The 269429-nt window shown below is 37.1% G+C and overlaps 44 protein-coding genes, 2 long non-coding RNA genes and 2 other non-coding genes across 73 annotated transcripts; 33 read left to right on the top strand and 15 right to left on the bottom strand.

Moving 5' to 3' along the window:
• Nucleotides 1-832: 832 nt before the first annotated feature.
• LOC120012696 (CTD small phosphatase-like protein 2) lies at nucleotides 833-7029 on the top strand. The gene is made up of 7 exons (XM_038864134.1): nucleotides 833-977; nucleotides 1649-1909; nucleotides 2402-2541; nucleotides 3622-3721; nucleotides 4318-4851; nucleotides 5630-5967; nucleotides 6490-7029. Exons 2-7 carry the CDS (start codon nucleotides 1741-1743, stop codon nucleotides 6646-6648), a joined length of 1440 nt encoding a protein of 479 aa, XP_038720062.1. The 5' UTR covers nucleotides 833-977; nucleotides 1649-1740; the 3' UTR covers nucleotides 6649-7029.
• A 4568-nt stretch (nucleotides 7030-11597) lies between these two features.
• Nucleotides 11598-12872, top strand: LOC120012697. Its single transcript, XR_005471268.1, has 2 exons — nucleotides 11598-12456; nucleotides 12562-12872. It is a non-coding gene; the product is annotated as an uncharacterized LOC120012697 (long non-coding RNA).
• Nucleotides 12873-14340: 1468 nt separating this feature from the next.
• LOC120012834 lies at nucleotides 14341-25387 on the bottom strand. 5 transcript variants are annotated; one of them, XM_038864369.1, is made up of 14 exons: nucleotides 25251-25387; nucleotides 24183-24283; nucleotides 22836-23065; nucleotides 20972-21139; nucleotides 19764-20130; nucleotides 19537-19680; nucleotides 19144-19296; nucleotides 18944-19060; nucleotides 18569-18649; nucleotides 18155-18304; nucleotides 17101-17821; nucleotides 15938-16971; nucleotides 14931-14969; nucleotides 14341-14741 (listed from the first exon to the last, which is right to left on the bottom strand). In XM_038864369.1, exons 1-14 carry the CDS (start codon nucleotides 25273-25275, stop codon nucleotides 14643-14645), a joined length of 3429 nt encoding a protein of 1142 aa, XP_038720297.1. In that variant the 5' UTR covers nucleotides 25276-25387; the 3' UTR covers nucleotides 14341-14642. The 5 variants fall into 5 exon arrangements, with proteins under 5 accessions (XP_038720297.1, XP_038720296.1, XP_038720295.1 ...); XM_038864368.1 differs by adding an exon at nucleotides 14841-14854 and having other exon boundaries at nucleotides 15938-17821; XM_038864367.1 differs by adding an exon at nucleotides 14817-14854 and having other exon boundaries at nucleotides 15938-17821.
• Nucleotides 25388-25716: 329 nt separating this feature from the next.
• LOC120013527 (cold-regulated 413 inner membrane protein 1, chloroplastic-like) lies at nucleotides 25717-27424 on the top strand. The gene is made up of 6 exons (XM_038865361.1): nucleotides 25717-25938; nucleotides 26027-26155; nucleotides 26448-26543; nucleotides 26707-26771; nucleotides 26880-26949; nucleotides 27042-27424. The coding sequence occupies exons 1-6, from the start codon at nucleotides 25778-25780 to the stop codon at nucleotides 27208-27210; spliced, it is 690 nt and encodes a 229-aa protein (XP_038721289.1). The 5' UTR covers nucleotides 25717-25777; the 3' UTR covers nucleotides 27211-27424.
• Nucleotides 27425-27964: 540 nt separating this feature from the next.
• Nucleotides 27965-30083, bottom strand: LOC120013728 (mucin-2-like). Its single transcript, XM_038865640.1, has 4 exons — nucleotides 29895-30083; nucleotides 28895-29446; nucleotides 28643-28724; nucleotides 27965-28502 (listed from the first exon to the last, which is right to left on the bottom strand). The coding sequence occupies exons 1-4, from the start codon at nucleotides 29953-29955 to the stop codon at nucleotides 28316-28318; spliced, it is 882 nt and encodes a 293-aa protein (XP_038721568.1). The 5' UTR covers nucleotides 29956-30083; the 3' UTR covers nucleotides 27965-28315.
• A 6918-nt stretch (nucleotides 30084-37001) lies between these two features.
• On the top strand, nucleotides 37002-45507 carry LOC120013429. Its single transcript, XM_038865233.1, has 10 exons — nucleotides 37002-37258; nucleotides 38003-38046; nucleotides 38671-38788; nucleotides 38897-39023; nucleotides 40970-41577; nucleotides 41968-42244; nucleotides 42359-42638; nucleotides 43008-43169; nucleotides 43827-44285; nucleotides 44878-45507. Exons 1-10 carry the CDS (start codon nucleotides 37057-37059, stop codon nucleotides 45154-45156), a joined length of 2556 nt encoding a protein of 851 aa, XP_038721161.1. The 5' UTR covers nucleotides 37002-37056; the 3' UTR covers nucleotides 45157-45507.
• Nucleotides 45508-46273: 766 nt separating this feature from the next.
• On the top strand, nucleotides 46274-49522 carry LOC120013486 (DNA-binding protein DDB_G0278111-like). Its single transcript, XM_038865315.1, has 7 exons — nucleotides 46274-46408; nucleotides 47129-47194; nucleotides 47294-47349; nucleotides 47488-47552; nucleotides 48915-49006; nucleotides 49078-49149; nucleotides 49253-49522. Exons 1-7 carry the CDS (start codon nucleotides 46406-46408, stop codon nucleotides 49289-49291), a joined length of 393 nt encoding a protein of 130 aa, XP_038721243.1. The 5' UTR covers nucleotides 46274-46405; the 3' UTR covers nucleotides 49292-49522.
• Nucleotides 48184-48269, bottom strand: LOC120013967. Its single transcript, XR_005471507.1, has one exon. It is a non-coding gene; the product is annotated as a U4 spliceosomal RNA (small nuclear RNA).
• A 171-nt stretch (nucleotides 49523-49693) lies between the features above and the next one.
• On the top strand, nucleotides 49694-54263 carry LOC120013485 (two-pore potassium channel 3-like). Of its 2 annotated transcripts, XR_005471414.1 has the most exons (3): nucleotides 49694-51671; nucleotides 53494-53781; nucleotides 53875-54263. XR_005471414.1 is itself a non-coding variant. In XM_038865314.1 (2 exons), exons 1-2 carry the CDS (start codon nucleotides 50545-50547, stop codon nucleotides 53639-53641), a joined length of 1275 nt encoding a protein of 424 aa, XP_038721242.1. In that variant the 5' UTR covers nucleotides 49694-50544; the 3' UTR covers nucleotides 53642-54263. The 2 variants fall into 2 exon arrangements, 1 of the variants encoding a protein (XP_038721242.1); XM_038865314.1 differs by having other exon boundaries at nucleotides 53494-54263.
• Nucleotides 54264-60765: 6502 nt separating this feature from the next.
• LOC120012212 (WRKY transcription factor 71-like) lies at nucleotides 60766-62779 on the top strand. The gene is made up of 3 exons (XM_038863535.1): nucleotides 60766-61332; nucleotides 61431-61580; nucleotides 61881-62779. Exons 1-3 carry the CDS (start codon nucleotides 60893-60895, stop codon nucleotides 62302-62304), a joined length of 1014 nt encoding a protein of 337 aa, XP_038719463.1. The 5' UTR covers nucleotides 60766-60892; the 3' UTR covers nucleotides 62305-62779.
• A 3858-nt stretch (nucleotides 62780-66637) lies between these two features.
• Nucleotides 66638-73107, top strand: LOC120011761 (protein REDUCED WALL ACETYLATION 3-like). 2 transcript variants are annotated; one of them, XM_038862869.1, is made up of 17 exons: nucleotides 66638-66917; nucleotides 67007-67063; nucleotides 67972-68063; nucleotides 68452-68577; nucleotides 68672-68728; nucleotides 68814-68886; nucleotides 69455-69613; nucleotides 70160-70309; nucleotides 70404-70659; nucleotides 70817-70932; nucleotides 71031-71117; nucleotides 71241-71329; nucleotides 71476-71538; nucleotides 71699-71755; nucleotides 72076-72172; nucleotides 72271-72429; nucleotides 72575-73107. In XM_038862869.1, the coding sequence occupies exons 2-17, from the start codon at nucleotides 67031-67033 to the stop codon at nucleotides 72593-72595; spliced, it is 1635 nt and encodes a 544-aa protein (XP_038718797.1). In that variant the 5' UTR covers nucleotides 66638-66917; nucleotides 67007-67030; the 3' UTR covers nucleotides 72596-73107. The 2 variants fall into 2 exon arrangements, with proteins under 2 accessions (XP_038718797.1, XP_038718796.1); XM_038862868.1 differs by having other exon boundaries at nucleotides 66639-66917; nucleotides 68440-68577.
• Nucleotides 73108-74002: 895 nt separating this feature from the next.
• LOC120012914 lies at nucleotides 74003-76304 on the bottom strand. Its single transcript, XR_005471309.1, has 2 exons — nucleotides 76199-76304; nucleotides 74003-74299 (listed from the first exon to the last, which is right to left on the bottom strand). It is a non-coding gene; the product is annotated as an uncharacterized LOC120012914 (long non-coding RNA).
• On the top strand, nucleotides 74157-75926 carry LOC120012912 (purine permease 21-like). The gene is made up of 2 exons (XM_038864475.1): nucleotides 74157-74315; nucleotides 74661-75926. Exons 1-2 carry the CDS (start codon nucleotides 74192-74194, stop codon nucleotides 75776-75778), a joined length of 1242 nt encoding a protein of 413 aa, XP_038720403.1. The 5' UTR covers nucleotides 74157-74191; the 3' UTR covers nucleotides 75779-75926.
• A 4328-nt stretch (nucleotides 76305-80632) lies between the features above and the next one.
• LOC120012913 (purine permease 21-like) lies at nucleotides 80633-82370 on the top strand. Its single transcript, XM_038864476.1, has 2 exons — nucleotides 80633-80772; nucleotides 81155-82370. The coding sequence occupies exons 1-2, from the start codon at nucleotides 80733-80735 to the stop codon at nucleotides 82240-82242; spliced, it is 1128 nt and encodes a 375-aa protein (XP_038720404.1). The 5' UTR covers nucleotides 80633-80732; the 3' UTR covers nucleotides 82243-82370.
• Nucleotides 82371-83253: 883 nt separating this feature from the next.
• LOC120012915 (chlorophyll a-b binding protein of LHCII type 1-like) lies at nucleotides 83254-84241 on the bottom strand. The gene has a single exon (XM_038864477.1). It carries the CDS (start codon nucleotides 84148-84150, stop codon nucleotides 83356-83358), a length of 795 nt encoding a protein of 264 aa, XP_038720405.1. The 5' UTR covers nucleotides 84151-84241; the 3' UTR covers nucleotides 83254-83355.
• A 1074-nt stretch (nucleotides 84242-85315) lies between these two features.
• LOC120012622 (PLAT domain-containing protein 2-like) lies at nucleotides 85316-88636 on the top strand. Its single transcript, XM_038864058.1, has 6 exons — nucleotides 85316-85333; nucleotides 85903-85984; nucleotides 86482-86573; nucleotides 86665-87084; nucleotides 87458-87613; nucleotides 88499-88636. Exons 1-6 carry the CDS (start codon nucleotides 85316-85318, stop codon nucleotides 88634-88636), a joined length of 906 nt encoding a protein of 301 aa, XP_038719986.1.
• Nucleotides 88637-89558: 922 nt separating this feature from the next.
• LOC120013127 (transcription factor bHLH144-like) lies at nucleotides 89559-93371 on the top strand. The gene is made up of 4 exons (XM_038864807.1): nucleotides 89559-89734; nucleotides 90178-90331; nucleotides 90941-91112; nucleotides 91917-93371. The coding sequence occupies exon 4, from the start codon at nucleotides 92220-92222 to the stop codon at nucleotides 92931-92933; it is 714 nt and encodes a 237-aa protein (XP_038720735.1). The 5' UTR covers nucleotides 89559-89734; nucleotides 90178-90331; nucleotides 90941-91112; nucleotides 91917-92219; the 3' UTR covers nucleotides 92934-93371.
• Nucleotides 93372-94009: 638 nt separating this feature from the next.
• LOC120012379 (tobamovirus multiplication protein 1-like) lies at nucleotides 94010-103186 on the bottom strand. Of its 3 annotated transcripts, XM_038863787.1 has the most exons (14): nucleotides 102726-102815; nucleotides 100650-100700; nucleotides 100481-100530; nucleotides 99891-99924; nucleotides 99656-99742; nucleotides 99522-99573; nucleotides 98681-98858; nucleotides 98450-98545; nucleotides 97719-97779; nucleotides 96617-96681; nucleotides 96286-96360; nucleotides 96121-96196; nucleotides 95276-95439; nucleotides 94010-94539 (listed from the first exon to the last, which is right to left on the bottom strand). In XM_038863787.1, the coding sequence occupies exons 3-13, from the start codon at nucleotides 100487-100489 to the stop codon at nucleotides 95309-95311; spliced, it is 864 nt and encodes a 287-aa protein (XP_038719715.1). In that variant the 5' UTR covers nucleotides 100490-100530; nucleotides 100650-100700; nucleotides 102726-102815; the 3' UTR covers nucleotides 94010-94539; nucleotides 95276-95308. The 3 variants fall into 3 exon arrangements, with proteins under 3 accessions (XP_038719715.1, XP_038719713.1, XP_038719714.1); XM_038863785.1 differs by lacking the exon at nucleotides 100481-100530 and having other exon boundaries at nucleotides 102726-103185; XM_038863786.1 differs by lacking the exons at nucleotides 100481-100530; nucleotides 100650-100700 and having other exon boundaries at nucleotides 102726-103186.
• A 973-nt stretch (nucleotides 103187-104159) lies between these two features.
• Nucleotides 104160-106927, top strand: LOC120012380 (calcyclin-binding protein-like). Of its 2 annotated transcripts, none has more exons than XM_038863788.1 (6): nucleotides 104160-104263; nucleotides 104362-104495; nucleotides 105484-105621; nucleotides 106056-106295; nucleotides 106402-106461; nucleotides 106637-106927. In XM_038863788.1, exons 2-6 carry the CDS (start codon nucleotides 104385-104387, stop codon nucleotides 106739-106741), a joined length of 654 nt encoding a protein of 217 aa, XP_038719716.1. In that variant the 5' UTR covers nucleotides 104160-104263; nucleotides 104362-104384; the 3' UTR covers nucleotides 106742-106927. The 2 variants fall into 2 exon arrangements, with proteins under 2 accessions (XP_038719716.1, XP_038719717.1); XM_038863789.1 differs by having other exon boundaries at nucleotides 104205-104226.
• Nucleotides 106928-108178: 1251 nt separating this feature from the next.
• Nucleotides 108179-114043, top strand: LOC120012381 (la-related protein 6A-like). 2 transcript variants are annotated; one of them, XM_038863790.1, is made up of 11 exons: nucleotides 108179-108580; nucleotides 109181-109262; nucleotides 111747-111841; nucleotides 111995-112066; nucleotides 112144-112223; nucleotides 112309-112375; nucleotides 112871-112918; nucleotides 113016-113081; nucleotides 113150-113278; nucleotides 113574-113664; nucleotides 113741-114043. In XM_038863790.1, exons 1-11 carry the CDS (start codon nucleotides 108194-108196, stop codon nucleotides 113866-113868), a joined length of 1245 nt encoding a protein of 414 aa, XP_038719718.1. In that variant the 5' UTR covers nucleotides 108179-108193; the 3' UTR covers nucleotides 113869-114043. The 2 variants fall into 2 exon arrangements, with proteins under 2 accessions (XP_038719718.1, XP_038719719.1); XM_038863791.1 differs by having other exon boundaries at nucleotides 113579-113664; nucleotides 113741-113883.
• Nucleotides 114044-115332: 1289 nt separating this feature from the next.
• On the top strand, nucleotides 115333-118482 carry LOC120012385 (40S ribosomal protein S14-3). The gene is made up of 6 exons (XM_038863797.1): nucleotides 115333-115489; nucleotides 116240-116359; nucleotides 116452-116497; nucleotides 116859-116944; nucleotides 117226-117355; nucleotides 118168-118482. The coding sequence occupies exons 1-6, from the start codon at nucleotides 115487-115489 to the stop codon at nucleotides 118233-118235; spliced, it is 453 nt and encodes a 150-aa protein (XP_038719725.1). The 5' UTR covers nucleotides 115333-115486; the 3' UTR covers nucleotides 118236-118482.
• A 1516-nt stretch (nucleotides 118483-119998) lies between these two features.
• On the top strand, nucleotides 119999-122706 carry LOC120012384 (60S ribosomal protein L18a). Its single transcript, XM_038863796.1, has 4 exons — nucleotides 119999-120132; nucleotides 120645-120760; nucleotides 120851-120914; nucleotides 122054-122706. Exons 1-4 carry the CDS (start codon nucleotides 120118-120120, stop codon nucleotides 122393-122395), a joined length of 537 nt encoding a protein of 178 aa, XP_038719724.1. The 5' UTR covers nucleotides 119999-120117; the 3' UTR covers nucleotides 122396-122706.
• Nucleotides 122707-123546: 840 nt separating this feature from the next.
• On the top strand, nucleotides 123547-126711 carry LOC120012382 (urease accessory protein G-like). The gene is made up of 6 exons (XM_038863792.1): nucleotides 123547-123832; nucleotides 124255-124315; nucleotides 124663-124864; nucleotides 125636-125757; nucleotides 125845-125949; nucleotides 126412-126711. Exons 1-6 carry the CDS (start codon nucleotides 123573-123575, stop codon nucleotides 126493-126495), a joined length of 834 nt encoding a protein of 277 aa, XP_038719720.1. The 5' UTR covers nucleotides 123547-123572; the 3' UTR covers nucleotides 126496-126711.
• A 346-nt stretch (nucleotides 126712-127057) lies between these two features.
• On the top strand, nucleotides 127058-130991 carry LOC120012383 (uncharacterized protein At4g18257-like). 2 transcript variants are annotated; one of them, XM_038863794.1, is made up of 4 exons: nucleotides 127058-127631; nucleotides 129551-129874; nucleotides 130335-130496; nucleotides 130588-130991. In XM_038863794.1, the coding sequence occupies exons 1-3, from the start codon at nucleotides 127354-127356 to the stop codon at nucleotides 130492-130494; spliced, it is 762 nt and encodes a 253-aa protein (XP_038719722.1). In that variant the 5' UTR covers nucleotides 127058-127353; the 3' UTR covers nucleotides 130495-130496; nucleotides 130588-130991. The 2 variants fall into 2 exon arrangements, with proteins under 2 accessions (XP_038719722.1, XP_038719723.1); XM_038863795.1 differs by having other exon boundaries at nucleotides 127059-127631; nucleotides 130675-130991.
• A 1841-nt stretch (nucleotides 130992-132832) lies between these two features.
• On the top strand, nucleotides 132833-143130 carry LOC120013409 (cullin-4-like). Its single transcript, XM_038865200.1, has 17 exons — nucleotides 132833-133212; nucleotides 134457-134572; nucleotides 134670-135016; nucleotides 136477-136657; nucleotides 136827-136949; nucleotides 137025-137312; nucleotides 138701-138826; nucleotides 138965-139066; nucleotides 139154-139207; nucleotides 140250-140356; nucleotides 140444-140504; nucleotides 140599-140730; nucleotides 140848-140985; nucleotides 141122-141202; nucleotides 141394-141474; nucleotides 141578-141658; nucleotides 142501-143130. Exons 1-17 carry the CDS (start codon nucleotides 132903-132905, stop codon nucleotides 142612-142614), a joined length of 2442 nt encoding a protein of 813 aa, XP_038721128.1. The 5' UTR covers nucleotides 132833-132902; the 3' UTR covers nucleotides 142615-143130.
• Nucleotides 143131-143784: 654 nt separating this feature from the next.
• On the bottom strand, nucleotides 143785-143858 carry TRNAI-AAU. The gene has a single exon. It is a non-coding gene; the product is annotated as a tRNA-Ile (tRNA).
• Nucleotides 143859-144730: 872 nt separating this feature from the next.
• On the bottom strand, nucleotides 144731-146617 carry LOC120011868 (outer envelope membrane protein 7). The gene has a single exon (XM_038863010.1). It carries the CDS (start codon nucleotides 146458-146460, stop codon nucleotides 146209-146211), a length of 252 nt encoding a protein of 83 aa, XP_038718938.1. The 5' UTR covers nucleotides 146461-146617; the 3' UTR covers nucleotides 144731-146208.
• Nucleotides 146618-147348: 731 nt separating this feature from the next.
• On the bottom strand, nucleotides 147349-150560 carry LOC120013872 (pyruvate dehydrogenase E1 component subunit beta-3, chloroplastic). The gene is made up of 4 exons (XM_038865833.1): nucleotides 150229-150560; nucleotides 150005-150114; nucleotides 149858-149901; nucleotides 147349-148341 (listed from the first exon to the last, which is right to left on the bottom strand). The coding sequence occupies exons 1-4, from the start codon at nucleotides 150329-150331 to the stop codon at nucleotides 147369-147371; spliced, it is 1230 nt and encodes a 409-aa protein (XP_038721761.1). The 5' UTR covers nucleotides 150332-150560; the 3' UTR covers nucleotides 147349-147368.
• A 1077-nt stretch (nucleotides 150561-151637) lies between these two features.
• On the top strand, nucleotides 151638-154927 carry LOC120012281. 2 transcript variants are annotated; one of them, XM_038863628.1, is made up of 6 exons: nucleotides 151638-151968; nucleotides 152905-153016; nucleotides 153482-153574; nucleotides 153860-154060; nucleotides 154261-154502; nucleotides 154573-154927. In XM_038863628.1, the coding sequence occupies exons 1-5, from the start codon at nucleotides 151664-151666 to the stop codon at nucleotides 154489-154491; spliced, it is 942 nt and encodes a 313-aa protein (XP_038719556.1). In that variant the 5' UTR covers nucleotides 151638-151663; the 3' UTR covers nucleotides 154492-154502; nucleotides 154573-154927. The 2 variants fall into 2 exon arrangements, with proteins under 2 accessions (XP_038719556.1, XP_038719555.1); XM_038863627.1 differs by having other exon boundaries at nucleotides 151640-151968; nucleotides 154570-154927.
• A 1055-nt stretch (nucleotides 154928-155982) lies between these two features.
• On the top strand, nucleotides 155983-156670 carry LOC120013641 (protein TIFY 5A-like). The gene is made up of 2 exons (XM_038865522.1): nucleotides 155983-156241; nucleotides 156374-156670. Exons 1-2 carry the CDS (start codon nucleotides 156047-156049, stop codon nucleotides 156569-156571), a joined length of 393 nt encoding a protein of 130 aa, XP_038721450.1. The 5' UTR covers nucleotides 155983-156046; the 3' UTR covers nucleotides 156572-156670.
• Nucleotides 156671-157531: 861 nt separating this feature from the next.
• On the bottom strand, nucleotides 157532-158484 carry LOC120013767. Its single transcript, XM_038865699.1, has one exon. The coding sequence runs from the start codon at nucleotides 158437-158439 to the stop codon at nucleotides 157786-157788; it is 654 nt and encodes a 217-aa protein (XP_038721627.1). The 5' UTR covers nucleotides 158440-158484; the 3' UTR covers nucleotides 157532-157785.
• A 2265-nt stretch (nucleotides 158485-160749) lies between these two features.
• LOC120012302 (protease Do-like 5, chloroplastic) lies at nucleotides 160750-164350 on the top strand. 2 transcript variants are annotated; one of them, XM_038863659.1, is made up of 9 exons: nucleotides 160750-160934; nucleotides 161053-161100; nucleotides 161995-162109; nucleotides 162560-162622; nucleotides 162758-162847; nucleotides 163378-163500; nucleotides 163611-163698; nucleotides 163851-163925; nucleotides 164034-164350. In XM_038863659.1, the coding sequence occupies exons 1-9, from the start codon at nucleotides 160765-160767 to the stop codon at nucleotides 164138-164140; spliced, it is 879 nt and encodes a 292-aa protein (XP_038719587.1). In that variant the 5' UTR covers nucleotides 160750-160764; the 3' UTR covers nucleotides 164141-164350. The 2 variants fall into 2 exon arrangements, with proteins under 2 accessions (XP_038719587.1, XP_038719586.1); XM_038863658.1 differs by having other exon boundaries at nucleotides 160750-161100; nucleotides 161995-162144.
• A 96-nt stretch (nucleotides 164351-164446) lies between these two features.
• On the bottom strand, nucleotides 164447-166417 carry LOC120012132. The gene is made up of 2 exons (XM_038863416.1): nucleotides 166272-166417; nucleotides 164447-165040 (listed from the first exon to the last, which is right to left on the bottom strand). The coding sequence occupies exon 2, from the start codon at nucleotides 165028-165030 to the stop codon at nucleotides 164647-164649; it is 384 nt and encodes a 127-aa protein (XP_038719344.1). The 5' UTR covers nucleotides 165031-165040; nucleotides 166272-166417; the 3' UTR covers nucleotides 164447-164646.
• Nucleotides 166418-166688: 271 nt separating this feature from the next.
• On the top strand, nucleotides 166689-167771 carry LOC120011760. The gene is made up of 2 exons (XM_038862867.1): nucleotides 166689-166869; nucleotides 166983-167771. The coding sequence occupies exon 2, from the start codon at nucleotides 167274-167276 to the stop codon at nucleotides 167664-167666; it is 393 nt and encodes a 130-aa protein (XP_038718795.1). The 5' UTR covers nucleotides 166689-166869; nucleotides 166983-167273; the 3' UTR covers nucleotides 167667-167771.
• A 1683-nt stretch (nucleotides 167772-169454) lies between these two features.
• LOC120012946 (F-box protein At5g46170) lies at nucleotides 169455-172060 on the top strand. 5 transcript variants are annotated; one of them, XM_038864513.1, is made up of 2 exons: nucleotides 169455-170981; nucleotides 171316-172060. In XM_038864513.1, the coding sequence occupies exon 1, from the start codon at nucleotides 169766-169768 to the stop codon at nucleotides 170957-170959; it is 1194 nt and encodes a 397-aa protein (XP_038720441.1). In that variant the 5' UTR covers nucleotides 169455-169765; the 3' UTR covers nucleotides 170960-170981; nucleotides 171316-172060. The 5 variants fall into 5 exon arrangements, with proteins under 5 accessions (XP_038720441.1, XP_038720445.1, XP_038720443.1 ...); XM_038864517.1 differs by having other exon boundaries at nucleotides 171622-172060; XM_038864515.1 differs by having other exon boundaries at nucleotides 171642-172060.
• A 1383-nt stretch (nucleotides 172061-173443) lies between these two features.
• LOC120013734 (UDP-N-acetylglucosamine transferase subunit ALG13 homolog) lies at nucleotides 173444-176341 on the top strand. Of its 2 annotated transcripts, none has more exons than XM_038865652.1 (4): nucleotides 173444-173583; nucleotides 174121-174332; nucleotides 174694-174793; nucleotides 175847-176341. In XM_038865652.1, exons 2-4 carry the CDS (start codon nucleotides 174153-174155, stop codon nucleotides 176101-176103), a joined length of 537 nt encoding a protein of 178 aa, XP_038721580.1. In that variant the 5' UTR covers nucleotides 173444-173583; nucleotides 174121-174152; the 3' UTR covers nucleotides 176104-176341. The 2 variants fall into 2 exon arrangements, with proteins under 2 accessions (XP_038721580.1, XP_038721582.1); XM_038865654.1 differs by having other exon boundaries at nucleotides 175853-176341.
• Nucleotides 176342-177581: 1240 nt separating this feature from the next.
• LOC120013732 (transcription factor TCP2) lies at nucleotides 177582-184536 on the bottom strand. 6 transcript variants are annotated; one of them, XM_038865647.1, is made up of 5 exons: nucleotides 184238-184536; nucleotides 183720-183875; nucleotides 183320-183487; nucleotides 181551-183228; nucleotides 177582-177760 (listed from the first exon to the last, which is right to left on the bottom strand). In XM_038865647.1, exon 4 carries the CDS (start codon nucleotides 182904-182906, stop codon nucleotides 181584-181586), a length of 1323 nt encoding a protein of 440 aa, XP_038721575.1. In that variant the 5' UTR covers nucleotides 182907-183228; nucleotides 183320-183487; nucleotides 183720-183875; nucleotides 184238-184536; the 3' UTR covers nucleotides 177582-177760; nucleotides 181551-181583. The 6 variants fall into 6 exon arrangements, with proteins under 6 accessions (XP_038721575.1, XP_038721577.1, XP_038721578.1 ...); XM_038865649.1 differs by having other exon boundaries at nucleotides 183720-183884; XM_038865650.1 differs by having other exon boundaries at nucleotides 183320-183443; nucleotides 184199-184536.
• Nucleotides 184537-191077: 6541 nt separating this feature from the next.
• Nucleotides 191078-194317, bottom strand: LOC120013735 (probable inositol transporter 2). The gene is made up of 6 exons (XM_038865655.1): nucleotides 193992-194317; nucleotides 193678-193748; nucleotides 192746-193081; nucleotides 192548-192655; nucleotides 191848-192447; nucleotides 191078-191770 (listed from the first exon to the last, which is right to left on the bottom strand). Exons 1-6 carry the CDS (start codon nucleotides 194128-194130, stop codon nucleotides 191288-191290), a joined length of 1737 nt encoding a protein of 578 aa, XP_038721583.1. The 5' UTR covers nucleotides 194131-194317; the 3' UTR covers nucleotides 191078-191287.
• A 4057-nt stretch (nucleotides 194318-198374) lies between these two features.
• LOC120013623 (endoplasmic reticulum oxidoreductin-1-like) lies at nucleotides 198375-203225 on the top strand. 2 transcript variants are annotated; one of them, XM_038865500.1, is made up of 10 exons: nucleotides 198375-198841; nucleotides 199087-199218; nucleotides 199481-199739; nucleotides 199996-200106; nucleotides 200217-200335; nucleotides 200769-200873; nucleotides 200969-201171; nucleotides 201656-201776; nucleotides 202417-202587; nucleotides 202723-203225. In XM_038865500.1, exons 1-10 carry the CDS (start codon nucleotides 198671-198673, stop codon nucleotides 202741-202743), a joined length of 1413 nt encoding a protein of 470 aa, XP_038721428.1. In that variant the 5' UTR covers nucleotides 198375-198670; the 3' UTR covers nucleotides 202744-203225. The 2 variants fall into 2 exon arrangements, with proteins under 2 accessions (XP_038721428.1, XP_038721429.1); XM_038865501.1 differs by having other exon boundaries at nucleotides 202417-202583.
• A 4159-nt stretch (nucleotides 203226-207384) lies between these two features.
• LOC120012298 (esterase-like) lies at nucleotides 207385-209714 on the top strand. The gene is made up of 5 exons (XM_038863654.1): nucleotides 207385-207692; nucleotides 207814-208027; nucleotides 208335-208507; nucleotides 208612-208876; nucleotides 209256-209714. Exons 1-5 carry the CDS (start codon nucleotides 207441-207443, stop codon nucleotides 209522-209524), a joined length of 1173 nt encoding a protein of 390 aa, XP_038719582.1. The 5' UTR covers nucleotides 207385-207440; the 3' UTR covers nucleotides 209525-209714.
• Nucleotides 209715-216172: 6458 nt separating this feature from the next.
• Nucleotides 216173-216642, top strand: LOC120013048. The gene has a single exon (XM_038864662.1). It carries the CDS (start codon nucleotides 216265-216267, stop codon nucleotides 216562-216564), a length of 300 nt encoding a protein of 99 aa, XP_038720590.1. The 5' UTR covers nucleotides 216173-216264; the 3' UTR covers nucleotides 216565-216642.
• A 1593-nt stretch (nucleotides 216643-218235) lies between these two features.
• On the top strand, nucleotides 218236-223805 carry LOC120013047 (CBL-interacting serine/threonine-protein kinase 23-like). Of its 2 annotated transcripts, XR_005471339.1 has the most exons (16): nucleotides 218236-218818; nucleotides 219354-219416; nucleotides 219565-219636; nucleotides 219748-219855; nucleotides 220015-220095; nucleotides 220262-220315; nucleotides 220387-220512; nucleotides 220905-220994; nucleotides 221163-221282; nucleotides 221401-221535; nucleotides 221838-221954; nucleotides 222343-222399; nucleotides 222501-222575; nucleotides 222822-222932; nucleotides 223014-223095; nucleotides 223529-223805. XR_005471339.1 is itself a non-coding variant. In XM_038864660.1 (15 exons), the coding sequence occupies exons 1-15, from the start codon at nucleotides 218633-218635 to the stop codon at nucleotides 223540-223542; spliced, it is 1380 nt and encodes a 459-aa protein (XP_038720588.1). In that variant the 5' UTR covers nucleotides 218237-218632; the 3' UTR covers nucleotides 223543-223805. The 2 variants fall into 2 exon arrangements, 1 of the variants encoding a protein (XP_038720588.1); XM_038864660.1 differs by lacking the exon at nucleotides 222822-222932 and having other exon boundaries at nucleotides 218237-218818.
• Nucleotides 223806-224552: 747 nt separating this feature from the next.
• LOC120013043 lies at nucleotides 224553-233460 on the top strand. Its single transcript, XM_038864657.1, has 8 exons — nucleotides 224553-224836; nucleotides 224939-225188; nucleotides 226340-226463; nucleotides 227797-228128; nucleotides 228228-230001; nucleotides 230687-230940; nucleotides 231606-231696; nucleotides 232962-233460. Exons 1-7 carry the CDS (start codon nucleotides 224781-224783, stop codon nucleotides 231639-231641), a joined length of 2826 nt encoding a protein of 941 aa, XP_038720585.1. The 5' UTR covers nucleotides 224553-224780; the 3' UTR covers nucleotides 231642-231696; nucleotides 232962-233460.
• Nucleotides 233461-235277: 1817 nt separating this feature from the next.
• Nucleotides 235278-238778, top strand: LOC120013042 (elongation factor-like GTPase 1). Its single transcript, XM_038864656.1, has one exon. It carries the CDS (start codon nucleotides 235527-235529, stop codon nucleotides 238629-238631), a length of 3105 nt encoding a protein of 1034 aa, XP_038720584.1. The 5' UTR covers nucleotides 235278-235526; the 3' UTR covers nucleotides 238632-238778.
• Nucleotides 238779-240974: 2196 nt separating this feature from the next.
• LOC120013045 (auxin response factor 6-like) lies at nucleotides 240975-248584 on the bottom strand. Its single transcript, XM_038864658.1, has 14 exons — nucleotides 247553-248584; nucleotides 247139-247251; nucleotides 246669-246767; nucleotides 246512-246568; nucleotides 246265-246420; nucleotides 246082-246166; nucleotides 245330-245420; nucleotides 244679-244843; nucleotides 244477-244599; nucleotides 243851-243926; nucleotides 243534-243681; nucleotides 242210-243357; nucleotides 241892-242082; nucleotides 240975-241355 (listed from the first exon to the last, which is right to left on the bottom strand). Exons 1-14 carry the CDS (start codon nucleotides 247593-247595, stop codon nucleotides 241157-241159), a joined length of 2694 nt encoding a protein of 897 aa, XP_038720586.1. The 5' UTR covers nucleotides 247596-248584; the 3' UTR covers nucleotides 240975-241156.
• Nucleotides 248585-257742: 9158 nt separating this feature from the next.
• LOC120013046 (hydroxyproline O-galactosyltransferase GALT2-like) lies at nucleotides 257743-264435 on the top strand. The gene is made up of 7 exons (XM_038864659.1): nucleotides 257743-259184; nucleotides 260051-260283; nucleotides 260804-261094; nucleotides 262668-262796; nucleotides 262947-263120; nucleotides 263714-263821; nucleotides 263971-264435. The coding sequence occupies exons 1-7, from the start codon at nucleotides 258239-258241 to the stop codon at nucleotides 264175-264177; spliced, it is 2088 nt and encodes a 695-aa protein (XP_038720587.1). The 5' UTR covers nucleotides 257743-258238; the 3' UTR covers nucleotides 264178-264435.
• A 652-nt stretch (nucleotides 264436-265087) lies between these two features.
• On the top strand, nucleotides 265088-266729 carry LOC120012623 ((S)-scoulerine 9-O-methyltransferase-like). Its single transcript, XM_038864059.1, has 3 exons — nucleotides 265088-265894; nucleotides 266279-266343; nucleotides 266418-266729. Exons 1-3 carry the CDS (start codon nucleotides 265186-265188, stop codon nucleotides 266712-266714), a joined length of 1071 nt encoding a protein of 356 aa, XP_038719987.1. The 5' UTR covers nucleotides 265088-265185; the 3' UTR covers nucleotides 266715-266729.
• A 663-nt stretch (nucleotides 266730-267392) lies between these two features.
• Nucleotides 267393-269104, bottom strand: LOC120013678 (tyrosine decarboxylase-like). The gene has a single exon (XM_038865569.1). It carries the CDS (start codon nucleotides 269063-269065, stop codon nucleotides 267467-267469), a length of 1599 nt encoding a protein of 532 aa, XP_038721497.1. The 5' UTR covers nucleotides 269066-269104; the 3' UTR covers nucleotides 267393-267466.
• Between the last annotated feature and the right edge of the window lie 325 nt (nucleotides 269105-269429).

Below are 269429 nucleotides of genomic sequence, written 5' to 3' on the forward strand. Positions count from 1 at the left end.
GATGAATTCTTGTATTCAGAGAGAGTTTGTGAGAGAGTGCTTCATAAATAAGATTTTCGATCGGAGATGATAACTAAGTTTACAAAGGTTTTGAATGCTCGATTCCTTAAGAAGTTTGATGAAAATATCAATTTCGGCATTGATTTTTTATTGTTTGGAACTTTGGTGGGCCATTCTTATGACTACTTAAAAAAAATTTAATTAGTTACAAACCTATTAAAATAAGTTTAAATGTGATCCTAAATCACTCACTAATATTATATATTTAATTATTTAGATCAAAACAGTTATGGTTCAACTATATTTTCAAAATCTCATTTATAATAAAAAAACACACAACTATACGTAATTAAATGAAGATTTGGTTAATTATATTATAATTATTATATATAAATAAATTAAATTATTTAAAAAGTGTTGTTCAACCTTTAATCCTTCGGGTCAACCGATTGAACTTTCAAAAATTATTGTCACAGGTCGACGCACTATCAGTTTTGATAACAATGAGACAAAGGTATTCATGTAACTTAAAAATGGTTTGATTTATTGATTATATCTAATATTTTGTCTTGCAATCCTATAAATTAAAAAGAATTAAATTCCTAAAAAAAATATTTTTCAGGTCAAAACACAAGAAAGAGCTCCAATCATAAGGAGCCATTATATACACGCGCTTAAAATTTGAGAATGTGTATCTCACTGTCTACATGCACGTGGCAACGCCTCAAGCTGAGGTGGTTCTTTCATCCACATGGCCATCTTCTAGCGGCCAGAAGCGGAAAAGGTCATCCGATCTCAGCCGTCCGTTGCTTCCCGTAGAAGCCGACATCACGACTGTCTTGACCGTTCGTGGACGTTTAGAGAGAGAAACTATACAACTAAACTAGACTGGAGACTCATTATAGGCTCCCGTCGTTGTTTGTCCACTAAAGAGAGAGAAACTCAATTTTAGAGAGCGCGTTTGGTCTGCTCCACAGGTAAGGAAATCTCTCAAAATTCACTGGTTTTCTGAGCTGATTCCGGGATCATTCTCGGTTACTTGTTCTATCTATTTATCCTTTTGTGGTTATGGTTTCTGTGTTTGTTTATTGAGTGAGTTGGTGATAGTTGGAATTATATAACTGTCTTCTTGAGCTGGTCATTGCTAGGGTTTATATGATTGTCGCGGATTTTTGATTGTTTTTCGTTTCTTATGCGCAATTGTGCTGTGTTGATTGAATTCTGATTGACTTCTTCCAATTCAAATACTCGGTTGACTTTTGTTATCTTCAAAAACTGCGATAGTCAATTATGTATTTTAGGTTCCTTCAGTTTATATCTATGGAGCAGAGAAATATATAAGTGGTTGATCCGTGATTGGATCCGAAATTTCTTTGTTTCAGTGAATTTTGGTGTGATCGATATAGATACAATTTAAGTTTATTTTTTTAGAATTTATTTTACACGCTCTTCATATTTTAACCGACGACTTCTTCCGGCCGTTATCTTCTTCCTCGTTCTAAATCCTTGGCGCTTGGAAGATGCACTTGGATATTGAACTGCACAATAAATTTATGTGGCATGGATGTGTCATTTAATTTGTATTTTTTCTAGTAGATTCTCCTAAGTATAACTAATTTGATGTGTTTCCCCTCTTGTCTTATGACAGCCTCTGTTGCTGCGTTGACTTTTTGAAGGGGTTTTGTTCCCCACTGATGTTCCCAAACAAAGATTGTGGTACATATCACAAGTGCAGATCAAATGCCATCACTAAAAATGAAGACAAAAATAAATGTGGGCTCTTTAAGAGAAAAAGATTGTCTTCATGTGTGTCAGAAGTCGAGTATGATATCCAAAAAATCATGTCCGCGTGTCAAGGTTACTCAACAAGCAACAGAATTTGACACATGTATTCTGAACCGTCAAACGGGTTAGTCAATAATCTTAATTCTTAAGAAGACTTTTTATTTCAGATGAGCATTTGGCAATTAATTTTTTTTGCCTCAAGTTACCATTAAGATCTTGACATGTCGCTTTCATATGGTAAAGTATTAATTTTAACAAATAAAAGCAAGTTTTGTCTTTCAAATATACTGATCCACTACATAAATTGTTCATAATCTTCCTTGATTATGTTTCTAAGAAATGTTCTCTTGATTTTGAATTCCACACTGACTATGTTTGTAATCAGTTTCCATGCTAAATTGTTCATAATTTTGCTTTTGTTCTTTTGAGGAACTAGTAAATTAAGATTGATGCAATGATACATATATGTACTGTAATAAATGGTATACAATAAAATGCTTCCAGAAATACTAAACAAACATGTATCATTTATTATGCATTAGTGATGCAGATAATGCTGCATATTTCTATTAAATTATTGTCTTTTCTTAATCCATTTCATAATGATTCTTGCTAGTTTCATTGAGCATGGAAGTGTCCACTCAAGATATTGAAAGTGATGGAGCCATTGGCCAGCAAGAATTCCGAGATGAGCAAAACTCTTGGTTTCAGAGGCAGCCTTCAATGCTTCTAGAGTCTTCAACTGTTGGCAAAGCGGTGAATATTTACCCTTTTTTTTGTCCATGTTGTTGTAACCATGATGCTTTATTTTTTCCCAAGCTCTTCTGCAATATCATGCCTTACCTTTCCTTCAATTGCTATACGTGCTTGCAATATGTTTGCTGCGTACTCTGTTTATGAGATGCTTCGTTTTAGTAACAATTGGCATGGATTTGTCGCATGCAAGAAGTTACTCGTTTACATCTGGAAATTGTCATAAATCATACCATTAATTGTCTGTCTTCTTGGTTCTGTCTCCTCAGGAATTTATCTTGCTAATGTTCCTAGGGTCATTTTTCTTCCAGTTTCTCCCGGGGGGGGGGGGGGGGGTGTCTGCTGTAAATATGCATTCTCTTTTCTTTGTGGATTTTCTCACCGCATTTTTACTTCTCTAGTATGTCACGTTCAATTTATTAAAATTTCTTTTGCACCTTTTCCTTTATTTATAAGTGTCTTTTTTCTTTTTCTTCCCCTTGTTTTCTTTGATTTGTCCACTTCACATGGTCAAAGTGATTGTTTTCCCTTTTCCACCTAGGGAGTGACTCTCCGTAGAGTACTCAAAAGTAGACGTTTTCTATGTTAGAAAAGCTCAATTACATTAAAACGAACAGCTTTCACGTGCAAAGCATCCATAGTGGAGGGAGAGTCGGGGAAGGGAAAGAATCGCATAGTCTAAAATCCTTAGAAATCTATCATAAATTAAGGCCATGAAGTTAACTTGTTCTCGAAAACTCTTGGCACTTCTTTCTCTCTGACCTGTCCCTCTAGTAGTGAAAGGCATGGCAGAGAAGAGTTGGTTGTAAGTTTTAAGTCCCTTGTGAATATCCAATGCAATTACAATTCATTCCATTTACATCTTTTTTTCTAAATATATTTCTTGATAAAGTTTCCCTCAACGTTGTAAGCTGGATGGTGTGCTTCTGTAAAGGTGCAGTTATTGAGATGACTGCTGATATTTCCCGCCAATGATCTGATCCTTAGATGTTCTAATTTTGTATAGTATAATCTTAAATGTGTTTTGTATGGTGCTCCTTTACTATATCTGTCGCTGTGCATCCATAATGTTTTATGTTGCAGGACTCTATATCTACTTACATGTCAAACTTGGAGACAATTTTTTCCCCTTCTATGGTGCCTACTGATCTCCATAGCGACCCAACTGTTGATAATGATACAGGTATCGGATCTATAATGCTATGAGTTCTGTTAAAAAAAACTATGATTAGCATAATATCCGAATAGTTTGAATCATGTTTGCCATGTGTGGGGATGACCTAAACCTGATTGTCATTTCTGGAGAAAAATCATGCTAGGGAATATAGTTATTCTCTTGTTATAGATTGAAAATGAAACTACCTAACAGGTTATCAACATAGTGGCAGTACCACTGAGATTAACAAGGGGTAGAAAAATAAAAAATGATTTGCTAAGAATGCCATCGCTTTTCGACTATTTTACTCTGCTAATTGCTTGCACTTGGTCAAATTTTACTAAAGAATATCTGCGTATGGGGGAGGTCCTTGCAGATATGTTATGAGATAATTTTTTTTTCAGTGGTGACGGCATACGTAACTCTAAATATTGGTTGTCAAACATGAGGACTTTAAATATACTCATTGGTTGCTAGATCTTTAAATGTCTTTGGAGAAAAATGTCTACAAACCTTAATTCCATTGGAAATTAGTTTGCAGATATTACAGAGCTGTCTAGAATTTTGCATGTTATTGCCTAGTCACTAATCCTTTATAGTTACTTATCTTTTTATTTTGGTAGGGATCTACAAGTATTGTGACGTACCAGGGTTGGGAGATGAAGAAAGCAATGATAACAGAAGGTCACGTGATTATCAGACTTGTAATGTATCAGATTTCTTTATTTCTGATATGTTTGTTGCGGGCTTACCCCTTGTGGGGAATTCTCTTGATGCTGATATGAATGAGGCTGGTCTCTTTCCTGATTATAATTGTGCTGAGCCAAATATGTTATTTGATGTGGCTGAGGATTACATGATATTACCTTTCCTTGAGGAGACTGCCAGAATGAATGACTCCAATAATGAAAAATTAGATGGGGTTGCCATGATGGATTCTGATAAATCTAACTTATATCTAGCAACTGATCAGACAAGATCGTGCAATCTGGGATCTGATGTTAACTCTGACTCAGAGAAAGTAGAAGACTTTGATCCACAGTTGTTTCTTAAAAATCTGCCAGAACTATCGGATGTGCTATCAAATTTTCTTCCTGCTACTTTACCCAAGGAGCCTTGGAAGAGGAAGCCGATAACCCTGGTACTTGATTTGGATGGTAAGAGAAATTTTGTTATGGTTACGAGTTCGCCAATGGTTGCATATTATTCAATCTTAATTTAGTTGGCATATCTCATTTTTCTAGTAAAATTAAATGGATGCTTGCCTTTCTTTTTGATATTTACTTATGCAGTTCTTTTCTTTCTTTTAAAGACATAGAATTATCTCACGTGCTTCAAGGAGAAGATCATAAGATATCACTGACTCTCCTCTTTTTTAAGCATATATAACTGTGACCTTTTAAGTGAAAACCAGTGAGGGAATTTGAGTGTTGGTTTGTGATCAAATTGTTCACTCCCAAGCAAATGATTGGGTCATGTTAGCTCTTTGCTGAGAGATTTAGATTTTAACCGTTTGCATCTGCGGTGTCACACACTCACACAGCTCGTGACATATATAACATCTTAATGCTTGCTTGATGATGTATTGTATGGTTTCATGCATTTTGTTCTTCGTTTTCATTGTTTATGTTTGTGTTTTGCGGCTTTCAATATCTTTAAAAATCTAAAAGCATTTCACAAACTCATTTTCATGGAAAAGTTTTAGGATAAGAAGTAGCCCTAATATGGAATACGTAGGCAAGCACTGAGTTATTTAGGGAGGGTTACTTTGGGAAAAGCGATAGTTGCGTTGGAAAAATTGAAGATTTTCTTATGTTCCTGATCAATTTACTGCACAAGAAGTTTGTAAACAAGTTGTTCCTTTAAATTTATACGGTATAGACTTGAGATAAGGATATTAGTCATAATCAAAATCTCTGTCTTTCGTGTGTACAGAAACACTTGTTCATTCCACATTGGAACATCGCGATGATTCGGACTTCACCTTTACGGTTTTCTTCAACATGGAAGAGCATACTGTATATGTAAAAAAGCGGCCTCATCTCCAGACATTCCTGCAGAGAGTTGCAGAGATGTTTGAAATCATTATATTTACGGCTAGCCAAAGCATATATGCAGAACACCTTCTCGATATACTGGATCCGGAGAAAAAGTTTATATCAAGGAGGGTATATCGTGAATCATGCATTTTTTCGGATGGAACATACACTAAAGATTTGACAGTGTTAGATGTTGATCTTGCTAAAGTTGCAATAATTGATAATTCTCCACAGGTATTTTTTTTCCTGCCATCTTTTTAATCTTTGCTGGTAATCTATTATGTCATGCATAATGGTTTCATATTATTTTTGGTCTCAATTCAGATTTTAAATTTATGTGAAAGCACTGTATATCGACAAATACTAATTTTAGTGGTTTTTCCATGTGGGATAAAAAAGAGTGGCACTGTGTACTTTTTTCATTTGGATTGTTGGAATTAACGCATTAAACCTTGCGACATGGAAATCACTTTAGCTAGTCTGATAAACCTTTCTAGACTTACAATAGTTCTTATGTTTAAGACTAGGGCATGCTGAGCTTCTTCGGCACTTTCTCCTCAACTCGACCATAAGTCTATCCAGCAGGAAAGATAATGAGAATTTCCTTAGCAAAAAAAATCTCTGCTTATGAAGACTTGTGGATGGGATAATGCATTTCCATCCAAGAATTTTAAAAGGGACTAGTGAAAAAGAAATCCTTATCCATTCGATCATTCCTGTTTGTTCAAGCCTTAAATCTTTTTGTGAATATTTCAGGTTTTCAGGCTGCAAGTAAATAACGGAATCCCTATTAAAAGTTGGTTTGATGATCCATCAGATTGTGCTCTAATTTCATTACTTCCTTTCTTGGAGACTCTGGTGGATGCTGATGATGTCCGTCCTATCATTGCCAAGAAATTCGGTAACAAGGAATAAGAGTCTTTTGCCTTTTCTGACTAGCTTCAATATAGCTCCTGCCCCTTCAGTTTATCTTTAAACATAATTTGGCCTTTAATTTAGGTTTTCAATTATCTTCTCTTTGGGTTTTTGAGGTAGTTAACCATAAATTATCGCTTATCATGTTGTCGAGTCAGCTCTGGTGCTAGTTCTATTTTCCCCTTCAGCTGACAGCTCCATGGAATTGTTTGTCTAATTTTTTCAGAAGGTAGTCACAGAGTGCCTTCTTTTTTTTTTTTTTTTCCTTGTACAGTTGAATTTGCAGTCATCTTCCTAAGGGGGGTGTACAATGAATCTTGTGAAATATAGTTTGCAGAAACATGTTTACTTTTTCATCTGGCACTTTCATAGTTGTCTCTACTATTCTACTAGTTTTTTTATTTTTTTTATTCGATAGATATTCAAACTTCGGAATGTTTAAACTAGAAAAACTATAGTTTGAGCTTAAAAGCAAGTAGGAATTACTCCCGATCTTCTTGCTTAAATATTTTGGCATCGTTTGAAGCTTCCTTCATTATTTCATTATTTATATCTGTATGTCCATGTACAAAGGTGGATACGTTGTGGATTTACAAGAGCAACTTTGAAGTATTCATAAATACTTTGTAAAGTGCTTGGAGGAAATTAGACTGAACGCTCTTATTGATGTTCCAAAGGATGATAAATATGAAAAAAGTAGGGCCATTGAGAAGAATTGAATAATTTGTGTTGTATATTCATGTTGTGAGGTTGTACATTATATAGTTACATTGAGAGCCCTAAATTAGGGAAACTAAATCAATCAAATCAACCTAATTCTAGGAAACTAAATCAAAGTAATTAAAGGGAATATTTACAACCCATAATTACAAGAAACGTAATATTCTCTCATAATTCCAACACTCCCCCTCAAGCTGGTGCGAAGAGATTGACGAGACCCAGCTTGACAAGAGATGACTTAAGTAAAGAAGGACCTATTGGTTTAGTAAACATGTCCGCAGTCTGAGCCGATGAAGGAACAAACCTAGGAGTGATAATGCCAGACCGAACTTTTTCCCGAATGAAATGGATGTCAACTTCTATATGCTTAGTTCTTTCGTGAAGAACTGAGTCGGATGATAGCATGATGGCAGACTTGTTATCACAGAATAAAAAGGACGAGTCTGTTACAGAAATACCCAATTCAGTGAGGAGAGAACGAAGCCACATGATTTCGCATGTACCTTGAGCCGTAGCACGATATTCAGATTCAGCTGATGATCGAGAAACAACTGCTTGCTTCTTACTTTTCCATGAGATAAGATGATTACCCCGGAAAGTACAGAAGCCAGAGGTAGAACGCCTATCACTTATGGAACCCGCATAATCAGCATCAGTGTAGCCCGAGAGATCAGATGGTATATAGCATGAGAGACTAGATGGTGGACCTGACATCTCTCCAGAAGCATAGAATAATCCGAGACCAGGGCAAGATTTGAGATAACTGAGAATATGATAAACAGCATCCAAATGGGAAGTACGTGGAGAATGCATGTACTGACTAACAACACTAACAGCAAACGTGATATCTGGTCTTGTGTTTGTCAAATAAATAAGACGTCCCACAAGACGCTGATACATTGATGGATCTGATAAACGATCTCCCGAGTCTGGTGATAGCTTGAGGTTAGGAATCATAGGAGTAGAGGCAGGTTTACAACCAAGCATACCCGTATCCTGCAGAAGATCAAGAACATATTTCCGCTGGGATAAAAATATGCCACGGCGAGAACGAGCAACCTCAATGCCAAGAAAATATCGGAGGGGACCTAAATCCTTAGTATCAAAGGATTTTCGCAGATCATCCTTTACCTGAACAATACCTAGGGAGTCATCTCCAGTAATAAGGATATCATCAACATAGACTGAGATAATAATGCACTTGCCCTGAGACTGGCGACGAATGAAACATGTGTGATCCGAGTGACACTGAACAAACCCCATAGCAAGCACAACTTCACTGAAGCGGCCGAACCATGCCCGAGGAGACTGCTTAAGGCCATAAAGAGATTTCCGGAGACGACAGACTTTCCCCGAATACTCCCCCTGGCCGTGAAAACCTGGTGGAGGATCCATGTAGATAGTTTCGGAAAGGTCCCCATTGAGGAACGCATTTTTAACATCCATCTGATGTAGAGGCCAAGAGTATGTAGCAGCAAGAGAAACAAGGAGACGAACTGTAGTAAGTTTCGCAACTGGAGCAAACGTGGCTCCAAAGTCTTTGCCGGGAATCTGAGTGAATCCTTTGGCCACAAGACGAGCCTTATAGCGATCAACCGAACCATCAGCCTGATACTTGATAGTGAACACCCACTTACAACCAACAGTGCTCTCACCAGAAGGAAGATCAACAAGGTCCCAAGTATGATTACGTTGTAGGGCATCCATCTCTGCTTCCATGGCAGAGACCCACTTAGGATTCTGGAGAGCAGAGTGGACAGAGCGAGGGATCAAATCGGAGTCAAGCTTGCCAAGAAAGGTCTTATAGGAATCTGAAAAACAATGATAAGACAAATACTTGGCAATGGGATGGTCAGTACTACTCGTAAATCCAAAACGGGAAGGGGGATGACGATCACGAGTGGGGTAACGAGGAACAGAAACAGGAGAAAGGGAAGTACCTGATTCCGGAGAAGACGTTGGCGGAGGGGCAGGAGCAGACGGGCGCCGAGTATAGACCTGATCAAAGGGAACAAGAGATGGTGCACTAGGAGTAGATGATGAGTCAGGAGAAGGTGAAGGGGAGGAAGACTCGGGTAACAAAATCGGTCGTGGAGGTGATGATTGATCTGGGATTGTGAGAGAAGGCTCCACGGTCGGTTATGATATAAGAGGGCTACCTGAGAAAAAAGGAATAGTCTCCAAAAAAGTAACATCCAAAGAGTGATAAAAGCGACGAGAAACGGGATCATAACATCGATAACCTTTAGACATGGAAGAATACCCGGTAAAAACACAGCGAATGGCTTTATCTTCAAGTTTGGTACGGGAGGGACTACGATTTTGAACAAAACAGGTACAGCCAAACACACGAGGAAGAAGAGAAAACAGAGTAGTACCTGGCTGAAGGACATGAAGGGGTGTTGCACCCTGAAGTGCCCGACTCGGAGTACGATTGATAAGGTATGTGGCAGTAAGAACAGCTAAGTGCCAGAAAGTTTTGGGGACATTCATACCTCGAAGAAGACATCGAACGACAGACATGATGTGACGGTTCTTGCGTTCCGCGACACCATTTTGTTCAGCTGTGTAGGGGCACGTGAGCTGTTGAAGGATCCCATTTTGAGCAAGTTGAGTGCGAAACTCGTTGGTGAGATATTCACCGCCATTGTCAGACCGAATGGCACGAACAACAGTATTGTATTGAGTTTTAACCATGTGAAGAAAATTAGTGAAATGATCAAAGACTTCAGATTTGTTTTTCATAAGATAAACCCAAGTACATCGAGTGTAGTCATCAATAAAGGTAACATAATAACAATGTTGAGAAAAAGCAGTAGTGGGAGATGGTCCCCAGACATCAGAGTGAACAAGGTCAAATGCAGCGGGAGAACGACGCATGCGAGGAATATAAGAAGTGCGTGTATGTTTGGACAATTCACAAACCTCACAATGAAATTTAAAATTTTTGCACGCTTTATTGAAAGGCGGAAAAAGCGAACATAGATATTGAAAGTTTGCATGGCCTAGACGAGCATGCCACAAATCTACAGTAGCAAGGGAAAAAACAGAGGAAGATAAAGTAGAAGGATCTAGAACAGAGGAAGATAAAGGAGAAGGATCTAGAACCGATAGTGTGGAAGCTTGAAGACTAGACAATGAGACATCAGATGAAGGTGGGTCACCAAAGTAGTAGAGGCCGTCATGCTCAAACCCCCTGCCAAAAATCTTCTTCGAAGTCAGGTCCTGTAAAAAACAACGGTCAGATAAGAAGACAACAGCACAATTCAGGTGTTTGGCAAGGCGACTGACAGAGAGAAGATTACAAGTAAATTTAGGAACATAATAAACAGAAGGAAGAGTAATATCCGGAGACAAACGGGCACTGCCCTGACTACGAATTGGGAGAGAAGTACCATCAGCAATACAGACAGATTGGTTGATAGGAGTAACAGAAGAGGTGAAGGTGGAAAGCTCACCAGTCATGTGGTTGTTAGCCCCAGAATCCAAAATCCAAGTGGGATTCCCTGACTTACCATGGAAAGCAGTAGGAGTACCTGCAGCAATAACAGCTGATGACTGTAGCTGAGCAATCTGGGACTGGAGCTGGCTCAAATCTGGTGAAAGATGACTATAATCCATCTCGGCAAAAGTAAATTGCCACAGTGCAAGCCAAGAAATCGTAAAATTTTACCCAAAGTTAGGCAGTAGTCGAATCAATTCGTGAAATAATCACGACTGGCAGAGATACACCAAGACAGAGATTTGCCAAAGATAACCCAACAAAGATACTTGCAACACTCGCTAAGAGAAACTGATAGACACGCGCGACGAGAGATAGGTGCGCGCAGAGACAGATACACACAAATATGTTTGAGATAGATGTGTGCGAAAAGAGACAGATGCGAACAGAGTCACGCTTGAGATAAAGAGCTGCCGAAGTCGATGAAAAACAAAAGAGATACGTGCTGCCAGAAAAAGCCGAGAAAACTGCTCGTGAACAGTATCCGTGAACAGTGATGATAAAGAAAACCCTAGGCTTCGATACCAAGAAGAATTGAATAATTTGTGTTGTATATTCATGTTGTGAGGTTGTACATTATATAGTTACATTGAGAGCCCTAAATTAGGGAAACTAAATCAATCAAATCAACCTAATTCTAGGAAACTAAATCAAAGTAATTAAAGGGAATATTTACAACCCATAATTACAAGAAACGTAATATTCTCTCATAATTCCAACACATTGCATTTGCCATTTTTAAAATTCAAACCCATGCATGTCATTTAGCCTGAAAACATAATCAAAACTTGAAATTTGAATTTAATCAATGTTGGGAAAAAGGGGTTGATTAATGAAGGGAAGCGGTGCCTGTTTAATTAGCATGAATGGGCAGGATTATTTGATGAATCTACTACATTTCTGAGTTTCTTATGGCTCAAGCTCGCAATTATTTTATTTAGCACAGATCGTTAAGACGGTTATTATCCTGTGACATAATCATCCCTGCTGCTATGGAACTGCAAGTGAGAAGTTTACACACTCCTTGTTAACGATGCCTAGAGTTTACTATCAGCATGGATCATATGCTAGGTGGTTAGAGTTCTCCCATTATAATGCCTAGTTAAAATGCAGGATAGTCTTCATGATTTAGATTTAAAAACTTAGTTTCAATGATTTGGGAAAACTAAGTTGAGCAGGGACTGTCATTGAGAAGAGGGTACATGTCTTCACTTAGAAAAATCTGGAGAGATTGAGAGCATATCTTAAGGCATGCGATTTTTGCCTGAACACCAAGTTAAAGTTCTCATTGGGAGGCCTGTGCGAAAATATGATCTCATGTGACTGATGATAGCAAATATACGACAGAGTTTGGTTCCCAATGGCCACGCTATGTTCTAAAATTTTTGATTCTATGCATTAAAGTTTGAGTTATTAGACCATTGAAGCGTTGGTAATTCAAGAAGTATCTGTATGGGAGCTACTCTGTCTGTCGGTTCTCGGTTCTCCTGTTAGTTCTGCAGGTCTTTATGGAGATTGAGAAAAAGGGAAATGGGCTTGATCGAGTGCCTGCTAGATTCAAAAATTGGCCAAAGAACTGGTATAGGGTATCATTTCTAAAATTGTAATAATTAGCAATCGCTGCCTGTAATAACATCTGCTGAATATTACAGTCTATTCTCATTTTTTAATTTTGCATGCCTTATCTGCAGGTCATGCGAAGTGCATTACTAGATTATCTGCTAATCACAAAATCATAGGTACGTTGAGTTCCATACACATATTCTTCTGGCCATGGCAGTTCTTGCTATGAATTAATGACAACTCACACATTTTGAATTCCAAAGCAAAGTTGGGAACAGATTGATTAGTGTATTTGTAGATAAAAATATGTATCTTTAGACAGTTCTTTCTAATCCTTTTTATTTGATCTCTCGACTATTCATTTTCTCTGTAAACAAAGCAAGGCATCCAGCCTGTTTAATTTCGCTATAATTTCTACATGTGCTTGATATTGTATTGAGTTGCTTTTATTTGTGGTTCGATCGCCGTTATTAGTCTGCATATGTTATATGGCTCATGCTTTCCAGTCTTACAATTTAGCAAGTGGATCCCATGTAGAATGGCAGGTATATTTCGACTTCTTGCGAATATTTGTTTTCCCCAAGAGTAAGCCCTTCCTCCCTTTCTTTTGCTGTTCATGCCAAGGACCTCTCTACAAGAGGCTGATGATTAACCACTGATGTAGTTGGGTTCTTGTAGTCTGGAAAGACTGGTGATGCTTTAATTTTTTAGGGGATATGATTTGATGGTCGTTTACTCGATACATAAATGCTTTTCCTACTTTCTTGTTGTAACTGCCCTTGCAACAACAATCTGCGATACATGCACACTTTTAAACATGCTTTCGTAATGTGCGTACCAAATTTTTTTGTGTGAACTGGTTTGTCTACGTGGAATACGAGTCCAGTTATTGATTTAGAGACATAAAGAGCTGGACTACCCATGTAGCTTTATGAAAAAAAGAGCTGGACGACTTAAACATGTTTGAATTTACCAAAGAGCAATTGAGGAAGAACTCCATTGGAACAGTATCAAAAACCGATATATATGACGACATGAATTTCTGAGTATTTTACGATTGATGAGGTGACTAGCACATAGCATGGACCAATAAAATGATGACATGTGTCATAATTTTATATATGATATTAAAAATTATCTTTTTACATATCCTCGACTCTTTTGAAACTTATCGTTTTAAGAACAAAGAAGTCTGTTGTACTTAGAAAATTGTTCAATTAAGCCGGCTGTAATTTGAACAAGCATGTCAAATGAGCCCCTTACTTGAAATGGCGGAAAATTCCAGATTCAGCTAATATGCTCTAGAAAAAAAGCAAAGAAACAAGTAACAGAAAATCAATAAATTCACAATGACAATTTTTACTTGTTTATTTTTTCTGTTACGTTCAAACCCCTTCTTCGTTCGAAAAATGTGCCATAGGTTTCCTAATAATCAAATTAAAACTCAAAACCAAACCCTAATTTGATACCCCAAATTGAAACTCAACATACATTGAAACCCTAATTCGAAACCTTAACTAAAACCCTAAATTGAAACTCAACAGACATCGAAACCAAAATCAAATCACATTTTTGAAATCCCGAATCGAAACCCCATTTTGAAACCACTGAAATCCCAATTTGAAACCTAAACTAAAACCCCAAATTGAAACTCAATAGACAATGAACCCTGAATCCAAACCCCAATTTGAAACCTGAAATGAAATCTTAAACTGAAATTCAATAGACATCGAAACCAAAATCAAAACACTTATTCGAAATCCTGAATCAAAACCCCAAATTGAAACTCCATTTCAAAACCACTGAAATCTCAAATCAAAACCCCAAACCAAAACCACAATTTGAAACCCCAAATTGAAACTCAACAGTCAACAAATTGACAGAAATGTACACGCCACCAAGGTGAATTACAGCAGAATATGATCTTGTAAATATGGAAATATTGAAAACATTCTAGTGTTCTGAAACACTACTCACCTATCCGTAGTTCATACAAGTTCGCAGTCGGCGGTCTTCATTGGTTATATTCCCATTTGTCACGATTGAAAAACACAGTTAAATGACAATCAACGGTACCAAACTTATATAAAGTACATTGCCTATAAATACTCGATGAAATGTTTTTTTTCTCTATCTAGGGAAACTATTTACATTAAGGATGACATTACACTTGGGCAAGGCATCATACTGTAGATGACAAGAGGCAACATTATCGACTCTGGGGAGAATGTGATTCCTTACTCGGAGATATAACATATGACGCTCCAGGAAAACCTGCACTTTGTGGTGGGGGTGTCAACCCTGGCCCCTGTTTTGATAAAAAGATATATTTAGAACAGGGCATCATGAGTTATAGAATAAGAAAGCAAGTTGAAATGCATACAATCCATCTTTTTCCTCTACCCACTATCTCATCAGCAACTGCTCCACCAAACCACGAACACCATGTCAAGAAGTAATATTGCTCCAGTATGTGAAATAACGTGTTTTAACTAACCTGAGATGCCACGTGTTGTCTCGCTTCCGCCAGAGCTTCCTGTAGTCGAAGTATGTGAGTCAGGATGCAAAGGAAAGAGACAAACTGATATGTTAGAAAATCATTTTAACCTTCCATTTCCTCAGTGGATATTGGTAACTCCTCATGCACTACGTATTTTTCGTTCTAACAAAGCTGGTAACTACAAGATGGAAAACCTATTATTTGACAGGCCCTGCATCTTCTACATGTCCCAAACCCTCAAACTCATATAACATCCACGCTTAAGTTAATGCAGTACAACATTTAAAGTGGAAATGTGACTCATCGACTCAAGGGTCCCCATAACTTATGGCACCTCTATCAGGTCAAGCATGCTTTTTTGGCTAATGAGCAACATGAATTTACTGCATTGGAAGTCAACAACAATACTACAAAGAGAGAAGGGTGCAGAAAAGGAGAATAAATGAGTCCAAAACTCATAAAAGTTGAAAGACTCTAAAATTGAGACAGAAATATTATTGTAATTGCAAGGTCGAACCCCTCGCAACATAATCCAATTGAATATAGTTGCAGAAAATTACGTATTCTGAGTTGGATATAGCTGGCAGAAAAAAACACTTTCACTTAATTGCCACATTCATGACATGGTATGAAAATATCGATCCACAAGGTATATTTCTTATTTTACCATATGGTTCACATACCCAACAGTTATCTTCACTGATGCACATAATTTATTAACTCCTTTCTGTGTAGGTTTGACACCATATAAAAGAAAAAGAGAATACGAGTTTTGAATCACACACTAGTGCTTTGAGAAGAAGTTCTCCATCTATCCTTCTTTCTGCATTATAAATGTTGTGGTGGTTTGACTTAATAAAATAGTGTGCACTGCTATGTCACAAACATTTATTCAAGGGTTGATTCAAAATAGAAATTTATGCAATACCATACGATTGTTATGATTGCAAGTTTTGGCGTTGAGGGGGTTAAAAAATCAAGTCATTGCCTTTAATCTAGAATACCTGTTTGCAGTTGTTCTGTGATGCCTTAATTTCTTCGTGTAGCGTTCCTTCCCGTTCACGTAGCTGCTGTTGCTGCTCTGATGAGAGCTCTTCCTGTTGCTGCTCTGATGAGAGCTCTTCCTGTTGTTGTTGATGATACAGATGATTTTGCAACTGATGTTCAGATTGTTGTTGTTGTGATTGTTGGATTTGCAATTGTTGCTGTTGCAGGTAAAGGATATGCTGTTGCTGCTGAAGCTGATGCTGTTGCAGTTGATAGGGATACTGTTGCTGCAGAAACTGCTGTTGATATTGCAACTGCCATTGTTGTTGTTGTTGCAGAAACTGCTGTTGCTGTTGCATTTGCAATGGTTGCTGCTGATCTTGTTGTTGCTGAAGCTGTTGAGGCTGCTCATCAGATAATTGCTGTTGTTGCAACTGTTGCTGCTGAAGGTATTGCTGTTGCAGTTGCAACTGCTGCTGTTGATATTGTTGCTGCAGGAGCTGCTGCTGCTGATGGGGTTGTTGCTGCATAAGAAACTGTTGCTGCTGCTGTTGCTGGTAGTAATAATATTGCCACATTTGATTATATGCTTGGTTATTCTGCAAATCACCATGCTGCTCACTACTTTGTGTGATATGTGGAACCATATGTGCTTGAGGAAAACCAGCAGGTTGAGCTGACGGTTGAGACTGATTTGCAGAGGCAAAATTCTGGTACTGTACATTTTGCACCGACCAGGCTTGAGGTGAAGCTGTTTTAGCTGGAACAGTAGGCGCTACGCGTGCTTGGCTGCCTTGCTGGTTTTGCGGATGCGAAAGTTGAGACGTTTGACTTTGACTAACGGGAATTCGGGTGCCCATTTCAGCTCGCTGGTATTGCTTTTGGGGAGATAACTGCTGCCGTTGGTGAAATCTTCTATGCGAGTGCCCATGAAACCCATATCTGGAATCCTTCCGATTTCTATCACTATTGCTCCTTTGCCGCCAGTTTCCACCACCATTGACATGCATCTGTTGTGATGAGTGAGCTTCTGACGCTGTACTTTGATAATCTGTTGAATGACAAAAATATTCGGAGTGACTTTTGGGAGAATCAGCAATACGAGTACTAACAGTGCTGGATACAAAGTGATCTCCATTACTATCATGATTGATCTCTATCATGCTTTCATTTGACTTACTGTTCACTTGAGGAGATTCGCTCTTCAGCACCTGTCCATTTGAGAAACTAATTTCTATATCAGCTTCACAATCATCAGATACTTTGGGAATTAAATCTCGAGATTTATCACTCTGAGAATCTAAGCAAAGTTTTTCGAGTGAAGGTGGTCTCAAATCCTGCTCAGGTTCAAGATCGTTCTGTTGTTGCATGCTATGTTTTTCAAAGTATTCTTGCGATGATTGGACAATTTGACCATCATTAGTCACTTTTTGTGCTGATTCAAGGGTTAACATATTTGGCTCAGGAGCATCTTCTCTAGGGTGCTCTGAAAATTTGGAGCATACTGGCTCTGCAGTCTCCTGCACATCAATCTCAGATTCTTCCGATTGACGAGGATCAATTGCACCTGCCTCAAATAGAAGTTCACAATTTTCCAGCATTTGAGGATTCTGGTCCAATATTTGAGAGGTGGCATCATGATCAGACAAAGAAACAGGATTGCCTGATGAAGAGAGTTTCTCTTCTTGAAATGGGGACTGGACTCGATGGTCAGAATTGTCAGACAACAGAGGAGGTACAGTGTCAAGAGTTTCTTTTCTTGCTTCTGCGACCAGTTTCCAGGGCTTTGAACTTGCTCCTGGATGCTTAAATGAAGCTGTCCTTACACAGTGCGGGAACAATTTTATATGCTGATGCCAACCTTTCATTACGTCTTTGACATTTCCACAAAGGTCAACAAACTGCAAGTGTCTAAATTTTGTCAGTATTGAAACAAGATCAAATAAGTTGTCTATTAGAAAGATATTTAAAACTGACACTTGCATTGCAATAGATTAACCCTATCACTATTCCTAGAAACTTCCTCTATGTAAGAGACCTTAAAAGTTGTCTGGTATTTCAAGTGTTTCGGTTATCACACACGCCGCTATGGCACCAAAAACAGCTAGAGATTTTGTTCTAATGGCATATGCAAGCGGCCAGAAATTGATCTTCCAGTTCACACCTTACTTTAGGAGAATCATTTATCTACTACAATGGAGTGTGCAAAGTAAGAGCCCAAAATCAAGGTTTACCTCCAGATATAAGTTTGATACATCTTCCACATCTTTTGTGCTTAAACTTTGTGATGAACTGGATGAAAGAGAGATTGAATTAGCAATTATGGGCTCAACCTCATTTATGTGTCTTGATCCCCCATTCATCATTGATAACTTTATCAACTCCTGCAAAAGTAACAATCACAATCTCAGGTTCTCGTAAGTCATTCCCTAGCAGCCAGAATAAATAAGAGGCAGCACAGTTACTCAACTTCAAAGTTCAAACAAAAAGAAAAATTAACCAAATTTCCAATTTGTCCACGGAATTCATCACAAATAAATTGATAGAAAGTAATAAACAGCCGTTTTGATGTTGGCCTAACGCCAATTTATTTCTTATGATACTCTACTTGGGAAGCTTTATGAGACATTAAAAAGGGATAGAAATACCTCCAGAAGTAATTTGCAGGAAGGCATGTGTTTGATACCTTCTATTAGAACGTCTCTGGCAGCATCTGCACTATCAGTTATCTGCGTACCAAGAAAGCTGTTAGGAAAGAATCAATAATCATCTCTGAACCAATGTGCAAGCATTAAGAGAGAGAGAGAGAGAGAGACACTGAAAACAGATTTAAGCATTTTCTTTCAGCTTAGGCATGCACTTGAAAATATTTCACACAACTACACAAGTACATTATATGTGGGTTTTCTCTTTTACTTCTTTTTTTGTTTCCTCTTCTTTTGGGTGCTGGTTGGGGACTTGGAATGCAATCTACATATACTGATAAGATCCTGGAACCAAAAATTGAAACATTCATCAATTACCATGTATTGAAGCCGCGAAAAATGAACATATAAATTTGGAAGAGTATGGGACTTTTCCTTCAATTCAGCCAACTTTAAGGCTTCTTTGAATACATTAGAAGCTTCTGTGAAGTTTCCCTGCCCATGTATGGAGAAAAGAGCACGCCTATCAGAAATGATTCCACCAAATTCAGAAAATGCATAAGTTTGACTAACTATACCTGACGTCTTTCCATGTTAGCTTTTATTACCACATTCTGAACAAATTCGGTGTCTGATTCTTGATCACATTGAAGTAAAGCAGCACGTGCACCAACCAAATCTCCTACGTACTCCTTATGCCTAGCATTGAAAAGATGGATCATTCGCACTCTCTGCAAATGAGGGAGAGGCTATAAGACATTGGATAAGTGGGTAAATAAATTGAGTCCAAGCATCATATTAGAACCAGCAATTAACAACGATGATAAAATGTTGCCGATAAACAAATCAATGCAGTCATTTTTTTGCACAAAACCCTATAAATAGATGGTAAGGACCAATAAAACCCTACAAATAGGTTGGTGCACTTAAATTAAAAGATGAACAGCGATCATCATTAGGAAGATATATACCTTTATGAAAGTTTGTGTTGCTCGCTCCATTGAAAAGTTAGCCGCCTCTCTACCTCCCTTGCTTTCCATGAATTCCGTATAACGCATCCAGAACTCAGGGTAATTAGCACAGGGAATTAAGCATCTCTCATAAAGTTTGGCAGCCTATAATTAATGAAATTAATTTGAGTATCATAAACTAAGCAACAGTGTGAATCAAAATTAAACTAAAAAGCATAGAGCCGTACCCAATCAAAATCTCCTTGCACCTCAATAAAGTTCAGATAGTTATGCCAATTCTCCAATTGGTTGACATCAAGTGGCTTGATGTGGAAATAAGACCGACGAATATTTCTCTCAAAGAAAGATATTTTCTCATCTAACTTACATGCTTCCTGATAGAACCGCTCCCCAAAAGAGATGTACTTCTGCAGCGCTTTATACCTAGTGGGGCCAAAAGGTGAATTCAGCATGTCTTCAATGGCATGCATGACATCACCTACCTCATAAAATGTAGAACTTTCATCATCAGGTGCACATTCTGGTTGTGCATCCAGGGCAGAATTGGTATGACACTTCATTTCCTCTTCCCATATTGCCACCAACTTCTTGAAACTGAAATAAACATATAATTAGTTGCCAATGAGTATTATTAAAATTGTGAATCACCTAACAAGCATAAGAAAGTGGATGATAAGGTATTTTAGGATGGAAACAACAGGATCAAGGTGATGACATCAAAGTACGCCATGGGAACTTTTGGAATAATAGGTTTGTGTGTAGTGTGTGTTCGTGTGTGCTCGGTCTTAGGTCAGGTTTGTTTTACCCACTTTTGGCTTCGGCTTAAGTCTATGTACAGGTGCTTTTTAAAAATTTTCAATAATACGCAAGCATTATTTACCTCACTTTCACTCAGTTCTCTCTTAACCCTCTCTGTTACACTTCTCAACTTGGTATCAGAGCCAACATTGTTACACACAAACCTATTATTCCAACAGCAACAATAAAATGTCACCAAGACATAAATTGTTAATGACCACAGAATAGTTACTTAAGCCAACGCATAAACTAAGATGACATTTCTTTCAAAGCTTAAATAATATGCCTAACATAGGCCTACATTTCCAACTTCAAACGTGCCCCAAAGATTCCATCATCCACTAAGACAATATCTTTTTTTGAATAGAAATCCATAAAGATAATTTTCACCTGTAAGCAACATGTATGAAAGAACTAATATCAAATAAGTTCAGTAAGTTCTAAGCTCATCATTACTATGAAAAAGAAAAAGAAAAGAAAAGGTTCGATCCTGATCCTTGAATCTTGACCTATCGTGTTGGGAAAACTAGAACATAAAGCATTAAGTATCATTTTCAATATCTGGAATCCCAAATACTCATATCATTGCGAGTAGTTTAAGAAACTGTGAAAATAAACTTGGATTAGTGAGATTTACCTATCATAATACTGACGCAACTTTTTCGTTGGAAATTGCAGAGTTTGGATGTAAATAAAAGCGAGGGAACTCCATTGCTGCTGAGAAAACTCATATTCAATGTACTTATCCCACAAGACATGGGAGAGGTAATCTTTCCCAACAAATGACATGCCTCTTTTGAATAATCTGCCAAATGATTTGTAGAAGATGATACAAAAAAACAATCAACATTCAACTGACATAGACCGAAAATGGGTTTGTCTCATTTAGCAAAATGATTATGATGCTAGAAAGTATTCAACATCTAAACATTGAAAAATAGATTTAAAGAGGCTAACTTACATTGAAAAAGGCCAATGAGTACATTCGACACTTTTGTATCAAAAAAAATCCAGAATCCCATGTCTTATTCAGCAATCAGCATTATCTTATCACCAGTTGTTAAAATATGAACAGTAGGCAATCAGAATTTTCATGAAAATGAAAACTAGATTCATGATCCGCCAAAGAAATGTATACATGAGGCTAAGCAAATACAAAAAGACAGCAGAATGCCCAGCAAAACTAAAATGGATAAATTCAACCAATAAAATGCAGGGCTTATAATGTCCGACATCATTCCCCCCAGAACAGATTGAAGTGCCAAACGAATTAATCAAATAGTTATTGAAATGGCTAAGAATATGAATGTACCACATATATGAGAGCTGTTGGACCCAGTAAAAGATAACATTGCGAAATGCGATCAGCTCAGGTCAGGTGACCCAAAAGGACCAAATATAAACCACCAGTTAAAGCAAATGGTAACTAAGACAGCAGTAAAGGTTACAAATAACAGATAGGAGATGGATTTGTACAAGATACCTAGGGCAGTAGAAAGAGTATGAACGCATCTTCTATAATGTTCCTCCAGTATCATAATTCGGGGATTCAAAAGGAGGCTCAATCTTTGAAACATGGGAATCAATTCACTTGGGCTTTCCCAATGGACGCCAAAGGCACATTTGGACTAAACCTCAACCGGTACTGATATATCTTGTCAAATACTCTTCTTAATGCAGCACAGGTTTCATCTCTTCCCCTAGACTCCATTATCATGTCATCACCATAATACCATATACTTACACAATCGTGTCGTATTATGTCATGCAGCAAGATTGTAGCTGCACTTTGATATTTACCCCATCATTTTTTTGAGGCTCACCACTGAACTGGCCCGACTATATATTCTCTAGATGGTTATCCTTCAGTTCAGAAGTGACCTCTTTCTTCACGCCTTCAACTCGTGAGAGACAAGTACCTCTTGCTCCATGTCATCTCATGACAGGTCCTTCCCTGCATACTATACTTATAGAATTCCAGTTTCAGGCCTGACTTTTGCAGTTGAAAGGAATGTGAAGCTAAAAGCCTCACAAGCTCGTGATCTAGCAAAAAAAAGGGCCCAAGAAGAACGTTTTCTATACACCACGATGAGAGATAAGAAAGATGGACTAAGCCCTAAGCTAAATAAAATTTGGGGAAAAAAAAAGAAGAAAATATTTCCTAAGCAGAAGCAATCAACTCCTTGGCATAAGATCAATACAAAGCAGAGGGAGGCACCTTTGCAGTTAGAATTCCCATGGTGAATGCTAAACACTTGTTCACACTTCACACCACCACAGCAACCACCCTCGAAGCCCATGCTTTTCCATAAGCAATACATCATTACAAATCAAACTCCTTGTACAAAACTAAGAAGATAGTTTTAATTTATATGGCATTCCAACTATTGTCAGCGTCAGATTGTTTTGATCACAAAAAAGTTTAATAGTGCAAGTTTCTCACAAAAGTTGCAGCTGATGCGTGTTATGGGAGAAATATTCATGATGCAATTATAAATTACCTACGAACATCAGAAGGGTCCTCAAAAGCCGAAATACCAAAGCTACAATAATCAACCCACACATCGACAGAAAATGTTGCTGATTGCACAGCTCGTTCAAACACTTCAACGCCCTTGTCAATGCCGCAAAAGTGTATCTTGTGATAAGCATATTTCCTCCAATAACCATAGCACAAAGGAAACTTAGACAAGAAAGATTCATAAACCAGACATATCTTCTCTATGTTTTCCTGCAACAATATAATAACAATACTTTATTTCGGCTTAACATATAAATAAACCTGAAGCAGTGAGAGTAAATGCATGCATTAATCACAGTGAATTTTGTTTTTCTCTCTTTTTTCTTTTTCCTTAAAAAACATGTGAACAAGTTAATGATGGCATAAAGCTAGAGAAACACTAATTCGATACAGCAAAGTTAAAAGCAAGAACCCTAAACCTTGCAGATTCCACGCACTCTATTTTTTGTGATTCCATGCACTCTACGGCTCTACCTGACAGTGATGATACTTTTACACCAAAAATATCATCTTTTAAAACTCTTCAGATAGAGATAACAAAATGGTAAGCAGGCTTTGAGATGTATTTGAAGACAACATGCTTGAACTACCTTACAGGATCTGATATATTCTTCTTTGCCAAAAAATTAAGAACAAAAACAAAGTTTGCACCTACCAATATTAAAAAACCGAAAGAGTGCATAAAGATAGATAGTTACAATCTCACTGTGACTTCCTCACTTTAGATAGGGAAACCAAACGGGAAGTTAAATTTCCATTTTAGCAAAAGTCAATTCTCAAATCTCTGATTTTTTTGGTAATAGACTAATATCCCAAAAGGAATATAATCACTTTCTCTCTGTGGATCTTATTTTTTGTACCGCAAATCAGCCCACCAATGTAGATGGTTCCATAGAAGCTGTTACTCATAACATGATTGTCTTTCTGAATTGGCTGGCTCCATATCCAGGCATTGTTGACCTCCTTGCCAACAAACTAGGAGCTCCATTTCCATAAACAAGGTAGACTAGCAGCATTCAACAAGTACTTTCCGTGGAAATAAGAAAATTTTATTCTTAAACTGATGACCATTAGAGTTCCAACATTAGTTATCTGTCAAGCTTTGTAATTTGAGACATCATTTATACAACTACAAGCAAGAACCCTCCTAAACCATAGCTTAACAGTTAAAACTTAAAAGTATTTAGATTATGCTCAATCATAAATACTTTCTGACATGTAAAGGAAATATAAAAAAGATCAAGTCAGTATAAATTTAATGAAATAAGGTCAAATCATGCAAAAATTTATCATTTCAAGAGTAATTAAAAACAGCCACCAAACTTACAGGATATGTCTTCTCAATCTCAGATATGAGTGACATCCATTCATCAAAGTCTAATAAGCCACTAGCGATAACTTCATGAAGTTCGAGCTCCTGAAAATCAACTGACAGAAATGTAGTAATTGATTATATGCTGCTTAGTCTGGGCAGGAAGCTGTTTGCATCACTTTGAGAATAAACAAGGATTTGAAACGTTATGTTCCTCACCAGAGACATACAATTTTCATGGCTTGATAAAGAAGAAACCAACACTTAATGTCACAAAATTGTCAGTAGAAAATGAACCACATATTTTTTGAAAACTACATTTGCAAGTGTGTGAGTAGCTTTATCCAAGAAATATTATATGAAAAGAAGAAAATACTTATTGCAAACAACTCATAATCATTGCACCCTAAAACAGAATACACAAATTCAGTTGCAACAGGTAAAACTGGCTCTAGTGACTGTTTTGCCATTACGATCCAATGCATCTAAAAAAAGTAGAACTAACCAAAACAAAGATAAATGACAAACTTAATAACAAATAACAGTCAACAACAGCACTGAGAACCTTCGGGATAAAAAAAGAACTTAATAATAGTACCAAACTAACCGTAGACTCAGTAAGACTGTGACCTTAATTATTATTCTACATTTGATAAATAATGTCAGAAACATTGAGAGTATGAGACACAGCAGAACACAACAGGTTTCACACTCTAGGCCACCCAACCTCGTACACCTATCCAACCAAACAAGCAAAACTGAATTTAGAATTGACCGCTTGAATTGAAGCATCACCGACACCACGAGTCAAATTCTAATGTTCAATCACCTGGAAGGCATGAACAGTACAGCAACTTGCAATGATCACAAGATAACAACTCAACCAAGCAGATTAATTACGCGCAGTGGCTTCAATTTCAATTTAAAACATTAATTTCTAGATTTCTAAATTCCCAAGAACATTTCGTGTTTGAAGGTTTATTCGATTGTTATTATTGTTGGTTACTTAGGCGTGCCATAGAGACAGACAAAACGAGAAATTCTTCCCAAAAGCAGATTATGATTTAATACAGTACTACTTACCCTCTTCCATGGACTGCACCTCCATCTCCAGATCAAGGGAATGCCGCTTAAAACATCAACCGGGTACTTGCTGAGGAAGAAAAAGGAGGAGGGAAGGCTTGGGTTCAGAGAGAATTCCTTCTTGAGAATTTTTGGGGCCTTTCTGGTAATAAGGGGAATATGAATAATTGGCTTAGCCATTAGGGCTGCGTTTGGCTGGGCTTATCTTGTAGAGCCGGGCTTAGCATAGATCTTAAGGCTGGTCTGGGCTTCATATTGGGCTAAGTTTTGGGCTTCTGCTTGAGTTTGATTGTTTTCGCAACTTCTATGCAAAGCACTCACACCGAGAGAGGCGGCAGGATCCGCCATAGAATCGTGAACCCTGACGTGACCCCCCTAAAAAAAATCTTCCTCCACGTGTGCGGCAAGGCCGGATCAGCCATATTACTACGGGGCCCCACTTTTCCACTACGATCTGAAAACTTTGCGTCCGGCCGAGGAGCAGCCGACAGTCTCTAGGTGATAAAAAGAAGGAATCGGAAGAAGATATGACAATGGCGACGTTTTCTCCCTCATCGACCCTGCCACTCCAGTCCTACAACAACAACGAGCCCTTTCTCTCTCTACGAACTCCGCTTCACCGCTCTAAGCTTCAGTTTGTCAGTGTCACCACCGGCACCTCAAGCTCTCTCTGCTTTAGTCCTCTCAGGTATCATGATTCACTCTTGTAACCAAATTAACCGAATTTAATTGATTTTCGTGAACTTTAATTCTTTCAAATTGTTGTTTTTCGTCAGAACTTCGATTAGTGATGAAAGAGTACTGAGAATGGAAAAGAAGAAGAATAGGAGAGGATTCAGTGCGGTTTGTTACGCTGCACCTCTCACTGCTCGCAACCTCCAGTGGATCTCTACAATTTCTTCTGTGTATGGCTTTGCTCTTGAAGCACTACACGCACATGTGCATATGACGGTGTGAGCGGATATAAATGTCACTTTGAACCGCGACTGCTACAAAATTTTTCTTATTTTCATTGAATGATCCTATGTTGTTATGTTACTGATGAAACCGTCTGTTCCTTTTCAATTCATGAAGCTTAGTGGGATGAACATATCACATATAACTTAATTTTTTGTTGTAACCATCTGTTCCTTGTTCAATTCATGGAGCTTAGTGGGATGGACATATCATATATAACTTAATTCTTTGTTGTTGTAGGGTGTTAATGCTATCAAAGGGCACTGCCGTAAAAAAATCCTTTATCGTCCCATTATTTGCTCTACAAGCACCTGCCAGCATCATATCCTGGATTAGGTAACCGTGGTCAGTTCCATGTGTTTTGTCATATTGTTTTATTGATATGGAAAAACAAGAAAAAGAAATGTTTATTTTCGTCATGCCTTACTTGCGCTCAAAAAGCCTACTTGTGAAACCATGGATTAGTGAACTTATATTAAGTGTGATCACTGATTTGCAGGGGTGAATATGGTATGTGGAGTGCATTCTTGGCACTTCTTGTTCGGCTCTTCTTCTTCATTCCTGGTAGGCTTTGTTAATGAATTCTAAGTTGTCAGCTTGTCTTCTCTATTTTGTGGTTGATTGTGAGATAACAAAATTTCAATTTACTGTATCTGGATTTCTTTTTTGCAGGTGAACTTGAGTTGCCACTTACAGCACTACTTCTGTTGATTGTGGCACCTTATCAAGTTATCAACCTAAGGCAAGTAGATGCACCATGTTGGATGATAAATTGAGACTATTACATCTGTTTTCAGTAGTTTTATTTTTCTTCTTGGTACTTTTTGCTGACAGGGGTACCCAAGAAGGTGCTATTATTTCCTTGATGATAACAGCGTATTTAGCCTACCAGCACTTTTCTGGCGCAGGCAGCTTGCAGAGAGCATTTGACCGAGGTTCAGTTGTCGCCACCTTAGCCGTCATCATTTGTATCACTGCTGTCTCATGCTTGCTCTTGATCTAGTTTTATAAAAATTAAATAAAGTTGTTGAGAGCTATGAATCTTAAGTAAATTACCGAAACTATTACGTTATGAAATAAAGAATCAATCAGGACTTAAATGTTGTTTCCTCTTACCTAACCTATGAGTATTATTTGATTTCTCTTGGATGGACATAATTAACCATCTAAAACTTGTCTTCACTTTTATATATTCTGTAGATATGTTAATGACTTAATGTATATTGTACAATCGCTTCTGATTTTGCATATATTATTGCTTTATTTTGTTCGGGTCAGACTGCCTTCTCCTATTCATGATTATTTCTTCATAATAAAATTTGTCTTCATGTAAAATGAGTTTTGGTAGTTTGCTTCCCACTGGATCAAAAAAAAACCTTATTTCTCCGTGTGGGATAATTTTTTCCTAATCATGCCTATCCCATAACTGAAACCTTAAGCCCCTTCTCTTCCCCCAACCTACCTTTCTTTTGCTCCCTTCAACACATCACTCACACAGACCAATGCATGAAGGTTGGAGTTGACTAGATTAGGGAAAATTATTGATGCAAATACAAGGATGTATAAATTCCTATTGCCTTTTCTAACATATTTGTTTGAAACAGATTGTTCTAAACTTCTAATATTTACATGTATTTGTTCTTACTCCATACAAATCCCAGCTTCTACTTCCTTTCTTCTGCTCTCAGTTAGGTTAAAAGTTTCAGTTAATATAGTATTCGAGAAAGTTTTAGTACTGTTGTTAGTCAATAAATCAATTAATGAACCCATTAATTCCAACTAAATGCTTCTTCCCTGGAAAGAGGAGTTACTAAAGCATATAATAATTTATTCTACTACACTGCAAAAGGAAGTTACTATTTTGATGTGTTTACAAGTACAAGAACCTAACAGATTCTATTCTCTGCTTCATTTCCTCCTTGATTCCCCGTCAACTAATATGCCTACATAGATGAAGTATAGCAATAGATCTTAGGATGAGTATAAAGCCTGGAGAAAACATCTCATTGATGATTCTCCATGCCGAAAAGATGTCTTTGTATTTTGCTGCAGTAGCATAGAAATAGCTATCTCCTCATGGAAAGTGCACGGACTTGATTTCCGTCTTCTTAGAGATAATTTAATGGTAAAAGCGATCCCACCAGACAAGTTGTGAGTAGGAGATAACCAAATGAAACATTGATGGCTGAGCTGGGAAGTCCTGTTGGTTCTGGCACGCCATAAACTGTCTGTCCACCAGGTGTGCTTGTGAATGGGGGGGTCATTGTGGAAGTTGGGATAGCTGGTGAACTCATGCTGCATTTGCAAAAGCGAAAAAGATTCTTAGTTTCACTAATGTAGAAGTTGTATCAATCTTTCCACCCTGGCCATGAGGTTCAAATCCCCTTCCCCAAAGCTTCTCTACAAGAAAATAAGACACGAAGATGAAAATCTACCTTGGTGGCTGGGGTGCAGTTACAGATGGTGGTGTTATAGATGATGTTGTGGAGGATGATGAATAGTGACAGTTCCCACTACCTGTAATGATTCATGAGGAAGAGTTTAGTATCAACCATATATAATTATTATTTTCAAATACACAATACACGTATTGATAATATGAGGATAATATTCACAGTAGGAAAAGGTTAGATTATGAGAATTAGTCAGACCATTATTTGTGGAGGTGGTGATTTGTGAATTCTTACTTGGGTCAGTGTTGGTAAGTTGTGCTGTCCCTCCAAAAACACAGCTAGTTGACCCTGGGTGCTTCTGATAATAGTCATTGAATGCATAAGAAGCATGATCACGAAGTGTATTTGGATCGTAACAGCTTGCACCTTGTTGAACTGCTGAACAGTCTGCACCACCATAGCCACAAGCATAGTCAAGAGCAACCTGTAATGCAGTTGGTGAAGCATTTGGGCTTGCAATACACCATGAGCCACCTGATGAAGCCGGAGTCGTCGTCGTTGGCGGGGTCATTGTCGTTGGGCTTGGAGGTGTTGTGGTTGGTGGGGTCATTGTCGTTGGGCTTGGAGGTGTTATACTTGGCCCAGTTATGATTGGTGTGGGCGGGGTTGGGTTCACCCCAGGATAGGTACCTGGGGTTGTTGGGTTGACAACAGGAATTGTTCCAGGACTTGTATCCAACTGGGTAGTCGACACTGAAGATGAGAAGAATATCTGGTTCTCTCGACTGCCCACAAGCTCATTTTCCTGAACTGCTTCTGGAGGAGGTTTCTCTGCAACAATTGAACCTGAAGAAGTCCAAAGCAGAATGATTATTTATTTTTTTTCCTGATGAGGTTGATAAGCTTTCATTGACCATGCATGATCAAATGGTAAACCCATAGTTATTCATGGCATATAATAGATGATGAGAGTTATGGTGCCAGAGAAATACAATTGACAGAAAACGAGGCTTATGCAGAAATTCTTTGTCAACCATATTTGTCGAATTTTAAAGCATAGACTGGATCAATTTTGCTGGAGATCTAACAGGACAGGGCTGGCTAGACGGCCTTTTGTGGGCAAATTTTAGCAGGTTCTACCTTTAGCACATATTATTTTTACTAGACGTTCGTGATTTCCCTTTCAATTTTTGTTCAACCTAGACAACAATTCTTATTGCTTTAAGCATTCAGCAATAGAATTCTTGATTTTGCATACAACAAAGTACCAAAATTACAAACGAATGAAAATCACCTGAGCTGAGAACAAGATACAAGAGGAAGAAGGCGAAATGCTGAATAACTCTTGAACCCATGTCTCCAATCTGCAACTATATAATATGGTGTTCTGGACTCCCTTCTTCTATAAGAACAATTAGAGCCAATGTCATAACAGCAAAGAAGGATTTAAAGGATCGTCCTCGAATTTTTTGTTAATATATATATATATATATAACTTGAAGAATCAAAGCTTCCTTGAATTGTAGAGAGATGGAAAGAGGCAAGAAAGAATATTGAGAAGACTTGACAAAGGAGGCATTGTGGGGAGTCGGAATTGGCAAGCAAGTGAAGGTGCATAAAGAGGGAAAAGTTGTCTAAAAGAGTGATCTGCTTGGAATTTAAATCTAGGTGCCTAATATGATATATTAGAATTTGGGTGTTCCGTAATTCCTTAGAATCTACAATTCACATCTAATGATGGAGAAAAAATCAGACAAATTTTAAAAATTGAAAAACAAAAATGTGGTGTGATATGACACACTTTCCAAATCATTGAATTCAAATTGTAGACTCTACAATTTTAAATGAATTACAAAACTCCCAAATCCGATGTATTAATATATTGTTAGTAGTTAAATGTATATATTGGGTGTTCTGGCATTTTCCTTTTGCTCTTTTTTTGTTGTCTCTCTTTTTTCACTGTTTCCTGGGACAAACAAAAGTGAAAGGTAGTTATAGGGAAGATTTATTTATTTTTTAATGTTGATACGCCTAAGGTATTGTATCCATGAAGTGAACGTCCAATTTTGGTTTGTCCATGTTGCTCAAGGAATGTATATCAAGTGAATAAGTTTTAACATTGGTTGTCCTGTACAAATTTAAGAATCTAAGTTTGAGCAGGGGTTAATACAATTTTGGTCATCAAAAAATATCATCCCGTTCAATCAGGTCACTCAATTTTCAAACAGTCCAATTTAGTTATCAAAATTTTTTTTTCCAAAAATGAAAATGATTTCAAAGTAGATTAAATAATCAAACAGGGTAGTTTCTAGACCTTTCAGACATTCAATTCGCTGAGGTGACATCAAAAAATTAATTTTTAAACGAATGTGGCCCTACAAACTAGTGAAAAAAAATGAACCAAAAAAAGTCGAAAGCTAAAATACCAAATTCTTCTTCCTTCTTCTACAATCGTCTCCTTGTAGATGCATCCATGCTCTTGATGGGTGTGGTGAGTTCATGCCTTTACCTTCCACCATCCCAACTAACCCAATATTTTTTTTTCCCAAAAAAAATCCTCAAGAACTTTTAGATACAAAACCCATGTCTACAGACTGCAAAACCTGAGACAAAATTCACATCTGGAAGAAAGTGAATCCAAAGCAGACGTCTAGGTGAGGCTTCTTGGTTAGTGAATATAACCAGAGAAGAGGATCCACACAATCGGCTTCCTCTTCATAGTCATGATTCATGGCTTAGTCGATTAATTTGTAGCCTTCATATCGTGTTTACTCAGATATATCGTTAGAGTTAAGTTTAAATTTCTTCAAGAGGTATTTATGTTCGTCTAATTATATATGAGCAACTAGTGTTCTTAAACAGTAGTGTTAGGTAGTAATCCATGGGAGCCCAATTCTCTTAAATGAAATTTTAAAATGTTTTAACTCCCAAAAGACATGCTAAATTTTAAAAAAAATTACATATTCGGAATCAGCGCATAAAACTCTTTCTAACAATATCCATTGTTGATGAGTTTTATCTGATAAATATTAATTCTATTGTTTTTTTTAATAGAATTTCAAAATCAATGAATTCAGAACTAAAACAATGAATTGTATGACTGTGCTTTAAAAAACAATAGAATTTATATTAAAAAATTCTAAGATAAAAGAGTGGAATAAAGTTATTTCATTGATTTATCTGTTGGACTCTCATGGGCTACCAAACTGATAGGCTACATGTCATTTTCGGTTATTAAATACTAAAAAGTTAAGACTAATATTGGGGATAGTTGGCGAATAAATCCACTATCCATGACATAAACATAATTAAATCAAGGGATAAGTATTGAAATGACCCATGAACTTTCGTGAATGGATCAATTTAACCCCTAAACTTCATTTATGATCAATTTATCCCCTGAACTTTCAAAACTATAATCCGTTATCATTTTCATCTATTTAGCTGATGTGGCAGCAAGCCTAAAAACCACATGTCATGTTAATAACGGAAAACAATTGCCAAATCAGTAAAAATAGACGGAATATGTGCGTAGGAGCTAATGGTATACAGAAGTGAAAGTTCATGGGACAAATTAATCATTTCATGAAAGTTCAGGGGCCATTTCATAACTTCTCCCTTAAATCAATGAATCAATCAATGAATTTACTAATTTATAAGTAAATTCATGTGATGTAATTGTAAATATGTAATTCAAGTATCAGGCCATTGGTCGAGATTCGGGCTTGACCTGAATTTAACCTATGGGGTCGGGTTTTGGACTTGGCTCAACACAAAAACTAAGGCTCAAGTCTGCTCATAAGTCTTTTCGGGCTACCCAGGTCCGATGTCATTTCAGGCTTGGGTCGGGCTTTGGCCCACAAGCTCAGGTCAGGACTCGACCCGCTAGTTGTTCGGTGACCCATGCATGTGTAGTTGTGACTATTTTGAAACAATTTTAATTTTTCCATACTTAAGTTGAAACGTTTGAAAATTGGGTGATTGACTTAAATTTGGGTCATATTTTCAAATTATCAAAAATTGCATTAATTCATTTTAGTAGGGAAAAGTCTAATCACCTAAATCAAATACAATTGTGGATATTATCTTGATAAATATAACTAAATTTCCAAATTAGGCTTAGGACCTGTTAAGTCAACGAGCAATTTTCTCAAACCGTATGACATATATGAACCCAAGCAAGCCCATTGCCCAATTCAAAGAACACCCTAAAATAATCCCCAACACGATCGAACCTCACATCTTCCTTTCTAGTTTCTCCTCCTTTCTGCTGCATCTCACATGCAAGCTCTATGAACTGACACCACTATTGGCTATCTTCATTTCTTGATCATCTGTTCCCTTATTTGCCCTTATTTTCTTCATTCTCTGTAGACGAAGAAGCCATGGAGGAAAGGAAAGGGAGAATCGATGGAGAAAAGGAAAAAAGAGACATATCTGAGAAACGGCTATTGTCTGCATTCTGCACCCTCTGTATGGAGCGGGAGTAGTCATCCTTCCGCATGGAGTGGCTGTCGTCCGCATTCTGCACTTCCCGTTTGATAGGTGGCACAAGAATAAAAAATGTAATGTCTAATCAGCATGACTGCATCTAGTGGAACTGACTTCCCATAAACAATCAAGGGAGGAGTCAAACTAAGAAATCAACCCAAGGAACGTGGGAATCCCAACAATCTCATAATCCCATGCTAACAACCATGCATGATATAAGGAAGTGACTATCTAGATAGGGAAGACATCACAAAGGATCTCCTGGTGTCAGCTTATGACGATTCAAATTCAAACCAAGAGATCAAGACTCAAATCGTAACAAATCTCAATGATGAAATCAAACAAATATTTGGGATAAGAAAATCCCAACAGAGAAGCTCTCCAGTGCCTATAAAAGAACCATCTACTTGAGACGAGGTATGCACTCTCATTAGATTATTGATTAGTCTTGAGAAAGTTTATTACTATTAAGAAAGACACTGACGCGTCGAAGTGTCCCAAGGCCACGAATGGCCGTCCGATCTTGTTCTTGCAGGTTGGAGATTTCACCGTCTACGTCATAGCCTGAACCCCAACTAGTGACATCTAAGGTCGTACAGATTTTTGCATAAATCAACAAATCAATCAATTAACATTTCACGTCTGAACGAATCATCAACTATATTTCCTACAAAGAAATCAACAACTGCATTTCTTACAAATTAAGAAAGTTTGTATCTAATCATGAATAGAAGTATCTACCTCCCCAAACCAACTCTACCATCTTATTCATCAGTACTAAAATCATATTATTTTTTATAATTCTTGACTCTTCATTATGGCTCTCGATGGCTCTTTTCCTTGTCCCCAGTTGACTTGTGTCTTCCTCCTCCTTCTTAAACATGTTCAATTGTGGACATTTTCATGATCACATCTATCTTGCTCGTCCATTGCTGCTTTCTTAGAATTCTCTCCCATATATCATAACTTATTATTCTGTGACCCAATCATGGAGGTTGGGCCGGACAAGGCGGATATCTATGGCTGAAAAGCTTCCAACGTGGGTCAAATAGAACAAAGCTCTCACTAGCCCATATTGATTGGAGTCTCCAACATCAAGTATGGATAGTCAAGGTTTAACGTTTGGGTAGTCTTAATTATTTGTCTTCGTCTTCGTCTGCTTTAGAAGAAACATTGGAATCTACATTTATCTGTCAGTTACTCACAGATGCTCTATGTCACCATAATATTGAACTCAACAGTAAAACGCCTGGGCAAGTTGATAAGAGATCACACGTCAACTGCAACATGAATTAATTTGGTATGCTTTCATACAAACAACCATTTATTTTATATCTGGTTGTTTAACTTTTTCCCTTCCTGAAGCTTACTGCACTTAGAAGATATTGTAGGACCTCATTCCATACTGGATATAAATGGTTTATCTTGTTATTATAGTTTTCATATACCCATCAAATCTTGATTCACAAAAACCTGCATTTTAAACATGTTTTTATGATGAGGACTATTTGCACTCCCTATTTAACTAAGTACACCCCATTATAAATAAACCCCAGCCCAAAACATAACATTTATAAGTATACCCCAATTTCAATTTTTTTAAAATTTAACAATCTGCACCCATAATTTCAGCTGTTGGATCTCACCAACGGCTGAGATTAAAAAAAACTCCGCCGACTATTTCCTCTCCACCTTCATCATGTCATCATTGCTTGCTCCATCATGTCATCATTGCTTGCTCCGGGTAATGGAGCATTACTTGTTGCAGCGCCCATTTGAGCAGCTTTTTGTAGAGGGAGGAACTTGAGGAGGCAAACAAGCTAGCAAATCGGTAATGCTGGTGCTCCCATTGTTTCTTGAGCTGCTGCTGCAACTTCCATTCAAGCTTGGGAGTGACTCTCTCTCCTCTGGTAAGTGAAGGAGGAGTGAAGGGAAGAAGGAAGAGTGAAGGGAAGTGGTAGGGTCAATTGGGGTGATATTAGATAGAGACTTTTTTGTGATTTTGGGGTGTCCTTAGCTAATTCTTGGGTGCAAATAGTCCTCATCTTTTTTATTCTCTACAGTTAGAAAATCCCCCAAAAACCATAATACCAATATTGTTCATTTTTTAGAACCGGCATAATTTTGTTCTTCTCGAACATTGACTATGTATGTAAGCTCAAAAAATATCTCGACTATATGAGAAGAAAATCATAGTTATGCAAATATAATGTATAATTTTTAGTCTTGACGTCTGCGACTATACACTCCTACATACATACTAGACACTCCCACTCGTATACATATTATGACAATTATTATGAGCAAATTATTGTTTGTTTATATGTATTAGTAAATGGTCTCACCCATTTAACAGGTAGTTATATTTGAATTTGAATATAATATAAAGAAAATTAAGGAAAAATTTATGACAAATATAAAATTAGGCAAAAATAAAAATAGGGAAAACATGGGTTATATTTGCACTAAATTTATGCAAAATACACGGCATAATCTAAACGGTAAGGCTCCGTTTGGAACTCCATATAGGATAGTATAATTTTGCTATCCAATATATAAGTTAATCATTGGATAAGTGGATTTATAATTTAATCCTATATAGTGTTTGGGAAAAAATTGGTATTAGACTTGTATAGTATAATTCTTATACAATATAATGTTTTGTTTATTGTTAGACAAAATGATAATATAAGATATGGGCTAATATGTCTGAACTACTCTTAATTAAAATAATTATTTTTTAATTATTTTTTCCTTTTATCAATTTTTATGAAAAATTAAAGATAAAAAATCGTTAGATTTTTATGGCTAGTGTGACTATTTTTTTTTTAAAAGTACATGCAGTGTATAAAGTGGTAAGAGCATGAGCAACTACAATGGCTCAATTTTAAGGGGGCATGAAACCCTTTTGTTGTTTTTTTTAATGGGGAATGAGAATAAAATAGCTCCAATTGTAGTAATTTGTTGTGGACAATATGGAGCATAAGAAATGATTGACCTCCATGTTGTCCCCACCTCTATTAGAGCACTTGCAATGATGTTATTTTGTCTGGGCCAACAAATATGTATGGGGTTTTGTGTTTTGCTGATGTGGTTGTATTGGGTTTTGTGTTTTGCTGATGTGGCTATATTGAGAGATGTGTCTTGGTATAGTTTTATTGGGGATAATATGGAGGGCATGAGAATTTGTTGGCCACCATGTTGGGTGGGAAGGAAAATGTGTAGGAATTTGTGTTTTGCTAATGTAGTTATATTGGGAGATGTGTTTTGTTGATGTGGCTGTATTGAAATACGTGTTTGGCTTGACTTTTTATGTAATAGAGATGTGACACAGTATTGAGTTTTGCTGGCCCAACAAATTTTTGTCATTACAATTGCTCTTACACCAAAAGGTAAGTCATCAAATTTACATCATTATACTAACATTTTGTTGGTCCAGTCACATTATCAAAACACTCAATCTCATCAACAAAACACATTCCTCAATATACTTTGTTGACCCTAATAAAACCACAGCATTGTGATTGCTCTAAGTGGCTAGGGTTTGTTTTTTTTAAGAGAATGCTTTTATCATTTGTCATGTTATCTCTTATTTTATACATTCCGTATAAAATTAAAATGAGTTAAAATGTATTATAATATTATACGACATGTATGGTATAAGAGTTTCATTTATGTTATATCGAGTTTTTAAAAACCATCGAATACTCGATAATTTCATTAAAATATAACCCATCCTAATTAGGTAATTCGGTTGTTGAAAAAAGGAAATATTGAAAAAATTTACACATACAAAAGCAAGGGTTTTCGTTGCAAAAAGGGCAGCGCGATTGGTATTTATTTTTTCTCTTCGTCGCAGCCTCCTCGTAGAAGCAAGACAATTAAAGAGACGACAAGGGAAAAGCTTGAAAACGTTGTCGTTTCTCCTAAGATCTGAGGGAGGGAGAGGGTTTAGGGCGAGAGAGATGAGCGCCAAGAGAGGAGGAAGGGTTGGGGCCAGCAACAATGCCAAAGGCAGTATTGGAATTTCGTCCATACCGGCGGGTTCAAGGAAGCTGGTGCAGACTGTGAAAGAGATTGTGAACTCTCCTGAGGCGGAGATCTACGCCATGCTCAAGGAGTGTAACATGGACCCTAACGAGGCAGTCAATCGCCTCCTCGCCCAAGGTTCTTATTCTTTGTCTTGTGGTGTCTTTGGTTGGCGATGAGAGTGATGATAATGAATTTTTTTAAAGACTTGCGTTTTCAGTAACTAGGGTTTTAAAATTGTGATACTAGCTCAGTCTTTTTTCTTTCTTTTTTTCCGAGTTCCTAGCTTTACTCAAATTATTTTTTCTTTGTAGATTTTAAATACCATTCTCGGCAGTTTTGGATTTTTTTTCCCGAATAAAATCTATCGATGTTTCACTTCCGAATAGTGAAAATAGTAACATTAATACGCTTTTGATTCAACTATGCAATCAAATTTGGTTTTGAGGTGTTTTACCCTATAGTTTTTGGGATTTTAGTAATTTTTCTTTACTGTTTTTCCCCCTCTTGTCCGGGTATCTCTAATCGAACTGTTCAAAAGTCTTGCTTTTTTAAAGCTTTCGTACAGTTGGAGTTCTAATTTGCTTGAGTGCAAAGTTTTAATGAAATTACCCTTTCCTAAAAAAGTTGGGGACTTCTGTTGTTGGAATTGTTGTTGATGGCTTGGAAGAGTTACAGACTTGCAAAGCTATCTGTCTTAGGATTGGGATCATATGCACAAAAATATATACTCTCAAATATCTCATCGATAGCTGTTTTTAGAAACTCAATTTCTAATCTTCTTGGTCATTACTTTATATTGGCTATAAGCTGTGGTGGTTATGACAGTTCTCATTATCTCATACTATCTGATAGTAAAGTCTAAAGTTTGATGATCTGCAGATCCTTTTCATGAGGTGAAGAGCAAACGGGACAAGAAAAAAGAGGTGTGCAATGTTTCTTGATAGTTTAATTTCTTTTACCACGACAGTTCAATAGAATTTTATTTTCATTGCTTCCTGTTTATACACAGTGGGAAATTTCTATTCGCTACATAGGGTTAAACTTAAACCACAAAAAAAACTGCCCCCATGCAAACCGGGTACATGCTTCTTGACCTTGGACAACCACTGTGGAGCCTTGCACACTGGGCGGCACTTCCTTTCTTATTACTTATTTTCTTTGTAGCCGAACTTAGTAACTTACATTTCATGAAAATTTTCTGTACTCGCCTTTTGTATCATTCAAAGTCGGCTAAGACGTAAAATACTTTGACTATGTCATGATATGTAGAACTCATCCTTGGATGTTTGGAAGAGATTGGTATAAGATGTGTTTGTTTGCAATTTAAGCTTTTCACTTGTCGAGGTTTATAGTTAATGTGCTAATGTATAATAAGTATATGTTTCCCGTTGTATTGAAATTATTTTTGATACATTGAAGACACTCATTTTTTTTTCCTGTGATCTATTTTTAGCTACAGCTTGTTAAACTAGGTCTGGTCTTATTTTGTCGTCGATATGTTGTTGAGGTGTTTCTTGATATCCTATCTCAATTTCCTCTCTCTTCAGAATAAGGATTCAATGGATCCCAGATCTCGCAGTGATACTAACACTTCAAACCGTAGTGGCAGGGGTGGCGCAGATTGTTATGCTGGACGTGGTAGGTCAAGCCAGTTCAGCTCTAATGGTATGACCTGCTCTATTTAAGTTGTTGGACGTTAGTCCAGTGTTCAATTGATTATTTTGGTATTGATAAATTTATCTTACCAACCACCCTTAATTATTTTTGGGTCAGAGTTGAGTTTTTCACACAGCGAGCCTTCACACAAGAAGGAAAATGGGACACATGCTTCTGGAGGCTCGTCATCTTATGCTTTTGGTACTGCTGGGAACAACATAAACTGGCAACATCTGTCCCATAGGTTATTCCTCTTAAACTTAAGAAATTCATTCATGTTTGTTTGTTACTTTGTTTGTTCTTTTTTTTTTGTTGATTGACGTCATCAATTACAATCGATACTATAAGAGATAACATCTAGGGTTCTTTGATAAATTCCTGCTGCTAGCTTATTTCCTAATATTTATCTTGAATCTTTGGCTTTTATGCTGTCAAAAGCTTAGTTGCAATTTAATTTCATATTTAGTGTTCAAAGGTAACTGATTTAGTAGAACTGTGCTTGGAAAAGTTATCTAGTTGTTTTTTTTTAAAATTTTTTTTTTAAGAAGAAATGAGATTAAGGGCATCAGGAAAGTGCCACAAAGTATATCAGTTTTGTAACAGATTAGTTTCTCTTTCCCTTACGTTATCATCCCTCCCCACCAATCCTCTCAACCAAAATAAAACGTTATGAAACCAGGTTTTTCCAACATTATGTATAGGTGATTCACCCTCTAAATGCCCATTATTTCTCTCAAACCATGTAGTCATGAATATTAACAATTCATGAATTCCTTTCTGGTTCTTCTCCTTCTAATGTTGGATAGTTCAATCAGCTCTTCTTTGCAACGAATAGTTTTCTAAGTACAATTGTGAGGTAACTTAGACTTACTCTGGTGCACGGTTCTCATGTGTTCCTGGATGGTTGCTCTGGGATTTGGTATGAGTCAAATAATAGCATTGATGACGAACATGATGGCCTTTTGGCAGAAAAATCTGTTAGAGAATCGCAGCTATAGGTGTTTAGTGGTAGACATATCAGTGTTGTCACGAGGCGGCCGGGCGCACGCCTAGGCGCTCCAGGCGAGGCGAGGCGCAGCATGGGTGCCTCGCCTAGCCTTAATCGCCTGGCTTCAGCTAGGCGTGGCCTAGGCGCGCGCCTCAGACCAGGCGCAAGGCTGGTCGGGCGCACGCCTAGGAAAATTGAGGTCAAAATGATCTCTTTTTTTAATTTCAAAAGTATTTCTTGATTGTCAAAATGAGGTCCACTAATTATATGGCTTCACATGAAGGCTAAATGCCACGTGTCAAGACCACTATCTTTGGTGACTTACAGCAACAACACTTGCGTAGGTGTCGGACTCTCCTTCTTGCTATATTTTTTGCAATCACAGGTCTATCAGTGGTGTGTGTTCCTCAATCCTGAAAAATGAGCCTTTATATGCCTTTATCACATGAATGCTAAATGAGGTCCATGTGTCAAGGCCACACTATCTTTTGATGACTTACAGCAACCAAAGCATTTGCTTAGGTGTCTATTAATCTAGTACACGTGTTATTCAAAAAATGAGCATTTCCTGCTTCTAATATATTATTTAATTTTAACCTATATTAGTCAGAAGTTCATATCATATTATCCTTCAAAATTAATTAATATTTGATCAGAATTAAATGGGATAAAATCTTTATATTTAAAGGAATAAAATTTTCCCCCTTTTCACCTAGCTTCGCTAGGCGCGCGCCTTGCGCCTCAGGCGTTTGATGGGTCATGCGCCTTTTGTGCGCCTTTCGCCTTTAACAACACTGAGACGTATTATTTGACTCTTTCAGTGTTCATCTCTGGTCATGTGGACTCCTCAATGCAGCAGGATTGGAATAAAAAGACAATTGGGAAAGCATAAGTTTAGTTTTAGATTTTATACAGCAAGGATGTGTTGCTTCATCTTGTTTTTCTAGCTTGGAGACCCTTGTTTTTCTAGCTTGGTTGGTCTCATTTTTTTACTTGAAAAAGGATTTCTAATGCTTGAATGCTATCTGTGCTGGATGTTTTCATTCTAGTACATCAAATCATAGCTGGCTGACTCTCATATTTTTTTTTTTACTGGATAAACTGAATGACTTTTTGCAATCATGTATATCATTCTGATCTGTAGATTAACTTTATTAGTTCATAGTTAATTATTTCTCATGTATGCTTGATATCTTTTGCAGTGACTATTATGTCAATACAGAAAGTAAAATGTCAGTAGCAGGCTCATGTGATGCGGTCTCCTCATCCTTGCAACCTTCTTCTGGAATGAAACCCGCCTGGGTGGGTGTTCCTGGTCAGTTATCAATGGCTGACATCGTGAAGATGGGCAAGCCTCAAAATAGGGCCCCTTCGATGGCAAATCCACCTCACCACAGTGGTGACTCATCAGCAGATCATCCTTCCAAGCTATCTCAGATGAACACTGTACTGGAATTTGGTGCAAGTTATCCTGTTTCTTCCAATGATGAATGGCCATCAATAGAGCGGCCACCTGCTCCTAGTGCGCCTGCTGTTTTAGAGGTAGCGGCAGATTATGAGTTTTATACAAATTCATCCAAGTTACATGTGGACAGAGGTCACGAGCATATAAAGTCCCAGTTAGATGATGTCCCAATAGCAGATGATGGTCCTGTTCAATCTTTGGATGCAAATCCTGTTAGACCTGCTTCTGTATCCAGTAGAAGCATGCAGGAGGAAAATTCGACAGATTCATCTCTATATGATGATAATTTGTATGGTAACAAAGGTTCTTACCAAGCTCACAGGAACGCTTTTGAGCCTAATGAAGGTGAGGATATGATTGAAATTTCACATGATCTGTAAATTTCTTTTCTATACTAGTTCTTAGATATTGGTGTGCATGTAGGGTGTGTTTTTTTCAAGACAAGGCTAATTAAAGAAAGATGTATCACACCTTTTTCACATATGATGCCTACATGTCCCTTGTGCCTCTCTATATTTAATTTCTTCATCCCTGATTATGAACTTTCAATAGAGTTTGTCTTGCATATTTGCCTCTTCATGGGATTGGACGGGTGGTTGCATGATCTGAACTAGGACGCTGTAAACTGCATGATTTGAACTAGGATACCATGGTTTATACTCTTGTAGTCATTTTAATACTCAAAGGAGTTTTGTCATTTTGATTAAAATTTTATATTTATGTTACTTATTTCAGCTGGAGATGGTGCTTCATCACTGACTGCAAACTTGCAGCAACTGAGTTTACAGAACAATGATGAGGTGGTTCAACCAGAAGAGGACAATCCTTCTGTTGTGATTCCGGATCACTTGCAAGTTCATATGCAGGATTGTGCACACTTGAGCTTTGGAAGTTTTGGATCTGGTATTAGTTCTGCCTTTTCTGGTCCTTTTGCCTCGATGCCGATGAAAAATGACTCAGAGGAGACAACTGAAGCACCAGATGCCTCATCAATGGGACACTTAGACACGAGGTGAGTTTTTCAGGATAATCTGAGTCTCACCCTATTTTATTTGCTCCTTCAAAATTATTTCCTCTTCTGCTATTTGTTGGCTATTTACAGTAGTATCGAAATAATTTCTTTCAGAAACCCCGAGTATTATGGAGATGAACATCTCAAAAATAACCCAGATGAAAATTTTGTTCATGGACCTGGTGTCAATGCTGGTAATTACGATTCTCCTTCAGTTTCACAACCAGAGGTGTTGAAACAGGAAACCACTGAAGTTTTTCAGGGGAATCAATATGCATTTCCTGCTTCGTCGCCTAATTATACTTATGATAACACCCAGCAGTTGAATGCTGCATTTAATCACCAACAGACGAGCACTCAGATTCAGAATCTCGCTCCTTTCTCAAGTATGATGGTACGTGACAATGCTTGATTATTCTTGCATGTGGAATATGCAGTTTTAGCCTTTTAGGTCCAATGATACTGTTGCATCATGTCTTGGGATGTATACTCAGGATTGGTGATGGTAACGGGGTTATCTTTGTTTTGGTTATATATTGAAATAAAATGCTGGAAGAAAGGATGCGTCTAAGAAAGTGAATGATTGTGGTTACGACAACAAGTTTTTAACCGTCATTGCCAATTTGCCATCATCTTCATTATTTAAATTTTTGACTATTTGTGCTACAGTTGTTTTGGTATGTTGCTTTATTATGAACTACGCTTGTAGTTTGGTTGAATGCGTTTTCTGATCCCTTAAGTTGTCACTACACTTCTACAACAGGCGTATACAAATTCATTACCCAGCACTTTGTTGGCTTCAAATGTTCAAACTGGGAGGGAGCCTGATTTTTCATGCTCACCCTTCCCTGTGATGCAGTCAATGTCCACTAAGTACAGCAACACAGCTTCTTCCGTCAGTGGTCCAAGCATTTCAATGTCAGAGGTAACCCTTCCCAACCCTTTCTAATATCTATTGCATTCTAAGGTAATACATTATATGTGAGATGCATACTGCGGCCTGAGCAAACCGCCCACTTGTCTTATTCGCATTAGGAAGTTGACATGGATATAAATGCTGATACATTGTTTGTGTTTGAATTTACTTAGGAAACTTGATTTTATCATCTTATTAGTTGGACATTGTATTATGCGAGAACACTCGTTTTGTTATGATGGTCTTGATTTGTGTTGTCTGTGGTGTCTTCTCTGCTTGAATGATTTCCAGGTGATGCTGTTATATTATTTGCTTCTTAATCTCTTTTACTAAAATCGCATCTAGTGTTTAAACTTTCCCTACCGTAAAACCTACTGATATCAGAGAATCACTTGAAGGATCTAATTTAATGCCCTGTGGAAATAGAGTTTTATTAAAGAATACTAATGTAATATAGTAATACGATAGGGAAATGTATTCCAAGTGATGAGGACAGCATGAATGTAAAGGGGAAGGATATGTAATCTGTGCTGTCTCAATTTCTGTTTTGACTATCTGTCTTTGATAATTGTTCTCTTATTTTAAAGACGATGATATGGTCAATGTGTATTTTTCGATTTTTATTTGACTTTTTCTATTGCTTATTCGGATTATGTACATCTGCAGGCTTTGAGACAAGGTGGTATCTCGACACCTCAGCCAACTCAGACCCTGCCTGGTGCAAGTGTGGCCACAGGACCTGCTCTTCCACAGCACCTTGCCGTGCACCCCTATTCTCAACATACTCTTCCTTTGGGACATTTTGCCAATATGATTAGCTATCCTTTCTTGCCTCAGAGTTACACATACATGCCATCTGCATTCCAGCAAGGATTTGCTGGTAATAATACGTACCATCAGTCTTTGGCGGCAATGCTCCCACAATATAAAAATAGTGTTTCTATCAGTAGCTTGCCTCAGACCTCTGCGATTGCCTCTGGCTACGGGTTTGGAACTTCAACCAGCCTTCCTGGAGGACACTTTCCTCTGAATCCCCCCACTGCTCCTGCAGGAACAACCATAGGCTATGATGATATTTTAAGTTCACAGTACAAGGATAGCAATCATTTGATCTCACTTCAACAGGTAATCTTTTTAAAGTGTTGATGATATTTTATAAATGAAATAGCTAACTAAGGGTGTGTTTGGGTTTTTTTGGTAATGTTCTCGCATTTTAGTTTATGAGAATGGTTTTCTAGTGTATGAAAGGAAAAAAATAATTCAGAATTAAAATCAACAACATATTTGGCGTGAGTAAAATTATTTTCTCGCCTTTTCTCTTAAATTTAAGAATAACCGTCTAGGAAAACTCTTAGGAAAAAAATGAAATAGCTTTAAAGATGTTTCCAGTTCTATTTTTAAGTCAGCACTTGCATGGTTCTCTGAAATGTGTTGAGGCTGTTGTGTTTTTAAAAATAGAAAACTGTTTTTAGAAGCGTCTGCGGAGATGTTTGTTTCTTTCATAATTTATTCAGCAAAATACCATCACATTGAAGTGATGAAAACGAAAGTTATAAACCAATATTTATCATTTTATCCTACACTAGAGGGGCAGAAACAATTGTTGTATGTATGTTCTTAACAAAATACCAACATCATCTGCTGCATTCCATCAAACATTTTATCCATTTATTTGGTTTATCGTTGAATCTAATTCTATTTTTTTCCTGTGTGGTAGAATGATAACTCGGGTATGTGGGTTCATGGGCCTGGTTCACGAACAATGTCTGCTGTCCCTGGAAGCACATATTACAGTTTCCAAGGACAGAATCAGCAGCCTGGTGGGTTCCGGCAAAGTCAGCAGCCATCACAGCATTTTGGTGGTCTTGGATACCCGAATTTCTACCATTCTCAGACGGGTATCTCACTGGAGCATCAGCAAAACACTAGAGATGGTGCTCTTTGTGGTTCTCAAGGCCAACAGCCTAGACAGACCCAACAGTTATGGGCAGAATAGCGACTAACTTGAGTCTCCTCCTGGTTTTTCAGGATCTTGTAGTGAGTTTGAAAGCGGCCAATCAAAGAGCTTCCTCGCGGTTGAATAATTTATCTAATGTTTTAACTTTTACTGGTCTAAAGAGACCTTGGCTGGCTACTGCCCTGTGCCTTAGGGGGTTTGTATTCTACATATTTATCGCCTAGTTATGTAACGTGGGAACACACGTTGCTAGTGTGGGTTAGTGGGTTATGGGTTTCTTATCCTTACCAGACCCCTTACCCCCAATTCGTAATTTGCTCAGTTTTTCCTTGATTTTTGGTGTATATTGCAAATTGTAGTAGACTGGGAAGCTGCCGATGGTTAGAAAAATCTCTCTTTTGGCATTCACTATGCTACTAATGTCAACAAATAAATCACATAACTAGTTAATTTTCTTTTTCTCAACCCCCAACAATGCAACATGATCATTGTAGAAAGTAGAGGCATGTGAAGAGTTTCCTTGGTTGATGTAAAAGAGCCATTCTTTATGGAATGTCTTGTCAATATGTTTAGTATTCCGTTATTCACTCATTGATGAAGGATTGTGGTATTTGTCGAAGTAAACCTCATTTTTGTATTAATTAATTTTCTTTGGTTTTTTTTTTTTGGTCTATCACAATAGGAAAACAAAAGAAGCATACCACTAAAAAGAATCAATCACCATTAAACATAAGACCAAACACGCGTTGACATAACGGGAAAAGTATAGGTTTTGTCACGTCTCCAATTTGCTCTCGGAGAAATCGATCCAAATTGCGGTTGTTTAAAGTTTATGATTTAAGATTTAGGAATGTATCTGCTTCGGCCTAAATCCATGTTTGTAGGATTGTCGTGGTTTGATCTCCAATGACATCTATCTCCGTTCGGTTTTACACTGTCTCTTCACTGGTGATGTCTTGCCAAGAAATAATCCGAATTTCAAAATTAAACTACGAATTTTCTGCAAGCTTGCAACGTTTAAAATAAAAAAAAAATCCTTCCCTGGTGATGTCTTGCCAAGAAAAGAGTGCAAATAATCCGAATTTCAAAATTAAATCAGGAATTTTCTGCAACCTTGCAGCTTAAAAAAAAAAAAAATCCTTCATAAAAGTCGCGTGTGGTAAATGCCAAGACTGGTCCACTTGGAGCACATAGGGATAGGGGAGAACATATCTGTTCTCTGGAGCAGGACAAGATACGCACTACACAACAACTATAGACTTCTCTTGCCCTAGAACTCGATTTCACCATGGTACCTACTCCGATTCTGAATATTTCGATTCTGAGTTTGTTTAACCTTTATTTTCTCGGTGGCCGAACACTGCAGTCTCGGGCCATAATTACGTACTTTGTTCGACGCATCGTTTTCCTAGATTGCTTATGAGATTCCAGGCGCCAGAAATAGAACTTGTGATCATTGTCTTCTGGAGCTTGATGTGTTTTAATTTGATTAGTTTTTCTTAAGCCATTTAGCTCGTCTACTGCATTGGTTGTTTCGATCGATCGTTGACGTGATTTTAGCTCATTTTTGTTGTTTCTTTTGCTTAAACTGAAAGCCGTATCAGACCCCATAATTAATAGAAAGCGGATAATCAGCTTGTTAGTTGCTGATGGTTGGGTCAGTTCTCTTGTAAATTTAGCTTAATACGATTTAGACAACCATGTTTGTTGGTCTGGTGCATCGAAATATTAATCATATGCAGATATGATTGATGCCCTAAAAGGTGTATCCCATCCCATCCCATCCCAGGCGGAGCTATGCTATTCTTTAATTACTTGATAATTAGTTGGTCATTATGAATGGAGTTGTTGATGCAGCGTGGCCGAATGGGCTTTCTCTTTTCCTATTATCAGTATTATGCAGATGGTTTATGATTCTGAACCTTAGGTGGCTTTGAATGTTGTACGTATTGTTGATTTTATCGGTGTATGTGGAAATTTTGATTGATTTTCTAATCCCATATTGTTATAGGCTGATCCTGAACTAGAAGCGATTAGACAAAGAAGGATTCAGGAGCTTATGGCTCAACGTGGAATGGTATCAAAATATGCTCTTCAATCTCTTTGCTTTAAACAATTATAATTTCCGAGGTTGTATCTTGTTTTGATGGCATTTACTGGATGTTTTGGATTGTAGGGGAATCAGCTGGCTGAGAACTCTGAGCAGCAAAGTGCACAGGACGATGCTAAAAGGTTGGTTTTTGAATTTATCACTAATATAATTGCGCATGCTTTTCTTTCTTTTCTTTCTTTTTATGTGATTATAAGGTCGTATATTCATAGTTTATTCTTTTTAATTGTTGATCTTACGTTAATAAGACACTAATCCAGGGAGGCAGAGGAGCGAAGGCAAATGATGCTTAGTCAGATTTTGTCTGCCGAAGCACGAGAAAGACGTAAGTTATTACCTTGAGAGTATGTAGAGCTTGTAATTGGGACTCGTGCTGCACTTTATGCTTTTGTTTTGGGTCTAATCTATTAAATTATATCTACTCGCATGCTTTTCATCCTGTAAAGCAACCTATTAATTGCCCTTTACACCATCATGCTTGTTTTTCTCTATCGTAAATGATTTTAGTATCAAATAGCTACATATCTTAAGAAGTTTGGATACATGCCATCATGAATGAAGAGTTTGGATTCATACAATGCTGGCATGATGAAGGAAGCAGTATTAATGATTTTTAAACCTCATTAGGAATCCCGTCTACAGTTTCGAACAGTTTGTAATCTAACATAGGTTGCAATTTTCAGAATTTCAGTCATTTTTGCTTGAGATTGTTTAGTCCCCCACATCCTTGTGTTTATAGACGTGAATGCAAGTATGTAAGTTGGAAGTTGCTAGCGATTCTTCAGAGAAAGTGTTCAATTTTTTTTTATAGATTTCTTGTGCTTTTCCAATTAAATTGTTATCTGATTGATAATTGAATTCTTAGAAAGAAGGCTGGTTTTTGTTTGCTCTGATGTATAGCTTGGAAAATGATGTTGTAAACTCTCAGTTTGGCGTCTTCTTCCTAGTTGTGCAATAAAGGTTTGGAAATAGTTTTCAACCAGCAATTGGCGCGCCTCGGTTAGAACCTTACTAACTTCGCCATTGCCCCGAGCGCAATAATACTAAAGGTTAACTTGCATGGATGGGTCTGCTATGTCCTAATGGAATGTCTGATGAGGTTGGTTTATGTTGTCAATACTTAATTCACTACGTTCAACAAGATAAGAAATAACAGTAGCCTGAAAATACAGTGTATCGAGTAGAAGTGGTCCCCTGTGCTGTCTAGCTACCCAGATTCGTCATCACTGATGGACAGAATATGCTGGAGAAGTGTGTTCATTGGAGGTTTTTCTCTTTAGAAATTATATATTGCACGGATGTCATACTTAAGCTAGCTACTTCTTACTGGAAACATGCATCTACATACCAAATAGCATGTCAGACGATGTTTGTTTCCTCGACATATGACATGGACCTTTATCTGTTGCAACTAGCAAATCTACTTCTAAAATGAGGGATTCCTGACATAACGATTATCAATACATAAGTGCATGTGCAACTTTGATGTAGTTTTAACTAAAACAAATTACTCGTTCAAATTCTTGGGTGATCTGCTTTGATCCTTAAAGTATCAATAAGGACTTGCAGAAGTCGTATGATGCATTAACTATTGCTATTTCATTATTTTTTATTTGATTCTCTGGTATTTTGTGCTACTAATTATTTGTCTGTGCATCCTTCATCTGCTGCAATAAAATATGTGCAGTTGCCCGGATTGCCTTGGTCAAACCTGAGAAGGCGAGAGGTGTTGAAGATGTTATATTCAGAGCTGCTCAGATGGGTCAGATAGTTGAGAAGGTTAACAGAAAGCTCTTGTGGCCTGTCGTGTATTTAAAATATGTCCAAGCCTGATGAATTACATTTTATAGGTTTCTGAAGAGAGGCTTATATCATTGCTGGAGCAGATTAACAGCCAAACAGCTAAACAGACCAAAGTCACGGTGAGATGAAGAAATATTTCTTTTTATCTCCCATATTTGCCCATCTTTAGTCAGATTTTGAGCTTTCACCATGTTGTAATTGTCCTTCTCTGCAATTATTCAGATCCAGAGGCGTCGGAGTGTGCTTGAAGATGATGATTAGTTCAGATATGTATGTTGGCTTATGACTCATTTCTCTATGACATTTGATGATAGAGCTTTATGCTGGTTGTATATTAATGTGAAAGGTCTTTGTTAGTGCCTTGTCACATTCTCAACTAAATTTTCGGTGCAACTTTGTAGCTATGGCTGTCTCCTTTGCCTCTATATTTCTCAAAATGACTGTGTAGTTGAGTGGTAAATCTTTATTATAATTGATGCATCAGTGTATGCATGAATGTGAAAGTTTGGAAGTATAACGCAGTGGACACCACCATTTCATTCTTTGTTGCCCAGTCTTGAATGTGGAACAGGGTGCATGAGCATAGGAGAATTTCAAAGTTTCAACCGAAGTCTCTAGGCACCTGCGTGCGGGGAGCTAACGCAGGATTGCAATCTCACACGTTAGGTTGGGTAAAGGTGTATCTTACAAATTACGATAATAGAAATATTCAAGGTTTGAATTCACGACCTTTCGCTTGCGCTAATAGTTATGATGGCCAAGTTTACTCTCTTAGCCAACACCATGTTACATAGGAGAAAATCGTTGATACCCTATAATCATTAAGATCTTGGACCTCTGATTATGGGGATGGGATTCGAGTGCATATCGGTCAAGTGTGCAGCATGGCTAGTAAAATACACAGTTGGGGGGACATGCTTCATTATTTTGGGGGTTTTTTAATCATCCTTTGCTTGTGCGCTTTCCCTTGGCCCTGTGATTGGAAAGATTTTAAGATTTGACCCATTGGTGAAGATTAATATTGGATTTGGGTTAATTTTACATTTTTGTGTGTTGCTAAACATGCGTCAGATGTGGCGGTGCCATGCTATTAAAGTAATTTTCTGCATTTGATATATAACCAATTGTACGCGCTCCGATGGGTGCGAGTAGGGGAGTAGATTCTTTCTTTTGCAGAAACCTTGGTGTAGTGTCATTTCTGGTTTGTGAATTGTAGGATGCGCATTACTAGGCTCCCCAAAGTCCCAATAGAAGACCAAATCAAACTCTATCTTCGTCGCTTCAAATATTCAAATTTCCGTTGACACCTTTAAACATTCTTCCTTCCTCACTATATCACTCGATTCTTGCACTATTTTATTGATATATGATCTTGCAAACCAAATTGAATTTGCTGCAATTGGTGCTTACAACCTTCTCCTTCCTTTCGTCGAACCCAGTTTTTGAGAGGTCGTCTCAGACTTGGGAATTGCCGCTTCCAAAAATCCCGGTTACGGCTTCTCCGGCGGACCCAGATGGATAAAGAGCCTCTACTTCCATATTTGAGCCCCAGGAAGAGAAACCCTCCACCGCCTCTACACCCTCTTCCCGAGGACGGTGAAATTTCTCTTCCTCTCCCTCTAACTCCATCTGAACTCAAGGACCGACTCATCTTTGGCCCTTCGTCTTCCTCTCCCCGAGATGCTTCTCCTATTGTTGATGCCTTGAATATGTCTCTTAATTCCTATAGACCCTCCTCTTCTTCTCTCCTTCACGAACCTCCTGTTCCAGAATCCATATCACCGTCGCTGCAGCAATCTTGGCTTATTGATCCTAATTTCTTATGGAAAAAGACCAATCTGCACAGGTCCAAGACAGCTCCTGCTATGGCTACGATCAATGAACTTAATCATCCTGTTAATTCCAAGCCCAAGTTGGGGTCCCAATCTATTATTCGCCAAGCGGTCATTCTCTTATTGTTATACTTGTCATTGGGTGTTCTAATATATTCATTCAACCGCCATAACTTCTCTGTGAGTGAAACTCACCCAGTTGTTGATGCATTGTACTTTTGCATTGTGACCATGTGCACAATTGGTTATGGAGATATCACCCCTAACAGCACATCCACCAAGTTGTTTTCCATAATGTTTGTGTTGGTGGGTTTCGGTTTTGTTGATATTCTGCTTACTGGGATGGTTGGTTATGTGCTTGATTTGCAAGAAAATTATTTGCTGCAACATGTGAAACGTGGGGGTGAAAAGGAATCTGCAGGTTCTTATATAATTGATGTGAAGAAAGGAAGGATGAGAATACGAATGAAGGTGGCATTGGCATTGGGGGTTGTGGTTCTTTGTATTGGGATAGGAGTAGGTGTGATGCATTTTGTAGAGGAACTTGAATGGTTAGATTCATTTTACCTTTCAGTTATGTCGGTCACAACCGTAGGTTATGGAGACAGAGCATTCAGGTCACTTCCGGGTCGCATTTTTGCTTCCATTTGGTTGCTTGTATCCACTCTTGCAGTTGCTCGAGCATTTTTGTATTTAGCTGAGGCAAGAGTTGATAGGAGGCAGAGGAGGATGGCGAAATGGGTGCTTGGTCATGATATGACTGTCTCTGAGTTTCTTGCCGCGGATATTGACAATAATGGGTTTGTGAGGTATATGCTAGTCTCTCCTCTTATTATTTCCTTGTTCATGAATGCTGATCCATAAACTTTATGCTAGTAGCTTTAAAAAAATAGCTTTCTAGTACTATCAGATTGACACATTCTTATACCTCTTGGACACAATAAAGTTAATTGATGATGTTGAACTTTGAAGCGTTTTGGAAGGGATTAATTCCATGCACATTCTTTTCTTTATTATTGGTTTTTCAATTTCTTCGCTTAGCGTGTATCTTTTTATGTAGAAAAGTGATCATGAGATTTCACTATTCATTACCTGCTCCCAATTTCACATCTATTGAATAGCTTTGACATAGAGGTTGGTTAAGACAACCTTGCAAAGTTGTGATATTTTATTCCATGTGCCTTTGGTGAATAGAGTTTTATCTCTTTCTTGCACAACTTGTAATTTATGCCTAAATTCCAATAGTCCATGCAAAATCGTTGAAGAAACTTTAGGAATAGCCAGTAGAATTATTTTCTTTTCCTAAAAGGCTGCAAATTTTTGCCTGTGAAGTTCTATGTGTAATTTAAAGAAGGCGGATAGAACTTCCCTCCCAACTTATCAACTAGAAATTCATCACCTTCATTGTGATTATTGCATCTTTTGAACCCTCTAGTGTTGTGACTAATGAGAAACGGAAACATGGTAATGGATACAAAGGTGATTTGTGGTCTTGAGATTTTTGCACTTATAATTGCTTTGGTTTTCATCCTCTTTTCTAGTTGCTGAGTGGTGGTAAAAACTTCATCTCAATTGTTAAACAAATAAAAATGCAGCCTAAGCGAGTTTTACAACTTCTTTTACCTTTTTTAGAGTTTTAGGGCTGGGTTTTGGGAAGGGGGAAAAAGTCGTCCCCCCGGGGGGGGGGGGGTGTATCTGAATGGCATGAAAAGGCGTAGTCTACCGCTTCAGTAATTTCTTTGCAAGAAGACTGAGCAGCTTTGTTGTTTGTATACAAGTGGTTTCTTTGGGGATAGGCATTTCTCAAAGAGGACTGGACATGTAACAGTGTAACACTGATTCTCCTGAGGCATCTTAAAAAGTCTATCTGAAACTTTTGCCTATGAGAAGTCAGGATGGCATGATCATTGTGTTGGATATATAGATAGTGTTATCCCTCTGCCAATAAATGTGGCAACATTCCGTGCTGGATCCATGAGAGATGATAGAGATTATTACTACCATGGATCTAAGGAAAATTCACATACCACATTACTGAACACCTTCTTTACGTAGCATCTTGAAGGACAGATATGAAGTTGTCGTGCTGTCTAAGAAGGTTGAGTTTTTGGCATCTAATCTTCATCTTTATTGGTATACACAGATGGAATGTTTTGTAACTACTTTTTATGAATGCCTTGCATAAGAGGTGTAAATAGGTGTAAATTGTAATTTTGTATGTATTTGTATACATGAGAAGCTGGGCTGGAATCTAGCATCTTGGAGCACTGAGATCTTGTTGTTCATGGAAAAACATGCTTCTCATTAGCATATTTTTGTTGCTTAAATGAAAATTTCTGAAGGTGTATTGCCTAATTATGACTTGTTTCTCCTATGGCAGTTGTTGTTTACCTTGTTTGGTTACTCAATTGCCTACTTTTTTTCCTTTTTGGTAGTAACATCTTTTGAAATGATTTCGTAGTTTGTGTTCCCTAATTCGCTGTGATTTGGTCTCTCAAAGCTCTTTTATCCTTGTTAGATTTCACTATTGTTGCATTTTTTATTCTGTTCCTTTTTGTTGAATTAAAGCTGAGTCTGAGTAGCATATAGTCTTCTGCGGAGCACTCATACTTGTTTTATGCACTTATGCAGCAAATCCGAATATGCCATATACAAACTTAAGGAAATGGGGAAGGTGACAGAGAAAGACATTCTGCTGATTTGCAAACAATTTGATCGGCTAGACACTGGCAATTGTGGGAAGATAACTCTTGCGGATCTCATGGAGAGTCATCAGTGATAAAAATATTAAAAAAAAATAATTCAAAAAATCATTGTGGGGGTTTCATCTGCATAAAATGTAACTCCTGAAAATTACCGTCTAGAGACGAGTCAATAAATCAAGCGCTGGATCATAGTTCGGCCCCAGTGATGATTCTGGTATGGTATAAACATAATATGTCATATTAGCTGGTACCATTAGCTTATGCATACATGGGCTATGCAATCACTTCACGCTCTCTCTGTGTTCAGATAAGGGGTAATGCATCAGTTTCTGCTTATTCTGTTAGCCAGCCAATTGTGGAAGCCAATCAACTTTGAAGCTGCCATATTTTCTGAGACACAAAGCTCTTGATAGCATTAGTTGATCCAAAAAATGGTGGGATATGGACAGACAAACGTAAGTTGGTCTGTTAATTGTTATGTATTCTTTGGCAGGTAGAACACGTTTCTGTTGGTGATTAAGTTTATTTTTTTTGGTAGAGAATCTGCATAAAGGTGAGGTTCAGTGATTTAACAAAGAACCTGGTGTCATAATTTGCACTTCATTACATAGAAGTTGATCTCTCTTTTACAAGCACATGGTGTTTTCAGATCTATTTGACAGTTTTATGGAAGTTCCTCTTTTTTTCTCACTTTCTTTTTGGTGTCATTGGTTTGATTGCATGAGAGAGCACAATCTGTGTAGAGTTTTTTGGATTTTGTCATAGTTCTTTTTGTATGTTTTTCAACATCTTCAACTGTTGGCAGAAACTGAAGTAATACAGTGGGTACTTGCTGGTTCTGATCCTCCATGACAAAAAAAAACCATAAATTATAAGCATTCTTTTATTTCGTTAAAGATTGTTTGCAGAGTGCCAGAGTGGTATCTTATCTTTTTGACCCTGAACAAGGAGTTCAAATGCATACAAGACCCATTCATCCATGATTGTCCAAGTCAAGTCCTCTCCATTCAACATCCTTTTGTTTTCACTACTAGTCCATGCCTTGAATGTTTACCCTTAAAAGCTTAACTTTACATTGACACAACAATCTGGAGAACAAGTTACCTTCGAAGACCAGCACTCTGCCTTTTCGCTGTCAACAGTGGACTACTGTAGGATCATAAACCAAACTGGGATAGCCTAGTTGATTATCGGCTTATGCTAAAGGCGTATACTTACAGGGTTTCTGTGATTCGATCCCCATTGAGATCTATTCCAGCTCGATTTTGTGTTGGATTTCGGTCTAACTTATATGTCGGTAGGTTGTGCACATGACTTGTTCAGCCCGAGTTTAGGTTTAACTTGGCTTTCTAAAAATATACAAGTCCGGTGATATCGTTCTCGACTAAAATAAAAGGGGGCTGGGTCATCAACAATTAATTTCCAGACACACAATAGCTGAGCTTACCAAGTCTTACATCCACTGTGTCCCTCTCAAGTATTTTAATGAATGAACATAGCACATCCTTTTGATTTCTGAATTTCCAATTGAAGTAGACAAGTCTTTAGGGAGCTTGACTGGAAATTAAAAGGGTTTATCCAAAAGCATGAGACAAAAGAAGAGACATCTTTTAAAGGTTTTTGGATTAGGGCATTGTACCAAGTCAACTAGACCCATTGTGTGATAATGGTTGATGAGTCCATCAACCATCTAAATAAACCAAAAAATTAAAAAAAATAAAAAATAAAAAATAGTCAAGATACTTTTCTATCACTTTCTATTTTTTTACAAGGAGGAGGTAAAAATGGTGGGGCATTTCACAATTTTTATTGTTGGGTAATCTTATCTTGTAAGTAATTTAAAATATAATTGGTTGCTTATAGCATAAGAGAAGGCATAACTTTAGCAGTTAGAATCAGTCAAAAAGAAGTACATGGACCAGTTTAGAATCTTAGACAAAGATTAATCCTTTCACATTTGTAGTCCGATATCAAAAGGTTGGGTCCAAACTTTTCATATATGATTTTAAGTCATTAAATCTAAACTCTCTATTTTTAAACGACGTCATATAAATTTACATTTTAAATATTAGATATAGCCTAAACTTGAATTATCAGGTTCGTGCGTACAAAAAATTTACACCTGATGAGAAAAAAAAAGTTAAATTGAAACTCAACACGTCGCCACAAAGATATTTAAAATTTAACCCTTTGCATATAATATATTTATCATTTTGACTTTTTTGTTGAAATCTATCGCAACCATTATTGAATGTACAGTACATCAATGGATCATATGATCAGATTTTATTTTTTAAAAAAAAATTAAACTTGAAAGGTTAAGAGCCATTTGGAACATTCCAAGTGGAGTGAGTCAGTGATTGTTATAATGTTGACTTTCCCTTTCATGTCAATAAACCAAAATTAGGGGAGTCAAATTATAAAAAAGTTTTGGCAGATAAAGATTGATGTTTCTTTTTCGTTCTTCTTTGTATTTTCCTGGGATAGAGACTCTAATTTAAGCTCCAATTCTTTCTAAAAATATGTTAAATCATTAATTAAAATGTGTTATTAAGTATTTTGATATTCATAATGTTAGAATATAGTTGATTGTGAAAAAAAACGTTAAATCGTAAATTCTAAATCCTAAATCTTGAACACTAAAAAAACTCTAATATTATATTTTCAAAAAAAAACATAATTTAACCTGATTTTTAGTAGGAAATTGAAGTTAAAATTAGAGCAAGAATTAGAGCCCCCATCCCCCTTTTTCTGGCATGAATTGAATTAAAATTATAAAAACTAGTTGGGATTGGAGCCTGCACAATGCAAGGAAAGCCCCAATAAAATCAAGTTAGTACATTAGTAATAAATTACAAATTAAGTTAGTATTAGCATATATATTTATAGAGTTAAAATAAAAGATAACTTGTTCATATTTAAAATTTTGAATTTTAAAATTTTAAGTTGTTAACGAGGTTGCTACGTCAAAACTCTATAGTAATATCTTGAATGGTTGCATGATATATATATAACTGTTTTTTTTTTTTGAAATAAATACACACACAGATATAACTCTAGCTAACCAAACACCGCCCCAAAGGGCAAATATATCTAACTGTTTTGCATTCTCTCATTACATCAAATCAAAAATCAATTACAGATGGATTTGCCTAACAAATTAGGCTCTTCTTTGCTTATGCATGATGCATATATATATATATGCATGGACTATAATATATATACAGAAATTTTCCTATGTGGACCAAAAGTGTGAATTAAGTTTGTGGACTTGTTTTTCAACCATAGATGTGGTGGGTCCAATAATAAATGTGTGGTGCTTTATTATAACCATTGGATTTTGGTCCACACTTTTTGATCCACATAGGAAAATTCTTGAATATATATGTGTGTGTATGTATGTATTATAGTATATGCATAACTTTCTGCCTTAAATCATGGGTTGGTTCTTGACCCGAACCAAATACGGGTCAACATCCAAATCATATAAGAAGAAGAAGAAGAGAATCTTTCAATTCTTCAGTGATTTACACACCTAACAAAAAACCTGCTCTTCTCTCTTTCATTTCTATATGGATAGAGACACACTCACATATACATAAATACATAAATTTCTTGTCACGTATATATAATGCACACAAAAAAAAGGTCAACAAAATCAAGCTCTAGCTTTTTAATTTAATCATTCAAGTCTTTCCACCATCAATCGTCTTCCTTAAGCAACCGCCCAATATATGCATACACACACATTTTTTTTTAATACCAAAAACGAGACTACACAAATTTACTTTTTAAACATATGATATGAGCCTAAAACTATTAGGTCCATGTGCAGATAATTTTCTCACTTAACAACAGGGTAAATCTAATATTACTTTCAGTAAGAATCAAACTCAATACTTCTCGAGTCCATATGAACATATGATTTGGCCCACCACTAGTCTACCACGCAACTAGTTCACACACACATATATATATTATTTTTTTTTCCATTATTCATCTGATTAGGCTTTGATTATATTCATCCTATCAATAGCATGCGGCGCTCGTTTCGACTGGATGTCTTAATCATGATTATTAAATATTAATTTGTATTATACGGCATGTTAATGCTAAATTAAAAATGATATATGCTCGACGCAAGTAGTCCTTTTTTGCACGTCATGCTTATATTTTCGTGTTATGCCATGCGTGTGTGTATAAATCAATATATTTCGACATTTAAAAAAATATACAACCCTCCTGAAATTCTATCAAAAATGATGTTGACCCAGTGATAAGGTGCGTGTTAGTCTTGCTTGTCTGTTAGAGTTCAATTATCTCTAGAGACATGAGCTCACATGTGAATTTTCTCTGAGCTTGTCTGATATAAGTAATCTGTGGACTAGTTCGTATACACAGGGTAAACCCGATGAATTTACCCATGCGCGCGCACCCAAAGAATAATAACAACAGATGGCACTGAATTTGAGAGAGCTTAGTTCGTGTTATTTGTCATTTGGCAGGACCAAAATCTTATTCGAGTGATAGATTGTGTTTTTTCATGACACGTTCAAGTAAATCAATTTTCAAGAAACTATTTATTTGTTAATTCAATACTATAATATTTGTATTTCTTGTAGTGTTATATATATATATATAGTTTGATCAAATAAAAATCCTGAAATTTAGTGGGTGTCTTTTTCATTGATCTTTGACTCTCTCTTGGCTCTTTTTTTTGACTGTTTCTCTTCTTTCAATATGAAATTTGGCATGTATGTGACACTTTTTTTCCAAGATCACTAAAAGTTGTCATAATTATTGTTACTAAACAACTAGCATTTTTTTCCTCAAGGTAGGTGAGTATCACACAACAATTGTTGTGATGGAAAGAAGCAACAAGCCTCCAAAGAGTGGAAGAGAGAGCTAATTAATTAATTTTATTAATATATTTTTCATTTTTGTTGGTATAATGATTAATTACTACACAACAATATCTTTTATTTTCACTCCTTATGAGTTACATCATGAGTAATTGATTCACATCATGAGAACCACATAGCAGTAGCTCAATTGATTATATCTTTGGATTTAAGGTGGATGACGCTAAGATTTGGAGTTCGAACAAACTGAAAGTATTTCCCTAGGATTTTTCTGATTACGTGGGCCTTCTCACTTCCGAGGAGGGTTAGAAGCCACATTTCCTCCGCACGGTTTCAACCAAGTCTTATCCATAGTCAGCATGATACGAATTGTTATGACGGTTCAATATTTTCCTTACTCAACTGTCCAAATGACATGCAGGTGATTCCTCAGTAGAAAAAAAAAATTCACATCATGAGTAAGTTCACACACACACATATAAATGAAAAGATTATACAACGATGATGATATAAATCTCCTAATGAAAGGTGACTTTTTTTTGGCTTTTTGAATAATTTTCCAAAAGTTGATATGGTTGACCAATTCCAGTTGCAATTGAGTTTGTTCCACGCAATGATGTTTCAATTCCTCACTTTTCTTATGAATCAACATTGCTTAATTGTAACTTTTGTATCTGGACAATTCTATATTTCCGTCTCGTTGACCAGAAAGTTAATATATGTTTTCTTCCATATATTGTTTTTATGTGTAGAGAGTTTATATATATCACACAAACTAAGGACAGTTTTTGAACCAAATATGAAATTTGGTTCAAAAACTAATAAACTTTATGATAAATAAATGTATAAATATGATTATTTGATATATGTATATATTACTATATATATATATATATCATATTTTTCTTTTGCTTGGCTAATGGACTTCTTTTGACTACCCAAATGCCTTGATTGGAAATAGAATCAACTAAAAATTAAATTCAGGGAATTAATTAATATTGATATTCTCATCTTGGCATAGGCCTTGATTACTATACAACTTTGAAAATATGTGCATATAGATATGACCAAATATTTACTTTTCAAAACATTTGTTGGTCAAGATATATAACTAGCTAGTCACTTGTGGTGCACATTCAATCTAACTGTGCTTCACATTTGATTTCCCACTATCTTTTGTAAAGAATGTGAGCATGAAAAATTCGAATTTTTTTTCTTTTATACATGAGAATCTCTAATTATTATTAAAGAGCAAACTCAAAAGCTCACGCAATAATACACCAACGAAGTGATTAGATAAGAACATAGAAATATCATGTAGGAGCAAGGTAATACTAATATTTTCATAATCGCGTGCACATAAAAATAAATAATATTAAGCATCGAATTTTTGGTCTAACTTATCATATCGTCAGATTGAAAATTTCTATACGTACAAACTTGACGGTTCGAGTTTAGGTCAATAACGAATATTGAAGGATAAATTTATATAATGTTATTCTGTTTTGGAAAAGAAAATAAGGTAATAATACTAATAATGCAACATTAGGGGGACGGTGACGTAGGATGATCATCACCAAGACAATAGACTCATTATGGAAAGGCAGTAAGATAGTCTCCCACGTGACAGAGGGTCATGTGTGGGCTACGGTCAAATGCCGGGTCCTGTGACGACACGTGTAAGCCTGACTTCCCATAACGGCACCTTCACAGTAATCTTTGAATCTTTGACCATGAAAACCATCCAGACTGACCGTCTATAACCGGTTACATGTTCGCATTCTTCGCTGACTAATCTATTTATCCTACGTCACTTCCCCACTCTCGATCCAACAGCGCGTTCATACACTTTCTCAACATTATTGTACAAGTTCTTACACAATAAATTAATTACATTTTATCCAAATTCCAAAGAGAGGGCTTTAACACGTCTTCTACTAATAAACAAGAACGGTACGCATGCTCTCAATCTACATATATATATATATATATATATATATATAAGATTGTTCGAGATTGTAATGATGAAGCCAAAGAAAGTTTGTGTCATATCAATGAATGAATTAGTAGTAAATGATTCAATTATTTATAAATTTAGTATGGTGATTGGTGGGGTTGGATGAGAGAATGAAGAAGGAAGACTAAGAACAGGAGTAATAATTATTTAATTAATATTAATCAATTAGTATATTATGAATTGGTAATGTTTCCATAAGAGAAGCACTTTTTGATCTTCTAATTGGAAGCTACTTTGTCAACCTTTTCTTCTATTGTGGCATCTCATTCAAACCTAGCTCTTCTCTCTTTATTTATTTTTTCTATTATATATAAAGAAAAAAAAAACCCACAAACAAGACAAGTCTCTCAAACATAACAAGACCCCAAAACCCCTAGCTAATCAACAAAGAAATTAAACCCCTCCTCCTCTTCACTTCCTTCTCCTCCTCCTCCTCCTCCTCCTCCATGTCTGATGAACCAAGAAATCTCTACTATGATTCTCCATTTCTTTACAACAATGATGTTCACGGTGTTAATAGTGGGTTAGGGATGTACACATCTAACAAGCCTGCTCCTGGATTATCATATGGTGCACCACAAGGGTTTGGTTCTTCTTCTTCATCACAAACAAGCTTCACTGAGGTATTGCATGGATCCATGGACTACAATTCACTTGCAAAGGCCATTGGCTTGTCCCCGCCGCCGTCGTCGGATGTGTTCTCATCCACCACAGAAGGAGATCAGACAAAGACTATTGAAATTGAAAACACTCCAGCCACTCCAGCCACCCCAAATACCTCAGGCTCCTTCTCTTCTTGTGAAGCTGGTGGTGATGAAGAGAAGAAAGATCAAAAGCAGCCAAAAGATTCAGAATTGTTGGATGGAGGGGAATGCTCTAAGAAAGTGTAAGTTCTTCTTTTTTTACCCTTTTCGTTCAAAGTTAATTAGGTCATTTGAAATCAGATCCTGTGTTTTGATTAAATGAATTGGGGATCTTGAATAGGAACAACAATAAGGGGAAGAAGAAAGGAGAGAAGAGGGAAAGAGAGCCACGATTTGCTTTCATGACTAAAAGTGAAGTTGATCATCTAGAAGATGGTTATAGATGGAGAAAATATGGGCAAAAGGCAGTCAAGAACAGTCCTTATCCTAGGTACGTAAGTATCTATATCTATATATACTAATTTTAATTAACTAGTCCTCTTCCTATAATTATAGTTTGTCCATTTAATTTCCCAAGTCAAGAAAACCATCAATAACATTCAACATCCTGTGCTATATTCAAAAATTGCACACTTTTGTACGTTCACATTTAGTACCTATAAATGTGCATTTCTTTGCACATTCACGAAAACCCTATTAATTGCCATAGAGCATATTGAATTTGTCATAGAGTTAAGTATTTAATCAATGTTTTTTTGTTATATATACACAATATTGTACATGATTACAGAAGCTACTACCGGTGCACGACTCAGAAATGTAAGGTTTTGAAAAGAGTGGAGAGATCATTTGAAGATCCATCAATGGTGATTACAACATATGAAGGACAACACAACCATCCAGTGCCAACAACACTTAGAGGAAATGCTGCTGCAATGTTTTCACCTTCAATTATAACACCATCTCCGATTTTCTGCGGACCGAGCAATTATCCTCATAATCAATATCATCAAGACATGTTCTTTCAATTTCCTTCAAAGAGTAACCAAGTTCTTGGTGGTGGTGGTGGTGGTGGTGCAACTAATTCTCTGTATAATCAACAGAATGTGAACCCTTTCCTGCAGCAGTATCATCATCATCAAGTTGCTTCTTCTCATGACTATGGACTTCTCCAAGACATGTTTCCTTCAATGTTCCCCAAACAAAAGCCATGAAGACTACTAGTCTACACCCTCTTTTCTTATAAATGGATCTTTAATATGGTACAATGTATAAATATATATATATATATATATATATATATATATATATATATCTATATATAGATATTTATACTGCTTAGTTTAATTTGCTAACGTGATTAGGATACAAATAATTTCTTGATATTGAGAAGTCATGATCACTTCATCAAGATACTATGTATTTTGAAGTGAAATTGGATTCCCAGTACGTACGTAGTAGTGGATGCATGAGAGAAGAGGAGTATTAATTGTTGGTGTGTTTTTGAGAAAACCTAGCTAATTAGATTAATTAGTGTTGTAGATCGAAGGATTGCATGTTATTGTACTAAAATATTGTAGTCCATGCTGCTCTTTTAATTTATGATGAGTTTAGTGGAATTGAGAGATCCTTTTATTGGATTCTAATTCACGAATCTAGAAATTTATAGATATGTATTCTTTTTTGTAATTTCTAGTCCATTTAAGTCTAATTAAGGGAATTCCATTCATGGTATTTGTTAGATATGTGTATATATTCTTGAGTGTTAATATCATGATGTCCATGGATCAGCGCTGTGTGCTGATGGAGGTTCATGTTGTCTTTAATTTATATACAATACTTAAAAACTGAAATGTTTAGAGCTGACAGATGGATAACATTAAAAATTACTAAAAAAGTTTTTAAAAAATTATATGATTCGTATGGTAATTATATTTAGACTCGATAAACATATATATGATAATACTAATTTTATTATAATTCTATTACTATAAAAATACATTTATATATTGAAAAAATTATATGAAAATATTTTTTTTAAACTTAAATTTTATATTTGTTGGCACTTCCCACTCCTGACTAATTTTTAGTAAATGATAGAATTTTTGACCTCTTCTTCTTTCTGTTGAATTGAAATGTTATCAAGAAATCAATCAAAAGCCGAAAGTATGTTACATCTTTGACTGGAAAAACTATACAATACAATATATTTGACATATATGTGATCGATAGGTGTGTATGTTAACAAAATAGGAGTCCTTCCTGCAGGTCCCAAGTGAGATGAAGAGTCTTGACCAAATGCAAAATGGTGTCATATCATGTGTTTCAATTATGGTCCTATCTCAACCTTAAACTTGTAGTAGTAATTAACTCTTAATTAATTAATTTAGATATATACATACGTTCACATTTGGGTCTCTCTCTCTATATATATATATATACAGGAATTCTCCTATGTGGACCAAAAAGTGTGGACCAAAAAGTGTGGACCAAGTATGTGGACCAAAATCCAATGGTTGTAATAAAACACAACATAGGTGGGGGTCACACATTTATTATGGGACCCACCACATCTATGGTTGAGAAACAAGTCCACAAATTTGGTCCACACTTTTGGTCCACATAGGAGAATTTCTGTGTATATATATATATATATATATAACCAGTTCCGAGTTAATTACTGAAATCCTGACATATAAAATTGGGTTTAAACACATATGATTTATCTTATTGTATGGTCTTTGACGTATTTATATATTAGATCATATTTTCATTAGCAATAATAGAACCTTAATTTGAAAATTAATATATATCTGTGTCAAGGTCAAATTGTGTAGGTATATTATTAAGATTTGACTGACTTTTATTATAACTTGTTTAAGTTCATCGTCAATAATTGAAGGCCCCCTCCTTACCAATAATCTCGAAAGAAAAAAAAAAAGAGATAAGCAATATTGTTCATCATCAAAGTGGGAAACTTTTGTATGAGCTTATTCGGATGCCTAAATGATAAGCTTATATAGTATCATTCTCGATTATTTAAAAAAAGAAAGAGAGAGAGTTGGATGTATGTGTGTGCCGTTGATTATCTATGCTTCTTTTTTTATTTTGAATATAGGGTAAGAGGATGGAAGAGACTCGAACTCGAGACCTCTATGAGATATCACATACATGAGTGTCATCTGAGCTACTCGTGAATCTCATCTATGCATTTTTTTAAAATGTGGGTTAGTAGATAATGAATATCAAAGTTTTCCTTAATTAATTAAAAAAAGATAAGAAAATAAAATATATAGAATATATGTTTCCAGTCATTATCAAATTACCTAACAAAATACAGATGATAAGAAATGTGTTCCATGAGAATCAAGTAATTGCCAAACAAAATATATTTTTTGCTTTTACACTAAATTGTGCCAAACCCCTTAAACGCACCCACCTATAAAAATAATTTAGGCATGATTTTGACTTCATTACTATTTATAGGTATGCACGTGACACATTATCCACCTATCTCTGTTTAGTATGAATTGCAACATAAATTTACAAAATACCATGTCGTGAGACGTCGGGTAGGAAATTTTGTGTGCGTAGGTTGACGGCTTGAGTTTAAGTCCATATTGGATGTACAAATGACAAATTCGTATAGTGTTTTTCTCTGTTAGTAAAAAAACATAAATGTACAATTATATATTATATCGAGTACATATATGAAGCATAGAGCATATATGAACTAATATTTATTAGGTCAAATTACAGTGAACAAGAGGCCAAAGGAAGAGATCATCATCAAATAGTATATTTCATGCTAATTCAATTGAGAGAGACAAATGATGGATTGATGGTTACTTGGTAGGTAAGAGTGATTTGTGATTGAGAGAGAGATCTTATTTGGCAAGTATATATATATATATGTATATGAGTATTTACTTACATGTACGTGTATGGTGTAATGGTGATGAAAGAGTATCCAAAGAAAACAAACACAATTAAAACGAAGTCTGTTTTATTCTTTGTGGCTTGTAGTCGATAAGTTGATCATAATAAAGTGCATATAATATAACCAGGAAAAATGAGAAGATATCGGAATTTTAACGTTTATATTCCACATCGATTAGATATAAGTTAGAAATGTTGTTTATATGTAAAGATTTAGATTATTAGAAAAGAAGAAGTAAAGATCGATCCAACCTCTCTCAATTAAAGCGAATTCTTTTAAAGACAAAATCGTGAGAGTTTTATACCCAGAACAAACAACACTTTTTTGAGTTATTTGGATCGTGTTTATGCAAGAAAGTCCAGTTTGTGGTACAACTCGAATCTCTTGAAATTAAAGGTCAACCACTACATATTTTTTAAAAAGAAAAATGAAATTGAAAAGATGAACATGATTACTTGAGAGTTGGTGGATTCAAGGCCGTATATTTTTGGGGTGCTCTGCTTGGCCCACCCAATTTCATGATATCTCAACTCGAAAGCCTATAAAAGATATATGTAAGCCCACAAGCCCATTTAGTGAAGAAGAATATGAGACCAAAGAAGAGCGTATCTTTGGGGGAAAATAACTAGATAGAGATTTTCCCCGTCCAAACAAATAATAGAAGCAATATTTTGTGATGCGAAATATTATTTAAATCCGAAATTGAAGAAGGAAATCAATGATGACATGATTACTTCATTAATTAATTACATAAGAAATATTATTATGTAAAATATTGCTTAGTTGGGACTAATTTCAAGTATTTATTTATTACATTAACTAATATGAAAACAAATTCATGTTTTAGCAAGATTATGTATGTTCATGTCAGCAATGTATTACTACAATGCTACCACCTTCAAAAATTCATGCATAGTCTCCCTACACATTGGAAACATCGATCAAAGTCATGTTTCGTAAATATTAATATATTTATCATTAATGTTCATGTATGCATTCACCTTAAACGAAAATAAGAGTTTTGTATGTGACTCTTTGATGGATTGAATCAATTAAGTAGCCATATAAGTTATAAAGGGCTCTTGATCACTCTCTCCACTCAAGCAATTTGATCATTAAGGCCAAACTGATTGTTCTTCTATTGATATCATTCTATTTGATGGTTGCTTTGGCATGAGCGACAAATGTAAAACACTAAGATAACTATCGTTGAATCCTCGCTTTGACATCTATGTTGTATATGTGTTTGATTTAATACGATTTACAACGATCGCAAAAATTCAAAATGAATCTTACATATTGTTAAATGTTATATTTGAATATTATATATACAGATAAAAATGCTTGTAAATTTTAAGGTGAAATGAATTGAGATTTCTCCAGATTTGATGGAGGGAGAGTAAAGGATTTCTTTCAGCATCTCTACTTCTAGAAGGGATATGCAACTAGTTTGCATTAATACCATACCATTTGCGAACTAGTCTATAATAATGCCACGTAAGAGTAAAATAAAAAAAAAAGAAAGAAAAATAGAAAAATAGAAACGGTGGCAATCGAGAGTCAAGTGTGTTGCTTGCTTCAAATCAAGTTATAGGTTTATAATAATATTGTGTTGTGAAAATCACAGAGCAACCGCAATTGAGAAAAGAAAAGAAAAAAACCAAACCCAACAGCAACAACCATCAACCCCATAGAGATTGAGGGGGACCTCTCCTCCGCCATTTTCTCTATTCTTCAAGCAAACTCCATTCTCTTCTCTCTTCACTCCATTCAGATCTTGCTCGGGTTTGGTCTTTTCGCTCTCTTTTTCATTCGTATTTATGGTCGTGTCTTAGAGATCACTCTCATTCTATACGCGTAACCAATTCACTTCTCTCTCTATATTCGGTACTTTCTACCATTTGAATTATAATCTCAGTTTTAGATTTCGTATAATTTTTGCGTTTCTAATCGATTTTCCGATTCGAAATCTGTAGTGTCCTGAATCCGGATCGCTGGAAATGGTGATTTCGGGGCCAATCACCCCTGGACAGGTACGTTTTTTGTCCAAGAATTCGTAATTATCTTCTCATTTTGTCGCAATGCCGGTTAATTGATTTATCGTTTGTGCTAATTTGAATTCAATATGATGTTCATTTTAGTTGTGGATCTTGTTTGGTTTCTTTGAACTTTCTGCATGTCAATTTTTTCCTGTCCAAAATATGCTTAAGAATAAGAATGCAATCTGCGAATTTCTTTTTCTAGACGCACATTGATATGGCTTTCATTTGTTATCTTATTCGGAGCCAATCAGTTCCATTGAGATGAAAGCACAAATTAAGTTTATGGATGTTGTTGACACTGAATTTGGATCATTTTTTACTGGTTGCTAGTTAGCAAGCCATCCAAATAAAAATTCATCCAACACATTTTGTTTCTATAAACTAACATTTTAATCGGTCACTGATTTGTGAATATACTGCACTTTAGTCGAGTACGATTGATCACTTTGTGGAGTTTCCACCTTTTTTTGGTGAAGGAATTTAAGCATCACAGCTATGTTTCACCATGTATAAACTATATGAACTTAATCTTAGTTGAAGTCTTGAAGTGCACCAACCAATTGATTGAATTCCAACGAATTTTTTTTTTTTTTTGTGGTGCTGCTTAACTGCTTTGTTGCACTGTGTATGAACTACATGAACTTCTTTTTTTTTTCAATTTTATATACTGTTAAGAAAACTGACAACGCGTAGAATTATCTTCCCTTGCAAGTTAATGATTTTTCTTCCTTTTTCTGTTTATTCTTTCCCCCCTTGTTGTTTCTACATCTTACTTGCTTTCATTGTATGAATAAATTGTCACCTCATCATCATGCAAGTCTTTATCTGAAAAGTTTGGGGTCAATTGGATAAATTGTTACCTGATATGTATTCTAAAGCCTCCCTCTATTATACTCCAGGTGTCATTTTTGCTTGGAGTTATCCCAATTTTTGTCGCATGGATATATTCAGAGTTATTAGAATACAAGAAAACTTCGTCTCCTCCTAAAGTGTAAGTTTTTTCCTTTACTTATGGACGAACTTTTAAGGAATTGATTTGATTGAAACTGTGCTGCATGATATGATATCCACTTGCTTCTGCTTTGTGCTGTACACTAATTAGAATATGGATTTAATTCCTTCTCCTTTTGCTTGATGTTGAACTTCTAGTAATCATCTCCTCATGAGAATCTGCAATAATATTTGGTGGTGTTATTGTTTTCTTGAGACATAGAGCCATCAAATCTTCCAGTTCCAATTATGTACTTCCTTTCATCTTGCAAGAGTTAAGTTAATGTTATAATGTGAGAAGTGACTGATACTTATGGTAGATGCATTTTACATTAGTGCTTTCTGATGCTAATTTAACTGAGCTTTCTTGGTAAAAGTCATTCGGACAGTAATCTGCCTGATTTGGAAGGGGACACTATAAAGGAAGATGACCGAGCTGTTTTGCTTGAAGGAGGCCTCACAAAATCAGCATCTGCAAAGTTTCATGCCTCTTCAATCAAAACAAACTTAATTAGGTTACTGGCCGTAAGATTTAATGCCATTTTAAATTTCCATTATTGTTATGTTCTTGAAAGCCTTTCTTATCTTCTCCTTTTCATCATGCTTTAGGTTTCTTACTATGGATGACTCTTTCTTGCTAGAGAATCGCACAACTCTGAGAGCAATGTAAGTTATACTGTGCTGTAAAAAGTGACAGACTACTGTGGCTGCTGTTCATTTCTCTTGATATATTACTTTGTTATTCATATAGGTCTGAGTTTGGGATGATTCTGGTATATTTCTTTATATGTGACCGCACAAACATACTGGGTGACTCTACCAAGGTATTTATATTGCTCTGTTCAGTTTAAGCTCTTTGTGGTGATTCATGCAGTTATTTGTTGTTTTATATGAGAAGTTCTCCCCTGCCCTGTTCTTGTTTAATCTTCTACAATGAAATTTTGTCTGTCAAGAACAATAGAATTCACCCATATGGGCCTGTACCAGCTTGGTTCCTTACCACTGTACTTATTTTCTGAAGTAACTTCGCTAAATTGCTTGCTTTCTGTGCAACAAGTTTTATGACAATTCTGTGCTACCTTCAAAGTACAAAGGGGACAAGGTCGTGTTTCACCAAAATTTCATTTATGTCCCAACTAATTTTGTAACTTCTATTTTTATAGAACCATTTTTTTCCAAGTAATTTCAGGCTTACATTTGGAAGTTGATACATTTCTCAAACAGGGGCTTAGTGTTAGTCGTATTGATATTTTTTATTTTCATTGAATGGCGTGAGAGAATCCATGTGGTGAACCAAATAATTGTCATTTTGAATAAATATAGCAGATGCTAAACTAATTGGGGTTAAGGTCTTTGATGTTGTTGATGCTGATTCATTTTTTCCTTGGACAGACATACAATCGAGATCTTTTCCTCTTCCTCTACTTTCTTCTCATTATAGTTTCAGCAATGACTTCCTTGAAGAAACATAGCGACAAGTCTTCATTCTCTGGAAAATCGATGCTTTACCTTAACCGTCACCAGACTGAGGAGTGGAAAGGATGGATGCAGGCAAGTGTTTCATGTTAAAGCTAGTGACTTGTCAAGAAATGATGCCTTTTAACTTTATTTACAGAGTTGAAATGTGAGTCTGCCTTTTACTAGCTTATGTCATATGCATATTGCATGCAATTTTTTTTGCCATCTTAGGCTTGTTTCCACATTAGGTCAACTACTGTAATTGTAGAAGTTTAGGGTCTAAACTTTTTTTTTTGTTCGAGTCCCTTATTGACAGCTTTCAGGCTTCCAAATGAACAGAAAGCTGCCTCATACGTTCTTTAGTAGATTTAGAGGTATTATGTTAAAAGTGGTGCCAATCCAACCATTGAAGTGCAATGTGATTTTTTTAAAACTCATATATTTAGTTGAATGAAATCAGGTTGGAACCTGCCAAACCCATGTTGATATATGTGTTACATCGTAGTTGGATACGGGAGGGCGCTTGTGCATTGCTTTTGTGGTTATATGATTCAAGTGTTACAATATTTTTTATAAGACAAATAGTTTCAACTAGTTGTCAAGTTTACCTTAATAATTTTTGTTGTGTCTTCTTCACAGGTCTTGTTTCTTATGTACCATTACTTTGCTGCGACGGAGATGTACAATGCAATTCGTGTCTTTATTGCTTCATATGTTTGGATGACTGGATTTGGAAACTTTTCTTATTATTATATCAGAAAAGACTTCAGTGTTGCACGGTTTGCTCAAGTAATATCTCTCAGCATAGGAAGTTATACTACTATTTTCTTCCCCATGTATACCAACCAAAACGTCTTGTAACCTTTTGAAAGTTTTGGTGCAGATGATGTGGCGGCTAAATTTCTTTGTAGCATTTTGCTGCATTGTTCTTAACAATGACTATACACTGTACTATATCTGCCCAATGCACACCCTATTCACTTTAATGGTGTATGGAGCCCTTGGTTTATTTAACAAGTACAACGAGAGCAGCTCAGTAATGGCCGTGAAGATGTTTGCATGCTTTCTTGTGGTTATCTTGATTTGGGAAGTTCCTGGAGTTTTCGACATTCTCTGGAGCCCTTTCACATTCTTGTTAGGTCAGTATCTGATTCTGACTTAGCTTTCCTGTTTCAGCTTGTAGTTAGTGTGATGCCAATGCACAGATTTTCCACGTTGAATTGGGTTTTAAGCTTTTGAATGGTGTGTGTGCCACCTGTTCTCTGCAATTGCCTAATGGCTATTTTCTTTTGGCAGAGTATACTGATCCTGCAAAGCCAGATCTCCCTCTACTGCATGAGTGGCATTTCCGATCTGGACTTGATCGTTATATTTGGATCATTGGCATGATATATGCCTATTTTCACCCTAATGTAATTATCTTCAATATTCAGTCCTCTTGAAAGTCATTGTCCTTTAGTTCCATTACTCATTACATGTTTTAGAATTTCTCAAACTCTAATTATTTTAGGTTGAGAGATGGATGGAAAAGTTGGAGGAATCTGAATCCAAGAAGAAACTCACCATCAAAACAGGCATTGTGGCAGTTTCCTTATTTGTGAGTTGCATGATTTTGTAGTTTTAACTTTTAATAGTAACATAATCTGTCTGCACATTATTAATGAATTTTCTGTTATTCTCTAAAACTGTGGTGCAATGTCATTTTGGTCGCATCTTCAAGGTTGGATATCTGTGGTATGAATGGATCTACAAGCTGGACAAGGTCACATACAACAAATACCACCCATACACTTCATGGATCCCTATCACGTATGTATTAACAGAAATTGTCGATAAAATTATCGGTGGGACTACCTATTAATGAGTTCACTTGTGGGACAGTATTTAAACCCATAATAAGCTTTCTAATAATTTCCCGGTAACTTACTATCACCTTTTCTTAATTCTGCTTCCAGTGTTTACATTAGCTTGCGCAATTTCACTCAGCAGCTTCGGAGTCTCTCTTTGACTCTTTTTGTGTACGCTACTTAACCTTTTTATTGATCTTTTAACTTGCATTTCTGCTGTTTCATGAACTAAAAAACATTTGTGTTCAAGCTATTTTGGTCACGTTTTCATATTCTTAATGTATTATGATATCATAATCTTGCTTGCTTTAATTGTTTCTTTATTATCCAGGTGGCTTGGAAAGGTAACATTGGAGACATATATTTCCCAGTTCCACATCTGGCTGAGGTTTGTGGAAAAACTTAGTAACATGTTTATTCTTTAAACTTTTGTCATTTTAGCTATGTCCATATTTTTCTTCTCACCTTTTCATTTGAGTTCCTCTCCACATATTTTTCAATAGAAGTATATCAGTTATACCGAACATCTCTATGAATACACTTAATGAGATGCTTCTGAATCTTCAGATTTTTAGCAGTTTTGAATCTTACCTGTTGGTTTTCTAATTATACAGAAAGATTTAGAAATAGGGAAACTTCATGTAGGTCTAGAGTACAGCCCCAGCCTTTTCTTCTATAATACTGATATTTGTATCTGCACTTCTGCAGATCAAACATGCCTAATGGACAGCCTAAGTGGCTTCTTTCTCTCATCCCTGAATATCCATTGCTGAACTTCATGCTCACAACTGCTATCTATATTCTGGTAAGAGAATGCTCTTTTGACTCGTAAATGTTACCGAGTCCAACAGCATTAGCCACTCTTATTGCATAAACTATTGCTATCTTGACTTGATTGTACAGGTATCTCATCGTCTCTTTGAACTAACTAATAGCCTAAAGACAACTTTCATACCCACAAAAGACAACCGGCGATTGCTGTATAATTGTCTTGCGGGGGCTGCTATTTCCTTAATTTTGTATTGCATCTCACTCATTCTGCTTCAGATCCCTCATTCACCAGTAAGTTCCGAACTACCGCATGCAACATTATTAGCGGGGTGAATAGTCTATGGAATCACCCCTTTAGGATGACGGAATTTTCAAAATTTCGTTTTAATTTCTGACCTGGCTATAATGATTTTTAGTACTGAATTCTATTTCACAGGCCCGAGAAATCAATACCTGAGAGTAAATTGGGGGTGAGTGTGTTCAAGTTGGACTTACACGGAAATGTAGAAGACTGTAATAAGGGTTGAAAGATATTGGTTGCAGATCTAGCTCATCAACAAAAACACTTAAAAGAGATTTGAGGCTAAGTGCTCTCATATTTAAAGATGCCTCTAGCGAAACTTGGTAGTCAAAAATTGTGCAGTGGATCGGCAGGGGATGGAAGGTTTTTTTTTTTTTGTAGAATTGTGTATCACCGTATGTAATTTTTTTCATTCGTTGAGTCATTGAAGAAAAAATAGGTAACCATGAGATAGATTTGTTGTACTTGTATGGCATCTGGAACAAAAAAAAAAACTAAACTGTCAGTATTAGTGCAATTTCATCGTTCATTTATTTTTTTCATTCGTTGAGTCATTGAAGAAAAAATAGGTAACCATGAGATAGATTTGTTGTTCTTATATGGCATCTGGAAGCAAAAAAAAAACTGAACTGTCAGTATTAGTGCAATTTCATCGTTCATTTACCCTGTGAAGTTTTGTACTTGGTTTGTTGACTTCTGTTTCCGGAAGTACAGAGATGAATCTCTCTTCCAATGTATGCAGAAACATGCCATGGAAATATATTGTCCATACTTTTCGTTGATATTGTGACTTGTGAGAAATTGATCTTGTATCGCAAAATGTTCTCAAACTTTCATGGTACTGGGTGCAACAAGGCCGACGGCAGACAGGAACAACCTCTATTGGGATTTCGACAAAAAAAATCCGTAGCATCTTTGTCTGCCTTAACTTCTTTGCTAAAGACTTTAAAAAATGGTAAACAACTTTCGTGCATGAAACTCTTGTATGAAATGGGTTGGAGACAGACGGAAACCTATTTTATCGATTATATAGATGGGTTGGAGACAGGCGGAAACCTACTTTGTCGATTATATGAATTAGGGAGGAGCGCTGCGATTGGGTGAGAGAATATGAAGTTAGCATCTAAAAACTACGCACCTTAGATGCTAATTGGAATGTTTTATACCTTCCAATGTCTGCTCATCCCCTCATTTGTGCATCGCCATCAAATCATCAATCTCTTCTTGATTAGCCTATTGTTCCAATTCTATCGGTGTTCATTTTCTATACGCTAGTGGCCTCACCACTACAGAACCCTTTAGGTCGGATGAGGACCCTTTGATCATACATTGATGCCACTGGCCAGATACAACAAAACGACCTCGACTTTACTAGTCCAAAAGTCAAAGAGCATCTTTATTGGTGTCCCACCAATTGAATTTAATCGACATGTCCTCTATCCGGATTCTGCTACAATTATTTCTTTGAAAAATCATAATTTTATGAATCCAATTATATATTTGAAACAAAAATCAAATTCAACAATCCTAACTGTTCGATATAAACCAAAAATATTTCATAGGTTTTTCATGTCAAATTTAATTTTTATTTCGAAAAAAATATGGTTGAATTCGTAACTGATCGAGGTAAGAAAATAATTTTTCAAAATTAAACAAAAAAAATTTGAGCCCAATAATGGAGCTACAACAATGCCCACGCACCCGTCATGTAATATAAATGCCGTCCTTTGTTGAGAACCAAGGAGCCAATATATGTGCATGCGTCCTCATCAGCGTCAACTACAAAGGTACCTTGACATTTTTGGAGCTTCTTTCTTCTGGACTTTGAGAATCGGCATGGTGGGAGAACATCAACAAGTGCTGCTCCATATCATCAGTAAGTCATCTTAGTTTCCATGATCAAGAGATACAAGCATCCCCTAATTTTTAGCCTTCGAATTCATTATACTGTAATAAACCTATATATACGCTGTTCTTGAAGTCTCCAATCCAAGTTGTTTATGATTCAAATCTCATGAGGGAAAAAAACAGAGATGCTGCTATCTTCTTCAGGAGATATTCATGCTAATTAATCTCTAGGTCCATGATTCCGAAAAGATTAGGTAAACAACACAAGAACTATTTCATCAACTAAAAAAGAAGTAAGAACTGTCAAAAGTGGGCAGAAGATGAGTAAAGAAATTTCTTTAATGTCTATTATTTTTATGTATGGTGTCACCAGGTCAGGAAGCCAAAGAAGAAAACTTGCTAGACCGTACAAACGGAAACCACCAGTCATTCTCTCAGCACAGAAGTTATGTGTGGTGGCTGCGATTGGCTACCTACACAGTCTTTCTCCTGGCAGGGCAATCAGGGGCTACGCTATTGGGAAGACTCTACTTTGACAAAGGTGGAAACAGCAAATGGATGGAGACACTTGTGCAAGGTGCAGCTTTCGCAGTGCTCATCCCCTGCTATTACTTTGTAGCCAAAAGTGCTGATGCAAAAGTCATATATGGAAACCCACCATCAACTTTGGTCCTTCTATCAATTTATCTCGTAATTGGTGGACTTCAAGCAGCAATAAGCATGTTGTATTCACTAGGACTATTATACCTTCCAGTGTCTACCTATTCCATGATTTGTGCATCACAATTGGCCTTCAATGCCTTGTTCTCTTTTTTCCTTAATGCACAAAAGTTCACTCCTTTCATTATCAATTCTCTAGTCCTCCTCACCATCTCTTCCATACTCCTCGTGTTTCAATCCGAATCCACAGACTCTACTGAAGTCTCTAAGAGAGACTATGCAATCGGATTTTTATGCACTGTTGCCGCATCAGCTGGTTACGGATTGATACTTTCACTAACACAACTCACCTTTCAGAAGGTTCTAAAACACGAAAATTTGAAGGCAGTTTTGGATTTGATTGTGTATCCTTCACTGGTTGCGACTTGTGCTGCTCTGGTGGGACTTTTTGCTAGTGGCGAATGGAAGGGTTTAGAGAGAGAGATGGAGGGTTTTGAGCTGGGAAAGTTGCCTTACCTCATGACACTAATGTGGACAGCTATAAGCTGGCAGATCTTCAACATTGGGTGTGTAGCAATAATTTTTGAGGTTTCCTCACTGTTCTCCAATGCCATTAGTGCTCTAGGTATGCCTATCGTCCCTGTTCTAGCAGTGTTCATCTTCCAGGACAAGGTTAATGGGGTGAAGGTGATGTCTATGGTGTTGGCAATTTGGGGCTTTGTTTCTTATGTCTATCAGAACTATCTTGATGATTTGGGGTCCAAGAAAGATAACAGAAATTTCAATGAAGTTCCCAATGACTCTCCTTCCAGGATATCCACAAATGAATAGGAAAGTCTTCTATGAATCAGTGTTAAACTTATTCTATGAATGAACTAGTTGACTGTATAACAAGCAAATGCCCCCAAAAGAAAATTTTGGGTAGCTAATACAATGCGTCTATGTATATTGTCATTTGATAACCGAGAATTCCCCCGCTCAACATGCCCACAAGAAATAATATAATGCATCTATAGCTACTATATTATTTAAGCAACAGTTGGAATATGCACAGACTAGTTCCAGATGAGGCAATTACATCTATCTGTGGACTGTAACTTTGACCTAGACACTTCTCATGCTTCTATGGCAGAAACATTGACAAAAACTCAAGCTACGAAGTTATCCAACTACGCAAAGCCAGTAGCCACTGATGAACAAGTTATAATCAATAACTGCCAAAAGAACACAATTAAGTGATAAAGGAAATACCGAATTGGAGATCGGTGTTCGTGTTCTCCTAAGCCCTGGATTCGAAAGCGGCAATTCTCCCAAACGAGTGTTCTTGTGGTTCAGCCCCTCTTTTCTTCAGCTCTGCCTCTTCGGCGGTATCTATTTCTTCTTCTAATGGACCTATTTAACTTGGCCCAACTCCAGCCCAGCCCTTTCCCATTCCCATCCCCATCATATGGCCCATCCAGTATCAGTCTCAGACCATTCTTCGGTTGAGAAAATTAGGGCCCGGTTGCCTCCATCCAGAGTATTTATAGTTTGATGTCCGAAAGAAAAAAATATTTACCTTTAAGCGTCGTTTTCTTCCTTTTAAGTGAACTTTCTTCTCTGTCTAAATTTCAAACAGCGTAAATCCAAATCCTCTAAATTAAACCAAGACTACGAAAATTCGGGAATCAGTATGTTCTCTCTTGGGAACAAGATGAGTTATGAGTGACAATCTTGAGCCTCTTTCAGATTATTTTGGTGTGATTGGTAGCCGGAGAGATCAGTAATTACCAACCAGTTGGATGATAGCATAATGATAAATTTTTTCGAGGTCAAATCGTATGAATTCGGAAGATTTCACTTTTCGAATTCTATCGAAAACAATACACTTGTGACCACGTATAAGGCTTTGGCCAAATTCACCCCGTCATCAAATGGAAAACTTCTATGTGCCCAAATAAAGTTCTATACTTGAATCTAGCAATAATTCAATGGAAAAAATACTGTGAATAAATGCACCTTCAGTTCAAGAGATTATAATTGAACTCTCTCCATTAATTTGACCCATTAATTTTACTTCCCCAAAATGATAAGAGTAATCATAATGGTCAATGCTCTATTGGGCCATCAATTTTTTTGGGGAATTGTGATTTGTGAGGTTTAATAGGGAATGGATGTTTGTCGATCACAATTATTTAAATTTACTGACTTTACTTTTTGTGTAATAGAGGTAGTACCCAATATTGATTTAAAGATAAAAATGTGAGTTTATGTGAGATGTGAGTCCCATTTTGGGTCAACATGTGGGCATTGCATGCTCCATGCCTTCATGTTTGGGCAATTAAAAATAAGCCAACAAATATGAATTGTTGGAGCACAAAAATTTTTGATGAGCCAAGAGAATGTCACTGTTTTGCTCTAATGCCCAAGCAAATACACACCATTCTTGGTGGGGGCTAGTTGCACTCCACGGATTCTCATTCGTACCTCAAAACTAAGAAATCTCATTAAAATTTAACCTAGTTTGAATACACTCCATTTTTATGTTTTTTCAAAAAAAACCGAATACACCCCAGATACAGAAAAAGAAAAACAGAGCATTAACTTTCCAATGCAAAATCTAGGCCTGTCACATAGGCAAGAGCTACAATGACAAGCATGGCATCGTCATGTGTCGTGGCACTTCGAGAAGCAAACACTCTCAAAAAAAGACCCGTCAATTGATCTGTGTTATGCACATTTTGGACAAAGACATATTTTGGTGAAGCTCCATCATAATCATAGGCATCAATTGCATCAGTGTTGAAGCTGTCTCATCAGATGAACATCTAACAACTTCATTTAAAGTCTCATATGCCGCAGTTTAGAGGCGTGACTCTCCAGCATCTTCTCGATGAGTTAGAGATGAAGATGTAGTTCCCATGTCCTCATAGTTTGTCGGAGTTACAATGGGAGTATCAAGAGTTGAACCGTGCAGAAATTCAAACATTCTACCTAGAGTCCATGCAGTAGTGTCCTTCACAAGGTTACTCAGATCTTTCATCAAGGCATCGAGCATGAGGTTAATGCAAAATGGGTGCCCAAAAGGAGAGCAACACCGGGAAGATAGAAGGAGTGACCGCCATGGATAAAACTTAAAAGCGAGAAGGACGATGGCGTTGAAGATTTTTAAAGAGAGAGAAACGGGAAGAAACTGAGAGGGAGAGGGAAGAAAAAGGGGGAAGCAGGGAAGAAACAGTTTTGGCACGTGGGGTGTTTTCAGACTATGGTTTTTTGTGTTTTTTGGGATACGAATGAGAATCCATGGAATACAACTAGTCCCTATCGATTTTCTTCCATGACCCATTAATTTTGTCAACAAAGAGCATCCATTCCCCAACAAACATGGATTGTTACAGACACAACAAAGCGAATGACGACCTTTTGATCATACATTGACGTCACTAGCCAGAAACAACAAAGCAACCTCGACTTTAAGAGTCTGTTTGGAATGAGGAATTTAGGGGGAATGGAAGAGAATGGAGGGGAGGGGGAGAGAGTGGAGGGGAGAAGAAGGAGGAATATTTTTTTCTCTTCCATGTTTGGATAGATAAAAAAAATGAAATAAAAAAAATTTGTTTAATTTATTAATTTATCCTTATTTTTATATTAAAATATTATGTACAAGGGAAAAATAGGTATTTAACTTATAAATTACTTGATTAATAATTCATTTCCTCCAAATGATTCCATTTTGAGGAGAAAGAATTTTGACAAAAAATTAATGAAATATTCCCTCCAAATCCCTCCTCTTAATTTTTTTATAAATTATCCAAACAAGATAATTAGAAGAAAATTCTTTTTCCCTTCCCTCAATCCAAACACACTCTTGTGTTTGGATTGAGGGATTTGAGGAGAAGGGAAGGGAAAGGAAAAGGAGTTTCATTCCAATTCTCTTGTTTGGATAGTTTATAAAAAATTAAGGAAAGTATTTTGAAGAGAATTGAGATAAATATTTCATTAAAGGGAGAGATTTAGATAGAATTAGAGGGAATATTATATTCCCTTCCCTTATATTCTATTCCCTCAAATCTCTCAATCCAAATAAACAATAAGTGATACAAAAGTCATATAGCATCTTTTTTGGTGTCCAATCAATTGAATTGAATCGACATGTCATCTAACTGCAGTATGCGACAATTTTTTTAATGAAAAATCAAAATTCTATTTTGATCAATTCATAACTATATATATTTGAAACAAAAAAAAAAAAAAAAAAAATCAAACGAGAATTCTGAATCATCATATATAAATCAAAAAAATTTCATATATTTTTCATATTGAATTTAATTTTTATTTCGAATAAAAATATATCGTTAGATTCGTAACAGATCCAAATACAAATATAATTTTCCAAAATTAAACAAAATATTTGTGAGCCCAATAATGGAGCTACAACAGTCCCAGCCACCCATCATGTAATATAAATGTCGTCCTTCCATAAGAACAAAGAGTCAACATATTACATATATTATGGGTCTGTTTGGTAAAGTGAAAAAATTGATTTTTAATGCTAACAGAAAAACTGAGCTTAAAGTTGTATAATATGCTGTGAGATGTTTGACGAACTAAAAACTGACGCTAGCGAGAATACTGTTGAATTAAAGTATTATAATGTTAGATTTTATGATTTTTATACTAAATTTTGTTATTAAATGACTTTTTTTATTAAAAAATAATTTGAAGTATAAAATATAATATTTTAAAATTATAAATTATTTTTTATGTAACATGAGATAAAAGAATGTTAATATAAATTATTTTTTTAACTAAAGTAAATAAAGAAATGTTAATAAAAAATGTGGAGAAATTAAGATTAAGTTTGTTTTATAAAAAAATTAATAAACTGTGTAATGATTAAGTTGTTGAACCCTGATGAGGATCAGGGGAGATTATTGAAGAATGCATACAATAGGGGCCGAAGACTGAAACTCAAAGAGAAGCAGGGACATGTAACAGCCCTGCAAGCTGACTTGATCGTGGACAAGCCAGCTGGGGAATCGGCCACATCAGCAGAGGAAGGAGTGGAAGATACTATAAGTTCAATCAAAGCAGTAGAGATGGGAAGATCTCCTTAATTGAAGGAAGATATTAGAGTCAACTATTTATTTAATAAGCATAATATTACCACCAATAATGTAGCCTAATAATTAGGCTTGAATTATAGTTTCCTGATTCTAGTTTCCTTAACAAGTATGGTTGATATGTAAACGTCTGGGGTATAAGAACCAGACCAGTATCAAGTATTGGTATCGAACAAATTATATAAAAAAAACTGAGAGTTATTCTCAAACCCTTTGTTTTCTTGTCTTCAAGTAAGTTCAAGAATTCATCAAACCCACAGAACTTCAAAAAAAAAATGTTTAGCCTTCACGAAATTTTATAAAATGCTTATTTTAGAAAATATAAATATTGCTTCTCAAAAAAAGAAATATATAAATATTGACAATAATTAAAAGGGGGGCCCTACTCATTTTTTAAAAGAAAAACTAGTAAACTTTAGTATCATGTAATGGCCCCATGTGAGTTGTAACTTTTTTTTAAAAAAAAAACACTAAACGCCATTAAAACCTCAAAAGAAGCTTCTTTTAAGAAAACCGCTGGCATTAGTCAACAGTACCGCTGGCATTTATGTTGCGTTTCGCAGGGCGCGGCTCCGCTTGTGGAGCCGCCCTGCCAAACAGGAGGTATATATGTGCGTGCCTCATCAACTACAAAGCTAACTTGACATTTTTGGAGCTTCTTTCTTCTGACTTTGAGAATCGACATGGTGGGAGAACTTCAAGAACTGCTGCTTCCAATCATTAGTAAGTCATCTTAGTTTCCATGTCTTTTTTTTATAAAACAAATAATTAATAATCAAGAGATATTAATCATATAAGCGTCCCCTAATTCGTAGCCTTCAAATTCACTATACTGTAATAAATCTATATATACGTTGTTCTTGAATTCTCAAATACCAAGTCGTTTTTCCCATTCACATCTCATGAGGGGAAAAACAGAGATGCTATCTTCTTCAGGAGATATTCATGCTAATTCATCTCTAGGTCGATGATTCCGAGAAGATCATTAGGTAAACAACACAAGAACTATTTTACCAACTAAAAGAGAAGTAAGAACTGTCGAAGGTGGGCAGAAGATAAGTAAAGAATTTTTTTAATGTCTATTATTTCTGTATGGTTTCGGCAGGTCAGCCAGACTCTACAAATGGATTCTCTCAGCACAGAAGTTATCTGTGGTGGCTGCGATTGGCTACCTACACATTCTTTCTCCTTGCAGGACAATCAGTGGCTATGCTATTGGGAAGACTCTACTTTGACAAAGGTGGAAACAGCAAATGGATGGAAACGCTTGTGCAAAGTGCAGCTTTCCCAGTGCTCATCCCCTGCTATTACTTTGTAGCCAAAAGTGCTGATGCAAAAGTCATATATGGAAACCCACCATCAACTCTGGTCCTTTTATCAATTTATCTCGTAATTGGTATACTTCAGGCAGCAACAAGCATGTTGTATTCGCTAGGATTATTATACCTTCCAGTGTCTACCTATTCCCTGATTTGTGCATCACAATTGGCCTTTAATGCCTTCTTCTCTTTTCTTCTTAATGCACAAAAGTTCACTCCTTTCATTATCAATTCTCTAGTCCTCCTCACCATCTCTTCCATACTCCTCGTGTTTCAATCCGAAGAATCCACAGACTCTACTGAAGTCTCTAAGACAAAGTATGCAATCGGGTTTTTATGCACTGTTGCCGCATCAGCTGGGTGCGGATTGATACTTTCACTAACACAACTCACCTTTCAGAAGGTCCTAAAACACGAAAATTTGAAGGCAGTTTTGGATTTGATTGTGTATCCTTCACTGGTTGCGACTTGTGCCGCTCTGGTGGGACTTTTTGCTAGTGGCGAATGGAAGGGTTTAGAGGGAGAGATGGAGGGTTTTGAGCTGGGAAAGTTGCCTTACCTCATGACACTAATGTGGACAGCTATAGGCTGGCAGATTTCCAGCATTGGGTGTGTAGCAATAATTTTTGAGGTTTCCTCACTCTTCTCCAATGCCATTAGTGCTCTGGGTATGCCTATCGTCCCTGTTCTAGCAGTGTTCATCTTCCGTGACAAGCTTAATGGGGTGAAGGTGATGTCTATGGTGTTGGCAATTTGGGGCTTTGTTTCTTATGTCTATCAGAACTATCTTGATGATTTGGGGTCCAAGAAAGATAACAGAAATGTCAATGAAGTTCCCAATGACTCTCCTTCCAGGATATCCACAAATGAATAGGAAAGTCTTCTATGAATCAGTGTAAAACTTATTCTATGAATGAACTAGTTGACTATATAACAAGCAAATGCCCCCAAAAGAAACTTTTGGGTAGCTAATATAATGCATCTATGTATATTGTTATTTGATAACCGAGAATTCCCCGGCTCAACATGCCCACAAGATATAATATAATGCATCTATAGCTACTATATTATGTAAGCAACAGTTGGAATATGCACAGACTAGTTCCAGATGAGGCAATTACATCTATCTGTGGACTGTAACTATGACCTAGACACTTCTCATGCTTCTATGGCAGAAACATTGACAAAAACTCAAGCTACGAAGTTATCCAACTACGCAAAGCCAGTAGCCACTGATGAACAAGTTATAATCAATAATTGCCAAAAGAACACAATTAAGTGATAAAGGAAATACCGAATTGGAGATCGGTGTTCGTGTTCTCCTAAGCCCTGGATTCGAAAGCGGCAAATCTCCGGACAACCCCAAACGAGTGTTCTTGTGGTTCAGCCCCTTTTTTCTTCAGCTCTTCGGCGGCATCTATTTCTTCTTATAATGGACCTATTTAACATGGCCCAACAACAGCCCAGCCCATTCTCATCATACAGCCCATCCGGTAAGTAACTCTCAGACTCTCAGTCTCAGACCATTATTCGGTTGGGAAAATTTGGGCCCGGTTGCCTCCATCCAGACTCCAGAGTATTTCTAGTTTGATGTCCGAAAGAAAATATATTTACCTTTTAATTGTCGTTTCTTTGTAAGTGACCTTTCTTATCTGTCTAAATTTCAAACAGTGTAAATCCAAATCCTCCAAATTAAACAAACACAACGAAAATTCGGGAATCAGTCTGTTATCTCTTGAGAACAAGCTGGGTTATGAGTGACAATCCTGAGCCTCCTTCAGATTATTTTGGTGTGAATGATAGCAAGAGAGACCAATAATTAACCAGCCGGTCCATAATTTAATGTATTCCAATTCGCATAAAGTTCTATACTTGAATCTTGCAATGGAAAGGGGAAAAAAAAACTCTTTTCATTACTTGTCAACGACTTTACATCACCAGTAATACAACAATACACAAGAAATCTCTCACTCTCTCAATCCTCTACTCACTTTCCAGGTACGAAGTTTGTGGCATAGGCCCAGGCATTGTTGTTAACTGGGTCAGCGAGGTGGTCAGCCAGGTTCTCCAATGGGCCCTTACCAGTCACAATGGCTTGAACAAAGAACCCGAACATGGAAAACATGGCTAACCTGCCGTTCTTCAGCTCCTTCACCTTGAGTTCAGCAAAAGCTTCTGGGTCATCAGCAAGACCCAATGGGTCAAAGCTCCCACCAGGGTATATTGGGTCAGTCACCTCACCAAGAGGCCCACCAGCAATTCTGTAGCCCTCAACAGCACCCATCAAGATCACCTGAGAGGCCCAGATAGCAAGAATGCTTTGTGCGTGGATCAAGCTCGGGTTGCCCAAATAATCAAGCCCGCCCTCGCTGAAGATCTGTGATCCGGCCTTGAACCACACGGCCTCACCGAACTTCACACCGTTACGGGCCAAGAGTTCAGGGAAGACGCACCCAAGGGCCCCAAGCATGGCCCATCTGGAGTGGATCACTTCGAGCTCACGGTTCTTGGCAAAGGTTTCTGGGTCAGCAGAAAGGCCAGCTGTGTCCCAGCCGTAGTCGCCAGGGAACTCTCCAGTCAAGTAAGATGGAGCCTCACCGGAGAATGGTCCCAAGTACTTTACTCTGTCTGGGCCGTACCATGGACTTCCTGAGGAGACCGGTTTGGTGGTTTTCCTCATTGACACACGGCCGTTGCCGAAGAGCTCCGGCGAGGATGGACCTAGCTGCACTGCCTTCCCGACAAAGGAAGGGGAGGAGAGAGCCATTGCTGAGGCTGCCATGTGTGTGTTTGTGCGTTGAAAACTTGAATGGGCTTTCGTGGGTTTGTTTGAGTGGTGAAAATTAAGAGTGGGTTTGGTGGGTATTTATGGATGGTTTGAGAGGTGGGTGTTCAGTGTTCTTATCTTTTGCGGTTATCTGTTGCTTTGGTTTCGTTATCTTGTGATATCAAAATCTCTTATTTCATTGGATGCCCTGGATTATGGTTTTTGTCTTTGAGTTAACCCGTTTGGCACTCTCTACTCCACCAATCTGTTTTGCAAATAGCGTGGTTACACATGTCTTGTGGTTGCGAGAGATTGAAGCTTGACCCTTTGGTGGTGTTCCATGTCATGCCTTGAAGTGATCCACGCAACCAATGATACACTGTTAATTCATAGGTGTCGGTGTATTTTGGGATTATAGACATATCTAAATTCTCAACTATATGTGTATTCGATATATCCACGTTGGACTGAAGAACAAACTATCTGCTACAACTAAGATCTCACAAGAGATGATTTCCAAAATTCTGAACTCGAAGCACACTCAGATATGTGACTAATATCCAGTAAGGATATACAAATCCATAGATAACTAATTTGTAAATACAATAAAAAGGAGATACAAAATCAAGAGAGGAAGGAGATTGCGAACCCACGGGGAGAACCCCCAATACCGATTGACTCTTGATGCCACCCGAAGAGTAGAGAGCCTAGAATACTAAGAACGACTAACTTCACCAAATATCAAAATCTGACTTCTCCCGTAAACCCCTGCCTTCTTGTACTGTGCGAAGCAGGAGAACTTCATGGGCCTGGGCCTTAAACTCCAACCAAACCAATTCACAAACCAATTAATAAGCCCATTGCATCAGTCCATTTGAAGAAAACCTTCAAATTAGCCCTAGAGGAGTTATTGGAGTCTAAGACTAATGATGTTAATTTTATTCCCTAGTCATATTTTAGGAAGATCGGTAAAATTCATCATATCATAATGGTTATTGAGTTATTAATTGATATAAAATAGATACAATTTTATTGGATTTTCATTTCCTTAAAATATAATTCTAAGATAAAATTATTTTTAAAAAAAAATATAAGTTCATATAAATATATTTATGAAAAATAATAAATCTCAGAATTTCGAACTAAATTATAAAATAAAATTTGTTGAGATATTACGACAATGTCGATCAAACGAGAGGTCAGCCCCTTTTGGGAAATTACTAAGGTCCACTCTTATGAAAAGAGTGGACCATCCACCTCCTCTAAATAACTCTTTAAAGGTTATTACAGTCTTTACTCAGGTGAGCATCTCGAGGATATTTTTTAGATCTAATGGTGTTTGATAAAGGTGGACAAAAGGGTGGATGAAAATAGGGTGGACCTAAGAAGGTCCCCCCCTTTTGGGGCTTCGCCTATGTAGGAAAACATGCTTTATCTTCTTGGAAGAAGAAAAGCCTGCTTTCTCTCTCTTTCTGTCATAGAGACAGGATGAGATTGCATGACGAGAGAGAGACTAGGCGGGAGATTCATTCATCCTCGTCGTGTCCACTATGTTTCATTATCCTTCACAACCAACAATTTCCCAACACAGAGAGAGAGAGAGAGATAGAGAGGAGAGCACGTTGGTTTGAAGGAAGAAGAATTGAGAGAGCGGCAACTCATTGCGTTTCTTGTTGTCTTGTTTATCCAAATGCCCCCCACCTTGTTTTCTTGTTGTATTTCTTTGGCCAACTCATTGTTTTTAATTATTTTTTTTAAAATAAACAGATAATTGACAGCAAATGCTCGTTTGTTGCCAGGACTAATGGTACAAGTTCTCTTGTGTTTACAACTTTTGCACAAAGTCCATGTTCTTGAGAATTACTATACATCTTTCAGAGTCATCGACGTTGGATTGGGGAAGGTACATAACTTACAAAAATAAATAAAGAAAAATTAATCTCTCCACCTTTTTGTTTTGAAAAACGTTTTTAACAAAAAAACAACAACATACAAGTTTACCCTTTAGACATTTGATATGAGTTTAAACTCGAGCCGTAAAGCCCGCGCGTATGGAAGTTTTCCACCTAACGACATGATAAGTTGGGTCAAAACCCATTGTTTGGCTTATAATTAAGAATACTGCTCTTAATGAAAATTAAACTCAACACCTTTTTAGTTCTTATGGTTTGATCCCAGAGAAATTCACCACTAAACTATTACGGTATTATCCAAGTAATTATGTTTTGAAAAAACGTGATCACGTTTGTGGTCTAATTGCATGAAATTTAAACGTTTGTAATTTTTTTTATATATATACATAATAAATATATATTATATAAGTATGTATATTGTTGCAATCTTCAGATTCCAGAACGGCAAGGAGAGAAATGACAATCAAGAATACCACTCTCTTCTTTTTCATCTTCCTCTCATTCTTCTTTGTTGATGCTCGTCCCGTAAGTACCCTCCCAAAAACTTCACAATTCCCTGCATATCGCTTTTCTGTTCGACTGCTAATCTGTGTTTTTCTTTGGCCCTAATAAATAGTTGATGGGGGGTGATGATTGTGCGTACACGGTCTTGATCAAAACTGAAGATTTGTTCAGAAGAGGCAAAATGGTCATGGAGCTCCAAAACGCAGACGGAGAGACGACGGTGATAAAGGATCTTAAACCTTGGGCCAATCAGATGGGCCTGGACATATTCGACGGACGGGCCAAGTGTTTATATGGGCCTGTGTCCACTATGAATCTAGACTCGAATACTTGGCGATTGAACTCTGCAGAGCTTGACGTGATGTCATCGCGATTACACATCCACTCCAGGAATGAGTTGTTTGCGGTGGAGCAGTGGGAGGGGGATAGTGATTCGACGTCGTTTCATAAGGGCAGCATGAATGAGTGTAGTTGTCTGATCTTTATGGCCAATTCCGTGGACAACGTTTCTTCGCTGAGAGCCATCAGTGGTGTAAGATGACCTCCTCTTCTTGTTATTGTTATTTTTAACTTACAGTGTGTGTGGTTTTTGTGTTTCATATTGTGGAGGCAGACTCCGTGCGTTTTGGGACTGGGCCAGCATATATTTATTTATGGATAGATCCCGCCTTTCTCGTTCGAACTCATGACCTTTTGTGGGAGAGAGAGTAGCCAAGTATGATATAGTCTCCTACCTTAAAAAGATCATGTGTTCGAATGGAGAAGACGAGATCTATCCTGAAATACATGTGCGGGCTTAAGCCCAAAGCGCACAAGAACCTGCCTCCACACACACATATATATACATATATACACGGCGAGTACTTATAGCCTTATACATACACGATTATTGTTGGGCTTAACAGAGACAAAAGGTTTTTGCGATGTGGAATCAAAGGAGCCTCTTCTATTTTAGTAGTAGTTCTTCGATCAACAAGATGAAGCTGGAAAAGCCTTTTGTTAACAAAGCCCAAGACGAAGAAGAGAGGTTATTCATTAGTGAATTGTTTGGAAGTATTCAAGTATTGGTTTCTTTTGACTAATATCCAATCATTTACATGTAATAGCAAAACTAATTTATCTAGATAAGAAAATCCCAATGGACTCAAAATAAATCACAATAGAAAAAGATTAAATGGAAAAACTATTTGTTCTTCTAACAACTGAAAATCTCACCAATAAATATTGATTGTCAAATTTATTTTGTGAGTATCGGGATAAAGTGCGTAAAAGATCAGGATCAGATCCAAACAAGACGTATAGAGTATCCATATATAATTATGCTACCAATAAAAGATGTAGAGACACTTACTTGCAAACAAGTGTTGTGGATGCTGAAGGCATATAATATGCCGCTTCTTATTGAACATATGCTTGCTAGTAGCGGATGCGGTGACTAGGTGAGGCGGAGAGGCGAACAAAGTGGTGGAGATCTGAGATTGGCGCCAAGGTAGATCCGATTAGACGATCCGAGTTTGATTGCACCTACGATGAAGTTAGAGATGGGAGAGCGGATAACTTGAGCAAGTTCGATGAAAGAGGGGAGGAGAGTGATTTTTTTTTTGTTGGATTATAGTTCATGTTTTGTGCTTGTCCAATGTGGATTTCATATAGGATAACACATAAGTTTTTTCTTTTGAATATGTCCAAGTAAGATGTCATATGGGATTTTTTCGATGTCGAAACTTTTTGAGGGACGAAAAATGTACTTATAGTTAAGGGATGAAATTGAGATAAAAAATAGTTTAAAAACTAAAATGAAATCACGTGTTAATCGATAGAATAGAAATTTTATTTAGCCTTTTTTATGAGAAGTAACCATAACTCATGCTAATCCCGAGTGGATTGCTATGCTCTCTCCAATGATATGATTAGTTGTAAAACCATTTGACTACATATTGCACCAGGATTCAGAGGAGGACCAATGCACTAGTTCCCCAATCGATGTGCTTCCCCTGCATTTTAGCGTTGACATTATTGGTTGCGATTTCCATACGTTGCAGTCACTGACCTATCTTATAGGGCACTCTCATGCACAGATATGATTCAAGCACATATATACCTCACCCATGACCCTTAAGTCGAATCTCGTGCATAGAAGAGAGAAATGAGTTCCCGAGATGGAGAGACGAAGTAAGGGAGATCCATCAATAATTTTTTTTTTTTTGAGATGTTGGATGCCTCTCCAAGTTTGGGAGAGATTGAGAGCTCTATTTTGGGGTGTAAGGGCAAATGCAATGGTAAAGTGTTATTGGGGCAACAAAGATGTTGTCTTTTGTTGATGTGATTGTATTGTAAAATGTGTTTTGCTTATGTGGTTATATTGAGATAAGTGTTTTGTTGATGTGGATGTATTAATATTTGATGTTTTGATGTAGTTTTGTTGTGGATAATATGGAGGAATGAAATGTTGTTGGCCTTCATGTTGGGTGGGAAGAAAAATTGTATAGAAATTTGTGTTTTGTTGATGTAGTTGTATTGGAAGATGTGTTTTACTAATGTGATTGTATTAGAATACGTGTTTGATTTAACTTTTTGTGTAATAGAGATGAGACCGACCAATATTTTTGTTGCCCCAATAAATAGGAAACCATTGCATTTATCCTAATTGGGTAACAATTGGAATATAGAATTGTGAACAGTTGTCCCTAAAAATGAATTGTCCTTTATTTTCAAGAGTTTATTGGAGTTGCTGCTCTTATAGTGAATTGACAGCGGGCTACACCCGCCACCATCCAATCCATTGCATCAAGGGTCAATTTAGGGCGCTGATATGTCAAACCTCGTGGGCCCCATTTCCCATGCACGCGTGCTCGATCTGACGGCCCAGATTCCATCCGCCTTAAACGGAAACTCTCAATTCCAAAATGGTGTCCCTCTCATCCAACGGCTTAAGAGACCCTCGTTTGACTCTTTTGTCTCAAAACGGCACGTATTCCCATAAACCCACCGAAAACCAAAAAACCTTTTAATTGTACTGTTATACCCACTCAAGCTCTGCTTTACTCTCTGCTTCGTCCTCTCTCTCTAGATTTTCTCACTCTAGATCTTCAGCGTAAATCTAGGAAACCTACCAGATCTCCAACCTCCATCTTTGTTTTTCCTTTTGGTAGCTGCATAAGTAACCATGTTATATGTTTAAGGTGCGTCTGTTCTGATTTCTGTCAATTGATTTGTTAATTTGCGGATGAATTCTCCTGTTTATGTTTGTTCATCAAATCAGTCAATTTTTTCTTTTGGTCTCTCAAGATCTTTCGTTATTTATGTTTGTGCATAATTATTGTGATTTTTAATGTTGTTGATCTTTGTATTTCCGGTGTGTTTGTTGATCTGTTTTAGCTTTGCACTTTTTTGTTCGCTCGTTTATTTGATAAATTCGAAGAATGATTCTGAGTTTTCTTATGTGGATTAAGCTTAGTTTACTTGAGATGAGAAATTATAATTATTTTTCCTTTAAACAAAATTTATTTGAATAATATTTTGTTTGTTTGGGATATATGAGATTTAGTTTCATTAATCTCCCTTTTGTGCTGTGATTTCTTTTAGTAATGTTTGTGTTGATGTTCTATCTTGGGCCTTACTGCAGATTGAGACCTTTTTTTGCTTTATGGGCGGTTGGGTTTGCTAAAAAGGGTTCAACAATGCCGTGGACATCTTCTTTTGCGACTTACATGAGCAACTGTGTTCGCTTGGTGGTGTTCTTTCGTGTTATACTGTAATTTGAATTTCCCTTTTTCTGGGTGAGATATCATCTTCTCAAGATTCTAATTATTTTTATTGCCTTACTTTTATTCGTGTTGTCAATTTATTTTGCATTGGTGGTTATACATGAATGTGAAACTTGAGTGTTTTCAGCAACCAAATAGGTATAACTATGGAAGTTCAATGGTTTATAATCTAATCAATATCCTGTCTACACTCTATGTATTGTTTGTGCGGGAACTCAGAATAAAGTGAAATTAAAAGGTTCAAGGTTGTTTCTAAGGATCTTATTACTCTAGTAGCGAGTGAAGTTGAAGTTCATCTTTAGCCGTTGGATTTGGTGGATCTTGGATACGTTTTCAACGCTACTACAACCAACTGGATCAATGTTCAACATGTATAACCTTCATTAATATCGGTATTAATTTTTATGTGCGTATTCTGGGCCTAAGATTAGATTTTAGTTGCGTTCATATGGTTTGTATGTAATGAGGGTTGTTGGATATTAAAATTTTAAGCCTATCATTTGCATAATTTGGCAGAATCAATATAATTTGACAGAATCAATAAAATTTCAATATCTTTTTGTGCTATTGTAAGTATTGTTTCACTATTGATCTAACAAAAGTTCTTGTCATTTGCTTTAGGTGAGGTCCTGTTCCTTCATTGTGTTTCTAATTCTTGAGTGGTTTAGGAGTGAGAATGTACTTTGCTTTAACTAGAAAAAGATATCGAGCAGTGAAGGAAGCAGGACAAATTAAAATGAGCGTTGGGATTATTGCTTACTACCAAGTGAATGAAGTGATGCAAGTTTGTCAGGTACATGTTTGAACTCATGTTTCAATCCTCAATGTTGTTGAACATTAATTTTTTTCCTAAAAAAAAGGCATTTCATTTTTGTTGCCACCTTGTTATTTTACACAGTGCAATCACATAATGGTTCTCCGCTAATCACAATCATCTTTACCCCTCCTATACACATACTTTGTGGTGTCCTGAACTGCGCTGATGATTAAGTTATGGGATGTCCGGACATTCATGTTACCTAATCATGATAGTATTGATTTAGTTACTGATATTGAGCATTTATGATATGAAAGATCAACTGCAGCTTAAATATCTTGATCGTAGTACGAGTTGCATTCAAAACTTTTAGGTTGTACAATACTTCAAGGATAATTGACTGTTGAGACTCCAATGTTAAGCCATTACTGCCTTTATTATGCGCTCAATCCTTTGTATGGATTGTCTCCTCTTAAGTTAAATTATCTAAAACGTTTGAAAACTGTTTATTATTATTTTTATTTCTTTTTGGCAGTTGTTTAGGCTTCTCAATTAAAACAATTGATGGATCATCCTTGATACATTGAAAATTTTCTAAAACGTTGTTATATGACTTTAATAATATTATTTTTAAGGAAGTTGAAACAGTTTATTAAATCCTTTGTTCCACTGTCAGGTGTTGCCATATTCATATATGAACAATTTATCTTGAATTTAATGATGCTAAACATAAGCTTCTGCCTTGTTCATTATTCACTAGGCCCTGTTTCTGTTGTAATGACACGTTTAGCACTATATTTAGCTTAATGTAATGTTAGTGCATTTTTGTTGCTTTTTCAGGCTGAATATTTCCGTCAATTGCTTAAACCTGTTACGTAGTTTGACTTTACAAAACCCGGGGTTATTGGGATTTGGAAAAGGCTGGTTCCCTGGTTATGTTCATATGTAAGTCGGCATTGACAAAATGAAGGTATATGTGATGCTGACTGTTGATTTGGAATAAGCGGCTCTGTTTCACTTGGATGGCTGTATAGCTTTCTCTTAGTTTTAGGAATCTTCACTGGATCGAAACTTGTATAATTGCCTACTTAAAGACCACAATCTATCATTGCCTTGAAACTTATTGATTAAGAGGAGACTCTGATGCATAGTGATCAGCAATTTTACCACAGAAAGGCAGCATCTCCCCCTGCAAATCAAGTGGGAAACAGATATGTGGATATTCCTGTTGCCTCTGCCTATGGTGCTGCTTTGCCCCCTCCAGCAAAGCACTCAATCCCCTTTCATGGCGTTGAATTTCAAACCTCTGAGGTTTGTCCTAGGAACTTCATCATCTTTGATCAGACTGAACACAAAAGTCAGATTATGTTCCACCCTGCGAATGCCCTCAAATTTGGTGGTCCTGGTTTTGACGTTCATGCAACTTATGTCCAGGAAACTTTTGAGAAGGAAGAGGTGAAGAATATGAAAAGAATGACATCTTCTCTGGTAGAAGATTCAGCAGATATTGATTTGTTACTGAGTTTGGAAGAGGGGGAACATGAGGACTATGATGAAGAAGAGGTCAGCACGGCAAGGACTGATGCTAATCACGGAAGTGACTCCTCTGAATTTTGCTCCACTTATGGTTCAAGACCCTGGAGGGATGGTTCATCTTCTTCTGTTCAGAAGTCATCTGACAGCAGTCAGAGTGAGAGGAAACGGCAGAAAATGAAGAAGATGGTGAAGACACTTAGAGGTATTGTACCTGGTGGTGACCAAATGAATACCGTTACTGTTCTAGATGAAGCTGTCAGGTACCTCAAGTCTCTAAAAGTCGAGGCACAGAAACTTGGAGTTGGAAGCTTTAACAATTAAGCTTCATCTTATGCCATGATAATCAAAACATAAAACTTGGTTTACTGTGATCGAAATCTACTTCTCCCCTTCCTCCCCCCACCCAATTCCCGGCCACACGCTCTCTCTTTCTCTGCAGGTATGCATTAGGAGGACACTAATAGCAAGTTATGGAACTCATGGCCTCTTTGGAAATCCAACTGTCTGGGTGGATCATGCAACTCTGTTATATAGTTGACCGTTGTTTTTCTGGCTCGTTGTTACTTGTCTCTATGCTTTAAATAATGGGCATCCTACAAATGCGCAGACGCGATAAGTAAATGCTTTCTCGATGTATTTGGGACGCCTTGATTTATTTTATGTGCACTTTTCTGCTTTATCAAAAGGGTTTGTTGTCATCAAACCCATAGTTACTCACTGTCTTACATTAAGATAATATTTTAGTATGCTCGTGGCCTATTTGTTTTGTTTTTTGTTTTCCATGCCTCTCCGTTGTCATGCCCAGTGAAACACTTATGTATGTTCTGTATGTAAGCTGTTTGGTTAAACATTTGAACGTTGAAGTAACATATATGCTACAAATTTGTGGAATGTATGCTAGTTTTGGCTTTTATGCCCTGTATCCAGTGAAAGATTGCCACAGCGCTCCCACTTTGTAATGGGAAACATTCTCTGAGAAAGTAGAGGCAATGAAGTTAGGGTGAAGAAAGCAAAACACCCAATTGATTAGATTGAACTTTTTGATATATCCTTGAAGTTATTGATGGACAAACTCCATCCAATTCTTTGAGAGCAAGATGCTACCATAATTCATAGAGGCCATTTCATCCCCTGATAGTGACTCGTTGGCAATGGTTGAAAACAGCCATGACTAAGTGCCATTATCAGTGGTGTTTACTTTTGAAATTTTAATCACAAGTATTGTTGCGAGGCCCTTTAGCAACTCAGGTGGCCCTTGGTCTCACTACAAGTTCTTGTGGTCAGTGACACTTCTTAGAATGATTGGGAGGCCAGTTTATGAGGCCCTCTGTCTTACGGTTTTAAGATGAGCAGAAGGAAGAGTATTGCAACCAATTTTCCCCAAATGCTAAGGGTAGGTTATTGAGGGCAGCTGGACTTCAGGGGTAAGGTTTTGTACCATTTTGAATTGGCAAGGACAGAAGCTTTTGTACATGACCACTATAGTTTCAACTACACTTTGTGACAAGAAACTCAGAAAATCCACACCTTCGTTGTGTGCTATGTGACCACATCCTAATAACTCATCAAATCTCTAAACTGGTCTGGTCTGGCACAAACAATCACCTTCGGTGAAAAGGAAGACGTAACCACAAAAAAAGAAACCGACTGATGATGCCATATATGCAAGACAACCACGTTAAGGTGTTATGAAAGAGAATTCAAGAGAAGCATACGGAGGCCGAAAAGTCTCTTCATTCAGAATTTTGTTTCCATTTGCATGGTGAAAATGTTGCAATCATAAGGCGTTACCTGCTATATCGTTGCGTTGGTAAGATTTATCAGCTCCTTTTGAACTCGTCGTAATTCTCCACCCTCTTCACAAGTTTCACAAGGAGAGCTTTAGTCCTTTGTGCACGAAGAAAAAAAAGGGGGTTGGTCTTGAAATCTGCATGTGCAAATTTAAGCTCAAGTCACAAATTTATATCTTTGGGACAAGAATCTGAATGATCATCCTCCAAAAAATAAGAAAGACGCAAAAGCGCGTGTTAAAGAAATACTGGGCATTACTAGGTCTATGAGCCAACTCCGATACAAAAAATGTCCTTGACAAATAAAACGACATTATTCTCCAATACGATTGATGATGATGATACTACTACCAAGTACCAACCACTCAGGAAAACACTATGCAACATTTTTTATCCGGCAGAAACCACTTAAAAGAAAAATGTGAACTTCCCTAAGCTATACAATTCCACTATAATAGTAGACTAAATATTTGCAAAGTAAGCGCCTAAAGTCCAAGCAGAGTACTGAAATGGTGGAAACCATTGCTGCAACTATAGTGAAAGAGAAGGAAGTGCATCCAACTATGTAAAGCATCCAATGAGTGGGGAACATGTTTGGTAGCCCATTACAGCTCGTGGATCTAATGCACGGATGGTTTTGGCATGTTAGAATGCTGTGTTGTCTCACTTATGAAGGATAATAAATCGTGAGGAAAATATTCCATTGATATTCTCAATGATTAAACAGAAACTTGGAACTTCAAATAACCAAGATCATGCCAACACTAAACAGTTCCCAAAAGGTGTCAAAACTGAAAGAGTAAAACTTGAAGGTAAAAATGAACCAGAAGGACATTAACAAAAATTTAAAAAGAAACTGAAAGAAACTTGGACCTCATTCTGCAAGCTTGTTGCAGTAGTCTAATGCTAATGATGAGCTGCTGGAGCTGAATTATCACTGATGAAGGTGATCGTTCTAGGTCCTTGTATGTTTGCTACTGCTGAGGGTGGTAATTCTCTCATGACCCATAATAAAAATGCTGAGGGTACCGAAGAACCTTGCAAAACAATGTGAGCTTTTGACTATTAGGTTTAACATATCGGAGAATTAAATTTATAATATGGTGGCATCAAGTTGGTCCATTTCAGTCGGATTTCATAACAACTAAAAAGGCAAATCATTTTGACAGCTTAATTTCCACATAATTACTTTCCCTCACTAATCAATCCAAAATGCTCATTCAAGTTCACAATTCAGCACTTTAATCCTTTCACAACATCAACTAACAGCTGAAATTGCATAATCTAAGCAATTTAGTTCATGTATATGCGTATTTTTCTTGTATTGCAGACCTTAGATACAGGTCGCCAATAAAATATTAATATTTCGAAAGATTAGGGACTTTGTTTAAGAACATGGTCATGGCAGTCCCTATGCACCCTTGTCCGACACTCCGACATAATCTGCTGTTTAGAGTCATTCATGATGGATGAGGGACTCTAGAATTCTCCAAAGTCTACAATTTTCATCCAATGGTGGAGAATAAGTCTGGGGGATAGTACACAAAAGTGTGGCGTGATGTTGCACACCTCCCAAACCATTAGATGAGAATTGTACACTCTAGGAATTGCTGAGCCCCCAGATCCATTCACCATAATGGTAAAACATTAAGCAAAGGCACTGATTTTTCACTAAAAATCAATTTGAAAACTTGAAAAGGGAAAGTTAATCCAGATACCTATAAAGTAATATAACATTAGTAAGAGAGAAGTATAAAGACCGTTTATGTACAGCCCATGCCAGTGATGAAGCACCTGAAATCACAATAATGCGAAGTTTGAGAGATTTGAAATCCTAAGTTAGAAAAGCCAAAAAAAGAAGCAGCAAGCAGACAAGTACATACTGGAATATCAGTTAGAACAGCAACAAAAGTACTTGGAGTGAAACATACAACAGATAAAAGCGCCAGGCCAGCTACCTGCAAGCATCCATAGTGATGTATTTTCACTCGTCATAAAAAAAAGATAGAAACAGGGAAAATCAGAAAATGTAATGTTACAAATGAAGGGGCGATCATACGCAGCATACAGACTTACGATCATAATCAATAGGCTCTGATTTAATAGAAGAGGGTTCCATCAATAAATAAAGATGAAAATAGGCTCTGATTTAATAGAAGATGGCTCCATCAATAAATGAAGATGCAAAATTAGAAATGAGGTTAAGTTTAATACCTTCCACATTTCTGATGATGCTCTCTCAGATCTAACTTTCCTCATCTTCAAGCATAACACAAGTCCTATAGGTGAAAAAGAAGAGTAAAGAAAATGCACCATAAGAGAAGGGGAGTGCCAAATAAATGCAAAACTCTACCCACCCTGGGACATGTAATTAAACCTTCTTCTCGTAACAATAACACGTTTGATGCTAATAACAAAACTCCACAACAAAACTCCACACAGCCATTTTAGCCAGTCCAAAACGATATAACAATGAACCTATAGGCTATAAGTGAGAGTACTTCTCTGACAGTGTCTTTAATGCTCTACCTGATTCTAGAAAGTCGCAGATTTTCTAGTCGGCCAATTCAATATGATTTTGCTTAGTTAGAAACATCAGAGGGTAGCACTTCTAGTCTTATACATAGCTTCCGGCACAAACTATCCAATTTTATTTTTAGCATAGGTCTCCTCTCTCTTCAAGGAAAAACTAGTATTTAAAATGAATATCAAAGCTAACAATTAACGTCATTAATGGGTAGCCAGGTGTGATTCAAAATTAAAATATTATAGGACTCGGACTTCTTTATAGAAGTTTGCATGTTACAGCAAACAACTGCCTGGGATCCAAAGTAGATTCACACATTCGAACATAAATTATTATCACTTGAAAAGCAAATTCTGGGTCATTTTTAAAACTCTTACAAAGGAGACAGTCTTTTTCAATTGATTTTCCTTGTTCTAAAGGCAGTAAGAAACATAGGGCTACACCCCAGATTGTGCGATTAACTGTAATTTTCCATGCGGCTGAAGAGCCAGCTAGAGTAACTTGCATCTGAGTTCCATTGTTATATCACCAAATGCACCTCAGGCTATGGCATATCATGGACATTCCAAATGTATTTTAAATGAAACATTAATGAAATATAATCATTTTCACTGTGTTATCTACAGATTGTTACTCTCCTTAACTAGATAGCAACTCGTGAAGGTTTTAGCTTTCATGTCATAATTTGATTGAGCCCAAAGGCAAGCAACGAGCAAATGCATCAACAAGTATAGAATAAAGAATTACTCAACATCATACAAAAAAGAGAGATGTAAACCAGTTGCTTACCGTAACATCCTAATGCTCCTCCTAATAATAGTACTGCTAGAGCAAAAAGATCTATATACACCTGCAGGAGATTCACAAATCAGAAAGAACTAAAAATTCTTGTTAAGAAATTTCCATTGGCAACAGAATAGCTGGTCATCTACGGACAGAAAGATCTAAGCAGGTTTCAAGCCGAACTCTGCGATACAATCTAAGTGGAGAGATTGTGACTTTAACCCAAGCATTATGCAAGAAAAGTTTGGAACAAAACATTTGAAACCTATCCAGGTCAGAACCCTGAGAATTTCAGGCGACTCGCACACCCTGCCACTACACAATCTGTTATTATTATCTTAAGAAGTATGTGCAGGTAGGAGAGCCAAATTATCAGTTTTTCAAGGCAACAACCAGAAAATGCAAAGTGGGGAAAAAATAAGCTTAGTGAGAAAAACTTTTCTTCTTCCATAACTCACATGAATATATATATATATATGTGTGTGTGCATATTCTTTGATCAAAGGCAAATAGATGAATGCATCCCATTTATACAGTCCTTGAATACCATTTTGAAATCCTCCTTCCTAAAAAAATTAGTGTCGTGCTCTGAAAAATAGTTTGAACCCCTGGGTCATAAGTCAGCATATGATTCACCGCAGCAGCATTCTCCAAATCATTTAAGACAATGACAATCTGAGGGTAATTTTCACAGCATGAGCGACAAAGGATTGAAAATATTATGCATTTGTTCATACCTTGGCCACAAGTGACGAATCAATAGGATTATATTCCATCCCAATCCAGATTAGCGCAGCAGATGTCATCATTATAAGAAATATTAAAATTGAAACCTGGGAAAAGTCCATAGTCAATTGAATTGTAGATATCATATTAGGAAGAGGTGACATGCGAAAGGAAGAAGCAAATCTATAAAAGTAATATATGCATCAGAAACAATAAATGAAACATATAGTAATCATACATACCAAAATGACAATTTTTTGATGGATTCCAACATGTATTAAACGGAAAGGAAAACATATTCTGCGTCTATCTGCAGAAGATGAGCTTGGTCCAGTTAATGAATTTTCCAACAAACCTTCATGAATCCTAAATTCATCATCCTCTTCCTCTTCATCATCTGGTATATGACAAAGATCCACCCTGTAAAACAAGAAGTCCCCAGAAAACATGGAGTATAACCTATCATCATCATCAAAGTCCTTATCCCAAATAAATTGGGGTTGCCTACACAAATCCATAAGAGAACTCTGCTACATGGAGTATAACCTATGAAGGAAAAAAGGAAGACACTGTAATAAAAGTATAAGACAGCAAAATGTTACAACGCAAGAACAAGTAAAAAGAGGAAGCTGTAGAAGACAGCATAAAGCATGCGCCCCACACCTCTAGTTTAGGAACTTTTATTCATATATATTTTAATAATGTTAGGATATAATAATATTCAATTACATAATCCAGTTCAACTTCAGAGTAATACCATACATGCTCAAGGGTAATGTATAACGGCAAAGTGGACTAGATGTTGCACCTATATCAGGAGCATTCAATAAAGTACAAATATGTAAAGAATCTACATCTAAATCTCTATCAAAGGAACCTTGACGTGGTCTTCACCATGCTAGAGAACTTTCAGCAGGAGAATATAGGCCTTTGCCACAATACAGAAAAATTGTTCCAACCAGAAATTGTGTAATCAGCAGTTCCAATCATTTCCATCATAGACTTCATAAGAAAATATATCATGTAAATGTTTCTAGTATTTATCGATGTTCAGTAAATATCAGAACCAAGTAGAAAACATACCAGAATGATAAAAGTAGAAGAAATGCTGTGAATAGCAGAATTTTGGGGAAGGCTGCAAAGAATACATTTGCACCATTCAAACACTTCCACAAAACCAAGAATATAAGTAGTTGCTGTTTGAAGTAACAACATACCCATGAGGATAAAACCACAAGAATATGACCAGCATAACCACCCTTCGCAGGTGGTAACAAGAGTTAAGACAAAGTAAACAAAGCAGCCTGCCAAATCATGACTACACTCAGTATATCGGTTGGAATTTGGATGCACATCGATCTCATAGTTAATATTTTGTAGACCTCATAAATAATTGGTGAATGCAATCATGCATAGCCCTTCTTGATGCAAATAAAGCAAAGATAAAAATACCTATTTTTGATGAGCCAATCAGTAAGTGAAACACCTACAATTGACATAAAATTATCAAGTTCATGCCAAAAGCTCAACAAGAAAATTTGACTTGTTCAACAAAAAAAAAGGAAGAAATGAAAGCATCATAAACCACTCAGTTTGCAATTTAAACGTGCATGGCAGTTGAATTACCTCAGGAATTTCATACTTATTAGCTTCTTCAAAACCATTCGGTTTTTATGATTAAATCGGTCAATTGTTATAATGGTCCAACAAGGAGTCATTGTATATTCTTCCTTTGATCAGATACCAAATAACTACATCTATTTAGCCAAAAAATATCAACAACAAAAAGAAGCACTTGATGCAAGCTAATATGTTACAAGGTTAGTAACAGTGGCCAAATTGCCAAAACTCTAATGAGCAATACTCAAACACAGTTTCAGATATTGATGCACCGACTGAGTACCCCAGATCCCAAATAGGTAACAGACTCAAAGGAGAAACTCAAATCCCATTCAGAAACCAACCCAGCATACGGACTGCAACCAGGTCAGAAACTCAGACAAGAAACAAATTCCTTACAGTTTGTGATAAGTTCACCAGACCTCTGCCATCAGTTGTCAGGCAATTCAATACTGGATAAAAAGGCAGAAGTCTGTGATTGAAATAACTTTGTCTGAGAACATCAGTTTAATATTATTATTCTATGAATTAAATCCAAATGAAAATGTCAGAAACTATGTAATATGTAGTAGTAGGAAAGATATTGCGTACTTTTTGGCGAGTCCAGCCAACAAGTGAATTTCTTGAATGAATCCTTATTAGCTGGAATATATAGCAGCAACAATCAGTAGTCATTTTCTGAACAAAAATGAAATATTGGTACGAAAGGATAACAGAGAAGGATATGTTCAATGAACTTCCAATGTCTTCGTGATTTTCTGTATTATCTTTAATATAACATAAAATTTTGGATAATAGACAACTCGAGCGCATTTCTGTATATAAATCTAACTGGAAAGTATTCATTTAAAAAATGTATACCTTTCTTACTAGATAGCATAAAAGAGACAACATTAAGTAACAAAGAAAAAACGAAGTTGCATAACCACTAATCATTATCGTCGTCAAAGCCTTAGTCCCAAGCAGCTTGGGGATTGGCAAAATAAATCCATAACAGAGATCAATGTGAATCCACGTTTGCCATTCATTCCTTTATACAACTATACTCTTCTTTATTATCACTCACTTGAATTTTCCTATTTCTTTCTATTGTCGTATCACCATCTATATGTCGTACGTATTCATACCATCTAAAGTGGTTTTCTCGCATCTTATCATCGATGGGAGCTAATCCCACCTTAGATCTAATGCTTTCATTTCTCATCCTATCCTTGTGCTGTCAGTTGTCAGTTGTCACTCATCCAATGTGACATTCTTGTTCTTGTGTAATTCATTATTTGGGCATGTTGCCCCATAATAGCCCAACATCATAATATCATAGACCTCATATCATTGTTGACATGTGGTAGGCCTCCAGAACTTTTCACTTTAACTTCAAGGGTATCCTTCATGGTGCATCCCCAATGCACTTTTCCACTTCATCCACCCAGTTTAAATCCTACTAGCTACATCCTATGGATTTATTATGCATTATCAGATAGTTATTGTGCAGTAATTTTCTTTTACTTCTCTTGCTTCAAAATGTCCTCATAGTGCAAAGATTCTGGAACAAGCAATGTAAACCTAATGATACTAACCCATCCATGATTTGTAAGCATTTAAACAATATGGACAAAACACAAAACGTGTATGATGAGTTGCATTCAGCATATAATTTTAGAGCCAGATGATGCAGCTAACTGATAGGACCAGCACGTGACAAGGGACGACTTTCCAAGATGGGTTAGTTGAGTATGCAGCATATGTCTCTTATGTTGTCAACAGGCAACCAATTCTCAGCTTTTGGGTTGTACTTAGTGTTTAGTGTTATACCTTGTATTATGGTGGCTATTTTTGTGAACGGTGCCGTCATGTCCGTTACTTCTCTGTTAAGGGTCTGATGCTTAGTTAAATAGGGAGGTCATTAGTATCATCAAAAAAATCCAATCCCATGTAAGTTACTCTTCCCTACGGACTTCCTGTACTTGTTATCAGTGTGTGCATATCACTCACTAACACGGAAATCAATAGTAATGCTACCCAGTTTCGCAATTGTACAGTGGTAGTCTCTAAAACACAGGATTGGGAAGTTACCATTAAATTCTAAACTACCTCCAATTTGCATAAACAGAGAATCTCTGTTATTAAAACAAAATGATCTTCTCCAATTACTCCCTTACTTGAATGGCAATTCCAATATTCTCAAGTGGAAATGTATTGAATCTTTAACATGATCGTCTTCAACTTATCTAAATGTTATCCTCTTTTAACCTCTCCCCCCAACACACTAAAAACATGAAAAGAAGAGCACAGTCGAGTGGAATTACCCCAAGATAACAAATTCCCTGGTGAAATAATCTTCGAGGAAAGAAAAGAAATCAACTACAAGAATTGAAAAATAGCAATCCAATCACCGGTGGCAACCTTCGAAACTCTCACTCCATTAAGACCATGTCGACCAATTTTTCAATACTCAGACCATCCTTTGACACACATTGGTATCTCACATTCCTCAAACCATCAAAGAAGTTTCAACAAAGCCAAAAGTAAGCAAACCAGACAAGCCGACCGAAACACAAAACCAATAAAAAGAATCAAATCAAAAACAGTAAAAGGGAAAAAAAAAAAAGAAAAAGGAACTACCAAAAAAAAAAGAGGAACAAACCTTAAAAAAAAAAAGGAACAAACCTGATAGATTGCAAGTACAGCGATTACTCCATCAACTACAGCAAGACCCACGTTCACGACAACCAGCTCTTCTTGGGAGCAAGAACCAGAAGACCCATCTCTCAATTCAAACAACATCGCTTCTCGCTCCGTGTATACTTCTTGTACTCTATCCTCCTAAAAATGGGCAGAGAGAACACTTTGTTCGTCGACTAAGAACGCTTTTGTTGGAATTGTACGGCTTGAAAGCGAAATTGAAGTTATCATTTCATTGCTGATTCGATTCCTGTATTTGGATTCTTGAGGCTCGAAGCTTATAATTTGCATGCTAATCTATGTGGATGCGTTAATTAAGGTAATACAATGAAATTGAGGAGGTCCAAATAGAAACTTCAGAGCTGATCGCGGCAAGAAAAAGAAACGAATTTTTGGCACATATAATATTGTCACGCGGGGAGCTGTCATTGCGCAGAGAAACTGAGGAGATTCCATGAATCCCTTGTTGACCTAAATTGTACTAGTAATTAGCCTCAGACCCGGCCCGCCACGCTAATGCCCGATCTTCTAAGTTTTGGCCCGAAATCCTGGGCCGGACCGACCTCGAGCTAATACACAATTCCTTCTCTCTATTCAAAAGCCAGGTCACTGGTCACTTGGTCAGGGTGACGAGAATCCCACATGTGGGAGAGCTTAGAGTTTAGCTTAGGGAGGGCAAAACTTGTAATGTTACGTTTGGGCCCTATTATGTGTAGTGGATTTCCACTAGATTTGATAATACTATGTGACAATGGCTGGCAACGTTAGGGGTGGTAAGTGGGTCGTATGTCGAAATGGTACAGCCGGGGCCATGCACGAGGTCATGCATGCTCCCAAAGGGGAGGATTGATGAGAATCACACATCGGAAAGTGAGAGAGGTTATAGTCTAACTTATAAGTGATGACAAACCTCGTATTATCAACTTGAATTTTCAATAAAGTGTTAAACCAAAACTTGTGATGTTAGGCTTGGGCCCCCGTTATGTGTGGCGAGTTTCCATCACAGGGCCTCGACTCTCATATAGATGATTCATTCAGCTATATATGAATTATGAAGGATTAAGGACCTACAATGGAAATCACTCTATTATTAACACATATTCAGTTTGTTTTTGCCTAGAAATAAATCAATAATATTTTTTTGAATATAGGGGAAGGGAATGGATTGAACTCGATATTTCTATGAGATACCACACACATATAAGAGTTACTCGTGCTTCTCAATAAATCAATAATATTGGTCACACCCATACGAGTTAAGTCCAAAATTTGCTAGGCCTGCAATCACTTTAGGCCCACTTTAATGAAGTACGGCCCAGAAAATAGCCCAAATGAAAGTCCAACATATTCTCTTTCACGAGAGGTACGACGTGTCTGCAGGCAATTGGTTCTTGGGGAGCTACTCTGGAACATTCTCAGGAAAACCCTAGATAAATTAACACGTCATCTTCGAATCCCATTTTGCCCCTCCAGTTCCCTGAAGCAGGTTCTAGCATCTTCGTCGGACTTTCTGTTTGGTTTTGGTTGTTCTTTCTACAATAATCGTATCGTATACAAAGGGTTTCCTGAAAAACTCGGATTCCTCACTCACTCATCATTTCTGGTGACTTTTGACTGGCAGAAGTGTGCTGATCATTGAATAGAATGGCGGACGAGTTTGCGCTTGACTTGGAGGAGCTGAGGCAACTGCAGAGCATAGCCAAGAGGCCTCGAATCGTCTCCCTAATCTCCTCTGAAATTCGCAACTTGGAAAAGGTGTTTTCGCGTTCCGTTTCTCTTCACATCTTCTTTTACGTTTTTTCTAGTACTCGGTTTGGATTGTTTTCCTTAGAAATATAATAAATATCGCTCTGTTGTGCTATGCTCAGTCATGGTGATTAACGAGTCTAATAAGATATTTGTTTTGTGGATTCAGAAAATTTGGCGTCTAACATTTGTTAGTTTTGTTGCTGGATTGATGTCTTCTTCTCTTTTGAACTGTTCATCAATCCCCTCTGATGATAATTCATCGAATCACTTAAAAATATAGTTGAATAGATTTAATGCTGTTCTATAGTAATACCGCCACCCTGTGGAATGTGGATTAGTGTGTGTTCCTGTGTGTTTGCAGATTTTTTATGCCTGAATCTTCTGTTTATCATTCTTATCCATTTGAGGTACTCTCTTTTTCTATGAAGCTTCTGCGTTCTAACACTTAATATTACTGGAAGTTTTAAATCTTTTAATTCTCTTAATCAAAACAACATTTCTTTACTAGTTCTAAAAGCTTCAAAAGTACAGATAAGCAGGTGCCCTTACAAAATGATCCAGGTTGTTAATTGGTCGAAGTGAAGAATTTCTGCTGTTTGGTTTGTTGGCTATAACAGTGGAACGGTTGACTTGTAGTATTAGATGAGATAGCTTAGTTCTCACTGGAAATACAGAGAAAATATTGGTGCATCTTTTTAACTTCATTGACTGGCATGCTCTGGGTATAATGCTGCTACTGGGAGCTAAAGTATGTTTCACGTAGATTTTATTGGTAAGGGGCAGGTTCTCATTGGCTAGAAGTTTTTATTGGTTTTTTTAATGGATATAAATTCGTTCAATTAGCAACTTAAAAATCAAGTAAATGGTTATTTTTCCACCTGATATCAGGTGGATTCTGTTTGCTATTGATGTGTACAGGGCTTGCTGCGTCATGAGAATATGTTGAGCCTATGCTCTGCCTGCTACTTATTCGCCATTGATTTTCCATGTGCAGTTGTCAAAGGATGCTGTTCCTGTACCTGTTTCACATTCACCAAGTCCGCTTCCAACTGTTGTGAAACCTGTTGCTCCTGCACTGAATTACATCACACTTGCATCTTTCAGCTGGGATCAGGATAATGACAAAGTCAAGGTAAATGATTAAATACTTGATCGAATTTTATTAGAAACTAGTTGAACGCCTTGATGCAAGCAGAATATAGTCAGGATGGTGTTAGATCCTGATTGGTTTTGAAGCATAGATAACACTAACAGTGCTGTTTCTGGAATTTAATAAACGTGAAATTAGTTAACATTAATGGCTATGATCTATCGATGCAGTCCTTAATATGTCAGTATCTATAGGTATCTTCTGGAGAATCTGTTTGATGTCACAAAATTTTTACATCTACTTGAATCTATTCATGCACTCCTGACTATGTCAGTACCTTGGGTCTCTTCTGGAAAAGATGTTTGATGTCTCAAAATTTATATTCTCTTGTGCATATGTCAGTATCTTATTTTTCTGGCAATCTAATTGAGAACTCAAATCTTGTCTCGTCCTCTCTACTTGTCTTTCTCCTACAGATTTATATCTCACTGGAGGGAGTTGACCAGGAGAAAGTGGTGACTGAATTTAAGCCAATGTCTTTTGATGTCAAATTTCATGATGTTCAAGGAAAGAACTATCGATGCGCCATACCTAAACTGCACAAGGAGATGGTACCAGAGAAATCTAAGTTGGTAGTTAAACCTACAAGGGTTATTTTCACCTTGTTCAAGGCTTCGAAAGGAAACTGGTTGGACTTGCACTACAAAGAGGACAAGGTAATTGGAATGTATGGGAAAAAGGGTTGTCGATCTTGTATTAGTGTAATAGTGTTGATTAATACAACTTTTGATTTTATTTAATTTTCCTTTTAATATATTACAGCTGAAGCCGAATCTAGATAAAGAACAAGATCCAATGGCTGGAATTATGGGCCTAATGAAGGTAGTGTCTTCTACTATTGACTGCACCCAGATGTGCCTAAAGTAGTTACATAAAGCATCATTGATATAAATGCTGCATGCATATTTATGAAATGTGCATTTGTTTTTAGGAGAAAAAATGCAATATCTATTGTGAGGGGATTTTATTTTCCTGATAGTCATACTGTAAATTGCAGAATATGTATGAGGATGGAGACGAGGAAATGAAACGAACAATTGCAAAAGCCTGGACCGATGCTAGATCTGGAAAAGCTACAGACCCTCTAAAAGGGTATCGCTGAATCAATACAAACAGTGACCATGTACCAGAGTTTGGATGATTGTTGTTTCAGCCGTGCTTGTACTTCAGTGAAGTTATTTTTCTAAGTTATGGTGAAAAATCTCTGATGTGCCACTTTTTCTCGAGATGAATAAAGTTAGTGTTCCGATATGAATCGCCCTTTTTTATACACATCTTAATTTCCTTTATTATTATGTCTCTCCCTGTCATGCGTTGTTTTGCTGTATCTATGAGTATTTTGTGGTGATTTCTTATGGGAGCTACTGATGATGATTGGAATGTGGTTCAGGAGGCCGCGAGCAAAGATTTCTTGCTATCAGTATACCTAGTTGGGATTAGAGATCAGACGGTGGTTTAGACAATTAGTTTCTTTAACTACCAAGTTTGAATAAAATTTTGGCTGAATTGATAGGTTCAGGTTCGTAAAAATTAGGGTAACATTCAACCTCGATGGATGGATGTCTAGATTTCTGGATGATATGCTAACTGGCACATCGAAATTTTGGTCTGCTTGTGTAAGCATACTTTTCATTTGGTTATTTACAAGCTGATTGGAAGCTTAACGGGTGCTTGTGCAAGCAAAAGCTGCAAAACCAAACTTCAGTGGCCTACGAAAGAGCTGTGAATGAAGTTGCTGGAGGGACTGAGGAGGAGAGTCGCTCAATAGATGGAGGGATCTGTGATGCAGCTAAAACAGAGCAAGAGGGTGTAATTTTTTCAATATGAATCGAAATGACCTTAATCATAGGGTGTCCATGATTTTTATCCAAAAAAAGTTCACTCTTAATATTACCTTGTGATAATAATATTTTCAACCTTTTTTATTTCAACACTTGAAAAAAAAAATGCATGCTAAATCGCTAAATTTTATTTTTTCGTTTTCTAATGCAAATTTTTTAGATAAATATAACGATAATGAGAATTCCGGTTTTTTTTTTTTTAAATACTGTTGAGTAATTTGCTTTTCATTTTAAGCACATATATGTTGCAGTCTTATTTTTATTAAGTCTAGGTTAAATAAATTTATGAACTCGTACAATATATCTAGTCTTATATTTATTAAGTTTAGGTAAAATAAATGTATGAACTTGTATCATACGGGATGTTATGTATCCCTAATAAATTCAGTCATAACATGTAATTAGACAACGTAATAATGAAAGTCAATGTATTTAAACAACTTAAAAACGAAATTCAATGTAATTAGATAACGTCATACTGTTATGGCCGGTTATGGAAGAAAATATTAGGGATATAAGTCATTTTCGCGTTGAAATATATCCTGCAAACTCTAAAACAGTTTTGATTATACTATTGCAAATTTGCAAGACTTTTTGTTCACTTGTTAAATGATAGTTTAGCATGAATAATATCTAAAATCGTTTCAAATTGTAAAAGGTAAAACGGTAAAAGAGAATTTTGGAGAAGTGTTTACGAAGTCGGATTGACCGAAATGTCCCTGCGGTGGGTAGGAGGTTCAATAAAAGAGGGCCGAGAAGAAGCGACTACAGAGCAGGAGAGGAATGGGCGGGAGGGTTTTTCCAAGTTTCCGTATTTCTTTGTGAAAACTCTTTCTTCCCTTCTCTCCTCTCCTCTCTTAATGGAGGACCAAGCTGGACCGGCCGTCGCCACTGCTGTTGCGGTATCTTTGTCTCCGTCGCCGCAGGATCCCGACTCCACAACCGTTGAATCCTCGAATCTGGAAGTCGTGGACGTTCATCCTCAGCCGTCTGATGACGATCTGGAGCACGATCAAGATAACGATCACGGTGGCGATGGAGACAAGTCTACTGCGACTGGTGATCCAGCAGATGATCTCAAGCGTAAGATTATCAAGCAGGCAAGCCCTCTCTCTAATTTTTATTTGATTATCCTTGTGAAACGCATGAGAAGCTCGATTAATGTGTTGAAATTGGAAGTTAGGTTTTTGAATTTTGAGTCATGCGTAGCCCTCTGTTGGTTGCGGATGGGGGAAAGTGTTGTTGTTTTTGTGCAATGAGTTTTAAGTGTGGATTTCGCCTCTTAATCTGACATGGGGATGCTGGACACACTGGATTTTGCCACTATGAATGTCCTCCATGAAATTTGATAATTTGTTTTGAACTATTGTCTGACGTGCAATTTACGCTGTCTTTTGTTTTTTGTTTAACCATCCTTCATGCAATCTCCTGAAGCTACAGAGATATCTTTTGTGTTGACTAGTTTTTGATTCACTGGCAAATCCTAGACTAGCTCAATCTTCGTTTGATTACTTGGGAACTGCAGGAGAGTAATCGTATATCATTATATTTATCAATGAGTACTAGATAGTAAGACCTTGAAACATATATCTCTTTGCAAATATTATCTTGTGCTATTTTTATTCTGGGTATGATTCAAATCCAACTTTGTTAATTTTCTATGGAAATGCATTAATGAAAGTTCTTTGATGGTTTTGCAGGTGGAATACTACTTTAGTGATGAGAATTTGCCAACTGACAAATACCTGTTGAGTTTCATTAAGAAGAATAAAGATGGTTTTGGTAAGTAATTGGTTTTATTGTACTATGCTTTGAGTTACGAGATGGGACTCCAATTCTTAGCCACAATTACTCCCATAAACCATGTTAAATCATGTTTTTTTTTTGAAAATGGCATAGTAGAGTTTAGGATTTATGAATTAGTGTTTAACGTTTAGGATTTTTTTTTTCTTTTCAAAATCTACTATATTCTACCATTACAAATACCAAAATACTCAATAACACATTTTAAAGCGCAATTTAAAATAATTTTGAGGGAGAATTGTAGCTAAAATTGTAAGTAATAATTGGAGCCCCCTATCCCTCGAGTTACCTTTTATTATTAGGAAGATTATTCATTTTCAAAACCATACTATTTTTCAGCGTTCATACCATTGTAGTCAATTCTGTGTGTTTCCATATTTATGCGCTATCGCATCTGTGTTCCTATATTTATGCGTCCAGGCTTGTGCTGTAAGATACAAAATAGCAGTTTAGGAGAGTTAAAATTTTTTGAGTGCCTGAGATTAGATTTTATTATTCTCAAACACTACCCTATGTAAGGACATTTTTTTCTCATTTTATTTACTTTTCATTGGAGTCGGGGGTACGAATTTGACTGGCAAAATAATAAAGTATTCAAGCTGCCATCCTCTGCTAAGTACCCATGCTTCTCTATTTGCCTACGATTTGAAGTCACAAAAAATATAGGTGCTTCTGCGTTATTTAGTATTTACTTTTTTGCAAGGAAATTTTCAAGAGCCTGTATAAAACTAGCTAGTGGTCTACTTCATCACTATAAGATTTCAAAAACTTTACAAAATATAAGTTTTGGAAAGTCATAGTGGTTGTACAACTATAAAGATGGATTATGGACTACAGCATGCATCACCTAGATCCTGGCACTTCGTTTATAGTTAACAATACAAGAATAGAGATGTTGAAGGTGATGAAATATAGCAGGTACTTCTGATGCGTTGCACGCCCTGGAGGTTTTCCTGGTGCTGCCAATTTTAGCCGTGCCGAGCCTTTGGGTTGTCTGAATGATTACGCAGACTGTTATCTGATTCCTTCTCTATTCATGTTCTTCCTGTGTATGGCTTTAAACTCTTCCCAGAATTTTGTGACTCTTTTTTTTCCGCTATTTCATAAAGAATTCAAAGCCTAGTTACATTATACTTCTGGTTTTATTAACTTAGTGTTTCGAAATGCTACGGGTTTGTTTGGTGTTCTTGTTTTCCATGCATTTTTTGTTTTCATTTTCCGGAAAACAGAAAACAACCCCGAAAACAAGTTAGTTGCCCATTTTAGAAAAATCACTTGAAAACATAAAATGAAAAAAAGACTCTGAAAAAATAGAAAGCACGGGAAACAGAGAAAACAAGAAACAAACCAAAGGTACTTTAATTTTCTCCATTTGGTCTTCTAGTATTTAGAGTTCCTTAAAATTGTTTCCACTTGTGCTGTTCCCATACTTTACAGTTACTCTTATGCTGGCATCAGCAGATGCAAGCATGTATCTTTGGAAAGCCATGGAATGTTAAAGTGGCAATTTAGTATCAGTCAGGCTACTGTTTGAGGTTAGGTTGCATTTATTAGTTGATAGATAGTGTTTTCATTGCATGTTTTATGGTCCCTAGTCCACAATTGATGCTATCTTGGATTTTGTTTAGAGAATAAAAACAAAGGTTCAGTGATAGAACTTTGCTGCTTTTTTATATTGGTTCTTACTTCTTTTGTTCCAGGTAGACTTACCTGGTGTTCCTTGGGCTATTCTGCTTGCTGTAGTGTCTGGAACATTGATAGCATTAGGTCTAAAGTGGCACCTTTTATAATTCATTTTTTGCTTGCTTTAAATTCGTCAGCCAGTTGGCTGTCAATATGTTGATCGTTCTGTCTTAGACTGTCAGACTAATTTGTAACCTCTGGTAGCTGGCTGGGGAGTCGTTTTTCCTATAGCTTGCCGAAATAGTTTAGTTATCTTTCTGGCTGATTTCTATTACACTATCTGAATTCTGAACCACGTTACCCTATGATCTCATTTGGGTTTATTACAAATGAGCAGTCTTCTTTCTCCCTTTGAGAGAAACCTATATGTAAGATTCATATTAAATCTTTTCAGGGATGCAGGTAACGAAAGTGATAGATTTTTCCTACAGTAGATATAGCACCTTATGTGTTCCTGGCTCTGAGTATCTTAACCTTTGTATGTGCATCTATGGGGCTTTGTTTGTTCGCACTAGAGGATGGAATGCTTCATTTCTGTGCTAGTAGCATTTTTGTGCAATATTTGGCTTTTATTTTTTTATGGCTGTTCTTTCATGAACAATACTCCCCTCTTCTCACCTTTGTTTATGCATATTTCCATATGACTTCCTTATTTATTAATAGCTGTTGTCTTTTTACTGCTTTTGGCTTCTGTTCTTTCTTTTAGATTGTGAATATCAGTTTGCATATCATAGTATTTTACTGAATTTGCTTATTCATTACCTTTTTCCTCTCGCACAGTTCCAATTTCAGTTATAGCTTCATTCCGGAAAATGAAAAAGCTCTCTCAAGATTATTTTTTGATTACGGCTGCACTCAGGGAGTCTTCCCTCCTTGTAAGCCTTTTATTTTGTTCAAGTTTTGAAGAAAAGTTTATCTCAAATGCATCTGTGTTTGGGCAGACCTTGGTGATGGTACTTCATAATTTCTTGGGGATGCTTTTTTTTAAGTGAATGGTGTAATTTATGTTTTAACTGATTGAATTGCAGGTTGTAAGTTCAGATGCGAAGAAGGTGAAACGCATTCATCCTCTTCATTTCAACGAGGCCAGAGATCCTAAGGTACTTTGTTTCTCGGACTTAGAATCTTTTTATCCCGTTATTTATGGAAGTTTTGGCATCTTATTTTTGGACTCTAGTTTTGCACTGTTTTGGTAGAGAATCTCCCAGAGGATCATTCAGTGGAGAGCATTCAGAGAATTTTTGGTGAAGTGGGAAAGTATATCTTCTTTAACATTTTCCTTATATATACTTACGTGTTTTTCCATGTATATTTATGATTCTTTTTGCTAATTAATTTCCAGTATAAAGAGTATAAGCATTCGTGACTTAAATGTTTCAGAAGATCAGAAAAAGATGGTTAGTCGCAAGGTATGGTATAAAATATGTTTTAAATGTAATATTATAGTATCTTCTTCATTCAAAAGATATTGGATCATAGTGGTTTCAGGTTTTGTAATGCTATAGGTTCATTTGTTCTTGTTCTCCATTCTTTTTCTTCCTTGTCTTTTTCTCCCATTTCCCTTCATAAAGTTTCCATGGGAACTATTCTTTCAGGATGTTTTATGGTAATTAAAACAAGCGTTAACTTCAATTCATAGGTACCACTAGTTTATTCATAATTAGTCCTGTACATTAGCCTTCAAAGAATGAGTTGGTTTTGAATTGTTGGTAAACTGTGAAATCCTTTTTACTTCTTTAAATGATCAAAACTATTGCAAGGAAAAAAGAAATACAAGGTTCTGGATTTGTAATGTGTCTTTATTCTTTCCATAGTTTTTTTGACAGATAAAATGCTTGTTTGATGGGGTTTGAATTAATATGTATTGGCTGATGACTTTTTGCCTGCTTTGTTTCATGTTGTAGCTACATGCACTCGTGGAGTATGAAACTTTAGAGGCTGCTGAGAAAGCTGTTAGTATCAAGTCAAATCTGCAGTCTTATTGCATTTGTTCTATGATTTATGATGTTTAGTCATTATGGGTTTATATTTTCCGGGTAATTGGATCAGGTGGCTACTCTGACTAATGAAGATGACTGGAGAAACGGCATGCGTGTCAAGCTTTACAAGATAATGGTTAGTGTTTGAACTTAATTTCCTTTAATGTTACTGAGTTGGTCCCAATGTTAGCCTTTTGGGTCTAGGGAAAAAATGCCCACAGAAAACAAGCTTGGAGAGGATCTGACTCTCAGAAAAACAGCACTGCTCATGCTACTGGAGATGAGGAGAATCATAACTTGAGCGAGCATCATGATGATTCACCTGATGAAGAGGTTAGTCGTATCTGATTCTCTACTCTCTTTTTCAGTCAGTACTTCAGGCTATTAGTCAAAATCTTATTCATATTGGTCTAAAACTCTAAATGGGTGCAGAGTTTAACTCAACATCAACCCTAGATTTGTGTGTTATGTCGGTTAGCATAGAACATGCTATTTACAACTTCCTGTAAATGGATATGGTCATCTTAGCATAACATGCTTATAATTAATAATAAATTGTCATGAGAAGGGTTAATAAAAATGCCAGGGAAAGGTTGTGTGCAGCTATGTCATTTCTATTTCATTTCAGGACAGAGAACAATTACCCAAGGAGAAAAATGGACAGAAAGGTCGATATCGAGGACGATCGAAGAACAAATATCATGGCACTAACGGGGCTGGTATTTTGACAAACTAATCTTATCTTTTAATTATTTCTTCCATCTCTGTTGTGATGTTTTTTCTGCTTTATTACAGGTCATGGGACTACACATTACAGTCATGCTGTTGAAGCCTCGAAGCCACCTCCAGGCCCAAGAATGCCTGATGGAACCAGGGGATTCGCGTTGGGGAGAGGCCGACCTGTTGTATCAAATCAAAGTTAGCGGCAATGTACAGCTGTGTTTATAGATTTAGTAATGTGGGAGTTTAAGGTGGGTTACCGTATTTATTCTGCTACGGAATCTCCAGTGGGTGGGTTTAGATTTTGCGACGCTGTTAGCTTTCATGGCTCCAGTCCAGCGTTCCATGTGTAACAAGGATTGCAGCAATCACAACGAGATTGTACTTGACAACACTATCTGCCTCTTCGGGTTCACTAGTGCATTCTCCAACTACTAAGGAGGGAAGGGATTTGGGGCTGTCAAATTCCTAAAAAATTTGAGTGTCTCAAATTTCAATCTAAAGGTTGTAGTTTTGTCACATAAAGTTTATCCAATGGTGAAGATATGAATTTATATTTACAAACTTGGGAGAGAGGTTTTTGAATGAGAAAGAGAAACAAATATAGAGATAAGTGTAAAATTACTTTTTATATGTGATGATGTAGTAAAATTATGACTTTTAGATTGGAATTTGAGACTCAAATTTTTTTAGAATTTGAGAGCCCCTAATCTGAGGAAAAAGATTGTTTGGAATTATTTCACCAATTTCATCAAATCTGTACCATTGAATGGTGGGGTGTGATGTTGTTAAATCCAATGCAATCATGCATTCAATGGTGGAGATTTGGTGGAATTGACTGGATTAATTCCAGCCCCCCTATCCCCTAATCCGGGAGGAAGACCGTACAGGGGATGGCACACAAGTGAGTCAAAACCTTGTGTTTTTCCATTGATCAGAGTTTCCAACGAATATTTAACTAAGACTAAGGTAGGGATTTGTGTTACAAAAACATTGTGCCAGGTAATCCTTATATTAAGTAGTTATTGTTAAAGTCATCGAAATGATTTCTGTTAGCATTACTATAACTAGTTTTACAATTTTATGAGTGAATTTTGGGGACTTGTAATTGTAAGAGTCTAAATTACTAAACGGAGTGTGATTTATCTACCAAGTAGTACTAGTGATCTATACAAACATGTTGAATTGGCTTGGACATCAAATATTGGAATTGATTGTTGGTTAAAAAAATCTGGATTAACTAAATCTTTTGACAAATGAACGATTCATGAAGATAGCTTTGTTGAGTTGTGTTTCGTATGCTAAATAACAGGTCATTGGTTAAGATGGTGAATTTGATTGTTGTAATTCTTACTTTACTATTCTCGCACTGAGCCTCAGCATATGTTGGCTCATGTCTCAATTGATTCTTGGGGATTATGAGTCTTTCATGGCTCGAAATTTACAAATCAATTGTTGGGTAGACAATTAGGTGGGGTCTAAGATTAAAAAAAAAAAGAAAAAAAGAAGGTGTACAGTGTACCATACTACCATCCCAATTATTTTTAATGATTTTATCAATTCAATGAGTAGTAAAAGACAAATATTGGTAGGTACTTAACAAATTAAAAAATAGAAGGAAATCTAGGGGCAAATTTTAAAAACTCAGAAATATTAGAGGAGCAGTGGGTAATATCTCATTCTCTCGCTCGGAGGGTAAAAACCCTAGTCGACTTTTATATAAGCGTAGCCGAACTCTTTACGGTTCTGGCATTTGACATCGGAAGCGCCAAGACCCTTCGTCGCGAAACCTCAGATTGTCATTAGCATATCCTCGCCGATATGGTACGCGTCTTTTCTCTCTGAGTTTTGTTTCTTACTGATTCGTCGATTGCTCTTCTTTATCTGCTGTTGTGTGTTAACCATGTTTCAAGAGCCCCAGATTTGGTCGGTATAAGATCTCGGTGGTATAGATTACTTGTTTCTTTTGTACAGTTGAGTACTTATTTTTGCTCGGGAGGATGCAACTGTATATGAATCGTATTGTGATTTTTCTCTGTAGTTGCAATGGATTAGTGATTGAACAAAAGATATGAGTATTTGAATATAAATGCAGTCTTTATTTGTAATAATTTCGAGTTTGAGAAGGAAAATTTGATATTAAAATTGTTAGGTTTTCGTGTGTGATGAAATTTGGAGTTCACTAGGCGTTCAAATGTATTGGGAATGGATTTAATTTGGCACTGTAATACTCTCATACTGATATGATATGGTTTTCCTCTTGAGTAAATATTGTGATTAGAATATATGCTTATATATTAGCTAAGGAATTCTACCGTGCTGATTGGATGTTTCTCATTTTTGTGCTGTATGCTTCAGCTTTTTTTCTCGTCTTTTTTCCCTTTTAGTAAATAGTGTGAAAGCTGTATTTACATTTTCATTAGCGGATATATTCGTTATTTTTCTATGACTATGGTACACAAGTTTTGATGCTTCTATTAATTAGTAATTGGAAGTGTTTCAGTGCGGCTTATATGATTTTGACATCTTTTAAATTGTCCGGACTTTTAACTTGCTTGTTGATGGTTTCTTCAGTCGAAGAGGAAGGTTAGAGAGCCAAAGGAAGAGAATGTGACTCTAGGCCCGGCAGTGAGAGAAGGAGAGTATGTTTTTGGAGTGGCCCACATTTTTGCCTCATTCAATGACACATTCATTGTAAGTAGGGAGGTTATCCACTATTGTTGCTATTCATCAGCATAGCAATACTAATTGAATTTTCTTTTTCTTTTTTTTTTTCAAAATTGCAGCATGTGACTGATCTTTCTGGAAGGGAAACCATGGTTCGCATCACTGGTAAGTCATCCCATCTGGGCAAAGTTAGGAGTCGCTTGGTCTTAAAATGTTAGACAGTATTCTTGAGTAGCATTAATAAAGTGCCATATAGGACCATACAGTACAACTGCATCGCAGTTATTTTAGAATATTTCAGTCACCTCCCCCCCAATACACGTCACATCCAGCCTGAAGTGATTTTTGGGCAGGAGAGTGAGATTTGTTACTATCAAGTTGATAGTAGATGCAAGAGAGAGTCTGTTAACTGATTATAATTTAATTCTAGTTAAGAGATTTTATGTATTTTTTTTGAGTGCTAATCCCTTTTGAAGTTGTAGTTTTTATTTGATAAGAAACTATTTCTGTTTTGGTAAAATAATAGGTGGGATGAAAGTGAAAGCCGACAGAGACGAATCATCACCTTATGCTGCCATGCTTGCTGCACAGGATGTTGCCCAGAGATGCAAGGTCCTCTTTATTCCTTGCTAATAATGTACTTCTTGACTGATGCTCAATAGTTTGAATTTGTTACTTGGGTTTGGTACCAATTTGTCTGATGTCATTGTTTAAAACACACTCTAGTTATATGGTTTAATATTTTGGTTAAGTGTCCGTGCATTAGATGGATCTGAAGATCATTACATCATGGATTGGATCCATGCTTCATTTTGTTATAATGTGTCATTGTCAATTGGTTTAGGTTCTTTACATTGCAGAGATTTTTTTGAACTATTTATACTTTGATGCAGGAACTTGGCATTACTGCTCTGCATATTAAGCTTCGTGCTACTGGTGGGAATAAGACAAAGACCCCTGGGCCAGGTGCCCAGTCTGCTCTTCGGGCCCTTGCTCGTTCTGGAATGAAGATTGGCCGTATTGGTAAGTCTCTTACTGTGTTCCTATTTGTTGTGTAATGTTGGTGGCTAGCATCTCTTGATGTTTTTACGATTCAAAAGATAAACTTAGTGTTGCTGGAGGGTTCTGTGCAGTTGCTTCATGTTTCATTAGGCGATTATGGATGGATGGTATACGTATGATGACCCATGAATTTAACGAGTGGCAATCTTTGCAGTAAAAAATATGAAGTTCATTCTTGCTGTTCTGTGATAATGATTGTGATTTAATTCTGCCGCCTTTTTTACTCTAGAAGTGGTCATTGTTCAAGCAATGGAGAATTCATTTGTTTTTCGCGCTCAGTGGCCATGTTGGAGATGTCATATCTTATAACCTGTTCTCAAGAAACTTAGTCTACATATGTGAATTGTATGTGACTTTAAAACTCTTTATCAGCAGGTTAAAATTTTAAATTTTGACTCGAGGAAATATAAGGGATCTTGTAGTAGGTCTGTGGAATTTGAGAAGTTAATGTGTAATTTGTTTATGTCATTTGCCAAACAATGGTGAATTTGGTGCATGTTGTGGACAATGGACATTTTGATGAGTGAATTATTTTGCCTCCTGTGTCGTGAAGAGTTTTTACTCCTTTGAACAAAAAAAATTAGATTTATCATTTTGACTTGAAGTAATTGTGGAAGGAGGAGATAGTTGATTGATTGATTGATGTTGAGTGACTACATACCCTATTGATTTCTCTATAGTAATGTACATGGCCGATTTATTTGCAATTCTGTTACACTATGGTAAAACAAATTATTTGTTAAGCTCTAGTTTTGATTTTCAACATGTTGCAGAGGATGTGACTCCAATTCCAACTGACAGCACTCGTCGAAAGGGTGGTAGAAGAGGTAGAAGGCTCTAAAGGATGTGTTCAACGGGTGGTGGTTGGATCTACATTGCAGTTTTGCTGTGTTTTCCTTTTGCCTGGGAAAAAAATCTATTTGAACTTTTGTAGAAAAGATGTTGGGATCAGAAAGTCATCCTCTCAATATTAGTTACATCCATCTGTTTTAACTTTATGTTACAATGTTGAAAGTAATCTTCTTTTGATGTTTGGTACATCTATATATTTATTTTACCTCATTTGTCTCAACATGATTTGGAGAGAACTTTTGTCTGAATTTACTTTGTTTTTGTTTTGTTATTCCTTGACCTCCATGACATTCAACTTTCAAAATCTTGCCTTAGGCTGTTAATACATATCAAGAAATACCGTTATACATCATCTAGTCTTAGCGTAGTTGTTAGGCCCCACTTCATAAGGACCACCCCTATAGACCTGAGATTGCAAGAAAATATGCCCACAATTCAACTGTTTGATATTTATAATTAGATCCGTTTATTTGTTGTCAAGTGTCCCATGTTCTTCAATTGCTTGATAGTGTAGAATAACTGATTCCCTTCTTGTTGACATGTGTACCCCACGTTCTATTGTTGCTCTGTTTCTGTTACACCATAAACCCCACTTACATAGGAAATTAAATAGAATGGCACACTTGCAGCCTACTGTCGAAGTGAGCAAGACATTCAAGCATGATATTCCATTGCATGGTGATTGTTGTGTGGTCATAGAAGGAGGGGGAAAAGACAAAACAGAGCATTATGAGAGATTTTCCTAGGGAATAATGCGTTCGAATGTGGTCCTACAACACAGGAGAATGACGAGGAAAAAAAAGGGGACCGTGCATGACTCGCAGTCCATCGCAGTGGCTGACAGCGCCCAAGCCAACTATTTATACGATACTAAGCAGCTATTTAAAAACCAATGTTTTCAATACAATAAAGTTATTGTTTACTGTTACTCGATACAAATAAAGTCATTGAATTAACAATGATGGTATCAATCTATTTGCTAACTGTTTTTGGCAGTAGAAGAAATTTTAAAAAACTATATGAAGTTAATCAATTCTGTATACCTTGATTTGCAGTGTAAGAGAGTACACAATCAAAGCATCTTTAGATACATGTATCGTTATAAAAGAGTAATATCGTAAAATGATAAAGAACAACCTAATGGTGTTGTCACCGAATAGGTATTCATAGGTTCCGAGCGATGAATGTAAAGGACAATCAAATTGGTAATGACGATTATCATTACTTCATTTGCTTTGTCCAACTTAACGATGAATTGATAGTAAACCATGATAATGAATCATTTCCATTACTTGATTAAGATTATAGTATGTTACTATAACTCGATATATTGTCTCCTAAATGTTTCATGAATCGCGACTTCAAATTTTATTAATCAATATTCATACATGACATGAGTACACACCTAATTGCATTATATTCTTGTGACTCATTCATTGAAACCAAATATGATTAACTCGTTAAAGGGGCTAGTCGAGTTGGTTCTTATATTTCATGTAAATTCATGGGCCCAGGTTCGAAGCTTCTCGCAAATATTTTGGGGTCACATCCCCTCATAGGTTTATTCTAGTAAGGTTGTCGCAAGGTTTAAGTTTCGGAAAATATATTGTGGTCCCATTTATTTGGGCTAGGCTTCGATTGTGCCTTTCGTGGGCCTACCGGAGGCAGCGGCCGCTTATGGGGCATGTGTTTTGTGGGCTTAAATCTTTCGTGGGCTAATGCCCAAGATGAATTTTGGCCCATACATATAGACCAAACATTTTAGGGTTTTTTCTTAGCCGCAAGCTCCTAGATATTGTCTACCAGAAAAACCCTAGGCGCGAGAGATTGTGCTGCACGGATTGCCAAATCCCATCCCCTGTCTCTCGAAAATGGTTTCTTTCAGGGTAAGATACTAAGATTCACAGTTAACCCTTCGATGATCTGCCCTTTATGCATTACTCAGTCTCTGTAATTTTTCTTTCTAATTGTTTTTTGAGAATTGGTTTTAGTTAGTCTCTGTTTGACATGCGAGAAGATGAGAAAATTTAACTCTGTTTAACTATCCGACTTCCTTGTTAAGCGTTAAATTTTAAACCTCTATTCATTTCAATTGAACGCAATCAATGCGTTAGGTTTTTCACTGTGGACGCTTTATCAGTAGTCATCGTTACCTCTGAACAAGCTGGGTCGTGAAAGTTATGTATTGAATTCCTATTTCCGATTTGTTTTATGAAGCCATGCTTTGTTGTCGATAAATAGTGTAAATTTGTTGGCCATTGGTAGATTTGGGTTCCATGTGGTTGATATTGAAGAAGCTTTAAAATGAGAAATATAATTTTATTTTTGGGTGACGAAACAGATCTTAGTATGTTATATGTTCTTTTATTGATGCTGATGTTGGTTTTGGTTTGTACAGTTTCACCAGTACCAGGTTGTTGGAAGAGGGCTCCCAACTGAGTCAGATGAACACCCAAAGATTTTCAGGATGAAGTTGTGGGCAACAAATGAGGTTCGGGCCAAGTCTAAGTTCTGGTGAGTAAACTTACATTTCATTTTGATTGGTGGTTGATTGATTGTGTGAAATTGAGGGGTCGGTGTTAATTTGTTCTTTGTCCTCACTAGGTACTTTTTGAGGAAGCTAAAGAAGGTCAAGAAGAGCAACGGGCAAGTCCTTGCTATCAATGAGGTATTTGACTACCTGTTAGTGCTTTTACTATTGCCATGGCATTGACAAGCATGATTTAAGAGAAACGATGAAATTTTCTATCCTTTATGAAGCAATAGAAAGCTTAAAAGGCTTCTCATTCTGACATCTGTGTGTCAATTGTATTTGATAGCATGTTTAGGATAATCATTTCGGATGATATTGTTTTTCTGTAGGCTGTTGATATTTCTTTGAAAATTTTGGCAATATATAAGTGGTTTAATTTCAGCTGCATTGATGCCTTATTTATTTTTGCATAGTATTTTACCTGGATATGCATGTTTCTACTGGAGCTGACTTGGACAAATACTTTCCAAAGTTGTTCTGTTCCTAAATTCTCTTTCGTTTTCAAGACTCGAGTAGTTAGGGACGTGATGATTTTCTGGCTCCGAAATTTACTAAATGTCCAGTTTTTTCTGCTGTCGAAATCTGTAAAATGAATTATATAGTGATTTGGAAGTAAACCATTCCTTATCTTTTCCACCCTCGAGTCCGTAAAGTTTTTGAAGACTTGATGGTGAGAATTTAGAGTATTTTTTTAGCTTGACAGGGAAAAATAGCCATAGGCAATTGATGACATGTCTATTTCCTGGTGAATTTGTTTCGAGTACTTATGCGGTGGAGTAACTTACGGCACTTGATTGCAAAACGCAAATGAATATTTGAAACACGGACCATTAATCATCTTTCTTATGTATGGCTTGCTTTTGTGTGTCTGTGTTTAACTTCTTGTGAGAACAAGGAAAAGTATTTTTTTCTCTGTCCTTTATTGTTTCTTTTGCTTAATTGGTTTGTATTTCACTGGTTGGCATGTTTGATACTTTCTTGACAAGATGCTTCTTGGTATGAGTTGATGCAGACTGTGTATTAGTTTGTTATTTTAGTCATTACGTTATCTCCTTTCTGTTCTCTATTTTATACCATCTTGGTCATCTGTGCTTTGATTAAGTCTCAATTTACCTTTTTAAGAAAAATAAGTACCGGTGGATATTAGGTGTTGATACCATATAGTTGTTTCATTGTTTCCTGACGACATACCTCTTTCATTCTTGGGGATGTTAATTGTTTGAACTAATATCACGCTTGGTTATTGTGGCTCTTACATATGTTTGCTCTTGCAGATTTTTGAGAAAAACCCTACCAAGATCAAGAACTATGGAATCTGGCTGCGATATCAGAGTCGAACTGGTTATCACAACATGTACAAGGAATACAGGGACACCACTCTGAATGGGGCCGTAGAACAAATGTACACTGAGATGGGTTCCCGACATAGGGTCAGGTTTCCTTGCATTCAAATTATCAAGACGGCCACCATCCCAGCCAACCTGTGCAAGAGGGATAGCACCAAGCAGTTCCACAACTCCAAGATCAAGTTCCCGTTGGTGTTCAGGAAGGTGAGACCACCAAGCAGGAAGCTGAAGACCACATACAAGGCTTCAAGGCCTAACCTATTTACATGATTCTCTATCACCAGCAGTTAGTAAGTTAGCAAGAGGTAAAATTGTGCTGTTTCTAAATTTTGTTTCCAGAATTACTGCATATTTTGTTTGAAAGATCTTGGAACACCAGACTGCAGCTTGTCAGGAATTTGATATCCCTGTTTTGTTTACATTTTAAGTTTATGGGACATGGTAATTTCTTTATGACCAAGGAACTAAGTTGAAGTTTATTCGACTCATGTTCTTTTGGTACGTGTTTGTGTACTTTTTAGAGCCTTTCGAACTGAGATGAGATTTTAAGGCTAATTATTGTTTGATTGTGTTGATGTTTATGATTTTTGTGTGGCCAATTAAAACCTTCTATTTGATATTTGTTTATGTATCATTAACTTGTGATATTATTACTCTTTTTGATGCATGAAACTCCTTGACCGTGCAAGTGTTGGAGTCTGCATGCATGTATGTTTTAGTGGAAAATTTGGGTTGTCATTAAGCAAATAACGAGAATGTGTGTGTGTGTGTGTGTGTTTGCGTCGGATTTTGTATCAGATTAGCAAGGTTGCAAGAGTCTCCTTTTTGCCAAGCAATCATTCAGTAATTTATAGATTAGAAACTGATTATCTACACAACAACATGGCACAGCCTATGTATCCCAAATAAGATTCTGAATCTGGAAAAGATATATACGAAGCTACTAACTGCTAAAAGGTGGCGGAGTTGGTGGTGGATGAATCGTTCTAGTTTGGAACCCCAAGTTCTCAACTTTCCACTCTGAACACTGTACAATCCAAGCGTATGGGATGTTTAGTCTATGATTTCTCGTCATAAAATAAATACTAACGGTTAAATAATAGAGTATGCATCCGAGGCCGACTATAGAACCCTATTTAATGAGAGGAAGGCATTAGTAGTCCCCTCTCAAGATGGACAGTAAGAGCCGGAAAAGACATTCGTTCTTAAATGAAAACTAAAGAGTGGGGAAAATGGAGCAAGTTCTCCATTCTGCATCTGATCCTCCTCCGGAGGGATTTTTTGTTAAAAAAATACTAACGACTTAAGTAAAAATACTGACAGGTAAATATTTTAAAATATCAGGGGTGTTTTCGTCAATAACGTAATCGTCATCTCTACGTTTAGCCGAGCAAGCGAGTATTTTAAGCCTTTCAATTTAGTCAACACACTTGCAGTCTTCACTCAAATGGCTTCACACGATCCCCACAAACATGACCATCATGATCACCATGACCACCATCACCATCATCAAGATCACACTAATTCGACGAATTCACGGGTGGGTGAAGACGGGAGGGTGTACCATAGCCATGATGGGCTGGCACCACACTCACACGAGCCTATTTACTCGCCTGGGTACTTCAGCAGAAGAGCTCCGCCTCTCGTCAATAGGGACTTCAATGAGAGAGCTTTCACTGTCGGTATTGGCGGCCCTGTTGGTACTGGGTATTATCCTATTTCCTTCAATTTTTCGTTCAAATTAATATCGCTATCATAATTGATTGTTGAAAAAGTTTTTTTCATGAGTCACGATTTTCATATTCACCGATTAAAGATGGAATTTTGATTTCATGGAAACTCTTTTTTTTTTGGGTTGAGAGCGCTTTTATGGAAATTGTGATAGTGGATAAATGTCCAGAATTACTTGGTTCTGGCATCGAAAATCTATGAAGTAAATATTACATAAATGTTGTTCTTTTATCGCTTGAACTTGAAATTGTAAGGCAAATAGAGAAATGCACAATAATTATGCCTTAGAATGAGATATGATACGACGAAATCTTACTATTGAATCTGAAGATTAAAGTTGCTAACTGGCACAAGCTAACTATATGGACACTGATGAAATGCCATTTCGTGCTTTACAGGAAAACGGCATTGATGCTGGCTTTGTGTACGTATTTAAGGGACAAATACAGTCTTGCTGCAGTAAGTATAGTCTGTTATGAATGCACGAGTATTTTTGTTTCACAAGCTCCTGTTATCATTATGAATTTTTATGAGTTCATATTGTAGTTCTGTGGAGTTCTTCATGAATTCGTGTTACAGTTTTGTGTAACAGCTACTGATGTAGGTAGATGGTTGTGTCTGTGGCTCAAACCCTCCAATAATGGATCTAGTTCTGTTGGTTAATACCTGAAATCGAGTACTGCAAACCAATTAGTTAATATGTGTTGATGATCTAGTTCTGTTATTTTCCCTTTTCCTCATTTTTTAATGCACCATGTCAATATTTAGTCAAATGGATGACAGATTAAGAAATTTCATTACTTCAGGTGACAAATGATATATTCACGAAGGAGGATGGTGAGTTCTTGATTAAGAATGGGGCGCTTCCTGGAGAAAGAATACGTGCTGTAGAAACTGGAGGATGCCCCCATGCTGCAATTCGTGAAGACATCAGTATCAATCTTGGCTCTCTTGAGGAGCTTTCCAGCTTATACAAAGCAGACATACTCCTTTGTGAATCTGGTGGAGGTAATTTCAATGGATGAAAAATCTGATTAAGCACTTTTCCTGCAGTGATGCTACAATGGACTGATATTTTTCTCATTGCATGTCAGAAATTGGCTTTGTTGGTCAGCTTTAAACTACTGTGATAAATTTTAGATCCTCTTTGGCTTCTGGCATATACATTGACCAAAACAACAGCACCTGGGGTAATGCAAAGCAGTAGCATCTCTAAGAGTGGTTATCCGGATCTGAGAGTACTTGGATATTTCTCCCAACAACTAAAGAGTGAACTTTGGCTGATTATACATAGAATGATACCTGAAAGGCAGGAAAACTTTTAGATGATTGGAGAACTACTTTTCTCTCTTCTTCTCTCCCATATCAGCCCTTGAACCAATGACCTGTTGGGCAAAGAGCATTCACTACGACCACCAGGCCAATTGAGGCCGATAGATGACTGGAGAACTTATTTTTCTTAATCATGTTCTGATCAATAACACCCATTCGTTTGCACCTGGAACTAAGTCAGTTCTTTCTTTTCTGGCATTTGTGAATGGTCTTTCTTTTAGAACTAGGTATTCCTCTCTCTGTCTCTCTCTCTCTTCCACCCCCACTTGTTCCTTCTCCCCTAAGCCCTGTGGCATATCTTATACGCATCCTATGTACCCGTGCCATTCTGAGTGTCCTTTACCAGAATTTATTCCTTATCAAGGAAAAAGTATCATAGTTTATTTGGCTGAATTTCAGTTATTACCGGTTTTTAATATTATCATACATATGATGGTCTCACTGCAGATAACTTAGCTGCCAACTTCAGCAGGGAATTGGCTGATTACATCATTTATATAATAGACGTATCTGGCGGTGATAAAATTCCTCGAAAAGGGGGGCCAGGCATCACCCAGGCTGATCTCCTTGTATGTGATTTCCTACTTTTCTGCTGCTCATAATATCTGCAAAAATTGGAAATGTAGTCGTCTAGCATACTGATTACGTTATACCAGGTAATAAACAAAACAGACCTTGCACCAGCAGTTGGAGCTGACTTGGCAGTCATGGAACGAGATGCTGTCCGCATGCGTGATGGAGGGCCATTTGTCTTTGCTCAGGTCGGTTGTGTGTAATCAAAATATATTTTCTGATAGGTTTTGGAATTTAATCATTTATAGTGTTGTGCAGATTTTCTTTTTTTGTTACTATTACAATACTTGGGACAAGGGTGTCAAATTTTCTCATTCCCTTATAAGCTGTCAAAAAAGGCACCATAATGCTAATATAAAGCTACAATATATATTGCATTTCCTAGTTTATAGGACGGAACACCCCGTTCATGAATTCCCACAGAAGTTCTTGTATTTTATCGTTCCACCACCAGTTGATGTTATCTTCCATGTTTATGACTCTCAAATTTTGCACTCTGAGTCAGGCTTCTCATCCGCTTTTGCTGTTTTGGAATATCTGAATCGTGCGGAAAATCCTGTGACCAACATCATGAGATTTATATCAAAGGCCTTGCTACTGGAAAACTGAAGATTTCTTGTACTTAATGCAACTTTTGTATATATATGCAGGTGAAGCATGGGGTTGGCGTGGAGGAAATTGTGAACCACATTTTACAGGCTTGGGAAGCCACAACCGGGAAGAAGCAATACTGAATTTCTAGGCAAAAGCTGGCTAAATTGTTTGTACGTTATCTTCCCTAAAGCACATCCTGATGCATTTTGCTATAATTGAGTTAGGTTGAGCTCGGTTCCCCTTGTGAACCTTTGTCTTTGACTCTTTGTCTGTGAACTGCAAGTTGTATAGAAAACGAAAATCCCATCCCATAAGCCAAGGTTTCCATTTTCAGATATGTTGCTTATTGTTGTTCATTGTCTAGTAATAACACTATTTATTGAGGTGATTGTAGCCACGTGTTGGGCTTTGTCCAACTTATCATGTCGTTCTGGTAGGGAACTTATGTGCGTGCGGTCTTGACGACCATAATTTAGACACATAGGATGTCCAAAAGACAAGTGTGTATGATGTCATTTTCGGTTACTTAAAAAACTATTTATTGAGGTAAATTACTAACTCTGAAGAGCAGAGGGTTACAGAGATCCTAATAACCAATTTAGCTCTTTTTTGGAGAGAGAGTTAATGCCCATCCACCCTTTTTGAGCTGGGCCGATGGATCTAATAGTACTATGGGCTGAAGTAGATAGTATTTTGTTTCCCACTTAGGCTGGCCCATGGAGAAAGAACCCAATTTTTTCTGGCCCATCTTATGGCCAGAGCCCAGTTAGTTGGTACTTGAACTCACTCGAAGGCCCGTTTATTCGTCTTCGCTGGCTCCACCCGAGAAACCACCTCATTATCAATCCGGAAACGAAAATTAGCAGCGGAAACTCTTCTATCTCTGTTTCTTCTCCGAATTTCAATTGAGTGCGAACACCATTCGTGGAAGTTTGTAAACACAGACCGCAATTATTTGTACAATTTACGTAAAATTCAGTCGCAGAAGAAGAAGAAAAATGGAGGAAGAAGAGGGGAAGAGGAGGAGGGTGGTGGTGGAATCGCTGGGATGGTTAACGGAGTCTTCGATTATGCCGAAGAAGCATAGGGCAATCGAGGGTGTGGGAGCCTCTTCCATACTCGAGCTCAAGGCTCAGCTCTATAAGTCCCAGGAGGAGTCCAAGAGGAGCAAGGACTTGGCCGGCCCTGACGTCGAGTTTCACCGCGCCAAGCAGAAGATCACCCCTCACGATTCCTTCTCTCGCCACAATTCCGGCGTCCTAGCTCGCGCTCACAAGTATGTTCCTTTACGTTTTCTTCTCTTATTGAGAAAATTTTATCTTTTTAGTTTCTGTTTAGTTGCTGACAAACTTGAGGAAAAAAGAAATACTGAAATTGTGAGGGGTGTGTTTTGTGAAGAAAATTGTTTGGACTAGGTTTTTATGTTTTCACTATTACGCTGGGATCAGGTCTCTTAAACAATGAACGAATTAGGATTGAATTTGGGTTAGTTGAGGAGGGGTTTTTTTTTATTTTGATTTCTATGCTTTAATTCCCTTCATGCTATATAAGTTTGTACTTTTTAGGGCATTGCGGTTAAGGGTGGATGAGGTCTAGAGTTGAAGAAGTCCAACAAAAATGAAATCAATGTCTGAATCTTAGGCTACAATGAGGGTGCGCCCTGTAACTGGTAGTAGTTTCATGCTAGCATGGTTGAAGAATGGGAACAGATGTTTTTCTTAAAGAGAAGATCTTTCTTAGATATAATCCTAGAAAGTTATTAACTACCAATAAGAATTGCTCAAATGCATTGTGCGTTCTCTTTTTGCAATGTGAAGAATTAGCGATCCAAGTATTGTTTTGTTTTGTCTTGTTCGGTAGTCCCAAACAAAACGACCTCAAAGGTGTATCTATTTTTATTTGGAAGAAAAGAAGCATTGGGCTATAAACAAGCAATGCTGATTTCTTAAATTGCTTCCTGAAGAATTACATAGAAAGGAAAAGGAAAATAGATGAAAAAAAGTATTATGCTAGAGTTTCAGAACTCAGATGTGGTGATACTAGACTTTGATACTTAAATGATGACTGGTGATTGTCATGTGGAAAACAATCATAGTGAAGGATATTATTTAGAACTGCATAGCAATTAGCAAATCTTGTGGATTTGGTCCCTATTTGTTTGAGCTTGTTTAGCTGCTGTTAGGTTTGCTTTACATTTTCGCTAAAAACTTACAAGGATGTGCTTAAGGGCAAATTGCATGATCAATTGACTTGGTGTAGTTTTTCGTTTTTTATATCCATCTACCTTTTAAGTTTTTTATTGTTGCAATTAGTAAGTAGTGTGTTTAACTATTCATAAAAGAGTAAAAGACCGAGCTTTTTGTATGACTAAGCGGCGGGCTTGGCTTCTGTGTTTTCCTTTGTTCCCTGTTTTCTTGGAAGCTGTTTAAATCCACGTTTTAATTTCTCTAAAACTTGCCCCTGTTTTCTACAAACCAGTTTTAAAAACGTTAGCCAAAGTACAAAAAATAACTTTCAGCCCAATTTTTCTGTTTTCATGAAGATGCAAACAGAAAAGATCAGGAACTTATTAATGTCTATGAGATTACATAATGTGGAGAAATTGGCTGTTAACTGAGACACCATTGACATAAATGTTATTAATGATGAGAAATTAATTATAAAAGGCTGTATTTCATTTGGGAAAGTAAGTAAGAATCTCATTTTTATTTAACAGTCTCCCCCACCATGTTCTGTGGTAAAGGCATTAAAATTGAGAAATCTTATCCCTCTTGAACTTTTTCTGTCATCTTTGCCTTGTGCACCAGAGTCATTTACTTTTATTTTACAAGCGAACATGTGGCTCAATGGTGAAGTTGCTGAGGTGCTACTTAGAGGTCATAGATTCAAACCTCGGAAATAGCCTCTCCGCATATTGTGCAGGGGAAGACTGCATACATCTTGTCAGTTCATGACCCCGCTCACTGCTGAAGCCTTCTGCACGGGAGGTTTTTTTTTTAAAAAAAAACCTTTGTCTTTGAGGAATATAGACCGCAATAGCAATCTTATTGCATTTTGGAGTTCTTTCTTCTTTCTTGTCATGGCAATCTTGGTTGTAGTACAATGCAATAATTTTCAAAAAAAAATAATTTGGATGCCAATCTGAATTTTTGCAATTTTGCTATGATGAATAATCTTCTGTTTTTTGAAAATCAGGGACAAGCTTGAGCTTAAGGCTGTAAATGATGGGTCAGCCAGCTATGCAGCCTTGGAGAGGAAGGCTGAGTTATATGAGAAGCTAGTAAATGGAGAATTATCTGATGAGGAAGACAATGAGAAGTACTGTGTAGACTTTTTCCGCAAGGGCAGCGTTGTGCAGGACAAGTCAGAGCAACCACAAGGCCATGGTTCATTTGCATCGGTACCACCAGCTGATGAAGTTGTTGAGGATGATGCTTCAGTGTTATTTAACGTAAAATCTGTAGGGCCAGGCCGAAATGCTGGAATAGTGGACAATAATGAACACAAGCGTTTTGTGAGGTGAGACATCTAATCTTTTCTAGATTTTCTTAAGAATCTGTGTCATCTTTGTTAATTGGGATAAGGATGAAGCCAGCCTTTATGAATTGACCATGCCCTGGCTGATGCAGAATTATAGACATGTGATATGTCAGCTAAAAATAGGCTTGAGAATTTGGGATAAAGAAGATATAATATGAGTAACCAACTATATATGCTACTCTTATGTTGGCTGGGCAATCTAGTGGCCCAATGGTTAAAGAAGATACTGCATGATCAACAAATCTGTTGTGCCATAGGAACAAAAGAATTTGCAGTGAAATGCAAAACTTCAGTGAGTCAACTATCAAGCTAACAATGAATATAAGCACCCTCATTTGCTGTGTCTTCTACTTCATGGTTCAGTGTCTTGTCCAGTTGACTGGTTTTATCACGCTACAAAGGTCCATTCCTTGATTTTTTTGGTTATGGATTTTCTCAGGGAGGTCCATGTGGAGGCAAGTCGAGCAAGAGAAAAGGCATCTGAGGTCAAGTTGCGCAGGGAAGAGCAGGCAACTGCACGTCGTGAGAAGCTAAAGCAGGCATATATAAGGAAAAAGTTGGAGAAATTGAAAGCTGCATCAACTGCAGAACAAACGTGATGGTGAAGACCATAACCTAATACCAGAATACACAATTCACCTGCTGAAGCTGTCTGGGATATTTCTTCACTTGCTTTCTCCCTTTCATCTCAGGCATTTTGCCTGTGTGCAAATTAGTCTAAAGAAATGATTGTTTCTCATGCACATTTTAGTGACAATGTGACAGTGCCTTCAACGCAGACCTTGGAGAGCGAGACAGAGATGCGAAATGAGGCAACCAAGCACATCAATTTGGCGCGAAGGAACTTCTTTTTCTTGGTGGGAAGACAGTATAATGGGACAGCATTCACATCAGCTTCACTTTGACGGATTCTCTAAAATATAGTATAGTTTTCCAGACTTCCAATTCAACCGCACTGCACATAAGCTCCACGCTCTTGAAGTTGATTATTTTGTTAAAATATACCCAAGAATGATAACTATTTTTGAACAGATAACTGTAAATCTCCAATTGTTGAAGCTATTTTTGGTGCATGAACAATTTGTCTCAAGACAAATAATGATGGCAGTGTTTGATTCAAAACAATCAATCAATGCATCAAGATTCAAAACAATCTCCTCAATTTTTTAATAAATGAATAAATATTATGCTTCTTCAAGGCAAAACGGTGAAATGAATAGACGTTCACTTCATGCCGCTGTTTCTGATTAGCGACAGTGTCAGTCAACTGCAGGCTCTGGATTCTGCATTCATGTAACGGTATATGTCAACTAACAAAAGATGTCAAAAAACTGCAGAGATCTAACAGAAATTCTAATAAAAATGATGTTGTGTTTATCATATTACTAATCAACCACAAAGCCAAATAGAAAGAGTATCACATACAAATTGATTAACAGTAGGATGCAGCCATCCTGTGGTTATGGCTTTCACTGTGGCAATAGCTTCCAAACCTCCAGAAGCTCCAAGGCAGTGCCCTATCATAGACTGAAACAAACAGAGACACCAAAAGGGGAAACAAGTAAAAGGTTTTATCCATCGGCAATGGCAAAACAGGACCACTACATCTGTCCAAAGTCCAAACCAACCATATCGTAGGTGGTTCAAGTAACAGAGATGAAAAAATTATGCGCAGCAGAAGCTTATGGTAATAGCAAACGAGAAGGTATATTGTGTACATAAACGAAAAATAATTCATCGTCCTTTTGTAAAGAGTCAGAAAAAAAAACTTCAGTTGGCAGAAACAAGAACTGTTTATATGGAGTTAGAGGTCTCCTTCTATATATGAGTTGTAGAGTTTTAATTTCGGTATAAGAAGATCTATATCTTCTTGATTCTTTGACGGAATTTGAGGAGGGTGAATCCTATTTTATTTTTTTCTGAGTAGAGTTGGTATTCTTCGCGACTTTGGGTTACTCTTGGCGTTTGGTCACCAAGGGCTTCCAAAATGACTCCACTCGGTTTTTCCAAGGTGGCATCTCTATCTTGCCAAGATGCTCTCCTCTCGGCCACATTGCTCGGAAGGCCGGGACCTGCTGTAATTTTATTACAGCAGGTCCCACAGTAATACCAATTTTTAACATTAAAAATTTTTATTTTTATTTTTATTTTTTAAAAATTATAAATATGTTGTGTTCATCGCAACGAACACAACGATATATATTTTGTTAGAAACAAAAATCAAATTCAACATGAAAAAGACACGACAATTCTAAACTATCGGATATAAACTCAAAATATTCGATGTTTTTGATCACGATGCATTTGATTTTTGTTTTAAACAAAAAATATACCGTTGGATTCGTTATGAAAAATACTATATATTTATGATTTTTAAAAATAAAAATAAAATTTTTTACTCCCCATAAAGGGTATTACAACGGGACCTGCTGTAATAAAATTACAGCAGGTCCCGGGCACTCACATTGCCCGGAGCGAACCATCTGGCCACTCCTCATGTATCATTTCTCAATTTGTCACCTCGGTTGCCTAGCCAACCCGTTGGAAAGGTGTTTAACTGTTTATCACCTTGGTAGTACTTTTTCTCGTCACCTCAGCACTTTGGCTTGTTGCCTTGATTTATCACCTCGGCTTGTCGTCTAAGCACCTTGGTTCACCTCAATTATACCATGCTCATCACCTCAGCTCGCCACCTGGGCAATGTGACATGTACATTCGAAGGTGATTTTTGGTATCATCAATTATATATACATATATATATATTTTTTAATATATGTTTTTTAATTGAGAACAATATAGTATTTAGGCTTAGAGACTAAACACATATATAAATAAAAGCTTTGGTTAAGAAATGTATATATATATATATAAATTAAAGCTGAAAAATTGAAAATAATTATTTTCTTTTTATGGTTTTTGTATTCTTCTCCAATTTTCATTAACCTCGATTATATTTTCCTGGCTTTTCTTCTCACTCACAATGCCCTCCTGATCCTTCATCACTTTCATGTCTCTCCCCACCAAACGCTCTGCCAACGCCACCACCACCGCCACCAGTAGCAGCTCAACCTCCCATTTTGTCCCTATGAAGAAGGCCAAGTCCCAGGCGGTGGCCTGCTCCCTCGACTCCTCCAACAGGAACGGTCTCCACCACCGCGCTTCCGCCGATGATGAAGTCGTCTTTGACCCCTCTTCTATGGCCATCGACGACGATCTCAAGCCCGACGATCGAGTCCCTCCTCCCGCCGCCAATCTCTCCCGCAAAAAGGCCACCCCTCCTCAGCCCGCCAAGAAGCTTGTTATTAAGCTCCTTAAAGGTTCAATTCTGCTCTTCTCATTTACTCATTTAGTCTTCATTTTTCATTTTCGTTACTTCATTGTGGAGTCGCGTGGATTGGGGGATTTGGAGGTCGTTTTTGCGTATTTAGGAATTGAAGGTTTTGTTCCCCGACTGATGTAAGGAAGCTGGATATCAAGGTTTTTTTGCGTTTAATTAATTGGGCGGAGCTTAGAATTGTTTGTGTTTTTGGATCTGTGTACTGATTGAATTCAGTAGTTCTCACGTAGGGGATATTGAGTAATTGATTGAGCTTGGGATGCATTCATTTCATAAGAATTCTGTGCAGCTTATACCTTAACACTTAGAATTACTTTCTATTTTGGATCTTGATATGTTATTATTTAAGCCATTTTTGCTAGGGCTTTAGTCTCATAGGACTCGTAGTTTAATTTGAGCTGTAGTTCTTCATTGTCCAAAGCAAGGGCTTTATTTTCATAGCACTTATTCTTTAGTTTAGTTGCTATTAATTGTAATTCTCAAGTTCCATTCTGAAAAAGTAAGTTTTATTTTACATGGTTGTTCTGGTATCCATGATGATCTCTTTACTATTTTTCCCTTCATCCTGGGTTGTGGGTCTTTCTGAAATGAGTGTAGTGTAGTTTTTGTTGGTTCTTTAGGTTGCCTTCAGTGGCGACAATTGGCTTCATGTCTATGTTCTTTCTGATGTGAGTGTGGTGTATTTTTTGTTGATTGATTTGTATGCCTTCATTGGCGACAATTGACCTGTAGTTCTTGTATAGTTTCTTTTGAAATGTTCATATCTTTAATGATGTATTGGTAATGTGCAGAAGCATAAATCCCAGGTTATCTTTTTTATTATTATTTTATTATTTTATTAATTACAGGAAAAGGGGATGGGGGAGGCTCGAACTCGGGACCTCTATTATTATTTTAAAAATTAACAACTTAAAAAAATTGAGGGTCCATGACCCTGACTCATATTGATAATGCATGGTGTCTGAAATCTACTAGCGAGCTCTTGTTGGCTTGGATAACTTCAGCAAGAATACGTTAGTAGTTATCAATAACTAATAGGGGCTTTAGGTGTATTTCTCTGGAATCTAGCACAAAAATGTAATCCCCCCAACCCCTCACCCCAAATATTGATATATCACCTCACTTGTCATACCAATGCACAGTGCGCAACTATGAAGGTTTCAATTAAGTCTAAAAGTTTTAGTACTAGTAAAAAGGTTTGATTGTTCATTTTTTCATGTGAAGGAAAACCAACGCTGCCCACCAACTTCGAGGAGGATACATGGGCGAAGCTGAAGGCTGCTATTGAAGCTATATTCTTGAAGCAACCAAACTCTTGTGACTTGGAGAAGCTTTATCAGGTAGATCCTACTATTTATCTCTCTCTCTCATTTGGTTGCTTTCTGATGTGCATTATTTCTTGCTAAACTCATGATGAACCTGTTGTTTTTTTACTAGGCTGTCAACAATCTTTGCTTGCACAAGATGGGGGGAAATCTTTATCAACGAATAGAGAAGGAGTGTGAAGCACATATATCTGCTGCTCTGCTGTCTTTGGTTGGTCAAAGTCCTGATTTGGTGGTCTTCTTATCTCTTGTTGAGAGATGTTGGCAGGATATATGCGAACAGATATTGATGATTCGCGGTATAGCCTTGTATCTTGATAGAACATTTGTGAAACAAACCCCAAATGTGCGATCATTGTGGGACATGGGCTTGCAACTTTTCCGGAAACATCTTTCTTTGTCTCCGGAAGTTGAGCACAAAACTGTAACTGGACTTTTAAGAATGATTGAGAGCGAAAGGTAATCCGTTAATATTTCAACTTCAATTAAGCATAAATATCTGAATTTCTAAGTTGCTTTTGTGATGCAGAATGGGAAAACCCTGTAATTCTTATTATGTATATTTTATCAATTTAGTTGTTTTGTATTTGTATGACTGAGGCAGACGTGTGATTTTCTATGTTGTTGAAATGGGCTCTAGTTTAGTCAAATACATTCGTTAGGTCGTAGCTTGAGTCTTATTATCTAGTGTTATTGTGGTGTTTGGTTAGTTATTTTAAGTGAGAATCTTTGTTAATTAGTTTCCTTTAAGGAAGTAATAGTCATTTTAGAATCAAGAGTGCTACTCACATTAGATTTAGGGAACTTATGATTCCATGTATACCACACTGAGATGTGCCACTGATTCACTGGTGACGCTCTTCACCATCCTGTTATTATGTCAGGGTGTTTGAATCCCCTTGTCCTTGACAAGAAGAGACTAATAAAAATGAAAACAAAAAGAAAAAACACTGTAGAAAACAACAGCTAAACATGTTATAATGCTCCTCCATCAATTCCTCCAGGTTGGAAAAGCGTGACTTTGTGAGAAAACCTTAGCTATCTCATCCTATATCATAGGGTCATTTTTCTCCAAGTCTCCAACTCACCTGTAGAATCCAGGTGCTATCGCTAGCTGGTTTAGGCCACTAGGAACAGCATATACTTGTTTCTCCAATGGACAAACTACGAACATCGTCAGTAAATTGTGGCACTGACCTCTCTTTGATTTGTGACACCTTCTAAGGGTCCCTTTTAGACCTCTCCTGACACAATAACGCCCAGAAACATAACCTTACATAAGGGTTCCTTGCTACCTTCCATTACCTCCGTACAGTCATTCTTGTCCCTGAAGAGCTTATACAGTTTGTGTCAAATACTTGATCGTGTGCCTAAAAGAGCTAGAAATGAATTCTGGAATTTTTCATAAGTTGAGAAAAGCAGAAACTGCTGCAGTACTTAAAAAAAGTCTATTCATAAGCTCTTTTTGTAACAGTAGAATTCTGGGTATTCGTCTGAACTAAAGGAAATAACTCAGCCATCTCATTTTATTAAAGTCACATCTGTGTCGCATGACTCATTTGTTTATTTGAAAATTTATTCTTTTTTTAAAAAAGCAACTAAAGGTGTTGGAATGTTCTTGCATCAGTCACTCTATCATCTTCCCTATATTATAGAGTTCAAAAAAAATATCGTCCATAATTTTATGTCTAGTAATTCAGTTTAACATCTTTATCAGTTCAAGCCATTGATTGATATGCTTCATGGCACTGCTCTTTGCTTGTAATTGTTAACAGATTCTTTTCAAATCCCTGCGTGGTTATCATCAATAAAAACTTTCATTTCTATAGTCCATTGTCTTCCTAATGGGGCTTTTCTGCTCCATCTGTGGGCTCACCTTTCATCTTGGGGTTCACATTGTTCTGTTTTTGGTGTTTCAGATTAGGTGAAGCAGTTGATAGAACACTCTTGAATCATCTTTTGAAGATGTTTACTGCTCTAGGAATTTACTCAGAAAGCTTTGAGAAGCCTTTCCTTCAGTGCACTTCTGAATTTTATGCTGCAGAAGGCATGAAATACATGCAGCAAGCCGATGTTCCTGACTACTTGAAACATGTGGAGGTACATATGTCTCCTCTTTTTCTTGGTTATCGACGCTGATGTATGTTTGTAACTTTCTGTTGTATTTCTTTGTTGCATCTTCTTAATCTCAATCTTAATTGAGTTGGTCCGCTCGTATTCGTTTCATTCATTTATTTTGACAATATTTTCTGGTGAACTACACTCTCAGTTAAGGTTGCATGAAGAACATGAAAGATGCTTACTCTACCTGGACTCAAGTACGAGGAAGCCACTTATAGCAACTGCTGAAAGGCAGCTTCTTGAACACCATATATCTGCCATTCTTGATAAGGTACCGGTCTTCACCCTATCTGTATATCTTCCAGTACTTGAGTTGCTTTGGGTAATCATGACTTTGTTTATTTAGGGGTTCACGACACTGATGGATGGGCATCGAATTGAGGACCTTCATAGGATGTATTCACTGTTCTCTAGGGTCAATGCCCTTGAAACTTTGAGGCAGGCTCTTAGTTCATACATTCGAAGAGCTGGCCAGGGTATTGTCATGGATGAAGAAAAAGACAAGGATATGGTTTCATCTCTGTTGGAATTCAAGTCCTCTCTCGACACAATATGGGAAGAAAGCTTTTCTAATAATGAAGCATTTTGCAACACCGTTAAAGATGCATTTGAGCATCTAATTAATCTTCGCCAGGTCAGTTTGTTATTATCTTGTTTTCTCTCTCTTTATATTTTGTAAAATTGGAACCTTGTAGATTTCCAGGAAAATATTTATTTTAATGTGCTCAAGGCCCCTAAATCAGATACTATAATGTTATGCACCTGGACTTCTAAACCAAGTAGGTGGCTGCTGTCCCTTATAGAAAAATCTGTTTCTAGGAACTTTAAGTTTTACTTCTCGTCTGGCGAAGCAGTTCCATCAAATCTGTAAAGTTTATTCTTCCACAACTCGAGCAAAGAGACAAATCGAGAATTACCTTGGTGACTTGTATTGAATTTTCTTATGAGAAGGTCAATATTTTAAATTGAAGAGTGGAAAATTCTTTAAGGCAATTGTAACGTATTTGGAAAGGCAGGAAAGCATATGGGTGGGGGGATTGTCTGGAGGTTGATACAATTATACTACTGGAGTTTCATAGTTGAAAATGTTTTTGAGGATTCATCTGCTGGAGATGCACTGTGGAAGTGGTAATAGATCGGCAAATACTTGTCATTTTCTTTTTGGAATGGATATGTTTAGTACTAGACTTTGAATAGTAACCATATATGCCAATGTGATGGCTTCTTTTAAAAAAATGTCAATGCGATTGCATGGGCAAGAAATGTGGGATTCAATGTGAGACTCTGTTTTTTCAAACTGATTGTTGGAAAAGCTCAATATTGGATACTCATTGTTCTCCTTATGTTCCGTGGAGGCATATGTTTCATGAAACAGGGCACCGATTTAATGTTGTCTGAGATATGCAATTGATTATACTTGCAATTTTGTTGCCTTTCACCAAACTGAGAACCCCTTCTCCACTCCAAACACCCCCCCCCCCCACCCCAAAAAAAAAAACCCTTTGTTGCTGCAATGGCAGTGGATTATGGTTTAGTCTCATGTAATGGAATCCAAACCAATAAATAAATCTTTTGAACTCAAGAAATAACAGACAATGGTAAGGATCTGCTCCTTATCCAGACTCACCCACTGTGATCAAACTTGTTGATCTAGTATTTGGACCTGAACAAGAAGAATCGTAGATGGAAAAAGTATAGTCTAGTGACATTACTGTGGCCAGTTAACATAGCCACTTTTAGAGGTGCGAACTTCAAAACCATCATTCCAGTATTTTATAGAGGATTTTATTAACTATTCCATGAAAGATAACTTTTTCTGTGTGCTTATTTAAAAGGCTGGAAAATTGTCCTCAATATTTAGCATTTATGTCAATTCTATTTTATATTTAGTTTTAATCTTACAGTCACTCTGTCTGACAGCTATTACTATTCATCTAATAATATTTCTTTTTCATAAAAAAAAACAATAATATTTGTTCAAGTTTTGTGACTGGTAGACCCATCTCGTGCTTTCTTTAATAGAACAAGCCTGCAGAGTTGATTGCAAAATTTTTGGATGAGAAGCTCCGTGCTGGAAATAAGGGTACTTCTGAAGAGGAATTGGAGTGTACACTTGACAAGGTTATGGTTTTATTCAGGTTTATTCAGGTAATAAGTTTAATGTTGTGTGGATAGCTGTTTTAGTGCCATATATGCTGTTAATTATTCTGTGTTAATGTTTTTTCTCTGGCTTTTTCAACACTAGATGCTAAGTAATGTTCTTTCGTAATTTTCTTGTTAATAAAGGGCAAAGATATATTTGAAGCCTTCTATAAGAAGGATCTTGCGAAAAGGTTATTGTTGGGAAAGAGTGCATCTATAGATGCAGAGAAATCTATGATTTCCAAGGTTAGTATCAGAAAAAAAAAATCATGGTAGTTATATTGTCTACAATTGCCTAGCTATGTCATTAACAAGTTTCAATTGTTGATGCAGCTGAAGACCGAGTGTGGCAGTCAGTTCACGAACAAACTCGAAGGAATGTTTAAGGTCAGGATGTCTATCCCTCTTGAGCCAATTTGCTGTATTGGAATTGTATTTGATGGCTTGATGCCTTTTGCATTTGGTCTTTTAGTATGGAATATGATGGTTGTTTGCTTTACTTTTCGTCTTCTTGATAAATGAAAACAGCAAAAGTAAGCCCTTTTTGTGGAAATTGAAATCCAGCTTTCAGGAATTAAGTGGAAGTGCAATTTTCATGGTTTCACTTTCACCTTTTCTTTTTGAACGGAGAAACTATGTCATATGATTGTGGCTTATGATTCGATAGAAAGATTTCTTATGTTTACTTTTACTTAGAATAGAATAGCTAATAATTTCGAAATTTTCAATCGTATACTCTTTGGTTGCTTCACATGGAACTTTGGAAGCATAACTTCATGCAATGCCTTAGGCGTTGTAAATAAGGAAACCATACAAAAGAAAAGGTAAACAACTCCCGTGCACAAGGCTCCCGCAATGGGCGGGGTCGGGGTCGGGGTCGGGTAGGATGTACGTAGATATTACCCCCTACATAATATGTAGAGAGTGTTTCTAGAAATTGAACTTGTGACCTCTAGGTTGCATCCCTGCAATTCTATCACTGGGCTACATGTTCTCCTATGAAACCAAACCATACAAAAGAATGATTGTAAAAAAGAAGGGTCACATGACCCAACAACTTAGCACTTGAATGATCATTTTCTTTTGTGAAATGATTTAATCCTTATATACGTTGATTGGAAAGTTTTCTTGTGTTGGCATGGAACTCAAGTTCCATTAATTCTGCTTGCACTCACTAATAAGTTGTTCCTCGTCACAGCATTACTTGTTTTGCTTGTTGATGTCCCATTACACCGTTTAAATTTTGACGAGTATCAATTGGACTTTCTTGTTTGGGTTGAGTAGAGTTAGATCTCTTGTTGAGCCTAGTTTCATCTCTTCATGTTTGTGATCTCTCTATGGAACTTGTTCTAGTCAGTGAATGTTCATAGTGACTTTGAAGTGACCATTCTTAATAATATTTTGCAATTCTTTTATGACACTTCTACAGGATGTTGAATTGTCAAAGGAAATAAATGAATCATTCAAACAATCATCTCAGGCCAGGACAAAGCTTCCCTCAGGGATTGAGATGAGTGTACATGTCTTAACAACAGGGTAGGTTTAGACTGTATGTTATCATAACCCAGGCAGATCAATTGCATTTTTATGGAATTCATATTTGATTCAGTTGGCTGACTGCAGGTATTGGCCGACGTATCCACCTATGGATGTGAGGCTTCCTCATGAGCTGAATGTCTATCAGGTTGGCATAAAATACATCATGAGTGTTGGAGATTATGTGGGTGAGAAATATTCAATATTGATTGTCTAATGCTTTGGTTCTGCTGTTGCAACAGGATATTTTCAAGGAATTCTACTTAAGCAAGTACAGTGGGAGGCGCTTGATGTGGCAAAATTCATTAGGTCACTGTGTATTGAAAGCAGAGTTTCCCAAGGGTAAAAAGGAGCTGGCAGTTTCCCTATTTCAGGTGGATCTCATTTGGATCTGTCAAAATCCCTCCTTTTTTTTTGTCTTTGTTTTCTTGATGTTGGCTTCACAAGCAGAGCCCTAATATTCATGTGTGCTTTTGTATGGCATACCCCAGACTGTTATCTTGATGCTCTTTAATGATGCACAAAAGCTTAGCTTTCAAGATATTAAGGATGCTACAGGTATAGAGGACACTGAATTGAGGAGGACCCTGCAGTCTCTTGCATGTGGAAAAGTTCGTGTCCTGCAAAAGGTTTGTGGTTGTATGATTGTATGATGTGCAGTGCCTTTTCAATTTGTCCCCTTCCCATCCCAAAGATAGAGGAAATAGAAATAGAAATAGAAAAAGAAATCCCCCATCTCCTTTACCTGCATTATATGTCTTGCAGTTGCCCAAAGGGAGGGATGTCGAGGATGATGATTCATTTGTGTTCAATGAAGGATTTATTGCTCAACTCTTTCGTATAAAGGTAAATCTATCCTTTTCTTTGGTAGCTGCAGGTTCAGGTCGTCATTGAATTGCATAAAGCTGACATTCTCTGAAAGTGAAATGAAAGTAGAGCACTTGTGTAACTCATGAGTTTTCCGTTTTAGGCGGTCCTGCATTCTACTTTGGTTATTATAATGTTTTAGCTTTAATTCAATATTTCTTTGGAATCAGGTAAATGCAATTCAGATGAAAGAAACAGTAGAGGAAAACACAAGCACTACTGAAAGAGTATTTCAGGATCGCCAATATCAGGTTTTAGCTTGATTTATTCCCTGTTTGAAATAGTGCAGCTGATTGATAACAAAACCTTGAATTGCTTTTGGCAAGGATCTGTTTCATAGCTTCTATATTTCAGGTTGATGCTGCCATTGTTCGTATAATGAAGACAAGGAAAGTGCTAAGTCACACCCTTCTGATAACTGAACTATTTCAGCAGGTAAGAATTCATTGGCAATCAATTTTTATGCTTAGTCAAGTGCATCCATGGAAGCAACTTCATGAACAAACCTACGTTATAGTGGACGCGATGATTCAACTTGACTAATTCTCTTACTTTATTATTTCCGAAGTTTAGCCTTGTTCATAAGTGGGGGGAGGGGAGAAAATTTCCATCTATTACCCACAGAATATTAGTTGCCTAGTAGCATCAGGGCATTGTTCCAAGTTGATTGACTGGCCACATTCTTATCCTTGGAATGCAATTTCTAGGCGCTTTTGAGGATAAGAAATTTTAAGCAAATGTTATCAACAAAGGGAGAAAGAGGACAAGAGTTGGGAGAGGGAGAGGGAGAGAGAAGGGAAGAGAATAAAGAAAGTTTAGTTGTTCTGTTAAAAAAAAAAAATTGGAAGAGGGAGGTTCATGTACGTTATCTTAAACTTGGAGTGATGTGAAATTGTGAATGGCTTTTTAAAACAAGAGGGGTAAGTGTCTTTAGGACAAACCTCATTATCAATAATATGGTTATTTTCACATTTTTCTTATTTTGATTTCCACTCTTTCATACCATTAGGCTCACATTGTGTAATTCTTTTTCATCCTCATTCTCATCGTCATTCTCATCCTCATTCTTTTTTTGATAAGCTTGTCATTCTCATTCTTAATGCTACCAAGCATAACTGTTCCGATTTTATTATGAATAGTAGTATTATTTTAATTTCTATGCGCCTTGTCTAATGATATTGTACTTATAGAAAGTGTTAATGATTATATCAACACACGGAATGTTACAATTCTGAGAGTAATTTGGAGCAAACTGACGTAAATGTTGTAATTTACAGCTCAAATTTCCCATAAAGCCAACTGATTTGAAGAAAAGAATCGAAAGCCTTATTGACAGGGAGTACCTGGAGCGGGACAAGAACAACCCCCAAATTTACAATTACTTAGCATAGTTTTGTCACATTAAATCTTCCCTTGTAAAAATCAGGAAAAAACTTCAGGCTCCTACAAGAGGTGGAGGTTCCTGTCAAGATTTTATGTACAGAAGAAACTCTCAGTTCTTTCAAGTTTTGCTGCATCAGTGCTGTGTAAAGCATATTCAGTAACTGGTTCAACGCTTCATCTGGTGTTGTACAATTGAGTAATGAGTTGCTTTGAATAACTGGTAATTGAAAAGGGAAGAATGTAGAAAACATTACAGAGCGAAAGAAGCTGGTGCTGTTGATCTTTGAAGTCTGATGAGGACTGGAAATCAATCATTGAACTTTCACCCATGCATTGAGGCAAAGGGTTGAAGAGCAGTTTTTATATGTTTCGAGCTCGCACATTATTCTTTTTTAAACGGAGTAATGATGTTCTAATTTCTTCAATGAGTGAAACTGGTGATTTGAAGCTTCCAACCCTATTGCGTCTTCTCATTCCTGTCTGTATGTTGGTTCGATTATATCCACTTGAATATTCTTTTTGTCTTTATGAAATCACTATTTCTTCGGTTGGGGAGGGACCGAAGGATCGGTCTATCGGCCCGTGCCCTCGGAATGTTGGTAGAATGTAAGTCGCTAATGTGCTACCCAGCTACAAGGGACAGGATGGGGTTGAAATCACTATTTCTTGACATTACTTGTAGTATGCATGCCCAATATATATATATCCTTATGGAGTGCCATATTGTTTTTTTTCTTTTTATGGCACAAAGAAAAATAAAATTATGCCAAAATTTTGTTTAGCTTGGGCTGGTCATATTTTTGTCGGGTTCGAGCCGAACTCGACTTTGTAGGGTTTGAAAATACTGAGATCGGGTCGACTTGTTAAGAGATGTTAAAATTTGAGCTCAGATTGTTAAAAGCACATTCATATAAAAAAGTTTAAAAAATAAAATAATTTATTGAATATTTAGAATAATCTCTATTGCCATATCTAATATAACTCAATAGTACTTGAGAACTGGCACTGTCATTGGGCCTCAGAATTCAAATTGGGCAACGAGATATGATTGCAGGCCCCTGTTGGCTGATAAAGTAGAGTTAATTGGGCTTACAAATTCTGTTAAGCTTGGGCCATATGTTTGACAATTTGTTTTTTAAAAAATTTTATAGCGCAGATCCATAATAAAAATAAATAAATGGCCCATGCAGGTCTCGAACCTGCGACCTTCGCGTTATTAGCACGACGCTCTAACCAGCTGAGCTAATAGGCCAGTTGCGTCTGCTTTTGATAAATTAATATATTATTACTGATAAATCTATTGGGCTTACAAATACTGTTGGTCTGTTGGGCTGAGGATGGACTCATGTTTTAAAAAGAATAAACGGGTTAGGAAACATATAGTAAAAATATCAAATGGCAGGCCCATGCAGGTCTCAAACCAGCTGAGCTAATAGGCCAGTCGATGAGATCTACCACATTATTTTATTTAATTAAAGCCTACTTTGTTGTTAACGTTTCCTTCAAACTGTACTAAACAACCACCCAAGAGGACTGAAAGAACAATCTTATAGATTTCGTAGGACTTGGCTGCAACAATGAGTAAGTGACAAATATATAACCGTTTTCTTTTCTCGCAAAGCAAGACGATTCTTATTTCTCAAAAAGACTTTTAACAATCAAGGCTGCAAGCAATAGTGATGTTGATCTGTTCAAGCAAGCATTACCCATTCCTTGGTCTCAACACCATCATGAAGACCTGGAATCTAATCCAAATTCCCCAGTTACTTATTCTTTAACCATCACAACAGAATTCCTTCACCCGAATTCCATAAAATTAGGTCAGAAGTTCTCACTCAAAGACCAAAGATCGAAAAAAACAAAAATACACACAGAAGAAACTCCTCAAAGAAGATTCAGCACAAACGAAAAAAAAAATAAAAAATCACAGATACATTCCACCCGGTGAGCCAGTGACATATCCAGATCAATATTACCAGCAATATTCTAGATTTAGAATGCCCATGAGGCCAAAATGCTCAGAGAAAGCATCAAGGACTTGCAAACAAATGTCTGTCAATTTTCTGCCTTCATTAAGGGGTAACCTTGGCAATTACAAGAAAGCAAAGAACAAATACAGGCCTGTCAAAGGACATCGTTTTTATTGAAAGATAAATTACAGGAAAAAGAGTGTCAAACACTTATAATGTTATACATATGTACTATTATGATGCCATGTAGAATGCAATAGATACTTTTCATCAAACACTTGCCCTGAAGAAAGTAAAGCAATTTATTTGTTGTTTTTTTTCTTCCTTCAAGCTTTATTTAACAATCGAACTTTCGTTGATGCTCAAGATTCCAATACCTACTAGGAATCAAGGATCTTCCACCAGCAGAACTGAAAGGGCGCCACTGCTGATAGCATTTGCATCCTGTTTTTCCTTCTCTCCTCTTGTTTTTTTCCTGGCTGTGTGGTATATAGTAGCTTACCAAACAAGAAAAGTTTCCATATTTGAACAGTATATCAAATAATATAATGTATCAAGACATTGTCAATTAAAGTCTCATCAACCCTAAGATAAGACACGACGATGTAGCATCCAAGTTACGAGTCACACAAATGTACATCACATGTACATGTGTCAATCAGCATTCTGGCAAAACAACTTCTTGACTAACAAATTATCCAGCTCAAAAAGTGGTTGCACAAGTTAGCAAAACTAAAGGTCTTAACATCTTCCGAAATGAGTATGTGAGGAAATAACTTCATAACTTAAAACAGATATTAAAAAAAAACAAACTCTGAGGTATCAATTCTATGTCCTTTTGGCCAAACATCATAAAATCTAGCAGATGTACTAAATATCATAAGATGCTTTTAAGCCACCTTAGAGAATGCTTATAAAATCTAGCTACACTTATGACAGAAAGATTCTGAAGTCTTTTGTGAGTAATGTTAAGGGATGACTGTTCTCAAAACAATTTTATTTTTCTCAATTGAAAATTTTCCATGTGAAGTAATCTTGATATAGTTAGAACTTTTTAATTACTTATACTTCTTTCACAGACATTTCCATGCAAACTTCCTTCACCGACATATGATGTAGAAATCTTATGCATCAAAAATAATCTTCTCCTGTATAAACTTCCTAAATTCTGCTGGTAGGTGTTCTAGACAGAAAATGCAGGAACAGATTTCCTTTCCCTTATTGACTACATCTACTGTTGTGCTTACAGTCAATACACATTGCAGATAACCCAATTCTTTATTCCCATTTAGAAAGGTATATCTACTCCTAGTAAATAATCATGAACCCCATCACAGTGAATACTCAAAGTATTTACAAGCATGGACTCTAAACTTCTTCCTTGAAAGATTTACCAAACACTCAGAAATTGGATATTCCAAACGCATATTTCTCATTCAACTTGTATGAACAATATATCTCCTCTCGGAGTCCAACAATTGATGTCTCCACCAGCCAAATCAACAATTCAATCACACCAGAACATAAGTAAAACAACACACCGAGACAAGAAGCAGAGCATAGCAGAAACCGGAGAGGTGAATATTAAGTGAAGTGATACTGATGACGAAGATGGATTTGGGGAAGATCAGATCAGACGGCCTTGATTGCGTTTGAATGAGACAAATCAGTAGCCACCTTGGGGATCGGGTCCTCTGTATGGGAGATAAGGGGGGCACTGGCGCTGGAAGAAACGACATCGTTGTCGGGGTCGTAATCCGGATTCAGGGAGTTATCAATGGCTTCACGGCCCTTATCGAGGCAGGGCTTGCAAGCGATCTCAATCGTAATCCAGCCAAGTACCACCGCTGCTATTGCTATCACTGCGCTGGTTATAGCCGCCATTACCTGCAATTTCCGAAACCAATACCAATTCACCGACAAAGGTTTAGTTGATCAGAGTTTGACAAGCTTTGTTGATTTCTTGGGTGCCTGCAAACTGCGAGAGCGGATTTGGAGGAATATAGTGGGCCGTCGCGCCATGGCTTGGGCCTTTTTAATTTTTCAGCCCACCAGGCAGGTATTCCTTCCTGGACTAACCCGGGCCGGCAGGCAAAAGGCCCTCGCTCCCAGATCGGATGACGAACCCGTAAACAATCTACGTAACGAGTCAATGGATGCACTGTGGTTGAACCGCCGGTCAACCATACAGTAAATAGAGAAGGCAATGGGGCGGACGTTGATGAATACCCGTCACACGGAATGAGGGTCAAAGTCTAACATTACAAGTTTAAGCCTAACTCTTTATTGAAAACTCAAATTGACAATAGAAGGTTAAGAAGTTTATCCTCGCTTATAAATTAACTCCAAACCCACCATATTTCAATGTGGGATTCTCATCACCCGTCCCGAGCATCGGAGCAATTTTTACAACCGGTCCTGTCCTTATAAAAGCCGCCCTGCCCAGCAAGATCCCGCTCCAATCAAACCCGACATTAACCCGATCTGATCATAACATCAACATTAAATACCAAATCAACATATATAATCTAAAATAATCCAACAAACATTCAAATAAATTAAAGGTAATTATTAATTTGACTTAAGATTGTCAATTATACGCTTAGATTAAGAAATGTGTTTACAGCACAGCATAGTTATTACACCACAAAAAGGGCTAACAAAATCTGAAATTGAAGAAGAACAACTACTCAAGAAATTGACACAGTAACGGAAGTTTTGCTTAAAAGGAACACGATAATGCTATCAGACAGAAGCTGGCACATAGCTGTGTTGTTTGTGGTGTATTGCAATTACTGGCAGAGCTGCTCAACTGCTGTCACAATCTGAGCAGGCTGAACGACAGTCCATTCTTCCAAACTCCCAGCATATGGTGTTGGTACATCTTGTGAAGACAAGCATACAATTGGAGCATCCAAATAATCATTGAAATTTTCATTGATAGCTGCAGTTAAACTGGCACCAATTCCTCCTGTCCGCATGCACTCCTCCACAATCAGCACGCGATGTGTCTTCTTCACCGAATTTCCAATCGTGTGAAGATCAAATGGTTTCAAGGACCTGATATCAATAACCTCAGGGTCGTATCCCTTGTTCACTAAAGTTTTGGCAGCCTGCATCACATGATACCTCATCCGCGAGTAGGTCAAAATGGTAACATGCTCCCCGGGCCTAACCATCTCAGCTTCCTCAAGATTGCATATATACTCTTCATCTGGAATGCTCTCCTTGAGGTTGTAAAGCAAAACGTGCTCGAAAAGTATAACTGGGTTCTCGCTACGGATTGCAGCCTTCATCAAGCCTTTGGCATTGTAAGGGGTAGAGCACGCCACCATTTGGATTCCAGGGATCGATTGGAAATATGACTCAAGACGTTGAGAGTGCTCAGCTCCAAGTTGCCGACCTACTCCACCGGGTCCACGGATAACTATGGGTATGGTAAATTGGCCACCAGATGTATAATGGAGCATGCCACAGTTGTTGGAGATCTGGTTGAATGCCAAAAGGAGAAATCCCATGTTCATGCCCTCGACAATTGGCCTCAGGCCAGTCATTGCAGCTCCAATGCCCATCCCTGTGAAGGAGTTCTCAGCTATAGGAGTGTCAAGAACCCTGAGATCCCCATACTTTGTAGCCAGACCCTTGGTCACTTTGTATGAGCCTCCGTAGTGACCCACATCTTCACCCATCACACATACGTGAGGATCTCTGTCCATTTCTTCTTCCAAGCCTTCGCGTAGGGCCTCAAAGAGTAAGAGTACATGACTGAGGAGAGAACACAGGACTAGTTAATAATTGATCTATATACTGGAACTGTGGCACAGATAATTATGAAAGTATAAGTTGATGGCTGAAAGATGGCAGAATCATGTTAATTCCATCAAGGCTGTAATTTTGAGATAACAGATTTAAAGATATTCCACATTCCACTTAGAAAACTCTTATGATCAGAACCGCAGATATACAGCATGCACTTGCCAATGTATTTCATCCTTTATGAGATGTTTAAAAGAAATTTTATAGAAGAAAAGCACCAAGGGGTTCTAGGAAAAGTTAGGTCAGTCCTAATTCTCCCAGCACACTTTTTGAAATCAAGAAGAGATGGAGTCACTAACACACCTAATAACACATTTCACTACAAGCTACAACTATGGCCAGTGCCACCGCTATTCAAAAGAAGAGTACTATATAGATTAACAGCAAAGGTGATACACAACATAAAAAGTTCAAGTTGCTAGTAAAACATTGACATGGTAAGGGAAGAATTAGCTGCACAAGACCATGAATGGAGGAGCATTATCTCATAAATGATGCATTTTGGCAGGAACAATTGATCTTAAAAGGTCGACACATAATTGCATCAAAGGGAAGATTCTATATAATTGATATAATGGCTTCATGACATATGTGAGGATTCTAAAATGGAAAAGGGAGTAGGGATAGAAATAAAATAACTTTGTCCATACTAAAGGTATGACTACCATTCAGTATCCAATTCAATAAGCAGCGGACATGTGTAACTTAAAAGGTGATGTATAGGTCATGCATGCAATAAAAAAGAGCAACCATTCAATGGAAACTTTAAAGCTATGGCACAAACGAACTAGTTATGCAACAAATTAGAAACATAATGAGCACGTTAGAAGATTCAGGCAAAGTATCTCTAAGTTTTTCAGGTATATGAGCCAGTCCAATGCTGCATGACCCAACTTCCTATCCAAGTACTGGTATCTTTTTCCAGTTTAATTGATGATATAAGCATTCTCAATCACAAAGTAAAAGGCAAAAGTCCCCAAAACTGAACCACAATTTGGAAACAAAAGAACAATGCACAATAAAAAGTCTGTCACGAACAAAAATACTAGTCTTTTTGCTGTGATTCCATATAATGAACGCTTTTTAGTATCTAATGATATAACCAATTCTCCTTCTATGGGAAACAGTGAACAAAGAAAGTTGAAGATTTAGGGATGATTAAATCATGGAATGTTGCTTTTTCATTGGACAGCAATCAAACCTTCTGAAGGTAATGCTTTATGTTCAAACAGTCTCCTATAATTTGGCAGCAGTTAAAGAAAGCACTTTACACAAAATAAATACTTGTAGTGGATTCCCGTGGATCTTATAATAAACACATGTGGCATGATAATGAGTGTTCCAGGAAATAAACAAAAACCAGCGATCCCGCGTTGAGAAAAAGAAAATAGGACTAAAGAGACTTGGCAGTATTGAGACTTAGATACTGAACTAAACAGCCATAAATTAAAAGAAAGTAACATACCCAGGTTTAGATGCCGTGGAAGCAGCAGAACTATCAGCCTTTGTCTAATAACACATACACAAAATCATATTTAGTGACGGAACACAACAGATTATTATACACTAACAAAGAAAAACCAAAACTAGGAAACAAGGGAGATGTATTAACTGCAACTGCATTGGTAATCAAATGCTCCGCTCTGCTAACTTTCGCGTTCAAACCCAGGTTCAAGTTCTCGCTCCCCTCTGATCTAACCTTAAAAACGATCCCTTTCTTCCCTGCCCAAGAGATTCAGGAAAAAAAAAAACCCATAAACTTCAGATACCATAGGACTGTCTTTTGCCCTCTTCACAAAATGAATCTCACAAAATGAATCAAACCAATCAACGAACCTGCGAGGGATCTGCGAGACGACTGAAGAAATTTATTGGAATCGAAGGAATTGGGAGGCGTAAGAGCCGTCGAAGCCCCCAATCCCTGGAAAATCGAAGCCATTTATATCTGCCAGAAAATGCAGAGTGTGGGAGGAGAGAAAAGGGTTGAGATGAACAGAGAGAGAGAGAAAATGCAGGTGTCAATTTATCTGAAAAACGGAGTCACAGTTGGCGGAGAAATTGAGGGGACTTCGTTTTGTGAGCTCCGATAGTGGATTACGTCGCTCGCGTCGGCGTTGGGCGATTTATTTGAACTCTGGCCGCATAGTTTTCATCGCCGATCCCCGCAACGGGGTTTTATTCCTCTGTCCTGCAGTTCTTGGTGTCATGGGCCAGCCCGATTGCCACGCCTTCTATTTAGGGGTAGTGTTGACATTTCGTAGCATTGAGAGGCACGTGAGCAACGAGTGATGTGTGATGGGGAATCACTGGAGAGACAGCTTGTTAATGTGGATGGGAGTAGTGATCTGCTGCACCTATTCTTACCTAATACTATCTTCAAAATTGCAAAATTCATGTTTACCTTCCATAGTCTTTCATTTTTACAAAGACCATATGCCATATGTCCATATTTTCATCTTGTAATTTACATGGGTCGGGAACTTTGCGCCTCACAGAGACATGTGGAGAATGACTTATTGTCAATTGATACTCTGATGGGGTGATGGTAACAGACTCAATGTTATATTTGAGAGTAGTTATGACTCAAACCGAACATTTCTTAACAAATGAATATTCTAATAATCACCTTTATTCTAATATTCTAACAAATGAAAAGAGTTTGTTATTCTAGTAGATCCTACTCATCCGTTTCTTATAAAAAATGTGTTTTTTTTTTTTTGAGTATAAGTACAAATACAATATACGACACACCACCATATCAAACCTATGAAAGTACAGGTATCAACAGGCCCCACAAAGGAGGCACAAATCAAGCCTACACAGGGGCAGACTAAACCTACACACCTCCTTATAAATCGAAAGAGGTGAGACCAGAACCTATGAGCTCAGTCAGGGATATGCAAAGTCATTGTCACTCAACCAATGACTCATTTGCTCCTAAGGGAATAATTAAAGATTCATGTCATGTGAGGTGATATAATATTTTATATACCACACGAAACTTGTTAAAATATTTAAGAGAGTCAATTCACACACGAACAATTAAATTTGTTTTATTTTTAATTTTTATTTTTTCCATTAAAAGAAAATTTGAAGTTACAAAAAAAAAATTATAACTTTGAAGAAAAAAAAAAACTCTTACCATAATTTAATATGTAAATTGTATACCTAAAAGATAACTCATTTAAAAAAGAAAAAAAAAAGATTGGCAAAAATGAAAAATCCCATTAAATCAAAATGAAAGAGCCGAGAACCACAAACTGACTGTTTCATGGAAGCCCTCTATCTTTTGGGCTCAATCCTCTACACATTCCTCACTTCCATCACTCTCTCCCTCTTCATTCCACTCCGCTACCTCTTCACGCTCCTCCGCTCCTCAAAGTCTGCGAAGAATGACTTGGAGGCGGTCTCCCTCTACGAAGGCACCGTCTGGCACGAGCGCCGCCGGCCTGTCCGTCACTCTTTCCGGTACGCCGTCCGATACGCTCTCTTCGACCTTGATCGCGCTCCCAATGTGCCACCAGATCACCTCTCCGCCGACGACGCTCGCCGGATGGCAGACACCTCTGGGCCAGTGTAGCTACTTGGCCCTACTTCGCTCTCCATTTTAGTTATTGTTTTTTTTATTTGTTTTTATTTTTGTTGAACTGAATGCAATAGTAAATTTAGCGAAGAACACTAACTTTAAGCGAAATTTTAAATCTTCTTGAATCTTTGTTTGGTGGTGACCTTGACTTATTAGTTTGGTGACTTCTTTGCATAAATTAACCAATTTATCAATCCTCAACTATGAACTTAATGCTATTCTGTAAAATTTGTCTAGGATGTCTTTCTTTTCCTATTTGCTTCTAATTCTGAAGTAATGTCTCCATTAGAAAGCTTTTTCGGGTGATTTATTGATTTGTGTTAAGCAGATGTATAGTTTGGAAGAGAGAAGTGTTTGCAGTGCTTTGAATGCAAAACTTTTTAAATGTAACTAGCTTTACCTGTTTTATGAAATAATGTAGCTTCAGCTCCCCAAGCTGCTTCCCAAGTTCTTGAACTAGTGATTTAGACGAATTTAAGATGCCGTATGCTATTAAGTATCTACACTACCGGATGAGAACTTTGAACTTTGTGATCTTGTTGCAAATTTCTATCATCTGAGGGCATTGTTCTTTTTTATGTGGTCTTTGCTCTTTCAAAAAGGAAAAGAAAATGATGGTTTTCGAACATGACTAGTTCTACTTCTTCCTCAATGTGTATTTTTCCGTCTTTTTCTAACACCCAAACACCACCTTTCATAAAAATTATTAGAGAGTTTGGCATGCAATCGGGTTGTACTATGTTTGTATCTTATTTGTGATTTTTAGGGCTGAATTTAGTATTTTTGTTTCTTTTCGAGCATATATTTCATTTTCCCCTTCAACATTTGTCGTTGAGAAATAGGCACGTACTCTTCACATTTTCTACACCATACCACCTTAAAAATATTTTGATGCCCTCAACAAATTCTTGTATTGCTTTCTGCAGTCTTCTCCTGACGGTACCTCCTAGTTTGGGGTATGAGCAAAACCCACTGAGTTTGTATTACTGCTACAATCTGGAAGGCTCAATTCAGCATTTAAAGAAGTGCATTGCTGAGGTAATTTGTCATGGAAGTGTTTGCCTACTGTTAGCTTTCAAGATTGTATATGGGCTGATTGATTTTATGTTTTTAGCTGGTAGAGATTTTATTCACTTCAAGTTCAATTGATAAAAACACTCCCTCAGGCTTCTTCAGACTAAATATTTTTAAGCTTAAAGTATCTCACCCATTAGCAACTTTTTCACATTTTTAGTGGCAAAGAAGAGAAAATGACAAGTTATGCCAAATGGTGCCCCACGCACTTGACATTGCCTTTCAGCTTTCACGTTTATTATTTTTTTATTTTACACATAATATGTCTGTCTTAGACTCTTAGTGTGTTCTATCAGTATTTGTAAATTGTTGATAAATGATCTTATTGCATTGCTTGTAATTGCATATTGAATTTGTGTCAAAATTTTATTAAGGATATATGTGAAGCTAGAGTTTTCTGCTGATGGTACTGGTACTCACTGGCTTCAGGTGACTAATACACCATGGGGAGAAAGAGTCACATTTCTTTTCAATCCAGACTCTGATTTAGTGGCCAAATCGTTACATGTTAGTCCTTTCATGGTATGTTCTTGCACTTTCTTTGCTCTTGGATCTGCTGTTTTCTTCCTTTCATGTTAAACCTACAATATAATTCATTTCATCTTGAGACTCTTTCTTTTGTTTATATGATTCGTATCTGAAGTAATATACCAAAATCTTAAATAATGTAAATCTTTTTTGAGTTTAAGAAGCTTTGATGTGTTTCTTCAACAGTAAGCTATATCAAGATATATGAACACTATGGTTGCTAAGCTGTGAGTACCTTACAATTTAAGGCTTTCATTTTCTTCTTCTATTGAGTTGCAGGATATGCATGGGAGTTGGAGAATGAGAGCCACTGCTCCGGGAGATAATCTATTTGTGTCAATCTCAGTTCAACACCCCAGCCTTGGTGACTATTTTGTGGCTACCTTGAGAGCGAAAAGAGTCCCCTCATCTTTGACTTCTGACCATACCATTTTCTTTTACCTGATGCCTCATAAGGTTGCTTTGTGGATTTATTGGCATGTGAGTGGAATGAAAAGTTACTTTGCTTTCCTTTTTTGGTTAGGTTAAGTGTTTTGACATAATATACAACCCCCCATCAATCACTGTCCACTGATACCTTCATCTCTACAAGTCATGTAAAATCAGATTGCAATATTATCTTTAAGATGCTTTGAAATACTTTTTAAGTTGTTCATTCTTCTCAATTATGTGTTCTATAGGCTTTTAAGCTATGGTGGAACAATGTTGCATTTATCCAACACCCAAGGTATACCAACACTGCCTATAGGGAGGAGGCTTTTGCACGTGATAGAGACCTTAAATGTTGCCAGGCATTTTCTGGGGAAAAAGATCAGCACCTACAAGCTAAATGTGATACTGGCTGTCTGGCTGATGGTAGTGTTTGGAATCGCCAGTTCAGATGGAGAGATGCCAATTGGCCATGGTGTTAAATTTTCCTACGGTAAGCCTCTACAATGTCATGATTTATTTTGTTTGGCTAGCACCTGTTTTGATATGCTTGTTTGCAGAAGTGATAAAATCAATGCCAGGCAGCAGGCAACATGCAACTTTGTTATCAGAATACGACAATCAAACTGGGGCCAATTGATTGTATCTTCCACTTTAGGGGCCAGTTCGTGTTACCTCCCATTGGTATGCCATATCGCCATCTCCGGTACTTACTGGGGTTCGGTGGATTGAACAAAGCATCTGTCTGTCTGACATATATTTTACTTATCAGATGATATTCTTTAAACAAGTGAAATAAGACTTTGTTTTGAAAATGCGTGTAAAGAACACATACATTTTACTTCTTGTTTTGACAAGTATTTGCAGTTCTTACTAAAGAAAAGATCCTCGGCAGAAATTAAAAGCTAGAAGCTTGACCAGGTATAGGCTCTTTCCCCAGACTGGTATACACAACTTCCTGGCAATTAGCTAATAGGCCAAATTGATTGATGATGACCCAGCTGTGACTCCACACAATTCGGCTAACCCATCTTGTGCTGCTTAGCTTTCATATCAAAAGGCACAACTGCACAACATGGGTGGTCAACCATTTTTAACCTTGCCCCTTTTTTTTTTCATGGAATGAGCCAGTATTTTGGTCATAAACATCACTAAAATGTGGAGAACGTTTTGATTTTGTGAAGGGGTTACTTGAGTCACAAACACATATAGAATGATAAATTAATTTCTTTAACACAAATACAAGGCTTATCGATCTTATTTGGGGTTAAAGGGGACTGCAGTACTTCTAAGCTTATCGATTTTATATCGTTGGATTCTTCATGTTGAGAAGTCTCAAATTATGACATTTTAAGAATTCAAAAAAATTTAATGTGGGCCAAAATATACCACATCGTGCGATTGCAGTGCCTAGAAATATTTCAAATTAGGATACGGGGAGTACTTGTGCAAAATTTTTTGAAAAAATCATGAACGTGTAGAATCGTCGGATGTTTTGAGTTTAAATATGATGGTCTAGAATTGTCATGACGGATCATTATGAATTTGAGTTTTGTTTAAAGAAAATATATCGTTTCATTTGTTATGTTGTGTTTATCATTTTTTTCCTTTTTTTTTTTTTTGGTACACCCCCAACCCTAATCCTGCTGACCAAGTTGTAAAAGAGCATGCAATGTTTGGGTAACCCTCAAGAAAAAGAATGACAAACTGAAAAGATAAAAAAAAAAACATTTATCACGTGCAAAAAAAAAACATAACGTTGTGGCCGTTGTGGGAGCATTGTATATGTCGTTTCTAGGGTGTTTATTCAAAATGTATGCAGAGTTTTTTGTCAAAAAGGACTTCGGCCATTCCGCGGTGGCTACCAGGCTCACCACCGCCACTACTACAACTATCAACAACACACACCCACGTGCGTAAAAAGACCATAATTTTGAAGGCCGACTTGATCTGTATATAAACATATATACCCACCTCCCCAAACTCTGTCTTCATTGAATTCAATTTTCTGTCTCATAGATCTACTGTCTTACATACATGATGAGATCAAGGAAGTGCAATCTTGAACTCCAACTCCATCTTTTCACAGATTCCGATCACCGACACATGGAAGAAGAGTCGAGTAGCAGAAGCCCAGTAGATCATCAACAGCAGCAGCACCACCAAGAACGACAAAAGCTTACGATTTTTTACAATGGAAGAGTCTGTGTTTGTGATGTTACAGAGCTTCAGGTATGCATGTCTTTCGTTTATCAGCAGTCTTACGAATTCCAGGGTTTTCTTTAAGTTTCTTTTCCATATCAGATAGATTTTGGGCCATTAATGGATTAAAGAATTCATGAGTTGGTTGCATTATTATTTCAGGCTAGAGCCATATTATCTACGGCAACAAGAGAAATGGAAGAGACAATGAAAACCCCAACTTGTTCATCAACACTACTGTCATCTTCTCAGCTGTCTACCTCGTCAAGTAATCTTTCAATGAAGAGATCGCTCCAAAGGTTCCTCCAGAAAAGAAAAAGGAATCGGATCCAATCAACATCCCCATACATTGTTAATTAATCATGATTAGCGCCACCTAATTAACATCTTGATTTCTTGTCAACATTGGTGTTTATGTCTATATCAATCGCTTAAAACAATATATTTTGTTTTTTTTAACTTGTTTTTGCATGGCATAGATTAGAACCATAGTTGAAAGAAAACAACAACAAAATAACCAAAGCTGGCGAAGTAGCCAATGGCCTGCCTTAACAGGCAGAGTGCAAAACCAAGAAATGAAAAGACGGCAAGCAAAGGCAGAGAAAATCAAGTGTTCCTTGCATTATATATAGAGTCTACGGAAAAACCCACATCACCAATTCTGCACACAACTCTTTCGCTGAAGTTGTCTGGGTCTGAAACAAATCCTGAATAGAGAGGAAGAGAAAAAGTGACCGTTGCCAATTTCAAAAAATCACAACTAGAAAAAGAAACCCACTTCCTTCACAAGTTATGTCGAAACAGAGGAGACAGATGCCTAAGTAGGGAGGAAGAGAGAGAGTGACCGTCGGATGACATTAACGGGCTTAATATTTCGATATGTATTAAGGATGGGCTTTATCTAAACATGGATGGGGTTCATCAAAGCAGAGTAAGCCCAGTTCAGGCCCAGTCATGAAAAACCAACCTCATACGCTTTTAATCATAATTAGAAGAGCTTTTTTATTTTTTGAGTACTTAACTTTAATTTGTAACACATATTAATTACTAGAGAACATTTATTAATTTGGGTTTGGAAAATTTTTTATTGTTAATTATACAGTTGGATGTTGACCAAAGACATCGTGGCCCAAGTTAACAAATATAATCTATAATGGTATTGATAATGGGTGACCCAAGGACATTTGGTAAAGGTTTTTTTGTTTTTCAATAATTTTTTCTTTCTCGTATTTTTTAAAATGAACAACCAAACATACTCTCGAGATTGTTTTTCTGAAAATGAAAACTAAAATACATGAAAAAAACAAATATACCTTTGGATCCTTAGAATCTCGGAATGACATTGAGAGCTATTCGATCCGACTGATCCAATATTAAACTCTATATATATATATATAAAATACTAGCAATAATGGCCGACATTATATTATATGAACGACAAAAGGAAAATATTTATGAAAAAGACTACTCTCTAGCTTGCTCTTCATGTCGACAATCTCTACTAAATTATCAAACTAAAAGACAAGACAAACAAAAAAACTCTATGAAAACTCTCCTATATACATATATATATATTATTCAATTCCAAAGTTTTGTCCTCGTTGAAGCCGAATCTGTCTATTGAATCTTTGAATGAACTCTTCAACCCTCCTATTTAACTCTTCATTTGACATGTTGGAAAATTCGTTCTCTTCTCCTTCTTTCTGCCAGCTTGGTAATTCATCAAGCTTTTCTGCAATCTCTGAAGAACTTCTTATAATAACATTCTTACTCTCATCAAAATTCACCCTTTTGATCCTCTCCGACTTACTACGTCTATGTTTCTTGTCTTCAATCTCATTCTCTCTCTTTTTTTCCTGGACTAATTGTGCATTATTTTCAGAAGTAATTACCTCCTTAATCTCTTCCACGTCTTCTACATCCAAAGATGGGGCAACAGTACTTCTTCTGGGTTGGCTAGTCCTCCTAACAAACTCTTCATAAAGATCTTGGTTATTATTCTTTGACGATGAGAATGCGCCGTAATCAAGATAGATAATGAGGATTAGGGTGTTGGAGATGAAGAACCAGAACTTGGTGTTATTGAACAAATTTGAAGGGGAAAGCTTGAATGTATGGAAGATAGATATGTAGACAACAATGGAGAAAATGAACCCAAAGAATGACATTCCTTTATGGGTTTTTATTGGATAATAATCTTGCTTTGGATCTACTGGCATTTTGGTCATCTTCAGAGAGAGAGAATTTTTTGTTCTTGAGAAGGTGTGTTGAGGAGGAGGAGGAGGAGGAGGGCGGGGGTCCTGGATTCTATGAAGAAGTGGTGGGTGAAGTGAAAAATATGGAGGGCTTTTATAGGGCCAAAAAGGATGCAAAATAATTGAAAGTGTGCAATCACCACTATGTCCTTGGTCCTGTTACTCAACATCTTTGTGTGATTGCTATTTATTTTTAAAAAAATCATTGAATATGAATCATAAGTGTGATTAATTAGAATGCCACATCACCATAAGATGACAGCAGACAATGTATATGTGGCTATTTTTATGGGTTTCTAAAATCATCTTGGTTCTCGTATATTCAACCATGCATAAATACTTATATTGTAACAATCATCTTGGCAGTGCTAGGTGAATTATCGAGTGAGGAATGGGTTAAATATCTTATCTCACATCGCACAGAATATATGAAATATAGTATATAATATGTCAAACTCCCTAACTAGTAACAAATGTTTTTCATGGGTTCAAACTAGTATGGATTGGTAGTTTGGTACCGCGTCTGAGAAGAAAAAACTGTACGAGTCATTATGTATTGACTCAAAACAGACAAAGTATTATTAATGTGAATCGATGTACGATTACATATCCACCCTAGTGTTAACTAACCCTAGGCTTTTTTTTGCAAATATGATTGAATCCACGTGTCATGTCGTTTACAGATTAGGCGCTACGTTACTAAAATCAAAATATTGAATGGGTAAGATCATCTCCATAAGTGGTATTCACATTTCTATTTGAACGTGTAAATCTTGGTTGAGAATGAATTATTTTAATTGGAATATTAGGATGAACAAAGACCTTACACTTGGTATTTGTAAAAATTGGATTCTCGTGATATCACCGAATAAATCCAACTTAAACGATTCAAGATTTATTGTTTGTTCTAAGCCTAAGGCTCCCACGATATTTGTCCTTAAAATTATCATTTTGATCAATTGAGATGTATTGGATCTTAACTTATAAAATATTTTTATTTTCCCCTATTTTTTGATGTGAGATATTTTATCTTAATATTATTAATCGTATATTTCGTATTTAGAAATAAAAGGTCCCCTCAATTTTCACAAATAAAAAAAAGGGTCAAAATATACTATTTTTTGTTATCACGGAAGGAGGATGGGGCTCAAACTCGGAGTTCAAGATTACATATGACTCAACTCGTCAACTGAGCTACTTGGAGTTGGTAAAAGTATGAAAATTCTCAAGTGAGGGATCCCTCACTTTATTTAAAATGAGGGATCCATCTAACACCATTCATTTTGGTGTAAGTGTGGTCCCCACACGTAATGGAGCCCGCGCATAAATGGTGTTAGATGGATCCCGCACGTTAAATAAAATGCGGGATCCCTCACCTGAGAAGTCCTCGGTAAAAGTAGTCTATTAACTTCATAAGATTGATTAGACAATGATTAGTAAAATTGTAGGTGTTTCTTGATCTCTTTCACATGTTTCGAATTGATTACATATATAAATATATAATATAAAATATTGTAAAGTCTTCCGATCTTAAAGCTCATAATGATAATTGTGGCTTGGTGGACCCTTCCTCTAGTTGTCCAATTCATGGTCTTCCACGCGTACAGACAAGTTAGAGTAGGACCCATTTCGCCGCTAGATGTTAAGGAACAACTTCGGTCTTGAAGATGTCACGTGTCCAGACATACTTTCAGAAGTTGATCACAACTTGGCAAGATAGGAACACATATCTACATAATAAATAAATAATTAATTAATTCTCTGTATTACCACTAATCATAGTTATAATAATGATTAATCATGTTAATGATTTTGTAACTTTGCTTAAAATTAACCCTGTATCATTTTCCGGTGCTTGACTTGTAAAACATTAAAAATATGCAGAAGATTTTGGAGAAGAAATATATATATATACAGGTCGATGCTTAATTGATTAATTAATTAGTCTGTCTTTCTTGCGTGATCGTGGACAATTAAGTAATCCATTAATCAAGTTTAGAGTAATAGAGTAAGACAAAGGAGAGTTACGTGTTTTTTTTTATTATTTACAATAATTAAATTTGTGCGCGGAACACAAGGCTTGATTCATGGATTAAAAAAAGGAGTGAAAGCCAAACCATTCCCAATAAAGAAAGAAATTGAACTCAATCATATCATTGTAATGAGATTCAAGACTGCATGTCGGCTTAGTGAGCCCAAAAAGACAAGTTCTTCAGGCCCACGCTTGTCAGGCTTGTGAGCCCAAAAAGACGAGCCTTCAGGCCCATGTGAGAGAATGCTGATTTCATTTGAGTGAAAATGGCGTCCAGCACTTTATCCATAAGAAAATCGTCGGCATTGCCTAGGCGAGGAGGAGCTAAAATGGTGGTTTTGAATTCTCTGCATATTCCTCCGTCTCCCTCTGCCTCTTCACCTTCGATTGCCACTTCTTTCTCAAACTGTTCAAACGCAAGCCTACATCTCACAAGGCGAGGAGCTCTAATTTCTTGCTCAACTGCATTAGTAGCTTCTTTCCTCAACTTCTGCGATCCCATTTTAACACCGCCTTCATATTTCTCTGCGCTGGCCGTTCAACACGTTCAACAGGAAGATGAGCTTGAGCAAGAAGAAGATAGAGTTGTTCGCCTCTTTCTGGTACCTCTCTCTCTCCATCCATAAACCCTAAACTAATCGCCTCAGTCGCACTAATTTCCATGAAATGTTGGAGTTTAATCAGTTTAGCTTCACAACCTCACTTATTTAGCGAAATGGTACAATGTCCAGTAATCGTTCTCATACTGCTCAAATGTCCATCAAATGAAACGACGTCAATAAAATTATCTGCCCGGCTTTAATTTTGCAAGCTTATCTTATCTGGTATGGGCAAAATATGAATCTTCTCACTTGATGGAGGTTTTGGAGTAGCGGAGCTTCATGACTTACTATGTGTTAGAGTACTGGGTTTTGCCACTTACTTCTATGATTCACTGTTTTGAAACTTCCAGTCTCATTTATTTTGTCTAAAGTCAATTAATGGAGCAAAAGACAGGGCAGGTTTCCTAGATGAATTCAAGTTGGAAAAGCTATAGTCCAGAGACTGAGTATTTAGGAGAGGCTTATATTAAAACCTAATATGTCAATTTGTGTAGCATACTGCAGATAACAATCAACCTGTGAACTATATATTTCTGATCCATGGTAAAAATGAATGAAAGAAATGAATACACATGGTGGATTCTCGTTGATGTTCTTAGTAACTCATGTAGCTGACCCCAAACTTTTGGGATAAATGCTTTGATGATGATGATGACGACTACAGATAATAGTCAACCAGTAAACACGCCAATTACAGTTTACAAGTAGTTTTTTTCATAAGTTATGGTCTCTAATTGTGTTTAACAACTTTTAAAAGAAACTGTTGTGCATTGAGTTTCAAATAGTTTCCCATGCTTAATTATATAATTGGTCAATTGAGATAAGTTTATTTCATTATTTTGCATGCAGAGATATGTCATCTAGATGTGATAGTAGCCTTCTCTAATCTTGTAGGAAACTTCATTATCTGTTGTTTCTATTAAAGACCTTGAGTTATCCAAAAACGCAAAGAGTTCTCTCAATGAAGTCGTGCTTACTGAGGATGAAAATGCAAAAGTTGAAGGGACAGGTTCGGGCTTCATTTGGGATAACTTTGGTCACATAGTAGGCTTTCACTTCTTCATCTTTATGTTATACTTTCATCATCTTGTCACACAAGCTATCTCTTTTTTACAGTTTTTCAGCATACAGTGGTAATCAGGCAAGGGTTCCTCCCCCCCCCCCCCCCCCCAAAAAAAAAAATTGTGAAAAATAGAAAAAGCTCCTTACTGCATATAAAGATAAGAATGTCTCTAAGTATGCATACTCACCATTCATGGCGAAGACTTCATTTGTTGGTTATGTCAAGGTTTAACACCCCTTGAAACAATTATTCTCAAAATTGAAAGTAGTTTTTATTAAAATTACCAGAGTTGAGTAATTTCATGCACAAGTTAGTAAAATGACTCCACTTCAACATATTAAGTCCTTAGTCTTAAGTTATGGATCTTCCCTCAAATGGGTGGCTTGTGTATGGCAGGTAACTAATTACCACGTTGTGGAAAAATTGGCGACAGATAAAAGCGGATTGCAGCTTTGTAAGGTTTTGTCCTTGTCTTAGTTGTAGTCTCTTTTATTCTTACAGCACCACTTCTTCTGACAGGTCAGTGGATGTGAACATAATTTCAGGATGCTGCTTATCTTAGTGGCATAATTTTCTTATTCTCATCCTTTGCAGGTGTCTGTAGTTGATGCCGAGGGCAAAAGATTCTACAGAGAAGGCAAGATTATTGGATTTGATCCAGCTTATGATCTAGCTGTTCTCAAGGTATCCCAAATCTATTGTATTGTATTTGTTTTAAACTACATACTAATTTATGGTGAGGATTCTTTCATAGCCTTTTACAAGACTTTCTCTCAGCAATTTTGTTGGTCGAATTCTTACATGCCATTGCTAGTGAAATGAGCTGAACTATAATAGAACAACATATTACTGATTGTAAAAATCAATACAAAGATGGCCAACTTATAAATTGGTTTTGATTGTATTCATTTGAATCAACAAACAGTACCTAGTGCGTCTTCTAAACTACTTTTGCATGAGAAAACATTGAAATGAGATTGTAATCTGAAACAACTCCATAAATTATGTTTCTGCAAATAAGAGAAAGAGCTTCACTAATATGGTCTAGGCTCATTAGTCCAGAAAATACTATCAAACTACTCAACCCGGTCACAGCTTCTGATCAAAAGTCAGTATCCAGATTGATTTGTTGAATCTTTAATGGTTGTTTTCCACTTGCATTTTCATTCTCTTTTTCTTTAGTTTTGAAATGGTCAGTAATTTACCATTTCCAGATTGATATTGAAGGCCATAATTTGAAGCCTGCTATTCTGGGTACATCGAATGATTTACATGTCGGTCAAAGCTGCTTTGCTATTGGAAATCCTTATGGATATGAGAACACTCTAACAACTGGGGTAAGTCTTCAGCAATCAGTGCGTTTTGAACCTGAAATCTACTTTAGTGCTGTATAGTAGAAAGATTTTAGAATACATGATGATTCTGTGTGTATTACTTCCCACGACAGGTGGTGAGTGGACTGGGCAGGGAGATACCATCACCAAATGGAAAGGCAATCCGAGGAGCCATACAGACGGATGCTGCTATTAATGCTGGTAAGAACTAAATTTCTCGATTACATATTGGTCTCCGTACCACTACCAGCTTCACGATAATTTTACTTCTGATTCTCTCTCTCTCTCTCTTCAAGAATCATGTAGATGTCATTGCGAATTTTTGCAGTAATTAGTGTTTGAGTTCTATGCAGGGAATTCAGGTGGTCCATTAGTTGATTCGCATGGCCATGTTATTGGAGTCAACACAGCAACTTTCACTCGCAAAGGTGAATAGATATGACTATGCATCTTTCTTCCACCCACAGAAACCACAAACCTGATGGCTTCTGTGTTCAAAACTCTGAATATCCTTTTGATTTTCAATTATATTGCAGGGACGGGAGTATCTTCTGGTGTGAACTTTGCCATAGCAATTGACACTGTTGTGCGAACTGTACCTTATCTTATAGTGTATGGAACACCCTACACTAATAGGTTTTGATCATGCATATCTTCCTAACTTCGATTGTTTCTGATGGCTCCCATGTTCGACTTCCCACCATGTTCTGCTCAGGAGGTTATTCATTATTAAAATTGTATATGTATTACCTGCAATCAAATATAAATAACAAAGTGTTTCAAGAACAATGTAATTATTCCTTGTATTGCCATCAATTTCAATCTGATGTTTAGTGAGATTGCCATCCGATGACATTGGGTTGTTGTTTAGAGCGATTGTCATTAGACAACATCGGGTCGTTGACTGAGATGGTGTTACGGTGAACTTAACAGAGATAACACTTAACGTAAACAAGAGGTCGTGAATTTAAGTCCCATAAGTGTTTTTACCCAAGAATTAGCATCATCAGACGGGAGAAACTATTGGTTGCATCAAATTAAACTCTCTCATCATTACATCTTTCAATATACATCTCTATGGCACACCACACAACACCAAAAGCAACGATGATTTTTCACATCCCTGAAACCAAAACAACTAAATCATTTCTATGCAACAACACTAGCAGGAAAGTCCGAGGTTGAACTGTTATCCTGAATCATTAGCAGTGACAATTTCTCTTCAATGGAGCAATCCACGTGACAAGATGTTCGGCACGAGGAAGGAATGAGAATGAGACCAAGACATCGCTGTTCCACTGGAGAAGGCGAGGATCGTTGAGTACTACGATACTCTACTGCATCTTGGAGAATGATGTTTCCTTGCTTGTCAATACAGTAAAAGTTACCCAAGAAAAACCTTCCATCTTTAATTCCCACCAGCATTCGGCGAAACAGCAGCTTCTTTACCCTAGTTACAGGATCTAATTTGGTAGATTTAGACCCATCTGAGATCTCCATCTGACTTGAAGAGCTCTCTGCTCCTTGTTCCATGCCAGTGAACCTAAGTCAACAACCATCAGACCATCTTAATCACTTCACATTTGTTTGAACACTTACCAAAAACACCAGAAAAGTGAACCAATGTGGCACTGTCTCTCCTACCATAATTGACAATTGCAATTGTCTTTTTCAAATTAGAAGGTACTAGATAATCCTATTTCATTTGCAATAAATGGTTTATTGTCTTCTCTACTACTCACATGATTCATACAGAAATTCACACACAATTGACAGCTTTAAATGTGCTTGCTATGAATCTCATGAAAAATCGAAAATACATTGAAAACAAAGTATCGTCAAGGCATCAGATAATCAAGTTTCGTTTGACCACTTGTTTACCAATTGTTTTCTCATGCAACTGCAGAACGTAGTTCTAAAAACCGAATCAACTAAAAATATAAAGTTGACACGTAAACATAGAATTTAACAAGAAAAATAGTAAAATAGTCTCAGAAACCAATCATCATTGCACATTCAAGCATGGACTAATGATGGGAAAAAATAGAGAACAAATCAAGCTTTCAAATCCGTAAACAAAAACAAATAGAAACAACATTCATCAAAGTCGCATCAAGCCTTCAACAAGTCACACAACACAATTACATGTCTACATGACGACAAAGTTCCTTAAACATTCCATAAGAGCACAAACGAAATAAAATCATTCCATCATTGGGTCATAGGCTCATAGTAATACAAAAACAAAATAGACTTAAGAGCAATAGTAGGCCATCATAGATGAACAATTACACATTAGACACTCAGCAAGTAAAAGAAAATATACACAAATAATTAAACAATATACACGAGCTGAAGTTTCGACCCTTACAAAATCAGAAATTTCACACAGAATTAACGAAAGGATACGTGAATGTAGGTGGAACTAGATAAGCATATATAAAGTCATATATGGAATCAAACTAAATTTTGGCATTGAATCAGACGCCCATTCCCTCCCAATTATGCAGAGGATGACCCCAACAAAGCTGAGAGTCCAATCAATTTGACAAGAGTCCCAAAATCAAATTTATATATAATGCTTGGCTCTCAATTAGACTCAATCCAACCATCAATTAGAGTTTTAGACATACTCTAACCAACAAACAAAAGAAGAAAATGATGAACCAAACATCAAATTTTATTTGTGCATATCTGCAACAAGATTCAAGGCATAAAAAAAAAAACCGTCATAGTGAGTAGCTAGTAAAGAAATAGCAGAGGATGTGGAGCACCTGCTGCCGATTTTGGCGTAGGCGGAGGCGGCTAGGGTTTAGGTGAGGCGATTCTGCGACTCTGCTTTTGCAAATTAACACCACCTGATATACGCCAACGTTTTTGCATACGGCATATTGATTATTTGATAGTGTGATATAAAAAAAATATTAAAATAAAATACTTACAACGTTTATTAATTTTAAAATTTGTACTGGACCCAAGGGCGGAACTGGGGGGACTGCACTGGGCTGTAGCCCAGTGCAGATTTTAAAAAAAATAAATAAAATACTTATACAGATATATATACATAAATAGAGGCTAGTCCCATTATTCTTATTATACAAATTATGAGTTAATAAACTAAGGCCCACTATCAATTTCTCTCCCAATTCTTAATAAACCAAAGCCCATGGATGATAATCCATGACCATCTAAGAAGCCCTTCAGCCCTTCACTGCTTCACAGCAACCTGATTCACCTCTTCCGAAGTGGCTTTTGAGTCTTCGAGAATTCGACTTTTCCACAGTAGCTTGCTTGTGCCGTGCGAGATTCAACTCCACTTCCACCCTCTAGTGCGGCTGCTCATCCTTATTCCTATGCTCCTGCTTATTTAAGGTTGGTATAACTTATAAGGGTATGAATGGTGGTATTCCACTTGTAGCCCATTAGCCCCTAATTGTATTTTTTTTATGCTCAATCGTGATAATTTTTTATTGTAATGGCTGCAGCCTGCAGCGTCCTTTATTGCTCATATTTGCTCACAGTGAAGTGGCCGACAAATATATCATTCCCTTGTAAAAAGGTTAAAGTTCTTGTTAATCCCAAGCATGTGGGTGACATGTCATTTGTTTTAATTTGGAATAGAGTTTCTCTTTAATCCCAGGCATGTGGGTGACATGCCATTTGTTTTAATTTGGAATACAATTTTTATTTAATCCCAGGCATGTGGGTGACATGCCCTTTGTTTTAATTTTCCTTAGATAACTAAAATTGTTCTGCTTACTTAGGTTATAAACGTAATGGCCCATCATCAACCACCACCTAAAAGAGGGAAAACTCTATTTTCCTTCTTTAAAAAGAAATATGGTATTCCTGATGATCAACAAAATGCAGCAGCACAAACTTCAATTCTTAATTTGCGCACTTCTGAAACTGTTGTGGTTGAAAGTTCAATTCCTAATGTGCACACTATAGACACGACTTCTTTTCAACAAGATCCAGGCTTACGTATCCCAATTAATGATTATCCAGTTAATCAACGAGATGAGATTAGACGTAAATATCTAAATGCAGGGCCTTTTCAACCAAAACTTTCTGAGTATCCTGGGACAGAAGTTGGGGACCAGCATCGCCGATTTCAGTATGTTTGGTACAAACAATTTTCACGGTTGGAGTATTCTCCTTCTAAATAGGTGTAATGTCGTAAATAACTCTAAAAAAATTTTCAGGGGCGCTACCCCCGAACCCCCATCAACTTCTAGTAGCCCCCTCAACTCCAATTCCTGGTTCCGCCCTTGACTGGACCTGTCTCAGTCTGTAAACAAAATGGATCTATATCACGTTGGGCCTGATATTTGCTCTTAGGCCCATGATAAAAATGGCCCAAAAGAAAAGCCTACTTGGGTTCGAGTGCACCAGTCAATATCTAGTAATGTCATAATAAGTTGATGCCCTACCCCTACCTATTTTTACATTAGCTAGCCAATTAATCCCACTGAACCCGCATTAGGTCCATTTCGACCCATAAGATAATTTTTTTAAAATACTTAAAAATAATCAATAAAATGTATATGAGGTATAAATCATCACCATCATATATTTCTTTAGGAAAAAAAACTGAATTTGTCGATAAAAGATTGATACAAATATGAAATATTTTACACCTAAATCACTAATTAGAGTGATAAGGATGGTGTGCATGACCTTAATAATCAGGGTTCAAATCTCATATCTCCCATTTCAAATATATATATATGAAATATTTTCTATCATTGGATCAAACACTTAATCTATGCCTCATATACTCTGTATTGATTACTATTTTTCAGCATTTGTAATTAATATATGTATAGACAAATAAATATTTATATATATATATATATGAATGTATAATGAGGCAGGATGTGGGGTGGGAATCAGGGCTGGTTGGGAGACATATCCGTCCCGCACAAGCCTCGGGTAGAGAAAAATACATACGGGACGAGTCGGGTGGGAATCCCTAATTTTTTTAAAATAAATATATCGTCTACTGTAGGGCCCCCGAACCCTTAATCCCACTGCCTTACCTTAAAGAACCAATCAAACGCGTATCTGTCTGCTTTGCTTTGATTACCTAAAGGAAAAAGGCAATTAAACTCCTCTTTAATCCACCAAATTAGCTTAAACGGAATTCATGACGGAAACAGACAAAAAGAGAAAGTGATAGATGGTCTTCATTCACTTTTTGCCAAAAATAAACTTGGAAACACGCACTTTTGAGTTTTGAGTTTTATTTTTTTTTCAAGTAATTTTGCTAAATTAAGACCCGTGACTTATCAATCAATTAATACTACTACATGATAAGATAGGAATCTGGTTCTTCATATAAATTCTACATTCATAACACTTTTCTTAGGATTCCGCCTATTCCAATGTCAAAAAAAACATTCGACTCAATCGATGCACCAAGCAATTTCAAAATTTTTGAAAAATCACAAATGTACAATATTTAACATGATGAATCTAAAGGTATATTATTTATTCGAAACAAAAATTAAATCCAACATGAAAAAGGCGTAATAATTATAAATCATCGGGTATAAACTCAAATATTTGATTTTCGATTGCAACGAATTTTGTTTTTTTAAGCGGTTTAGACATACTAAATATTACATATTTATGATTTTTGTTCAGAATTTTTTAAAATTTTTTGGTGTATCGGTTGGGTACTGTGTTTTTCAATGAATCCGATTAAAATAAAAATCAAATTTATTGTGATTGAAATATTGAATATTTTAAATTTATATTAGACAATTTAGAATTGTAATTTTTCTATTAAATTTAATCTTTATTTGGAAAAAAATGGATTCATTACGTAAAATTCCAAATGTATATATATTTTTTTTACCACTGGTTCACCCCCAATCCCTCTCTATCAGATGAGTCACTCACGCGCATGAGCATAAATATCATCATTATCATCATCTTTTTCTTCTCTCTATAAGACAAAACCGTGGATCCATCTCCCCCTCCCCCTCCCATCTTTTCTTTTCCCATCTCTCTATATAAAACCCGCAACAATTCCTCCTCTTTTCCCACCGCCACCACCACTGCCGCCGCCGCCACTACTACCGCAAAGCCTCTCCTATTCGCCTCAGCAACTGGTGTTTGCGAGTGTTTCTGTTTCTCTAAACATGACTCGGTTATTCACAGATCTACCGATTCACTTGTCTTTATAATACCTCCATATTTGTTCTCTGATCCATTAATTTCTTTCTATAATCTTGTGCTCTTTTGGTAGAGGAGGTCTACGATGTCTCTTCCGTTTTCAGATCCGACATTCCGAATCTATCCGGAGCCTATCGATCACTTCGATAGGTTACCGGATTCTGTTCTCCTCCTTGTTTTCAACAAGATCGGGGATGTTAAGGCTCTTGGACGCTGCTGCGTTGTTTCTCGTCGATTCCACTCCCTTGTTCCTCAGGTAGACAACGTGGTTGTGCGGGTGGATTGCGTTATTTCCGACGACGATACGTCGTCTACCTCCTCCTCAGCGGACAAGTCCCGTAACCCTGCCTCGTCCGGTCCCTTCTCATCCATTGTTCGCCTCCTCTTTAGCGGCATTTTGAAGCCTCTGCAGACGTTCGGTCAGTTCCTTGGCCCCAAACGTGTGATGCTCTCCTCGAACTCTGGGTCTTCATCTTCGTCTCTGGCGGTCGGGAGTGAGGACGACGGGGACATGGATCAGAGCGTGGTGACCCATCACTCTCCCACACAGGTTTTGAAGAATTTCAATGAGATTCGGTTCTTGCGCATCGAGCTACCAAGTGGGGAATTAGGGATTGATGATGGGGTTTTGTTGAAATGGAGGGCTGATTTTGGATCTACCCTTGATAATTGCGTGATTCTTGGTGCTGCGTCTGTCGTCAACAATGGACCCGCCAAGAACAATAACTCTATTGACAATGTGTCTGATGGGTTGTGTGTCAACAGCAATGGAGTTAATGGTGCCCTAGCTGACGATAACGGAAGCATACCAGAGTCTTTCTATACCAATGGTGGTCTGAAACTGCGGGTGGTTTGGACGATAAGCTCGTTGATAGCTGCCTCCGCCAGGCATTTTCTGTTACAGCCGATAATTGCTGAGCATAAGACGCTTGATAGCTTGGTGTTGACGGACGTTGATGGTCAAGGAGTGCTGTGCATGAATAGGGAGCAGCTTGAGGAGTTGAGGGTCAAACCTCTGTCCGCTTCTTCTGCTTCAAAGAGGACACTAGTCCCGGCTCTGAACATGCGGCTTTGGTATGCGCCACACTTGGAATTGCCTGATGGGACCTTATTGAAAGGGGCTACTTTGGTTGCCATTAGGCCTAGTGAGCAATCCGTGGCAAAGAAGGAAGCGTCTGGTGGGTCTTGGGTATCTACTGCCTTTGAAGAGCCTTATGGGACTGCCGCAAAGATGCTGGTGAAGAGAAGGACTTACTGTTTGGAGATGAACTCATTTTGAATCAGAGTTACGAGGAGATAAGGTAAATTTGCTTATTGAACTTCATACTTTTTTTTTTATGAATTTGCTTACAACATAACAATCTGCTGAAGATAATGTTATGCATTGTAAATTATAACTTCGGAAAAATATTTTCTTTTGTTAGGATGAAGGCATAACTGATGTGTTTGTAGTTATTGGCTCATAATGTGTTGTAGCTTTTTTCATATGCCTAAGTTTACTAGAGTTAGTGAGTTGTTCAAAATCTTCTCAAGATGCATCATGCATGTTATACACAATAAATTATATCAGCTGGAGGGTCCATGTTTTTTATAATGAAATGATGAGGGCATTTCTCTTGTGTTTATAATTATTAGCAGATGACATGCTGTGGCTGTTTTATTAGCACTTGATGTGCTGTGGTTTTCATGATGCTGCTGTATGCTCTGAGTTCATTAGAGGTGGTCTAAATGGTCGAAGAAGAGTGAGGATTTGGATATTTTTAGCATAATCTTTGTGCGTTGAATTACTCATCACCAAAAGGCAACACAAGGCAAGGTGGAGATTCTGACCAAAATGGGTGTTACAATATGATAATGCTATCAGCCATATGGTTTTGTTCTGTTTTAGTCTGTCTGATAGTGACACTGATTGAAGTTTCCTTATCAATGACTTGCACATAGTTTTACATTGATTTATGTAGTTTGAAATAGGCTTTTCAGTGATAGCCCATGGGAAGAGGATATGCATGTGTTCTCAAAGGAGATTGTGAAGCCAATTCTGTAAAATGCAGCTTGAACCGAGTGCAGCGCCTCATGATGAAGCTGAATGATGCTCTAGAACTACATTGAGGCATACGCATAAATGCACAAATTGCAACTACATTGATGTATGTTACTGGAGCTTCCAGTCTGTAGTCATTTACCTTTAACTGTTCGCTTGCTACATGTGTATATTGTAGGTATGAATATGTTGAGCTTATATTATACTTCTGCAACGTTGCAAATTTGCAATGTAGTTTACATTAACCTTTAGATATTTTGTTTTATTTATAACCTTCAGACATTGGAAAGTAAATTTTGCTAATAGCGAAACTGCAAGAGGGCTCAGCTTTCTTCGTCTTGGTGGTGTTGCAATTGCTTATGGAGAACCTTTTAGTAGTTGGAGTACCTGTAATACAACTCTAGTGATGAGGGTAGTTGTAGATTTCATTAAAGAAGTTTGGACCGTGGCGGTAGATTTAAATGTCAGAAGTGGTACTAATGAGTTTGGAAGTTCGAATGGCTAAGAAGGTTGTGAGTACTTTTTTTTTAATTTGGCATGGAGGCACTCATTCAGATTAAGGATGTCCACTACTAATTCATATTGGTGGTCCATCTAGCATCCAACATGAGTATCAAATGCAGATACAAGTTGATACATTGTTGGAGAGCATATTAGCTGTGCTCAGATCTGGTACAAGATTTGTCTTGTTGATTATGATTTGATGACCTTTTGTACTCATCTTGTTGATGATATCATTCTGTCTAAATTATTTACTTCCGTTTGCTTTTGCTTTTGCTATGTACTATTATGTTCTATCTATATGATTGTATACGAGGTGGTTATGGTTGAGTTCCCAGAAGATATGTAGACCCACCTTACCATGAGCTTGGTCTTTCCAGACATGTCTGGCGGGATCGGTGGTTGTTCTGTATAGAATGTGCCTGACTATTGTCTTAGCGACCACAATTTCCCGACCATTCGGTGAGGATGCTTGTATTCTCAAGGAAGACTCGGGATGGGAGAGTAATGCTAGTATGCATGTTGCCTTGGCTTGAGAGCAACCGCTAGCATAGTCTAGTAGAATCATGCTAAACAATCTTATTTGAATTGAATCCTTGTGCCGCCTACAAAATGTTTTTGAATTTTGAAACAAATTATATGAAGCCATTCAAGAATTTGCACTAGCACTCGAGCATTGTATGGTTAATTGCTTTGCGGCCGATCTCAGCTCAATTAATTTGTTGTGTGGGTTTGTACATGTCTAGCCCGTCTAATTTTGAATTTAGTGAGTTATTCAAAAAGAATACGCCTATCGTGTTTTTGTCGGTTATAAAAGAAATTTAGATGTGAATTTTCGTCATGAAAAAAAAACTGTCCAATTTTAGTGAATAAATTTATGATCATTTTCGCTGATTGCTTAGCAAAATTATTGACAAAAATGTTATTATTATAAAAAAAATAGTAATCTTTTTTTAATTTTTAAAAGATTGTTACTTGTTTTTATTTGTCATTACTATTATTATTTTTTAAAAAAAAATTCTTTTAACATCATTGTGAATGAGGGAATGGCAAAGTTCTGCCTCCTTTCAAGTCTAGACACTTAAAAAATAAAAACTACCCCTCAAAAAAGAAAAAAGAAATCAAAAAAGAAAAAAGAAAGAGACTCATCCTGTCGGGTCGGATCTTTTCCGGGTGAAATCCCTATCCATCCAAAAGCTTTGCAGCTACTAATTCCTACTAATTCCTGCTGACTGCCCCGCTTTCTCCTCTCCTGCCACAGAGATCTCCCCTCTCTCTCTTGTTCGTCTTCAGATTTTTCTCTTCAACTCTATCCATTTGCAAGCTGAGTTACTCGTCACGCGACTTGATGGATTTGCAAGGTTATGGGACTAATTCCTACTAGATTTAGCGTTTTGTGCTTAGATTTCAAACTTGTTCTTGTTTTCTTTTTGATTTTTCGTGAACTTGCTTTCCATGGGAGGGAAAATTCATTTATGGAGATTTGATGTGTTATGTTAAGGATTATTGGCACCTATTTCACTGTTTTTTTGCTTCCACTGGAAAATTAGTGATTCTCGGGTTAATTGCTTCAGTTTTTAGGTCAAATCGTTGAATGAACCACATAGCGTACTGTTTTTGGTTGATTTATATTTTTCTGGATTGATCGCCAATTACGGATATTATTTCCTCTTTATTCTTCATTCGTTCTTCTTCATAATCTGTTACTCGCGGTTTCTTGGAATTACGGTTTCAGAATGCTTATTTTTTTGTAAAATATGCTGAGATCGTAATTTCAGTTGCGCAAGAGAGTCTTGTATAATGGCAGACGTACTTGTTGTATGATAAGTCTGATTTCTCTTGCTAACTTAGTAGTGTGCACAAATGATATCATTGAATTGTATGCCCTTCTCAAACAGAGTAATCGGGGGGGCCTATACTCAAATCTTAGATGGACAATGTGAAGGATAGTGAGATATCCAAGAGGACTGTTTTTGTAACAGTTGGCACGACATGTTTTGATGCACTTGTCAGGGCAGTGGAGTCTAAGGAAGTTAAAGATGGGCTGTTGAGGAGAGGGTATACACATCTTTTCATTCAAATGGGTCGAGGAACCCATACTCCTACTAAGGTAATTCTATGTTTGACTAAGTGACATGTGAATCTTTGTTATTGAGTTTCTATTGCAGTCTTGAAACTGGCTTTATTGTTGCTACTTTGAAATGAGCATGGAGATATTGCATTCAGTCCTTGTAAATTGTCCTTCTGCTTTAAATAATTTTTCTCGGGGATAAAAGAAAGAAGCCGTATTTGTCTAGGTTAAGGCTCCCTTATTAATAAGCAAATGTTAATTTATGGCTATCTGATATGTGTTCCATTTAAATTTTTTTTTAAGTGTTCCATTTAAAATTTTAAATCAATAAGCCTGCTTTGTTTCTCTTGTAAAAAATCAGTCTACATTCATTTTATACCTCTGAGTTATTTGATTGCAGTCTGTGGGAGGAGATGGGTCTCTGAGTGTCGACTACTTCAATTTTTCATCAAGCATTGCAGACCATCTGAGATCAGCATCTCTTGTAATTAGCCATGCTGGTATGCTCTTGATTCATTCTTGTACCATTCCTTTCTCTTTCTCATTCCCCTCTGTTTTTTCCCCTTTATCTGCAATTCCTTTAGTGTACTACAGACTACTGCAACTTTTGCTCAAGCTTGTCAGTTGTCTTCTAATTATATTGAAGGATTGTGTAAATTGTGAGTTTATTATTTCTCTTTACTGTCAAAATATGTGTGATATGATAGTTGTATGTTTGATAGGCGAATACGTTTTCCAGTAGTAGAGTCGTAGGGGTGTAAACTAAAGGTTACAAGTTCAATTCCTAGAAACAACCCCACCACATATTATGTGGGGGTAAGGTTTGCGTGCATCTTACCTTTCTCCGAATCGCCCACTATGGGAGCCTTTGTGCGCTGGTGTTTTTTTTACCTATGATAGATGTTTGTTTCTATCTTTACACTTCAACTTGGGAGAAAATGACTCAATTTCCTGCTAGACATTAAGGAAGATGCACTGTGGTTGTTAACATTTGTGACATATTTCTTGGCATAATAGCGTAGCAATTTGTTGGTATATGGTGAAGTGCTTATTCTGTTCTGGATGTATGTGCTAGGAATTGGAATGTGTTGGACGCATGTAGATGGATTGCATGTTGTAAGCTGTCCAAGTAGTCAAACTGCATCATATTCTGTTTGTCTGATTATTCTTCGTGTTAATATGATATAAAGACCTTTGCCCATTTTCCAAATTTCAAACCACTTCGCTATTTCTTCAATGTGAAAGTCTGTACTCATCTCTTTCACTCACATGCAGACATAAAAATACATGTTCTTCTTTCTCTCTCTCCCTCTCTCATTGTTCAAACTTCGACTACAATGAATAAGGATTTTATCTATTTGGTTGTTGAATATGTAACCAGTCACTCATCACTTATTTAAGCCATGATGTGATATGTAGCATCTTATTCATGAAGAATTTTTTGTGCCTAATCTTAGTCCCATGGGAATAACGAATGCATCAGAGTTTTCTGAGTAGATCTTTTAATTATTTGAGTCGTTTACGTAAAGAAATGGTTATGGTTGTATGTTCAAGATCAGGAAGCATATTTGAGACATTGCAGTTTGCCAAACCTCTAATTGTGGTGGTCAATGAAGATCTGATGGACAATCATCAAAGTGAGCTTGCTGAAGAACTAGCAGACAGGAAGCATTTGTTTTGTGCTCATCCTCAAACGCTTCATCAAATAATAGCGAGCATGGATATGGAGTCCCTCCTCCCATACCATCCGGGTGATGCCACACCAGTTGTAGAGTATATAAACAGATTTTTAGGTTTCCCTGACGCATGATAAATTGCAAAATTTAATACCTCAGAGAAGAAACAACAAGAGTACGCACCTCTAACCTATTCTTTTTTCCTTTTCTTTTTTTAATCTTTTCTGCAATATGCAATTTGCATGCATTGGTGTAGGACATTCTGTCTGTCCAATTGAGTCCCTTAGATTTGGCATAGAAGCCTATGTGGTATGGATTATTATAGTTTATATAATAAGATATGGGAAATACACTCTTGGGTCATAAGAAAAACCAAGGAATGGGCTTGTGGGGTTGACACTTGACAGGAAATCATTCTTGAAGGTGATTCCATCTTGTGGGCTTGAAGGTGATTCCATGTGTCACAGTTCACAGATAGAAACCACCCCCACCCCCCGAGTCTGTCTTAATGCCGGCAGCCAGCGATAAGGATATACTCTATTTTGTGAGTTGTGAGGAGGTGAAGTCCTGAAATATCTATGAAAGGTCCACTTCGAGATATTAGAAGAAGCCCTGGAATTTTTACTCTTGAGCACATAAACATCAAGCAATTCTCCGACTAATAAAAACATTGCTGTTATATGATGCTTTTGAGTTTGTGTCATGATCCCATATGTTCACAAAATTTAAGGGAGAAACGATCTAACAAAGTAATACTAATACTCTGTTTTGAAACCTGAGCCGGCCCACGGGCCTACTGTGTTGGCCCAAGCCCGCTCTTTCTGCTGGCTATAAACGGCCAGGTGGAGGATCTTTCGGCCCAATGATCAGCACTTTAGGTAGAAGTTCCCAACCAGCCCTAGCCCGTTCTAATGACATTGGGTTTCTGAGGTTGATTCACTGAACTCTTGGATTCTCACACGAATCTGTATACATTTCGAGACAGACAGTATCATATCTGTTTTTATCATTGTCGTGGGGTTGGCTATTGGCTTCCAAGTTTGAAACGATGCATGAACAGCCCAAAAAGTCATTTGAGAAATGAAATTAAAAAAAAATGTTTCTAGAGTATATCCTAGTGACCAAAAGTCCCATTTGATGTTATAAAAATTGTGATAAGTATATACAGAAACTGCAGGTTGTAAAGAAGAAAATGGAGAGAAAAAGTCTCATCTGCTAGCTTTAGGGTCTAAATACCCGTCCAAAAAAGCTCAAGGACGAACTTAATAATGTAGCATATTTAGTACCACAGCAGAAGCTAAGTGGGTCAAAAAACAAAAAAAAAAAAAAAATTGACGAGATTACAGACCAAGATCACAGACATGGATTCCATTAATCTGCTAGATGCAAACAGAAAAACAGATGAACTATTCGCATTCTGAAGAAAACTGCAACTGCTATTAGTAATGATACTAAGTGTGCACATTCGAAAGATTCCCTTACTGTGCCACTTAGCTTTAACAAGAAGTATAAACGGTTTGAAAATATATATGTAGACAAGTGAAAGAATAACTTCAATCAAATATTTCATCATACATCTTCAAAACACACAACAGCATGCATGCATGCATGCATGCATGCATGCATGCAGAGATAATCAGACAAACAAATCCCATTATATGAACCTGAATAGCCTCAGAATGGAGAAAAAATACCAACAGTTTTAGAAGCATAATAACAAGTTATCAGCCGCGCAAGGAAGCTTTGCAATTTACTCTCACCCCAGCTGCCACTTCTCCAGCTCCATTTTCCCTGCATTTTATTAATTACCAGAGAATTATTATTCCCGATGTCTATCATCAGAAATTAGGAAAAATAAAGATAATGTTAATGTCAAACTGCAGGCCATCAATGCAATTTACATTCAAGTGACCATGTAAACACCGTTCATTCGAAAAGCTTATTTAAGCTGTTAATCAGTAAGGATAAGCTTCAATATTTGACCAGTAGCAACACTTTTCTGCCAGTTAAGTGCTCTAGATAACCATTTCCCTCTCTTTATCTCCCACAGATAATGTTATCTGCTAGCTTCTACCATAGAATGTCTTGATAATAATAGTACGACGAATTTGTTCATAAACTTTCTTTATGAAAGTATCTTTATACCTACAAAGAAGGATAATATGTATACAAGAAGTTGAAGTAAATGGGAACATTTGTTGAGAGTGAACCCACATGTAATTTCAAATCGAAAGAGGTTAAAGAAAAGTAAAGGATTTATAACTAATAGGTGAACCTAAAAACCATGGGTTATACTGTTTGGTAATCATATAGGCATCCAACTCTTTCGTTGTAAGCCTAACAAAATCCCTGAAAATGGAATTGTGATAATAACGGTAGATCCACGACAAATTTTTCGACTGCAAAAAAGATGTTCATATCATTCCAACTTTTGTTCGGCTACATTAATTTATGAGAAATTTAACAGGTTCATCTCAGCCATTTATTTATATCTAAATCATACTTTCATCAACTCCTACTAAAACTATATCATTTTTTACTACTTCAAATAATGTATTTTTAGGTTTTCCTCTTCGCTTCTTTCTCTCTCCTTCACAAACTTTCTCAATTCTACTCACCACTGCATCACTACCTCTACTTTGTCCATACTCGTGCCATCTTAAACGATGTTCTCTAAACTTATATTCAATTGGTTCCTACCATAGATCTAATAATCACATTTTTTATCCTATCTTTCCTCATGCGACTACACATCCAATGAATCATCCACATTTCTTTTACATGCATTTTTTTGGATATCTCGTCATTTTATAGCTCAACACTCGGAATCAAATATCATCACATGTTATATAGTTGACTATCGATTTTCCTTTCAACCTTAAAGCAATCTTTCCATCAAATAAAATCTTGGATGCACTCCTCTATTTCATCCAATCGTTTTAAATTCTACTCGCTTCATCTTCACTAATGTCTCCATCAATCATCTTAGAGAATCGAGCCAAGATATTTAAAAACCATACCTTTTGTTACTTTTCTCTCATCTAATTCAATTGTTTGTTTGTTTCCTTGTATGCTCCTACTAAACTTACATTTCAAATATTATGTTATATAAGGTTTGCCTCCATATTTTGAGTTAACTATCACTAGTGTCTCATCCACTAGTACTATATCCAACGTACCTCACATTGAGTAATGTCGTGTGTGTTTATCCATCATTTTAACAAATATGAATAGACTTAGTGTCGGCACCATGTGTGCAAACTTCTTGTGATAGGAAACTTCCACGTAACACCTCCATTAATCTTTTTTTTAAAAAAAAAAACAGGGATTTGGGGAGGGGGTAGGATTCGAACCCACAACCTAATGGGTGGGGTGATCCCTTACATGCAATGTGATTACCAACCAACGACTCACTTGCAACACCTCCATTAATCTTAGCACTAGTTACAACTCCTTCGTATATATCCTTAATCATAGTAATGTTACTAATAAAGACTTTTCTTTTCTTTAAAAATCACTACATTATTTTACTACGCATCTTATCATAGGCATTTTCCAAGTCTATAAATACTAAATGTAAATTTTTTTTTTCTTTTGTCTATATTTTTTAAAGTTCCTTAGTAAAAATATAGTATCTGTTGTGAATCGTCACAAAAAAAAAAAAAAAAAGAAAGGTGTTAAACCAAGGAGTGCAATCTGGAACAACAATAGGATCCTATGTTTATATATCAGTAAGATATAGGATCTAGTACACGAACTTCTCCTCTCATGGTCAAAAGAGAATAAAGTACAAAATTGTATAAACTTTTGCAAAGAAAAAGGCCCTAGGAATGAAAAGGGAGCTAAATTATCAAAAGAAGGTAACAAAAATGAGTTGAAAATTATCGTTAAAGGATAGTTTTTATTTATCAATGAATATGAGAGAAGATTGCCACATTATAAGACCTTAAGATAAAAATACAACTGATTAATTATGAAGCGAGGAAATAATTCACGACTTGCCCTAATGCAATGGCTAAGCATACCAGTTAACACCTAACACAAATGAAAGACTTCTTTAGCGACCTTAAGGGATGAGTGTCATTAAAGTAGGCATTTGAATAGTTTTATTCAAACATCTAATAATTTTAATTGATGAATAGCTTCAGAATTCCTTTCAGAATTTCTAATTATTGCCTGTAATTTGAGAGAACAATATATCCATGTCTCGTTTGTTTAGATAAATAATGTTTTTTTTAGTTATTAGTTGTTCACAAAAATTGGTGTAATTTATACTTGAACAAGGGTTGTCCAAAATAAAGGCTGTACTAACCTAATTAATGGTTAGATTAGAAATGACACCTTTTATAAACCCTATATCCTCAAAAGTAGGAACTGATGCAATTTATTCGTAGAGTTTGCTTTTTACACGCAGTCACATCAATATGTTTTGTCATATCTATTACTACATATATCAGAAATTCACGACCCCACCTCATACATGAGATTAATATCGCTTTGGCTTATTCATTTTTCATGAATACATCAGACTTGTACGACTTCGTTCCTCCTTACCTCAATTATTATAGACCGAAGATCAACTCACTGAACAAGCCCAAGTACTATGAGTAAAAATCCAACTCACTAGGGTAGAAAAAAACATTGTTGTAACGTTAGGAGTGGGGTTGCACATATATATCACTCAGTTGAGATTTACCCAACCGAGATAGTATATTTGTTCTTAACAACAAAAAAAATTAACATGGTCCCAAAGATGAAGCCTAACTACCAGAAACTCCAAAAACAATTTCTCAAGAAATATCCTATTTTTAATGCATATTGGCTCCTAAATAATTATTTGTGGTTTTCTTGGGAGCCTAATAGCACTTCCTAAATGTTCTTTAGATTCATGAGTTTGGTCCTCCCACCTATATATCTGCCTGCATGCAGCTGAACTGTTGAATACCATAGAAAACCGCTTTTTAGATTTCAGACAGTGCGCCGATCCATGTCCATGTGGTGTTGTTCTGGAGACTGAAAAACTTAATAGGGATTCTAAAGTAATTAAGGTGTCTTCCTAAGTTCCTGAAAAGTGAACTTACTCCACTGAAGTATGGTCTGGCCACGCAGATTCTAACACCTGGCGTGATTTACAGACGTTAGGGAGAAGGGAACCAGGAAGAGAACAAACATGGGGACAACCAGCCGATCGCAATTCATAGCAATCCATGCAAGGAATCAATGAAAAAAAGATGGAGTAATATAACACACAGCTTCCTTTTCAAAAAAATATATATATATAACACAGCCTAAAAGAAAAAGGTAGACCCACCCAATAGTTAACTACTTTATTGTTTTCAAGAAAGCAAAATAATCCATGATAGTAAGCATTGCACGTCGACCCAAAAAGCTGTTCAAAAACCTAAATTACCACCAGCAACAGAGGGAAAGTAAATCAAACCATCCGAGTACAACAACCAAAACAAGCACAGTAACAGCAAAGCAAATGACAAAAATAAAACTGAACTGATGAAACCCAAAATAAATGCTGCTTTAATAAGAGAAAAAATGGAAGGAGAGGAAGAGAGACTGCTTTGCTTACCAGAAGAAGATGGGCAAAGAGGATTGAAATGAATCAGTTCTTCCCTTTTCCGTTGTGGCTCGGGTGTCTGCTTCCGTCATAGCAGAGCTGCAAGTCAGGTGGGAAATTGTGGTGGTGGTGATGATGATTCTCCACGGGTGGTGTCCCAATGAAGAAAGGTACATTTGCTCCGTCTATAGGTGATGAAAACCTCTGGAGGTGAGGCAAAAGAGACGGTGAATTGGACTGAAGGGTCCCCCTATTAATACCAGCAAGACCGGAAGAGATACTAGAGTTTAGATTGTAATTGCCCCCGGGTCCCTGCTGGGTGCTCGCCGCTACGGGGATAAGATGATCGGTGGTGGCGAACTGAAAATGCTGCAGCTCCGGATGGTTCTCCCCAGATACGCTGAATGGTGGGATTGGCAATGCCTGTGGGATGGAGTTCCGCAATTGAATTTGTCCTGGAAACCCTGACGGATGATGACCAGCACGAGACGAGGATGGTCCAAGTAGCCCCGTATTGAAGTAATCCATTGGAGTTGAGGGCCACTGTCTCGCATTGGAGTTGCCGGAAGGACTGGCGGCATTGTTACTAATACTGTTCATGCCACCAGTAAGTAGCTCAGTGAATGAGGAGTTTTGGGAGATGGGGTTTACATTCTGGTGACGTGAATCGGTATCTTTCTCCTTCTTCGTTCTCTCCCTTGCTCGCTGGCGGGCTTTAACGCGCTTGACCCTTATTTCAGATGTCGAGAGAGACAAGCCCGAGCCTTTGCTGGTCTCCGAGTTGCTGCTAGCAGATTTGGACAAAGAGAGATGGTGGTTAGGGTCTTGGTGGAAAGTAGGTCCTTCCAACTCCAATTCAGGCGAATCAAACCCTTGGTCCATACCCTCGCTAATTCTCTTATCATCGCTTAATTGCTTCTGTGGGGTTTCGGAGAAGGAACTGTTCAGTGAAGGGAGCTCGTTGATTGAATCAGCAGCAGCTTTAATTAGCCACTCTACAGCTTTGCTTGGTTGATCGTATCCCAGCCGATCTTGGAGATCATAGAATTGAATAGCAGTTGAGACCGATAACCGGACCCTCCGGTCTCTCGGCCCTTTCGAAGTCCAAACCTTGCTGTGCCGATCTTTGCCACCGGAGGCACGAGAAACCCTAATAATACGTGACGAATGGTGCCACCCACCAAGACGATTAGTACCAAGGTCACTGCCGCCTCCACCGGCGGTACTATTAGTCCTCTCGAGCTTATCATCTTCTTCGTCATCTGGGTAGTGTTCACCGCCTCTCTGTCCTATCTTGATAGAGTCATTTCTGCCATTACCGACCCTGGACAACTTACAGGCTTGCGTCTGAATCTCCCCCACCTCCATGGCACTTTCATGCCTTTCTCAAACAATAACTCCAAGCATCGAGAGCCCCCACCTTGCCTTCTTTTTGTACTTGTAGAAGGAAGAGAGAAGTGGGTACAAGTATCTAGAGCGAGAAAGATGTGGTGGTGAGGTGCTGGTGGGGTTACTGTGTCGTTTGCATTGATGACGATAATACAGACTACAGAGAGTACTTTGGCTGTGAGGTGATAAAACCGCCTTGTTTTTACTCTTTGATATATCACCGTCAGGAGGCTCTCGTTTAAGCTTTTTTGCAGTTGCAGAGAGTGCTTTGAAAAGCAAAGCCTGAAATAGCAGCCTCAGCCTGCAATCAATCACCCACAAAAATATTTTTAAAAAAGCATCAGATGCTTAAATAGCGAAGACAGACACACGGATTACACATATAGACTCACTCATTGCATCAACAGTCGGCTAAGCTCTGGGCATGACTGTGCTATTGCCGATACTGTTCTGCTCACCATTGCTATGGCTACTTGCCACACACATAGCTTTAGGTTTAGCCGATGCTTTTAGCAGCTTAAAGAGATTTAGGATTAAAGATGTCAAGCTTTCACAAAAGCCTACGAAAAATCAAGCTAAAATGTAAGCTACAGTAATTATGTACGGACTGCCAATTATATTCAGCATTTAAAGCTCTCGCTGAGCTGACTTAACTAAAAATGGCAGACACTGTTAAGCTTAAAAGAACAATAAATGACAAATCGCCGCTCATTAATTAAATCAAAGACAGTGTTTCAAGATTACCAACAGCAAGAACCAATAACCATCTTTTAAAAAACAATTGAAGCTTACTTTGAACAGCGTCCGGTACAGTTACAGGTGTCAAGTTATGAGATGACAGATGAGGTAATGACGCTGCGATTTTGTTTGCTCACCGCAGATCTTCCGTTTCTTCGACAACAGAATGACAGATCAGTGTTCAAGCATCCAATACTGGTAGTCGCAGATCTGCAATATCTTCACAGATCGATCAGTTACTTATATAGCAGAACCACAGATTCAACTGAGATTTTAGCGATTATTGTCTTACGCGCACCTTATGATGGTATATCGCATAACTATACATTAATTTATGATAACATATATGACACCAATTTATTAAGAAAAGAAAGCGGAAAATTAGGTCATCGAAGAGCATGAACTTCTCAGATTATCATCTGTGAATCCGACAAAAAAAAGTGAGAAAAATGTCGGCAAAATTTAGCTCCAGATATGGAGAGACAGCAACAAACTCCATTGAGGGAGATCAAAAGAGTTTCAACAAGAACAACCTTATTCAAAATTACTTTCCCAAGTCCAGAATTCCGTACCATCCAGCTCTCTCTCACTTTCTTTTTTCTGCTTTCCTCTCAAAATCGCAGAACCAAAGTAGTGCTATGGATGGCGAATTTGTAGCAAGATTAGCACTCACAAGAGCGTGTGTTAGGGTTGGAGTGTTTGGAGAGCGAGAAAGTGAAGAGAAATGGAGAGGAGAATTGAATCCGAAGATATTGTGGGGGGTTTAAAAGAAAATAATTAGGTCGAGATACGATGTTCAAAGCCAAGTCACGACGAAGAGAGAAAAAGAAAGGGTAGGGGAGAGAAGGGGAGTGGGCGAAATCACCGGGCTTATCCTCTCTCTTTTTTCTTTCTTACTTTTGCATCTCATTTTCCTTTCTATTTGCGTATTTGCCACTTCCTTCCGTTGTCTTTATTTGAGATGCCAAGTCAAAACTGCTTCAAAGCATGGAATTAGGAGGATACTTAAGATATCAACTACAACTAGTAGTCTTTCATTTGTCAATGATTCCCTCAATTTGCTCTATATATAAGGGTATGTTTGGTATGCTTTGATGTAGGACTATTCTCTTTTAATTATGAGAGTATTTTTTAGTAGGATCAAAGAGTCACAAGTTCGGAATTGTGCGAAATTTAGTAGGATGACTCATTTCGACGTGATCGTCAAGACTAATTACATAACATCTCCCTATAGTGGATTGTAACACTTATGTGTTGAAGCTTTGTGACTTCTTTTATCATTAATAAAATGTTTGCCTTAACTATCGTATTGACTTGAATACAGTAGAATGTACGTACTACGTAGCAAACATAAGTCCTTAACACAAATACACCACACTCTCCTTTTCTATATTCCAATACTTCAAATTTCAATTTATGCTTCTTTTTTTTCCTTGGATCGAGACGGGAGGTTCACATTGAAGTGAATTATTATAGAGGCAGGCAGGCATATATGGATCAATTATTCTACAACTATATATAGTCGAATAGCTAGGCACAAGTTTGCTTCCATTGGTAATCGATCACCATCTTAAACAAGTAGGACCAATGGCCACATGCATGCTCATCATGAATGCATAATACTTTCATGCGAAGCATGATTTGGAGACCATAAATTGTACCAGGATACATGCTACTCGATCTAATGTTATTGATAACCCAATTTAAAGTGTTTGTACGTTTTCCCTCTGCACCAAAGCCCATGGGCCTAATAATTATCCGACACATGTAAGATGAAAACTTTGTTAATTGCAAATGATATTGTACAAACATATTATTTGAACATCTGATACTGATCTAAATTTAGGCCGTCAGGCCCTCAACGGTTGAAGGGTTAAATTGCTAAATCGATGGAAAAGGAGAGCACTAAAGTCCCTCAATTTACCAACAACTTTGTAGAGAGGTATTCCAAAGATATATAATTTAATGCAAAGATTTGAGGGGGATATACTTAATTATTAAATTTAATGAAACCTAACTAATGGTCCGTACAAGTAATGATGTGTCTCTTTCCTTCCCATCCTAATTTATTTAATTATTATTATAAGGTACAGAAGATGACATTGGATGGGCCATGGCAGCAACATAAAACCCACTATGCTCCCTTTGCTGGCAAACAATTTAACAGCAGGGGGGTCACCCATTTATTTAAAACCCTCCTATGCTTTGTTTAATGTGATGACTGATGAGGCAACTTTTCTTGATTTGGGGGATTTCATTGGCTGCCAAACGTTGATTCCCCATTTCATCACAAATCTCTCGGATTTGTATCCTCGAAATAATGAAAATATATAATTTGGTTATTTGCACATTTGATGTGGATCGAATGGCTACTGCATTTTTAGAGAAATATGATTGAGGTGGAAAATAGGACATACTAGTAGTTTAGACCATTGTTGATCGTGTCAGATTGGACTGAAAATCACACGATTGACTCGAAATGATGTTTAAGCGTCTTACCACTGTATACGTTAGTTTAACCTTCAAATCAACAATTTACTATTATTTTGATCAAATTCGTTATTTTCAACAAATTGTACGAATTTTATTATTTTGTTTCCTTCCAAATTATTTTAGGGTTTCAATTTTCTACTATTTAAGAACCTATACCTTTGAGGGTATAGTTTCAGTTTTGATTTTAAATAATATTGAAGTGACGAGCAATACTTTCCTTTTTCAATTATTTGTATTCATTAAATTAACAAAGTGTTGAAGCTTTGATCTTGATTTTATTGATTCGAATCGACAGGTTCAAATAAAGCATTACTTCATCACGCTATTCTGAATCAACGCTCATTTAGAATAGACCACCTTCATGATGTTGTCACACTAACACTTTATGACTTGTCATGATATTTAAAAAGAGTATCGTAATTAAACAACATACCCACCGTCTCCTACCCTCACCCAAATCATAAATAAACCCTCATCCCCATCGTCCCAATGAGATTTTGATCGAACCCAATACTTCAAAGATCTTGGACATGATAGCCTATGATTGGACTATCCCTCAATTCCCTAATTGTATTTTTGATGATAGGAGGCCTAGCTAGCTCCACATTTGGATGGCAGAACATCTTTTTATATTTTTGTTAGAATAAATTAAGAAAGGAAAGCCTAATTAAAGGCTACAAGTAGCTAGCTAGGTTAAGGGCACAAAGCAAAGTCGTGAAATTAAGAGATTATTAAATTTACCATGAATATTGTTAAGGTATTGCAACACTCCGCCTCTTTGTGTTATTAACACATTATCCGTTTTGAGTCAATCCATACTGATCCGCTCGATTTTATCTTCCAAGACCCAGCACCAACCTATAATATTATATATTGTACTTTACATCTTCACTTTGATAATGTGAGACAAGAGACTTAACCCCTTCGCCATTCGATAGTTCACTCAACACCACTAAATTTGCATTGCGGAGGGCCCTATCCACTCGAGCAGGATGTTATCGGTATTGTTAATTATCCAAATTTGAGTGTACCTTTATAAGATCTCCTTTGAAAATTTTAAGAGGCAAGTGATGGAAGTGGGCGTGTTCACGAAATTTCATGCTCAATCACTTGCCGGTTAAAAAGAAGCCAACATTAAACTAAACTAATCACTCTCCTAAACCCCACGACACTAATTAATTAATTAAGGATTATAATAATACAATAAAGCCAAGCTACCAGTGTGCACCCTTTAGGCATGTGATTTGCGGAAGGGAAAGAAAAAGCAAATGTACCATGTGACAACTAACAAATGAGTTACGAAAAATTGATAAATATTCCAGTGATTAATATCTTAATTGTCTCAATTGTTGAGTTTGACGCACAAAATTTAAGTGAATTTATGGAATATATGAAGCACACGATTCATTTGACTTTTATGCGTTGAACTTAATAGCTGAGATAAGTGAGATATCAGCTGTTAAGAGTGCTATCACAATTGAATGAGTTAATTATATTTATATTATTATATATTATATAATGAGACATTTAAGAGAAAAAAGTAGATTTTATTGTGTTTGAGTTGTTCGAAGCAAAGAGGGGGTGTGTGTGAGATAAAAGTGGCAGAGCTTTGTGACACGCTCGAGAGGGAGGTGGGGGAGGCAGGGGCACGTGTCGTGGTGTAATCTATGAATGCGTGGCTGACTTCTCGATGACCAAACCACAGCACGTGTCGTGGTCTTCTTACCTTCCCATCAATTTTCTTTTCTACCATGTTTTACTTTTTTGTCTAAAAAATCTTTAACAAAATAGTAAAACCTAACCTAAGATTTAAAAAAAAAAAAAAAAAAAAACTGAACAACAAATTTATATAATTTCTTGTATAAAAAAAAGAGTGACAAATAGAGAAATATGAAATGTCTATGCCGAATACAATTTTATTTAAGTCAACATTCGAATTTAATAAAAAAATAAAAAACAACATTTTTATTAAATTTAAATGGCTTAAGTGTCATCTTATATGAAGAATATTTGATATCTAAAATATTTAACACTCTTTTAGGGGTGTTCAAACGAGTTGGTGGTTTAATTTTGTTTCGGCTTTGGAAAAATTGAGTCAAACTTTCAATTTGTATAAATCAAATAAAATTCCAAAAGAGAGGAACCCATTTCAGGTAAGATACGATTAGGTAAGATAAACGACGGACAAGATATATATATATATATATATATATATATAGAGAGAGAGAGAGAGAGAGAGATCCTCCACATCTAAATGTCAATTGGTTCACTCAACTTGGCAAGAGTGGTGGCTGTTGACTCTCTTGGTTGTCATTTTGCACTTTCCATCATGGTTGAGAGTGAAAGATACCGTAAAGACTTCCTATTCGTTTAAAAAGGAACATTCTAATAAATTCATTTTAGGTGAGAGAGTTTTGAGCTCAATTCATTTTAGGTGTATAATCCTCGCTCTATGCCTAAAATTCGTGTGGTTTTGTTAGTTTAAAAAGCGTCTTGAGTATTTGGAAATGAGTTCAAACTTATAAATTACGTGATTGTTGCTGACCAAATCGCTATAAGACATGTTAAGTCTTACAATGGTCTCCTTAAGGGCCATATATAGTACAAGACCGGTCCAAAAGACAAAATTAGATAATAATTAAGAGTGATGACATAAGATCAATTAAATGATTAATTTGGATATTGATGAGTTTTTTTAAAAAAAAGAAAAAGAAAAAAAAAAAAGATATTGATGAGTTAGGCATGTCATGATACAACATTTGACGTGAACCTACCAGTTTCATGCATCTTCTAAAACGACTACTTTTAGGAAGTCTATTTTGTAAGAGTTGGCAATGTTTTCCTTTGCTCTCGTCTTGATAGTTATCAACTCCTAACAAAGATGTACAATTTTGGGTTCTAAGGTAGGCGAAGAGATTTGAATATTTTTAAAAACATAAGAAAAAGAAAAGAAAAGAAATGGAAAGTGTTCAAAATTTTGAATCTAATGGTATGGTTTTTCTTACGAGAAGAACAAAGAAATTCATCAGAGGAAAAGTCATAACAAATCTGGATCGTTCTAAAATGTTGAGTGTAGATTGTGACACATTTTATATTGTGTTCATATCTAAGCGTCAAGTAACAAATCTAACCATTAAAATATTCGAAAACACTGCATGTCAATAATTTATGCATCCATAATGTGTCCATAATTAGGTGGCATGGGAAAAATGTGGGGACCATAACTAGGTGACGTAGGGAAAAGTGTGGGGACCATTTACAGTTAGCATGCCACCTAGGTTATGAACAATTATGGACACATATCATTTTGGTAAAATATTAGATATTTTTGTCATTTCTTATTATTTCTCATGATTTTTTTTATTTTCTATTTATAAAAAATAGTCCACTTATGACTCATAACCCTAGCAAGAAGTACGACTTTTGATCTAATTTATAACTCTCATTTTATCCAAATTGATCTGTAACATGAGATGTTAAGTGGACTTTACATGTGTATTTATAATCCTTGACTATCACGTATACTACATAAGAGCGGGGATAAAATGGAAGTCAGGACGTTTGTAGCATTGCTCGAAAATAATTGACATAATTTTCGTTGCTAATTAACCAGGAAAGAAAAATCTTATATTTATTTTTTTTCAACCTGAAAGAAAGCTGAGCAGGATAAGGCCCAATCGATATTGAGTCGGATGGGCTTGGGCCCAAAATTACTCGTCGTTTCCTCGTCAGTCCACTGGTTTTGGGGTTTTGTCACTTGCTCTTGGATATGAAGCTCACTGTGCCTGCCCCTACAACGGTTCTTATACTTTCTTGTAATTAAGCACAGAAATGGCCGCAGTTCTTTCAAAGTGTCCATTGCATAGATATGTGAAGAGATATCTGTTATGCAGTTATTCTCTAGGGGCTGCCGGGCTTCAATTTCAAAATTTATCCTCGCCCGTTGTGAAATCAAGCAGAAAGATCGAAAAGTATATGGTGATTTTGTTGAAGGTGAGTTCTTGATTAAGACTGAGAAATGAGTGTGAATCTGTTCAAAATAGATGCAATGCGTACTCCAATTTACTGCTTAGTTCTTGATTAAGATTGTGAGGTGCTATTTATTTTCCATGCTGGATTATATCGGGAGTAGGCAATCTCTGAGACGATTTATTCTTCTTCTTCTTTTTTTTTATCAAGAACCGTCAAAAAGATTTGATCAGGATTTAAGCTACAGATACTGTTGCTTTTGGTGGATTACTGGCTAAATCATACTCCATATCACTTTCTGCAACAATATGATTTTCTGTAGAGCATGTTGGATAACTCCCTTGATTTCTATTATATGTTGAGTTTTTATAGTTGCTCTTATTACTTTTGGATGCTTGATCACCATTCAATTGTTATGTTGCTTAGATTGAGGCCGGAAAGAGATCTCTATAGGGTTTGCTTCTTGACATAGACACCATAGGTTGCATTGATCATAGAAATATAAGAACATGACAAATGTAATCTTTATGCAATGATCCACTAATCTTAATGGGTTTCTTTACTTGAACTCGAATGTTAGAAATAATAAGGGTTGCTGATGAAATCATGTTTGGTAATAAGGAATAGAGCATCGAATAGGATAGGAAAATCGATTATCAACATAGGTGAGAATTAGGGGACAATAATAAGCCAAAGAAGTTGACTTAATCAATCATTTTTTAACACTTGAGTTTGTTTGTGTTTGCATTCTTAATTCTTAATTTTCTTTACGTTGTTTTATTTAATTTACTACCGAAATCATCTACTATTCGATTTTCCAAATAGCGTTAGGATTAATCATAATTAATAATCAATTACTTGTCAACCAATCCTCGACGATACTTTCTCATCACTTTATTACTTCGATTTATGCATGCACTTCTAATATTTCATATCAGTATTCCAGCCAGTAGCGGTGCAATTGAACACAAATGTTATAACTTCATAGGTTTTGCATTATTCTTTGGCAGGCTAAAAGTAGCCAGATACATTTCCATGGTGAAGATGGCACCACAGTCACAAGCTAGATTAACATGTTTTAATTAATTTCCTCCTGCAAATACAGTTTCCCTGATTTCCAGATTCCCTATTCCAATTTCAATACATGTTCTTTCTACTTTTCACACAGCTTGGCTCTTTTCTGCTGGTTCTGATCTTTTCTCCCAGAACTTGAAATGCAGAGATCTATGCTCCAACATCTTCTCAATCTCTTCAATTGGCAGGCCTTTCGTCTCTGGCACACAGATTAGGACAAATATCAAAGCTACAACAGAAATGACTCCAAATATCAGGAAGGTCCAGGAAGTCCCAATTCCATTAGCCAGCGATAGGAAGGATTGTGCGACGATAAGGTTTGAAATCCAGTTTGCTGTGGCGGCTATTCCTCCGCATACACCTCGAAATCTTAAAGGGTAGATCTCGGAATTGACAATCCAAGGTATGGTTCCCATTCCAGGAGAGAAGAATATGATGTAGAGTGCAAGGCCAATTAGTGCGAGCCATCCATATTTGCTCGGACAACCCCTTGTGTACCATAGCCTGCCTTCTCCATGGCAGCTATCCTTCACTGTGCCATTTGATATCCAGCAAGCCCCAGGCAGTAACTACAGTGCAAACAGAATTGATGAAAAAGAGCACATGACAACATCAGAGGACAGACAGAGAAGGGAATGTGCTTTACCTTATCAGCGGCTGAAGCACAGAATCCGCAATCTGGAGATGAAGCCTTCAAACACTTCATACAGTCCCAAGAGGCAGCATTTTCAGCTGAACTGTAATCCGGGCAGGTGTAAGCTAAGTGAGAGGTTTCCGTCCCACTAACTGCTGGTGAGTGAGATGTCGTCTCATGGAAGACTGCTGATAAAAACCCTAGTGACAATATCACACCGAACAAACTGATGATTAAAAGCTTCTTCCTCCCCGTCCTGTCGATGAAATATATGCTTACGATGGAACCAATGGCATTAAGCCCTGAAGTGACGAGTGAAAGAAGCAAGGCTGTTTGATTAGATGCAAAGCCAGCCAACTGAACTATGGTTGGGCTGTAATACATCACTGTATTTATGCCCACAAATTGCTGGAAAACTTGAAGACCAACTCCGGCTACAAGTCCCCTTCTAACTGTTTTAGTTTTCAATAGCTTGACAACATTGATTTTCTCAGACGATCCTTCTTCTCGTATTTCTGTTTCGACTGATTCCTTTAGGTCTCGGATCTCTCTTTCAACCTCGTTTTCTGGGTATATTTTCCTCAATATGGCCTTAGCTTCTTCTTCCCTTCCCTGTTATTTAGGACAAAAAAATGTTGATGTTTGCTCTTCATAAGACAATGATCACCTAACTAGGTTTGTGGAAGTGTAAAGAAGAAGAAGAAAGAAGAACCTTGCGGAAGAGCCAGCGGGGTGATTCTGGGAGTAGAAGCATCAAAGTGAACTGCACCAGAGCCGGAATTCCTGCAACGCCAAGCATCCACCGCCATGTACCTGGTGCCTAAACAAATTATGAACAAGTAAGATATATGTATAATTCCAACTCAAGCTTTATGAACATATATAGTTTTAGTATCTTTTGCCTGCTTACCTTGGTGAAGGCCAAATTGATCAGGTAAGACAAGAACTGGCCACCGGTAATGAGAAAACCGTTGGTGCTGACAAGGGCACCTCGGATTTTGGTAGGAGAGGCTTCAGAGATGTACAGAGGCGATGTCATTGACGCCATTCCGACACCAAGTCCAACGAAAATTCGGCCAACTATGAGAACAGCCGGGTCAGGTGCAGCAGCCATGATAATAGCTCCAATGAAAAACAGGACATCTGCAGACAGGATTGCAGTTCTCCTTCCAAACTTATCGTTCATCCATCCACCAATTGCTGCTCCTATGATTGCCCCAGCCACTGCCATGCTCACAATAGTCTCCTGTTTTGCATTATCATCATCAATAAGTAGCTGGTTTTTATGTCAGCACTTTGTATTAAGCACAGATACCATCATTTCTTGCCTTGGAAGGAACTAAGCCCAGGTTCCCTAGAGTTGGATTCAGATGGCTTAGATGGATTAGGAGAAGAGAAGGTGCCCCAAAGGAACTGGGCTTCACCAAACTTTCTTTAGGCCCACCATTCACCTTATTGGGCTGGAGTAATTGCCTACGGCTACGGCTATTAGTACTGGGCTGGCTCATACTCTACCAGTCCGGAAGGTTCATACTCCATTCTTGCATAAAAGGATTAGAAAAAATATTTTAGAAGGGCAATTCGGTCATTTTATTGGCTTTCAATTGTTAAGCTGGAGATTAGAAAGCGTCATGGGCGGTTTGGTGAATTGAATAGGATATGAGTGGCATCATAGTCATAAAATGAATCACAAGATGTGTTGTATAGTTTTTTTTTTTTTTTTTTTTTACAACACTATAAGCAATACTACACACACTACCCGTGAGTATTACATCACAGACAAAAAGTGTGTTGTATAGTTTTATATATTATAAACTTACAAATAAGAATAATAATAATTACCTGCAAGACTGTTTTTTTATCCACAGCCTCGAAATCATCCCGAATGTACAGCAGAGCACCAGATATGACTCCTGCACAGACACACCCCAATCCAAAAAGTTAGAAGCTAATAAGCGCGGGTTAAAGGTACGAAGAAGAAGTCACTCTAATTTTAATCACAACCGCTAGTTTGTTTATCAATCGACGATCCACAATTTTTTAAATTTGATAAACAGACTGGACTGCAACGACTACGTCTATGATAAGCACAAGTAAAATCTAAAGATTTCAATTAACAGGAAGAGTAGTAGTTGAGTTGAGTGCAGCAACCCAACCTGTGTCGTAACCAAAGAGGAGACCACCAATCCCAGCAGAGAAAGCAAGGCGAAGAACATACGGATTCCTCCAAGCCAACGAGAAGCAATCTCTGAAAGCAGACACATCACTACTCCCTGCATGTATTCCACCCTCCATCGATCTCTTCAATTCAAACCTAAATTAAATTCAAGAGAAGAATTGCAGTTGTTCCCATTCAAGGGAGGGGGTGGGCAGAGAAAACTGGATGGGTTCTGTTTGTGTTTCCCTAGAAAATGAAAGAAAGTGTTGGGAGGAGAAGGAAAATGTTAGGGGATCAAGTAATGACAATGTGTGAAATATATAATTAAGATTATGAGGGCTCAAAGGCCAAGACTCAAGAGTCTACCAACTTTGTCGTTTACAAATATGATCAATCCCACATTAATATAGGTCCAACCGATGCTCAAGCGCGCGTGACATGGAGCAAAAGAGTAATTGTAGTGTCCGCTATATTTTTCATACGACTTTATGTTTTTCTATTCTACATATGACATTTATACTATTCTTTTTTATTTTTTTTTGTGGTTGAGAACGAAACCAGACAAATTTATCATTTTGGACAACTGACATGAGCCTAAGCTCACGTCGTTAAGTCTGTGTGCACATAAGTTACTCACACGACGACATAGTAAGTTAGGTCAAAACCCAACGTATAACCACAATAATATTAATCTTAGTGAGAATCAAACGTAGAATCTTTCAAGTTCATATGATTTGAGAATGCATTATTAATGTGAGAGGGTTGGATCTTTATTTATAACTCAATCGATTGCATTATGATAGACGGATGTGTGGGATTATAATCGGGACACTTCCAACCATATGGTAGTTACCAAGATTTAATTGCTTAGCGGATAAGGACTATAAATATAGATTATTGACCCGACAAAGGTTAAATTGAATTATTTTTGTCTTAACCAAAAACGATACACTGATTTACCATAACTTTTAATTTAAAGGATAAACCCACGGAGGCCTCCTTGGCTTTGACCCTTCCCTAGCTCTTGCAGTTTCTAATTTTCCTTTCCTACTTTTCTTTTTCTTTTTCTTTCTCTTCTCGGTTCTGAGGTTGTCATTGATCGATCGATGGTCATCCCAACCCTTTTCCAGCCTCTATATTTGACAAATTTTGAGCAACTTTTAAAACAAACATGATTTTTTTAAAAAGAAAAGAAAAGAAAATCTATTGGATTACAAGTGTGAGAGAAATCTTATAGGGTCTGTTTGGGAGTGCTGTCAACTACTGTGAGGTGTTGTGCGGTGCTGTGAGTTATAAAACTGTAGTGCTGTGAGGTGAGTTGGAACGTAAAAAGCTGTTTGGCGCATCACTTTTAAAACTGTGATGCGGTGATGTGAGGTGTGTTTGACGTATCTAAATTACGGTTATATTAGAAAACTAATAATATTAATATAAAATCACTTAATGTTTACATTGTACATTAATCTAAAATAAAATAATTGACCTAATTTGATTACGTAGGACAATTCAACATATATTGTAAGCGTTTGGAAGTGCTGTGAGGTGTGGTGAGGTGTTATGAGGTAAAAAGTTGTGGTGCTGTGAGGTGAGTTAGAACGCAAAAGCTGTTTGGCGTGTCACAAAAAACTGTCGTGTTGTGAGGTGCGGTGTAACTGAACGCAGTGCGAACGCATTGCCCAACACCCACATAATCAGGCTGGAGTCAAGAAATAATGTTGGGGTGAGCTTATTCTAAAATGATATCATATTAAACCATCCAAATTTTTTTTTGCAAAAACCCAAGGGCAGTGCCTTTGAAATTTTTTTAAGACTATTTACAATAACATATATACTTTAAATGATGTTATCGACGAACAACTTCTAAGTAAACATAAATAATTTTTGCTATCAAATCAAATATACTTTAAATGTTTTGGAATGTTACTCACATGTTTGAGATTATACATAAAATTATCTATGAAATTCAAATGTAATGACAGACTTGAGCCAAGATTTAAGAACTTGAACAGTTAGACGTAAGTTCATACGTTGGACCGATACGCTAGGAGTTTAATAGGTAGAAACGAGTCTTAGTTTATATTAAAGGATTTAGACTTAATTATATAAATCTTAATCATCAAAAGAGACATATTTGAGTCCAAATTTCAGTCTGTACCTAGAGTGTTGGGCCTATATGAATCGATCGAGCAAGATAAATTTATAGCATAACTAATGTTAATTGGTGTTTAAAAAATTATGTAAAGTATATTTATAATGAGATATATCGATAATATTACAGAGAAGTAGTCAACTTTTTCAGTTTGTGACTAATCAAGTGAGAAATTCAATTAATTATCTTTTTTTTTATAAGAGAGATGAGGTCATGAAAGAGACCAAATTTCAATGCCTTGATCTTCAAGATATCGCATTATTAAAAAAAATAAAAGAAGATTAGCATTGACCAATTAAGAAACACACATATCTCCTGCACAGTTGCGTTTGAGCTACGTAATATTAATTGGTTTCACATTCAGGAGTCTTATTCTCTCTCTCTTTTTAAACGAGACTCAGCACACGTGCTCTTTGAAGAGTCGATTGAACTCAAACTCTGGCCAGATTAGACATACGAACTTGCTCGACAGATTACTTGGGCCGAGGTACAATTAATGCTTTCCTGTAAACAGTGATGCAATGTTAGAATCAAACTCTCGATCTAAGGCGGGCAAGATTCTTTATAGTTTATACCTTACGTTCGAAGAGATAATCAATTAGTTTATCCTCCAGTGGTTAGCAGTCTTATTCTCATTTAACATTGACATGGCAAGTGGCAAATTGTCTTTTCAATATTGCTTACAAATTTCAAGTATATATATATGAAAAAGTGACATTGGAAAGTTGTAGCTCAAGCGGTGAATCTGAAGCTCAAAGAGAGAACCATTTGTTTTTTTTTGCTCTTTTCCATAAAGAGAACGTCCGTCTCTTTCTCTCTTTTGGCCTACAATTCTTGGTTGGGCTTTCTAAAGTGAAACAATGACCCATATTGCTTTATATGATTGTTCACTATCATGTTCATTTTGCATACTTTTTTTTTTCTAATTATAGCAACCAAAAAATGATAATTGTCAATATATATATATATATATATATATGGGCCATTATAAGGTCATGCAATACGTCTATCGACCTCGTTGGGTTGTCTTTGAGAAGGAAAAATGTTAAGACATGTGGTTAGGCGTGTGCTGGTCTCATGTTTGACTTGCACTTGGGATCAGACTCGTTTTGACTAGCTTCGAGTGCGCCTTAAGTAGCACTAATGCTCCTAATTCACCATGTAGGAGAGTATTCGAGTAAAATCACTTGATTGATGAATTTCTCTCGGATCAAACTGTATGAACTCGACAGGTTCTGAGTTCGATTTTCATTTAATGCTATTTGTGGCCATGTGTTGGGTTTTGGATCAATTCATCATGTCGTCAGGTATAAAACTTCTATACGCAAGGGCCTGAAGGTCCGAGTTTAGACCCATATCAAATGTTCAAAGAATAAAATTAGATGAGTCATGGTAAAAAAAAAAATTGCATTATATATTGATTATGATGGTAATTCAATATATAATGCTATTATATATTGTTCACTGTCATGTTTTTCTTAAATTTCCAACCCCCCACTACACACTTCTTCTCAAAAAGGCTATTATCTTAGAAAGAATAATATGGTGGTAGTCGTCAATGAACACTCTTTCACTTTACTTACTTTTCTTCCTTTACTTTTGCTAAGGAAGAAGATCACACTTTGAATAAGAAATCAAGCTTTCGACACCCACTCCATTTATATCCCTTCAACCCCACTTACACGTGAACTAAAACACAACAGAGAGTTCTTTTTTTTTAAAAAGAGCAGCTAAAATCAATTATGACAATTTATTTTCGTAGATATTCTTATCAACACTAATGAAAAAAAGAAATACAATTACTAATATTACTAACGTGATCCATTCTTAAAAGTAGAGGAATTTGGATAACCGAAAAAAAATAGAAGGGCTTAGTTGGACCGTTTTACAAAGTAGGATGACTTTTTCTGATACTTTCCCCTACCACGTAAGTATATCCACTTAACAGTTGACACCGGACATTTTAAGAACACAATGTTTACGTGGGCCATAGGCCCATGGTTATTTTGTCATATAAAAAATAATGATTAATGAGCCCATCTGACCAATGAAGAGGCCCAAGGAGAGTGTTTTAGACTACACCCCTAGTTTTAGTTGGCAACGGGAGGCTATTAGGCCCATTACAGAGCAGAACTAAACTAAGTCTAAAGGCCCAATAGTAACCTCAAACTTAACCCACGATCTTTTCGAACGGCCCAAATTTATCTCTCTTTATGCCGTCTGAAACTCGTACGGTTGCCGACTCGCCGTTGTATGAATGTATCGGACCTTCCTTGCCCCTCGTTTATAGGAAACGTAGCTCATCGTTTCCATTTCTTCACATTGACAATGTTTTTACGAAGGATCTTTCATCATCAGCCATAGATCCGGAATTAGATAGCGCCTTGATCACTCTCGCACTCTCAGTTTCTGTCGCCTGAAACACCACAGCTGGAAATTCTCAGTTTCTTTCGCAGCAAGCAGACGGGGGTCGCGTTTGGAGGTTTAGGGTTTTGAACTGACGCTCGCTGTCTGCTTTTAGTTTCATTATGGAGAAGGAGAACTCAGAGGCTAAGGAACGCAAGAAAATGAGCCGATGTGGATGGGTAGTTGGTGCTTTGATTGTGTTGATTATTGCTGTGGCTGTAGCTCTGGTTTCAACAACTGCTCCTAATTTGTCTCTCTTTGTGCAATCTAATAAGCTCTGTCACTGTGGTCAGGTATTTTCTTTGCTTTTCTTTTTATGTTTATCCCCACAAATAATCTCAGTTTGATTACTTCGATGATGGACAATTACACACGTACACTGTTGATCACGACAATTTTCAGTTTAGTGCATTTGACAATACATAATTTGGAATTCTTACCATGAATATATTCAGTTCTTTATTGGTTATGCTGTTTGTATTGGGTCAATGACTGAGAACTTAATTTTCTGAACTGTGTTGGTTTTCATCTTTTCCAGGATAAACATAAGTATAGTGGAATGGTGGAAGACTGTTGTTGTGATTATGAAACTGTGAACCGTATCAATGAGGAAGCTTTACATCCATTGCTCCAAGAGCTTGTGAGGACACCTTTCTTCAGATATTTCAAGGTTTGCTTATAATCCATTGATTGTATCATGACCAAAATTGACCATTGTTTCGAGTTAAACATAAAAAGCATCTCACCAGGGAAAAATTCAATAGTGAAAGTTTTTCTTTTCGAGTTAAGGAAATAACCTTTTGCACCGTAATTGTGCAATGCGTCTACCTTTTCAATTTCTTGTTGCTTCTTGGTGGGTTTCAAACTTACTTAAGCTCGTGTGCATCTATCTTCCATTTTTTCCTAAAGCTTAGCTTTCCATTTTCTTGAAGGTCAAGCTGTGGTGTGATTGCCCTTTCTGGCCTGATGATGGTATGTGCCGTTTACGAGATTGCAGCGTTTGTGAGTGCCCTGAAAATGAGTTCCCCGAATCTTTTAAGAAGCCTGCCCATCATGGGCTTCCATCAGACGATCTTGTGTGTCAGGAAGGAAATCCTAAGGGTGCTGTGGACCGTACACTGGATAGTAGAGCTTTTAAGGGGTGGACAGAAACAGATAATCCATGGACAAATGATGACGAGACTGACAATGGTGTGTCTCCTTTCTGTTCCTGCAATTGTTTATTGGGTTATCCTGGTGAATTTAAGTTGCACAATCTAGCTACTTTTTTTTTTTAATCTCCGGAAGAAAATATCAAAATTGACATCTGGCGTAGTAATAACTTTGGTGAGCACATAGTTGCTAGCAGTCCTTGTTTCATCACGTTTATCTCTCAATAATATTTGAAGCCTTTGGACATGATTATTGAAAATTTGGTTTTAGCAGTTGATATGAAATTTTCTTTCAGCTGAGATGACATATGTAAATCTCCAATTGAACCCTGAACGCTACACGGGCTATACTGGTCCATCAGCTAGAAGGATATGGGATGCTGTTTACTCCGAGAACTGTCCCAAGTGTGAGAAATTTTGAAGCACTTTTTAATTCAACTTTGGTCACTTTTGATTTATATATCCTATTTGGTTACTAATTTCTACTGCTCTGTGTGGATTGCATCCCAATGTATAGATCCCTCTGAAGAGTTATGCCAAGAAGAAAGAATATTGTACAAATTGATATCTGGTCTTCACTCCTCCATTTCAATCCATATAGCTGCTGATTACCTACTTGATGAAGCTACAAATTCGGTAAAAGTTTTCACTCGTGCTTTACTTATCAACAGGGGCAAGGAAAGTTAAAATATTTCATGCCCTTAACACTTCTTACTTGATGTTATAACGTCCGTGAGTCATAACTTCATATGTTGCTTCTTCCTTTATCTGTATTGCTCATATTTATTTAGCAGCACATAATCAAAGAACTCGTGTAGTTAGCCATGTTCAACCAATAGCAATGAAAATTTTGTTAGTTTTTATTCAAACTTTTAGCCATCAAATGTCATATAGTTGGATTTGATTACCAGACTTGCATGATTAAGCCTGTGACTCCCTTCAATTGAAGATAGAGGTTTCTGACATGAGACCTTTTTTTAACTTTATAGAATTTATGAGCCAAATTAAAGGGAAAAAGGATGAATAAGAAGATATAACTCCTTTCTCTTTTTGTTGTTTTCAATTTCAGTGGGGCCAAAATCTAACGTTGATGTATGATCGGGTCCTGAAATACCCAGATCATGTCAGAAACTTGTATTTTACATTCCTTTTTGTTCTTCGAGCTGTGACAAAGGTAAGCATTTTACATTGAGCTAAAAACAAATTTCTGCTCACATAGGCAATAATGAAAGGGGTTTAAAGACACCTTTTCTCTGATGATATTTTCAGGCAGCAGATTACTTGGAACAAGCTGAATATGACACTGGTAACCCTATTGAGGATCTGAAGACACACTCGTTAATAAGACAGCTTCTCTATAATCCAAAGCTGCAAGCAGCATGCCCCCTCCCATTTGACGAAGCTAAGTTGTGGAAAGGCAAAAATGGTCCTGAACTTAAACAAAAAATTCAAGGACAATTCAGAAACATTAGGTTTTTCTCGAAATCCTCTCGACTCTTCTTGAGTTTGAGCCTTTGTTCTTTATCTCATGCATGAATCCTGGTGCTGCAAAGAGGTGCTCTATTGCAACTTTGGCAGCATGGGCTCAAACGTAGTAAACAACACTTTAGTAATGTGAAGATGAGAGGGTGCACATTTACACTTCCAAACCCCACAATCATGGGAAACCTCGTGCGGTACCTTGCTCTTGATTTATATTGAACTTTTACCTTTTATGAGGGGGAAAAGGTAAAAAAAAAATTTGCCCCCCAAAAAGGACCAAAAAAGTGCAAAAACTCAATTCTTTTTGGCATGATATGTAAAAGATGTTGAATTTGGCATTTACAGTTTTTCTAATCTTTGCTGTGGCATACCCCGCTTGAGGAACTATTAAAAGATTAGCTTATTGCTTTCCTAAGACAATTCTTCAACTGGCTTATCTGTGTCAATAGAATAACTACTTCATTGTCATTACAGTGCATTGATGGACTGTGTGGGCTGTGAAAAGTGTCGACTATGGGGAAAGCTTCAGGTTCTTGGTCTTGGAACTGCATTGGAAATCCTATTCTCTGATAATGGAGGACTGCCGGATCAGACTGTAAGTATCATTCCCGAAGTTCGTTTACTTATCAAATATCTTTGTAGTCTGTTGCATGTAAACAAAGAATGAAAAATTAAAGCCTGCATATATCTTGCCTTCCTCAACCCCACCTCAACTGCAAGAGCCTTGTGCGTGGGTATTTACCTTAACCTTAGTGGACGATAAATCGTAATAATGAAGAAAGATTCCTAGAATTTCCATAGACAAGTTCAGTCTTGCTGTGTACTTTGTTGATGTTGGTTGAATGAGTTCCTATTGTCACATTGATGTACTCAAGAATTTGGGGGCAATTTCGACACAGAGATCTGTCATAGGGTTATGGGTGGCTCTAGAAACTCTTTTTTCTATTGAGATGCCAGTATCGCTGATCTGTTTGGATCACCATTTGTTGCTTTTTGGACAAGCCACATGAATGATGCCAATTTTGAAATCAATTATGTTTGATTTTTATTTCTCAGTTATGGGAAGGCATAATTGTTCATACATTGATTTAATCCCAATGATTCGTTGTTTGTGGCCAACCTTAGTGGCCACTACAAAGATGAATTAGGGTTTTCTTGTAATTTTACTTGGGTTTATCTTGATGACGATTTACTGCATACATAATGTTCTGCATTGAATTGTTTCTGGCCTTCAGCTGCAGTTGCATCGGAATGAAGTAATTGCCCTGACAAATCTACTCAATCGGCTATCAGAATCAATCAAATTTGTGCATGAAAAGGGACCTACTGCTGAAGGACAGACTTCTTCGCCTACAAATCAAATCAGCCTTTGGAAGAGAATATGGACCTCTATAGTCACAAGGCTGGTAATTGCAGGCCCTATAACATCGAACATGTTTATTTTATTTTATTTTCTTTTCTTTTCTTTTTGTCGGATATGTTTATTCTCTTTCTGCTTAGTCTTTGATGTTGCCTATTGGCTGTTTTTTTAATCTTTGCAGATAACGTTGAGCGACTTGTGAGAGCTCCGACTATAAGTAGCACCCTATACTCTGAAGAAGTCTGAAGAAATAGTACAGAAAACCGCAGTTTGTATTACAAAAAAAAAAGAACATTGCTCAGATATTATACAGCATGCATGTGGAGGTAAGAAGAGCAAGTTTAGGTGAGGAGTTGGATTTATAGAGAGAGGCAACATTGCATCTGGAGTTGAACAAGACAATACTGAAGTTGGATGTAATATTGGGTTTACATTTTGGGCCAGCGAGCATGGAGGTCCCCCATTCCAATAGAATCTGCCTCTGAAATGTAGTATTAGACAAGAATTTGTACAAACCAAGTCCAGTCATTTTTCTTAACAGAATCATTCCGCGCCCAAAGTGGTCAGATGCATAAAAGTTGGCCATTAAACAAATTTGCTGTTATGGAGGTAAGAACGAATGTATTGAGGGAGTAATATCCATGGAGAAAAATCATTTATGGGTTATTTTTTCTTTTTGTTGGCTGTTTGATTGCCATGAGTAGCCTTTTAAGAATTACATATGGCAGGGAATCAAAATGAATTGCAGGAAATAATCAAGCTCTTTTACTAATATCAGACAGTGAAACAGAGCAGAGACCTGGCACAATGGATAGGATGAGAAATTTCAAAGAAAAACAGGGCATGGCGGTTGTATCTGTCTAGATCCGAACAACTTTCTGCCCTAAAATAAGTTTTTCACAGAACATTCCATCCATTTGACCAATTCAGGCCTTTCATTTGCGATAGATTGCCGGCTAACTTCCAAGAATTTTCTTTTCCTTCTTTTTCCTTTTTCCTTTTTCCCATATTAAGCAGTCAAAACCTCTCTCAAACCAACTATATATACACATGCTCCTCCTCTTGTTTCTCTACAAGCCTACAACAACCCATTAAGCCTCTTCCCGTTCCACAATCTTGTTGCAGAGATTTCTTCTTCTCCTCCTAAAACCCTTTCTTGCAATTATTATGGAGAGGTCTGTAAAGCTAAGGCAAACACAAAGAGTAGTTTCATCATCAAGTCATCATCACATGATGAGTTCAATAGCACCAACCCTTCTCATTTCTCACCAAAAACCTTCAAGATTTCCCAAGTTGGAGACCATTTTTGAGGAAGGATGTGAAAACAGCAATATTAACGATGACGTTGTTGTGCCAAAGAGGGTGTTGTATCTTCTGCCTTTGGTCTTGTCTTTGATATTTTATTTCTTGATATTCAAAGATTTGGCTTGAGATTTTAATATATTGGAAAGTCAAAAAGCTTTTAATTTGTTCATTGATTTCTGTACATTATACTACAAACCCTCATCAACACAAATCAATATTTCAATGGACTCTTCAAGTAGACTGACTCTACACGACATAACAGCCCAATACCACTACAAATCCGGCCCAACTACTCTTCGCATGACTTGTTATGGATTGTCTCTACTAGGGCCTCAATGAGGTTCTTCCGTCAGTCTTCGCATGACCTAGAAGACCACACGTGTGTATTGATGACGTGTTTTTATCAGAGACAGAAGGCGATGAGGATCCTACCGTCCTACGTCCCAACTCCTAAGTCCTAAGAGGGGTGCGGCAGTACGAGAGATGGGCATGGATTTATTATTCATTATAATTTGAATGGGCCTAAGAGTATATTGGGCTCAGGCTTAGATTCATGGACTAATATGATAGTGTTTTGAATGAATTTCTCGTTAAAATAAATTCTCGAAAGATTCTCCCTCCTAATTGGGGGTCCATATATATATATACACGTCACATGGGGATGTCCGTACATGGACTTCATTGTTTAACACAAATCAAGGGCAACACAAAAATCAAGAGTCAAACCCCACTGTAAGACTCCCTGTGTTTCAGCCGTTGGATACGAACTTCCTTGTGTGTGTATATATTTATGTCTAACATTTGTGAGTTAGATAGGATCTCATCGATTAAGACAAATCTATTGGGTAGGAAAATTAAGAACGTGTCATTTAGGGTTTGCTTGAATTGAAAAAATGAAGAGTACAGTAAAAGTAGAGTTAATGGAGGGAGAGTTATATGAGGGGAAGTTATGGAAGGGGGACTACCTTGAATCACCTTTACTTGGATAGAAAGTAGAGTAGATGAGAATTAATGAGGGTAATAGATGTGAGTTACAAAAATACAAGTTGAAATAAGTCTTTTTGTATTGTCAATAAATATGGTCCGTTTTAGGCCACATGCCTCTGATGAGAATCCCATATCGGAAGATGGTGAGTTTGGAGTCTAGCTTATAAGGGAGGACAAACCTCCTATTATCAACCTGGATTTTCAATAAAGAGTAAAGTCCAAACTTGTGATACTAGACTTGATCCCCATCCCGTGTGGTGGGTATTCATCATTGGTGCTTTCATTGAGAGCGCACGCGCTTGCGTGCAGGCCCATGGGCTGACACTATCGTAGGCGGGCTTGCCCCAGAGCCCATTCCTTTGTGGAGTTGTGTTAGCAGATAGTGGGCAGCGTCCATTGTGGGCGAGTTGAAAAAGAGAAAAAAATGCCGTAAAAAAAAAGAGAGAAAAAAGGTCGTTAAAAAGTAACTTAAAAAACCATAGATCCGCTGAACTTGACAAGACTATGTGGCCCTGGCTCGCAAGGCTTGGGACGATAAGTGGGCCGTGTGCTGAAATGGTACAGCTAAGGCCATGCATGAGGTCCTGCATGCTCCCAAGGAGGGAGGATTGATGAGAATCCCACATTGGAAGATAGTGAGGTTGGAGTCTCGCTTATAAGGGAGGACAAACCTCCTATTGTCAACCTGAATTTTCAATAGAGAGTTAGACCCAAACTTGTGATACTAGACTTGAGCCCCCATCCCGTGTGACGAGTATTCATCAGCGTCCCATGACTTTGTTCTTTTGTGCCGTATTCGTAATACTTAAGCCTAAAAAATTTAATTATTTCCTCAAGTGGATAGTGACTGGGAAAGTCAATCCCTAATTAACGACACCATTAGGGCCGGTGCATAGTACATTAATGGGACTTTGTTCTCTTGAGCCGTATTCGTAATACTTAAGCCTAAAAAAATTAACTATATCCTCAAGTGGATAGTGATTGGCAAAGTCAATCCCTAATTAACGACACCATTTGGGCCGGTGTATAGTACATTAATGGATTCATGTAATGTCAACTCCATCAAAAAGAAGATTTCATTAAATCATTTGATGAAAATAATTATCAAAAAGAAAATTAACAAGTCTTACTTTGTAAACATTATGTCTTGATAATACATTGTGTTTGAAACGACTTTGTGTAGAAGATTTTTGGGATGTCACTTAGCAAGCCATCACATTTGGACCATTTGAAAATCGGTTACCAAATAATATGAAAGTATACAATATACACGCATCTTTTCATTCAAAATTAGGCTTACTAATTTGTTAAAGAGCATATTTTCTTTGTTTTAATTTCTTGCACGCTTTCTTTTTCTTTAATGACAAGGAACTACACAACTCTCGCCAATAGAAAGATAGAAAATGATATACATCCCAATAAGTACCATTCCCTATCATCACAACTGCTGAGTAAGACGCACATGACCCAAATGAATTCGTGAGCTCCACATAAAATTCTGTGCGAACAATTCATCAGTTGGGATAACTAGGATACCAGTAATTGAAATTCCTATCTTTATTGATAGAAAGATGGAATACGTACTCTTCACAAAATTGAAATCTTCGTTTTGAGTTGACATTTAATTGGTACGTTAATGTACTATCAATATTGCAAATTAAAGAACACATAATGTGTATATTGAAGGGCGGTGCCTAACTAATGACCATTAATTAGTGTTTGCATCCATTTTCACTTTCACCCCAACGACATCTTGAATGTTAAGATTGTACTCGTTTCGAGCATTATCTTTTTCATTATTTTCTTTAGTGTTTTTATGAACATAGTCATTAAGATCCATATCATCAAAGAACAATCACCCATAGCCAAACAATCATGCCTCAATGATTGCTTGACTAAGCTAGTCGATTTGGATGCTTCGTTACTTCTCTTTTCTTTTTTCTTGGTTTGTTGTTTTGGGTTTTATGACTCTTCTATCGGTTCTTTCTTCAATTTTTTATAATTAACAAAACTTTGCACCTCTTATTAAAAAAAAAATCCAAATTTCTCGAGCTGTATAGATTGATGCTCTCCACCATCATTATCCTTAACATTACCTTGAGCAATTTCATATTGTCTTGTCGTCCATAACTCTCAGAATAATCACCTTGAGCAATTTCATATTGTCTTCTTCTCTTCCATAACTCTCAAAATCATCGTCGCCATCCAAATTGAAAAGTATGCCAATAAAAAAACACATTTCTTATGACCACTTCCAGCTCAACCCAAAAATTCATGGCTTCGCCCATGCTAACTTAGCAACGTAGCTAGATGGGCATGCCTATGGTGCCTTTTTACTTAATTTAAGTATTATTACTGAAATTTAATCTAGTTTGATCACAACCCAACCGGAAAAAATAAGCCAAATAGTAGTACTTGTTCGATTTTTTTTCTTCTTTCTCGGATAACCACTCTTAGACTCTTGGTATGAAAACTTGACTTTATGCCAAAACCATAAATTCCAAAGTCTAGTTAAACTTGGGCGGCTATATACAACATATATACACACACATATATATATGTGTGTGTGTGTGTGTGTGTTATAAATAAAACATAATTCGCTGATCCATGGAGCTCCCATGCACCAACATCTCTTTCTATGTACTCTTCCTTGGTTTAGTTACCTGCATTTGGAATCCCATCTTGTGTTTAGAAGAATGTGACTTCCCTGCCATCTTTAACTTTGGTGATTCAAATTCGGACACCGGGGCCTTATCTGCAACTACCTTGCTCCCTCCCCCTACTCTGCCTTTTGGAGAGACATTTTTTCATATGTCTACGGGGAGGCTTTCTGATGGACGCGTCCTCATCGATTTTATTGTATGCTCACATTTTACCATCTATATATATATATATATATGTATGTATGTATGTATGTATGTATGTATATATATATGCTTCAAACTGTATTAATGGTTTTGATTTGTTTTGTGATGATCAGAGCAAAAGCTTTGGGCTGCCATTTCTGCATGCATATCTTGATTCCTTGGGAGCCAACTTCTCGCATGGTGCAAACTTTGCCACCTCAGGATCCACCATACAACCACCGATTCAAGCTTTCCCGGTGCCCGGGGGATACAGTCCATTCTATCTTGGATTACAGTATGACCAATTAGAAGAATTCAAACTCCAATCACAAATCATCCGACAAAAAGGTCCATTCTACCCTTTGACATACATAAGTTTTTTGGTAACTTAGAATGACACCACCACCAGGCTTGTCTATTTTTAGACAGCTAAGTTGGTCCTAAACTCAGGCCGACCCTGATAGGCATACGCCTTTGACCGAAAATATAATCAACTGATCAATTATACCGGTTTGGTTTATCGTTTGATATCTCTTTGTCTCTCTTTTAACACTGATGATGACGGTAGAATCAACTTGAGAGATAAAATTTTTCCTTTTCTTTGGAAAACAAGAATGAATTTATATATTAATCAAGTTAATCTCTGTGCTTGTAGGTGGAATATTTGCAAGTTTGGTGCCTAAAGAGGAGTATTTTTCTAAAGCTTTGTATACGTTTGACATCGGTCAGAATGATATTGGAGTAGCATTATTTTTGCGTAACATGTCTATACAACAAGTTAAAGCTTCTATTCCTAATTTCATCAATGACTTCGTTACAAATCTAAAGGTACGTAGCTATATACTCCACTCCTCCTTCTAATTAATGAAATTTCAAGCTCATTAATTAATTGACCATGAAATTCTACTAATTTTCTATATATATATATATAGGATGTATACAAGTTTGGAGGAAGATCATTTTGGATTCATAACACAGGACCAATAGGTTGTTTAACTTCTTCTTTGGTGACCTCTCCTTCAGCCGAGAAGGACAGTGTTGGTTGTGTAAAGCCTTTCAATGAAGTAGCTCAGTATTTTAACTTTAAGTTGAAGGAAGCTATAAGGCAATTGAGGATGAATTTCTCTGATGCTGCTTTCACTTATGTTGACGTCTACTCTGTGAAGTACTCTTTGTTTCAAGACCCAAAAAAATATGGTAAGCAACCGCGTGCATTTTTTCAATGAAAGAGGACGTTATATATGCTGAGATAGATGCGCATGATCTTGTATCGATCATATACAATATCTATCTCAGCATATCTTGTATAGATCATGTGGGGCACTATATATGTTGAGATAGATGCACATGATTTTGTATAGATAATGTGGGGCCCATGATTTCACATAGATTATATACGTCTGTCTCAGCATTTGAGATAATTGGGTTAAAAAATATTGGAATCCTTAGAATTTTCGTGATTAAAACCCTCATTTGTGGTAGAGAAACACATGCATGCAACGACACTATTCAAGCATAAGTACTACATAATACAAATTGAAGTTACTACTTTTTTACTCTTCATTTTGGTCCTTAGGATTTGAGTTTCCGCTGATAACATGTTGTGGCACTGGAGGCATGTACAACTTTACTTTTGGTCTTCCATGTGGACGAAGCACACTAGCCAATGGCACACAAATATATGTTGGTTCATGCAAAAACCCTAATGTTCGGGTGAATTGGGATGGTGGACACTATACAGAGGGAGCTAACAAATTTATTTTTGATCGAATTTCAACCGGGGCATTTTCAGACCCACCGGTTCCCTTGAGAATGGCATGCCACAAGACCACAGTTCCCAAGTAAATGGAGCAAATGTACTAGTTTTTGTATGATCTAATCAGAAACATGTTCATTGTTTCTATAAATATATACGTATTTGCAATAAGGGTCTCCACCTTTTATGTATGGGTGGGGTTGCTACTATTAAGAAATAAATAAGAAATCCGATGTAATATGCTATGAATAAAACTCTATTTAACATCCTTCCTAGTCATATTTTTATGAAGGAGGACAATATATACCTTTGATATTCATTAAAGCCCTTGCGTAAGGTAGAGGAACCCGAATCAAGGATACAATACAAAACAAATGGAGAAGAAGAAATAAAATAAAATAAAATTAGGGATTTAACAAAATTATTTTTGAAAAAGTCAACATTTTCGGTTCCAAAGCTTAGGATACATACTCATATCATCTTAAACAATTTTGTCGCAACTTATTTTCAATTGATTGATGCTACTCTTTTGTCTTAGATCATATAGGATGAGCTCTAGTGCTTTATGAATTAAATGCAAGATTTGGAGCTAATATGCCCTTTTTTCTTTAGACTCTCAAGTTACTGTCAAATTGTGGATAGGAGGGCTGCTGATGATGGGTTATACCTGTTTTACGCTTTTTCTGAATGTGATTGTCAATTCTATTTGCTAATTGAAGGTGACTTGTGGAAAAAAGGTCTTAAAACTTAGTTAGACAACTTGTTCTTTTGCCCTAATTGACACGGAATATGTGATGCTTGTGAAGAAAATCCAAAATGCATGTTATGCTTGTTTTGCATGTTATGCGAATGCTCAGAAATATATACAACCTTTAATTTCGGGTATACAAGAGTAGAAAACCAACATGAAAATTAGCATCTCCTCTTCTCACACACACAAGTTCCTTTTAGACAATCCTTATCCAAAATACAGAAAACGACGACGTATCATTCATCGGCTGATAATCTCCATGTGAAAAGTATAAACGGGCCCATTTTCTGTCAATATCATCCTACTATCTATTAAAAAAAATTTAATCGTGTCTATAAATTAATAATATGTATTTTAGATAATCCTCATTCAAAATACAGAAAACGACGACGTATCATTCATCGACTGATAATCTCCATGTGAAAAGTATAAACATGCCCATTTTCTGTCAACATCATCCTACTATATATTAAAAAAAATTAGTCATATCTATAAATAATATGTACATGCTAGAGTACTAGAGTGACTGTTAATTAAAAGTTAAATTTAATTTTAATCATGGTTAATAATGTGACCTATTAATTAAATGCATTATTAGTGATTATCACTTTGTCTTTTAAGTCCACCCTAGCGCGTGGGAGTGGTTTCCTAACATATTAGATCAAATTATTAACTAGTCCAGAAACAATGGACAACTCCCAAACTTGGCTTGTTTATTGAAACGAACCATGCTTCTAGAAAGAGAAGCCCTAACAAAGTGCCATCAATGGCACGCTAACGATACCGCAGTTTTAAGTTAGCGTCGGTTATAAAATTCACCAAACACTTACATTTTATTTTTTAGTATACTGGTTATATATTAGCACTGAAAATGAAAAAAAAAAATAAATAAACTCTACCAAACGACAGTCGTTTACAGATGAATCAAGCCCAAGTTGAGCCCTTATAAGGCCGACCAGCCCTAAAGCGGCCGGTGGAAACAACTTCTGTGAAGTATGAAGCCAAAATAATATACTGTGAAGAATATCATGGAAACAAATTAAAATTAGGTCCTGCCACATGCATGGACCCTTCCATTACGAGAGAGTAGTCTGTGAAGAAATTTCTCATTAGCTAAGCATCTGCGTCACTGTTGCGTCAGACCAACACCTTAAGATAAGAGTACCCTGCAAACCAGGCAACCAGCAAAAGCTCAGAACAACAGCATTTGCATCCAACGTCTGGCGTGTAAACGGGTTTAATTTCTCCTGGTTAGACTACGAAAAGTGCAAAAATGGAAGCTATCGAACAAGACAAAAACCATATCTAGACACAGATCTTACGTTCCCACACAAATTATGACACATACCAGAGGATAGAACTGCTTTGATATGGTATTGGATGATAGCTTAGTTGATGAACTCGGAAGGTTCTGAGTTCAATTTTCACTCACGCTCATTATAAGCAATATTATTGTGGTTAGGCGTTGAGATTTGACCCAACTTACCATAAAGTCATGTGAGAAATTTATGTGCGTGCGAGTTTTATATGTGACCCGAGTTTAGGTTCATATAACATGTTTAAAGGGCAAACATATCGCTCTCGGTTTTAAAAAGTAGTATTGGACCATCAAACCTGCGCAATTAATAACAAAAGGGCATGGCGGCACTAGCTGATAAATCTATTACTCGACTTTGATAAGGACTCATCACTCAATCTACACCGAACCAAACCCTAGCTTATAAATATCGCTGATCATAGCTTGTGTTCATCCATACCCCAGCAATCGCAACTTGAACTTTTTCAAGCCTTTCTCCTTCTTGGGTTTCCTTCTGTTTCTTAAATTTTTCCAAGAAATTAACAAGGAAAATTAGAGTAAAATGGCGACTTCGCGCATAGCAAGGTTCATTACAGAGGTGGCTCCACCACAATATGTTAGTGTGATGAGGAGCAGGGCCTCTAAGATGTTAGATACAATCAATGAGGAGGATAGAGATGTCGGAAATGATATCGTAGCTTCATCTCCTAAATCACCTTCTTCCCTTTCTCCTTCCTCATCATCTGCCAGTGCTGCTGCTACTAGTATTACTTCAACTGTTGCTGCTGCTGCTGCTGTCGGTGCGAGACGCTCCAGGTACTTGTTCAAAGAGGTTCAAACTTCCTTCTCCGTCTTTGAAAGCTAAAAGCCATGCCTGCAGTCAGTTGTGAATTCCGACTCAGGAAATTGAGGAGCCTCCTCCAGCATATTTATTCCATTAAGTCTATCTTGTATATATCCCCAGTCAGTTATATTCATGTATCTTAGTGCTTGCGTGTGAGAGTTGAAACTTGGCCATCTCAACCAAAATTTGTTGTTGACAGTATTTTAAACCCTAAACCTTAAATATTAAATATATTTTTTTTATAAAAATCGAGGGTTCCTCAGCCTAACATGCACTACCAAACAGTTAGGCAAGCTCTAAACTCGGGCCATTAACACAATCTGCTTCATGCTCATGATAAATATGGCCAGACACAAACTCATGCGGAGAGGAATGCTCAGTATTTTAACTCTAAGTTGAAGGAAGCTATAAGGCAACTAAAGATGAATTTCTCTGATGCTGCTTTCACTTATGTTGACGTCTACTCTGTGAAGTACTCTTTGTTTAAAGGCCCAAAAAAATACGGTAAGCAACCGCGCGCATTTTTTCAATGAAAGAGGATGTTATATATGCTGAGATAGATATTGCACATAATCTTGTATCGATCATATACAATATCTATCTCAACATATCTTGTATAGATCATGTGGAGCACTATATATGCTGAGATAGATGCACATGATCTTGTATAGATAATATGGAGTTCATGATTTTACATAGATCATGTACTTCCGTCTCAGCATTTGAGATAATTGGGTTAAAAAAATATTAAGATCCTTAGAATTTTCGTGATTAAAACCCTCATTTATGGTAGAGAAACACGTGCATGCAACGACACTATTCAAGCACAAGTACTACATAATACAAATTGAAGTTACTACTATTTTACTTTTCATTTTTGGTCCTTAGGATTTGAGCTCCGCTGATAACATGTTGTGATATTGGAGGTATGTACAACTTTACTTTTGGTCTTCCATGCGGGCGAAGCATACTAGCCAATGGCACACAAATATATGTTGGTTCATGCAAAAACCCTAATGTTCTGGTGAATTGGGATGGTGGACATTATACAGAGGGAGCTAACAAATTTATTTTTGATCGAATTTCAGCCGGGGCATTCTCAGACCCAGCAATTCCCAAGTAAATGGAGCAAATGTACTAGTTTTTGCATGATCTAATCAGAAACATGTTCATTGTTTCTATAAATATGTACGTATTTGCAATAAGGGTCTCCACCTTTTATGTATGGGTGGGGTTGCTACTATTAAGAAATAAATAAGAAATCTGATGTAATATGCTATGAATAAAACTCTATTTAACATCCTTCCCAGTCATATTTTTACGAAGGAGACCAATATATACCTCTGATATTCATTAAGCCCTCGCTTAAGGTAGAGGAACCCCAATCAAGGATACAACACAAAACAAATAGAGAAGAAGAAATTAAATTAAATAAAATTAGGGATTTAACAATTTTTTTTTTAAAAAGTCAAGATTTTCGGTTCCAAAGCTTAGGATACATACCCATATCATCTTAAACAATTTTGTCGCAACTTAATTTCAATTGATGCTAATCTTTTGTCTTAGATCATATAGGATGAGCTGATAGTGCTTTATGAATTAAATGCAAGATTTGGAGCTACTATACCCTTTTTTCTTTAGACTCTCAAGTTACTGTCAAATTGTGGACAGGAGAGGGCTGCTGATGATGGGTTATGCCTGTTTTGCGCTTTTTCTGAATGTGATTGTCAATTCTATTTGCTAATTGAAGGTGACTGGTGGAAAAAAGGTCTTAAAACTTAGTTAGACAACTTGTTCTTTTGCCCTAATTGACACGGAATATGTGATGCTTGTGAAGAAAATCCAAAATGCATGTTATGCTTGTTTTGCTTTCAGGGAGGCACATAATCTTAAGAATATGTTATGCATGTTATGTGAATGCTCAGAAATATATACAACCTTTAATTTAGGGTACTATACAAGAGTAGAAAACCAACATGAAAAATTAGCATATCCTCTTCTCACATGTACAAGTTCTCCTTTTAGATAATCCTTATCCAAAATACAGAAAACGACGACGTATCATTCGTCGGTTGATAATCTCCATGTGAAAAGTATAAACATACCCATTTTCTGTCAACATCATCCTACTATATATTAAAAAAAAATTAATCATATCTATAAATTAATAATATGTACATGCTAGAGTAACTGTTAATTAAAAGTTAAATTTATTTTAATCATGGTTAATAATGTGACCTATTAATTAAATGCATTATTAGTGATGATCATTTTGTCTTTTATGTCCACCCTAGCGTGGCATTTGCTAAGTCAATTTGGCAGCCTCTATATATATATATATATATGAATTCTAATTTACGTACCTATGTTTTCACCATTGATTTGAAACATGTGGAATCAAATGGTGTTATCAATGTCAATATACTTCCTAATTCTAGAGTGGCTTCCTAAACATATTAGATCAAATTATTAACTAGTCCAGAAACAATGGACAACTCCTAAACTTGGCTTGTTTATTGAAACAAACCAAGCTTCTAGAAAGAGAAGCCCTAACAAAGTGCCTGCCAAACGAGACAATTAAGCTAGCGGTACCACAGTTTATACTTGGGAGCGAGCTTTTGGCACGCTAACGATACCGCAACTTTAAGTTAGTGTCAGTTATAAAATTCAGCAAAAGCTTACATCTCATTTTTTAGTACCGCTTATTTACTATTGTTGAAAAAAAAACCTCTACCAAACGGCACTCGTTTACAAATGAATAAACTTTTGTCAAGTATGAAGCCAAAATAATATACAGTGAAGAATATCATGGAAACAAATTAAAATTAGGTCCTGCCACATGCATGGACCCTTCCATTATGAGAGAGTAGTCTGTGAAGAAACTTCTCGTTAGCTAAGCATCTGCATCACTGTTGCTTCAGACCAACACCTTAAGATAACAGTACCCTGTAAACCAGGCAACTAGCAAAAACTCAGAACAACAGCATTTGCATCCAACATCTGGCGTGTAAACGGGTTTAATTTCTCCTGGTTAGGCTACGAAAAGTGCAAAACTGGAAGCTATCGAACAAGACAAAAACCATATCTAGATACAGATCTTACGTTCCCACACAAATTATGACACATATATACAAGAGGATAGAACTGCTTTGATATGGTATTGGATGATAGTTTAGTTGATGAATTTATCTGGGGTCAAGTCAGAGGCGGCCCTGGGGTGGGGCAACACGGTCGGTCGTCCCGGGCCCCCAAATCCCCAGGGCCCCAAATTTTTTAAAAAAATATTGATTTTATTATATTAATATAAACGCAAAAAATCAATTAAAAACTAACAATTCTTCACATATTTTAACTAAAAAACTAATAAAAGGAAATTTTTTAATTTTAAAATAAATAAAAAAGAAAATACGGCCCCTTTTCTAGAGCTCGCCCGGGGCCCCTATAAACTCAGGTACGCCACTGGGTCAAGTTGCATGGACTCGGAAGATTCTGAGTTCAATTTTCATGCACACTCATTATAAGCAATATTATTGTGGCTAGACATTGAGATTTGACCCAACTTACCATAAAGTCATGTGAGAAATTTATGTGCGCGTGAGTTTTATATGTGACATGAGTTTAGGTTCATATAAGATGTTTAAAGGACTAACATGTCGTTCTCGGTTTTAAAAAGTAGTATTGGACCATCAAACCTGCGCAATTAATAACAAAAGGGCATGGCGGCACTAGCTGATAAATCTATTACTCGACTTTGATAAGGACTCATCACTCAATCTACACCGAACCAAACCCTAGCTTATAAATATCGCTGATCATAGCTTGTGTTCATCCATACCCCAGCAATCGCAACTTGAACTTTTTCAAGCCTTTCTCCTTCTTGGGTTTCCTTCTGTTTCTTAAATTTTTCCAAGAAATTAACAAGGAAAATTAGAGTAAAATGGCGACTTCGCGCATAGCAAGGTTCATTACAGAGGTGGCTCCACCACAATATGTTAGTGTGATGAGGTGCAGGGCCTCTAAGATGTTAGATACAATCAATGAGGAGGATAGAGATGTCGGAAATGATATTGCAGCTTCAACTCCTAAATCACCTTCTTCCCTTTCTCCTTCCTTATCATCTGCCAGTGCTACTGCTACTAGTATTACTTCTACTGTTGCTGCTGCTGCTGTCGGTGCGAGACGCTCCAGGTACTTGTTCAAAGAGGTTCAAACATCCTTCTCCGTCTTTGAAAGCTAAAAGCCATGCCTGCAGTCAGTTGTGAATTCCAACTCAGGAAATTGAGGAGCCTCCTCCAGCATATTTATTCCATTAAGTCTATCTTGTATATATCCCCCAGTTAGAGCAACCACAATGGTAAAATTTTGTTGGGTCAACAAAAATGTATGATATTTTGTATTTTGTTGATGTGGTTATATTAGAATACGTGTTTTGCTGATGTGGTTGTATTGAGATTTTGTGTTTTGGTATAGTTTTGTTGGAGACAACATGGAGACATGGAATGTTATTGGCCTCCATGTTGGGTGGGAAGGAATAATATATAAGAATTTATGTTTTGCTGATGTGACTATATTGTAATACGTGTTTGGCTTAACTTTTTGTATGATAGATGTGATATTTTTGTTGACCCAGTAAAAATGTCTTATTACATTTGCTCTAAATATATCTCAGTGATTGCGTGTGAGAGTTGAAACTTGACCATCTCAATCAAAATTTGTTTGTTGACAATATTTTAAACCCTAAATCTTAAATATTAATTTTTTTAAAACCGAGGATTCCTCAATCTAACATATTACACTACCAAACAATTAGGCAAGCTCCAAACTAGGGCCACTAACTCAATCCGCTCCATACTGATGATAAATATGGCCAAACACAAACTTGTACGGAGAGAATGAGACCGATACCCACAAAGAAGAGTTAAATCTAAAACACATGCATATATTTTTTTTTAGGCATTCAGTTTAGCCTCATATATATATTATATAGTAACTCTCCATCTATATTCATCCACTTATTTTATTTTATTTTTTTGTAACCGCCAAGCCTTGATCCAAAGTGCACCGGTCCATGTCATTGAAGGAACAATAATGTAGTTGCATTATTGTTTCAAAACATAAATAAATAATGTAGTTGCATTATTGTTAGGTTCTTGTCTATTTCATCCTTGATAGATTCCAACCTAGTTGTTGTTTTTTTACTATCAATTATGGACATTATTTTATCGATCAACAGGATAAAATTCAATTGACGGCAAATAAAGAATAGAAAAGGACAAAACTTTTCAGGTAAACTTGTAATTAGAACCAGAGCTTGAAAGAGATATCTCTGAATAATCTTTGGGAATGTTTCCACATAAACGAAATCAATCAGCTTTTCAAATGTTTCCACGTATGTCTTACTCAGTCGATTGTCAATTAAATCACCTCTTATTGATTAAATCAACTATTTGTGAATAAATATTATCACATGCACCAACTATACGCACCAATTTTGCGCGTTTGAAATCTAATGAATGTAATAAAGCACAATAAATGAGAACCACACATTTACAATGAAACCCACTGTATCCATTATTAAAAGACAAGTATACAAAGTTAATGTGTATAATTGGTGGATTTGAGGGCTCCCCAATTCCTTAGAGTCTACAATTCATATCCAATGATGAAGAAAAAATCATATAAATTTTAAAAATGAAAAAACAAAAATGTGATGTGAGAAATCATTGGATTTCAATTATAAACTCTACAATTTGAAACTAATTGCGGAGCCCTCTAATTTATAATTGGTGTGCATGTGAGAAATCGATTATTGGTCCATAAGATAATGATGAAAATTTTATAAGTTATCATTAAAGACTACGGTTAGGTAAAAGACAATGGTGGAAATTTTGAAAGTAATGATTAATTAAATCCGAACCACAAAATCATATTCGGGTCCAAATCAACCATTCAGGTTGAACTTTCTCTCCAATCTAATCTCAATCGAGATTTCTGCAATTAAGAAGGAAATATTTTCCATTTCCGTCACAGATTTATCCGACTTCATGAGGTTCTTTTGCGATTCAACGGTCACGTTCGCTCCGTCATCGCACGCGGAGTTTCCTTTTATCGATCAGCCTTGATTTTGTTTCCTAATTTTTGGTTGAAGCTCTTGATTTGTATAAGTTTGGAACGGAATTTGGTTGTGAAGATGAGGGTAATCAAGTCCCAGGTATGGCAGCCGTGCAAGAAGAAGAGATTTTGATCGATAGTGATTAAATATAACAGATATACTAAAGCCAAGATTTGAGAGGAATTGATCGGTAATGGCGTCTCGTTCGAGCAATACCACAGGGAGCAGGACACGTGTGGGGAAGTACGAGCTGGGAAGGACACTGGGAGAAGGGACCTTTGCCAAGGTCAAATTCGCTCGCAACTGCGATACTGAAGAGCATGTCGCAATCAAGATTCTCGATAAAGAGAAACTCCTCAAGCACAAGATGATCACCCAGGTGATTCACTGTCAAATTGTTTAATTAGGATTCAGAACATTTTGAATGATCGGGAGAGCTTTTAATTCCCTTGAGGGAATAAGAATAAAAACAAATCTGAATTGTGATTGAGCTTTTATTGGAACTAAGAATATACTGATCAATATGTTTTTTGATTAGTGTTTTTGAACTAGATGCTTTTCCACTAAGTTTACAATGATTCTATTTGAAGTTAAAGTTCTATGTAATTGATGTCATGCTGTTTGGTTGTTTTGGGAAAATAGGGTGATGTGGTTTGTCTTTCAAGGAAAAGGTAGGTTAAATAATTTTAGGAGGTGACTTGAGTTTATTACCACAATATTATTTGGTTCAGTCAACTGGAATGACATAATATTTAGCTTACTTGATTTTGCTTTCCTTTTCTTTGGATCATCTTTATTTTACTGTTTGGATTTTAAATTTTTATAAAATTGTCTTCATTCATGATTGACATTAAAAGACTTATCATTTTCTCTTCACCGAATGTCCTATGGTTATTTTCTTTGGCCCTTTGCAGATTAAACGTGAGATTTCAACTATGAAACTGATTAGGCATCCAAATGTCATCCGCATGTATGAGGTTAGAAGGCCATTGCCGATTGCTCCTATTTCTTCGTGTGGTGGCTCTAAATGTGATTCTTCTGCGTGGACTGAAAGAATAAATTAAGCAGCACTTTTTTGGTTACTTCTGCATTTTTAAGTGACTTCCAGCAGCTTTCTTGGTGCAGGTGATGGCCAGCAAGACAAAAATATACATTGTTCTAGAATTTGTGACTGGTGGGGAACTTTTTGACAAAATTGTAAGTTGAATCAAGTTTTTGTTTGGGAATTGCTATGCCTAAATTATTGTGCATGATCAGTTAATGGAGCCATATCTTATTATGATTTTTGTACTGTGTTTCTTGAGCTAGGCAAGTAAAGGGAGGTTGAAAGAAGATGAAGCAAGAAAGTACTTTCAGCAGCTTATTTGCGCTGTTGATTATTGCCATAGCAGAGGGGCATTCCATAGGGACTTGAAGGTTTAAGATCTTTTACTACTTTCCTTCTAATTCCTTTGCTTATAATGAATGATACCTGTAAAGGTGATGGAATAATTTGTTACCTTTTAAATATGAATAATAAATCATCTGCAATGTAAAACTGAAGTATTGTTGTGGATTGTGTTTTATGAATTACAGCCAGAAAATTTGCTGCTGGATGCTAACGGAGTCCTTAAAGTCTCAGATTTTGGGTTGAGTGCACTACCTCAGCAAGTTCGAGTGAGTATACTTGAACAAGCCAAGATTCAGTTACATTATAATATTAGTTTTATCTATCAACCACTTCTGTTTTGCACTTCACCTACGGCACTGCTTTGGTGAATTATCAGGCTGATGAACATAACTTGGTTATTAAGGCTTCATGATTTATTATCTTCATATTTAGGAAGATGGATTACTTCATACAACCTGTGGAACGCCAAATTATGTTGCTCCTGAGGTATATTAACTTTGGATTAAGTTAACTCCTTTTCCTTTCCTGCTTCGCTCACTATTTGTATAACTTTCAAGGTGATAAACAATAAAGGCTATGATGGAGCTAAGGCAGATCTGTGGTCATGCGGGGTGATTCTTTTTGTCTTAATGGCAGGTTACTTGCCTTTTGAAGATAATAACCTCATGTCATTATATAAAAAGGTAATCATATCTTTCCTTCTTTCAATATTTGCACTTTGCCAAATAATTTGCAACTTGTTTATGTGTCCATGATTCATTTACTGTTCCCATTGTTTTTCCCCGCCAAAAAAAAATTATCCTTAAAAAAATGAAACAAATAAAATTTTCACAATAAGGACTTGCCTAGTTGGTCAATGTATTTTTTGTTGACAGAATTGAGTGGCAGTCCTACAGTCTCCCCTCTTCTAAGGCTTCACTATGTTACTCCATTTTCTACTAATTTATTCACTAAAAAAGAAAAGAAAAGCAGTCAATTGGTTATTTGTTTTCTTTTCTTGTCTAAAGGTATTGATTAAGATCCTATTTTGAAAGATATAGTGTTCACATTTGTGATATATATTATATGGTTGCAGATAAATAAGGCTGACTTCTCATGTCCTCCTTGGTTCTCATCAAGTGCAAAGAAACTAATCAAAAGAATCTTGGACCCTAATCCAGTGAGGGTATGCATTTTCCATTTTTCCTTCACTTCAAAGGCATATTCTGTCTGTCTGTCTCTCTCTCTAAAAATGCATTTATTTTCTGAAAAGGGTTAATGACGATGATTACTTTTGTTCGTAAGTTGCATCAGACTTGATTATTGTCCTTTTTTTTTCTGATGTATGCAATAGCGGATTACAATCGCGGAGGTTATGGAGAATGAGTGGTTCAAGAAAGGATATAAACCACCTACTTTTGAACAAGCAGATGTTAGTCTCGATGATGTGAATGCTATCTTCAATGAATCATGGGTAAGATTATTGGGTTTAATTTTTATTATGAATCTATGATTGCAACCCAATTTTGATACTTCGTGACTTTGTATCAAGTTGTGGCTATATTATATCTGATGTCCATCTTGGTTAACAGGACTCTGGAAACCTTGTTGTAGAAAGGCGAGAAGAAGTGCCTATGGGCCCCATTGTCCCTGTGACTATGAATGCCTTTGAACTCATCTCCACATCTAAGGGCCTCAATCTTAGTAGTCTTTTTGAGAAGCAAATGGTGTGTATTGTTATTTTATCAGAATTTGGTCAATTGGCTCCATGAATATTTTTAGCCATTCAGGTAGCGCACATTCAAGTTGCATTGTTGGTATTGCATGCTACATTTTAAGGCACTTGTCAATTGTAGTCATTGATAAGGATTTTTAAACTTTTAACCTTAGAACCTGATAATTTTTGCATCACAGAGAATGAGACATTCTGTTTAAACTTGCAACGTTTATAGTTTTAGCGGCCCACTTCTCTACATATGACACTTTCATTTGCATGAAATTTACGACCGACATTTACATTTCTGAATAGGGACTTGTTAAACGGGAGACTAGATTCACATCCAGATGTCCTGCAAATGAAATAATCTCAAAAATAGAGGAAGCTGCAGTGCCTTTGGGCTTCGATGTAAAGAAAAACAACTTCAAGGTTCACCACAATCTCTCTCTCTCTCTCCATCTTTGATTCCCTGTTTTTTTTGCCCTTTTTCTTCAAGACTTGTTGATAGATTAAAGGAATATATTCTCGTTACTTGTTAGGAACATAATGTAAAATAAGAATGATGCTATGTGAAGAATTTTGTCTTCCTGTGCTAAAATCTTGTGATATTTTATTTCTTTCCTCTTGTTGCTTACCTACAGAAATGCTGAAAGATTGGGATAACCTTATTCTCTTAACTCGTAATTGAAATGGCTCATCTACCACTGTTCCTGATATCTTATGCATATACAAGTAACTCCAGTATATGACTAGTAATCGAATTTCAAGTTACTCTTTCATGCATTAATAATATTGCCTGTCTTGTCAATCTTATTAGTTGAAGCTTCAGGGGGAGAAAACTGGACGTAAAGGTCATTTATCAGTTGCAACAGAAGTACGTTCTCTTCACCTTCATCTTCATGAAATCCATATTACCACAAAGAAATTATTTTGAAGCAATTGAACTATGTTTTGACGTAATTCCTTTTCTTGCAGATATTTCAGGTGGCCCCTTCCCTTTACATGGTTGAGCTTCGCAAGTCTGGAGGAGATACACTTGAATTTCACAAGGTAGGTGGCATTTGCGTTTTTTTAGGTATGAAATGCTTTCCTGTGGACAAGACAAGAGTTATAACTGATATGGTTATACCTTATTGTTCTCTTCTTCTTCTTCTTCTTCTTTTTCTTCTTCTTCTTTTTTCTTTTTTTTTTTTTAAAAAAAAACTTTGATCTCTTTGCCTGGGCTACACCTTATTGGTGCTCCTTAATGAAAATTTCTTCTTCAAAAAGACCTAATTTATATACTTGGTGTTTTAGGGGTTGGGCAAAGCTTAGTTTATTCTGCTTTCTGGAATCAGCTTAGGGGCTCTGGAGTATGACCAAAGTACTTTATATACTTTAGGTCTAGCAAGCATGGTCGATCCTTGAGTTATTACCTGTAACCTAACATTTTTTTTATTAGCTTTCTTTCTGTATGGTCCTCCTAAGATTTGAACTGCTGAATTATAGTTCTACAATAACCTCTCAACTGGGCTGAAGGATATTGTTTGGAAATCAGCTGATGAAACAAAAGAAGAAAATGGAGAGGCTGGTTAGTATTCATTAACAAGAACATCTCTATTTTTTAGTAGTACATGCTATTTGTTTAATGAGTTCCTTTCAAAGAAAATCCTGTTTATTCAAACAAATATTCAATATGCAGTAGTAGACCAGCTAATGGATTTCCATACCTTGCAATGCATTCCATATCATGATTTTGCTTTGTAATGCATTCCATATCTTGAAAAATGTATCATGTCATACAGTGGCAGTTACATATCATATCTTTTGCCGGATATATATTTAATTGCTTCTAGATCTCTTTTTTTTTTAATAAATCTGACGATTGGGATTGACCATTTTACTAATTTGCAGAACCCTAATTTTTAGTTTAGGCAGCTTTATGTTGACAGATTTATATACTTCTTATGTGGTCCTTGTAATAGGGCATCAGAACATTATTCCTTGTCCTTTTCTTTTGACAGGCACATCGGCATAATTCTCCTGGGGGGCTCAAACATTGTCACATTCAGACATCTAAAAGATTGTTATGTAACATATTGGGTACAGCTTCCTTTGTTGCGTGTTCATCTTCTTGAAAAAAAGTTGCTTATATAGCTTGGATTTCATTTAATTTGATTTTCCTTCTTCATGAGAGGTGGTTTGGCTTTGTTTACATTGGTTCATAATGTACACACAACTCATTTGCAACAGAACATTTACAATTACATTTCATTGCTTTGCTTTCCAGTAGGGAAGTCATCTTCTTGTTGCTAGCTACCTAGCTCTCTTTTGGGTGAAAAGAATCCCGTCCAATGTTGGTTGGGAGTTCGATTCTAAATTGACGCAACTATTTATAAATGGTTTGTGTTGGGTCTTGACTCAATTAACCATCAGGCGGGTTTTTGCATGCCTAGCTCCACTTGAGTTTTGGGCGTAATGGGCTGTCCAAAGAACTCGTGTACTGAATCGTTCTCAATTAAAAAAATGCGAATTGGTGTGTCTTAGGGTGCTTGTTAAAGAACAATTTTGAACTACACAAGTAAGATGAAAGTGAAAATTGTGAAAGAAGAGACTCAATAGACATAATTGCATGTGGCAAAAAAAAAATAACGAGCAATAGCTTGGTTGGTTACCTCTTCGAATTTAAGGATTAAAGGTATTTAAAAGTCAAAGTTCGTATCTAGTTTCTCATGAGTTTACTCGTTCCGTGAGCCTAACAACTCCCTTATGAGGAGTTTCGGCCCAATTATCCACATGAGTTTCGGTCTAGTGTAAAACCCATGTGTCGTGGTACAGGTTGTGACCGTCAGACCCGGATTTAAAACTCACAAAATGATTGTTGGGCTGAGGCCTTTCTTTCTTGGTTAAATTTTTTTTGTTTGAATGTGACATGTATCTAGACTATATAGTATATACTTCCCTAGAAAGTGGTTAGAGCACTCATTACCATCCCCCCAAACAAATCATCTCTGGCGGCTAATAACATTTTTAACACTTAATAGAAGCCATTACCACCGTCCATGCTTAAGAAGCACCCCTAAATTATATTTAAAATCGTCCAAAAGTGTGCTACCCTTTTTAAGTTTTCATCAAGCCCCCTCATTCGATTGGATATTCCAGTATTCAGTGAACCGGATCCTTGACCCAGAGAATCCCATATCCACTACGAACAGTACATACTTCCCCCACTCCCGTTTTCTCTCCTCTCCTTGGAATTTTTACTCAGTGAAGAATATGAGAGAAGAAGTCATCAGCTCTGGCGGGACTTTGGATCCCACTCCGGCTGCAAGGTACCGAACCATCCTTCTTTCCCTCACCTATGCTCCTTCATTCTTGATCTCAATTTAGGGTTTTAATGGTGGGATATCGTGGATTGTGTTGTATATTATTAGTTCTGCTGGGGCATCCTCGCCTGCTGTCCCAACAAATATTGGCAGTATAGATTGGTCTGGTCATGGACATACCTCTAAGGCAGCTTCTCTCTCTTGTGTTGGTTCTCAACCCCCATGGAATTCCTTCGGCACAAGTGTTGGGGGTTATGAACGTGGATCATCAAGACCTTCCTGTAGGCCCTGGGAAAGAGGGGATCTGTTGAGGCGTTTGTCCACCTTCAAGCCTTCGAATTGGTTTGGAAAGCCAAAGGTACGAAATTTTTTTCGCTTGCCGTGAACTCTGTGTTGCTAGTTTATATATTGTGATTGCTGTGGAAAAAATATACATGTTGTCGTTTGAGATTCTCTCTCCTTGTGGAAGTTATGAAATTTGCAGTTTCACCATTAAGTCATAGTACTTTGCTAAATTATCAGGGATTCGTTTCTATTGCGGAATGAACTATGTCTGTGACTATACATGTTTGTGGTTTTTTTTGCACATTTGTTGTCCTTGTCTGGATGCTGAAGGTCTGAAGCCTTAACCAGCCCTTTCTGAGCTGTCTGAATCTGGCATTGGTCAGTGAATCGAAAGGCTGATTGGACCCATGGTCATCAATTCAGTGGTGGTTGGGATCACCTGTTAGACTGGTGAGATCATGACAGTTATATAATATCAAAAACTAAGTTTCCAAGATCTGACAATAATTAACAAAAGATCCTAAAAACTGTGGTGAAAATGAGTAATTAGTAATATTTTAGAAAGTAAATGAGATAATAGTTTGTCGGAAAGAAAAACAGATAGTGATAAAGGAGCTGCAAAGAAAACGAAGACAGGGACGCCAATTTATTAAGCAGTATGAGATATATCAATTACAGATGAGAGAGGAAGGGAAATATGAGGAGCTTTCCTCTCGGGCAAGTCTGGATCCCCAAACACATGCTATGCTGCTTGGGATTCTGCTTCAACTGTTGGTCGTGACTTTCTGGTAGGGCATGAAAGTTGTCATTTCTTTTGCTACATTGTCATGAGCATTGAGCAAGAAGGAGATTTTCGACTTGCCAATTCTTTATTCTTTTAGTTCCCTAACCCCCTATCCCATATTCAATGCTGAATTGTGTAATATAGGGGGATTAAAGTATAAAAAAAAAGAAAAAAAAGAGAAGCATATTAAGCAATATGCTGTATTGTTGATGCAAATTCTCTCATGCTCTTTTATCTTCTGATGCTTTCTAACATGTGAGTTCGTAGGAATATGCTGCACCAAGGAATTGGTAAGTAACTGGTATCCTTTAAGCTAACATTTCCATTTCGAACTAGATTGAAACTGGAATAATGTTATCATAATGTTTTTACCTTGCGCTTATACTAGTACAATAAGCTTAAGTCAGTTGAAGTCCTGCAATTGCTGTTTTTTGTTTCAGGTTGCTAGCTCATTGGCTTGTGCTCAGAGAGGTTGGGTGAATGCGGATGCTGATAAAATTGCTTGTGAATCATGTGGTGCACACTTGAGTTTTGTTCTGCTGCCATCCTGGAAACTTGCTGAAGGTTAGCCGCTTAACCAGAGTCCATTAATCTCACCGCTCTCTAAGGGCTTCTTAAATTGTGTACTGTTGATTTCGTATCTAGCAATGAAGTACTTTTGAGTTTTGATTAAGGAAAGTGATGAAAGACCTGTAGCTAAAGCTAGGAGGTTGTGTACCCTGAAAAAAGGATTTGTTATAAAGTATTCTACAGGAAGTGAAAGAAGGATTAAACACGTAGGAGCAAGAAGGGAAAGTTTTGTGTGTATATGTGAAGACTAGCAACTTTAGACTCTGCCTCTTTTACAGGTCTATTGTCTTCCACATGTAGCAAAGAGGGTAGTATCTGAAATTTTATATTGGGATAGGTAAAAAAAAATAGAATTGTTACATCCTAAAATTTTAAGTTCTCCCATATTCATCGTTTTTTAAATCAAGAAAAGGACCTTATTCGGTTAACTTAATTGGCAAAAGTAATTGAATACTAGAATGTTAACCTTTTGTTGAATGTACATTGATGTAGTTCTATCTTTGGTTTCGATAGTAACTGGATATTACGTTTAGGAGAATACTACATACTGGATGTGTAACATGTGTTGTTAAGTTGTTGAATATTAATTTGAAGGGGGAGAGGGGTGTCCACTTTGTGTATCTGGTTGACCAGTTCTTTAATGTTATGACGGAGTTGTTGCCTAAAATATGAAGGGATTTGTTTCAGTGTGTTGCCATCTTGTCAAATACTTCTTGATTGTATTATCTCTTGAAGATTTGTTTATCATTTAAGTATTTAACTAATTAACTGTACCATTGGCTAACACTAGATATCAATATTGATTACCAAAACTACCTCATGTTGTGCTATGAATGCATTATTACTATTTTGTGACATTTCGAGGATCGGAACAGTCTGCAAACTGGGAGCTGGTTAGTTTTTAAAATTTTAGTCAACTGCAGTTAAGCCATTGATTTCCTCATGACATCATGGTCACGAGTCAATGACAAATTATAGAAAATAGGAAAAGTGTCAAATAATAGTTTCTTTGCTCCATATTGGCAATTGTTTCAAATTAATGAAACAATATCAAGTTGGTAAGCAAGTATGTATAGTTGAGTTACTTTTTTCTCCACATATCAATGATTTTAACATGTCCTAGACCATCAAGAGCCAGGCCAGCAGAGGTACTCAGTTCTCTATTCACCCTTTTAAACGGACCCTTCTGGTTTGGTTTTAAATCATTGCTAATTTGCCCAAAATTTGTTGCTTGTGTTGATGATGTGCTCATATTCTTTTTGTGAAGGTTCAGCATTTTTTTCCTTCTCTTACTACTTAAGTTTCTTGATTGTCTCCTTGGTTAAAGTTGAAAATGCCAGTGAAGCCTTTGCCAAGCTGCTGGATGGTGGTCATAAAGTCACCTGCCCTTGGAGAGGTAATAGTTGTCCTGAAAGCTTGGTGCAATTCCCACCAACACCTCAGTCTGCACTGATTGGGGGATATAAGGATAGATGTGACGGACTTCTACAGTTTCAGTGTCTCCCTATTATGGCTGCATCTGCGATTGAGCAGATGCGAGTTTTTCGGGACTCACAGATGGAGCATTTTCTGTCTCAGACTGGGGGAGTTGATTTTAAAACTGATAGCATATCAGAAATAGAGATCTTTCGAGATGCTTCATTCTATATTTATTTATGTGTAAGATATATTTATTTGCTTGTTCTATTTGTCAATTGCATCATTCTGCTTAGTTGCTTTCTGATCATGGATTTCCCATTTATACCTCCATCTTGGCAGGCTCAGAAGCTTATAAGTCTGTGTGGATGGGAACCAAGATGGCTTCCTAATGTTCAAGACTGTGAAGAGCATTCTGCTCAGTCGGCTAGAAATGGATGTTCTGTTGGCCCCACCCTGGGTCGGGTCCGTATTTCACAGGATCCTGGATCAAGCAAGAACGCACTTTCTGCTTCAGCCCCAAAAGACACTGGAAAGAATAAAATACTAGCTGCGGAGTCTAGATGTGAACAGAGATCGCCTCTTTTAGATTGTAGTTTGTGTGGGGCTACTGTGAGAATATTGGATTTCTTAACCGTTCCTCGTCCCGCTCGTTTTGCTCCCAGCAACATTGATATTCCTGAGACGAGCAAAAAAATGGGATTGACACGTGGAGCAAGTGCAGCCAGTGGAATTAGTGGTTGGGTTGCTGCTGATAATACAGAGAAAGAACAGACTGAGGACCATGATGAAGTTGCAACAACAGAAGAGGGAAGATTGTTGCAGAACTCAGTGATTGATTTAAATCTTACAATGGCTGGGGGTCTATCTTTTACACAGGTTGACAGGACTGCACAAATGAATACTAATGATGCGGACATGGGAAGGGGTCTAATTATTGGCCAGCTTGCTGGCAGTGAGGTTGGTGATCGTGCAGCTTCGTATGAGTCTCGGGGTCCTAGCTCCCTTAAGCGAAGCCTTGAAATTGGTGACAGCTCGGATGATAGACCACACTTGAGGATGCAACAGGCTGATAGTGTTGAAGGGACGTTAATTGATCGTGATGGAGATGAAATTACAGATGGCAGACAGTATCCAGCTGGGCCATCAAAACGTTTTCGTGAATCTGACATTTTTGATACCTATTGTTCGCCATATGCAAGAGACTCTTCTGGCGTGGGTCCTAGCCATTCAGTGGGTATTGAAACTTATACAGATGGAAACAAAGCTGGTTCAAGCCGACAGGGAAATGACCATCTGATAGGAGTCCCATCAGCAAGAGATTCTACACGGGCATCTTCTGTTATTGCAATGGATACTGTCTATCACAGTGAAAATGATGACTCTATGGATAGTGTTGAAAATTATCCTGCAGATGCTGATGATGTTCAATTTCCTTCCTCCAGTACATATGGGAATCTGGAAGTGTATGAGACATCAGAATTGAATTACAGTAATCAAGCTCAGCGGAACATAGGTTTTCGACCACCTGTAGAATTAGTTCGTGGGGAGATGGGTGTTAGTAGTACAAATGACGGTGAAGAAGTTCTGAATGCTGAAACTGTGACAGTTCAAGCTAGAGAAGGGATTAGTTTTGGAATCAGTGGAGGAAGTGTTGGAATGTGTGCCAGCCATGAAGCTGAAATTCATGGGGCGGATGCTTCTGTGTATAGAGTGCATAGTGTTGTTGGCGATCTGGAACCCAGAGTGGATGATGTTGACAATCAGGGTCAGACTGGTGAATCTGCTTCAGTTCCTGGGTTAATGGATGAATTTGTTCCTTATGAAACAAGCCGAGGAGATCCCCATGGTGACAACCAGGAAATGTTGTCTCATTCCATAAGAAGGGCTGATAGTGGCTCAAAAATTGATGGTGTTTGCAAGGCAGAGTCTATTGAGAGTGGTGAAAAGATAAGTCAAAGCTGCAAGTTAGGCCTTGATAACCGCGCTCATCCTTCTCTTTCTTGCAATGCTATGGTTGACTCTGGTCATGAAACGACCAACAAAGAGGTTGCAAAGGCTGGAAAGTCATCATCCACCAATAACTGTGGATACCTACCATCGGAATACGCGATAGGTAGTCCATTTTACCTGTTTGGTTGCTCTAATGTATGATTGTTCGAGTATTAATTCGAGAATGAAAGTCTGGTCTTCTAACAAGCTTAAGCTTCAGAAAAAGATGGTGAAAGATTCACTTTCTTTTTAGCTTAAGCTTTGGGAAAAATGGTGTTTGTATGGTATCAGAGTCTTCAAGACATAGTTTACGGATTACAGTAACTTTGCCCATTCGAATTTTCATCTTTTTGATGCTTCAACCCATAATGGGAACAATATTCTGCTATTCAGTAATTCATTTAATTTTAGTATGCATGCAGATCAACTTTGCATCATACAATATGTTCTCTGAATTTCAATACATCTTTAACATCGGTCTTATTAGTCTGAGGTGAACCAGTGCAGTTTAGTGGTGGCCTGCGTGAAATTATTGTACATCGAGTTCCTTGTGTTTATGCAGGACATTACCCCTTTTTTTTATATTAAAGTCTCTCTCCCTTGATGAGTGAAGAAACTTGCATGCTGTCTTGACCCATATCCTTTCTTCTCCTAATTGGCATAAAAAGAAAACGAAAAACATTGTCCATGTAGGATTCAACCATTGGCACTTAATATTCTTGTTTCTTAGCATTATAAATGAGTGTTATCTATATATCCTACTTCTAACACATTTTTTGACATGTTATTAACATGATTCGATTAAACAGAGCCACCAAAAGGGGAAAGCAATTATGAAGAACCCATAGAATTTGATCCTATTGTCCATCACAACCAGTTCTGCCCCTGGGTGAATGGAAACGTTGCTGCTGCTGGGTGCAGCAACTCTGTTCCCAGCACTAGCACTGATGCTGTTGCACTTTGTGGATGGCAACTGACCTTGGATGCATTGGATGCTTTGAGATCCCTAGGGCACATCCCACTAATGACAGTACCGTCTGAGTCAGCTGCATCCTTGTGCAAGGTTTGTTGTTCCCCCTTAATGGGATATCTTCTATTAGTGTCCTGTATACAAACTTTGTTTTTTCATTGTCTTGCTTTCTGAGCAGCTCTTTCCTTGTCTAGTTCTCTTTTGTCGGAGTATCGTTGTCAACAAATGAATATTATTTGTTGAATCATTTTAGCATTTTGTTTGTGTTTCTTGATTCATTATTAAGTCAAGAAATCACAACTTGATGGGAGTTACTTAATTTATACATAACTAGGGATCCTTATCAGGTATTGGCTAGTAATCTCGCAATTGATTTCTTATGACGGGGTGAATTACGCTGATGGTTGTGTTTGTTATTCCTTGAACATTATTTTTGTAGTCGTTCAGGGTATATATCGAAGTTATTGGTGATAGATGGTATTATCCAACCTGCTATGGCTTCTTTTTAATACAATTCTTGCCATACACATGCTAAACAAAAAAAGTGTCATCCCGCCCGCCCGCGTTTGAATGGTGGATTATATGTTTAAAAAGTTGTTACTATCTGTCATTTTTTGTTTCGATCATCCAAAGCTATGATGTCCCCTTCTTTTCTTCGTTTTATGTAGATCAGCATGAGTTTCTTTTTACAGGATGATCACCTTTGGTCCTTTTAATTTACACATTTTATGTTTATCTGCATGAATTTCCTTTTGCAGGGTGACCACGGGCCTCCTGTTCAGAAACACAGTTGATGACACTCCATGAGCAAAAGCTAAGGACATCATTAATATTCAAGCTCAATAGAAGGTACTTACGATAATTGGCAAAATGGCTTTAATAAACATTGCGAAGGGAGTATATGCATCTCTTTTCAAGAAATTCTTCTGCCATAGTTAAAAGGAAAGGCATGCTGCTTTTTATTGTTTCTCTCTTTTGCAAGTCAACATATGAATCTCATCATGCGAACGTGTTTTCTCTATGCAAGTGCATTTAACTCTTATTACAATCACATTGATTTACTATGATGTGTGCGGGTTCTTACGTTGAGGTTTCCACCGGTTAGCCAACCCAACCCCAATTACATGAGGTCAAGGGTTCAAACCTCCTGCCTCCCTCAATAACTTGCCCACAAAAAGAAAAGGTGCTGGTTCCTAAGTTAGGGGTCACAACTTACTAGGTTTAGTGGGTTTCCCAATCATTTTTATGACATAGGGTATGTTTGGTAAAGCGTATAAGCTAGCGTAGATCACTTTACCAAACGCACCAAGTTAATATAGACCGTTCTACCAACAGCACCATATACGCTCAAAAATATAAGCTCTACCACCCTATAGTTAGGTAGTTTTAACCTTTACGACCTTTATTCTGTTGGGTGTTGGATCCACTACAGGGTTGATTGTGTGCTACTTGTGTCTCACTTAGATACATGTGTAGAATGTGTTTGCTCCAAAATATTTAGGATATTGCCTGCTCGACATGATATGAAACCCTTTTCACTATGGTGGTTCTAGTGCATACTGCATACAAAGGCAGAAGGTTTATGAAGATTCTACATGCAATATCATAAGATGGGCAACATTTTTTAACAAGCAGTAATAGAATCTTGTGAGTTCCTATGCTGTCAGGAATTTGGGATGTGGTTCAGGGAGTTCCTTTTTTTTTCTTCTTTTTTAATTTCTTATTGGTTTTTCTAGTGGCTTTGAGTTCTTCATTTCTGTACTGACAAATTTCCTGAGTCGTACCACTGGCCCTAGTTCTTGCGTCATTGGTCCAACTAAGTAAATCACGGGCCTTGAATTCGTCTTCTTTATCTTACTACAGAGAATATTTGTCTTCTACATACACAAGATCACTTCCATGGTGGTTAGCCAACTAATTCCCTACATAAATGCAGGCTGATGAAATATGTCTTGTTTAAATTTTGGTTTCCATAAATAATTGCAGCACCATTAGTCATGTCCAGTCATTGTCTTGACTATGATTAGAAGTCCAAATATGAAAAGCTGTGCCTATGTTCCAAATGTTAGTACTTCTGAGAAATTATAATTGGCGTTTATGTCAAAATTGTGCAGGATCAGAAGGAAATCAGATCTTTGAAGCACATCGCAAGATGTATGCTTTGTTATGAGAACTGCTATAGGTCGAAGTTGTGGCTTCCTTGTCAATTATATAATGTCAAGGTAAATTATGTTAGTAGTGAAATATAGTCGTGTTACCCTTCAGCACTAACATACTCGACTTTTGAATGTTTTTCTATTTACTTCCTGTCGAGTGGTGTTTAGAATACAGAGTAGTACTTTCCAGTCGGTGATGAGAGTACAGAACTGCCAAGGAAGTATAAATTTTATTCTTGCTGCAGCTTTAGTTTGTTTTTCGGAATGGGAACTATAATTATTGTCCCGGTTAATATTACATATTCATTGTAGGATTCTGAGCTTTTGGGTTAGTAATTTGTTACTCTCTAGCAATCAGAAGCTGATTGTAGACGGATAATTATTCATGTAGACAGGAAGAACATCTGTACTTTTTCCAAAAGAAACTTTGGTTGAAATTTAGGTGTTTCTTTATGTTTTTTGTACGTACATATTCATTTTAGTTGCTTATATGTATGGCAAAGAGGCCCTGGAGAGTCCTTGGCCCATGCAATCACTTCGTCCACAGATACTAACCTCATCGGCTGTCTCTCTATGTTCGGAATTTATCTCTATCACATAAGAACTCATAACTTCATCTTCCTCTTGATCCCTTTCTTGCTCTGGCATTGCACAATTATCATCACACACTCCTGTAGCCTCTGTTTCTTGACAGAGTGAAGAGACAGGTGATGCAGGGGAGTTGAGTTCTACATCATCCCCAGATACTTTGAAGCTTCCATACGAATTCGGTTTAATACTAATGGTTTAGAGGGAAGAATTCCTTCGTGAAAATCCGTCATAGGAACTTCTAAAGAAGTTGGATTCACTCTCCACGTATTGGTTTTCCATAGTTGAATGAGGATTGCATTGAAAACTGGCATGGCTTGTTTGTTTGGCTCAATTCAGCTGAGAAGAAAACCAAGATAGAAGGAATGAAAAAATGGGTTCAGCAAAGAAACTGAAGTTTATATTGACAGGGTAACATGGGTTCAACAAAGAAACTGAAGTGTATATTGACAGAGGGTGGTAAAAGATGGGGCATAATTTGGTTCAATTAGGTCAATTCTTGGAATAAGTTGTGAATAGTGAGAGGGAGAAGTATGGATTTAGCCCCTGTATTTTGGATTTTGGATCAAAAAAGCTCCTGAACTTTTTTTTGGATCAAACAAGCCCTTACACTTTGGATTTCAGATTCCGTTAGCCCTTATGATCAATTCCTGTTAAATGTTGTTGACATGGCAAAAAAAATAATATAATTTATATCTTAAAAAAAATTAAAATGATGTGTAATATACTAATATGTGAAAGATAATGACATGGCAATAGAAAACCCATGGTCAAAAATCTCAAGTTGCTCAACCTTTTGTTCTACTATTCATCTTCAAAGGCAGAGCAAAATCAATCTCCGCTGGCTCCTCCATTTTGAAAACCCTTTGTTTTCTACCAATCTGCAAAATCAATCTCCACCCTCCTACACTGCTTGCAATGATTTGGGGATTTGATGGCAGGATTTTATTTGGGTTTCAATTTCTCACCAAACCCTAGATCTACATCATCTTGGAGATCCAGGTTCACATGATTTTTTAAAGCATAAGTTCTTGATTTTTGTGATAAACCACGGTTGTCTACAGCAAAAATTGAAAGAAGGTGGGACTCTTCAACAACAATTCAAAGAGGTTTGCCGGAGATGGATCTTAGCTTGGGGCTATTAGAGGCCTCTAATAGTGTGATGTTCTTACTTGCTTGGCTTGGGGCTTGGCTTCCTGGCTCTAAGTCAATTGAAGCAAGAAGATAGAAGGTGGGACTCTTAGCTTCCTGGCCCTAAATCAATTGAATCTGAGGATTGCAGGAGATGGAGCTTTCCCCAGAGAAGACGATTCTCATTTTTTAGATTTTTCTTAATTATTCATTATTTGATTATTTTAAATCAGCAATTAAAAATCACATGTGTCCCCATTTCATTGGTCAATGCCACATTTATGCCATGTCAATAATTATTATAAAATAAAATAAATACATGATATATATATATATATATATAACGGCCACGTCAGCATTTTTTAACAGATCTTTGACAGAAGGGTTAACATGTTCTATTCTTGTAAGTGTGAGGGTTTATTTGATCCAAAAAAAAGTTCAAGAGTTTATTTGATCTAAAATGCAAAGTACAGGGTTAAATCCATACTTATCCCTAACGAGAGTGGTCAGGTCAGAGTTTAAAGTCTCCCTTCTTATCTTTGTTGTTGCTCTTTTGGGCTGGGCCGGCTCTCTTTTTCCTTGGTTGGGGCGGAGTTAGGGCTCTGTTGAAATTTATCATACAAGAAGGCGAAAGTTTCAGAACGTTTGTTTGCCGTCGAACGAGTTCCATAGATACACCGACGAGCGTAGAGAACGAGGCCACCGCAGCACACTTCGGCGCCAAGCGCGACAAAGGTGAAACCCTAACGCTAGCCTCTAGGAAAAAAAACACCGCTTGCTTGTGTTGATTTTTGTTTGATCGAAATGGGTGGTGATTCTGATACCCGGAAAATTCGAAACATATGTATTCTGGCTCATGTTGATCATGGTAAAACCACGCTTGCTGACCATCTTATTGCCGCCTCTGGTGGTGGAGTACTTCATCCAAAGCTAGCTGGTAGGCTTAGATACATGGATTATCTTGATGAAGAGCAAAGGCGGGCAATTACAATGAAGAGCTCTTCCATTGCTCTTCAGTTTAGAGACCATTATGTTAACCTTATAGACTCCCCTGGGCACATGGACTTCTGTAGCGAGGTGTCTACTGCAGCTCGATTGAGTGATGGGGCATTAGTTTTGGTTGATTCTGTTGAGGGTGTCCACATTCAGACGCATGCAGTGCTGCGTCAGGCTTGGATTGAGAAGCTTACACCTTGCTTAGTGTTGAACAAGGTTGATAGGTTGATTTGTGAGTTGAAGTTGAGTCCCATGGAAGCCTATACTCGGTTATTGAGGATTGTTCATGAGGTGAATGGGATTATGAGTGGGTATAAATCGGAGAAGTATCTGTCTGACGTTGATTCTATACTTGCCGGCCCTTCGGAGGAGGCAGGTGATGAGAATCTTGAATTGATAGAGGATGACGAGGAAGATACATTTCAACCACAGAAGGGAAATGTCGCATTTGTATGTGCATTAGATGGGTGGGGTTTTAGCATTAGTCAGTTTGCTGAATTCTATGCTTCAAAACTCGGAGCAAGCTCAATGGCACTACAAAAGGCCTTATGGGGTCCTCGGTATTTCAATTCAAAAACCAAGATGATTATGGGCAAAAAGGGGATGGAAGGAGGGAGTAAGGCTCGGCCTATGTTTGTCCAGTTTGTGCTTGAGCCTCTCTGGCAGGTTTACTTGTCTGCCTCAGAGGCTGACGGTAATAAAGGGTTGCTGGAGAAAGTCATTAAGTCATTTAATTTGTCCATACCCCCTCGTGAACTTCAAAACAAGGATCCAAAAGCTGTGCTTCAATCTGTCATGAGCCGCTGGCTTCCTTTGTCAGATGCAATTTTATCAATGGTGGTGAAGTGTATGCCAGATCCAATTGCTGCCCAATCCTCTCGGATTACACGTTTGCTTCCAAAGAGAGAAGTTTTGTATAAAGTCGACAATGAGATTGATACTAAGGTGCTTGCAGAGGCTGATCTTGTTAGGTCGTCAGTTGAGGTGTGTGATTCGAATCCTGAAGCTCCATGTGTCGCTTTCGTGTCAAAGATGTTTGCTGTCCCAATGAAAATGCTTCCTCAAAGGGGTGCAAATGGGGAGCTTTTGAACAATTTGTCTGAGGAATGTGGGAAGGGCGAATCAGATGAGTGCTTTCTTGCATTTGCTAGAATTTTTAGCGGGGTTCTTCGTTCGGGACAAAGGATTTTTGTGCTATCAGCTTTGTACGATCCACTGATAGGGGAATCGGAGCACAAGCATCTGCAGGAGGCTGAGTTGCACTCCCTGTATCTAATGATGGGTCAAGGGTTAAAACCAGTGGGCTCTGCCAGCGCAGGGAATGTTGTGGCAATCCGAGGCCTGGGCCAGCATATATTGAAAAGTGCGACTCTTTCGTCCACCAGAAACTGCTGGCCTTTCTCAAGTATGGTTTTCCAAGTTGCACCTACTCTAAGAGTTGCAATTGAGCCCTCTGATCCAGCAGATATGGGTGCTTTGATGAAAGGATTGATACTTTTGAACCGGGCTGATCCTTTTGTAGAGGTCACTGTTTCTTCAAGAGGGGAACATGTGCTTGCTGCTGCTGGAGAGGTTCATTTGGACAGATGCGTAAAGGATCTGAAGGACAGATTTGCAAAGGTAAACTTGGAAGTCTCTCCACCTCTCGTGTTCTATAGAGAGACCATTGAAGGTGAGGCATCCAATCCGGTAGAGAATTTGAAATTGCTAAGCAATAGCTTGGATTATGTTGAGAAGATCACGCCAAATGGGAGATGTGTTGTTCGAGTACGAGTCATAAAGCTACCACCTATGCTAACAAAGGTGCTTGATGAAAGTGCTGATTTACTTGGTGATATAATTGGTAGTAAGTTGGGGCAGACCTATAAAAGCTTAGCTACCCAGAGATCAAGCATTATGGAAGCTGAAGATCCATTGGAGTCATTCAAAAAAAGCATAATGGATTCTTTGGAAAACGATATTATATCCATCTCCAGGAATGAAGAGGACAAAGACTGGGCTGAAAAGCTTAAAACTAATTGGCAAAAACACCTTAAAAGGATGTGGTCACTAGGTCCAGGACATGTTGGACCTAATGTCCTTTTTACCCCAGAATGCAGAATGAAGAATTCTGATTCCTCTGTTCTTATAGGAGGTTCCCCTTATGTATCTGAGAGATTGGGCTTTGTTGATAGTTCTAGTAGTGGGGATACATGTGCTGAGACATCTTCACAAGGAAGTCGAGCATTATACATGGAAGCAGAGTCTCTCAAGAGCAGTTTAGTGTCTGGATTTCAACTAGCTACAGCGGCTGGTCCGTTATGTGATGAACCCATGTGGGGAGTGGCCTTTGTTGTTGAGGCTTACATTTCTCCCTCTGCTGGCCAGCAGCCGGATGAATCTGAATCAAACCCAACACCCGAGCAATATGGCATCTTCACTGGTCAGGTTATGACAGCTGTCAAGGATGCCTGTAGAGCAGCTGTACTTCAGAAGAAACCCCGACTGGTCGAAGCCATGTATTTTTGTGAGTTGAACAGCCCAACTGAACATTTGGGCTCTATGTACGCTGTACTTTCTCGTAGGAGGGCTCGAATTTTGAAGGAGGAAATGCAGGAAGGGTCTCCACTATTCACTGTTCATGCATATTTGCCAGTTTCTGAAAGCTTTGGTTTTGCTGATGAGCTTAGGAGATGGACTTCTGGCGCTGCAAGTGCCCTTCTTGTGCTTAGTCACTGGGAAGCACTTTCTGAGGATCCTTTCTTTGTGCCCAAAACAGAAGAGGAGATTGAAGAGTTTGGAGATGGTTCTAGTGTTCTTCCAAACACAGCAAGAAAGCTCATTGATGCTGTAAGGCGGCGTAAAGGCCTCCCAGTGGAAGAAAAAGTAGTTCAGCATGCGACTAAGCAAAGGACCCTGGCTCGTAAAGTTTAGAAATTATTGTACTGTTGTATCTTTGAGTTAAGGAAATTGTATGATAACTCGATTTTGTCATTGATAATGGTTAAAAAGGCGTTGGTCATATTCAGTTTCAAGAATAATAAATTAACGTGTATACAGTTCTTTTTTGCTCAAATGCAATGTGATTTGTGAATATCATTTGTCAAAGTTTTGAGCGGATGTCCTATAGATTTGCAAGATGTAGCATCATAGGGAAGGTAGAGGTTTTTGTTGAGACAAAACCCTTTTGCCGTTGAATTTGGTTCTGTCGTTCGATTCCACTAATGTATCTGTTATTTTCAGACTGGAAGCGGGAAGACTCGCACAATACCCCAGAAATCCAATCTGCTTAAAACAATAGACATTATTTTTCTTATATTAGGGAGAAATGTTAACCAGAGGATTTATCTTATAATCAGCTTAAAACAATAGACATTATTTTTCTAGGTTGTCAATGGTCACTAGATGTGCTTCTCTGATGACAGCGCTCGCCCAGGCGTCGCCTTGCGCATGGTTCAGGCGCAGAGGCTGCGCCTTTTGTGCCTTCGACAATTATGGAACTTTGTTTTTCTCTGTTTACCGGATGTCTTTCCTTGGACACTAATGACATTTGGCTAGAATAATTGAACTTGCTTCTTAAGTTCATAGTATGTTTGGGTTTTCCTTGACATTTACCACAAAATGCTGGCTGCTATTTTTCATGGTAAGGTGTGCATATCTGATACATAATTAGGGGATTCTTCATCGAGGGAAGACCTTCTTCCCCCAATTTTTCAATCTCTCTGCTTAGTCATCTGCTCGGTCTTTCAGTAGTAGATCACTTCGCCCAACCATTATCTGAATCGGATCAAGTTCCTCTGGTTCAAGTCTCTAAACTAGATAGCCCAAAAGGGTTCACAAGTGGATGGTCAGTAGTGTCTCCTATAGGTATAGAGTATAGAGCCCCTCCACAACCTGCATTTTTTAATGAACCAAAGATCAGGCAAGGCCACTAAGGCCAAGAGATTGGCAAAGAGAGAAGCATTTGTTTTTAATGGGCCCTTTATTCTTAATAGGCCCATTCGGTGGATCTGAACAAGTTGGGTTAATGACAATCTAGATACGGAAATTAGACGGATGTAAAAAGGCTTAATGGGCCTTCCCAGTTAAATTTGTGGGTCTCGCCACTTTAATAGGCCCATGGATTCGTGATGCTGACCAGATCAAACTAAAAAGGGCTGGGCCTGGTTGGAATTGGGATTAGGGCCCAAGAATGGAGAAAAGGAGACACTGGACTTGAGAAAGAAAATGAGTGGCACTGTGGTTCTCATGTTGGAGGGGATGAATCTTGATAATACCGAAACTACCCCTCCAACAAGATGCCTACACTTGTCTCCCATTACCAAGAAAAGGGGGTCGAGTAGTACGACCGAGCTGGAATCACCTCGGCCACTTCTTATCCACTAGCAAAAGAGCTCCGAGCAATCTACATTCCATTACTTTATACTAAATTGATTTGAACATCAGAGCGTCCTCCTAAGATAACACTCAAATTTGTCGTGTTCTCCTGTGCAGTCAGTAAGACTACAAGACTCCATGTCCTTATCTCTAGCTCAATCATACGTATGTCGACAAAATCAATCGTATAACCAAGTAGTCAAGGAATTTTGCACGTTATCAATTTTTTTTTTGGTAGTGGAGCCGCTAACCCAATTGCATGTCCTCTCAAATTCGAGGGCCTTTTTTGGGTGGCTGTTGAATAGGGAACCCCATCCTTTTTAATAGTTGATACTTGATAGTGCCCGACCTTGTCACCATTCCATATTCCTCTCAAAAGTTAAAAAAAGAGTAGTCCTCTTGTACTCACCAAGTCACAAGACCCCCCACAACATGCACCCAGAAAACACTAGCTTTGAATTCCAACTTTATACAGTGGCCACCCTGCCATCCAGTCTCAACTGAACAACTCACTCTCTTCTACTAGTCTCTCACTCTCTCATATAGAACTATCTTCACAATGTTGAAAGGGCCACATCTGCCACATTTGTCCATTCTGCAGACAACTATGTCCCCTGCTTATTAATAAGGGCATCCCCACAGTTACTGGGTATGCTAATTGTGACACCCCAACCTCCTCAGAAAAGAGCCCTTATTGATGCTTGAAAATAAGAAGGAAAAAGAACACTTTCAGAATAAAAGGAAAAAATCTGTCTGCTATTTCAGAGGTCCTTACTAGATCCTAAACGATAGTTTAAAAGACAGACTCAAGAAGTAAACAGAACAGCAAATAAACATAGTAAGGGCTGATTTGACAGAATAATAAGCGAAAAAGAGCAACTATATCTAGACAACTTGGAATCTAACAAATACGGGTAATATGTGTTTTCAGTCGCGTAGATTTAACAAAAAGAGATTATATAATTACAGTAGTAAGAGTACATTTTAATAAGTAGCAACTGAGTAGCCCTTATAACCTATGTTTGAAGAAAAGCCAACAATATTATAAAGAGAGCATATGGTTGCTAAACTGCTCAAGTTTTTCAGTATTCTACAGATCCCACAGAAGTTATACCAGAGTGTAGGTTTCTAGAATCTTGACGGCTCATGTAATTATCGCAGATGTCGTTAGAAAGCCGCTGGATTGGGGCAGATTTCAGAAGCTCTAAGCCGTGGTTGCCCATTTGCTGCACTTCTTGCGGCGAAAGTATCTTGATACACCATACACTGTTTACAAACTCCCTGCACCATTAACGGAACGAGAGTGAGCAAATGACCAAGTCCAGAGGAAATATCAACAGCAAATATGGATGGACTAAAACGTGGTTTTTTGCATTCATACCAAGACAAAGTATTCAAAGCAAATGACTGATAGAAGAGAATCATGGATTCAAATGAACACTAACCGAACAACACAATATGTAAGAACAAGCTTAGGAACTAATGAGAATGGTAGTTGGTTCTTAAAATGTAGTTTCTTAATATCCCCAACCTTATAGAGGTTTAGGGTCTTTTAACAAACAGGTATCTGAAAACACTTGCAAAAAACAAAAATGAAAATGAATTTTCTAAATTTTCTTATACCATCTACTGTGCTGTAACTTTGATTCTAAGAATATATATATATATATATATATATATGAAAATCATAAAGTTTGGATATTAAATGACCAAAAGAACCCCCATTACTTTAGTGTCATTTCTTCTGTACTACAACATCTGAGGTAATTAATTTAACAAAATCATTCAAGAACAAATAGTAAAAGATGAGCACTCACGGCCAGGGGTCATCGCCAAGGAGAAGAACATCATTCTCCCGGTCAACGAATACAAGCTGCCAGCCTGATCTCAGGGGGTCCTCCAACTGGCCTTCAAGGCCAAACATATGTGCAAGCTCACTGCGCAACTCATGGTAGCTGCTGAATTTGGTGATATCCAGTGACCTTCCAAAGGACCCCGACTTGTAAACCTGTAAATAAAATAGAGCCATGTCAACAGTGAAGAAATTGCATGCATCAATATTACATCACAATCACAAGAGAGAACTCCTAGGGTCAAGTCAACATAAATTAGAATGCCAACAAGGAAAAACCCACCTTGACAAAGGTATTACTTTGTGAATTCTCTTGACCAACATTTTCTGGGGACTGCAGGACACCTGTTTCTACGATGCAACTTGGAGTCATTGCTGCATTGAGAGAGAAATCAGGTCCTGCATTACACATATAATTGGAAGCAAAGGGTATAGTTGCAGAGTCATTATCGCTGCCAGCTCCACAAAGGCTAGCCAATCCATTCTGCATCAAGAGAGATGAAGGCTCAATATTGACACCAAATAAAAGATGGCTCTGCGGATCAGTGCCCCCATCTTGGTTTATCAACCACTCCCTGCCAGGAAAAGGAGGCAGTGTAACAGAGTTCTGCGAGACATTTGTCTGGGATGGCCCCAACTCTCCCACCTGGGGCACATTACTTGAAGGAGCTCCAGAAGAAATAATAGGTTCAATTACAGCTCTCTTTGATGGCCAGGTACCAGAAGCTATCAGTGGGTTTGTTCTAGGCATGTTGAGCATGTGAGATGATACATCCTGCGAAAACGAACCCAATAGGCTTTGCAGCGGAGAAACATTAGAGCTAGTTACAAGGTTTCCTGTCGAACCAGAGAAACTCTGCTGCTGAGAAAGTGAAGAGACAACTTGCAATGCTGGCGATTGGGATTGACAAGCAAACTGAGAAATTGCAGAGACTGTGTTTGAAATCTGTGGATGGTCAGCCAGTTGCTGTTGTTGGGGTAGTGGCTGTTGCTGCTGCCGTCGATTACTCAGCATGTGCTGATGCTGCGTTTGTTGATGAAGGATTTGCGGCTGAATTTGAACCTGAGACTCAGAGAGAGGTTGCCGATTTTCTGGTACATGCTGAAGGAAGACCTGTTGAGACTGAGACTGCTGCACTTGGGGCTGAATTAAAGCGGCATTCCTCCCAGGAAGATTATGTGGCTGCTGGAATTGCAGAAGGGATGCAGGTGTCAGTTTCGCAGGATCTACAGACCTCATCTCTTGAAGTGCTGCTTCAGCCATAGCTTGGTACATGTCAGGTTGCAGACCAAGCATGGAAGCATCAAGCCTAGGCTGCATCCATGGTGACATTCCGATTCCCTGGAAATTCATAGATTGTATTCCATGATCTCCATCTCCTCTGACCCACATAAGTGGAGAATTCATTCCTAAATCATCATCCTTGATGCCTAACAAAGAATATCAAGCAAATTAAGAGAGAATGTAGCAGGTGAAAGGTTATCCTTAATATAATAGACTGGCAAAATTGTGATATATTACTGTAGAGTTAGTCCCACATTCAGATGACAGGAGACAAAAGTATGCACAGAATTCAAACAACCAGAAGTATCGCATTCAAACATACCACTAAATGACGGCAATCCTGGTGGCCATGGTCGTTTAAACCTGGCAGAAAATGGAGATGGATACATAGGGAAAGTTGTTAATGGTTCAATCTCCCATAGTGAAACTCTTGGCTGCCTTTCCCCTGCTGTGGACTCATCCCAACCAACCTTCATTTATTAGTCAAAAAAACCATCAAAAATCGCAGCAATTGCGGCCACAGAACACATCCCAAACACCAAGCAACAAAATTTTTTGGAAGTTAATCTTGACAAAGCAAGACTACATGGAGCAATATTTCCAAAACAACACAACTTAATCAAGTTGTTCTTGACGAACCTTGACTGAGCGCCAGTGTGAGCTTGGCCAGCGAGTAGGATCCAAGTCACCTATACCAGTTATGGTTCCCATGTAGCTGAAAAACACACTTGTCAGAATGAGTGTCATACAGATTACTGAAAATTTATATGAACAGAAGCAAACAATAGATATATGATGGAGTTGTTGAGATAATCTCATGGTCATCAGATGGCACATACACTGTAACAGTAGACCATCATGATGAAACACCCACAAGATAGTCACACCATTTTCTTACAATTTATTTGCGTCCTATGCCAGTTACCAGGAGCTCCTTCCCCTTACCACCACATTACAGCATTCCTCAGAGATCAAACTTCCTCTCTATACTACCTCACAATGATAAATTCCAAAAATTCTGTACATAGTTCTGGCAGAAAATTAATTTTTTAAGCTCTAAAAAAAATTTCAACACAGCAAGAAATATGTACAGTGGCCAAAGCCAGCAGTAAACCCGTGGCCCACGGTGTACCTAACCGCAATCATCGTCATTAAAAAAATGCATTTAAATGCTTAAGAAATTATATGAATCTGAAAGTGCTAATGCTACAGTAGTCACAGCAATTATAGTCAGTGAAAAGTAAAATGAAAAGGTAGCGACCCACCGACGAACACTCGATTCTTCTGTTTCAAAAAGCATCCTAAAGCGCATGCCGACGGAGACACGGGTATGATAGACCGCTTTAACATACTTGGCCAACGGTATGACAAATTCCAATGGGCTAGCCCTGAATAAGAAATGATGTGAGTCTGAAAGAATAAGACACTGTATGTTCATAATCTTTGCCCAAATGAACAAAATCATACCTTGGGTTATAAAATATGCTGAAGCGGCTATTCGTTGTAGCTGCATGAGCTGCAGCAGCAAGAAGCCCTAAATGCATGCTATTGCTTGATAAGACTGACGAAGGTATAACAGTTTGTGGACGATTAGCACGTCGAATACCAAGAAATAATTGATTTTTTTCATTCCTAACAAAAGAAAAAGTATCAGACTTTCCGTAAAAATATTTGTGAATAAATGCATAACTTAGAGACATATTCAAATACATCAGAGAATCAAGATGTTCAAACGGGAAAGGAAATAAGAAGCTGTGCTATAAGAGTGCCACTACCAGGTACACAAAGCAAACAAGTCAATAAAGGACATTACTCGAGGCACATCAAAATGTTTTTCCTCAAACTTAAAATAAAGTTTGCAGCCAAAACGAACACAATCAATATTACAATATTCACCAAAAATCCATTGGCATATCTTTTCCAAAGTATCTAGGATTTAAGTCCCATAATATGGGATGGTTGGTACTACAATATTTTGTAGACCAAAGGAATGCAATTGCACAAAAAGATTAAACACAAAGTAAGATGGTTAAACTGATCAAAGCACACAAAAAAGAAGATAAAAGATAAGGCAAGATACGATGTGCAGTGACGCACAAAGGACTGGTGAATACCTACCATATAAAGAGGACGGAATCACCAGCAACAAGTCTTTTAGCACTTACAAAGACACTCCAACCTGTTGTGAGAAGGTGCCTTTTGGGTTGGCCTACATAAAGAACAAAAAATAAATAACTAATGGTTGCTGTAATGAACTACAAACTCCTTCAAATATTTGTAGTATAATAATGTGGATGTTACCACATCTCGAGTTGTAATCTGAATTTCAATTCCATATACGTTTAAAGCAGAGGTAAAGTACAGATATATAAGATTCCTCGATTAATAGAATAGAAGCAGTAAAGGAGTAGTCTTAGTTTGATTTTCCTGGTGAGAAAAAGAAGCAACATAGAAAAATAGTGAAACAATAGCAGATCTAAGTAGTTTATAACTTTATAATTTTATGGTAAATGATAGAGAGAAACTGCACATTCTGCAAATGGAGCTTTGATAATTATACAAACAAACACAAAGCTGTTAAAATTAATTCCATATTATCTTACAGTGAATTACTTAAAACTCCATTCTGCATACAACCATATCCGAGAATAACAGTCAATTGAATATTTGAATGCAATGTCTGGACAGCATCAACTAGGCCATCAAAAATAGGGCTAAGTTTGATAATGAAGATTATTTTTCTTCCATCAACTCAAAAGAGAACCAATAGTGTGGTTCATATCAGCAAAGATCATGAAAGTTAACGTCAAAATTTCCCCGATATCTATAATGAGCTTGCATATCTAGAACTATTTCCTTGAAAAACTCACCACGAAAGATGTGCCGGAATTTCCACTCATTATCATGAAGATCCTTCGCAATCAACTCTTGAACTGGAGGCTGCTGAGAGAAATCCTGTATGTCAAGAATTATGATGTCAGAGATTTTCTGCAATACACTGAATATAACTAATGGTCGAATCGACGAATTCCCAATCCACAGTACACACTAACCAAAGGAGGAAAAACTTTTTCAGCTGCCCGACGAGGGACAGAGAATCCTCCATGAGTACTGGTATCACTGGCAGTCAACGTTTTACAAAAATAATTTGTTGGTTGTTTGCTGGGGGTACCCAACTCTGCTGGAAGGTAGGCTTCCTTCTGCTCTTGCTGCAGGAGGTCAGTTTGAGAATCTTTAACAATCTACCATACAAGGTTAAAGAGATAGATATCAAATGTGAGTCTAGAATATGTGGCATACCAGACTCAGTGGTTGCAATGTCATTTGTGCATATACCTCATCTGTTTCGACATCAGCCTGAAGTTGGGTCTTTTTAGCTTTAAAATAAGATTTTAAGAAAATAAAAGAGTTCAAAACCAGAATTCAATAATAAAAAAATGATTAAAACCACCCTTACATGCATTGTAACATCATGAAGCTGGCATATCAGTTGTGGAGGTAAGCTCGGGTAGTTAGGAATGTGAGCATCAACTTCCTTGTTGGTCGTGGCAGCAACCTAAACAGAGTAATCTGCTAATCTTAACATAATGCATAGGTATGTTCCAAGCCAACAATGAAAGATCTTGAAGAACGAAACAAAGCCAGCAGAGTTACACATCGAGCTCCAAAAACAATGGACAATCAACATTCTTGACATCTAACAATTCTTAATTATTCAAATGTAAAAAGCACAATCTATTGCCAGAAAATAACACAGTCTTATTAAGCTCTACCGAAGAAAATAGACCAATAAGTTCAATTTCCCAAACACATCAGGTCTTCATACAGGTGCACAACTAGATGATGCTGATAACTGATTGAAAATAGAAGCAGTCATCTTAATTGGTCAACTGTGTACTTATATCACAATAAAAAAGAAAATCTGACCTGCTCACTGTGACCTTGTGGGAAGTAAACAACACGGCTACCAAGAGCAGGAAGAGAAACAAGAGGACCAGCACAAGCATGCCATAGTTCAGAGTTCAAAACCCTATTCTCTCCTGCAAAATTTGATTGTGCAACGACGTGAAGATTTTTCATGTTTCTGGTTTCAAAAGTCATTAGGATCACTATCACTAATTATAGACATGTAAAACCAAGAATAGAAATTTCAAAATTTCAGGCGAAACTTCTAAAGTTTATAGGATTTTTTGCAATTTTAGAATCTTTAATCAACAAGGCAAATTAATAAGGAAAAAAAAATTTTGCTCAACATTAAATGACTAATGAGAGGTTATTAAATCCTATATCTCACAGAGAGAGCCAGACTGAAACACAAAGCTGCAATTAACATTAGCGTACCTTCCTCAGGTTGTGGATTAAAACCAGCTGATGACAGTCTCATTTTGAAGAGATTAGTACAAAATTACTTTCAAATCCCAAGTGGAAACCCACAAATGAATAATCTCAAAACCCACTTTTTCAAGCAGGCACCATAATACACCGAGTACACCCCTTGACAACGCCTATCTTTGCTTCTTCTACTCCCCAGAAGACCATGACTCCACACCACTCCCTTCCCTTCGACAACCAAACCCAATTGAGAAATTCTATCATATGCCCATCAAAGGGAACGTAGATAAGGAAACCCACCGTAGCATATGATCGATACTTCCCAGAGATTCAGGTATGAAAAACAAAGAGAAGAATGAAACCCAGGGAAAATCCTCAACCGAAGCCGGTTTTGCTACAAAACACGATTGATTTTAACTTCATGAGCTCCTAATTTTCATGACCCCCCACCGAAGCACCTGCAGTATACCAATTTACAACCAGAAATCTTTGTTCCACCAAATCCTCACCAAGTGGACCTCCACATTTTAGCACTACAGACCCAAATCGCTTGTAATTGGGGGTTTCACAGTCAACAAATTCAGTAGCAAAAAGAGAAACCCAATAACGGACTCAAGCCAAAATCGGGTAGAAGAGTAGTAGATCTCAGCTTGGAAATAGCAGAGACTGCCTGACAAAAAAACAGAGAAGTAGATCTCAAGCTAGAAACCCAACACCACCACGAAATAGTGCACACGTACAAGTACTTGAATATGAAGACTCGCGTATTAAGTACTTTGAAAAGTCAATTAAAGCTAGATGGCCATGGAATCAATAACTGTTCCAAGAGATTTTAAACCTCTGAGACACAATCATTGCATGTTAATACACATAAAATGAAGTGGGTATTTATGGGTTTGGGCTATATTGTTTTCAGCAGAGGAAGAAATAGTGGTGGTGGCGAACTCAGCTACTCTACCACAACTTAACAACCACTGCGCTTTCACTTTTTTCCCCCATCTCTCGCTCTATTCTCTCAACGAAAGAAATGGAGAAACAACCGGGATTTTACTAAGGTCCACCTCCTTCAAAAGAGGGGATGGTCCACCCCATTAGAATAAGAGTGTTAAAATTATATGTGAAGGTTATGATGGTCTTTTCCAAAACTTATATTTTAAATCGAACAGTTTTTAACAAGGGTGGATTGAGGGTGGACTGACAGTCGGGTGGACGTAAGACGGTCCCAAACAACCGCCATTATTTTCGGCTGTCTTTTTTATATCAATAGTGAAAAAGTGAAGCAAAGACTAGAGGAAAGAGAGAGTCTTGTCTGCAGAAGAGACAGAGAGAAGGAGATTTTTATTGCGATAGAGAATGACTTTTGGTGTTCATCTCAGATACTGTTTTTATCAAGTGACAAATTGACACAAGTGACCTCCATTGATAAAACTGTCTAAAAACTAAAAAGAAGAAGCAGTAAAGTACTTGCAAAATTAACAGCAGCATTGATGGAAAGAATGATTAGACGGCACTGTACAAGGTATCCCCGTATCCTGATATGGGTTAAGGGTATGCAGTAGAATTTCATTGCATTGTTGTTCAGTTTTAATCATATTGATCCAGTCTATTTACTAAATTTAAGAAATACGTAGAAATCATATTAATAAACAAATGGAACATGTATTTTATAACGTGTATGATTAAAATTGCAGAAATTTCTATAACACGACCCCTCGTCGGATATGAACCAACTCCAATTGCAAACCTCTTGAAAACCAAAAACTCCTTAAATTTATGTTGTTTGCGATTGGGTTTGATTGCCATCTTAAAAAAGAGAGAGATTATTATTGACATTTTATTAATGGACTGGGATGTTGATCCCCTTCAAAAATGGGAAATAAAGAAAAACAGTAAAACAATTAAAAATTAAAACAAAAATACCAGAGAGAGAAGGGAATTTGTGGCTGTGAAAACTTTATTATAAATTTTATAATAATAAATGATGATAGGGTCGATTATTGATGGATCTAGAGCATTCCAAATTTTTTCTCTAGTTAGGTGCACCAATCTTAGAGTTGTAGTAGAGGACTAGAGGGTCCATTTGATTTAAACAGGAGAATTTATCCAAATCTTACTTTGGCATTAATTTTTATTGTTTTTAGTTCTAATAAATAGGCAGTACATATATTGAATTAAGAACATGGTTTATCAAAAATTATATAATGCGAACACTCACAAGTTATATTAACTTATGCACCTTAATCTCATTGTTGATTTGAAACATGTGAGACCCAAAATAGTGAGTTCCACTTGTCTGTTCATTTATCCACACCTTCAAAAAGTTGTGCACATTTTTAAGGCTGCATATGATAATTCATGCATAGCTTATTAGCATAATTATGAGCCATATATAATTGGGTAGGTCTTTATTGTTGTATATTCCTCTCTTCTTTTATACATTGGATGGATGGATGGAAAGGGGGATCGAACCCTAAACCTAATGTCTAAGCGTGGGAATGCATTACCAGCTAAGCTGAAGGTCATTCCCTGTTGTATATTCCTAACAAATCTTAACGTGGTAATATGGTATAATAGGGGAGGTCTTGGATTCCAACCGTAATTTCCGCATTTTAAATGCTCATTTTGTTGTTGCCCCCGAGTGTGAATCTTTGTGTTGGGTCTCGTTTGTTATGTATATGTTGGGTCATTGGATTGTCCAGTTCACCCTTCACACTTGAGGAGGAGTATTATAATGTGTACAAATGATATGAAATGTCCGAATTGAACAATTGAATGATTATTATTGGTAGGCTTTATTTCATTAACTTTTTTCTTAATTAACCATGATTAAAAGCATGACATTAGTTTACATACGAGGACATCATATATTTATGCGTGTATATATATATATTTCTATATGCAACGACTCAAATAACGTTTGGAAGAATTAGTAGTGATTGATTCCATGATTTTGGTTCCATTAAGGAATCAAATACCATTGATTAATGATTATCAATTGGATGCCTGGCGTGGACTCCCTAATTCATATTCATGTGCCGCTTTTTTACCACAACTTTATTACTAAGCTCGCATGCATGCCTAAGTATTCAAGTTTTTCATTTTCATATTTTAGAGCTGTTTTTGTTAAATTGTTTTTTTGATTGATTCGCTTCAAATAAATCATTGGGCATTCATTTAGATCGATCACTTGTATATATCTTCAAACATATAAATACAAGTCATACAAATACGCATAATAAATTAGGTATTGGTGAGAGCACCACATAATTCCAACATAAATAAGAAGAAGAGTTGTCCGTTCTATACCTAAGACCCACACATATGGGATACAAGTCTTAACAATATGAGCTGGTATGTGTGATTGTTTGGCATGTGTGTTTGTGGATTATTGCATAAACTTATGAGTTTACTCAATACACCACTAAAAGCTAGATAGTGATTACATATCCCCATGTAAATGAGAAAACAATAAATGAAGAAAAAAGGAGTCGACTCATCATACTCCCTCCGTCCCGTAAAGATAGTTCTACTTTCTTTATTTGTCTGTCCCAAATTATAGTCTTGTTTCATTTTTTAGAATGTAATTAGTTTCCTAAAAGACCCCTATTTAATGTGCTTTGTTATCACAGTATTAATTATGATCATCTAAGTATTAATTAGGGGTGTATTAGGAAATATATGAGTAAAATCAAATGTTGTTACTATATTAATTAGATTTTCTTAATATGTGTGAAAAAAATAAGTATGTCTATCTTTACGGGACGGGGGAGTAATTATTTGTGACACGGATTAATGTAAAGTCCATGACACTCGTGCATGCATGAAGTCCACATAAGAATTGAATCAAAACACCACGTACATATATATATACACATACACACACACGTGTGTGTGTGTGTGTACGTGATATACATATATATCACATGCATGTGAGTAGTTTCTTCATTGAAGGATAAGAGATGCCTTTTAAATCTAGATCGCATCATGCCAAGTATGGTTAAAAACCAAAACTATTGTCTCATGCAAATATGGTAACATGGTGGGTGAGAAGTACTTATCGATCCAAAACAACGTCTACATCTTCTCCGATCTCCAAGCAACATGTCTTGTGTTTTTGTTCAATCTCAATTAGGTCATTACAATCATTCTAGCTAGTTTGTTTGACTAACTATTCAACATCCAATTATTCAATTAAGTTGGTTTTCAAGTGATTAATCAAATTAAAACAATGCAATTCATTTCAAACATAAACTTCAACCTTAATTATCCTACTATTTTCTTCTTTTTTTTAGATTACCCTACTAAATTGTCGTGTTTGTATTTTTAAAAATAAATAAATCACAGTGAAATGTGAAAAGTCGTGGAGCTTTTGGGCGGTGAAAGGTGTTATAATTTGAAGAATTTGAGAGGGATGAGAGGAATAAAGTATAGAGAAGTAGAAGAAGGAAGTGAGATAGAAGTTTGGCCCAAAACACTTGAGATATTATTCGTTTTTAGCCTAAGGCCCGCACAACTTTGTCCTTATTAAAGTCTCATTAGTTGTTGAGGTGCTAAGTTTGACTTATAAACCACATCACTTGGTATTCTCCAAGCGATGTGAGATATTTTTCATTCTAACACTCCCTTACATTTGTGGGCTCGGTTATACGAGCCCCAACTAGTAGACTATACTTGTTTGAGCCCATGTAGCACCCCTAAACTTGTAAGGGGTCTATCCACAAGAACATCCGAGAGGCACAAATAGGTGACCAAATGGGTGGTTGAAATTATAACAAAAGGGTTTGGTTTACATTCTAATATTCTTCGAGATACACAATCTCTTGATGATATTGAATATCTACCTTTGGTTACATACACATTTAGTTGTATATTATGACCTAGAGAGGAACAAAATTCAAAGTTTATAATTATATCTAAGTGTATATATATATAAATATAAAAAGTTTCTAAAAAGCCATGATCGAGAGATTCATTGTTGACCATGTAATGTTGTAACAATTAATTAATGCATTTACTAGTTAATGGTCGTCGTTTTCATTAGCTTCTTAAATTAAGTACGTAGAGTTGGATATTATTAGGTCGCATATATTGCTCTATAAATTAATAAATATTAGGTAGATTTAGATGGAACAAAATCTATCATGCATAATACATTAATTAATTGGCCAATGTTACTCTAAACAAATTGAAAATACAATCAATAGATTGAGGTTGGTATCTTTAGCTTTGACTCCTTAAAATTGGATTCGATCGGGATTAGCTTGATTCTAGTCTTAGGGAAAAATTAAATATTCATGAGTGGATATTTAATTAGATAGTGAGAGAGCACCAAAATCATTAAGAACTCTAAAATGAGGGATTTTTTTTTGACAATCAAGATTTTTTTTGTTGACATTTGATATGGGTTAAACTCATGCCGCCACACATAAGTTTCTAACTTAAGAATATGATAAGTTTGATCAAAACCCAATATGAAATCACAAAATTATTATTTATAGTACAAATCAAATTTAGGATCTTTCGAGTTTAAATTGTTTGTCTCCACAAAAATACCATTTTAGGGCATATATAACAACTAGCTGTAACTAGGTTATGGAATTTATTGACTCAATTCGATTGGCATTTTAACTTAACTTGGTGTCTATTATTTGACTATCATGGTTGGAATTTGATTGGAGAAATATGGCCACTTTCTAAAGTTAGTCAATTATAATAATTATATCCTCTTTTAGATCATTATTAATACCACGACAAATATTGAAGACCTTGAAATATTAAACATTGTCTTCTTTTTTTTTTTTTTCCAATGTATCCCCAGAAAACCCAGGAGATATGATTGGGCGTCAAAGACGGAGATATCTCTCAAGAAGTATTTAAGCGATCAGAGTCTGTTATCACTCAGGTCAATCTTCTTCGTTGGTATTAAACATTGTCTTTGAGGGAGAGAGGGGAGTGGGGCAAAAGTGTATAGATGGGAAAAAAGTAACAGCTCAGGTCATAGATTTGTGGGGCCTACGCAATTGCTCCTCTTAGATATGGTGGTCCCCTCCATTTACTCCCTTCGCTTTTTTGACACCCAAGTCAACACATTCTCAAGTCATACGTGTCTATGCCCCACATTTGTCACCTTTTTCCCACTGCGGCTCGGCTAGGGTTGTGGACGATCGGTTTTTGCCTATCTTTTCACCATGGCCGAATTTTCGGTTTTTCTCTCTTACCTTCTCTTGCTTTATCATTTTAAATAATTAAAATATTTGATGGAAAGTTGAAATGAGGTATATGATTAGAGTGGTGTGTCCCTTCAAATAATTTTTTTGTTAAAATAGGTAAAATTATGTATCTCATTTTGGGTACACGGTTGGACATGCTTACACTAGTTAAGAACATATAATACCCTATTGGTAAGACACAAGTCTTCCGATAGCTATATATGACTAAATCCACCTTTACAACAATCAATTAGACTTTTTCATAGGCTTAGTGACTTGGACTTCGGCTCAGTTGCTAAGTTCATGAGCAACAAACATGTGCGAGTAATTCGATGTATCAACGGAAACCAGCACTCCAAAGCGCGCAGACAATATAATTAGTTATTTGGAGTGTGGATTACGCATAACACTAATACAAGGTTTAATGGTGGAACACATTTTTGTTGATTATGTGAGTGTTTAGTGATGATTAAAAGGATCACACTTTTCTTCATTAAATTGAACACATCTAAGAAGAAGGACATAATTAACAGTGTTGGAAACTCATAATCAAACATGGTTGACCAATGTTTCTGTTTTTTTGCTTTTTTTTTTCGGCTTTGTTTTTTAACTTGGGAGGAGGAAGCAAAGCAATAAAGCGAAGCAGCGGCTGTTTTTGATCATGTTTTGGGTGACAAGAGTCTCCTGCGAGAACCAAAACACTCAATAAGCAGAATACATGCATGCATGTGTATATATTTATATACATGTACCAGCTTAATTTAATTAATTTATTTGTTACATTAATTACCGACCATTCTTGTTTATATTTACCAGATCATAGTTTGAGCAGGGTAAAGTTTCATGATTTCAAACATCAACATACTCAAACATCAATATAAGCCATGGATGCTTCCAGCGACGACTCCCATTGACATGAGTAGACTTTGGGGGCTCCTAAATTCATTTAAAATTGTAGAGTCTATAATTTGAATATAATGATTTGAGATGTATGCCACATCAGACCATTTTATTTTTTTTAAAAAAATTGTCCGACTTTTTCTCCATCATTAAATTTAAATAGTAGATATTAGAAAATTGCGGAGCCCCAAATCCCTTCCCATGAATGATATGAGTAGACTTTGGGTCTTCCAATAGGAACTCCAAATCATGACTTCAGGTCAAATCGCATAGGGTGGAGAGAATAAAATTAAGGTAGATGATAAAGTATTTAGAGCACTCACATTAGTGTCTCTTAATAGATTTTGTATTTTACCTCCTCAAACATCATTTTTTGACGATTTACAGCATCTCTATCTAAAACAATTGCATCAGTATCTCTATTTGAATCTCTACGGTATTAAAATACTAATTCCTTCTTATATTATTTATTCATTCTTGATATTATTTAATTTCAAATAAAAAAATTATCTATGAATTGTGTTGTATCTTATATAATACTTTCAGATGAAAATATTTGATATTAATTATAAATTAAATAATTTAAAAATATTAATTAATAATAAATGGAGGAAGATTCATTGTGCTCTTTTTTGGATTTACACATGGAGACTTGAGATCAGACAAATGGGTTTCATTATTGGGATTGTTGGAATTGAAAGTGTGATTCAAGGTGGACAACGATCAATATCGAGGGTGGTGACTTTTCGATCAAGATCGATGAGAGTCGTCGGAGCTGGGAGATATGGTGACATGGGCGAAGAGAGAGAGAGGCTTTGGTCGGAGCTGAAGCAGACGGTGCAAAGGACAGGCGCGAAACAGAGACAGAGTGTATCGCAGAGATGGAGTGCAGAGGCGGATTGGAACGTAAGGTTTGAATTCTTTAATTTTTTTTTAGTTCAGATTAACTTTTGATGTGCTCATCCTAATAACTCATGGGACATATTCTGAATTTTTCATATTCTCAAGAGATTCTGATGCAGCGCCAAAATTTATTAAATTTATTGGTTTATCTCTATATTTTACCTACTCACATTAGCATACAGAGAATCATGCAAGTGCTCGTAGGGGACAATTATGGGTTTCAAATTTCAGTGTATACAAAAAAAAAGAGAATAATTATGAATCTGGAAGTCACTACCTCCAAAAAGCAATATTCCATGCTTATATTTTCAAATGCCTAATTCCTAAAAGAATAATAAAAAGGGTATTATGCTTACATAAGAGAGATCTTAGATTAGTTCCATTCAGTATCCACCTTGCATGGGAATCTTAAATTAACCACCTTCCATAATCCAATGTAGTATCAAAAACACTAATAATTATTTCCTTTTAAATTTTGATAATAAGAGAGATGCTTTGGTCCCTTTTGACTTGGTTTTGAAAACTCCATGAAGAATGAAGCATGTTATTTATTTTGTATTGGGCACAGGTGAAGTAAAAGTGACACCATTATCTCATTTAAAAATAATGGAAAAGAACAGTGTTGATGAATTTTCTAGCTAGATAAAAAAACAAGGCCCAGATCATTGCAACCACTTGGGCGAGAGCTTATTTGGTGAATATTTCGGTCAAATTGTATGAATTTAAGAAGTTTTGAGTGATAATCTAATTGAGAGTAATACTGGGGTCGCCATATGTTGCACTTTGTGCTTGAGTTCTAACAAAAAATAAAAGCTTATCAAGTGTGTGCAGGCTACAAAAATAATGTGAGTTTGATTTTATATTCACTAGTCGTTATCTCGTGCCATGCACGGGAGGATATTAAATATTGGCTGTGTCAATGGAATCATTGTTATGGTAGAAAAATCTTGAGAGTGGGCGCATCATTACCGATCATACTTGGCATAAGAAAGTTTCAACTTTTATTTGACAAAGAGACGAGAGTAGTCAACAAAAAAAAGGATTGGAGGGGGGCCTTTAATCATAGCAGGAGTATTCAAGATATATATATATTTGGAGGGGGCCTTTAATCATAGCAGGAGTAATCAAGATATATATATATATATATATATATATTTGGAGGGGGCCTTTAATCATAGCAGGAGTATTCAAGATATATATATATATATTATGTATGTATGTATGGAAGAAAATTTTAAAACATATAAAAGTTTGGAGAAAAAATCCTATGAATATGGATAGTGGTTGCAGAAAATGATCCAGCAAGAGAAGTATATGGTTTTAGCTGACGTAGTTCTCAACCCCACGAGCCCAAATGAAACATGCATGTTATAGATGAAAGGGATCACAAATACATTTACCCGAATAATAGCCTGGTGGTGAATCTCTCTGTGACTAAATCATATAGATTTGGATGGTGTTGAGTTTGAATCTCAATCACTAGGAACAATACCTTAGCGCCAAACTTCTCTAAGGTCATCATATCCTCCTCTCCACGACTACAAAACTTCTGTAAGGTTATCATTTCTTCTTTTCCATAACTACGGATCGGCCTCCTAGCCTTCCACCATAATTTTTCTATGACTTTTATTCTCTTTTTCCAAGAGTTCAATGATGGTGAGCTCGAAACTAAAATTGGAATGAGTTGTTTTCACTTCCAACGTAATGTGATTAGTCGCATTTTCAACGTCAAAACCTAGATTTTTTCAATTTTACCCTCAATCTATTTTATTATTTCATTTATATATTTAAAAAATAAATTCATCAAAAATTAAATTGATATTAATGAAAGACAACCGATTTTAGGGTTACCATAATATTTTTAGTGACATGCCAAATATTTTTTGTCAACGCAACTCATCTCACCACATCACGTATTCGAAACTTGTCTCACCTCACCACAAGAGGTCAAAACACAACAAACTCCCAAATAAAACCGACCCAATATATATTTTCTGATAATCGGTTTGGACTTTGGACATGATGCCTGTCATCGTTCTGTATTTTTGGCAGCCTTTTCTTTTAGTATGAAAAAATTAAAAAAAAATCATCGATGCCTTTTTGTTTTATTTCATAGTTCGGCAGTTCTTAAGTAGGCCAGGAACGCATTGTGGACATTCGTCATTCATGATTCAAGTAACTAATTCAGAAATTTTATTTTGGCCCCCTTATTCTTAAGATATTCCATTTTTGACACCACATCACAAACCTGAGATCTGCCTGCCTCGGGCATATACGTTAGAGATCGTATCGTCTCTCTCTCTTTCCCTGTAGCCTGTACACACCGCGTTTCGATCTTCAATTTCCACTGCAGGCACATAGTTTCTCATATGAGTATCACTCTCTCGTGCCCTTTCCAGTACGTTGAACTATATAGGGAATGTTGGTGGAATACCTTTTGTCTTAGGGTTTTTGGGTGCCGAAATCTGGTGAGTTCGGACATTCTTTCGAACTCGATCTATTTGAATCAGTAGGAGTTTTAGTGTCTCTTTTGTTGTTGATGTGCGCTGATGTAATGTAAATGGGTTTTTTTTAACCCGAAGAAGTAGGTATGTCTGGTTCTTCCTATTTTGTTGGATTTTGAGTTTCTTCTGAGTTCTTCGTGGGCAGTTAGATAAAAGGATATGGCAGACTTTGGGAGTTTATGAAGTGTGCAATTGTTGGTTTTTTGGGCTGTAACATGATGAAGAGGTCAAAAAGTGAACCTTCTACTGTTAGGAGGTTCAGATTGTCACATTTGTTATTTGGTATAGCAGCTGTATACTTACTATTCTTAGGATTTAAGTTCCAACATTTTCTAGAGCTTGCTGCATTGTTGAGTGGAGATGATAGTTATGTTGGTTTGGATGGGACTACGGTGGGGGAAAATGAAGAGGTGGATCTAAGCAAAGGATTCTTTGGTTCTGCCTATAAGGATACTTTACATCAGGAGGTAGAGGACGAACAGAACCATAATGCACCACTTATGCCGAAGAAAGAACATCAAGGCGAAGAAAATGGGGGAGCTAGATCTATAAAGCCAATTCAGCACAAATATGGTCGGATAACGGGTGAGATCATGAGGCAAATGAATAGGACAAGTGATTTTTCAGTGCTTGAGAGAATGGTCGATGAGGCTTGGACATTGGGTTTGAAGGCATGGGAAGAAGTGGAAAAATTTGACGTAAAGGATAGTGAAGAGGATACTATGATGGAGGGGAAGCCTGAGTCTTGTCCTTCATGGGCATCAGCGAGTGGAAATGAGTTGGCTGCTGGTGACAGGCTTATGTTCATTCCTTGTGGGCTTGCTGCAGGGTCCTCCATAACAGTTGTTGGAACACCACACAATGCACATCAAGAGTATGTGCCTCAACTTGTGAAATTGAGGAGGGGTGATGGTTTAGTTATGGTTTCTCAGTTTATGGTTGAACTGCAAGGATTGAGGGCGGTGGATGGGGAGGATCCTCCAAAGATTCTACATTTGAATCCTCGACTTAGAGGAGATTGGAGCCAGCATCCTGTCATTGAGCACAATACCTGCTATCGGATGCAATGGGGGACAGCTCAGAGGTGTGATGGTTTACCATCCAAGAATGATGAAGACATGCTAGGTAAAAATTACAATGCATCTATATTTTAGTTTTGTGCTTCTCCCAAGTCCAAGCTTTGCCTACCACATGTGAGTGTCAAAATCTGAAAATCTTCACGACTGTTGAATGCTTTCAGCAGTGAAAAGAAAAATAAATAATTAAATATGAACAAAGGAAATCATTCCTGTAGAAAATAAAGTTGTTTAATTATATGCTTGAATGTGAAAGTGGGGATAAATTTTTCAAAGTATTTACGTGACCTAGTGTATTATTAATAACAGATCGTAATTTGACAATTGGTAACATTTTGTCATAATACCGATGTAGCTTTATTAATGGAATTTGGTAACATCCATCTTGATTTGGATATAAACAGTTTGGCCAAAGTCCTTTTTACTCAGTTTTGTGGGTTTGTTGTTATTGTGCTGGAACTGAGCTTGGTTTTTCTAGTGATTGTGTAATGATTTGAATTTTACATGTACCGTTGACCATTGTTTGTAATAGGCTAATAGCCATATATTACAGAGGCTCTTTGGTCCTGAAAGCTGGTTGTCTTGGGCCTTTAACTACCTTCCCATTATTGCAGCTGTCAAGAACTTTTAGAGTTAAGCTACCTTGCAAGCACTTTCAAAGTGATATTTCATCTTGGTTCTTTATTCTTTATTAACTGTTCTTTCCATCCATTAGGAATTCTCGATTCTGTCCTTGCTTTACAGTTTTGACTCTGCTATGTCTATGTTTAATGGGAAGGAAGTATAAGGTTTGATGCCTACTTATTTGGTATCACTTAGTTGTTTTCATGTTATTCAACTCTTGTTTTCATTTCACTCCATGGCAATTCTGTTATTAATCTTCTGATTATAAAATGTTTCTTATATTATTGGCAGTCGATGGATACCGTAGGTGTGAAAAATGGGTGCGAAATGATATTGTTGACCCAAAGGAGTCCAAGACGACCTCATGGTTCAAACGGTTTATAGGACGTGAACAGAAGCCTGAGGTGACTTGGCCATTTCCTTTTGTAGAAGGTAAACTGTTTATCCTGACCCTGCGTGCAGGTGTTGATGGATTCCATGTTCATGTCGGAGGTCGTCATTTGACTTCATTCCCATACCGTATGGTAAGTTCTTTTAGACGAGACTAAAGTGAATGTTTCCTTTGTTAACAACTCTGTTGTTTGTGTCCGATCAATGTGAAGACTACACTCTGTGGGAAGCTAGGTGGTGCATGCTTGCAAATCAAGAGTCTTTTGTCTTCTTCCCAGTGGTTGAAGGCTTCGTGCTGTCATGAAAAAATGAAGTTTTTTGTTTTTTTATAGGAATGATGCTTTGAAGTTTCTTTCATATGCTTCTTTTTCTCAGGGGTTACCTTCTTATGTGTAAAACAAAATTCTCATCAACAACGTTCTTTGTCTCTAAAAATTGATTCTATTACTCTTTTTTGGTGGAAATAATTTTTTTCCTCATCCTTCACCTCCCTGATTTCCATAAGCGATCTCCTTTGTCAGCAAATTCGGAAGCGAGTTCTTCTATATTCTTGTTCATTTGCAGTTGCAATATTGTGTTTTAATCTCTTTCTTTAATTTTGGCTACATTGTGGAAAATTAATGCCCTTCTGACTATCTTTTGCTGTATCTTCAGGGATTTACACTTCAAGATGCCACAGGTTTGGCAATTAAAGGGGCTGTTGATGTTCATTCAGTTTATGCAACAGCTCTTCCCACTTCTCATCCAAGTTTCTCACCTCAGAGAGTATTGGAAATATCGGACAAGTGGAAAGCTCATCCTTTACCTGAGGTTCCTATTCGACTTTTTATTGGGGTTCTCTCTGCTACTAATCATTTTGCGGAACGCATGGCTGTTAGAAAAACTTGGATGCAGTCTTCAGTCATCAAATCTTCACATGTAGCAGTTCGATTCTTTGTTGCATTAGTAAGTTCACTGTCTATTTTCCTTGAATTTTTTCTCAATGCAAAAGAAATTTGATTCAGGGCTACCAAGGAGGTGAAATGCAAACGAGAAAGATAAATAAGAGTTATAAAGTCTAGCAAAAAAAAATCAAGTACCTTGAAAATTTAATATCATATTAATAGCGTATGAGTTATGTGGATGGATACATTTTATTAGTTATGTCTTTGATGTTGGATATAACTATTGTGGTTCAAATAAAGCTGCTTACAATTTAACCATGATGGGATAATCCTCAGAGGCGAAGCCTCTTGTTATATGATAAATTACTGAAAAGTCCCCCTAAGTATATAATAAATTACAAAAAAGATCCCTCTGAATTTGTCCCACCCCACTTCATACCCTTTGGATCCCCAAAGACCATTACTGACCATTGGAATTGTCTACCAAAAATAAGGTTAATTGACCAAAAATATTCTTCTTCTTCAACAATCTTCCTTTGCCCCTCTTCTACCTCGTCTAGTCTCGTCTAGAACTACTCAAGCTAATGTGACACACTTATGTTTTTTTTCTTATGAATATATCCTCTTTGTAATTCTCCTGGGTTGCACTTGCACCTCCTTGGTGCCTTAATAAAAATTTTCCATTGAAAAAAAAAAGAGTGACACACTTACGGGAGCAAGGATATCACTGTAAATATTGGTCAATCAACTGGCAGAATGGGCTAGTATTCATGGGGCCTCATGAATCTTCATAATTACTCGTCATTGGTGTACTTCAAGGGAGTGGAGCAAAAGGGCCATTGGGGGAGAGCTAAACATTCTATGGATTGGGTAGAGTTGGTAAAATTCTCTTTGTCATTGGTAATATGCAAGCAAAATTGTGATGAATTGCTTCTGTACTAGTTAGTTGCTCATCACTGGTCCACCCCCCCCCCCCCCCCAAATTGGTGCCCGCATTAATGGAGTCTTTGTCTTATCAATCAGAAAAAACACCCAGCAAATTTTACATGAACCAATCTTTTAGAAACCCCATAAGATGCTCCAATCCCTCGAAGATGCTACCGTTTTTTCCCAACCACAATCCCCATGACAAACAGTAAGGCAGCTGACATGTGTCCCATTTCTTTTCTAGGCCAGTCCAAGGTTGACATATTTCGGCATGACCCTTGTCTTCCCGAACCATCATAAAAGATCTCTTGCATATATTTTATAGTTGTTTTGTTGGTAACGTTGTGGCTGTAATGTTAATATTATTAATAGATCTCCTGCATCTGGTGCTTCTTCATATACCTAGGTTGTATTTTGCTGATACATTTTTTTGTGCCTTTAATGAAACTCATTTATCTTTTAAATTTTTTATGCTTACTCGGTTCAGATGTCCTCTTAGTCTTGGATATATCAGATATCTGTGGTTGACTATTTTAAATTCACACTAGCACTGGTAATTTGAACCTGTATGCGTTACTTGTTCATTTCTGGCTCTCAGTCTTCAGGGGCTTCTTGAATAAGTTAACTTTTTAGTCTTATTAGTTATAATTAATGAGGTAGCTTCTTTATCCATTAGCGCTTATCCTAATATATCAAATCAACTGTAGAATCAAAGGAAGGAGGTTAATGCGGTGCTGAAGGAAGAGGCTGCTTATTTTGGTGATATTGTTATTTTGCCCTTTCTGGATCGCTATGAGCTCGTAGTGCTTAAAACTATTGCCATCTGTGAGTTTGGGGTGCGTTCTCTTTTATCTTTCTGATTTTCATTTTGATCTTTGTTGGTCTCAATAAATTTCAATAAATTTGTTCGTTTTTCGGATATTAGTTTGATGGGTTTTGGGCAGAGTTAAACCTTGTTTCTTAAATATCATATTTCTACCCTTTAGGTTCAAAATGTGACGGCTACATATATTATGAAATGTGATGATGACACTTTTGTTAGAGTGGAGAGTGTCCTCAAAGAAATTGGAGGCATATCTCACAACAAGTCCCTGTATATGGGCAATCTCAATCTCTTGCATCGCCCTCTGAGAAATGGAAAATGGGCAGTCACATATGAGGTATGCTGAGTATATTATGTTTAATTTTTTTCCTTGGGGGTCTGTATGGGCCAGGCTTTAGGGGAATCATAAGAGTATTTAGAAGAATCAGTTACTGCTATGCATTACTTTATGTTAGGAGTTTGCAGGGTAGCCTGTTTGGTTTAGTTTTAAGGAGACAACCAAGGCCCAAAATTTAGTAACTTTTTTTTTAGGTTTTGGAATAAAAGAAAATTGAAGAAAAATCACGTGATTGGGAAAACTCAACAAACTAATGATTGCTTGATTTATTTGGTTTCTCTGTTAAAAGATAGTTGATATTGGCGTAGAACTTTGCCAAATATCAGCATCTTTCAGGGAGAGCACTTGCATGTTTCAGATGCAGATAAGGATAAGCTTCATTTACAACTTGTCTTATTTGTCCTACATCAAACTAGTGGAAAAAAGGGGGTTGGAACTTCGAATTATTTTCCTAGTTTCTCGAAGACTCGCCAGACCAAACTGGTTACTTCAAAATCAGTTCAGACATAGATGATTCAATATATGGGGGTTAATTTTTAAAAAAAATAATAATTATGCATTTCATACATTTGATAGATTATCTGGTGTCGCAGGAATGGCCGGAAGAAGTTTATCCACCATATGCCAATGGGCCTGGATATATTATTTCCAGTGATATAGCTAAATTTGTCTTAGAGCTACATGTTAAAAGGCGCTTGAGGGTTAGTAAAACAATACATCATATCTTTTCTTTTCATTTTTCCCCTTGAGTAATTCCCAAGTTCCGTGGAAGAAACATCACTTTTACCCGGCTTTCATTTGCGCTCATCTCAGTTAATGACTTAAACCATTTCTTTTGCTTGGTATGCAGCTTTTTAAAATGGAGGATGTGAGTATGGGAATGTGGGTTGAACAATTTAATGGAACCGTACCAGTCCAGTACTCCCATAACTGGAAATTTTGTCAGTATGGTTGCATGGTGGACTACTACACTGCTCATTATCAATCGCCAAGGCAGATGATCTGTCTTTGGGATAAGCTGGGTAGAGGTCAGGCTCAGTGCTGCAACTTTAGATGACAGGTCAGGCAGTTTCACCCTTCACATTTTTCCATTTTTTGTCAATTGAAGTGGATTGAAGTGAGTTCGAGGGATATTCAGGAGGGTACAGATTGTTTGCTGTTGTACTCTGCACGGCTGATAGATAGGTAGGTAATCAATCTCATTTCTGCAGGATATGAAAGCAATGAAGATCGTAGAATTAAAATGTATATGCAAACATGGAATCTCAAATTGTCAATGTCAATTTAACCAATCGATGAGAATCATTCAATTTTATCTTGTGCAGATACTCTTTAAAATTGTTGTTCTTGTATTGCTAGCTCAGCTTGTGGTTATTTCAATCTTTGGTGCTTTATCTCAGAATTGGACTAAACTGGCAAAAATGGGAATTCCCTATCTTCATTTGTATGAGAATGCCACACAAATGAATCATGCATCTACTAACAGGGTATAAATTTCAGAGAGATTTACAGGCATGTTTTCAGTTTTGGTTTCATTGTAATAACACCATGCCTGGCAGTTTTTTTTCTTCCAAAAAATGGTTTCTCTTTTACCCTTTGGGTTGGAACCTGCAGTCACAACCCTTCGAATGCGAATTGGGTAAATTTATTGAGTATTGGCAATAGCCCACAAATCACGTATGCCGGGCGTGAAAATTTATGTGTGAGCTCACGTATTTGAGAAGCATTGAACCCCTAGTGGGTGAGTATGACTAGCATATTCCTTATCACCAGCACCATTATTAGCAAAAGTAGTTTCTTAGTTCTTGTGGAATTTTACCTTACCGTCACTTATATTTATAAATTCCTATACGTTTTTTTTTTTTAACCAAAAGAGCTACGGAAAACTGTCATCTTTAATTATACATTTATGTTCTCTTAAGTTAGATAGTAATTACCTCGCCAGATCCAAACTACTATCATCTATCTATATATATTGTTCTCTCTTTACATCACATACAATCTCTCAACCTTCTCTAGCATATATTAGGTCAGAATAATTGAGCAAAAAACCCTAATCAAAGACATGGGGAGCCAAGAGGATGACGATTTTTTATCTGCATTTGGAATAACAAGAATGATAGGTGTTCAATTAGCTCTTAGAGCTGCAGTTGAGCTAAATGTCTTTACTATCATTGCTAATTCCAACTCCCCAGAAGCACAACTTACTGCAAAAGAAATCGTCGCGAAAATCCCGACAACAAACCCTAATGCAGCTATGGCTTTGGAGAAGATACTGAATTTACTAGCTTCATATTCCATTTTATCTGCATCTCCTAGAACATCCCTATCAGATGGGAAAAGGCCGGAAAAGGCGTACGGCCTGACGAAGCAGAGCCGGCGCTTAGCATTGGACAATGGAGGAGTTTCTTTGGCTTCAGTTTTGCTTTTTGGGTCTGAAAGAGAGATTGTGGACTCCTTTTACACATTGAAGGATGCTGTGCTTGAACAATCTTACAAGGGTTATAACAAAGCTAATGGTGAGACCTTCTTTGAATCTTTGAGAAGGAAACCTGGCCTAAACAAACTGTTCAATGACAATATGTCAATTTGCTCAAAGGTAATGTTGGAGCAAGTATTGAGGGTTTATAGAGGATTTGAAGAGGTGGAGGAGTTGATGGATGTTGGGGGAGGGATTGGGACTTCACTGGAGAAGATAGTTTCTGCTTATCCACATATTCATGGCATCAACATGGATTTGCCTCATGTCATTGCTAATGCGACCACCATTGCAGGTATTAATGCAAATTGACGATTTATTGATGCAGGTGGAAACTACCAAGATTAAGCCGACATTATAACAATGGAATCCATCAGATAAAGAAAAAAACTCTCAAGTTTTGATATATTTCGTCAAAAGATAAAAGATGATAAGTCTTAAGGCCGGCTACAATCCTAATCCTAATGCAGTAAAAAAACACAAATTTATGAAAATGTCCCTAGAACTTTAAAAGACCCATTTGAGGCCCTATACGTCGAAACGAGTTGCTCAGCCAAATCTCGCGCAATTATAACAACATGACATTTCAATCCTACTGTTGGTTTTCTTTATAATTACTTTGCCACTAGTCCCACATACATACCTTTGCTTTTGATCTTTTACTAATGCATATATGTAGGTGTGAAGCATATTGCTGGAGATATGTTTGAGCCATTGCCTGCTGCACAAACAATATTCTTAAAGGTAAGAATAATGTGTTTGATAAAGACTATATTACGAATCAAATGCTCATAAGAGTATGTTTTTGACTGATGCAGTGGGTACTCCACGATTGGGACGATGATTGGTGCATCAAGATATTGAGAAATTGTTGGAAGGCATTGCCGGAAAATGGCAAGGTCATAGTTGTGGAATTTGCAGTCTCTGAAGACTGTAATGAATCAGTGCACACAACATTCATGGAACTGATGATGATGGTACTAAATCTTGGGGGTAAGGAGCGAACGACAGTTGAACTCGACTGGATTGCTAAAGCTGCAGGTTTTGCTCAAACAATAACATTTCCGACTCATAAGCTGGGATTTTATGTCATAGAGTTCATCAAGAAAACTTAAAAAGTTTTACTTTTTTATTTTTTTTTTTTTCTAGCAAGCTTAGATGTTGAAAATAAAGATTGTTTCTTAATACAACACACTTGGAATATGGCTCAAATAGTTAGGCCCATTAGCACTAAATGTACCGCAGCCTGTGTTTTTGTGAATTTCGGTCACTCTTTTAGGCCCTTTTGAAACAAATTAAGTTGTACTTCCAAGCCCAAACCTAAGACCATCACTTGTCTTAAATCTTAATTGATTAAGACCCATGACAAGGTGGGTAGTTGTTCAATTCAACAATGATGCGCGCTTGACCAAATTTGTGATTTTCGTGCTATTGTTGGGGTTGCTTAGTTTTATCGAGGTGTATGCACATGATTTAATATGCATGTGATGAACTCTGCATACACATTAAAGAATAAAAGAGATTCTAAACCTCAGCAAGCAACTGAGATAACGAGGATCCCAGTTGTTGGGATCCACAACACTTCTCAAAGATATCATCAGTTGGTTTCCCAATTATTTCAAGAGTTAAGTTCACATGTTTCACATAATGCATATGAAATTACATGCGTAAAACTCTACAGTTGGGATAACTAGGATACCAGTTGTTTGGATCTCTATCATCATAATTGTTTTTAATACAAACATGAATTGAAACAAAAACTTTTTTTTTTTGGTTTTACAAAACATGAGATTAAATTCATAAATTGCAACAAGAAGAAGAGCAGCAATAACAACGACAACAGTAGCAAATTTAGAAACTAATCCACTTATATTTTATCTAAATGCTCTTGCACCACCTGCCAAGCCATTGTCACATGCCTTCCCTCTGTCAGGGTTGCACCAACAGCAAAACGTATGACGAACACTCCATCAACAACAGCATGTGTCATGTATATCCTTCCTGATGCATTAATCGACTCCAATAATTTCTCATTGAATTGATTCACACTTTCTTCTTCATCTGTCACAACCTTTTTCTTCGAGACTTTCTCAGCAACTGTCTCTGGAGAAACCCGAAAGCATACCATTGCAAAGTTTCTGGGGACTGGAATCTCAAATCTACTGTCACCATACACAAGTTGTTCAAAAAGCTTAGCCATTTCGACATGGGCTCTTAATAGGCTTCGGAGATTAGCGACACCATGGCTTCTTAGTACGAGCCACAATTTTAAAGCTCGAAATCTACGGCTTAGAGTGATCTGCCAGTCCTTGTAGTCCACTACTTGCCTCGAATCGCTAGCCTTGTTTCTTAGATACTCGGGATTTGTTGACAGAGACCTTGTAAGAGCACCTGGATCTTTCACCCAAAGACAACAACAGTCCAATGGAGTGAAGCACCATTTGTGGGCGTTTAGACTGAATGAGTTTACTCCCTCTACACCGTCGAAAAAATGTCGAAATTCAGGGCATATACACGCACTCCCTGCATAAGCAGCATCCACATGAACCCAAATTCCATATTCCTTCGCGACATCGCATAATTGCCTAACTGGATCGACGGCTGTTGTCGATGTTGTACCCACTGTTGTGCATAGAAACAACGGAATCAGTCCTGCTTCTACATCTGATTTTATTGTCAGTTTCACCATTTCAGGGGATAAACCAAACAATGTTTCTTTTGTTGTCCTGATGGCTCGGAAATTTTCTGGGTGGATTCCGGCGATTTGGGCAGCTTTTTGGTGCGCGCTATGTGTTTGATCAGATGCGTAAACGACAAGCTGCCCTAGCTTATCTCTACCAATTTTTTTCAACATTTCGTCTCTTGCTGCTATTAGTGTGCATAAAATTGCCTCGCAAGTAGTTCCTTGTATAACACCTCCACCATTGCCAGAGAAAAGGAAGGATTTTGGGAGGTTAAGCATTTCTCCGAGCCAATCCATGACTATGCTTTCGAGCTCTGTTGCTGCAGGGGATGATATCCAGCTGAATCCCACCACATTGAGGCCTGAACTCAACATTTCACCAAGAAAACCTGCAGTACTACAAGTTGCAGAGAAGTAAGCAAAGAAGTTGGGACTCTGCCAATGTGTGATGCCTGGCATTATGTGGTTTTGCACATCTTGGAGGATTTTTTCAATTGGTTCAGGATTGTGTGGAGCGGATTCTGGTAAGCATTTTCGGAGATAATTGGGTTCGACTTGGCTAAGAACTGGAAAGTTTTCAATGTTATGATAGTAATCAGCAAGGAAGTCTATCATCATATGTCCTTGCCTCCTAAACTCTTCTGGGTCTAGTGGATTCAATGATTGGTTATCGAAGGAGGAAATGTCATTGAGTTCGTGCTCAAATTCAAGGGAACCCATTCGAGAAGGAAAGATTGCGCTCAATGGATGGGAAAACTGTAGAATGTATTGATGTCTAAACATTACGAGAGTCGTCTATTTATGCATGAAATTAGTGTTATGATAACCGGCCCATGCATGGACTCGAGCAATAAATTTTGAACCGGTTAGTTTGAAAGGTTAGGTAATCGTATTTTTTTTAAAAAAATAATTTAATTTATTTTAAATGAAATAATACAGAGAATGATGGCTCAAATAGTTAGGCCCATTAGCAATAAATGTACTGCAGCCTGTGTATTTGTGAATTTCGCCCGCTCTTTTTGGCCCTTTTGAAACAAATCAAGTTGTACTGAGTCCAAATCGTTCCAAGCCCAAAACCTAAGACTATCACTTGACTTAATTGATCGAAAAATATATTTGTCCCAGTAACTATATTCTCAATGATCCC

This window comes from Tripterygium wilfordii, chromosome 13 (genome assembly GCF_013401445.1).
Source record: "Tripterygium wilfordii isolate XIE 37 chromosome 13, ASM1340144v1, whole genome shotgun sequence".
Classification (NCBI taxonomy): Eukaryota; Viridiplantae; Streptophyta; class Magnoliopsida; order Celastrales; family Celastraceae; genus Tripterygium; species Tripterygium wilfordii.

Bases quoted from the DNA above. Each gene is read 5' to 3' on its own strand.
- LOC120012913 (XM_038864476.1), top strand. From the start codon at position 80,733: ATGGTGGGAGAACTTCAAGAACTGCTGCTTCCAATCATTA. The intron at 80,773-81,154 runs GTAAGTCATCTT...TGGTTTCGGCAG, and splicing joins ACTGCTGCTTCCAATCATTA to GTCAGCCAGACTCTACAAAT.
- LOC120012696 (XM_038864134.1), top strand. From the start codon at position 1,741: ATGCCATCACTAAAAATGAAGACAAAAATAAATGTGGGCTCTTTAAGA. The intron at 1,910-2,401 runs GTTAGTCAATAA...GATTCTTGCTAG, and splicing joins TATTCTGAACCGTCAAACGG to TTTCATTGAGCATGGAAGTG. The intron at 3,722-4,317 runs GTATCGGATCTA...TTATTTTGGTAG, and splicing joins AACTGTTGATAATGATACAG to GGATCTACAAGTATTGTGAC.
- LOC120013734 (XM_038865652.1), top strand. From the start codon at position 174,153: ATGGACAATGTGAAGGATAGTGAGATATCCAAGAGGACTGTTTTTGTA. The intron at 174,333-174,693 runs GTAATTCTATGT...ATTTGATTGCAG, and splicing joins GAACCCATACTCCTACTAAG to TCTGTGGGAGGAGATGGGTC. The intron at 174,794-175,846 runs GTATGCTCTTGA...TTGTATGTTCAA, and splicing joins TCTTGTAATTAGCCATGCTG to GATCAGGAAGCATATTTGAG.
- LOC120012383 (XM_038863794.1), top strand. From the start codon at position 127,354: ATGGAGGAAGAAGAGGGGAAGAGGAGGAGGGTGGTGGTGGAATCGCTG. The intron at 127,632-129,550 runs GTATGTTCCTTT...TTTGAAAATCAG, and splicing joins GTCCTAGCTCGCGCTCACAA to GGACAAGCTTGAGCTTAAGG. The intron at 129,875-130,334 runs GTGAGACATCTA...GGATTTTCTCAG, and splicing joins GAACACAAGCGTTTTGTGAG to GGAGGTCCATGTGGAGGCAA.
- LOC120012946 (XM_038864513.1), top strand. From the start codon at position 169,766: ATGTCTCTTCCGTTTTCAGATCCGACATTCCGAATCTATCCGGAGCCT.
- LOC120012834 (XM_038864366.1), bottom strand. From the start codon at position 25,275: ATGGAGGTGCAGTCCATGGAAGAGG. The intron at 21,140-22,835 runs GTAATTTATAAT...ATCATTTGGCAG, and splicing joins GACCCTTCTGATGTTCGTAG to ATTATTCAAAAGAGGCATGT. The intron at 19,681-19,763 runs GTACGGCTCTAT...CATTAATTATAG, and splicing joins TGCAAGGAGATTTTGATTGG to GCTGCCAAACTTTATGAGAG.
- LOC120013527 (XM_038865361.1), top strand. From the start codon at position 25,778: ATGACAATGGCGACGTTTTCTCCCTCATCGACCCTGCCACTCCAGTCC. The intron at 26,156-26,447 runs GTATGGCTTTGC...TTGTTGTTGTAG, and splicing joins ATCTCTACAATTTCTTCTGT to GGTGTTAATGCTATCAAAGG. The intron at 26,950-27,041 runs GCAAGTAGATGC...TTTTGCTGACAG, and splicing joins TATCAAGTTATCAACCTAAG to GGGTACCCAAGAAGGTGCTA.
- LOC120013046 (XM_038864659.1), top strand. From the start codon at position 258,239: ATGAAGTGTGCAATTGTTGGTTTTTTGGGCTGTAACATGATGAAGAGG. The intron at 262,797-262,946 runs GTGCGTTCTCTT...TCTACCCTTTAG, and splicing joins TTGCCATCTGTGAGTTTGGG to GTTCAAAATGTGACGGCTAC. The intron at 263,121-263,713 runs GTATGCTGAGTA...CTGGTGTCGCAG, and splicing joins AATGGGCAGTCACATATGAG to GAATGGCCGGAAGAAGTTTA.
- LOC120011761 (XM_038862868.1), top strand. From the start codon at position 67,031: ATGGTGATTTCGGGGCCAATCACCCCTGGACAG. The intron at 71,118-71,240 runs GTGAGTTGCATG...CGCATCTTCAAG, and splicing joins TTGTGGCAGTTTCCTTATTT to GTTGGATATCTGTGGTATGA. The intron at 71,330-71,475 runs GTATGTATTAAC...TTCTGCTTCCAG, and splicing joins ACTTCATGGATCCCTATCAC to TGTTTACATTAGCTTGCGCA.
- LOC120013127 (XM_038864807.1), top strand. From the start codon at position 92,220: ATGCATAGTGATCAGCAATTTTACCACAGAAAGGCAGCATCTCCCCCT.
- LOC120012298 (XM_038863654.1), top strand. From the start codon at position 207,441: ATGGAGCTCCCATGCACCAACATCTCTTTCTATGTACTCTTCCTTGGT. The intron at 207,693-207,813 runs GTATGCTCACAT...TGTGATGATCAG, and splicing joins GCGTCCTCATCGATTTTATT to AGCAAAAGCTTTGGGCTGCC. The intron at 208,877-209,255 runs GTAAGCAACCGC...TTTGGTCCTTAG, and splicing joins TCAAGACCCAAAAAAATATG to GATTTGAGTTTCCGCTGATA.
- LOC120012382 (XM_038863792.1), top strand. From the start codon at position 123,573: ATGGCTTCACACGATCCCCACAAACATGACCATCATGATCACCATGAC. The intron at 123,833-124,254 runs GTATTATCCTAT...CGTGCTTTACAG, and splicing joins GGCGGCCCTGTTGGTACTGG to GAAAACGGCATTGATGCTGG. The intron at 125,950-126,411 runs GTCGGTTGTGTG...ATATATATGCAG, and splicing joins GGCCATTTGTCTTTGCTCAG to GTGAAGCATGGGGTTGGCGT.
- LOC120013045 (XM_038864658.1), bottom strand. From the start codon at position 247,595: ATGAGACTGTCATCAGCTGGTTTTAATCCACAACCTGAGGAAG. The intron at 246,569-246,668 runs GTAAGGGTGGTT...ACCCAACTTCAG, and splicing joins TTCATGATGTTACAATGCAT to GCTGATGTCGAAACAGATGA. The intron at 243,358-243,533 runs GTATGTTTGAAT...ATTCTTTGTTAG, and splicing joins AGGATTGCCGTCATTTAGTG to GCATCAAGGATGATGATTTA.
- LOC120013042 (XM_038864656.1), top strand. From the start codon at position 235,527: ATGGGTGGTGATTCTGATACCCGGAAAATTCGAAACATATGTATTCTG.
- LOC120012385 (XM_038863797.1), top strand. The intron at 116,945-117,225 runs GTCCTCTTTATT...ACTTTGATGCAG, and splicing joins ATGTTGCCCAGAGATGCAAG to GAACTTGGCATTACTGCTCT. The intron at 117,356-118,167 runs GTAAGTCTCTTA...AACATGTTGCAG, and splicing joins AATGAAGATTGGCCGTATTG to AGGATGTGACTCCAATTCCA.
- LOC120013043 (XM_038864657.1), top strand. From the start codon at position 224,781: ATGAGAGAAGAAGTCATCAGCTCTGGCGGGACTTTGGATCCCACTCCG. The intron at 225,189-226,339 runs GTACGAAATTTT...TTTTTGTTTCAG, and splicing joins ATTGGTTTGGAAAGCCAAAG to GTTGCTAGCTCATTGGCTTG. The intron at 230,002-230,686 runs GTAGTCCATTTT...TCGATTAAACAG, and splicing joins ACCATCGGAATACGCGATAG to AGCCACCAAAAGGGGAAAGC.
- LOC120013735 (XM_038865655.1), bottom strand. From the start codon at position 194,130: ATGGAGGGTGGAATACATGCAGGGAGTAGTGATGTGTCTGCTTTCAGA. The intron at 192,448-192,547 runs GTTCTTCTTTCT...CCTAAATAACAG, and splicing joins CCCGCTGGCTCTTCCGCAAG to GGAAGGGAAGAAGAAGCTAA. The intron at 191,771-191,847 runs GTAAAGCACATT...TTTGCACTGTAG, and splicing joins GTGCTTCAGCCGCTGATAAG to TTACTGCCTGGGGCTTGCTG.
- LOC120012915 (XM_038864477.1), bottom strand. From the start codon at position 84,150: ATGGCAGCCTCAGCAATGGCTCTCTCCTCCCCTTCCTTTGTCGGGAAG.
- LOC120013623 (XM_038865500.1), top strand. From the start codon at position 198,671: ATGGAGAAGGAGAACTCAGAGGCTAAGGAACGCAAGAAAATGAGCCGA. The intron at 201,172-201,655 runs GTTTTTCTCGAA...TTGTCATTACAG, and splicing joins GGACAATTCAGAAACATTAG to TGCATTGATGGACTGTGTGG. The intron at 202,588-202,722 runs GTAATTGCAGGC...TAATCTTTGCAG, and splicing joins CCTCTATAGTCACAAGGCTG to ATAACGTTGAGCGACTTGTG.
- LOC120012622 (XM_038864058.1), top strand. The intron at 85,985-86,481 runs GTTCTTGAGAAT...TGCAATCTTCAG, and splicing joins AACTTTTGCACAAAGTCCAT to ATTCCAGAACGGCAAGGAGA. The intron at 86,574-86,664 runs GTAAGTACCCTC...CCTAATAAATAG, and splicing joins TCTTTGTTGATGCTCGTCCC to TTGATGGGGGGTGATGATTG.
- LOC120012384 (XM_038863796.1), top strand. The intron at 120,761-120,850 runs GTGAGTAAACTT...TGTCCTCACTAG, and splicing joins CGGGCCAAGTCTAAGTTCTG to GTACTTTTTGAGGAAGCTAA. The intron at 120,915-122,053 runs GTATTTGACTAC...TTGCTCTTGCAG, and splicing joins AAGTCCTTGCTATCAATGAG to ATTTTTGAGAAAAACCCTAC.
- LOC120013486 (XM_038865315.1), top strand. The intron at 47,350-47,487 runs GTTGGTTTTTGA...ACACTAATCCAG, and splicing joins GCACAGGACGATGCTAAAAG to GGAGGCAGAGGAGCGAAGGC. The intron at 47,553-48,914 runs GTAAGTTATTAC...AAATATGTGCAG, and splicing joins TGCCGAAGCACGAGAAAGAC to TTGCCCGGATTGCCTTGGTC.
- LOC120012132 (XM_038863416.1), bottom strand. From the start codon at position 165,030: ATGGAACAAGGAGCAGAGAGCTCTTCAAGTCAGATGGAGATCTCAGAT.
- LOC120013732 (XM_038865647.1), bottom strand. From the start codon at position 182,906: ATGGAGGTGGGGGAGATTCAGACGCAAGCCTGTAAGTTGTCCAGGGTC.
- LOC120013409 (XM_038865200.1), top strand. From the start codon at position 132,903: ATGTCTCTCCCCACCAAACGCTCTGCCAACGCCACCACCACCGCCACC. The intron at 133,213-134,456 runs GTTCAATTCTGC...TTTCATGTGAAG, and splicing joins TGTTATTAAGCTCCTTAAAG to GAAAACCAACGCTGCCCACC. The intron at 141,659-142,500 runs GTAAGAATTCAT...TGTAATTTACAG, and splicing joins TAACTGAACTATTTCAGCAG to CTCAAATTTCCCATAAAGCC.
- LOC120012212 (XM_038863535.1), top strand. From the start codon at position 60,893: ATGTCTGATGAACCAAGAAATCTCTACTATGATTCTCCATTTCTTTAC. The intron at 61,333-61,430 runs GTAAGTTCTTCT...GATCTTGAATAG, and splicing joins GGGGAATGCTCTAAGAAAGT to GAACAACAATAAGGGGAAGA. The intron at 61,581-61,880 runs GTACGTAAGTAT...ACATGATTACAG, and splicing joins AAGAACAGTCCTTATCCTAG to AAGCTACTACCGGTGCACGA.
- LOC120012302 (XM_038863658.1), top strand. From the start codon at position 160,765: ATGGCGTCCAGCACTTTATCCATAAGAAAATCGTCGGCATTGCCTAGG. The intron at 161,101-161,994 runs GTACCTCTCTCT...CTAATCTTGTAG, and splicing joins GAGTTGTTCGCCTCTTTCTG to GAAACTTCATTATCTGTTGT. The intron at 162,623-162,757 runs GTTTTGTCCTTG...CATCCTTTGCAG, and splicing joins GCGGATTGCAGCTTTGTAAG to GTGTCTGTAGTTGATGCCGA.
- LOC120012912 (XM_038864475.1), top strand. From the start codon at position 74,192: ATGTGCATGCGTCCTCATCAGCGTCAACTACAAAGGTACCTTGACATT. The intron at 74,316-74,660 runs GTAAGTCATCTT...TGGTGTCACCAG, and splicing joins AGTGCTGCTCCATATCATCA to GTCAGGAAGCCAAAGAAGAA.
- LOC120012380 (XM_038863788.1), top strand. From the start codon at position 104,385: ATGGCGGACGAGTTTGCGCTTGACTTGGAGGAGCTGAGGCAACTGCAG. The intron at 104,496-105,483 runs GTGTTTTCGCGT...TTCCATGTGCAG, and splicing joins AAATTCGCAACTTGGAAAAG to TTGTCAAAGGATGCTGTTCC. The intron at 106,462-106,636 runs GTAGTGTCTTCT...TGTAAATTGCAG, and splicing joins GAATTATGGGCCTAATGAAG to AATATGTATGAGGATGGAGA.
- LOC120012281 (XM_038863628.1), top strand. From the start codon at position 151,664: ATGGAAGCCCTCTATCTTTTGGGCTCAATCCTCTACACATTCCTCACT. The intron at 151,969-152,904 runs GTAGCTACTTGG...TGCTTTCTGCAG, and splicing joins GCAGACACCTCTGGGCCAGT to TCTTCTCCTGACGGTACCTC. The intron at 153,575-153,859 runs GTATGTTCTTGC...ATTGAGTTGCAG, and splicing joins TACATGTTAGTCCTTTCATG to GATATGCATGGGAGTTGGAG.
- LOC120013429 (XM_038865233.1), top strand. From the start codon at position 37,057: ATGAGCGCCAAGAGAGGAGGAAGGGTTGGGGCCAGCAACAATGCCAAA. The intron at 42,639-43,007 runs GTACGTGACAAT...CTTCTACAACAG, and splicing joins CTCCTTTCTCAAGTATGATG to GCGTATACAAATTCATTACC. The intron at 44,286-44,877 runs GTAATCTTTTTA...CCTGTGTGGTAG, and splicing joins ATTTGATCTCACTTCAACAG to AATGATAACTCGGGTATGTG.
- LOC120013872 (XM_038865833.1), bottom strand. From the start codon at position 150,331: ATGGCTTCGATTTTCCAGGGATTGGGGGCTTCGACGGCTCTTACGCCT. The intron at 149,902-150,004 runs GTTAATACATCT...ATGTGTTATTAG, and splicing joins TGATTACCAATGCAGTTGCA to ACAAAGGCTGATAGTTCTGC. The intron at 148,342-149,857 runs GTATGTTACTTT...TTCTCTCCTCAG, and splicing joins TCCACGGCATCTAAACCTGG to TCATGTACTCTTACTCTTTG.
- LOC120013485 (XM_038865314.1), top strand. From the start codon at position 50,545: ATGGATAAAGAGCCTCTACTTCCATATTTGAGCCCCAGGAAGAGAAAC. The intron at 51,672-53,493 runs GTATATGCTAGT...GCACTTATGCAG, and splicing joins GACAATAATGGGTTTGTGAG to CAAATCCGAATATGCCATAT.
- LOC120013728 (XM_038865640.1), bottom strand. From the start codon at position 29,955: ATGGGTTCAAGAGTTATTCAGCATTTCGCCTTCTTCCTCTTGTATCTT. The intron at 28,725-28,894 runs GTAAGAATTCAC...GAATCATTACAG, and splicing joins ACTTACCAACACTGACCCAA to GTAGTGGGAACTGTCACTAT. The intron at 28,503-28,642 runs GTAGATTTTCAT...TTGCAAATGCAG, and splicing joins ACTGCACCCCAGCCACCAAG to CATGAGTTCACCAGCTATCC.
- LOC120012379 (XM_038863785.1), bottom strand. From the start codon at position 102,842: ATGTTGTTTGAATTGAGAGATGGGTCTTCTGGTTCTTGCTCCCAAGAA. The intron at 99,743-99,890 runs GTATTTTTATCT...ATGATTTGGCAG, and splicing joins GATTGGCTCATCAAAAATAG to GCTGCTTTGTTTACTTTGTC. The intron at 98,859-99,521 runs GTATGTTTTCTA...CTTGTTTTACAG, and splicing joins CTTCTACTTTTATCATTCTG to GGTGGATCTTTGTCATATAC.
- LOC120013678 (XM_038865569.1), bottom strand. From the start codon at position 269,065: ATGTTTAGACATCAATACATTCTACAGTTTTCCCATCCATTGAGCGCA.
- LOC120013641 (XM_038865522.1), top strand. From the start codon at position 156,047: ATGATGAGATCAAGGAAGTGCAATCTTGAACTCCAACTCCATCTTTTC. The intron at 156,242-156,373 runs GTATGCATGTCT...TTATTATTTCAG, and splicing joins GTGATGTTACAGAGCTTCAG to GCTAGAGCCATATTATCTAC.
- LOC120011760 (XM_038862867.1), top strand. From the start codon at position 167,274: ATGGCCCATCATCAACCACCACCTAAAAGAGGGAAAACTCTATTTTCC.
- LOC120013047 (XM_038864660.1), top strand. From the start codon at position 218,633: ATGGCGTCTCGTTCGAGCAATACCACAGGGAGCAGGACACGTGTGGGG. The intron at 218,819-219,353 runs GTGATTCACTGT...GGCCCTTTGCAG, and splicing joins AGCACAAGATGATCACCCAG to ATTAAACGTGAGATTTCAAC. The intron at 221,283-221,400 runs GTAAGATTATTG...CTTGGTTAACAG, and splicing joins CTATCTTCAATGAATCATGG to GACTCTGGAAACCTTGTTGT.
- LOC120011868 (XM_038863010.1), bottom strand. From the start codon at position 146,460: ATGGCGGCTATAACCAGCGCAGTGATAGCAATAGCAGCGGTGGTACTT.
- LOC120012381 (XM_038863790.1), top strand. From the start codon at position 108,194: ATGTCCCTGCGGTGGGTAGGAGGTTCAATAAAAGAGGGCCGAGAAGAA. The intron at 108,581-109,180 runs GCAAGCCCTCTC...ATGGTTTTGCAG, and splicing joins AGCGTAAGATTATCAAGCAG to GTGGAATACTACTTTAGTGA. The intron at 112,067-112,143 runs GTACTTTGTTTC...TTTGGACTCTAG, and splicing joins ACGAGGCCAGAGATCCTAAG to TTTTGCACTGTTTTGGTAGA.
- LOC120013048 (XM_038864662.1), top strand. From the start codon at position 216,265: ATGGCGACTTCGCGCATAGCAAGGTTCATTACAGAGGTGGCTCCACCA.
- LOC120012623 (XM_038864059.1), top strand. From the start codon at position 265,186: ATGGGGAGCCAAGAGGATGACGATTTTTTATCTGCATTTGGAATAACA. The intron at 265,895-266,278 runs GTATTAATGCAA...GCATATATGTAG, and splicing joins TAATGCGACCACCATTGCAG to GTGTGAAGCATATTGCTGGA. The intron at 266,344-266,417 runs GTAAGAATAATG...TGACTGATGCAG, and splicing joins CACAAACAATATTCTTAAAG to TGGGTACTCCACGATTGGGA.
- LOC120013767 (XM_038865699.1), bottom strand. From the start codon at position 158,439: ATGACCAAAATGCCAGTAGATCCAAAGCAAGATTATTATCCAATAAAA.